The sequence below is a fragment of the Larus michahellis genome, chromosome 1 (genome assembly GCF_964199755.1).
Source record: "Larus michahellis chromosome 1, bLarMic1.1, whole genome shotgun sequence".
NCBI classification, from domain to species: domain Eukaryota; kingdom Metazoa; phylum Chordata; class Aves; order Charadriiformes; family Laridae; genus Larus; species Larus michahellis.
This window is the reverse complement of record NC_133896.1, coordinates 20,788,104-21,076,461: the sequence shown is the minus strand read 5'-3', so window position 1 is coordinate 21,076,461 and position 288,358 is coordinate 20,788,104. Positions and strand designations below refer to the sequence as shown.

Here is a 288,358-nt window from a genome sequence, read left to right as displayed (position 1 = left end):
ACAGTGTAGCTGAAGGTGTTGTGTATAAAAGCTTATTTTTTATTGTTATTTTATTACTAGTATTTTAAAATAGTAACCTGAAAATTCATTCAATTCACTTTCTTTACATAAAAAAAAATAAAATTCAAATACAAAATTGTCATCAACAATAGACACGATGACAGGGAAAACATAAGGATGAAAAATAGCTTACAAAATAGAAAATTATTCTTTAAGAAATGCAGAATGTAATTAGTAAATACTACTACACTTTTTTGTTATTATGTAGTTACTTGAGCCTAAAAAAGCCCCTCTACATTTTTCCATATACTGTTTAATTACATATCTTTTCCTATTTAGTTATGAAATTAGTATTAAAGTATATACCGACAGATCAATTTTAAATCCACAAAACAAGTTACAATTAAAATATACTTATTTCCAATTTACACAATTATATTGCAATTATAAATGGAATCATATAATAGAATAAAGTTTCTTGCTATCATGTCAGAATGAATACAGGGCAGTTAAAATTCTGCTTTTGGTTACATCTTCATTAAATTCTACTAACCGAGGAAAGAAAAGTAAAATTGGTAAGAAATGCATGGCAATTCCAAAATTCCTGTTTTACTAATACAAAAAAAACCATGAATCTAAGAAGTTTTCAGTCATATTACAACTCTAGAACCAATGGCTTCCAACTGGGAACTGGAACTAGCTCAGAAATAGATGTTCATAGGCGTGTATACTTTGGTCCAAGAATGAAGTGTGCACTAATGTCTAATATGGCTTCTTTTTTTTAAATGCAGTTTCCATGGACAACTGAAACTGTAGTTTTGTTCATCCCTAGAGCTTGACATGGACTGAGCCATTCAAAGTCAATCATCTGATTTATTTATAAGCATGATCAGGTTTCCTAAAGGACATATTCTCTATCCCTCTTGGTTGAGAAGCCCGATCCAGTGGGCGTGAGCACGCTGTGTAAAATGCAGACGTACAAGATTACACTTACTACTTTGCATTGACGCATGAAGCCATTTGAAGAGTCTCTTCCAGAGTTGCCAAAAGGGGCAGGCTTCTCCTGTGGTCTGTTCTACAGCCCTAACCTCTAGGTGAGCTGGGAACAGCAGAGGTAGGCAGTTCCCCCTCTCCAGGATCCCAAGGATGATCACTACAACTAGGAGAGCAAGAAGCTGAATGTATCAGGCAAAGCTGAGGGCACCATGGGGGTGACTGTGATGCAGGATATCAAAAAAAGAGGCCAGAGCATCTAAGTGTTTTGACCTGAGAGATCTAGCAGCGAATGTTAAGGCAAAAGTGAAATAAGAGACAGACTGTATGAAATGGCAGGTGATCAGAGAGCTTTCGGGAGCAGAAGGAGACGTCCTGGAGCAGAGTCATTGGAAATTAATCCTGGCCCTTTGGTCTTTCTTGTGATGTGTTTCTGGAACAGCTTAATCTGGCATCAAGTGGACTGTGATCTGAATCTTGTGCCGTGAACAAGGAGAGGCTAATGGAAGAAAAAATACAGATATACATTTTTATTGCTTTGACTCAGTCAGTCCCAGGGGAAAAGCTTTTGCACCCAAATTGTCTCATGTAATAAGTAGTAAAGTCACTCTAAAACATGAATTCTCCTACTTATGATTTTGGTTATGTAAGGTACAGCACATTATAATGTGCTAACGGCTATGAAGGCACTTTATTGCTAATGAATTTTGTTGTATCCCTTTTCCACAAAATACTGATTTTGGAACAAAATTTGGAATGTCCAAGCCTGGATTTTAAGGTGGGTCAGCCAGGTGCCCACCAAAGCTGCTCTATCACTCCTCTCCTAAGCTGGACCAGGCAAGAAAAACATGACAAAATTTTCATGGGTCAAGATAAGCACAGGGAGATCTCTCAGCAATTACCATCACAGGCAAAACAGACTCAACTTGGGGTAATTAGTTGAATTTATTACCAATCAAGTCACAGTAGGATAATGAGAAACAAAACCAAATCTTCAAACACCTTGCCCCCACCCCTCCCTTCTTCACAGGTTCAGCTTCACTCCCAATTTTCTTTACCTCCTCCTCCTGAGCGGTGCAGTGGGACAGGGAATGGGGGTTATGGTCAGTTCATCATACGTTTTCTCTGTTGCTCCTTTCTTCTCAGGGGGAGGACTCCTCATACTTTTGCCCTGCTCTGGCATGGGGTCCCTCCCAGTGGAGACAGTTCTCCATGAACTTCTCCAACGTGGGTCCTTCCTATGGGACTACTTCAGTGTGGATTCCTTTCATGGGGTACAGTCCTTCAGAAAGAGACTGCTCCAGTGTGGGTGCCTCATGGGGTCAACAAATCCTGCCACCAAACCTGCTTCACCGTGGGCTCTTCTCTCCACAGGTCCTGCCAGGAGCCTGCTCCAGCATGGGATCTCCACGGGGTCATAGCCTCCTTCAGGCACATCCACCTGCTCCAGCGTGGGTTCCTCCATGAGCTGCAGGTGGATATCTGCTGCACCGTTAACCTCCACAGGCTGCAGGAGGACAGCCTGCCTCACCATGGTCTTTATCACGGGCTGCAGGGGAATCTCTGCTCTGGTGCCTGAAGCACCTCCTCTCCCACCTTCTTCACTGACCTGGGTGTCTGCAGAGTTGTTTCTCTCACATATTCTCACTCATCTCCTCTAGTAACTCTTCTCTAGCTGGTTTTTTCCACCCTTCTTAAATATGTTATCATGGAGGCGCTACCACTGTCGCTGATGGGCTTGGCCTTGGCCAGTGGTGAGTCTGTCTTGGAGCCGGCTGGCATTGGCTCTGTCAGACAGGAGGGAAGCTTCTAGCAGCTTCTCACAGAAGCCACCCCTGTAGCCCCCCCCACTACCAAAACCTTGCCACACAAACCCAACACAAAGATATTTATCCAAGAAGTATGAGTATGAAGTTTCATTTTCATCTTCAGCCAGTAGGAATTCAAACCCATTTTTCCTGTTTTCGTACTATGTAGTCGCTGGATATGGTGAACGAACATTCCTGGAAATGGCAAGCTGAATAAATAAATCTTTCTCCTCTCTGTGATGTTTATTTTATAGCCCCTAATTTTCATCATTGAGCCCCCTAATGTGCCCTCTTTTGATTTTATTGGTTTGAGTTTTTTTCCCGTGAAATATACCAGCTAGAACTCAAGAAGATGCTATAAGAAACACAGAACAACCTGCATTTGAAGACTTCTGATGCTCAATCAGAAAATGAACCAAAGTCAAATGACTTTGAACTTCCTCAGTCTAGCCAAGGAAGGCCTAGAGACCAGATTTCCCAATCTTTGCAAACATCTTATTATATTATGAAATTAAAAAAATCCCTTCTGGTTCCTTTAAAAAAATATGCATAACAGTTTTTCAAGCAGCACACTATGTTTGCTAGGAATGTTCTGAGAATATTTTACAAGTTAGACTTAAGGGAAAATTCCTATTTCTGAAACCTGATCAAGTGTTGAACCAGCTGCTGAGCTTCTCATACTGGGGCAATCTGAGATGGGCCGCACAGAACTGAATTCTCATAATAGTAATGTTTAACATCAAACAAAGAGGCCCCTGGTGAGTTTAGGTATCTATATTGGGTTAGCTGCAGCTGAGCAGGGGATTTGGGGATCATAATTAACACTCAGCTACACCCAAGTTTCTCCAGAACTCCCTCAACTCTTCATTGGTTCAAGTCTGAGTTCTTTTGCAGATCTGCCCTTGTTTTGATTTATTTATTTTTTTTTACTATCAGTGCTTCAAAATCTCTTCCACATCGTTCTCAGAAACACATGATGTTGAAATGTTTTTCTCCTTTTGTCCTCCATACTTGGACAGGAGACTGTGGTACCGTGGTTCAATAATCTAAGAAGGCTTTATAGGAGCTATTAGGAGATGCTGTCACAGCAATTTAACAGTTGCTGATGAATATTCATGCTGTCTCCTCCCAAAAGCCAGAAAGTCATGATGAGGCAAGAAAAAACTCTGCAACTGGGTAGAAAAGAGAGAAATGAGACACCCACCCCCCCCCCCCCGCCCCCGCCAGAGCACTTTTCCATAGTGAGGAAGGGATCACCAGTCACTGGGCTGGCTATTATCTTCTGTCAGGGGAACACACGAGGACAGCATGACTTCCTCTCCATGTGGTCAGGGTGCTGGGATTCCCTCACGTCCTCAGGCTGAGACCTGTAGCCTCCTTATGCAAAACTATTCCAGCTGAGATGTGGTTTTGACAGTTGGACTGATAACTGTCCACTGGGAAGTGACTGGGATGTCAAGGCTGTTATGCCAAGGCTGACAAAGAGCTATCAGATAACCATTCTCATTTATTTCTGTTTCTATGTTTCTTCCAGTTTACACAATGCTTTAACTGTGAAATATTGTGTAATTGCATACTTCCTAAGAGGGAAAATATGTTATTTTCCTCATTTTTGTTCCATGTGCTAGAGTCTCCTTCCCGTACTCTTTTCCTACACCTCTAAGCTTTGGAATACTAAATTAGAAGTTGAGTAACTAGCACTGAAAATAATGGACCAAATTCATTCCAACTGTTACTTCCACATCAGGGTCTTACATCTGGGACAGATTTGGCCCTCCTATTTAAAGTTTTTAATTGACAATTGCAAAACAGAGCTTGTATAGCAACTCCCACGCTGTCTAGCAAACTTTTGAAATAAAGCTGCAAGTCTTCTGAAAATCTGTTTTGACTAAATGTCACCTTTCAGTGAGGTAATTTGTTTTGAGACTAAAAACAAGAGTGTGAATAAAGAAACATTACACTGGGGTATATCACTGGAGTCCCCATTTCTTAATCTGCTTAAAACCTACAGAAAATTTTTAAATGGTACCTCCCTGAAACATAAACTAAACCATCTCTGCAACAGTTATCACTCACTTCTGTAATACTTTCCAAAATAAATAAATAAGGAAATATCTATCAGAGCCATGATGAGGTGCAAAGTAATTTTCCATTTGCCACCTCCTCAAACAGTATTCTGGTGTTTTTACAAAAAAAGTTAAATTAAATGTTCTATAAATCTCTGCAAATGTTTTGCTTTCATTTCAAGAAAGTTTTCTTCAGTACTAGACACGAGAATAGGTCGCTTTGCAGTGACAATTTCAGATGAACACTCAAATCACTTGCCTTCTGCTTCCGATTCAGGTAACGGTGACCCAGTGGTGCCTCGAGCACCTTATTGCCTAGTTGATTCCCATGTAAGTGATGATCTGACCAAAGGGCTTGTTGCAAACACGTTCCATGGCTCATCGGTAGATTCTACACAAATGACAGACCTATCCTTTCTAGAAAGATCTGTCCTCTTGCCGCCATTCAGCTGGGATGAGCAGAGCTCTAGGGGCAGAGGAACTGGCGGGAAATCCACACCAACCATTTAACAGGTGAGCAAATTTCATCACTTAAAACTATGCCTGTGCTTTGCTAGACAGAAGATTCAAAAGCTACCAACAGAACTTGAGAATTAAAGCTGGTTTATCTAGCAGCCACATTTTTTAATACATGACAACTGAAGGCCTGCCCTGATCTATCTATTGGCTATTTGCACTGATCAATGCACTGTGAGACTTATGCAGTGCAGAGAGCTCTACTGTTAATTAAAATTTTCCTTGTATCGATCCTGGAGCACAGTCTCCTATTTTGTGTTAGTAGCAGCCAGAGACTGGGCCAGCAGCATGCCGAAACAGGAGGCAGGAATAGGAGAGTCATAGACAGTATCATCGGGGACCAAGCGTGTTGTTACATTCAAAGCATGACCACAGAGGCAAAATGCTGATTCCATCCAAACCCATAAAGCCTGACTTTAAGCTGATTTAGCTCCCTCTTTTCTGCTCCTTGTTGAGTCATCAGAAGGCTTTCTCATCCAGGATTAGACCTAATCCTTCTGTGACATCACCCTTTACACTAAGTAATGTATAAAGTGAGGGCAGGACACAGGTCACAATAGCTTCCACAGATTTGTAAATCATAGCATACATAACACTGTTCTTTCCTGCTTGTGTCATAAAATACCAGATTTCTATTTTCTTTTCCTAATTTCTACATAATAGCTCAATGCAATTTGTTCTACTTTGGCACTTTTTACAAAGCAGTATGTAGCAGAGCCCAACACTTGTAAAAATCACAACATTTTGTATTTTCTACAAAATACTTAAATTTCTGCTATAAACCCTAAACTTTCAAAAATAAGTTCTTTTCACATATTTAGGTGAGGTTCATATACCTTAAGTATGATATCTAGAAGTCCATCACTTGATGTAGAGGCCCTGCACCATGACACCTTTATTCTTCTTCTTCTTTTCATGCTTCCATTGCTCATTTTCTCATTTTAAACCCTGACTTTTCTTGCGATTGCCCCTTTTTCTCCACAAATTCTCTTGCTTTGAGATTCTGACATTCCTCTGTTCTGTATCCAGCATGCATTTCTTCTTCCTTTCACTTTGGTCACCTTCCTCCTCCATTTTCCTCTTCTCCTTCGATGTCCCAGCTCCCTTAGTATCCCTCTCTGTTCCTGTCCATTTCCTACTTCTCCTGGCCTTTCCCTTCTCCTTCTGTGCAAGAATCTCCTTCCCATTTCCTCCTTCCACCAAACACGGAACTCTAGAGCAAATGCATTCAGACTGCTGCAGAAAACAATGCAGTAATAGAGGGATTTCAGCTACTAGGGCCACTCTGAGCTCTCTTCCTCCATTTTGAAGTTCTAACTGTTCTATCCATTTTAAAGAGTAAGTCTTCTCTCACTGGGGAAAATATCCTTGATTTTCTTTGCATCAACCTTAATATGAGAAAGAGCGGAGTCTCACTCACAGCAACCATTAGGAGCTCATGCTTGTCCTTGGTTTCAGCATTCTCAGGCAGCAAAGACAACTCAGCTTTTCTTTCTCAATTCCCATTCTTACGCTAACTGCTAGGTTATTAAAATCTGCAGAATGAAACTGATCTTTTTGGAATTACAATTTGGCACCACAATATAGTTTTAAGACCGTTTTCCTAAGCCAGTTTCTGGATATCACCCAAAAGCAATAAGACATAGATCCTCAAATATATTTACGTTCCCAAATCCCATTTATTTTGGTATGAACTTCACCTGAATTGAAAAGGGCCCAATCTGCAAAATTTTTAAAAATCCTAGCTCCAGTAGAATCAAAGATTAAACAAATGCAGATAAGTAATTCCACTCTAACAACGGGGGAAGGGAAGGCTTAAAGGATTAGGCTAAGGTCTGAGATGTAAAAATCTCCAGTCATTAGGACAGGATCAATTCAACTTGTCCAGGGTAAAACCAATGAAAGAAGAATTGCTATGCAAAGAAAGAAGCAAAGAGCAAAGAAAAGTCTCAGGCTAGAAAAGAGCAATATGTAGGTGACATGGTAAACCCGACTCCTTTCATGCTATGTAAAAAGCCAAGGTGGCAATAGAAGGAGCCAAGCATAAGAAAACTTCAAGCTATAGATCCTGCGCTAGCAGTCAGTCAGAAGACTGCTTCTGAAGAGAGTCCTTTATCTTCAACAGTGTCAGTTCTTGGCACTGAGATTGCAAACACAAGGGATCTACAATGCTTAGGGTTGATGAGATTCCAGGCTGGAGACAGCAGCCTGAGGAGTGATCTGTAAATATCTAAATGATATTGGAGATTTCTCAACTGAAATATCTCAGCATCCCCTCAACACACGATCACCACTTTGAAGTATAAAAACTCTCAAAACATATCAGACAAATGGCAGCTCTGAACATATAGAAAGGTCTGAAAAGGCAGAGTAGTTCCCAACAGCAGCCATCAAACCCAGGAGAAAAGCAGCCAGGAAAGCTAGGAACCAGAGAGTTGGGAATTCTATACCATTCTCAAGTATCTTGGGTGGACACCTGTGCTGCACCTTTTGCTACTGCCTCTTCACTTGAAGAGCTGGCAATTATTCCTAAACTTGCTGACACCACTCTGCCTAATGCAGCCTAGGTCCTGCTTTTCTCACATAGGTGGATGATGATCAGCTTGGTATCTGTAAGGACGCTCAAGTCCTTTCTGTCCAAGCTGCTTTCCAGTCAGTCAGCCCCGAGTCTGTGCTGGTACTTGGGGTTGTTCCTTTGAGGTGCAGGACTTGACATTTCCCTCTTCTTGAAGTTCATTAGGTCTCTGTTGGCCCATTTCTGTAGCCTAGAGAGGTCCCTCTGGATGGCAGAACACCCACACGATCTATTAACCACTCCTCTGAGTTTTGTATCATCTGCAAACTTGCTGAGGGTGCATCCTGTACCATCATTAAGATCCTTAATGGAGGAATGATAATACAATCATCATAATGAATAATGATGATCTTAAAGGTCTTTTCCAACCTAAATCATTCTATGATTCTCTGACTAAAAGGTATTGGTGCCAGCGTTGACCGATAGTTGGCCTGATGTACGTTTCATCCCACAGCCCCTCTTTTAGAAACATCTTGTTAATCTCTATGACTTCTATTAAACTTAATGAAAATAATGTGGATAAAAATCTATAATACTCAGATTCTTCAGCCACTGCCCTTTGGTTCTCAAAGCATATAGAAATTTGGTTGGAAACTTTTGATTGGGAACGTTTCCAGCTTCGGTTGGAAAAATGGGAAACTCCCATCTTGATTGGAGTCATATGTCTTAATTCAGAGATGATATCAGAGGCTTTTTGAATATCATTTTCTTAAACTACCTGAGAACAAGCTTAAACTCTTCTTAAACTGCATGAAAGCTACCTTAAACTAGTGTGAAAACAGAGTTGCCACGGCAAATTGTAACTAACTGTATTGATTTTATGATTGAAACATTACTGGATTTTGACTGACTTTTTGGTGTAAATACGTATAACAGTGCTCAGCATGTTCCTTTTTGCAGTCCTTCAAAATGAGCTCTGATCTATGACTAGGCTTCCCAAGTATGGTGATAATACAACCAATTAAGTAATAGCAATACTGAAGCAAATTCATTTGGAGACACATTACTTTAAATCTCTTTAGAGTCTAGTGCTATTCTTCAGCATGTCTTTCCTACAGAGTTATTTGGACTTTCACTCAATTAACTCAGCATCCCCCAAAGTGAGTAAGCCTCCAGATGGTCTCTTCTTTGAGGTGGCTAAGATATTTTTACTGGGAGGGGGATGCAACTTCTTTCAGACTGCATCTGTGAGACATTTAGGAAGTTATATTGGTGTTCACAAAATAACGATGCCTGTCCTGAAAAATCATCCTGCTCTTTTATGAAAGTTTGTTTTAATTGGCTGCCTACCTAGTGTAGCTGTCTTCTCAGCCCACACTTTTGCCTGAGCTGGGCTGAGATGTCAAAAATGGAAGAAGAAAATGAATTATTTAAACCTTCATGTAGAAAACCACTGAATTCTCTTGCCATTACACCGATTTTACATTATCTCATTTGGTTTGCCTTTTATATTAGTGCATTTTATGAAGTCGCTCTTTATTGACAGCACCATGATATGTCAACCAGACCTTAGGAGCTTTCTCAAAGATGGCTCTTCATTCTGATATTTGGATTTAGCACTAAACCTTCTTGGACCTTGGTATATTTGAATTTATGGCAAAGCTGATTCTGCATCATAAAGTTCAGATCTGAATCAGAACCCTCAGTACCTACTGAAACTGCAAACTCAGTAACCACTTAAAAAGCATTGTTCATGTTTTTCCACAGGGTCTTATGAATCAAGCTGAAAACAATTTTTTATTATTGAAAACAGACTCCAATAAGGTTCTATCCTTTATTTTATTTTAATTTAATTTATTTTATTTTACTTTATTTTATTTATATTGGCAGAATTGATAAAAAATCCTAAAAAACACTCCAACCGCATTTGACATGTTAAAATATTACATGAATACAATGTAACACAATTTCCTACAAAAGAATTAAATTTCCACTGATATTTATGAAAGTCAGATAAAACTCTTGAAAATGTGTGTGTAGAACTCAAAAAGTCTTTTGGGGCTTCTGCCAAAAATTAAAAATCAATTTTTATTATAGAATCATAGAATCACAGAATCTTCATGGTTGGAAAGGACCTTTGAGATCGAGTCCAACCATACACCCAAAACAAAAAAAACACAAAAACCCCCCAACCAAACAAACAAAAAAACCCCACCAACCAAAAAGACCCCAACAACCTACAATCTCTGCCACTAGAGCATGCCCTGGAGTGCCACATCTAGACGTTTCTTAAATACCTCTAGGGATGGTGACTCAACCACCTGCCTGGGCAGGCTGTTCCAGTGCCTGACCACTCTTTCAGTAAAGTAATTCTTCCTAATATCTAATCTAAACCTCCCCTGCTGCAACTTCAGACCATTTCCTCTGGTCCCGTCATTATTCACCTGGGAGAAGAGGCCAACACCCACCTCTCTCCAACCTCCTTTCAGGTAGTTGTACAGGGCAATGAGGTCTCCCCTCAGCCTCCTCTTCTCCAAGCTAAACATGCCCAGCTCCCTCAGCCTCTCCTCATATGACCTGGTCTCCAGACCCCTCACCAGCCTGGTAGCTCTCCTCTGGACACGCTCCAGCACCTCAATGTCCCTCTTGTACAGAGGGGCCCAGAACTGAACACAGTACTCAAGGTGAGGCCTCACCAGTGCCAAGTACAGAGACACCATCACTTCCCTGCTCCTGCTGGCCATGCTATTCCTGATACAGGCCAGAATGCTGTTGGCCTTCTTGGCCACCTGGGCATTACATTAACTCAAATGAAAAAATTAGTGTTTGAATAATTTAAAATAAGTTTTGCTTGTATTTTTTAAAATGTGGACTCTTTCAGTTGTGATTGACAACACACAACTAAAAAGCAGAAATACTTTTAACAAGTTTCACGTTAAATAATATTACTTTTTAAAGTATCCAAATTTACCAGTCAATCCAACTTCCATTTCAGAGCAGTATCACTTTAGTGTCTCTTTAGAACTGATGGAAATTATTACAAAAGGTGTCTTAAATACTCAGGTTCATAATTTAGAATGTCAACCTCTATCATAGTCACAGTGATTTGCACTGAAAGGTACACTAAATTTACACCAAATAACCTTTCTACATACTTGTTTCTGTGTTTTTTTTCATTTTTCCTTTTTTTCTCCTGTATTCAGCTATTTGCTCTTACCTGTACTCAAGCTTCTCACCCTTGTTCACAGATACTTTAAGAGCAGTATTGTTGCCTGACTTCTGTAAATCTTGCTGTGGCTGCCTTCTGGTATATCAAATAGCCAATTAGACAGAGTATTTGATTTGAAAGCAGCAGCTCTGTGGTCAGCATGAGCAGTAGCGCACTGATTTGTCTCACCATTCTAATTTTAATGATCCCATGATCGTTAATATAAGAATCACAGAGACTATGCCAAAAATATACCTCCCTGCTGAAAATATACCTGCCCGACTGCCATCTTGTCTAATCACAACCCAGAAAGACAGGAAAAGATTGAGTTTTCCTAGAGACGCTACTCAATCTCATTTTTCAGTCGCATAGCTTTTTGTCCCACTTTCCAGTTTTACCAGGTAATAATATCACCCTCATTTTGAAAAGGAGAGAAATATTTATGTGCCAGAGCCCTGAAAAGACAATTCTTTTTTAAAAGATAAAATTTGCTTGGGTAAGAAGCTTCAGTCATCAGATTTTCTATGCACTCTACTGCAGCATGCTATTATTAAACTTTACCAATGAGTGTGAAAAACAAGACACATTAACAAAATAGTTATATAAACATACAGATGCTTCCTATGAAAAAAACTAGTCAGAGACATCCACTCACAAGCCCTGCTAAAATATGCTGAAGTGAGGGTAGTAGGGTCCCTATTTCTTGCCATGGGGCTTGTGATTGTATTTTTTGCTGTTGTTTTCTGGGTGGATAATTACTAAATGATGGTCCTTACGTGATGTCAGCAGGACCCAGTTGTCTCAGAGTCTGCGAGCTAGGGAACATCTACCACACGATAAGAATCAGAGGGTATTCTGAGTACCTACTGTGTTGCCTAAGATAGGTGTAGGTGGAATTTAATTGTCTCAGTCTCAGTAATACCCACTCCCAAAGGGGAGAGGGATTGTCAGAAACCCACCTACCCCCCTCAGACATTAAGGTTTCTCACACCAAATGTATCACTGAAACCCAGCAGTGGGTTCAATGAAAAGCATTTCCTGATAATGCAGGCACTAAGTTACAGAAACGCCTTCCGCTGGAGAAGTGGAAGTTCAAACCATCACAAAGGACTGCCACTGTATGACTGAAGTCTTCCACTCCCTGGACTTACACTGTAATTAATGGAGTGTTGCAAAAATTGTTCTGTACTTCCTCTTCCATGCATGTAGAGAAAGAAAAACGTGAAGAAATTGCTCCAGAGCAATTTTGTGTGTATTTCTAGCAAAGGAGTGTAAGGATCTAGATTTAGACATGATCCCATCCTCAGCATTCCCTGGTGGTTAGTGCTGAGTAGCAGTGCACTCAGCATATTAGTGGTTTTGGAAGCCTCTCCAAAGCAGTTAAATGCTTACCAGTGAGTTAAGGTATCCAGTCAGGATGCCAAGTACTTAACTGTTGGGTGCTTTAATTCCTTTTATTTATCTGGCCTAATGAATTTGAGGGTGTTCTTTAGGGAGATGGAGAGGCATGATGTTGATAGGATTCATTGGGAACACAGCATTCCCATGGGCCAGACCAGTTACCAGAGCAAACATCTCTCCTCACTAACGCAGAATTACTATTCGTTTCAAACAAGCATACTCTCCTGCCCTTCCACATACTTTGCGTTATTCCATCCAATTTTATGCTGCTTCTCCAGGAGGCATGTGATCCACTCTTCCAGCCACGCAGCTGAAAGGCAGAGCTGTAACTCTAGACATGGGTGATAAACCAATGGGCTGCTAATTTCATGATGCGAAATCTCACACCTTTTTTTTTTTTCTTTTTTTTGTCAGGAGCTCTGCAGTGGCAGTACATCTGGTTTTGGCCAGAAGTGGTTTGGCAGTGCTCTCTGCAATCCGTCCAGATTCCTACGGCTCTGTAGCCCAGCAATTTGTCATGAACAAGTCCGTTGTGATTCGTCTTCTCATGGAAATTTGCAAAATTGTATACTAAGCAGTCCCTCCCCCACAGCTGGTCTTTGGATGTGATACCATGCGTCATCGCTGGGTACTGGAGAGAGGACATGGGCTACTACAACAAAATATCAATGACTATCACCTCATGGTCTGGAGTGACAAAGCCTAAATTCTGGGTTTATGTACTTAAGAACAGGAATCCATGGGACTCTCTGCATGTCCATCTTTCTCTGTATTGGTAAGTGATACTGTGATACTGATCTGTCAGAGGGTGGGTAATCCACTCTGCCTGGGAGAAACCTACATGGTGCAGGTCCCTGGCGGTCAGATCACTGGATACAGCAGCTGATATGCTCCAAGGCACCCAGACAGCACAACAGAGGTTACCTTCTGTAGAGACATTGCATTAATGAATTTGTACCTAGCGTGCCACTGGAAACATTGTGATAGACAGGGCAAAGGAAGATTTCTTGGTTAGCAAGCAAATAGCCCCAGGATTACAGTATGATCTCTTGGTGGAGAGTATACTATTCCTTCTATCCTTTTCAGATCTCATGAAAAATAAAATAGTGATCCTATTGGTTCATGTTTTCATTGTTCAACCATGCCTAGGAGGTGGGAAAAACCATCCATTAGGGGAGATATCAAGAAACAACTGAAAAAAAACCTTAAAGTATCCTGCACCGCTACCGCAAGGAAATACTTAATAAAATCAAAGGTGGTCTTCTTTTTCACTTTTTGTGTAAGAACCAAGCAAAATTCATGTCCATTACCTTGTCTTCCAAAAATAATCAAAGAAATTCAGAATAAAAACATGTCCATTGTTTCAGAATAAAACCGCCTTCATTATATCTTTGTAAAGGTCCAGTCTTCCTGCAGGTTCACCTGGCAATTCCAGGGCTCTCAAAATTACACTGTAACGAAAGAATTTATAAAAATAAAAGACATCAAGGATCCGTGTTTCCAAAGAAACCATCAATTCCAGTTAGACTTCTTACTTTAAAAACTAAAAAATGAACTAAATCATGGTAATTCAAGGTCATTAGACAGAAAAATTGTATTATATTTTCTTGGAAGTACTTCAAAATGCAGTAACAGAAGATATGAGGATCCTTCCTTGGCTGTTTCCAACAAGTACACAAAGGAGCCATGCAACAGCAAAGGAGGGGAAACTTCTTCCAGCTTCCTTGTTTGAGCAGTTGTTCCATACTGACCCTATTCCCAGTGTCATCTGGAGGCATCTCAGGGCTGTCTAACCCAGGCTGAATGGCCAGCGTTCCCCACCATATTCCCTATAGAAACTGCCCCAGAATATATAGGCAAATCTTCCTCTGTCCAAAAATGGATGTAGCCAAATGGCAACGTCCAGCCAGAAAAAAAAATCCCCAGTTAGGTGCTGATGGCAGCTTCTGGGACCCTCTGCGCTGCCAGCAGAGCACAAAGGGCTCTGAATGGGGCTGAAGTTGCTGCCTGCAGATTTTATAGCAACGGTTGCGGAAAGCAAAGCTCCAAAACTTACTTCATATAATTAAAGGTCTCTCTCTCTCTCTTTCTTTATTTTACTTTACAAAATGCCTGGAACATGGCACCACCCAAATATTAGTCGTGCATCACTATCACGCTGAGAGCTTGAGTAAACATGAAAAAAATCACAGATAAGCACATTCTGACTTGTGAAAGCCAAAAGCAACTGCGATGTAACAAAGGCTGCGTGGCATGTCCTGTGATAAGGAAGAGCTTGTTCTGGGAAGGGCCCTTGGTTTCAGTTTGCTAATTTTCTTTCTCTGCAGCTTTGGCAGTAACAAGGGCGTAAAAGGCCTTTTTCTGATTTTTACTGCATGTTTGGAAAATGTCTTATGTCTTCACTGATTCAGGCGCTCACAGGGTGTGGATGGCATTTTTACCGTCAGCGCTAGCCAACACTCTCCCACTGTTTCAATGTTTTTTGTCGCTCTACATCCTGCATTGCTAGGTAAGGTAGCCCATCATCTCAACGCGTATTACCCCCAGGGAATGTAAAAAAAGAACCTAAAAGGAAATTAAGTTGGAACAGAGCTGGCTGAATCTCTAAATACAGTGAGACCATTAATGCCAGCCGTGCTAAGCCAATGTCTAAATCAGCTGCATTTTTAGTGGCCAAATTCTGGTCTGATTTACACTTACTAGATCCAGATAAACTCCTTGGAAGTGAAGGGAGTTCCTGTGGAGCTGCATCACAGAAAGGCAGAAACAGAATATACCCCTTTGTTTGAATTCCTCATGGTTTCAAGAATACAAATGAGTTGGGAAGAGGCTTTTTTGGGCTTATGAACTCAACGGAAAAAATAATCCAGAAAGACATAGATTTCTTAGGATTCTTACGTAGACACCAAAACCATAAATAGGGTTCTACTAGATTATAACTCTTAGAGTAACACTCCTGGGAGAAGAAATCAAACTCCAATAGAGCAAAAGGAAAAATCAGACTCATCTAGTTTCCATTCCGCATAATAGGTTTTCGTTGTGTTTATTTCCACTTGGAAACAAGTTGTGCTTTTGACTTTATAACACATAAAATGTATTGTAAACTCATTCGTGTGAGAGCCAGCATTTCCCCAGAATCTACATAGCAACGAGCATGATGAACTGAGAGCTACCCACTGGAAGCAACGCTTTGCATCATAAAAATCATAAAGTATCACTTCTTCTCTATATACAACACAGTACCTGCTTTCACTGCTTGTTTCATCATATTTTTAGTGAGACAAAAGACTAAATAGTAGAATGCCAAGCCTGGTATAATGTTTTTAAGGATAGAAGCATGGTGGGAGTGGAGGTCATTGCTGCTGGAAAAGAATAACCTATTTCACAGTGGCAAGTTACAGGATGGAGAACTGGAAGCCAACAGCTTCATCTCTGGCTCGTGTGCGGCACATGGTGATGCTGCCTATGAATTGTCAGTGACTGTAAGTCCTCACTGATGTCAGGCTGCGAAGAGAGAGGTGTCACCATTTTCCAGAGGTGTAAAATGATGAAGCTAAACCCAGACTAACAAAGAGGTTCACTACGCCAGGAGGAGGAAAGCAGTGGCAGGGTTTTGGAGGGGTCCTTTGCCTTGGTGAATGCAAGCTGTGAGAGCACAGTGGTCAGAGGATTCTCCATCTCCATGGCCTGCTGAGTCCTAAAGAGGTCCCAAAGCCCCTGACTGTTACGCAGAGCTGACAGATCTCAGATTTCCTGCACAGACCAGCCAGGCTGCTGTAGTCTCTTGTCCAGCTAGCTGTGTTAGGCAGAGCAGGGTAGGTAATCCATGGGCCAGGAAAAATTTTGCTGCGTCTTCCCCTGCCCCATTTGTCTTGGTTTCCCAGGACTGAAGTAGCTTATTGTGAACAGAACCAAGTACAATCCTGAGCCACGGGACACAACCACAAGGCTTGGTTTCATCTCCAGTTCTCTTTCTGTTCCCAAAATATAGACATAACAAGCTCTGGAGTGGTCATGTCCTCTCGGATTAGCTCTCTGCTCCTCCACCGCAGAGTGGTCCCATCCTTGCTGCCACAGAAGGAGGATAGTCCCACACTCACGCTGTCCCCAGAAACAAGCCCGGGTACCATCTGTGAGAGTGCTGAGTGGCTCGGTCAAACACATGCCACGGGCTGGGCTAACAGACATTGTGGGCAGTCGCAGGAGAGTGCTCCAACCCTCACTGCGGCTGTGGTCATTTTAGTGGTATACACTTGGCCCTTCAGAAGGCTGAGAAGGCAGGAGGGACTGCAGGACTCAGCAGTAACTGCGCTGACTTGGGTTTACCGTGTGCTAGCTGCCATGGGGAGCTCCTCCTCTGCCTTAGCACCAGTCTGCCCCAACAAAAGTCCTGCATAACCGTGCTCTGAGGAGCCTTGACGAACATGACAACTGCCTTTCCCTAAAACAGTCCTGGTCACAATATTTAAGATGCTGTACATGGAAGACAGACAACAAAACATGCCTGTTCCAGGGAATCCAGTCAGGGAGTAACCTTCCAGAGGAGACGCGGAAAATTTCCTAAAGACACCCCGCAATACATCCTGTCTGAAAAACAACGATGCCGTCACAGCACAAACCCCTACCCAGTCCCCACAGAAGAACAGCAAAGTGACCCTGTCAGGTCTGCTCCTGGAGACAGAAGCTGCTCACATTTGAAGGAGTGTACAGGCTTTGGATAGATTGCTAAATGCATAGTTTTGAACATAAATAGTTTAAATAAATGGTTTCAATTCAACTAAGAAAAAGACACACAGCTTGTTTCTTGAGCCCTCTTACCAGTTTTCTTGTTTTACTCATTCAGGGCTCGGCAGGGATGCTAACCAATTCCCTTAATATTGCCAGCAGTCTCAGGAGTTCAGCATCACTAGCAAATGCCAAAGCTTCCAGGGTATCTGTGATATTTGAAACAGAGCTTCAGCTACGGACATTTATTTATAGAGCACTTTCACTCCAAACTCCCAAAACACTGACCACAACCCCTGTTCTGGTACTAACAGGAATCCCTTCGCCAGTCCCTGGATTATTAAAACCTCTGGCAAGACAGCAGCAGCTTAATACAGCAGCTCTGTACAACACTGTGAGACAAGCGAGGAATGAAAATGTATCTAACTAAATTACATGCAAATGTCAGTTAGGCGAAATACAGTTACCCAAACGGAATTTGGACAGAGCCCTCGTGTTAACACCCCAGCTCTTGGCCAACGTGCCAAAGCACTTCTGAAGGCTGAGTGGCCAAGAACTTGGTTTTACAGCTCATCCAAAAGCCCATAATGTTTGCATTAACTAATGGATTATATAATAATTACCATTTTAGCGATGTGTTGTGGCTCTGCATATTACAAGATATTTTTTTTATAAGTAATGATGCCTGCCTTAAAATGGTCTGTCATTCACTGCTGTTAGTTTTTTTTCCAATTTTGGGTGGGTTTAGTCCATTTAAAGTCTTGCAGGCACTCTGTTTTCTATGTGTCTCTCTGATAAGAAGCATTTCTGCAAGAGTTGGTCATTCTGACAATAAAATCAAGACAGACAGATCAGGCAATTTTTCAGAGCAGAGCTCTTAGATTTGAAGAATTGTAGATTTTTGCACTGTGGTCTGCAAAGTTCACTGCAATTCAAGGACAGTCTGTGACCTACTCATAGCAGATTTTTGGCAAGTCACTCTTTTTTTTTTTTTTGTTAGGCAAGTACAGGTGAAAAAAATGTGAGCAGCCGAATTTATTATATTCTATCGAGCATCAGGGGAGAGTAACTATGAAGCTTCAATACAAGACTGACACCATCTGGCTACTACAGAGTTTGCAGGCGTCACAACTTTAGTGTGAAATACTGCTTTTATAGCTCTAAAAATACTTTATTTCAACCTCCAGTTCGAAGTACGGGGATGCCAAGTGAACAGCCAGCACCACCAGTGTGCACCCTATGGAAGCTGGAAAAGCTGAGGGCTCCTTAGCGGCAGGCACCCTCCTTCCATCGCTGCTCTCAGGGCAGGTGCAGTTATTTTATTACCACAACTCTGTGATGTTCCCAACTAAAAGCTGTCACCTAGCACAAGCAGTCTCTAGTAAATACTGATTTGTTTTCTGGGGTTTTTTTATATCATCAGGGTGAACATCTAGGTTTTGTGTTATCTTCTCAGGAGCATGCAAGCAAATGAGGTGAGAGGCAAGAATGTTCTTTGGGAAACCATAAAATTTCTCCAAGTAAATCAGCCAAGGCTTAAGCTAATGCACTTGAACAATGTACTGAAGTCAATGAAATTGCTTGCATTCTTAAACTGAAATGACTGGGTAAGCACCTCCAAACAACAGTTTGAAATAGATATTTAACCAAATGCGGCCTGTTATTTACTCAAATTGTGTACTGAGCTTGGATTCACAACCTATGAACTTCACTCCCTCGGTCAGGAAAGAAAAATAAGCATAACAACCAAAATTACACTGCAGTAGAATATTGGATGACAAGAAATAATTTCTCACTTCTCAAACTGCTTTTTCCCAGATGCTTGCAGCTCACTTATTTGCATTTCTTTGGAACAGGATTGCTCCTTCTTTGCACTTTCCCAGAAAGAAGTAAAGCTGACTGATTTCTCAAACTCAGTGAGTCAGAATGAGTCAGACCACAAGGACGGGAGAGGGGCCCCGGCACAAAAGTCTCTGCAGAGGGTTTGAGGAAGAAGAGAGTTTCAAGCCTCACACTCCCTTTGTGGAGCTTTTGCTCAGATGCCGCAACTATATCGCTTTCCCCTGCTCAGATCAGCGAAGAAATTGAATTTAGTCCTTGCTGACTGATAAGGTGAATATTTGCATTTTTGGGGAAGGAGTAGAATTATGTAATAAACAATAAAGAATATGACCCAAAGGAATCATCATTACAATTATACAGCGAGACACTTGAAAGATATTATAAGCAGATGGAGAAATAGGATTTTCAAAAGTATGAGGTTTCCTTAATAAGAACTCCATCTGGGATTTAAAGTTTGCAGCTTTTTCTGGTTTCCATAGAAAACTATTTGCATATCTTAACATAATTCAGATTATTACTGTGTGTCCGCAAAATTTACTAAAGGAGTGTTCAAACTCTTCCCAGAAAAGGAATCTTCATTCTTCACATTGTGTATTTTGTATGCTTCATCTTAAAGAGATCCATTTTTTCCTTCCTTGCAATCCTGAAAACTGAAGACAAGAGTAAGGTAAGAAAGAGTTACAAAATCCCAAATATACTTCTCTTCCTAATAAATGGACTTGTGAGAGCCTGTTTCCCAAATACATCTTGGAAAACAGCCATCACCAGAACTACAAACTACAGCTATGTGAATATCTGTGTGGCTTGGTTGCCAAAAAATGATCAAATAAAGAAATAAAAAACACTTTGTCCTAAAATGAACTTTTCTTTTCTCATTTCCTTGGAAAAAACAGACAAATCAGTGCAAATCATTTGAGGACCAAAAAGAAATGACATGTCTTTTTTTTTTTATTTTATGGCTTTTTTAGTGTATCTAACCTACTACAAACATTTGCATTTGTTAGCAAGCACTCTTTTTGCTGAAAATGAGGTATTTCGTTTTAATCCGATTACCAGATTAAATGCAAATGCTTCTCCCAGTGTTTGCTGTTCTACGTCCTGTCCTGAAGGAACTTAGCGCTTCTGACCATGCCCCATTACTAACACCGCAGCAGCTCTGTGAGATGGAGCCAAACACTGGTGCGGGGAGTTGCTACTCTCTACACCCTGCTGCAGAGCACTGGGCTGGGCTGGGCTGGGCTCTCTGCTAGGGAAGCACCTCTTTTCTGCATGGAAGTTCCTAGCTGCATTTATTTATGTGCGGTTTTCTAGCTTGTATCATAACGGGCCAGTGACAATTTATTAAAAATTCACACAAGCATTTCCATGAGTTCACACTCTGTTCTTATCACAGATGGACCCAAATTGCAAAATCTGGATCCTGAATTAAATGTTCTTTTGCTTTGGTATGTCAGATGCGAGGTCTCGCCTTCACTAAGGGGAAAAAAGAAAAACAAAAAAAAAAAAAAGAAAAAGAATTAAAAGGAAAGGTGTGTTTCTATTTTTAATTAGCTAACTAAAGGTAAATCCTAGCAAAGGCAAAGAAACTCATAGTTTTCATTTGGTTTCTCTACAGTCTTCAGCTCAACGTTTACTTTATTTGAAGCCTATAAACTGCCCTGTCTTCAATGGAGTATTATTGTGCATTAATTGCTCTGACAGGTTACAAACAGATCCTTATTGAGGAAAATACCCAAGTATCTGAGCAAGGCCCAATTCCAACCTCAGAAGAGCAGAAATATTAAAGCACTGATGTTAAGACACTTATCACTTGGTGATGCTGCCAGAACACTGCACGTTGTCAGAGGCAATGCCAAGGATGACAGATATCACTCAGACCTCCTGTACCAGGGGGAAAATGAAGGAATTCTGCTGAAGACACTAGTCTTTTGCTGCTTTGCATGCAATGATAGGAGAGCACCTCATTTTGCCTATGCTGGTTTGTGACCAGGGCCAATAGCAACAGCATTTTTTCACGCTGTTATTTTTGGCTGGTCTGTGTGTTATGACACAAGGAAGGGAAAATGAAGACCAGTCAAAATGTAGCATAAATGAGATGATAATGATGAAAACACTTTAATTTCAACGTGCACTTAACAGTTTTTCTGTGCCCAGCAGTGCTTGGAATAAGATGAACATGTTTTGCAGTACTGCCAGATCCCATAACGTCGCCCAGTACCAGAACTGAGAAGGGCTGCTCCCTCCGAAGATTCCTACAATTACACCCTTCCACGGAATGTTTAACGTTTGGTAGCCTGTTAGGAAGAAATGTGTTTTAAAACAGAGTTTGAAATAGAAAAGATGATTACGACACAATTATGCAGAAAGAGGACGGCACAGAAGACTTCACAGAGAGGAGTCTGGGACAATTCAAACCAAACCAAGAAAATGAAGTCTTTTTTTCTGTGTTACACCCAGCATCTTAGCAGATACCTCAATGGGACTGCTACGGCTAGCTGCTCTGTTTCGGCTTACCTTCAGTCATATTAAAAGATCCTTCTGCCACATTCTGAACCACATAAAGGGTTAAATACATATGCTGTGAACAGTTAAAATTCAGCGGATCACAAATATTGCAACCAAAGCCAAAATCTTTGGATTGCAGTGTCAGCTTTACGATAGTACTTTGTAGCACAAAAGGTATCTATTTCCATTTCGTAAGCATTTTTTATTTGTTATGCTTTTTGTATGTCTTTTGAAATCCAGAAAACCTTTCAGCAAAGCATGCTGTAGCACCAGCTAATTTTTCCTTTAGAATTTTCTTTGGATATTCCTTGGAAGATTGTCATCGTGAAATTTGTACTGTTTCATGGTTTATGCTTTTTCCCTGTGCCAGATAAATACATACTAATATACGGCGACATATGCTCTCAGTATCATGTCTAAACCAAACACAAACACACAACCTATTAAATGCCTGCAAAGTTTACCATATTAGATCATTTACATTATGTTTGACTCCTCTCCTCCAAATTCATTTAAAGCCTAAAGAGCCGGCATAAGTCCAGAAGAAATCAGAAGGAAGCCAAGACCTACAGGAGATCGATAGGAAATTTTAAATTTAGTGTCTTTGAATCCAAACTGCTGACAAAGGTTGCAGGGTAAAAAAAAAAAAAAAAAAAGTAAACCAGTTAATGGTTTTTCTAAATAAACATCCAAGATTTTTTTTATCATGCAATGAAGCTTTTTTATATATATAATCTTCACTCTTTTCCAACTCCTGTCTGTTGGTGGAAATGTAATCTTTTATATACTAACAAATGAAAGTTCTGAAAAGAAAAAAAAGTGCAGAAGAATGCACGATAGCTATCACTTTTTTAAAAACAAGAGTTGACTAAATATTGACTATTTGACACTGAGTACTGTAAGGATAGACTTCATATCGGAACATCTTCTTTTCCTTGTTTTTATTTTTAAGCAGTGACTAACTATAGAAGCAGCACCACATTTATGCTACCATAATTAATGTGGTGACAGCTTTTCCATTATAAATTTCTGTTTTCGGGGATTTATAACTCATCTGTGGAAGACTGTTCCAGGCAAAAACTTTTTGAAGTGCAAAGATCAAAGATCACATTAAGCTTCATGTTTGAAAAAAAAAAAAAACAAAACAAAAAACCTGTACCTTTTTTCCCCAGCACAGCAAGCCAAAAGTTCAAAACAGCAATGTAAGAAAGGATAAATGGGTCTGGCCTGCTTTATTTTGGCTTCACACTGGATGAAGTGATAGACTTCCTATTCTTAACAGTAGACATTAATATCAGAGGAGCATTAAACTGCTTTTGAGGCAGCATGGAGGCTGGCATTCACTATCACAATTTAAATTATTTCAGATCCTTGCAAGACGAGATTGTCTTCTAAGAGTTTCAGAAATAATAATTTTCATTTAAATTTTAGATAAACATTGATTTCAGAAGAGCTATGATTTTTCCCTCAGCAACTTGTACACAGCAAAAATTTTGTTCTATCAAGGGAATGTTTGAGTAATAGGCATAAATAAAGTGAACGTTTATTTAAGGGTTGAAAAGAACGAAAAATACTAAACCGAGCAGAAGATTTAAAAATATTAAAATGGTCTGAACTATATTACCTACATCTTGTTAAACATAACAAAATAACCCTTCTAAAGCATTCCTCTGTGTCTGTATTTGCATTGAGGTCTGTAATTTTTGCAAGGCTGGAGCTGAAGTACACAGATATCTATAAAAACAAAAACAGACAGGGATGAAATCCAAAGAGACAAACTATCAAAAAGGAACCTAAATGATTTGGCACTAAAGAAGCACCTTGTCTATGCTATTTAATCGCCAATATTTTCGAAAGTTTTTTCTTCTTTTGTTTATAAATACGTGCAGCAATTTTGATGTTACAGGACATATATAAAATAATAGGTTATAAATCATTAAACTTGACAATCTTGTTTCACTTGGCATTTATGCTTCATTTTTGTGATGGAATTTTTTGTACTCTGTCTCTAATTATAGGAAGAATTTTTTTTCTGCAGTTTATTTCACTACATTCACCACTTCTTAACATATGCTCTATTTAGGACGTGATATAACTAATAATGTGTATGAAGCCACACTACTGCTTCCATTTTAGGGACAACTAAGAAATGCACCCCCTTTAAGTGAATGTTTGAATCCCCTTCAGTTAAATATCGGTCTCAACATGCAGTCTCAAGCCATCACGAGCAAAGGCCTAGTGGAGAGTTTTGTCAATGGCTTTGTGGAATGAGTCTCAGCGCATTTTTGTCCTTGTAATTTTAATTCAGAAAACTTGGCATTATGCAAGTTAACTTCAGATGGCTCTACAGAGGGATCTGGACAGCCTGGATCAATCGGCTGAGACCAATTGTATGATGTTCAACAAGGCCAAGTGCCGGGTCCTGCACTTGGGTCACAACAACCCCATGTAGTGCTACAGGCTTGGGGAAGAGCCGCTGGAAAGCTGCCTGGTGGAAAAGAACCTGCGAGTGTTGGTCAACAGCCAGCTGAATATGAGCCAGCAGTGTGCCCAGGTGGCCAAGAAAGCCAGTAGCATCCTGACTTGTATCAGGAATAGTGTGGCCAGCAGGACTAGGGAAGTGATCGTCCCCCTGTAGTCAGCACTGGTGAGGACCCACCTCAACTATTGAGTTCAGTTTTGGGCCCCTCACGACAAGAAAGACATTGAGGTTCTGGAGAGACTCCAGAGAAGGGCAACGAAGCTGGTGAAGGATCTAGAGCACAAGTCTTATGAGGAGCGGCTGAGGGAACTGGGATTGTTTAGCCTGGAGAAAAGGAGGCTGAGGAGAGATCTTATCGCCCTCTACCTGAAAGGAGGGTGTAGAGATGTGAGGGTTCATCTCTTCTCCCAAGTAACAAGCGACAGGACAAGAAGAAATGGCCTCAAGTTGTGCCAGGGGAAGTTTAGATTGGATATTAGGAAAAATTTCTTCACCAAAAGGTTTACCAAACATTGGAAGAGGCTGCTCAGGGAAGTGATGGAGTTACCATCCCTGAAGGTATTTAAAAGATGGGTAGACATGGTGCTTAGGGACATAGTTTAGTGATGGTTTTGGCAGTGTTAGGTTAATGGTTGGACTCTGTGATCTTAAGGGTCCCTTTCAAACTAGATGATTCTATGATTCAGGTGGCTTTAATCTGCTGAGCAAAAAATGCCAGTACCATGGAAGGTGAGACTGAGTTCACAGTGAGCCTTCTGCATGCTGGATGAATGGTGGCTGGGATGCACAGACACCCACACCGAGCCCACCGACCCAGCACTGCACCAGGCTGGATCCGTGCCACGGGGGCAGCTCCGGCTCAGGAGTGGCTTTGGGCGACAGGGAATGATAGCTAGTAAACCATGATGAACTTAAGCTGTCTCTGCAGGGCATCTGCTCAAGCACCTCTAGGTCATGTTGCCGGGTGTATTGCAGAGATACTTTAGCAGCTGTATATCAAGTCAGTTCACTTCTCTCTGGGTTTATCTGTCCTGGTCCAGGGCTGGCCCTGCAAGAGTTAGTCTGGTTCGTGCAAGAGAGCAAAAACTGCCATGCATTTCATTGGCTTGCTCCTGTGGGGCTGTGTCTGGTTAGGCTGGCTGTATTCTGCTGCACACAGCACACAAGGTATGTGTCTCCTCCCACACTCTTTGAGGTGGAAAACCAAGCCCCAAGAACAAGACCTGTGTGAACTTAACAAGTGCTGCTGCTTGCAGGATGTAACTCGAGCAGGTTTCAGGAGACAGGCTTTGTGATGGAGTTCCTCTGAGGCATTTCTGCTGGGCAGCCTCTTGGCTTTGCAGAAGCAACTCGGGGATCGTAGAACAGAATCATAGAATCATCTAGGTTGTAAGGGACCTTTAAGATCATTGAGTCCAACCATTAATCTAACACTGAGTTGCAGCCACAGTTCTCTCTTCAGCTGTGCTGGTCTTTTTCCCCAGCAGCTTGGTTTTTGGCACATGGGGACACCCTGCTTCTACACCTTTAAGACTTCCTTCTTGAAGAATGTCCAGCCTTCCTGGACTCCTTTGCTTTTCAGGACTGCCTCCCAAGGGACTCTGTCAAGCAGAAAAGACCAAAGTCCTCCCTCCAGAAATCCAAGGCAGCAGTTCTGCTGACCCCCCTCCTTACTTCTCCAAGAGTCAAAAACTATCATTTTATGATTGCTATGCCCAAAGACTGCCTCCAACCACCAGATACCCCACAAATCCTTCTCTGTTCACAAACAGCAGGTCCAGTAGGGCGCTTTCCCTAGTTGGCTCCCTCTCCAGCTCTGTCGAAAAGTTATCCTCAACAGACTCCAGGAACCTCCTAGACTGTTCCCTCTCTGCTGTGTTGTATTTCCAGCAGACATCTGATAAGTTCAAGTCCCCCATGAGGACAAGGACTAGTGATTGTGAGACTTCTCCCAGCTGCTTATAGAATAAGTTATCTGTCTCTTCATCCTGGTTGGGCTGTCTGTAACAAACTCCCACCATGATGTCTGCCTTGTGGGCCTTCCCCTTGATTCTTACCCATAAACACTCAACCCTATTGTCACCATCATGAAGCTCTAGAAATTCACAACGCTCCCTAACATACACTGCCACCCCACTGCCTCTCCTTCCTTGCCTATCCCTTCTGAAGAGTTTATAGCCATCCATTGCAGCGTTCCAGTCATGTGAGTCATCCCACCACGTTTCCACGATGGCAATTATATCATAGTTTTCCTTCTGCACAATGGCTTCCAGCTCCTCCTGTTTGCTGCCTATGCTACGTGTGTTAGTGTAGATGCACTTCAGTTGGGCTAATGGTCCCGCCGCCTTTTTGCTGGAAGAAGCCCTAATTCCTACCTGACCATTCCCAGGCACTGCTGTAGTTTCTAACCCATCAATAGCCCCTGAGTCTTTGCAGCCACATGGATGTCCATTCCCTACCTTCACTGAGATAGCAGACCGAAGGACCTCACTAGCATAACCGTCCCACAAACATTGGCATGCCACCCCCAGGCTTATCTCTAGCAATCATCTCACGTGCTAACTTAAGCTTCCATGAGTCCAAACTGTTTCTGTATGTCTCTTGCTGCTTCTAGCTTTTTTTTCTAGATTGTCTGCTTCTAGCTCTTATCAATTATTTATTTGGCTGTTGGTAGTATTCACTTCCAACAAATGATCTCTTGCAAATTTAAAAAGAAAAAAAAAAAAACAAACAACAAAACACCAAACCATGATATATTAGTGTTTAGAAAAAAGTTACATTTGTTCCAGCAGATCCTTAGGGAAAAAAAAACCCACATTTTATTTTGGCTGTTTCCTTATTTCTATCCAGCCGATTTATTTATGAAATATATGAAAATTCTGCATCCCAGCTGTACTTTATAAGCACAAAATAGATCTCCAGCTGCACGCAATCCAAACCCTAGCACATTGCTTCCCTACCAAAGACACATGCATTTGGGAGAATCAGAAGCAGTGCCCAGAACAAATCTGAACCACACTTGAATAACAGCATTGAGTACTGTATATACAGAGTTTATAGTTTCTGTTGTTCTATAGAAAAGGCTAGATTATTTAGTCCACACTCTCACACATTTAGGTCATTACATTTTAGTGACTTACCCTTCTATAAAGTTTAAATATTTAAATTTAGGACTTGAAGAGCCTGAGTTGAGCTAAACTCCTTATCACATGAAGTTTTCTACTCTTTCCTTCTTTCTTCCAAAGGCTGCTGCTCCTATAGCCAGGCAAAGGGATAATTGTTTCAGCCCGCACCCTGTTGCTCCACCTTTAAACAAGAAGGAGGGAGGTGGGAATGCACAGCTGGATGCAATACCACCTCCGAACACAGAAGCTAGATCCAAGCCTGAGTTCATCACTCAAGTACTTAGACCAAAATACTCTGAACCTCAGTCAGTGAATCTGTTTACAATAAGGGAAATCAAACTCTCACCAGTGTCCAAGGCTCTTTATATGATATAATACTGAAATTATTTCTATTACTAACTTTACTATTATTCTCTGCATTTCCTGTGTATACAATAGTGACTTTAAACACAAGTTCAAATATAAATAGCAACCCCTTTTACCCCAGGAGTCAGGGTATCCTCACAGAACACCACTAAAGTCAACAGAAGAACTTCCACCAAGAATAGTTTTTGGCCTTTCCATCGCCTTTGTCGCCTAAAATACACGTACCTTTTTTAGTGTGGGATATGTGAGTCATCTTCAGGGGAAAGTGGTCATAAAAGGCAACTGATTATAGAATGAATCATAGAATCATAGAATAGTTCAGGTTGGAAGGGACCTTAAAGATCACCTAGTTCCACCCCCCTGCCATAGGCAGGGACACCTCCCACTAGACCAGGCTGCTCAAAGCCCCATCCGGCCTGGCCTTGAACACCTCCAGAGATGGGGCACACCCACAACTTCCCTGGGCAACCTGTTCCAGTGTCTCACCACCCTCACACTAAAGAATTTCTTCCTAATATCTCATCTAAATCTCCCCTCTTTCAGTTTAAAACTGTTACCCCTGTCGTTACACTCCCTGATAAAGAGTCCCTCCCCATCTTTCTTGTAGGCCCCCTTCAGGTACCAGAAGGCTGCTATAAGGTCTCCCCAGAGCCTTCTCTTCTCCAGGCTGACTAGCTATGGAAAGTCCTCCACTGGTATGTACCTTCCCAGGAGTGTATTAGTCCCGTCTTTGCTGCTTCCTTCAGCTGCCTGGCCTTTGACAGGTGATGTTTTGGGAGTTACAATCTGAAACATGTCAAAAGGGAGGTAACACGCCAGGGCAGATCTCCGTTTTTTCTCATTCTCATTTCTCATTTTTCTCATGGAAACTTTTCTTCAACAGGTACTCATTAGAAAAGAAAACCTGCTGTAACTTACACTGAGATCAGGTTTCCTGAAATCACAGACCTGTCAACACTCCAACACAACAGAGCGTTCATGCAATGCCATGAGGTGCCCAAGTGAGTTAACTCAGCTGAACTGCTACAGCATGCATGCCAACATGGGTAATCACCAGCTAATACTGAGTTTCCATGCATGAATCCGGGACACAGATATTTGCAGGTTTGCTCCTGGGTAGGTGTTAATGCCATCTTCTCTTTACCTCCTGTTAGGCAGGTTCTTGAAGAAAGCGATGTATAAAAAGTCACCAGGCAGGGAGACTGTCACTTCTGTGGGAAGGCTGGGTGCTGTAACCTGTTGACATGGGAGTGACAGGCTAGTGAAGCTTTTTGTTATGTTTGCACTGTTTCAGGAAATGTGTTTACACTTATGCAAATGAAGATTTGTTCCCACTGATCAGTGCTGTCTTATTTTTATTGAGTCACTCCACAATGCAACCACTAATTTCTGCTGGCTTGGTGGAAAGATAAAAGATGAAGCAAAGTTCCCATGAAAGTCATCTGGATTAACTCTGTGACCAAGGGCTAGCTATATGCAGAGGTTACATCAGTTTAACTAAAAATTTTTGAACTGGTTTAGTTAAAATCCCTGCAATTCCCGTATGCTGCTTGAAGAAATGTATTTGATTGGATTTATATTAACTTTAGGTAAATTGATAAATATTTACAAAAGAGAAGGAGTCCCAGATTATATAAATCAATCTACAAGTTGATTGAAAAACTCTATTTTCACACTGGGACCGAGACTGACAAATGTTGTCTTTTTCTTTTATAGCTACATTGACTGAAATGATTACAGTCATGTAGCCCTGATTACTGTAGAGAAAACAGCTTCTATGTTCATGGTGCCAAAGCGCAGAAGTACGGTGAAGTCTTTACTAGAAGATTTCTTATAAATTACTACATCACTTCCTCAGAAATCCAGAAACTGTTTCTCTTATCAAGTGAGAAGATTATTTTTGCATTATGTCAGGGATTAACTCTAAAACTTCAAAAGCAAAAACTGGGAGAGGGGGGAAATGTCTGGAAAACTAAATCTGGTTGACTCCTCATGAGTTTCTGGAGTGTCAGCTATTATTACATTTATACTTTGTAATTTGTGTCTCATAGGCACCACTGTGCTACGCTCCAAATGGAAGATGTGGTCCCTAAACCAGCAAGTTTCTGTCTAGTTTTAGGTTTTGGAGCAGAGGGAGCACACAAGAAGGGGCCAAAGTAGAGAGAATAAAAATCTAGAGCAACGCATCACACAGATTTACTCTAATCTCTGATTATAACAAAGAACATCAAAGATTAGTTTGGATTTTTCCTAAATAAAAATGTAAATTACTGGAGTTTTTAACTCATCTGTAAGACCAGATGAGTTAATAAGCTCAAATAAAGCTCTTGCTCTCATGTATCCTCTTTTAGAAGGGCTGAGCATTGCAAGAGCTTGCAATATAAAAGACAACTGCTTAGTTTGGTCCAGATGCTGCAGTATACATTAATACCAACTTAATTGATATTATAATGTTAAGAAAGAAAAAGCTAAAGAAATGCACACCTTGAAGGCCCATCCTTTACAGTTGCTGATCTGCTTGTGTTCGTCCCTTTTCACACGTGCTGTATGGCCTCCTGTGGCAGTGGCTTATCTGGTGACAGGGGATATTGCAGGTTGTGTTGAATTGCTTATTACTGTCAGCTGGGAAAAAATGAGAGATATGAGATTCATAATATGACTATGATGGTGGATTTTTTTAGGCCAAAAGATAATACTCAACTAGGACATCCATGGGATGTGGCAAGTTCAAGGCTGTGCTTGATATTTAAATCCCCATCATCCAGGAGATTTTTCCCTAAGCGTAAAGCCATGGGACTCTCTTAATCACTTCTGTGGTTTAATGTATTTAAAAAATCCTCCAAGACCAGAAGGAATTTCTTACCTACAATGATGTGTGTCTCATCCATCAGGCCATAGGATTAATCCCCTGATTTTTCCTAACCTATACCTCCCTCTTTAACAGATCCTAAAGCACTTTTCACATATAAAATGAGGTGAAGACTGAGACAAAGATATCAGTTCACCCAGTGCTGAATTGTTGCAGCCACTTTGATGAAATCTGGTAACTGTTTAATACCAAGGGAACAGAAATTCAGTTCAAATGGGAGAAGGAAGGGAAAGTCATGGGACTGTGAAAGGGAAAAAGGGGAGATGTGTCATGAACCTCTTAAAGCATCTTCCATTGAGGTGCTCATCTGCCACTCTCTCTTGATTTTGTTATGCTGGATCTACAAGCTTCAGGCTTCAGTCATTTTTCTCAAGCTCTGCACAAACTTGCAAGCCCTCAACCCTCATGTTCTCCCTCAAGAGATGACCTCCACCAGACAGTATGAAAGCTGTGAGTGCTTGTTCCCCTCTGTGAATGCTTGTCCTCCCCTCTGCGAATGCTTGTTCTCCCACACTCCCTAGCATCCTGATGCACCTTTTTAGGAGCTTCCCAGGCTGAAAGTGCTCTGGCAAATGTCCATCTCTTCAAGAGGCACAAGTCAGCAGAAGCACAAACATCTCCTGGGCAACCCCAGGCAGTTCATGCACTCTTCTGTGCATGCACTCTTCTCCACCTATAAATCGTAGCTAATAATACTTTTTTTTTTTCTACTCTTTTATCTGCCCTTCCTAAGGCTTTAGTCTTACTATAAGACATAAATACAAGGAAACACCCATACAGAAATATAAAGTCCTTTATCTTTGAAATATTCTGGTTTCACCTGCCCTTGAAAAGGACTATGCCCAAAGATAAGACTCACCTGCAGTACCAAAGGTCTGCATATCTATTTGTACCTATGTACAGCACCTAGCACAGTGCATCCAGAGTCTTGGCTCAGGATCCCTCAAAGATGCCATAACACCACTATTAGATGCTGTATAACACTTTTCTCTATTGCCTTTCAAAACACATATTAACAGAGACCTATACAAAGTTACATGCCTAGAAATGAAGAATGGTGGTCATCCTCTCAGCCAGCATGGCTCTGTCATGGAGATCCACGCCTGAAGAGCACAGCATTAGCAAAAGCAGTGTAAAACAAATGGAAGAAGTTATGCCTCCATCAAGTGCAGAGTTAAGAAACAGGTTTATTTCTTAATTTTTGTCTCAAGTTAGAGTAGAAGTTAAATTCTGTCATAGGATCAAAAATCATGTAGTCAAATTTATGGAAGAAAAATACTTAAAAAGCTGTTAAAGACAAAGACTATGTCCACCTTGGGGAGCCGCTGGCTGGCTGGAAGAATATTCTGAAATTTGTCACTGGATAATTATCCTGTTCCTATGCCTTCCTTTAGACTTTTCTATGACAACGTACTGGGATGAAGGGGCACTGCTGAGATGAGACAAAAACATTCAAGCTCCCTTAGAGAAGGATCAATGTGACTAGAGATCAGCTGAATGGTCTATTGGACTTTCCAACAGTCCATGGGAACTTCCAACAGTCCATGGCAAAGAGGGTTGTACAATCTTTGGATCATCAGCGGAGAGTGATTCAGGCATCTGAGCCATGCTGTGAAGGAGAAAAAGATGAGGAGGGGCTCCACAGTTCTCTTCGCTCTTCATAAAGCTGACCTTGACCACTGGGAACAGAGGACTCTACCAAAGGGGGCTCCTGGGGCAGGAGATAAGGGAGAAGGCACTAGGCAACGGTTAAGTCTTCTGCTTTTTCCATTCGTTGCACCCCAGCTCTCCAGGTGGTTTCCCATCCTGTTTATTCTCCCATTAATGTGTTGTCCTCACCAACAGAACCACAGAGGCATGGGAACGCGCACGTCTGCATGTGTGCATACAGGCACACACTTGCAAGTGTTTAGGGATGTCACATCTGTATACCATCAGGAGTCAGAGCATGGCTTTGATAGAACTTCAGAAACCAACAGAGCCTGTTGCACCAAGGCAGTGAACAAGCTGGGACCCCATTCGAACGTGATATGTGGGTTTGTTGGGTTTTTTTGTCACTCTCCCACGATAGCTGCATGCTCATAGCCTGTCTGCATTTATTTATTTATTTTGCTGGCATTGCTCATGGAGGTCTTAAATCATCCTAAATGAAACTTTTGAATAAAAACGCCTGAGAACTGTCAGCATGCAATCCCACTCCACATTCTTTTCTAAGCTTTGCATCCAGCCTTCACAGTACAGATGCTTGCAGTCTGGTGTGTTATAACTTGCTTTTATTTTCAAATAGTGCATTTGTCAACATTTCAGAGCCATCCAACCTCCATCAGGACACAAATGACAGCTGATCACAGGTTTTAAATAGTTGCCTGATATTTGGAAATACAGCTTTCTAAGTGTCCATGATTAACTCCATGATTCATTCAAAGTTAAAACAAGGAAGACAGTTACTCTTCTCTGATGCACTGTGGTTATGAAGATGATCTATTTTTAAAAATCTCTGACTAGCCAAATTGTAAAGCAATGGAGAACCTCTAACGTGTTAATGAGTGACCACTGCATAACTATATAAGAAAGTCAGGTATCAACATACGGCCAGTGAGTCATGGAGATGTCCTTCACCGCCTTAAGCTAGGGCCAAAATGCTTATAAAACCTTCAAAAACCATTGACCGCAAAACAAAACAAAGCCCAGGAAATCTCTCTTTCTTGTCCATTCTTTGGGACATAACCAAGAGGTAAGTGGAGCTGTGCAGACCTGTCGCAGCAAGATCCGAGGCCAGCCGAGCACCCAGGGTACGCCGGCAGTGTACCAGGGCACTCAGTGCAGAGCAGCCACGTAGCTCAAGTGGAGAAGTGATGGTTGTGCTGCCTTGAACCCAACTAGGAGCAGAGTCAGCTTGGGCTCAGACCAGTGTTCATAGCAACATACTCTTTCTGTGACCAAGCCAACATCCGTGTCTAGTGCGGCGTTAGGCTTTGTAGACAGCTTTCACTCAGCACTAGCTTAGGACGTACCATTGCAAAATGTTGCCTCAGTGGTGGCAGGCTAAAGCCCAAGCTTCAGAAATGAAATGCTGACTTTTTTGGTGTCTAATTTACTGCTTCAGCTACTCACTGCTCACTACTGGACTTACTGTACAACTACTTGCTTTAGTTCCCAGTATTTTTTCTGCATTTAGACACATTTTTTATAGAGAGGGGAAAAAAAAGTAGATACCTGAGGTAAATTTAGTGTTTCCTTGTATTAAACTATTTTAAAATTGTGAAGTGTAATTACTTTTGATAACTGACTATTTAAGAAATAAAGTACAAAGAAACAGTCATAGGATGCTACCTGAGAAAATGAATACCAATCAAGTCTGTTCTGTAACTCAGCAATTCAGGATGTTTGAGCTGACTTATTTTAAAAGAGGCATTGTAACTACTTTCAACTGTGGTGGTAAGGGAAAGTCTTGGGTTTATAACTTTCCTAAGCCAACAACGCCAGTTACTCTTTATATAAATGTTGGCCAATGACAAGTCCTAATGCTTCATAACATTCCAGCTTTGCGTTTGTTATTTAGCAGGGTTTTGAATAATTGGAAGGACGACCTATTATCATGTCACTGGATCAGGCTTCAGGGCCCATCAACCAGGAGGAAGCTGGTTTAAACTGTGTTTAACCAGTTACTGGGATTTTGGAGATAGGAGCTTTCTAGTCATCATACACATCTCTTCCCTTGATCCCTAGATTTGAAAATCCTGTCCTAATTTGGTACCTCATCTCTCACCCAACTTGAATATCTTTCTGATGTCCTCTGCAAGTGTTTAGAATGACAAGAAGAACTTGTCATGCCACTCTGATCGTAGATAATAAATGACAGCTGACGATAATACAAGACACTGCCAAAATTCTTCATTAAAGTCTCCCATTCTAGCAAGCAATATTAGCCTGCGTAAAGCGAAATGCCAGCACACCCTGCACTAGTGCCTGAACTAAGGGGAGATCATTTATTTAAAATATCTGACATGACATTTTATGGATTATTTGCCTACCAGAGAAGGACCCTAACCATTTGATTGACTGACTGATTGATTTGCTTGCTTTTGTGCCTCAAACATTCTGTTCTCTGCTAGCCTGGAGCTGTAAAGATTGACCTGGATTTCTAGTTTTGAAATCTGACTTAAAAGAACTAAGAATTAAAATTTAAAACTAAAGAATACCTCTCCTGTCCCAGTGAGAAGGGAAACAAACCTGAAGAAGGACAAACAGGAAACTCAATGAATTCATAGTACACCCCTCATTCCCTCCAGTTACTTAACAGAGACCACGGAATAGAACATGACTAGCACCATGATCATGGTTTGGTATGAAAACAATTCATCTTAAATGCTGCCCACCTTAGTTGCCGAAATCTCTTCAAATCTTTTCAAGACAAGCATCTGTTTTGAAAGATTTTTATATACGCTAAAATGTGGACTGGTCCAAGGAAAATCCTTCCATCTGGAAATGAAAACTCCTTTGAGTTCATGCAGCCATACAGAGTATCCAGCTTTACACATTGAAAATCTCTCTGACGATGCTTGCCCACCCTTCCGCCCTGTGACATTGCTGGTCACCTGCGTGTCCTTGGCACAGGAGCGAAGCTTCTCGCGTGCCGTGCCTGGGCACGGGATCGCAGAGACAAACAGAAGCTGTGGCAACAGCCTTGGTAGTGAGGTCCCGAATGTCAAGAAACCACCAGAGCTGGGGTAGCAGCCTTATGGCCAGATCCTTCCCTTTTCAAACGACCCAACACTGAGAGGGGAGAGCAAAAGTACTACTGCTATATGACCCAGCCTGGGAGGCATGCAGCTCTCAATTAGAATTATATATACACTGAGTAAAAGAAAGATTAGGTGTCTGCGAAGATAGCTGTTCTCATTTTTCACTTAAAGGAACAAGGAAAGATGACACCAACTCCCTGTTATGCTGTTCCTCATGTTGGCACAGCCCACTCTCTCTGCAAACACCTTGCATGACACAGCTCCTTCTTGGCTCTCAAGTCCTATTTGTCCTGCAACACCACCAGCAGCAGCAATAGCTCTGTCTTCCAGCAGTCCCAGCACCTGCTTTCATGCCAAGCAATTTGCTAACCTATTGCCTTCATCCCATTCATATGCCTTAAAACTCCCCCTCACCCCCTGCCACTTCCCCTGTGAGAAGGGACCACTAGCAATATTTTAGCAGCAATCATCTCCAGCAGTGACCAAGAGAAACAACTTGCCAGTCATGGTGACTATTGATTAACGTTGCTCTGTTCTACCCTTTGCCATGACTACCTCATATAACTTAAAACCCTTGCCACGTTGTGTTGAATTTAGCTCATTAAAGGTCATTGGATCAAGCGCACAAGCTGAAACGGAAGCAGGAAGCACAATCAAGATTTTCTCCTTGCCAAGGATGTACCTATAAATAGCAGCCCACAGGATTAGACTCCTTTTTGCTTTCTGTGCTGCCATCGGCCTCACATTTTGACTGTAGAGTAGATGACCATCACCACAGGCTTGCCTGTGGACTGCCAAAGAGTGCAGTCTGCTGGGAAGGACAATCTGAATCTCATCAAGATGAAGGAAATATTAAACCAGATCTGCCCCTTTTTGATTAATATCTCTAAACTTGATACAAAGGAAGTGCAGTACTACCACTGCTTTCTTTAGCTGTGGTTGGTTTGGAAATGACTGCTTTGCTCTGCACTGAGCTTAATACCCACAGTGTGTGCTAGATGGGTCTAATTTGCTCCCAGATTGGCTTAGATTTAAGACAGATGCCAGAAAGCTCTACTAGCTACGGCAGCAGTGCCTCAAGGCACAAGCCACAGAGCCTTGACCACCTCTGCAAGTGCAAGGAGTCACCCAGGTACTCTCTGAGCTACCTGGCTCAGGTTCTGCACTCTGTGTAGTTTCTCTGGACCAGATGACATAGCTTTGCGTCAGCCAGGACTGATGCCTGCATTAGCAGAGCCGAACAGCTATAGAGCTATAGCTATCTGTATGACTGCTTATGGTGTTACACAGATGTATTCCCTTCTGGACATTTCCTTTTCCCGCAGCGGGGAGGGCGAAGCAGCACAGCACGTAGGTCTGAGCCACAGCAGTTTGTGTGCTGGAGCAAATTCAGGACCAAGTTCAGACGTCCAAGTTCAGTGCAGAGGTCTCTGTAAGGCAATGCTTTGAACTCCCTCCCGGTTCTCCGTCTGCTAAAGGAGGACAGAGGCATTCTCTCCTTAGTAGGGATGTTATGTGGGAAAATATTAACATTGTGAAGCTTGCAGATATTTGGATAATGGGGCCATGCATTGTTAGAAGCCATGTAAAGCACTTGTGATTTGTTAGGAAATACTGCTTTTCAATTGCTATGTCTATGTAGGTGCACAGTTATATAGGGGTTAAAACCTCAGCATTTTGCAATAGTCTAAATCTTTCCCTTCCACTTTCTGTCCCAAGGTGAAATATTTTTGAAGACACTTCAGTAAGTTGCTCCATCCATCCCTATGTTCTGTCAAGGTAAAACAATATATTTTTTATCCATTTTACAAAATTAGAGGTCTATTTTTTCTATGACAATAAATCAGGAACATTTGAGAGGAAGAGACAGACTGCCTCCTACAAAACACACAAAGCAAAACAGAAATACATAGCTTATACTTCATAGGTAGAAACTTATTTTTTAAGTTAAGGGTTTAATTCCCTATAACCAATTACATCGGTTACTACAGACTAAATAGTCTAAATTAAAATGGTAAAATCAAACTCTAAGGCGTTCTCAAATAAGTTTAAAAACTAGTCTGGAATATTTTCAGCTGTGTGTCTGGTGGGATTAACTGATAATGAGCCATGTTTAAGTGTGGCTGCTCCCAGGTGATAGGCCTGCTCCACTGAGGCTGGGTGACTGCTTTTGTATATAAATGGAGCTCATCCCCAGAAACCAGCCACTGTACCAAAACCATAATTAGTTACCTAACACTCTTTGGAAAATGTCAAGACAATAAAGGATGAGTGATAAAAGCAGAAGACTCTTCTCATGTCAAAGGCTTTGAGTTACCAATGATCAAATGATGCAGTAGAAGCAAAAGTTATGGCTTAGTTGTCACCATGAAGCATATTCCATGTGCAATTCCACACAGCATCCAAAACAGACACAATGATATTCAGTGGTGATACAGAGGTGAGAAGTAGCACCACATTTATTGGAAAATTAAATTGCTTAGATCATATTTAGCTCAAGCTAGAAACCGCCACAGTCACCACAAAGTAATGAGGTGAATTTCAGCAGCCATGTTCATGCGCACGTTTGGGGAACAGAAGGCCCTGGGGTGCTTTTCTCCTTTGTACTCTCTGATGGAAACCAAGTCTATGTCCATGTCCCAGAGACCTGTATCTGGGCAGTTCTGTGGCGTATGAAAGATTTAGAGCATAGCATTTAAAATTTTTTTAGTGGGAGCTGGTCATCTGAGAGTAACATGAAAAAGGATATCGGGACTGTTTGGGGGCTGTAGGTCTGTGCTACATGGCATTCACACAATATCAAGAGGTAGTGTCTGCCACGGAAATCTTCATTAAGATCAGAAGAAACAAATATGTAATAACACAACCATCAGTATAGAAAAGCTAACTAAAGGTCTTCCACACCAAAGGTTAGCAAGAACAAGATGCCATCATTCCAGAGGAAACATATTTTAATTGTTTGAGAGCTGGATAAAAGAAAGGAAGCAAAAAATAGGGCTTAAGCTTCACTTAAAGGATGGAGAAAATACTGGAGTATCCCCACGCACAGATGCTGGAATACGAGTTTTTTTAACATCTTCATCAGTGACCTGGAGAAGCAAGTGCACAGTGAAATCACAAAGTTTCCAGACCATACTAAGCTTTACATGTAGCCAAGTGCCACGCCAATGGAGAGGAGACACAGAAGGACTTCAAAAGCGTAAAGTTTCCCTTAAAAAAAAACAAAAACCACAAAAAACTCAGAATATGCTGCATCTGCACAAGTGTGCCTTACTGACACGGCTGTGTAGGAGAGAACTCATGCAGGCGAGGATTTACTCGTTCATGGGAGTGGCCATTATCCATGAGATCATAACAGCAGATGGTCCCATTCCCAGGGGGGACTCTCAAGCTTCATTTCGCTAACAATCACAAATTGCCATATTTCAGAACAAACTTGAGGCTCAAGGAGACCTTGCAGCATGGCTGGATGAAATGTTGCATTACATAAATAAAACAGGTTCCAGAAAGGACCACGGTAATATCTCCAGCTTCCAGATTGGATTCAGTAACTGATGACAGCTTATTATGTGTGAGAATACTGAGTGCTATTCCGTTAATCAGTATTCATAAAGCAATATTTTTTACTTTCCAAATTTGTGGAGTTGTGAGGCTCTTTTGTCCCTGAGCCATTCAAGGAAGCAAAAAATCTAACTCCTTCATATTTTCAAAGAATGGTAATTAAATCTGCTGTCTTTCATCTTAGTTTAAGCCTGTTACTCCTGTCCAAAGCCTTCATCACTACTAAATCAGTCTGATACTGATCTTCTAGTTACTAGTACAAACATATTAATGGACATTTGTAAAGCTGAAGTTTTGAGGTTCGTTGATTGGAATTGACGTCACTGAATTTTAGGAGTGGGATTTAGCACTAGATTAAGACAACTAGGTTTTCATGTCAAAAGTGTTTAAGGTATTCAAGGAATACTTGTAGGTGTCTTGTGCTACTTCTGAGTACTTAGGTACTCTAAGTCATTTGAGGCATCCTCACAGGGGTAGGATATGACACTGAGTTTGCAAAAGATTTGAAATTTCTTGGAACAGCAGGTGGGATGTCTCACAAGTATTTGAAATTACACAGGACCTACATTTAGATAACTGAATCCAGATGCACATGAGTCTAATCAAGGATGAATTAAACTTGAACTTCGACATCTGGGATTTAAATAACTAACTTTTTGAGCAAATTCTTTAAGGTGAACTGTGTTCCTACCATATTTGTTCACATAATGAATATATGTTTCCTCCACATTTTCTTATCACTTTGCACGCATCACACATATGGTTTTAACTACCAGTGATCTCCTGTTCCCAAATGGTCAGGCAGAGAACGAGATCACAACCATTAGATTCACAAGCATTAAATATACACACCCCGTTTGTGCCTTCAACATGAATAGGAGGTGCACGTCCAAGTCCCAGATAGCTTTAGTCAGAGCAGCCACTACGCTTCAAAAAATTCGCAGCAACGTTGTCTTGGCTCCGGGCTGGGTACATGCTTACCCCAGCTGCTGCTCAGCATTACGGCCTTCCTCCTACTCAGTGACCGCTCCGCAAGTGTGCAAGATCAGGTTGACCGGTGGCAGCTGGCATCCTACTTACAAAGCAGAAGGGAGACTGCTGCTAGGATTTAAAATACATGTTTTATAGCGTGCCAGTGCAAGGCAGGAGCCAATTTTATGAGATTTGGCTGATATGATATGTCTATCCTTGATGCTTCTACGGAACTAAAAAATAAACAGTGCCAAATATGCAAATTCAAATCATTCTATTCCATACACACATTTTACTGGTATGATAGTGTGCCTGACATTTATGTCCTCAACTAACTCTGTATCTGGTTCATTTCTCCCTGCCCAGCCCCTTGTGATTACCAGTTGTAAAAATTGGGCTTTGCAATGTACCTAGAAAAGTATTATTTTGGGCTTAGTTTATGCATGTCTGCACAACTCATAGCAGGTAATTTGCAGAGACACGGCAAGCAAGAGCGCCCTTGCCTTTCCATCGTGATATGATTTGGGTACAACATTGCTCATAAATTGACATTTATATTTAAAGAACAAAATTTGTGCTGAATTGGATTTTTCTTGAAATATTGCACTATAAAATGTATATACAGGGGTATTTATATGCACTGATTTATTTTTTTTATACTTTTTACTTTCAATCAGCTAAAAACCCTGCTGTAAACAAATCCTTGGGCTCCTGTGTTTTTCACTACTACACAACCTCAGTAATACCATTAAGTGAAGTCTTTCAAACCCTTGTCTAAACTAAAAGGAACATTTACTGGAGCATACTTATAAGGAATTTTTGAATAAAAAGCATCTTTTCCAAAGAGTCTGAAATCCATTTCACACAGAGATGTTCTAGCAGCTTGGTACTTAACCATTAGAGGGGAGCGGGATGTTGAGTGACGTCCGAGGTCACGAAGCACCTTACAGGGAGCATTCAAAAGCGAATACAATCAAATCCAAACTAATTGTATGAGCAGGAGAGCAGCAGGCACTCAATATTACTCTCCATTTACTGGTAAAGCCTGACTATGAAAGAGTTCATTGTATCTGTGTGTGTGTGTGTACGCGTGCGTGTGCAGATACAAACGCTGACGCCTGGCCCTTCATGGCAGACCAAGTCAAACAGCCAGTGAAAATGAGGATATTAAAAACAACCTGCTTTGCAGTCACTTTGGTTCTTTTTTATATTTATTTGGATTTTTTAAAAAAACTTATTTTAAAACAATGAGATCAGTTAGGCCAAACAAGCAAGAAACCAACCGAAGCAATTATTCACAGTCCAACACAAACCTGTAACCAAGCAGCAGAGAAAACAGCCCAATAAAAACTCACAAAGACAAATAAGTGAGAAAAGGGAAATGGTGTATGTTGCTTAGTGTGGATATGAGGAGGATGGGGTCAGGTGTGCGCAGCACAGGCTATAAAGCACTTAATCACCTGTTCAAACCAGGGGCTGAAACTTTTTTACCATATCCTGGTTACTCAGAAGCTCTTTTGTAGTGCAGTTGGCGTGAGTTTAAAGCCACCACCACACTTGACACCTCTGAGAGACTGCCAGGAAAGAGAAAATGACATATCTTGGACTCCCTGAACATGCAAGGAGTAGCAGATTCCCAGCTGGATTCCAGAGGCCAGGATGAGGTCCGCATGACCATGGAGTTTTCGCTCTCCTCCTACCCGAGTGATTCACCTCAATCGCTATCAGTGTTCAAAAAAAGTCACCTCACAGAGAACCTGGGTGATTTCTCACTGTGGTTGAAGCACAGTGCTTGCTTCCTGCCTCCTGACGCTTCCTTACAAATTGGAGCTCAGGGGATTCCCTCTCCTACGGCTTTTAGCAGAGCTGTTTCCAGGCTGTCCTCACTTTCCCCATCCTGGACTTGCTGCAGTCCATAATGACTCTGCACTTTTGACCTGCAATTGCCTGCCTGACTTTTTTTTTTTTTTTTTAAGAAAAGGGATTTCCAGCTGATTTTCTTACATCATCTGGTTTCTAAATGATCTTGTAGATTTCTCCAATGCCTTTGGTTCTCTGAATGTATCTCAGAGTGGCGATACACAAACCAGAGAGGGTTAGTACCCCTGTTTATGGGGTACTATTTACCCCTGCTTGCTCCCACGTACCGGCTCCTCCAGCTCCCCGCTGGGAATCTCTAACCCAGTACCACTGTACGCTGTATGCTCCCATGGTTAAGCCAGACCCTTTGAAAGCGTCAAGGTCAGATACCTCATCCATCACATGGATCAAACTGGGGCAGAGCTCAGATGAAGAAGTCTTCAGGCTGATTTTTATAGGCAAACAAGACTCCAGCAAGCTCGGAGAGCATGGAGGGTGCTCTAGGAGCCCAGCTCTTGTCTTTGCTGCTCAACTGAGACGTTGAGAGTCAACTGCCCCATGCTCAGGCAGTTGTATAAATTAAAGCCACTCTAGTGACAGTACAAGTGGTGGTTCACACAGCTGGAAGCTTATTGTGAGCTAATCAGCATGCTTCTCCATCTCACAAATGCTTGAAAACATAAGACAAAGATTACAATTTTTAGAGCAGGATGGAGGCTTTATCCAAATTGCCTGAAGTCAGGGAAACATTCCTCATTGGCTCCACTGACCATCACACTGGACTACCCACAAAAGTTTTCAAGGCATTTGGGAGCTTTGGGAAGCTTCGAGAGAACAATACACCATGAAAGTGCAATAAAGCAAGCTGGGAGGAATCGGAAAGGTGAGAAAGCTTCTGGCATCTTTGGACCATGTGCCAGAGACTTGGCACAGTACTCAGCTGTAATATGGAAAGCCTCAAGAGGAGAAGATATTAGTATTTATTCTGAAAAGAAATGGAAAAGATATTAGTATTGTTACTACTGTATCTCTGAGCTCAGAGGCTGTCTCTTTGCCCCAAGGGAAGCAAAGGTATTTCATCAGCATGGGTTTATTCTTGTAAGCTGTCACATGCCTCTGTAATAAACTTACGGGACATGGAAACAACAGTGGACATGAACCAGGTGTCTCAACTCCACCAGAATGCTTATTGTCCAGGCTTACTTTATCCACTGACTCTTCCTGAATAACTACCATAACTGTATGACGGATTGCTATGTCCCAAATACATCTAGATAATACATGCGTATTTTAAGCTTTCTCCTTTCCATAAAAACCTAAATAGTAATTTCTTTATCATTTGAAGAAGCACCACTGAATGGATCTCTTGTGTGGCCAAGTGTGCAAATGCTTCTGTCTTGGTGTTATGGAAGTGGGCGTCGGGGATGTGTATGGATTAAACTTTTGCCACATTCCCTTTTCTTACCCGTGAACCTTTTCTTACCTGTGAACCCGCCACTCTCACACCAAACACGCCACGTGAGCACTTGTAAATCTCTAGAATAAAATGTCCAGGGGGGCCAGCGGGTGTCTGGGGGCCACGCTTCCCTCCCGCCGTGGGGTCAGGCGTTAGCGGGAGGGCAGCAGCTTCCCTCCCCGTCCAGCCTGTCGCCCGCAGAGCCGCTGCCAGAAACACCATCATCGTCCAAGTGGGTGAAAGGGAAAGCTCCAGGCACAACCTGCCTCCTGCCTGGGCCGGGCTTATCACAGACACACGCCAGACCTGGCAACAAGACGTTAAACAAATATGTTTTAGCAACAAGAGAGCCCATGCTCCAAAGCCCCTAAATCCAGCTTCTCCGGCACAGGGTCACAGTCCCCTCTAGTGGCTGTCTGACACCAGGGAAACCTCATCAGCACTTTAAAAAGAGCAAAGGCCGGGTCCATGTAGGTATATGTAACGCAGTGAAATCAACAGGTACACGCTCATATATAGATGTTGCATAGAAATAGGTAAAGTTAGGCATATGTAAGAAATTTTCAGTTATGAATGTAAATGTTTTAGGCCTGAAGGATGAGCTTTTTAGCATCAATCACACAATGTTTAATACATTTATACACATGCATACACTTAAGTGTACATATACTTTTCTTAATGCCTTTCAGTCTGTGTTGTTTTTTAAATCAGCGCCCTACTAGAGAGCTTTTCCTTTTTATTTAGGCACTTGCTGCTTGTAGACAGACACGAGCCGGAAAGAGCTCAGAACAGATAAACATCGCATTCCTGGACCTCTTTCACTTTGCGAAGGGAAGAGGAAAAGCACCCCAATAACAGGATGTAGGTTTCTCCAATGGAAAACAGCAGGGGAACTCCCGGCGCCTCTCAGTAAACCCCACCAGTTTTCTAGCCAAAAGCTAAAAATGACACGATGAGCCAGCGGCATCTTTAGTAAGGAAAGGGCAACGGGGGTGCCTTGACGTGGCCCACGCTGCGTATTTTAAGCATGTGCTTGTGCGTGATGTGACATCCATGCCAGGGAACCTCCTCAGCCTAGATGACCCTGCTGGAGGCTGCAGGTCTCAGATAGCCAGAATGCCAAAACGCTCAGAGATGACACGTCACAGCGAGCTTCCCGGCACGGTTCTCAGGAAGTGCTTTTCAGGTAAAAACCACATAAAGTTAAAGAAATGAGATAAGGACACATACACATCGTGCTTTCCCTCTGGTTGAGGAAAGACAAGAAACAGAAAGAAATTTCACTGGGAAGTTGAAATAAAAAATAAGATTTGTGCCTGTGTATTGACTTTTTGTCTAAATAAGCAGTTTAGAAGGTGGACGGCACACATCAGTTAGAAAACTACCCCACGGCTTTCTGTTTCTGTTTGCTTACACGCAATCACGTTTCTTGCCTTGCTGTCCTGGGATGTTGCTGCATTTCACATTATTTGTGACTTATATACTTTTAATAGCACCTAATGAGATATCTTCTGCAGAATCCTCTTCTCTCTCTAACACATGATCCATTGCTCACATCCATAGTATTACATACCAAAAATAGCTCACAGCTACTACCCACTATTCTGAGTATATCACACAAAAGAAGCACAACAGAGGAAGCAGGCAGAAATAGAAATCATGTGTAATGTCTCAGTATATTAGGTAGAAATGTTTCTATCTAGTAATGGAAAAGTGTGTTTTAAAAGCCTATGATTAAGGGTGATTTGAAAAGTCGAAATGCACCAGCAGAAAGGATTATTGTAATTCAGGCTTCTGTAAATGCATTGGCATTGTCTTTCCTTACATGATCTCATCCTATTTTTAGCAAGATTCATATCTTATTTAGTACTAGCAGATTGAATGTGATAGAGACAGGTGGAAAAAAATATTTTTTTCCAAAATAGTTGTAAGCTTTCAAAGAAAAAAATCTCTTTTTGAACTGAAATGAACCCTCACACTTTTAGTAAGGCTAATGTGTTGGTTTTTTTAATACAAAACCTCACCCCTTAAATTCATAGAAGAGAGCGAAAGATTTTCACGAGCTCTGAAAAGAATGGGACATTTTGCTGGTTTGTAACACAAAATGTGGTAAGTGTGGATGAACGGTGAAGGTCAGGAGAGTGGTCATACGGTGAACAGCATGTTTTTAGTCATCACCACTTCTCACCCATTTTTACTAGGGCTTCCTCTCCCTCTGGGCTGGCCTCAGTCTTTTCTACATCCCTACCTCCAAGGCTGGCTCCTATTTCCCCCCCAAGCCAGTCCCACTTCCCCTGCCCTGGACTTCTCACACAGCATGGCTCCCCTCTCACCCACCTCCCATCGCTTCTCCCTACCCACAGGTCTTGATCCCAGGCGTTCAGATTTCTAACTTCTCCTTCAAACTCCTCAGCCAGTCACAACACCCTTGCCCTGGGCACCTCAGTCTCTTGTCCTCATGTCCTTCCCTAGCCCATCTCAAAGCTCCACCTATCACCAAGTCCTTGTTGGCTCTGCCGTCTCTGTTCTCTCTCTGTCCAGCCTTATCTTGCACTTTCCTGTTCTTGTCCACAGTTTCTTTGTTTCCTTCACAATCCATCAGCCTCTATACCATCCATTATTTCCTTTCTTACTTTACAGTCTCAGGCAATGCAGTCAATGAATCCAGTTATCATAGGGAACTTTATCCAAGTTTTTAAAGTCCCAAGAAAAGTCATGGGAAGAACGTCAAAGAGCGAGCTCCAAGAGATCCAGTAGAGACCTTGTTTAGCCCCTTTAACTTTTTTAGGAGAGAGCTTTATACGCCTCGGAGGAGCGTGCCAAAGAAACCCCTAGGAACAGGAACCGTTTCTCTCTGCTGTCCTGGACTAGAGTTGTGGAAGAATGAGTCATTTTGGAGATCAAAAGGTCTGGGAATTGTTCTTGTTTACAAGAGACGTGGATTCAAGATCTAAGCTGAAAACACACTGATTACACAGGAGATCAAAGTAAGAACATCAAATACATCTGACCCAGATGTAACATGGCCACAAGGGCCTTTATGGTTTTGTCATGTTATGCCAAGCCATATTTCCATTTAAAAACAAACAGCACCTTATCTGAATAGGATGGGACATCACAGACAAATGCAAGTTTCACCGTTTTGCTTTGTCAAAATAATATATGTAGTTTTCAGGTTTTCATTTCTTTATCCAGGTGCTTGAATGCATAACATCTGTTGCTTTCATCCCTAATTCCCAAATGATCCACTGCCAAGCCATTAAGGATGGAAGTTTTACAGATGCCATGTGCTCCTAGTTCAAGCATATGTCATTTCACTATTGTTCCTGAACTGCTTTGTCCCCACAGGGAAACCTGAACAGAACTGCGAAAAGACACCAAACAAACACGCTCTGCAGTGCTGCATTTGCTACCAACCCTGTCGAGTCACCTTCATGTCACTGGAGGACCAAAGGGAAGGCAACTCTGGGGAATCAAATCACAAATTCATTCCCCCATCCAGTACATCCTGCGTCCCTACTTCAGGCCAATGCTACAGTAATGAAGAAGGCTGGGTAACTGCGGTTTTCTAGCAGAAATTAAAACCAGATTTAGAAACATTAATGCTTATTTAACTATGTGTGCTGCAGAGTAAGTGGTGACAACATAAATGTCAATCAAAGGACGTCATAATTGCATGTGAAAGGAAGATTAAGAAGTGCAAATGTATAATATAGTTAATGTTATCTGAATTGCTAACAGTTCTTTTTTAATGATCAATTAGCAGCTACTGCAGAGCAAACCATTCTATACATACTGTATATAGAACACAGCCTTCTCAGAGGAAATTTCTCCAGCATTTGAAGGCCTCACCCCATAAACTGATGCAACTTTCCTGAAGTTTTGCCAGCTGAGGATCTGGCCAAGGTTTTTTTTCTTTTCCATTTTTCTTTTACTTATTTCATTCCCTTAAGTTAATTAAAATAACAAAAGATAAAGGGTCTAAACAATGAGATCTTGCTATTTGCAGACATAGTGGCTTCCAATATTAGGGCAACAACCAGTTGCAGTTTTAGAAGCGTACTAGTAGAGACACCTATTTTATGTAGGGCCACGGCTGTATATGACGTGAACCAGCAGAACCTGGCATTCCTGAAAACAAGTGTCTTGGTAATGGCAGCAGTAATGATGAGAGATATCTATTGATACCTGAAAATGGTCTTTATAGTGTTTTAAAGGATGCAAGGAGAGTAAAGTTTTAGAACACCTCCGTGTAGGTCAGCAACAGAGGAGACCACACAGAACGAATGCCTCATCTGCTGGGCAGAGGTACAAATTACTCAGTGAGCAGACTGATGAAGTCAACATGAACTGACAGGGCACTCCCAGGGTAAAGCACCATTTAACACCAGTATTCTTTGTACCTAAGCAGGAGACCACCAGAAATGGAAGGTTTTTTGCAATGGTAGCTTTCATTACCTCCTCAGATGGAGCGAGAATAAAATGTATTTTGTGCTCTTCAGTGAGAACCCATGACTGTTTTCATCATTAGATTCCAAACTAAACACAATTAAAATAAAGCCTGGAAAGAACCCTAAGACTTAATAAAACTCTACAGCACAGATAATCTGAGGCCAGGTTTCTAGTAGGTGAGGTTTATCGCCTAGCAGCTGAAGCTGTACAAAAGATAGTGAATACAAATGCTTGGATTTAAAGTGAAAAAGAAGGGAATACACCATTTCCCTGCTACCCAGGTTCTGTGCGGCTGTGTTTGCCATGATTCATCCTCAGGACCTGCTGCATTCACTGCTCTGTGCTTTATACGTTGCAATACTCTCTTTTCTAGGGAGGAAGTGGAAACAGGTGGTTTCAGTTATTTTTGTGTGTTATGTTTGATGAACTGCTATATTCTGCAAGAATCCAGTTGTCTTCTGGATGCTGTTCTTTCTGTTTCTTTTTGGGTTTTTTAAAATGAACACTCGGCAAGTACCAGGTGACACGAACACTGACAGCATTTTTCCAGTATAGTTTAATTAGTCTGAGAGAACCAAAATTTGTTTTTCTCCTGTATTTCACCAAGTTGTTGTCTCACTGAGCGGGCACCTCATACCATAGTTTTGCCGGTTGTAAGCCCAGGAAAGGAGTGTATCCTAAGAAGAAAATAATTTCCTGTTCTGATTGGGTGTAAGCAATGAGTCTCTAGCATTTCACAGGGAGTTTTTATTACTTAAACTGTTCCTAACGCTACCCTGTAAAACAGCTCTGTAACACAGCGGTCTGTTTCTGACTGAAGGAGCTCACGCGGGCACAGTGGGTAGGGGCCATTTAAGGTGTTTGACTGACACATTTAGCATCAGGGGCCTCATGAGGAGAGGTTCAGCTTGCCATGGGTTAAGGAGTGGGCAGCCATTCCACGGTGGGGAGCATAAGGGAAATAGCAATGTGGTTTTCTGTTTTCATCACCTTCAGGCCAACGAGAGGCCAAAGTGACTCCTACAGGAGTCCTACTTCAAACTTATCAGGCTGAGACCTGTTCCTAAGAGCTATGTTTCTAATTAGGGAACAAATTTCTTTTACTGCTATGCTGTATTAAATCAATTTTGGTGGCTTCTATGCCAAGGGAATCCCTGGCTGACCTGATGGGTAAATCAGCACCCACTTAGCCTGGAGCTAAAAGTAACCCAGACCATGGAAACTGCCTAGAGCTTCTGCCAACCACATCCTGGGCTGCTCGAAATTCTTTCTTCTGACCTGCATGGCCAGCAGGTCAACGGAGGTGATTCTACCCCTCTCCTCTCGTGAGACCCCACCTGTAGTACTGTGTCCAGCTTTGGAGTCCTCAGCACAAAAAGGACATGGATCTGTTGGAATGGGTCCAGAGGAGGGACACAAAGAGAGGGCTGGAACACCTCTCCTATGAAGACTGGCTGAGAGAGTTGGGGTTGTTCAGCCTGGAGAGAAGAAGACTCCGGGGAGACCTTAGAGCAGCCTTCCAGTACCTAAAGGGGGCCTAGAGGAGAGATGGGGAGGGACTCTTTATCAGGGAATGTAGTGATAGGAGGAGGGGTAAGAGTTTTAAACTGAAAGAGGGGAGATTTAGATTAGATCCTAGGAAGAAATTTTTCACTATGAGGGTGGTGAGACACTGGAACAGGTTGCCCAGGGAGGCTATGGAAGCCCCATCCCTGGAAGTGTTCAAGGCCAGGCTGGATGGGGCTTTGAGCAACTTGGTGGTGCTCAACTGGGAGGTGTCCCTGCCCCTGGCAGTGGGGTCAAACTAGATGATCTTTAAGGTCCTTTCCAACTCTAACCATTCTATGATTCTATGATAATCTGAAGGTTTTGGTTTTCTTTTTGAATGAGGTTCTCAAACATCCAGGTTTCTCAAAGTTGGGGTCCCCGTGCTCCTGCTCTGAAGGGAGCCCACAGCCAGCGTGCAGTGGGTCAGTGCCAGACATGAGCACTGACACAGAGTTAACACATCTACATGTCCCTTCGCACATTATGCCCAGCATCTCCTGACTCTTTTAAACAGCCCTGGCAGTGAGGTTAGCTCCAGATGGACAGCACATCACACGGTGCACCCTAGATATCGTAGAGTAAGCTATATATGTTATCAACACTTGAAAAGATTTTTTCAAGAGACTTGATGGAGGAGAAGAGAATTCCTAAGTAGCCCTAAAAGCTACCACTGCTTGACACCACAAATTTCATATACACAAAACTGGACACAGAGAAAAGTCATCATTTATTTTGGAAGACTTGGAAGATACTAAGCAGATGTTATCACCAATACCACGTAATTTAGTTGCAACATACAGGTCTGGGCCTGATTGGTACCTAAGGCATTTGATGACTTAGCATAAACTGCCTCCTGTAATTACTTTTTTTGTCATTTTTGGAGAAACTATAAAACCCGTAGAGAAAGCAGACTTTCACGGACAATTATTACCAATGATAATTGACTAGCAAATTATTTCATTAATAATAATAATGGAAAATTAGGTTGAGAAATATAATTTACTGAATTGGTACATACCCAACCAGCATAACAATAGAATCATACCTTGAAAATGTACTTCTTGCATAAGAAGCCTCACCTGAGAGAAATAGCATGCTATTTATTAGTAACATAGTGTAGCACTAAAACTACTATACAACTGATGGGATTTGGGATTAATTACCGTTGCTCTGTCCCATAACACATCTGCAGACATAAATTCTTACAAATGTGAAAAAATAGGGTTTATAAAATATGTCTGTCTGTTGACTGAGGGGTATTCAGTCTGACAGAAGAACTCTATCCAATAAAAAAAGGACACATTTTTCTGTTCTTTTCTGTGGTGAAACTGCAATGCAGATATTCCTGGAAAAATATATGCTGATTCTGAAGTCTTGTGCTTTTGCATCCAAGCCTCATTTGTACCCTTATTCTGTGATAACCTGCATTCAAAGCGGTGCAGTACTCCACAGCCAGACTTCCATCATTGCATACCCATTACAATGACATTTCTGCTAATTCAAGCCAAATTAAGCCTGCCTGCAAGACAAAAGACTATAAATCTCTAAAATGGGAGGGACTGACTTTGTTTGCTGAGTGCTACTTACTCTGTTTTTCTCAGCTTCATCTGAGAAATATAACAGTCTGACTTTGCATGAAGCCACTGACACATCCAAAACAAGCAATCACAATCAAGATAGCAGCATTTTATTCACTGACGGGTAATAGCCTTTGTGTTCAAAAATATTAGCTATGTTTTACTTGGACAACAGTTTCATAAATATTTTTATTTGCAGTTTTACTCAGCAGACTACCAGGCTTTGGTTAAGGTGTATAAACAAGCTGCCAGCCCTGCTCAGTACTGCTTAACCCTTGTAAAGTCTACAACCAGAATAAACACCTCGCAATATCTCTGTGAAGCACCTAATGTGGACTGGCACTGCACCAAGAGATCTTCAGCCACCCCAGCCTGGCGCTTCGGGAGGAGAGTGTTTTTCAGAGGTATTCGGCACCTGCGGGTCCAGAGATGCAGTTACCAATATCATCCAAATTCCTGGCACCAATCACACTTGGTCCTTATTTGCAAGAAGCAAGAACTTCCCATGCGAGGGTTTGGTTTATGAAGATACTTTGCTTTTTCTTACACGTGAGCAAGCAAATCCATTTGCTATTCAATAGTTGATATTTATTCCTTTGTTTAACCCTTATTCTTGCATTTCTTTGGAGTTTGAGATTTTTCTTTATGAGAGGACCAGGCTAAATAAAGTTTTCTGTTACTCTATTCTCTAATACCCTAAATTGAATATTCAGATAAAATCTAATTCTCTTCTTTCTGTTTTGAGCTTTTTTCCTTTCGAAAAGCTCATTCACTCCAATACAGAGGAGTCCCCAGTGACGAGGGTATTTTCCTTGCAACGGACCTCTTTAAAACATTGGCAGAAAGGTTTCTGATTTTCTCATTCATTTTTAGTGCTCTAAGGTCTCAGTCACAGTCCAGTTAAAGGCTGTGGGCAAATCCCCTGCTGATCACAGCAATGGTCACACCTTCCTCGCAGTGACACCCCAAAATGACAGGGTTGGCTGCACAACTCGGGCTAGTTGCATGCTGACTAGTCCCATCCCTTCTGCGGCGTTGAATCCCTGGGGATCATCCAGGATTTTACTGGCGAGGAAGAGCAGCTGATAGATGCCAACAGAAGTGAGGTAAGCCGAGACTGAGAGCAGAAAAAAACGTAAGCCGCGAGCAAAGGCCTTTGGACAGCTGTGGTCTGAGGCAGGAGAGAGACTGCAGATAAAAGCAAGGAGGGAACAGGGAGGAATGCGGCAGGTGGGGAAGGGAGGGGCGGAGAAAACCAAGGAGTTAGCCAGGAAAAATGATCCTCTACATCGCTTAATCAGTATCACCAGTCGTCTCCAAAATCCGTTTGGTGTTGGAAAGCATCCTTCAACTGCTCTCCTGCCCGCTTGCGGGCACAACTCTGCTAATTAGTTAAACGCTTGTACCTAGCTTTGAAACTGGAGAAGGCCATCCAAGTAAAATAACTTAAGCTGCAATTGCAGCTGGAAAAGAATAAAAATTCCTTCTGTCCAGTTTCAGCGATTTCCACTACAGTAGAGATTCTGAAAATCAGCTTCTACTTTAAACAGGAATCACCGTATCTATGGGCTTTTATCCTGGAAAATATGTTTTGAGTCCTGCTAGCAGCAACAAGTATTCTACAAAATCATTCATCATTCGTCACCAGGAGATACATCACTTGCTATGAAAGAATGAGAGGTTAAAGAAGTTTCATGAAGTTTAGTATTTCTTGACACACGTCCTCAAAAGAAAAGTTGGTTTTGCTAAGAAGAAAGAATATTTTGTCCTGCTGTTAATGCCATCCCCTAACGAGCTTTGTTTTTATTAGAACTGGTACTTTTTAGGAAAAAAAAAAAAAAGAAAAGAAAAATTCAGAAGTTTCCATTTGGAAAAGAAAAGGATTGGGGACGCTATGTATTTATCATGTTGTATTTTTTCATTTTCTCTGTACATCTATTTTATTATTGCTGTGGGAATGCAGCAAAGTGCTGATTCCCTGAAGAAGAGGCTGTGTAAATTCCAGTTATGACCATACGACTAAACCTTGTATAATCAAAAGCAACTTTTTCTCCCTGCCTGTATTTTGCTTGAGTTCTTGCCAAAAATGCAGCTGCCTGTCCTTACAAAATCTACATTAATTCTCAGTTTTGTTTGAACTGGTATGAGATATGGTCCACAGTCCAAAGCCTGCAGTTATTTAATCGTTTTGGACACTTCTCTTTGGGGTATTTGAGAGCTTCTCCCACTTCTGTGGCGATATGAATTTCACAGAAGCACTAGAAAGCACAAAATCGCTTTGATCCCTGCGTTCGCTAAAGGTGTTCGGTTTGCACCAGATGCCACTCAATTCATCCAAAGCCCAGGCTGCCACAGGCCTGTCAGGTTCTCCAGAGCAAGTCAGGAAACCATGAGGATGCTCTGAATAACATTGACTACGGGTGGCCACTAAGCCCACAAAGCTTCCTCATTAAGGTCAAAGCTTTCCAGTCCTGAATCTGGCCTCCAAATTCAACGAGAGGCCCTGGAGCCATTTCTTCCTCTATATTAAGAGAGGTTGCCTTCCTACCTCACGCTGGGACAACACTCCCCAAGCCAGCCTGGCAAGTACAGGGCTGCCCAAAGAATACAGCTCAACGAGGCAAACGATCCAAAAATCACACAGGTGATTTACAGCAAGGCTTAGACCTAGAACTCAGAAATCTCATCCCTGCTGGCACTCCACCAGTCTGTCCTTTCCCATGGATTTCTTCATGGACATGCTGTCTGAATCTCCTGCGCTTTCAAAAAGGTGTCCCTGGAAAAACTTAGAGCAATCTTTGTTGTTATCTTGCAGGATGCAACCGACTGACGCCTCAGTGTGCCACCATTACACAGATCATAACTCATCAGTCTTCTGTCCTTGCTGACGGGTGTCAGTCAAAAAGCTTTGGAGATGTTTTCTACCAAACCAAAGCAAAATGTCAGTGTGCCACTGAAATGACTTCTGTGGCAAGGCCCTGCGCGTTCCATTTCACTGGCATCGTCTTCACCGTATATTCAGGATGATTCTCGTTTTCAGAAGATTCTATGTTTTGCTCTATATGTCATCACATCTATTTTTTCCTATAATCCCATCGGTTTTAAAAAAAAAATATTGGGGTGAAGCTCACCTATAGTTCGGATGCTTTGGTAAAAATCTTGATTACTGCTTATTTACAGAGGACAACAGCATTAGAAGAAGTGATATTTGCAATGACAAAGCTCAGCAGCGACTCTTTCCCACAACTGCTTATTTTTTACAAATCCCCATCATCTCATCCTTCAACCTGCTACCAGGAACTGTAAGGTTTTTAAGGCTTTCCTGGGACCTTAAATACAACTTCCAAGCTTAGTTTGCAGAATTAGATTTTTTTTTCTCTTTCTTTATACTTGTAAACACAAGGACTGAGAATAAAAAGTATAGCACGTCCACTGGCAAATGCCTAAGGCCATGATCCTGTGATAAAACCCCTCTACACCAGAGATTAGTCAAACTTTGTCACAGTATGAGTATTTCCTGGAATCATTTTTAAGTTCAGAAATAAACAAATTTCCCATGGAAGTTTATTCAACTGCTATTCAAAGAACATTAACTCATATAGTTGCTTCTTCCCAGTACTGTGCTTCTAACTCATGTAAACACTTCATATTGTGGGAAGTCCAAATATTATTACAATAAAGAATGCAAGCCAATAGGGAGCCTGTACTACCACGGGTGATGAGTTCCCTGGTAAATATCATACTATTTTCAGAGTAATAGCAGATAACTCTTCAGAAGTACTACATATACTTGTTTATAGAATACTACGAAAACTGGCAGGTTTTTAAGTCACTGTTAACAAACACATAAATTCACAGGATTTGGAACACATGCTCTGATATAGCTAAATTCAACAACCATGGATGTTTCCCGTGGAAGTGTGAGATGTAGAACGGGGGTCAGCATCTTTTCAACTGCACTGTGCCAGACTACTTTTTTTCCCAAACAAGAAACTAAGTGCACTGGAAGGAGCTCAGTGGGAGCTTGGAAATACGGCCTCTGAAAGGGATGATGCAGCCAATTGTTTCTCCTCTTTGTGAGGCAGGGACATCTGAGCCCTGAACTCAGAAAGAGTCAGAAGAGTCACCAAATGTCTTGTCAGGACTCAGTAGCCGCTGGTCTTTATATCCGAGTGACATTAAGGGTCTAACTCTCCCCCCACTTTTGGCACTTTGGCTGTATGTTGTTGATCCTTGCCATAGATTGAAGTATTTCAGCCATGATGCAGATATCTCTCTCTTTAATATCGCAGTGTATTGCTTGAACCCTCCAGGCCAGTGCTGAATACTCTCACATGTGCGTTAGATTTTAATTGTACCACTCACACCGAAGACAGTCAGGTTATTCATAACCTTAAAATGAAGCATATGTGTTAACGTTCGTAGAACATCAAGCACACATCCATGCTGATCTACGTAATTCAGAAAATTGGCTAAACCTCTGCTTAAATCATAGAATCACAGAATCATTTAGGTTGGAAAAGATCTTTAAGATCAAGTCCAACCATACACCTAACACTGCCAAGTCCACCACTAAACCATGTTCCTCAGCACCACATCTGCACCTTTTTTAAATACCTCCAGGGATGGTGATTCAACCACCTCCCTCAGCAGCCTGTTCCAGTGCTTGACAACACTTCTGGTGAAGAAATTTTTCCTAATATCCAATCTAAACCTCTCCTGGCACAACTTGAGGCCATTTCTTCTTGTCCTATTGCCCGTTAACTTGTGAGAAGAGACTGACCCCCACCTCGCTACACCCTTCCTTCAGGTAGCTGTAGAGAACCATAAGGTCTCCCCTCAGCATCCTTTCCTCCAGGCTAAACAACCCCAGCTCCCTCAGCTGCTCCTCATAAGGCTTGTGCTCCAGACCCTTATGGGAAGAGAACTATGTATATGTTTGGCTTTGAGTACTTTCTACTTAAGCTTCCTGAATAAGGATGTACACGTGTATATTTGCATGCATTTACTTGCTTCTGAAGAGTGCCCAAACCAGGTGAAATAAAACCACATATACATATATGCACCTAAAATACATACACAAGGATTTTACATGTGAAGCCAAATGTATTCCTCACACTACCTGAATTTTCTAATTATTATATTTGGCATTTCTGTCATACAGTTGGAAGGGTCTTCATGGTAATGACAAAGAAGAAGTAAAAAAAATAATATTGCATTATTTAAAGTGACGATAGCTGGAAAAATAAAAGAGCTCTAAGGAGCAGAAGACAGACCTCACCTTTCTTCAGGAAAAAGAATGCTAACTGTCTGGTCTTAACATATTCCATCACCTAATTCCCTCCTTGCTAATCTCTTACTTTTTCTAACTATCAGACCATAAAAAATGAAATAAAAGAGGAAGTAGACTAGACTGTGAACTTCACAAAACCATATATTTTTACTGCCCCAGTACATTTCCACAAGGTTTCGGGAAGAAAGACGTAGAGTTTAATTGGCTGTAGTGTCAAGTCAAGGGTCTTGTACAAAACACGGCTATACTGTGCCTAATGAGTCATCAGCTTTCATTAAGACTCATCTGGTTCAGGTGGTGCCAGGTTGGAAATTGATCATAAAAGTGGTTGCATTAGTCTCAGTGCTCTGATGATCCCGGGAGCTCCAGATGTGCCAGCAAGAATCCTGAAGATCTTCCAGGTGTTTCTGGCTACCGCATTGCTCTGCTCCTAATCTGCAGAAAACACGTAGCTGTGGGCAACGGGAACAACTGGTGATACAGCTGACTGGCAGAGGGAAAGACTGAAAACCAGTGAGGGAGCAACAGTTGTGCTTTAAATAAACTATATTTGTACAGATGAGTAATGACATGAATATATATGTTTTTTAGCGAAAGATCATGAGCCTTTAAAAATAAAGGTCCTACTTGCAATGAGGTTTATATCATCCTGTCAAGTATAGTGAACTGTGCATTTGTACCTTGCACTTTGACTATCACATCACACAAGAGATATGTAAGCTATGTAGACTATTTTTCTTCTTGAAGTGTTATTTTTCAAAGAAAAGATACAGCTCTGTCCCTCTGTTATTTGCTGAATGGATTAGAAACCCATAACCTAACTTTGTAGTTTTGCTTGTAGTAATTTTATGTATGAATCTCTAAACCGCAAGCCTACAAACTTTTAGGCTTTATACATGTAATTCATTCTATTAAAGGCAGTGGAACTATTGATTTGAATGAAAATTAAGTGTAAGTATAAGAATTCACAGAAAATTGGGATCTATCCGAACTGGAGGAATAGACTGACAGAAGCCTTATGAAACTCAAAAAGGACAAACCCAAATTCCTGCACTCGGGAGGGAAAGGCCCTGGGGGTCCTGGTGGGCAGCGAGATGAGCGTGACCCAGCAGAGCCCTGGCAGCAGAGAGGTCCACCAGCCTCCTGGGGCTGCAATCGCAAGAGCAGAGCCAGTAGATCAAGGATTCACAGCCGTGCACGGCAGGGGGGCAAGAGACAACAGGCGTAAGTTGGAACAAGATGGGTTCAACCTGAATATTCAGGAAAACATTTTGACTGTGAGGACAGTTGTCAAAAGAGTTTGTGTGGTCTCCATCCTTAGAGGTTTTCAAGAGCGGGTAAGGCAGCTACTCAAACCTCACGGCTGACTCTGCTCAGCAGATGGTTGGACGAGAGACATCCTGAAGTCCCCTCTAACCTGAATTTTCCCATTTCTAAGATCATCTTATGTTATACGACTGGGAAGATCTCAATTGTTTGTGCTTTTGGAAAGAAAGCAGTGTCAGAAGATTTATTCAAAGAAGTATATGACCTATTCTTCAGTTTTACTTAGGTGCAATCAGGCCCAAACAATTACAGAGATTACATTTCTGTCCCCTCCCTTCAGTACCGTGTTTGAGATAGTGGCCTCCTGAAGCAGCCAATGTAACAACCTCTTCTTGGAAGCTTAAGAGTACCCTCTGCTGGCTAACATGACGGTTGTGAAAAGCCGCGGCACCATCTACTGAACCAGCATCGCAGAGAGACGCCGCCGTAGCACAGCTGTGCATCTCGGCATGGGGCAAACAGCTGTGCCCCAGCATTCATCATCTACAAAGGGAACGCCTGAAGCAACATCGCACTACGCCTGCTACAGAGCTCTCTTTCCCAAACAACAGGAATTCCAGAGCTGTCGTCCCATTAGGATGCCTGTCTTGTCAAATAGCCCATCAAACGCCATCTGTGTGAAGTGCTTTAACATAAAATAAAACTTATTCTGGGGACACTCTGTTTGTTTTGAACATGAACAGTGTGCAGTGAATTGATAACAGAATTATGTCCTAAAAGACGGAACAGCTTGTGTCTTAATGACTCATCTTTCTCCCTTGCGAGCTCACGGGAAGAGTTTATCCACCTTCTACAGCTCACACTGCAATCAAATTTCTTGTTGCAAAGCTGGCATCAGGTAGGAAGAATTTATTTTAATCACTGCATATATTATAACGTATAATGAAAAAAATACAAAGTTACGAAGTACTTCAATGGAAAGGTCTATATATATCTATATACAAAGGTCTATAGCTATCTATACTATGGCACACAGGTCTGTATATACCTACATATGAAAGTATTTCTTTATAAACATAAGCATTTAGATGTATAGATGAGTAAATGTTAAAATGCAGTTGAGACACAATTCTTTATTTCCTAACCTGATCACTAAGCAGAAGCTGCTGCTTCAGTCCAGGCTCTAGGACAAAATTACTAGAGAGCTCCAAGAGATGGTCATTATGGTGAATACCATACCACCCCTTTCTGGTGGCTGCTTCATACACCTGATGACTTCTTACGCCTCTTCTCCATTCCCAGTGATGTGTGATCTTGCTCTTTGCCAAGGCTGAGTGGCCACAGGTAACCTTGCTGTTGCTTGATAAATAAATGAAACAAGAACTTTCTTAAAGTATGTTACAAAGTCACTGAGGGGGAACACGCTCACACAGCAAAAATTCTGAATTTCCTGAGAGCAAGTTAAAGTTGATCTTAGCATTGAAACTACAGGTTTGATTGCTGCCAGGAGTCACGGTTATCCATTTCCTTTACACAACTGCGTTTCATATGAAACTCTCAGCTGTTGTTACGCTTTTCTAAATGGTAGTTTCTGGCCTTCTTTGCTTCAGTGCTTGAAAATGTGACATTGTCTACTCCAGGAACCAAAATATTTGAAAGCGAACTAAAAAACTGTAAATAGTTACGTTAAATGTCAAATTTGAGTCTCAGTTCCCCGAATCTGTTCCTCTTCCACCTTTTGCAAGGCAAAGATCTTACATGGGACCATCTTTTGTGTCTGTGCCTTACCTCAAACAAATGAGGCTATGATCACAGCTGCATGCTGGAGACTTCTTATTTGTTGTGCTAGTCATTAAAAAGAATTACTATCAAATGAGCACCTGACAATATGTTCTGATGGATAAAATAATGGAGAATGATGGAAAAGACATTACAACTTTGTCATCAGATACCGCATTTCGAAATGGCACAGAGAGGATAATTCCAGACTGGTAAGGGAAGATGACCCACAAGGCTCTCCTGTTAGAATACTGAATAATTTATTCACACATCCCTTTTTTGGTCAGCCTTTTTTTTTTATCTAGAAAAAAACCAAAGCAAAACAAAAAACCCAATATGTAGGCCACCTTATGTTTTGGTTTTAAAGCGTGTGTTCCTCCTTCCTCTTCCTTTTTTTTAAAAGGCCAATTTTTATATTTTTTTTTTTAGAAACTAAGAAATACTAAAGAAAAACAACATAACTTTTTTAAAAATTAGAAATAATTCCTAACAGGTAAACAGAATGGGCAAGAATAACAGCATCCAGACTAGATTCCTAGAAGACACTGAAAAAAATAATGTGAAGGAGAACTGATTTAATTTAAGGTGCCTTTTCTTTTTTCCTCAAGGAAGATAAATATGCTTAGTCCAGGTATGGTATCGCTCAAAAAGAGGGCAGAAAGTACTGGGTTTAAAGTTATTGTATACATAATCTATCAAAATGTCAGATTATACTACATGGACATCACAGATCTGCAAAACATGAAGGACCACCACCAAAGTATCCATAATGATTTCTCAAATACGATTAGAAATAACGACATAGCAGCCCCAAGATATATTTAAAAATGATTGTCTCAACATTAACAAGCTTAATTTGAGCATTCATCTTACAGCTAGTACAAAATTCAACTTTTTTTTCTTTTTTTTTTTTTTTCCCTTTCCCCCCTCTTGGCCTTACTGTGTCCTGTGAATACAGAGGAATTTAGCAACAGAAGAATGTTTCTCCCAGCTGCACAACTTTCCAGCTAATACTCAAGTAGTTTCAGCGCTAGTGGATGCAGCAGTAGATGTGGATCCTACATATCAAATGCTATGACGTAAACTGAGGATGGGTGAGGAGTAGGGCATGACTCCATTTAACAGAAGCAAACCAAAAAGATGACCCACAGCCTCAAAGAGCCTCCAGTCTCCCTACTGACAAAGACTAAATTAAGAGGGTCAAATTCAACAAAAAAGCGTCATTAAGTAGAGAGACAATATTTTTACCTCAACAGCAGACCAACTAGTGTAACCAAATACCATTTCGACAACAAAGCAATAGCAGGATCATAAACCCTTGACATCAGGAGAGTAGACCTTGGCCTGTTCAGGGATCTGCCTGGAAGGAGAGCTAAGGCAGACAGTCCTAGGCAGAAGAAGGGTAGAGGAGAACTGGTTGATTTTCAGTGGTTGACTTCTCCAATGCTGATGTGTGGGAAATCAAGCAAAGGTGGTAGGAAGCCAGCACGAATGAACAAGGAGCTCCTGACTCAACTGAAGACATAAAAAAAGAACACATGAGGTGGAAACAGGGGTGAGTGACTCATGAGGAATACAGAGATAGTCTCAGCATGAAGGGATGGAGTCAAGAAAGCCAAAGCCCACCTGGAGTAGAACTAGCAAGGGATTTGAAGAGCATCAAGGGCTGCTACAGGCATGTCTACAGCAATGAAAGACAACAGCAAACATGAGCCGCTTCTGTGGGCAGGGGACCAGGTGACAAAAGACACACAAAAGGCCAAAGTGCTCAACACCTTCTTTGCTTTGGTCTTTACCAGTAAGATTTGCCTTCAGGATTTCCAGACCCATGGGAATGTCTGGGACAAGGAAGACTTACCTGGAGAAGAATCAGATTAGGGAACATTTAAACAAGCTGGACAGACAGTAAGTCCATGGGACCTGATGGGATGCACCCATGAGTGCTGTGGAGGCCAGCCAATGTTATTACAAAGACATTCTTGATCATCTTTGAAAAGTCACACTGATCAGTTCCTGAGGACATGAAGAAGGCAAGGCTGTTGAGTTTCCATTCCTGAAGATATTAAAAACCCAAGTAAACATGCTCCTGAGCAACAAGGTCCTGCTCTAGCTGACCCTGCTTTGAGCAGGGTTGGTGGCCTGGACAACCTCTGAAGGCAACTCTACCCTCAACCATTCTGTGGTTTTGTCATCTCAGAAATTCATTTGGCTTATATTCTTGGCTGTGGCAAAGCTCAATTTTGGTCAAGTGGCAGAATGAATTCTGGCAGCAGCAAATGTAAGTGTGGGAGAGTTAACTGGGTCTCAGGCACATCTAGAAGACAGGTCACTAACTTCCTTACAGACCAAGTTTAATGGACAACCAGAGTTGGTGTAATCAGTACCTGCAGCTCTGCGGCAGGTGCACCCACCCTGATAAAAGACTGGGCACTTTAGGAACACTTTGTCCTTACTTTTTTGCACCTTTCCACTATGGTCACGTACACCCCTAGGGAAGTGCTGACCACTACACATACACCTTGGTTCAGGGGACTATGGTCACGTATACACCTAAGTCAAGGGATAAGGAAGTTATGGCCCTCGAGCATCGGGAGCTAACATGGCCATGGATGGCCACAGATCAGATCTGCCCAGGGTATGCATGGAGACCAGCTGGAGGGCAAACTGAGTCGTCTCCTCCTCAAGTCAGGGACTTTCCCCTTTGTAAGGGATGGACTGTAAATTCCCTGACAAGGGGCAGAAGGCCCTCCAAGCCTTCAATGGAATGCCTCAAACACTCGCAAGGAAATCAATAATGCAGGCCTGGCCTTCAAAGAACTGATAAGGCTAACACTTCTGGCGCCTGGAAGTGTGGGAGAACTGTCTTGTGAAGACAGGACAGTTCTGCCACTCGTGTGGTGAGCTTGCTGGTTCTCAGTTCTCAAGGCCATTGTGTCCGATGAGTGACCTTTGCTTCATTATCCACAAAATGCATATGAAAACGCACAGCCCTGCATATGCTAATGAAGATTATAGAGATCATGCTAAACATCTATGACTATGGCACTTGTCTCTCCACCCAAATCATGCTACACTCACCTGGGAGAAGGGAGAAACCTGAGACAAGGCTGTCCTCAGCAAGGGGGGTGGACCATGCTGATTCAGCAAACATAAAAGGGGAAAATAAGTGCCCCTAGGGGATACAAAGAAGAAACAATAGAAGAAGACCATGCCTAGGAAGATTCTTCCCAAGAAAGAAGACTGTGCGTGGGAAGATTTTTCCAAGAAAGAAGACGACTATGCCTGGGAAGATTCCCTGAAAAAGACGCTGGAACCAGGACCGGTGATCTCTTTATCTCTGTCTTTTTCTCCGTCTTTTCCTTTCTCTATCCCTCAGTTTCTCTCTTCTCTTAGAATTGTTAAGTAACAGTTAGAGTCGTTAAGTAATGACCTTAAGTACGACCTTAAGTACCGTTTGCCATAAGTTGTCCTATACCTGTTGCTGAATAACACAATGCATACCTCACCACTTGCCATAATTTGTTATACACCTAACCAATTATTGTGGATTTGTTAAGACCTATATTAACCATTTTGGTAAGCTAATAAATGTTTCCATATGGACCTTGAGATTTACCTCACCTTAGTCCGCACCATCGAGAATTTACAAATCTGAAGTCACTTACCCTCCTTCTTTACTGGGAGTGGGACGTGGCACCCTTGGGTTGGGATGCCACACAAGGAAATTCCTCGAGGTGGAGAGCCCTCATCTTATAGGTGAGTGACAGTGCATTTTGGATCCTCCTTTCTAATGCTTAAGAATTCCTGAATTGGTTGTGCTGTATTAATTCCTCATATATCCTGAACCTGTGGGTTACTAATATTGTCAGTATTGAATGATTTTGATAAACCACATTTTTAAGTTAGTTCTCTGCTAAACAATTTTGGCTAGAATAAAATTTATTTTGAGTTTATCAGCTGTCTAATTTGATTTTGTAAGCTTCTGTGACAAGCTCACAGTCATAATACCATACTAGCAAAGCAAGCTGATGCTAGGCCAGGCCAGGCCCAGCTTAGCTCAAGGTACGGGACATCGCACTGTGCCAGGAGCGGAGTGGAACAGTTAGTGCCTTCATGTAATCTCACCCTCTGCAATGTGCACTTCTAGATTCCACTCTAGGAGCCCAGCACCTACTCGGTGTCAGCAGGGTGCCAACAACAGCTGTGATCTGTTCTAACGACAGCTATCAAACAACTCAGCCAGACTTCGCTATCTATATTCTAGACAGCCAAAGTTAAGCAAGCTAGATATGTACTCCTTATCAAAAACACCCCTCAAACCTCCCCCACCCAGAAAATTAATCAGTCTGACTTTTCATTCCCTCTACAGGACTTAGGTGTATGAATCAGGATCAGCAAGTTGTGTCTATTGATAACAGATACTAATTTTCTTAAAACAAACACAAACTAAAAAAAACCCTTCACACACATCCCTAAAAGAACACACAAACTTGTGTGAGCTCAATCTGCTCTTTTGATGTGTGGCCAGATGTAGTTGCCCATGTAGTTGTTAGTTAACCTGTTAGGGCACTCTCGGAAAGCAGGAGAAACAAATCCAGGTCTAGGTCTCTTGTCTCCCAGCAGATTATCCCAGGAGATTCCTCTACCTTCCATAATCTTGGTTTACGAGGTCTGGGTTCAAGAGGACTAACAGCAACTCTCCCTCTCATCCCCAAGAAATTCAACGAAGACAGGTAAGACACGACATGCCCATTATCTCAACTACTTCACATGTAGCCATGTGTGCCACAAAGAACAATCAGCAGACTAGAAATTACATTTTAACATTCCAGTCCTGTAGGAGAAAATATTCACTTGAATATCTTTTAAAAACACAAAAAAGTTAAAATCTACCAAAAAAGAGATCTAATGCAATAAAAATACAATTTCAAAGGTACTTTCAAGTAAGAAAGAAAATGTAATACATTAGCACAAGACTACTATATTAACATCCATTAAAATCTAATTTTAAAACTGAGAAAAAAGCCTAGATCCTTGCAAATATATTTGAGCTCTATCCGCAGATCATATTTGGATTAATATTGGAACTGAAATCAGAAAGTTAGACATGGTATGAAGTTGCTGAAAAAGATGAGGAAAATTCCATTTTGATCCAAGGAACAAAAACAAAAATAAACCAAAAAGAAAGCAGACAGTTGCTTTGAATAACCTCAGAAGTTTCCTTCCAGAATAGATAAAATATAATCTAAAAAAAATAACCCACAGCAGACTGATGGACAGAGGGAAGGGGGTGAGGGGTATCAGGAGGCCAGGTAGGACTGTTATGGAGAACTGTCCTTTATATTATTGCTATATATGGTCCAGGACTGCTTGGGGGGGGGGGTGTTAAGGGTTTTTTTGTTGTTTTTTTTTTTTCTCCCTAGACATTCTTTTCAATTAGTAACTTCTTAAGGCAAGCTTGAACTATTTGTATGCCTAACCTCGTGCTGTATTAAGAATGGACTGAAAGCAACCTGAAGGGCAGGGTGGACCCTGTTTGTTAGGGAGAATTGTCTTAACATACACAGATAGTGCTGCGTACACCGAGAGCTTAACACTCAAAATGCGATTCGGTGATTTCCACAACTCTTGGCACTTTTTAAACCTACAAATGTTAGTTCAAAGGCCAACGATGACAACTGCCTTACCGAAGAGCGCCTCTCCCATACATACTAGGATGATGTACGATCAGTCCTCATCAAACATAAAAGGAAAAAGAGTGTTGTGTTCATACAATATATTCCATATATTTTACAGGGACCTGTGTCCTGATCTTGTCTATAACCTATGGGCTTTGGCATCTCTCCTGAGAAAGAAGATAGTGATCTGAAGCCTTTCAGATGATCTCTGGCTTCCTGAATTATCTAAATCATCAGGTTATTCTGCAAAACAGACTTCTTTTATCCTATTTATGAATGGATAGTATTATACTTTGCAGAGAACTCTGCCTGTTCTTCTATGATAGACATGCTGGGAATTCACACCGAAGAATAAATTCAATATTACGTCCCAATGCTCAGATGAAAACGTTTCAGCACATACTTTGATTCCTAAGTTTGTAGGCACTGCAGGAGGACTGTGGCATACATGCTGCACAACTGAACACTGCTTTCCTGGCCTCCTTTAGAGCTTTAATTGAAACGTGCAGGTCTGTAGGTTTGCTTGTTCCTGGACCTTTTGTGGAGTTCAGCTATAACACACAAGAGAATCTCATCCTTTAAAGTGCCTAGATGGTACGGAAGAGTGCATTTCCCATTGCAAAAATCGCTTAGTCTTAGACCAAGGAACTCCAAAGATGTAGCAAGACAAACTAGCAAAAGGGATGCTGGTTTTGCTTAGATACCACACTATATGAATTTTATAAAATAGGTGTGAATCTAGAAGTTCAAGGCGCACTTTGGTATTTAAGACAAAAGTACCTAATCAACACTTCATTAAGGCACAAACCTTGTTTGTTGGATAACTCAGATTACTTCTGAAGTATTTACCAACATATTCATATAGTTGGACACAAGATCTGTAATTCCAGGTAACCGTAAGTACGAAGTCTTGTACTACGTAACCAGATCTCATCACAATGTAATGAAAAATTTAATGGAAACAGTTCACTTGTTAACAGCTTAGTGCCAAAAACATACAGTAGAAGGGACTGGTTTGGCTAACACAAAGCACTTGACCTTCATTGCCAGTTTCTGCTAATCAGTTTAAATTCTGCTCCCCCACCCCCTTCAATGCTTATTCTGATTACGAGCGGCAAAACCCAAGACAGGTAAGAGTCCAATCCCCACTCTATCCAAGGCAGAGGGGAAAAGAAGAAAACAAAACAAAACAGAATAAATTCAGTCAAAAAAATATTTAGTTCCAACCAGAGCCGTAATTACAGTCTGGAGAAGTAAAATGAGAATGCGGAATAAAACAAGAGGACTAACTCTTTAGAAACCTTGCACCGAGAGGGCATCAGGCAGTAGCATAGTGTTAAATATTTATCAAGTACATAACTCTGTCAATATTCCTCCAGAGAAAGCTCTAAATATTTGAATCCACCTTTCTGGACTCCTGCCTTATCAAGTTTATCCACACTAATTTAATGCAGAGCAACAGGTGCTAATAACTGAGGGGCAGGGGAGTGGGAGGATTGAGGAAAAAGGTATTAGTGATTCCTAATGCCCAGGTACCACATCCATATGTTTCCCAGGGAACAACACTGGTGATTCTACTGTGGTAATGGAAAGCTAAAACATTAGAGCTTCTCCTCTCTATCACAGGACAAAAACAAATTCTTGCAGTTTTTGTTTGTCATTACCTCATCCCAGAGCTGAGCTGACCTAGGACCAACTCAGTTAGGGCTTTTCATCCAGAGCTTGGAGGGGAAGGAAATAGAAAGCAAATGCTTCCACAAAGCATTTAAGAAACTCATCAGGTACATCCCCCCTGCCCCCCCACCCCCAGTCCCAAATAACTTGAAGCGAACTCAGAACAGCAAGTTCTTCTTCATATGAAGAAGAATTATTTCAGGTTTGAAACACTAATAGAAGAGTTTGTACTGGAGAGACAATTCTGTTGAGTACGAGTTGACGGTAGTTTCTAAACAGAACTGACGTTTCATGTTACTGTTAACAAGGACCCTTGCCTGGAACACCGGGGAGTTAAGTGGCAATGACTGACCAGCAAAGACAAGCTACACTCCTGTAAGATCCTTAAGGCCTAATATTACCATAACTGGCTACACCTGTACTAAAAAACCGTAAAGATCGCCAAGTTGTATTCCCTCTGCTCCCCAAATGACTACTTTTCCTTTCTATTAATTTAGCACTTATTAAACACAACACCTAACCTACAACTTGAAAGATACGTGGCATATAGGCCCATCTCACAATTACAGCTGGAAAAGCACTAAAGTTTTCATTCTCAGACTGGCAAACTAAGAAACATCTAGGTATAATAGCTGAAGAAAAATAACTTAAGGAAAACTGTTACAGATACTTTAATACCATTGGGTATTTAAACTACTGCTCACAAGATCATCTTAGACAGCTTTAAACACAAGAAACCAACAGAATCCTTTTTTGTATGATATTCGCGTACAAATCCTACATGTACCGTTCACAAACTGAACTGTGAATTAGTCTGAACAAAGAAGTCTTCAGAGGTATAGAGAAGGTATTTGGCCCTCGCTGCTCAACAGGTCACTCCTATTCATACCCTTTTTATTTCCACTTACCTCACGGTACTGTTTATAACTTCAAGTCAAGCTTAAATTATGCCCTTTTCAGCTGTATTCTTTAATCCCCATTTAGCCTCTCTGTATCCACTACCTCAATGTATTTCAAACTTTACTCACTTCCATCAGAGCTTGAAATACTGCACCTGGATGGTCCTTAGCTTATTTACAGCTGTGATGGTCCTGTAGAATGTACCAATTTTAGCTCTTATACTGGCTTTTAAGCTTAGGGACAACACACAGGAAGTTGTGCCTATGTTCTGCATATTAGCTTTACCTCTGAAATGGCACGGGAAACATCAAGAGAAATTAACTGCAGTATGGTTGCTCTGAAAAGGACAGGAAGCTATTACATGCAGCAGTAGAATGTAGTGAAAGTCATGTATTCATCAATCCTAGAGAGTACCCATACAACAACTGTGAGCCACCAAGTGCAGGCATTACCTAAACTTACTTTTCATCACTGTCTAAACTAGTTTACATACTTAATGCAAGTACCTGGAAGAAAGACTTGTCTACCTACCTTTGGAAAGCTGTTTCACATAATTCTTCCTTCAGAGGAAAGTGTGTGTATAGGGGGACGTTGTTTTTTTGTTTGTGGGTTTGGGGTTTTTTTGTTTGGTTTTGGTGTTGTGGGTTGTTTTTTTCCCTCCCATATAGATTCCAGCACGACTGAGTGCCAGAATTCAGTGCTGAACTGAAATACAGTGCTTACAAGGTTCTGGGGTTTTGTAGGGTTTTTTTTGTTTGTCTGTGGGTTTTGTTTGTAGTTTTTGGGGTTTTTTTTTCTTTTTTTCACTGCCCAAATGAAAAATAGACATGACAACACAGCAAGGTACTAACATCTTAAAAATTTTAAGGCACATTCCAACAAAATAAACTTTTATTGAATGCAGTATTATGCATTCTACTTTGTTTGAGGAAACGGTGCTTCTCCCCGAAGAGATTCCCTTTGACAATTTCTAAAAGCCGTATTTCAGTTACAGAAATATTTACATGTCAAGAAACACCAAGCTTTAGTCTAAGTTTTTCTGGATTTATGAAGTGCAACTAAGTCCTTCCAAATGGTGATAGTTTTCAGTAGGCACTAGGATGAGAAACCTGCAAATTCTTTACAATTGCTGGGTACAATGTTATGATAATTCAAATTTTATACTTACCCATCTAGAGTGTTGTTCTTAAAGAATTATACAAAAAGTGGCATTTAAGAATAAAGAAATGCAGCTTAAAGAGCAGTTTATCAAGTCACCATTTAAAAAAAAAATCTTAATGGCAATCTGCATATTTAATACCATTTCCACAGTATGTCAGCTACAGGGGCTTTGTCCAATAATTTAAAACTTCAGATAGGAATGTCTTTTGGTTCTGAATGCGTATCATAAGTCATCGTGTCCAGTAGGTGAAGACTCAGTTGTTTCACTCTCTGCTTCCTCTCCTGTGAAATTAAGTATCATAATTAGAATAGAAATTAATTATTAAAAATACCATATAATTTTTTATATTAGGAATTGTTTAAAGAGGAACCCAAATAAACATATTTATCAAGATCAGACAAGCAATAAAGCCATATAGAAAAGCTACTTGCACTATCCTCCTATTCAAAGCTTATGAATTATTTTTTTTCCTAGTTGCAAACAAAATATTTCAAATAAACTGGTATGATATTGTTAGTGGAAGATAAAAGCAGCACAGCTTTTTTCTACTCTAAACTTTTATTTTCATCTATTCACAGTGAACTTTCTCCTTTCCATATGAACTATTAGAAGAAATAAGGTATTTGAAAACAAAAAGCAAGTATTACTCAGAATTATTTTCTACAGTGCAGACTGCTCGGTGCAGACGTTAAAACAGCCTTCAAAAAAAGCAGAGCAATTTTATTACATTGGCAAAAGCATTAATCTAAGAAAAATGCTAAGCCAATTTGTCAACTTTTCATTTTGCTTTTACTCTCATAAAATGTCAGGCCACATTAAAAAAAACCATAGTAACTGGTATCCTGAATATGTGCACAGGAAAAGTACATAACTGATTTTAAAGGATTAATAACTTCGAATACTGAGAGTATAAATAAGGTCTGAACTGAACGGCCTTCAGCCTTGAGTAGCAATACTGCATAGAACTTTACAATTTTTTAGTACAAGATGAAAAAGCAGTCTTGGGGGAGGGGGAACAAAAAACAAACACAAAGAAGCTAAGAAGAAAAAAGAAAATAAAGGTATGAAATTGAGTGTCTTTCATCTATTCTCCTACACCCTTTATTGCAAAATAATCCTGTCTTCCACTTTGGAATAGTAAAAAAAAGTCTAGACAGAGTAATGAAATATTAATGAACATAATTCTGTCCATAACATGTCATACATCCTAGAGCAAATTACACTTTAATTTCTTGACTGAAGCTATAGCTTAAATCAAGCTAAACGGTTCCCTAATCCTGCAAGACGGACATCTTCTCCGTATTCACCTTCACACCAGCTCTGACACTTGTGTGATCATAAAATAAACAAGTTCAGCTTGCTCATCCAGCAAAAAGAATTCTGCTTAGTTTTCTGAGATTTCAGTGAGTTGATGCAGCTTGAATGCAATCAGATAAATCCTTAAGTCATTAGAATTAATGATAAAGGAAAAAAGCGAGGAGGAAGAAGACCTCCTTTTTATGATAGTGGTAATTTGCTAGTTCACTTTATGTAAGGAAGCCATGACTTAGGTGAACTACAAACACAACCTTGTGTTAAGCAAAAAAAATATTAACACAAGAACAGGACATTTAAAAAACCCACTATCTTTAAGCAAGAAAACATGCATGCCAGAACGTGGCCTACACCACAAACTATTTGACGCAGACCACAGCTGCAGGAAGATGACAAATTATACAGAAGAATTTCATAGAATCATGGAATGGTTTAGGCTGGAAGGGTCCTGAAAGATCATCCAGTTCCAAACCCCCTGCCCTGGGCATGGACATCTTCCATCAGACCAAGTTGCTCAAAGCCCCATCCAACCTGGCCTTGAATGTCTCCAGGGATGGGGCATCCACAGCTTCTCTGGGCAACCTGTTCCAGTGCCTCAACAGTGAAAAATTTCTTTCTAATATCTAATCTAAATCTACCCTCTTTCAGTTTGAAGCCATCACCCCTTGTCCTATCACTACATGATAAAAAGTCCCTCTCCAGCGCTCTTGCATGCCCTCTTCAGATATTGTTTACAAGCAACTAGACCCTTAGTCAGAAAGTCACCTCCAGGTTGTTGATACAGCTTATTTTAAAACAGCCACTTACCTTTTTTTACAGTTTGAACACACGTTCCATCCTTATCTTCAAACCCTTCTGAACATACACACTTGTAACTACCTGAAGTATTAACACAGTCTTGATTCTCTTTCACGCAGACCTTTTCAGGAAGGCTACATTCATCTATATCTAGAGACAGGATAGGGAAAGAAAAAGTCCACTGTTAAACTTTTTAACTTCTGTTAAAGCCATCTGTTACTGTTCTTCATGATTTTGACTATGTTTCAAATTTATTCAGATAGTACTGGGCTTTTTTAATATTTTGCAAGTCACTTTGTGGGGAAATGAATTAAGCAATGGCACTTGTCTTAACCTACTGAAGATTTCCCATAGTCATTTTCTACTGACGCCATCAAGGTACGACTAAAGGGAAGGGAGCCTGTAAATACGACATCATCATGGTTAACAGCTACTTAAAACCGTGCGTACCTTCTGCTCTTCCCCACAGAGAAATTCTGATTTCACTCTTTTTACTATCATTTCACATGTTATAATTCACTATGAATTAGTATCATTTGAACTTGGACATCAACGAATTAACAGAAAGACAACAGAATCCACACTGCATCCCTGCCTTTCCGTTACAAAATGAATATAGATGCACACTCCTAATGAAGTAGTAGATAACTGACAGGAGACTCATGTATTTGTTTCCTGAACCCACCATAAAAGAGTTTGTTCGTTTTGCAGAAGTGTTTCACCTTTAAGCCTTGCCATGCATATTAACTCAATAATATAAAGGAAGTTATAAAGAAAGTCTTTGCTGCTAATACCAGAATGACTGGATTCATTTTGATAGGCTTCAAAACTGAAGCAGACAAACGCAAGTGAGCTAACTGGTGTTCTACCACGTACTGCTAAACCCACCAACCTGTACACTTTTCATCTTCCTTCATGTATCCAGATGCGCAGGTCTTACACTTGTCAGAACCTTCCCCTGTGCAACCTACACAGCTGGCATCACATGCTAAGGATAAAATATTGCAAGCATAAGAATTCATGTATCTGAGATTTAAAGTTACACCCTTAAAGGCAGTCAGCTTACCCACACAAGAAATTATAGATTCACAGAAAAGTTTGGGAGTTTGAAACTTTAAAGATCATCTAGTTCCCACCCCCCTGCCACAGGCAGGGACACCTCCCACTAGAGCAGGCTGCTCAAAGCCCCATCCAGCCTGGCCTTGAACACTTCCAGAGATGGGGCATCCACAACCTCCCAGGGCAACCTATGCCAGTGTCTCACCGCCCTCACAGTAATGAATTTCTTCCTAGGATCTAATCTAAATCTCCCCTCTTTCAGTTTAAAACTCTTACCCCTCGTCCTATCACTACATTCACTGATAAAGAGTCCCTCCCCATCTTCCCTGTAGGCCCCCTAAGGAAGGCTGCTATAAGGTCTCCCCGGAGCCTTCTCTTCTCCAGGCTGAACAATCCCAACTCTATCAGCCTGTCCTCATAGGAGAGACGCTCCAGTCCCCCAGTCATCTTCGTGGTCCTCCTCTGGACTCGCTGCAATAGGTCCATGTGCTTCTTATGCTGGTGGCCCCAGAGCTGAACGCAGTAGTCCAGGTGGGGTCTCATGAGAGCAGAGTAGAAATAACCAGATATCTCTTGCCTTCCTCATACAAGAGGTCTAAAGCCTCATCCTCCCCATGCCCAGTAAGGACCAGTCCACATTGTACTGTACTAAGTGCTTCGTATCATATCCTTTCTAGTATTATCTCTAACATTAAATTAGGATTCTAGGTGATAAAGTACAACAGCAGATCAAAAAGAAACCTTTGCATGAGAAAGATCCATCTGTGTTTAAACAATACTGGTGATCTTTGCAAGGAGAAGCAGCACACTCATCTAAATCTGAAAGATAAAAAGCGACAAGTTACCTAAAATAAGTCATTATTAAATAGCAAGATTAATACTTAAATGCTATGCTTTGAGAAAAAGAACCGGACCACAGAAACTATGACCTTAAACTGGCCGCATTGAGAGTAATTGTTACAACGAGTTTAAGATCAGATATGCAGTATGTTAAACAAAAAAGTAACATGGTAACTTATATACTGCTATGTTCAGCTTAAACTTATATTAACAAATCAAAAACTGATCCTCAGAAGATGTTTTTTGATGACATTAACAGATGCATCAGAAATTCAAGAGATAAAATTAAATAAAGCTTCCAGAATACCTGCCATCCTTGTCATTTTCAAGTCAGTGTTTTGCATGCATTTATGCTTTTTATGCAAATTGCATAACAAATAACCAGAAAGACTGCTCTTCTGGAATACTGTTGACTTTTCTACTCCTGTATTACCACGCTATGGAACTTTTTAAAGTATTAAAAAAAGAATTACACAAATGCACACACATAACTGCTTAGTTTTCTACACAAAGCAAATTGGAGAAAGCCAAGGTACGATTAGGACCAGTCAAGCTGAAAACCAGCTGTACCTGGGAAGTTAAAACATGCTAATCTTGTGAATTCAAGGAAAGGGCACAACAGTACTCACAACTAAAAAAAAAAATGGACAGAGAAAGGCTATTTCAGTCCCCTTACTGTCCATCTCATCCTGTTGCTGCAGACATCATTCCTACTGATTACTTACTTAATTTATACTTGATTGGTTACATTGATTATTTGGAAAAAAACAGCTGTGCAGAAGACAATACTGGAGCACCTTAAAAACCCTCTTGGAGCATTCAACACTTGCCTAAGCAGGTATTGCAGTAGCTGTAATTCAAATCTTAGTTGTCATTACCACTTCTCATAAGAAGCAGTGTTCACATAACTTCTAAGATACTGTTTCCAGACATTATGTTAAGGGTCTTTAACTGGTCAAATATAACCAGTTAAACAGAATGTGTTACTCTCCCCCTAGTGCAGTCCTGCATGAAGGAGTATTTTTAGTATTTGGTTTTTTCAAGTGTTCCATACCTATTTCCTCATAAACCAAGAGAAATGCTAAGCTAGAAACAGGTAAGAGATTATTGGAAGCACTGAGCTTGATACCTCCTGGTATTTCTCCACAGCACCAGAAAAAGTTAGTATGGCTGGCTTTTAGTGAAATGTTTGAACTCTATTAGGGCTGAGCATCTACAAACATACAGTAATGTGAAGACAACTGTGCAACTACTACAAAATATGTAGATAAGATGACAGGAATCTTCCAGTAGTTTACGAAATAGTTTAAATCAAGAGCAGGGCATTGCTTAGCATTCAAATAAACACAAAAAACATGTCTTAAAAGGAACACCCCACTTGCTGCTATCTGTATTCCACTAAACTAAAAAGATACACAGTGAACAGTTTGATAAAGACAACTATAATCATCAGGGGATCGGTGGGGAGGAAATACTGCTTTCCTGCAGTGTGAAACAAGTTAGGAAGAGAGAGACTACAAACTACAGAAATTTAAACTGACAGAACACTTCCATAAAATACTATAAAACTCGATGTGATGTCATCTAATCTCATTAGCCAATATTGCTGCAAAACCTGTTTGAAGTCTACCTCCTATTACTCACCCACACAAGCTGATTCTTCATTTTTAATCCAGCCTTCTTTACAGTCTTGGCAGTCCTTGTTACTTGAACCAGTACAAGTTTTACAGGCAGCGTGGCAGGCTAAGATAAAAGAAAACTACAATCTGAGCTTTGTTGGCAGACTCCAAGATAAATTTGGGCACACAAATTCTCAAAGGAAACCTTATTTAGGATTTACTGGAAGCTATCATATTTTAGTAGCTTGGCCCTGCCATTCACGAGATTAAATCTTGACTTTATGGAGGTATCATTTACCAAAAAATGCAGCTCTTTCCTACAAAAAATCCCAACAAACAAACCCCCATAAAAACACAACGAAAAACCCCCCACACCAAAACCCCCAAAACCCCCAGGAAGCCAAACCCAATTACAGTCATCTATACCACTTAAAACAGTGACATGAAGTTCTAGTGACTAGAACTGGCAGGTCCGATTTCTGAAATATTTGTGAGGAGAACAAGAAGGTAAAATTTGCTCAGCCGCTCAGGGTTGGGACGGCACAGACTCAGCACTCCCACCTAACAAATCTTTAGACTACTTCATTTGCAACTAGCTATAAGAGCAATGTGTGAAGTGATACTCGTCTCAAGAACTTCACAAGGAAACATACAAGAAATCCAGTTGTATATGCATTATATATATATTTTTATAATATAAATTTATATATATTTTTTATATATAAAATACATATTATATTTTATATATATATTACATGCATATACAAAATGCAATATAACATGTATGTTATATATTGTAATATAAAACATATCGTACGGAAGAATTACTACACAGCCAGATAAAAAAACACCATAACGTTTAAAAACAATCTTCTTCGACCCCACGCTCAGGATTGCTGCAGTATCTCATTCAAGATGTAAAAGAGATGAAAATCTGACCAACTGAAAAAGTTTATTCCTATGACCTGACTTTGTTTCAAAATTAAGCTTAGACATACTTAACTGGAATCTATGTAATCGACAGTACAGATCAGCTGTTTACATGCCCATTTACTCCAGCTAAGCTTATCTGAGACCTGAGGAAAACCTAGCTTTCAAAGTAGTCCATTATGCAGCAACTGCAGCTCAAGATTTTTGTATGGTACTTGACGGGGGTGGGGGGAGATGGGGACCCAAAGCTTGCTCCTCTCTCCTGCCTCCCTTGTGACAAAGACGAATTCTACTTCTTAAATTAAAGCACACCAAAAAAAATTAAAAAAAATCAAGGGCTGGCTGGAAGGATGGCTGAGCAAATCCTTAGAATTCCACCAAACTGACTGACAGGTCATTTATGGTTACAGCTGAGGGATTATTTTTTGTTTTTATGTTTCTCAGTTTAAATTGTTTCTAGTTTTGTTTACAAAAACTGAAGAAAGGAGACAAAGATCTAAGCACGTGTCAAAGACTTCATTACCTGTACAAACAGAATGTGTCTCATTTCTCAAGGTACTGAAGTAACCATTAGAACAGTCCAAACAAAAATCTCCTGTATACTCCTTGTTACAGCTACACGAGCCATCTCCACCTCGGGTACCATCACCGTCACAGTGGCCGTTTCCATGGCAAGGTCTTTCTGATCCACCATGACAAGCTAAAAAGGATCGAAAATATAAACCAGATGTTACAGAAAATAACTTCCTATTTTCAGACACAAGCACCTGAAGTCCCTCCCTCTTCACACATAGTAAAATGTAAAAAAAAAAAAAACAAAAAAAAAAAGAAAAAAAAAAAAACATTGTCACACTAAAACAGGATACAATTTCCAAAATATTTTTTACCTTGAGAGCAACCAAAAGGCTTGCAACAAGGAATGCTCAGTAACGTATTCAGGTATAAGAGGAACTCAAAACAATCTCCAGGAATGTTCAGTTATAAATGTCATTTTGGGTAAAGACCATGGCTTAGAATTTTATCTATTTTCCTAGCTTCCTTCCTGGATAAAATTGGTATCTTTATTTATTCTGGATATCTAAGAATGCTCATACTGCAGCGGAAAAAAACATAATAGCAATCATTTAGATCAATACTGGAAATTGGCACCTCATTTTTAACAATATGAGGCCAAAGCTGATCTCTAACAAGGTGCAAGGTTTTAGAAATTTATAAATTATACAACCTTCGGGGACCAAAATACACTTGATATCTTGATACACTTTTGCATCAAAGACCTTACTTTTATCCAATTTCTCCCATTGCCTTTTAAACAAATCCTCAGTTGTTAATTTCTTTATTTAATCCTCAACAGTGTTTTGGCTGTTTTACTCTTGAAACTAGTCAAGGACTGTTGTCTACCCAGCTTCTGAAAGGCCACCTAAACAATAGACTTGATGTCACAGAGAGCCTTTAAGTGGGTCAGGTGTGGATGTGAGCATCAGATCAGATGGATTCTGCACACTTAAGTAGCCTTGATAGCTTTTTACATTACTTCCTGCCTGGAAGACTTTTCTACAAGCAGGATATTCATGAGGCAGCTACCTTATTATCAGACAGCAGGCAGGTACGTAATACTCAGCAGCTGCTGTCTCAAAATATCATACTTCATGTGTCTGCCCATGTTATGAAAGACTGAAACAAATGCGTAAAAAACTTATCTGCTACTGTATTTTTCAAATGAAAAGTTACCAAGGCAATCTGGTCCATAAGTTCCAGCAGGGCAGCAAACTTCTATTGTTTCTATGCAAAACCATTTAAACAAATCAGGATACTTCTTCTTTCTGTATATGAAAGACATTCATTTATTAATAAAAAGAATGAAGATCCTTTAAAAGACAATTTACACAACTGAACCTGCACAGTGCAGTAGAGTAATCCATTACACGTGACAGATTAAAACTATTTTTTTCCTGTTCTGAAGACAATCTTATTTCAGGAACCACTTTCGAGAAGTTCTCCAACTTGAGATGAATTTACCTTTTAAACTACAATACTATTAACAGACGCTACTTAAATTTTATAATTATATTTATGAAAAATGTGAAATCACTTAATATCATCTTGATACACTCCCTCCCTTTTTTTTTTTTTAACCACCTTATTTTTAGTGAAGGCTTATATATTGTTTAGATGGTCTTACTTATGTCTTCCTCTTCAAGATAACTGCTATGTTTATCTCAACTATGTAGAAGATAACCCAGCACAGATATTATAAACATTTCCTCAAATTATTGACAGCCTGACTTCACAACAGGGTGCCTGTTAAAATTTCTCCTCTTTTTTAGCATGAATCAAGTATTATTTTAGAAGGATTTTTTTTAATATTAAAAAGTAAATTATGTGCTACTCTAGCATTAGAATATACCTGCAATTAACAATAAAATCATAGGTATTATTTTGCAAGCAAGCATGAGGACTACTACAGTTCTGAATGACAATTCACAGATCTCAGTATCATGCCGATATCTCAAAACCTTTAATAAAGGAAAGGTTTAAAAATTCCGCAGTCTGGCAGAAGTCTTTAGCAACTACTGAGGCACATGCAGCTGTTCTTTCTAAACTATTATGCCTCACTGTATTAACTCCAAGGCTCAGGACCCGAAAAGTAAATCTACTGAGTACCGCATGTAACGTCACGATTAGTGAAAAAAACATCCACGGACAAAGAACTTGTCTTTGGAAACTACCACAGAAACTGAATGACATTTTGATATTGTAGGTTAAAGGACAGGAGTCAAAAGCTAATCAAATGCACCAATCAACTGATCTAATTCTCTAGTTTAAGACCCATTTATTGCAGTTCTGCCAATTTAAGACAGCTTCAGAGAATGAGCTAGTTTACTCTGGGTTGCATAGCTTACCCTCCCTTCAATTGGCATGTTAATGTATACACAATCCTGTATAGTTAAGTAAACGGATAAAGCAGTCATTAAGAGCCAAGTGGATTATCAAAAATCCGTATCCAGTGATGAAGTGGTAATAATGGTAGTTCACTCTATTGAATTCTAGCTGACTAGCAGTGCTGACAATCTAAAGAAGTAAAAAATATTTAGAAGAAACACGATTTGGAATTAAAAAAAGGTCTTAAGATATTTAAACGCTACAACACCATCCTTGCACTAATTGTATTTTATAGTGGTATATGAAAGTCTCAGTTGTAACAGAAATTGCAGGCTTGCTCAGAAGTCAGGTAGAAAAGTCAACTGCTACACCACCACCCTCAAGAGATCCAACTGCTAAATTTATTCGTATCAACTGTTTTTTGATTGACAGGAGGACAAAATAATGTTTCAGGAAAAAAAAGCAAACAAACAAAAAACCCACACGAACCAGAGTCCCTTGCAGTTTCACGACCAAGGAAAACAAAAAGGGTAATAAACCCCAAAGTTTTCCAGTGTTAGTTTGACCCAACACTCCACTGATAACTGACTAGACAATAGACTAGAAGCCAGACCGGATGTTTTGGTGCAACACTTCCCAAGTTGAAAAGAAAAAAGAACACTGTACAGTGGCATATGCTATTAAAAGTCAGCCTGAACGTCAGCTGTACCCAATGGTAACTCTTGAACGATAATGAAGAATTACCCTTAATGCTATTGTTCAGACACAAGATTTAATGTTCGTAGTTCATCCTGTCAGATAACTTATCCACACAAAGATCTCCACAAAAAAAGTTGATACTTACAGTTTGAACCACCATTTTTCTATATGTTCTTCATGCTCTTCTACCATGTTGTTACATTCAAAGTTACTACTGTCGCACAGATTCTCTATGATCTCTACAAGACGAATTTCACTACAAGCAGAGAAGGAAAGTCATTAGTTTAATTTAAACATTTGATACCGCTCAAGATCACAAAATGGTAGGGGTTGGAACGGACCTCCGGAGATCATCTAGACCAACCCCCCTGCCAAAGCAATTGACCTAGAGCAGGTTGACCTGGAACACATCCCAGCAGGTTTTGAATACCTCCAGAGAAGGAGATTCCACAACCTCTCTGGGCAGCCTGTTCCAGTGTTCTGCCACCCTTAAAGACGCTTTTCCTCATTGTTGAGCTGGAATTTCCTGTGTTGCAGCTTGTGCCCGTTACCCCTTCTCCTGTCCCCAGGCACCACTGAGAAGTTTGACCCCATCCACTTGATACCCACCCTTTAGATGTTTATAAGCATTGATAAGATCCCCTCTCAGTCTTCTCCAGACTAAACAGACCCAGGTCTCTCTGCCTTTCCTCATAAGAGACCTGCTCCAATCCCTTGATCATCTTTGCAGCCCTCCGCTGGACTCTCTCCAGTAGTTCCCTGTCCTTCTTGAACCAGGGAGTCCAGAACTGGACATGGTGCTCCAGATGTGGCCTCACCAGGGCAGAGTAGTGGGGGAGGATGACCTCCCTCCACCTGCTGGCCCACGGTCTTTTTAATACGTCCCAGGAGACTATTGGCCTTCTTGGCCACAAGGGCACATTGCTGGTTCATGGTCAACTTGTTGTCCACCAGCACTCCCAGGTCTCTCTCTACAGAGCTGCTTTCCAGCAGGTCAGCGCCCAACATGTACCAGTGTATGGGGCCATTCCTCCCTTGGTGCAGGACCCTACACTTGCCCTTGGTGAATTTCATTAGATTCCTCTCTGCCCAACTCTCCAGCCTGTCCAGGTCTCTCCGTATGGCAGCACAGCCTTCTAGTATGTCAGCTACTCCTCCCAGTTTTGTACCATCGGCAAACTTGTTGAAGGTGCACTCTGTCCCCTCATCCAGGTTGTTGATGAATGTATGGAACAAGACTAGACCCAGTACTGACCCCTGGGGAACACCACTAGTTACAGGCCTCCAACAGGACCCTGCACAACTGATCACAAACCTCTGAGCTCTGCCATTCAGCCAGTTCTGAATGACAGAAAAGATAGACTTTAGCCTGGAATACTCACATCAGTTTACGGTGCACTCTGAATTAGTTCCAAAACAAAGCAAACATCAAAAATCAAGAGCTAATGAACATTACTTCAACCAAAAAAAAATTAGAAGGATGACCACAAGAACCACTTTGGCTTCCTTGAATTTATTATGTTTGCAGATTGTAGGTTTGATAGATTTTTAGCTTCCCAGCAAATTTGGAATGTAGGATTTTTCTCCTATGTTGAACAATAAATTTCAGGTATTGCTACTATCTTATACAGGGCCCATGAAGCTCACAGTAACTGAGGTTCAGAAATCCCATCCTTACATCTCAGTGCTCCAACTAAGATGAAAAAGTGAATCTGAAATTCAGAAGAAAAACATCACATCACTTTGCTCAGCAATCAAACATATCTACAAAAGAGTACAGTAATCTGCACCTCTTCTAGTTTTCTGTTTGGCACTGAAATAGTGATGACTAGGTAGGAGACACTGCTTTAATTGTTAAACAAGTACTGCAGTAGTCCACACCTTTTAAGACAAACAATTAACTACGGACCATTATTTAAGATCATTATTTTGGGATTTTAATGGGTAAATAGAAAAAAAAATACTATGACCAATAACAATATTAACTTTTGTTGTTTTCAGAAACATGACAAATAAAGGCATTAATAAAAGGTTTCAGTCTTTACTGTAATCTTTACTTTACAGTGTAATCTACTATATTTTAGTCAATAAGTCTTTAAGGCTTGGGCACGTGAAACTTTAGCTGCAACATTCAATATTTAAGTTCCAGACAAACACCAGTATGGTGAAGTTACGCACACTGGACACAAAACATAGCCGAATGAGAAGTACTGAGACAGCTTACCTGGACTCATACTTTGACAGTGTCTTCTCTTCCCAAGCAGTGTTTCCACCACCAAAGTTCTTCTTAGCTGTATCCGCTAATCCCTGCAAATGAAAAGTACCAAGAGAATGTAAGTTACATAGGTCTTGTTTCTAACAAAAATGAAGGGCAATAGTGAATGCTTATATGAAAATTGTGAAAAGCGCTGTGCAGAAACTTCAGTAAAGCTCTGAAGTTTCTGATCAAATTGTTCAGTGAAAGAAACTGCTACTCATACACGAGAAGTGAGAAAGCGTAGGTGATAGCATAACATGACTCAATTTTCATAATGTATAAAACGAGGCTTTGTTAGAGTCTTCATTTGCATCAAAAAAACACACATATATGAAACTTTATACCCTTCTCCATTAAGTTTTCAGGAACTTTATTAACCAGTTGATCAGGACCTCTAGTTCATCGAGTTTTGACAGTACTTAGCCCACTCGCCACCATGCTGTAAGTTAAACCATACAACAGGATAATTCACCGTGCCCAGCACAGCTTCCCCGAGCCACGGCCAGTGCCCGGCACCTCGCACAAAATCGCTGCACATCCACCGCGCCTACACGGGTGAACGTACGCAGAGGCAGCGGTAAGCACCTGTCACTAGCCGGAGCAGCCCCTCGCTGCCTGTGTCGAATTTGCTGTGCCACAGTGCAGGCCTGCTGCAAGCGGCAGCACGGGCAGAATTTTGGGGGGATGATGTTTTCCATCGGCACCCCTCATGGAGTGCCACGGCCAGCACAGCCGGCACCAGAACACCTCTGACAGCGACCCCTGGGGAGCTCCGTAACCCGCCGACCCAAGGACCGTCACCGAGGCCGGCCGCAAACGCCTGCCGTCCGCCGGCTCCACCGCCGGCAGCGCTCCCGCAGCGCAGCCCAGGAGGCGGAGGGCCGCCCAGCGGCGGGCCCGCCACCCCTCCGCACCCGCTGCCGCCCCGCCGCCCGGGGGCTGCCCCCGCGGAGCGGCCTGGGCCGCTGCCGCCACGCCTCAGGCTGCCCGGCGGGACCCCGCGGCCGGGGAGCTTGCCGCCTCCTGCCCCGCAATGAGGCCTCCCGCCGCCGTCCCCCAGCCCCACCGCCCACCTGGTTGAATCTGTCCGCGATGCCCCGGCAGGTGGAGCACGCTAGGCGCCGCCGATCGCCAGCGCCTAGGGCGGGCGGCAACAACAGCAGCATCAAGAGGGCAGCGCAGAGCGCCGCGGCCAGCGGCGGCCGGCCCGGGCGAGACGCAGGTCCGGGCCCCATGGCGTGGGGAGCGGCGGGGAGCGGGGCCGGCCCAGCCGCCGCACCGAGCCCGCCTCAGCCAGGGCAGCGCCGGCAGCGCACAGCGCGCTGGCCCCGCCCCGGCCCCCGTAGCAACCGGCCCGCGAGCTCCATTCAGATTTCCGCGTCAGCCCCACACAGGCTCCAGCCGCAGGCGCTGGTTGGCGGAGGCGGGGGGAGCCGGAGGAACGTGGTCCAATCGGCGCTCGCCACGCTGCGGGCCAATGGGAGCGCTCCGCGTGCGCAGAGAGCTGCGCGGAGGGGACGGGGCAGGGAGCCGGCGGGGGAAGCACTGCCCGCCGCCGCCATCATGAGAGCGGGCAGGCGCGAGACCTGCAGGGGCTTCAGGCCCGGCCGCCATTTGTCTTTGGCAGCCGCCTGGGAGCCCCGCTGCTGGCGGGGGCGCGCTCTGCCCGCACCTAACATGGCCGGCTGGGGGGGCGGTCACGTGGGCAGGGGGCCGTCTCTGTGCCCGCACACACCGCCTCCTGCCGGCGCCCTCTGCGGGGCGGCCACGTGGGCGCCGAACGGTGAGTGCGGGCCGGGACGAGGCGGGTGGTAACGGTTGTGTTTGAGGGGGAGTGGGGAGGCTGCCGACGGGCCCGTTCGTTGGGTTGCGTTCGTGCCGGAGGTCGCCTCCGGGAGCCCCGTCCCCTGCGGAGGCGCCGAGCTGCGGCCCCCCCCCGCCGGGCGGCTGGGAGGGAGCGGGGCGGGGTTGGGCCGCCGCCTCTGCCGCGGGGGTGCCGGTGGCTTCAGAAGCGGCGGATGGTGCCGCGGTCTCGTCCTAAAACACCCCCGGGCCGCCTGGGAGCGGCCGTGAAGCGGGGCGGGCGGTGGCGAGGAACGTTAAACCGCCCCGCGCGCGCAGCTGTCGGCGGTTGGCGGGCGCGCGGCACGGCCGTTAGCCGGGGCTAGGAGTGGCGGCAGCGGGGGGGCCGGCCAGCTTGGGGGCAGCAGGGCGTTTGGGGGGGGGTTTGGGGTATTTTTCTTTCAGTCGAGAGCATTCTGTGCGTTTCTTCCCCACTCCGAAGAGTGGCGTTGTCTTCGTAGTAGTACCTTCGTAGCCAGTGCAGTCCCAGGCTTCATTGCCTGCCTCAGCTTTAATATTTTGTCTTAATTTCTTTTTTTTTTTAGCCAGTCCCCATATTCATCAGGAAACGTATCTAAGGGTAGCAAATGCCCCGTTCCTTCTTAAAAAAGAAGAAAAAGCAATCCCAGCAGGTACAACGTTTAAATACGACCTCATTCAGAAGTCAGCTGTAGAGCAAAGTTGGAAGAGCTATAAAGCATAGAAAAAAAACCATGAAAACTGAAGATAATACAACATAAGATACTTGTCCCTTAGTCTTTATGTAGGTTTATGAGCAGCCTGGTCTAGTGGGAGGTGTTCCTGTCCATGGCAGGGGGTTGGATCTAGATGGTCTTTAGGGTCCCCTCTGACCCAAGCCGCTCTGTGATTCTTCAGGTCCTGTTCCCACTCTTCTAGACATACTCTGTCCTTACAGGACAATCATAGATAGGTTTTACCAAGTCTAGATGAAGTCAAAGAGGCAGGGCTTCATGGTGGGATGCCGTTGGTGTGGTTCTGCTCGCGTGTTTCCATACAGAGCATGCAAGGGAGTGGAATGCAATCTCTGTAGACAGATTCAACATGAAGTTTGGCTGCCAAACTCTGACATGCTTACACTAAAGAGTGTAAACATGAGAGACAAATTTGGTAGATTTTTCATGGGGGAAAAGAATAATCTTGCAACTAACCACACCTCCATAGGAAAAGAGTAAATGATTTCCAGTAAAAGTGTTTCAGCCTTTTTTTAATGTGAGAATACAATTTATTTTCACCCAGCTTAATCCCAGCAAGGGGGAATTCCTTGTGTTGAAAATCTCCACTCCTATAATTCAGTCTTGATGCAGACATTGGGGGTGGGAGTAAATGTGGCTATGTTGTACAGGTCTGAGGAGGATTCTTCTAAAGTCACCAGAATGTTAATGATGAGTAAAACTATCTGTATTTGCCTACGACATTCATCTAACCGTCATTATTAAAATATTTTTACTAAGTGAAAATCTGTTTCTGTGGTTTTGGCACTTAAAAATAAAAGTTGTAATTGCAAGTATTTTGCCTTTATATAGCAAATTTGTAGTAAACATCAAATCCAGTGTCTATATGTCTTCATAAATCCCACTTGATTTTTGAGGTTTGTCAGCATCGGGTTTTGACAGAGCATTTTATTTTGAGTCTTGACAAGCCCACTAAATTTATTAGGCTTTATCTCAGAAACCTAGGTGTTGTCTTCATGCTTTGTTTTTTTTTTTTATCTTCCAGAGCATTTCCCTTCAGGGAATTTCAGTATGTATAATGCGGATAATTATCTTCAAAATGTATGAGTATGCTGGCAAGCTTACTTTCTTCAGGCATACAAAAGAATTGGAGTCAATGAGATTAAAAAAAAAAAAAGCTTTGTGATAAACTGTGTATGGGATATTTAGCTTCGCTGTCATTCTGATGATTTAGGAAGTTGCGGATTGATTAATCATGTGGTGATCAGGTAAAGCTATCAAGAGCAGGCTATATGGTAGAGCGGTCAGAGTATAATGAATGCCGTATTTGTAGGTGAAGGTAATATCTTTTTATTACACAGCTGATATAGTTAAGAAGGAAAAAATAGAGCTTCTTGGCACTTAGGTTCTTTTACAAGGATTCAGTGTGTCCTAAAATATCTGAAATGTTAAGAAGCTGGGAGTTGGGAGTGAGGAATCCCCACCTTACTGGTATATTACACGCCGCTCTACGTGACACGCAAGCTGCTCAAATGCCTGTGTTGCCATATGCAGTGGTAGATTGATCCTGCAGTGTCCATTTTTCTCTTGGGTAACTTTGGTCAGAACCTTGAGATGCCTCTGTACTTACTGGGAGAATTCAGCAAGAGAGCTTTCTAGAGACAAGAATAAATAGCCTGTGCAGAGGCTTAATTCCTACCAAACACTCCTTGAAGTGCTCCTGATGGCAGTCCCATACCTCTTCTACTACTGCTATGGGAAAAGGATTCTGTCGTAGCATAACCCCCTTTCATCTGTCCTCATAAAGAAGTAATACTAGACGTGGGTTAAAAAGACGTATTCATGCTTCCTGGGGTGTTGTGTTTATTTAGGCTTTTAACATCGCAAAACAAGCCAAAAATCGTAAGGACCTACCACAGAACTCTCTTGTCTTGAGCTGAGGGTTAGAGCTTCAGTTACAGTCTATAACAGCAGCAATCATGAGAAAAAATGCAATCGGTGAGATATATAAAATAGTATGCAGATTCAGGCAATTTACAGGAAGTATACAAATTTTTGGGTTTATTGGTGTTAGCTGTGACAATAGGGAACGTTAGTTCACTCTTTTTTTATTTTTACTAATGAGCAGGACAAATGTCAGTTCAGGAAAAGGTACCTCTAGGGGGCAGCTGCTTAGTGATCCTAGAAAATCTGCCAACTATATTAGATCTTTTTGGTGGACATATTTAGACCAAAATATAGGAGAAAACATCTCTAACCAAAAGTTCAGTTTTACCTTAAAGGCGCTATTTTTAAAGTTCTGTTTCTGTGAGAACAGAACAAGAATAGCAATAACCAAAATCCCTCGTCTTTTCTTAAATTGTAAACTTACAAAAAGTGGGAAGCTTAAATTAGAAGAACATGAAATAGATTACCACTTTTTTTCTGGAAATGGTCACAGAAAATAACTTTTTTTTTTTTACTGGTTTCTAATCTGAAACCAGAAAAAAATTAGTGGTTTACCCATGACTATACCTATGCTTTATTTGCTCTGGCATCACCTGGACATGTGATTTTTATCATCATGATAAAATGCATCATAAATACTACCTTAAGAATGGCTCAGCACAGTGTTGTGAAGCAAAGCACTAGGGAGAGATGACCTTTGTTTCTGGGTAGCAGTGTGAAGGATGGCATTTGGGCTGTTTTACATGGTGTGGGTGCCGAAGGGGATTCATCCTTCACTCGCCAAGTCCAGATGTAGTCGCTGGCGACCTTAAAAGATTAAAGTATTCTGAGCAATTTCTTATCCTCATGGTTCCTCTTCCACTGGTTTCAGAGTCCTAGACAGATGAGAGAGTTGTCATGTACAAATCAAGCATGCGATTGATGCTATTGGATGAGGGAAAGGCTGTGGACATTGTCTACCTAGACTTTTGAAAAGCATTTGACACTGTCCCCCATAGAATTCTCATGGAAAAACTGGCGGCTCATGGCCTGGATGAGCATACGATCTGCTGGATCAAGCACTGGCTGGATGGGCGGTCCCAAAGAGTGGTGGTCGATGGAGTTAAATCCAGCTGGCGGCCGGTCACAAGTGGTATCCCTCAGGGCTCGGTGTTGGGACCATTTCTGTTTAACATCTTTATTGATGACCTTGGTAAGGACATAGAGTGTGTCATCAGCAAGTTTGCAGATGACACGAAGCTAAGCGGGAGTGTTGATCTACATGAGGATAGGGAGGCTCTACAGAGAGACTTGGATAGATTGGACCGGTGGGCCAATGCTAATGGAATGTGCTTCAACAAGGCCAAGTGCCGGGTCCTGCACTTGGGCCACAACAACCCCATGCATCGCTACAGGCTTGGGGAAGTGTGGCTGGAGAGCTGCCCGGCAGAAAAGGACCTGGGGGTTCTAATTGACAAGCAGCTGAACATGAGCCAGCAGTGTACCCAGGTGGCCAAGAGGGCCAATGGCATCCTGGCTCGTATTAGAAATAGTGTGACCAGCAGAAGGAGGGAGGTGATTGTCCCCCTGTACTCAGCACTGCTGAGGCCACACCTTGAGTATTGTGTCCAGTTCTGGGCACCTCAATATAAGAGAGATATTGAGGTGCTGGAGCGAGTGCAGGGGAGGACAACGAAGCTGGTGAAGGGCCTGGAGGCTAAATCTTATGAGGAGCAATTGAAGGAGCTGGGACTGTTTAGTTTGAGGAAGAGGAGGCTGAGGGGAGACCTCATCACTCTCTACAACTACTTGAAAGGCCATCGTAGAGAGGCTGATGCTGGTCTCTTCTCACAGGTAATTAGCGATAGAACAAGAAGGAATGGCTTCAAGCTGCAGCAGGGTAGGTTTAGGCTGGACATTAGGAAAAAATTCTTCACAGAAAGAGTGGTCAGACACTGGAATAGGCTGCCCAGGGAGGTGGGGGAGTCACCATCCCTGAATGTGTTTAAGAGTCGTTTAGATGTGGTGTTAAGGGATATGGTGTAAGGGAGAACTTTGTAGAGTGGAGGTGATGGTTGGACTCGATGATCCCAAGGGTCTTTTCCAACCTAAATGATTCTGTGATTAAAGTGAGAGTAAATTATGAAGCTGTCTCTCCCACAAAACGCAGACATAATTGAGGTGTCACTCTTAGCAGTGGTGGCAGTACGGAACACAAAGGGAAATACTTTAAGTAGGGTCTATGTTGTCATGAAGTTTTTTAGGTGAAAACTAGAACTTTTACATTTACAGGAGGTAGCCTAAATCCTGAAATGCAGCCTAAATATATTTTTGGGTATCCACTTGATTCATTGAATGTATCAAAAAAAAATAAATTGGGTGGATTATTTGGTTTATTAGTCTTTGTTTAAACTTTTATACTACTGTAGTATGTTTTCCTTGCGTTATCAATCTCTCTTTTTCTGCTTGTACACTTCATGCTGTGTTATTAATGTATTTTCTTTTAATTTTCTTTTTAACAATACTAGATTTTATGTGAACTTGGAACCCAGGATGGCTCAGAAGAGGAGCTCGAGTGGACGGTCATTCCCATTGCTGCTGCTGATTATTGTTGTGGCTTTTGTTCATTTAACTGTCTGTCCTTTTACAAAAGTAGAGGAAAGCTTTAACCTACAAGCTATCCATGATGTGGTGTACCATCAACTGGACTTGGATAAGGTAAATGGGAAGGAAGGTGTTCTTTCTTGGACACTGTTAAAGATCAGAATTCCCTGTTGTATGAGTAGGATAAATGAAGTGTGCATATGCTGTGATGGGGGTGGGGGGGTGGGGGTTGGAACAAGATCATCTTTAAGGTCCCTTCCAACCCAAACCATTCCATGATTTATCCCAGTTTTCCTTTGTTTCTGATTTGTCTAGCTTACTTAGATTTTCCTTTTTGCAGTATGACCATCATGAATTTCCTGGAGTTGTCCCAAGAACGTTCCTTGGACCAATTTTTATTGCTGCTCTTTCCAGCCCAGCTATATATGTACTTTCTGTGCTAAGAATGTCCAAATTTTACTCCCAGCTGATAGGTATGAGAACTTTAAATCCTCAGAATAGAGATGGACTAACGGGTGACATTGTTGTAACATTCAGTGTTGGACCAATGGTTAAAATACTCTTTTCCTTAATGATGGATTTTGCAAACTGTAGATGCTTAGATCACCTCCTCTTTGGGGTAACTAACAGCACAGAGAAGGTCTGCACTAATAAATGTTAGACAGTGTAGAAAAAGCAAGTGGTATTCAGAGAATACACTCCCATGTGTGCTTCCGTGTATGCTTCAGAAAATATTGTTTAACTTGGGCATAGACTCATTGATCTTTGTGCAAAAGTATCAGACAAATTAAAGGTGCATTAAAATAGCTAAACTAATGTGGACATTTTCATTTTGTTTTTTGTTGTTGTTCTTTTCTTTGAAGTGGGTTATACTGTGATATGTTCAGTGTTATTCTTCGTGACTTCTTCCTGTTACATTATGTAACATCAGTGATCCGTCTAATATGACTCTTATGTCCCATTTTTATTCTTCCAATAGTCCGAGGAAGCTTGGGGCTCAGTGTGATTTACACGTTATGGAAGTTGCAGAAAGAAGTTAGAAAGCAGTTTGGAGCAACTACATCAACAATCTTCTGTCTCATCACTGTTACTCAGTTTCATTTGATGTTTTACTGTACACGAACTCTCCCTAATGTGTTTGCACTTCCTTTTGGTAAGTAGTCGCATGGTAATAATTTTAAAATATAAAAATTCTTCTCAAATGTATCAAGAGTTAAAGCACAGAAAATGCGTGGTCAGACCAAATTAATATATGTACTTGGTTAAATAGTGTGATAACAAGATTAGAAAACTTAAGCAGTTGTGATTTGTTTATTTCCTTTTTTTACCATTCTTAAAATGATTGTTGAATCAAGTTTTACTGAAACTGAGCATACGTGGAGTTTGTCAGATCGCTTTGATTGACTAGAGGTTAGGGTACACATATCTGATGCATAAAACAGAGCTATTGAAAAGGCAGTAGGTACACTTGCAGTTAAAAAAAAAAAAATCTGTGAACTTACTCTACAAGGGAAACAGCTTTCTCATGAGACTGTGGAACAAACTCCCACTGCAGCATCTCCACCTTTCTCTTCTGGAGTTATCTACAAATGTAGCAGTTTGTACACTTAAGTAAAAGCCAGGGGGGAAGTCAAAACCATACTCTACACATACAGTTTTTCCCCAGAGATGATGAGAGGGAAGATTAACCACACGTGACAGATATTAGCTGAGTCAGTGCTTCAGTGCAAGTTGTTCAACTAATAAAATCACAAGCTTGGCGTAAGAACCTGTATAGATCAGAACTGACATACAAAAAAAAGGAAGTTGGATTGTCAAATAAACACCGTGTAGTAGTAAGCTTCTCAGACAATTTCTGTGGGTATTAAAAAATACAAGTTGTTTCACGTTTTTGTACTGTTAATACTTCACACATTTTCTGTAGGATCTTGACCGCTTTACTATGTAGTCAGTGTTATCATGTGATTTAAACTGTGAAAAAGTAGAGGCAACTTCATCTGTAGAGATAGTGTGACTCCAGCTAACCATGCAAATGGATTTATATTTTTTTTTTCTCCCTGAGCAGTAGTCTGTAGTCTCGTTTTCATATTTGAAATGGCTCACTGTTATCATGAATACAGGATACAGCCAAGAGAATAAACTAACTCTTCAGCTGATACTGAGCAATGCTAATTATGAATCATAGTTTGGAAGGCTTTTAGTATTCCCTTAATGTTTGTTTTTCTTTTTTTCCCAAAAGCTATTGAATATGCTGTCTAGGAAGAGTTCCCATGTGTTCCTTCTGGGGTTATACTTTTCCTAATAACTTAAGTGTCAACAGTAGAAAGTTGTGCGTTTTTCCAAGTTACATTTCTCTAACAGGGAATTTCTGGACTAGAAACAGTAGGAAGACCAAGTGAGGATTGATGGGAAGTTAGAGGAACAAGACACTAGCATTGAGAAGAATGTTGCCCTTTAGAAAATGAATAGTTCAGTGTGTCAGATGGTGTGCTTTATTTATTTTTGCAGTGCTCCTGGCATTGACGTTTTGGATACAGCAAAAGCAAAGGCCATTCATTTGGTTCTCAGCTTTGGCAATTATAGTCTTCAGATCAGAGCTCTGCATATTCTTAGGCCTTATGCTCCTGGTGACGTTATTAACTAAAAGAATCTCCGTTTTCAAGGTGCTTTCCCATGCTGTTCCTGCTGGAACTTTTTGGTTGGGTAAGTATTTGCTTGGAAAAATCAAATGCCACATATTAAATTCAACAGAAGTCTGGAGATTTGACTGACTTCTCTGCTGACCTGGCCCTTAGGGCTCTTTTTGTTTGATTGATTCCATTTGCTAGTAATATGAGAAGGGTATTTATTTCTTTGAAAATTTCTATGTGAGGAAATAGGTGTGAACAGAGCAGTAGAAAGATACTATGACCTCCACTTTTAGATGCTTACAGTGTGATGGCCTGGTCTTAAAAAGGCTTAGATGTGCAGGTTGACTTTAGTATAATTAGTATTTGTCTGTAGCTAGATGTGCATTATCAGCTGTGGTATCTATTGCCATGACGATAAGCTGAATCCCAGGATGAAATACAAGAGTGTGACAGATAGGGATATCGAGCAAGAGGGTTGTGGGGAGAGTCACAGTTCAGCTCTGTTTCTTTATTACATTAATTTTAATAGCTTAAGTGATTATCCATGCTAGAGAGGTTGAAAATCTCTTTGTCTACCTGTCCATGGAAGACTCATACATATGCATGTAAATACTCTAAACTTCTCTGCCAGCCTACCTAATGAAAAATGTTGTTGTCAGATGCCTGATGATGACCTCTGGTAGTGTGCTGTCCCTTCCACAGCGTGAAACAATAAAGATCATGCCATGTGCATTTGGAGGCACCTCACAGCTTAAGAGTCTGGAGGTCCAATGGCAATTAGTCACTGGTACTCCCATTCACCCTCTGGGCAAACTTCTTAAATACCAGAGCAGTTTTCGTAGAGCTGAGTGGAGGAGATGAAGCTGACAGATTTGCTGCTCTTCTGTCTTTTTGCCTTTCCTCCCTTATCCTCCTTCCCTCCCACCCTAATAAACAATAGCAAACTTCCAGAGATTGCTTTTCTTAACTTACCAGCTTTACAATAAAAATCTATTTAGTACCATTTGAAGTTAACCCAGGTTTCTTGCCATTCATTACATTTAATGCTCTAATATTCTTTGAAAGCAAACCTTAATTAAACCACTGTTTTCACACCTGAGATTGGATCGGGGTGAATCTCAATCAGATTCCTACCTAACATGCTTCTGTTAAGACTTCTATTGAGAAGTGCCTCCCTCCCCTGTGTTTCCACTGCAAGACAGACAGATTCAACCTTGTCTGTGGCTTTGGGTGACATTGGCTTACAATGCATGTTCCAGTTTATGTTGATCTCATCAGTAAATGTGCAGTTTGGATGTGCTAGTTTGCTTTTCCCTAGTTTTTAATTCACACAGATTTGTATTTCTTTAATTCTTTTAGGGCTAACAGTTGCTGTGGATTCTCTATTTTGGAGGCAACTTGTGTGGCCTGAGGGGAAAGTGCTCTGGTATAACACAATTTTAAACAAAAGTTCCGACTGGGGAGTATCCTTTGAAACGTCCAGGGAAAAAGATTTATTAAACACTACCAGCCAAAGCAAAGACTTGATGTAACCTATTCCTGAGACTTGGTTATGGTGTTAAATTCTACTTTTCATCTAGGATTTCATTATTTGAAGCTTTTGAAATAATGTCTGTTTCTTAGGTCTTTCCCTAAAATTTAACTTTCCAGTGCTGACTGTTCCTTCTTGCTTCTTTGTGTTCTACCAATGTAAAGCCAGGTCTCTTCCCCTTGGTTTTTCATGTTATCCTTCATTAGCGCCATTTGATGTGCCTCTGTTGGGTGGTGTGAATGTCATTAGGCAACTGCTTTTATTTCTCAAAGACTAAGGCAGGAAAACAAATGCCTGGAAGAATATGATCTACAAAAAGTATACTGCGTATTTGCTATATTTGCACTTACTACTGTAAAGAATAGTTACTTCACTTGTTAGCAGTGAAAACATCCTTAACTCTCCTTTTCACTTGGAAGACCTCCCCTTTCCTGTGGTATTTCTATTCAGCCCTGCCTCGTGCTTTGGGATGCAGCATTATATTCTTACCTTTAGGTGTAGCAGAAAAGAGAACTCGGATATTACTTTTGCCAGCACTGGGCTTTATTTTCTTGTATTCGTTTCTCCCGCACAAAGAGCTGCGTTTTATCATATATACTTTCCCTGTCTTCAACATAGTGGCTGCTAAAATGTGCTCAAGAATGTAAGTTCAAAATTCTGTTTATTTGTTTTCTCTGAAAATGCAAAAGAAAAGCAAAACTCATTATTACTATTTTTATGCACTTGGAATCTGGATTGTCTTGAGATCTTATAGGTCTGGCTTTACAAAGGAGATCCGTATCATTGTACCTGTTTGACTAATGAGGGAAATGGGGACATAGAAAAGTTAAATGATTTGACAGGACCATTTGACAAGTCTGGGGCAGATTGGAGAATAGAGCCCTGATTTTACTGTTATGCTGTTACAATTCAGTTTATTTTATCCGCCAGAGAAAAAGACAAATTCCAGTGTACTACTGTATTGTTAACTTACCTTAGGAGATAGTTTAACATACAGGTGGGGCTCATGAAACATGGAGTTTGTATTAAGAAGTTAAACTTGGGTATATTGAGTAAACAAATTGAAGTTAAACTTTAAAGTTCTTTGAAAGAGAATACGTTCATAGCTAAACATGTTAAATACAGAAATACTTAGCTTTATTGATGAGCTTGTATTAGCTTTGTTAACGAGAATATTCTAATTTAAATGTCACTAGAAGCTAGTCTCTTAGAAGTGGATAATAAATGCATTCCATACACATGGAATAATAAAGTTTGCATTAATCTTTATTATCTAGCAGTGGAATTCTCATAAAAGTTCTGTCACAATGGTCAATGACCAGTATGAAAGAAGAATTAACAGTTTATTCTTACTCATTTTTCCCCTCCCTCCCTCAACAGTCTGAATAACTACCGGAAATCCTGGCTGTACAAACTTGGATCTTTCATTGTTATAATGCATCTTGTAGTTAATGCTGCTTATTCAGGAACATCTTTGTATGTTTCACATTTCAATTATCCTGGAGGAGTGGCAATTCAGAAGTTGCATGAGTTGGTACCTTCAACAGCAGGTATGTAAAGCTGGTTTGAGGTATGTTCACCTAATTTCAGTTGTGGGGTTTTTTGTTACTATATCTTTACATGCATTGGATATTACTTTTTCACAGTATTTACGTGCATCTTTTCTATTACTGTTTTGTTAATTTATTAATCAGAGTGTTCTTAGAAGAATTTTGAAACTGTATTTTGTTTTCTTTATTTATATAGACGTGTCTGTTCATATCGACGTGGCTGCAGCACAGACAGGAGTTTCTCGGTTTCTAGAAATCAATTCAGATTGGAGGTATGTTATGAACGGGTATTTTGATCTGAAGACAGGCAAGAGACTGCGTTTTCCTCTTTTGTATATGCACAGGAGCAAGCATCACAGACATGGTTTCTGGTATAGCTTATTTATTAAGCCAGGTCAAGAACAATGTGAATCTTCAGAGAATTTTGATGAATGCAGTGCTGCCATTTCAGAAATATGAGCACTGCGATGTTTTTTAGTTGTTTTTGTTGGTTCTCGTTTGCCTAAATAGTGTAGAATCTTTTAAAGACATCAGAAACAGTGCAAAAAATGTTAGCTTACTAAAACACCAACATCTTTAATGCAGTTACGTTTGATATCTCACTAGATCTTGTATAAAACAGATGTAAATGAATGTTTTTCTGCTCTTGGCAGAACAGTATCTATAGTTGTGGTGGCATCTTCTCATTTTGTTTTTAAATGATGTGCTTATCTGTGTATTAATATTCAAAGTCCATTTTTACGTGGAACATCCTTCACATAAGATGGCATTGAGGCTGCTGTTGGGGACTATCGGTCACATTAGCTCTGAGAGAAAGCAGTTGAGTGCTTTGTTACCATGACCAGCAGTAATGTACACACAGTTTTAAGAAATCAAAATATTTAAATGAACAGTAGGAGACATTTGTGGGAAGGCATTGTTTGCTTTTCAGGATGCAGACCAAAAAATCGGTGAAGTGTAGGTTTCTGATTTAAAATGTCATCTTAATGAAAATGATTCAGCAGAAAATGACACAAAGCCTTACTTTATACTTGCACGAAACAGAAGCAATACAAGCAGATTTTGATTTAAGAAGTGCTCTGAGCATGGAGTCCTTTTTTCGTAGTTACAGTCTCCAGAATCAGAGAAACAAACACAATTTAATTATTGTTATGTTTAGAGAGAAAAGTAATTTGGAAGTAAAGAGGAAGAAGGGAATGCTTCTGGGGGAATTATAAAAATCATCAAGCTCGCTGTGCTGTATTGTGTTTCTGTGCTCTCTCATAATATTGTGATGGTATGAACAGTTTAAAGCTGAATTGGCTTCACAGTTACCAATACAATGCTTATTTCAAATTGTTCTTTGCGTGTTCAGTCTAGAGAAAGTCTTAAGCCGTGAACAGTCAGGAGGAGATATTAAACTATTAGAGTACAAGTGATAGATAGATATACAAGTGAAAGAGCTCAGAGGGTCGTGATGAGGGGCACAGAGTCTAGTTGGAGGTCAGTGACGAGTGGTGTTCCCCAGGGGTCAGTACTGGGTCCAGTCCTCTTCAATATATTCATCAATGACCTGGATGAGGGTGCACCCTCATCCTCACCCTGATGAGTGCACCCTCAGCAAGTTTGCCGATGACACAAAGCTGGGGGGTTGGCTGACACACCAGAAAGCTGTGCTACCATACAGAGAGACCTGGACAGGCTGGAGGGTTGGGTAGAGAGGAACCTTATGAAATTCAATAGGGGCAAGCGTAGGGTGCTGCACCTGGGGAGGAATAACCCCATGCACCAGGACAGGTTGGGGGCTGACTTGCTGGAGAGCAGCTCAGTGGAAAGAGACCTGGGAGTCCTGGTGGACAACGGGATGACCATCAGTCAGCAATGTGCCCTTGTGGCCAAGAAGGCCAATGGCATCCTGGGGTGCATCAAGAAGAGTGTGGCCAGCAGGTCGAGGGAGGTCATCCTCCCCCTCTACTCTGCCTTGGTGAGGCCGCACCTGGAGTACTGTGTCCAGTTCTGGGCTCCCCGGTTCAAGAGGGACAGGGAACTGCTGGAGAGGGTGCAGCAGAGAGCTACCAAGATGGTTAGGGGATTGGAACACCTCTCTTATGAAGAAAGGCTGAGGGATTTGTGTCTTTTTAGTCTGGAAAAAAAATGACTGAAGGGGGACCTTATCAACACTTATAAATACTTAAAGGTTGGGTGTCAGGAGGATGGGGACAGGATCTTTTCAGTGGTGCCCAACAACAGGACAAGAGGTAACAGGCACGAACTTGAACATAGGACATTCCACCTAAACTTAAGGAGGAACTTCTTTACTTTGAGGGTGGCAGAGCACTGGAACAGGCTGCCCAGAGAGGTGGTGGAGTCTCCAACTCTGGAGACATTCAAAACCCACCTGGACGCGTTCTTGTGCAGCCTGCTGTAGGTGACCCTGTTCTGGCAGGGGGTTGGCCTAGATGATCTCCAGAGGTCCCTTCCAACCCCTACCATTCTGTGATTCTGTAATAGTACACACGATAGCTAAAATGTTCCAATTGTTTTTTGAATATACTTAAGTACACATGCTATTCTAAATACAACTCTACTCTCTAAATACAATGCTTAATTTCAGTGAGCTTTTTTAGGTGGTGGGTTTTGAATTGTTTTGGGCTTGCAAGGCTGGAGTGTAGTGGGATTGGAAGGTGTACAAATAATATCCTTGTCACTGATGGATGTTTCATAGTGTTGGAGCTACAGACCAGTTTGTGTCTCTCACTTTTATATTTACTCATAAAAAAGGCTTAAGGGAGGGCTGATTCGTCAGAAAATTTCACATTAAAAAAATCAGGCAAAATCTGCAACTGAGCATCATACACAGGACTACCACTTTGTCTGACAGTACAATAGTGCAAAGTTTAGTGGCACCAGCTGCCCATTTTCTTTTTATCCAAGCAAGTGATGGTCTTTCAGATGGGTGACAGCTAATTTACCATCTTTGTGGACTGTGAACATAAGGTGAAAACGGATTTATGGATGGAGTGGCTATGAAGGCTGATGATTCATCAGGATAACTACAGTCCATAAATTAAAGTGTCTTAAAGTTAACAGCTTTCAGTGGTGTGCTCAGATTAGATCTATTTGCCTCAAGAAAAATGCAGGTGATCCATTATTTTTCTTCAAAGGGTGATTGAAAGAAGCTTGATGCGGATTCTGACACAGAACAGGTATTATAATCTTGTCTTCAATTAGTGCGGTTTCTTTGAACCAGGAATAAATATGCTGTGTAAGCTTAAAGTATTTAAAAACAGTAAAATTCAGAAATGCTTGCAGCGAGATGAAAGGCCCTTTATTTGCTAATGAAGAAAATACAAAATTAGTAGTTGGTAAAGTTGTTATGAAGTATGCCATTCCTTCTGCCAGTTTGGATGTGTGTACCATCTTAAGTGGTATTGTGATCTTCTTGGAAATAGTAGATGAAATTGGTGTGCAATTTTTTTAGAAGAAGGCGGCACTTGTGCAGCGTGCAAAGTCGAATTTGGCATTATATGGTATATTTATTGACACCTCTGGATTCTGTCAGCCTGGGGTCTGTTCTGGGTTGCCAAAATTTTAGTTAACAATCCATACAAATCCTCTAGTTTGCTGTAGAGCACTTGCTTTAAGTATCTTAAATGTTAATGACTCGTATGTCAGGGAGTGTTGTAAAAATAGAAACTGAGATTAATGTTTCCAGTTTTTCACAGAGAATTCAGGCAGATGAGAAGCCAGGTCTGCAAATACACATACAGCAAAAGATGCTGCCTGGATTTACTCCTAGGTGCACTTAAGAGTATGTAGGGTTGGGATTGCACCACTTCCCTACCAGTGTCCATGTCTGTAAGAAAAGCCACAGCCTTGAATAAGTTGCTTGTGAAATGCATGGGAGGCATCAGGTGCCTAAGGACAGGACCTCCAAAAGCTGGCAGAAAACGGTTCACAGAAAAGGGCAGCAGAAAAGGGGAAGAACTGGGCACTGCTTTTCACTTGGGTTATAGGGCACAGACTGTCTTCTGTAGTTAGATGCCTCAGACTGTCTTGTCATAAACACTCCTAAAGGTATGTAACCTCCCTCGTAACCTGTCTTCTGGACAGTATTAGTGTAGAATTTTTGGGGGGGATATAAAGCAAAGCTTTGAATCTAGGTCTCCCCCTTTTGGAAGCACACTCCACAGTGGTCTACAGAGTGTTTTGGGGTAGACATCTTACTTTTCCCGTTTGAAGTTGTTGGATTGAGGACGTGATCAGACTGCCATGTCCAGTATAAGCATCCTAACCCTTGGGCTATAAATTCCACCTGACTTTCTTCAGGTGATTGAATAAATAACTATTGTAAAGTAGAACAGTGTCTTCATGAGACGGTGAGGGAAATCTACTGCGATTTCTAGAAAATTAGAGAGGTTCATACAGCTCTGTGAGATAAACTTCAGTTCTGGGCCTAGATAGATGAAGACTGGAGGAACCTAGATCTTTCACATCCCTACCAAATGCTTAAGTTACAAATTCCCTCTATGACTAGATTGAATATATCTCTTGTTAAGAAATAACTGTAAGTGTACATGTTAAGTAGTTTTAGAACTCACTAGTTACTTTTTATATATTTTTTTTTAAATATATATATACACATATATATATACAAGTTATATATAGGTACCTAAACAGGTTTATAAAAGCTGACCCAAAGTGACCTGCCCAAACATGTAGTAGATCAGGGAACTGAACCCAGAAGTAACAAGTGCCAAGCTAATACTATAATTGCCAGGCTGTTCTTTCTTTCCTACAGTGTTCAAGGAAGTCTTGTCCCTGTTATTCTCTGAGGGTCCTACTTTAATGCATGACTACCAGAAAAGAATGGTTTCTGCTAAAGTGGCTCATAACATTTTTATTTTTTTTTTAATTAAACAAACAAACAAACAAAAATAACCCCAAATCCACACTTATCCAAACCACAGTTCTTGTAGACTAAAACTTAAAAATGAGTCCAGTTTTCTACAGTCTTAGGCTTTGGTGTCCTTTCTCCAGAGAACTCAAATAGAGGACTAGTGAGAAACTTTCTAGGAGTCCTGATTTGTATCACAATAGCGGCAGAAAGACTTGCACGGAATGACTGGCTCCCTAAACTCTTCAAAAATACGGTTTCCTCCTCCAGTACTAGTTAATTTAATCAAGAGATAGAACTGAGACTGTTACAGTTCCTTTTGTGTTTCATCTTGGATGCTGTATGCCCTTGCGATAAAGGAGATGTTTACTGTGTAAAGAGAGGAATGTAAATAAGCCTTCTTTATTCTTTACAGGTATGACAAAAGAGAAGACATTAAACCAGGAGACCAGTTGATGTTTTCTTACACGCACATACTGATGGAAACAAACCCGCTTCAAATATCACATTACAAGACAACCCACAGGCCACTGGCAAATATACCTGGCATCAGTAAAATTGGGTTGAACCTTACTGCTCTACCTCCTTTTACTTTAAACTTGAAACCAAAATTAGTACTGTTGGAAAAACTTCCTCTGTCATCTTGACTGTGAATTTTAAGTAAGTCTTTTGATGTAATTTTGCTGATGACTGAATAATCTAAGACAGCAGCAAATTGTCATTCCAGCACTGCGATTCAGCTTCTGTGGAAAGGCACGGAAAATCTTTGTACCGACTGGTATTTCGCTCCGTCCTGTTTCTTAAATAATACAATGCATTCCTAGTCAGTATATACTCAAATACTGAGTTGTGTTGTTAGATAAGTTTGAGAGAGGCTATCTAAAAGTTTAGTGGTATTAAGTAAAACCTGTTGACTTGGTTTGGGTAGCTGTTTCATAATGTAGCGCAGGTATGTCCTAATTGTTCTATATAAGATAAATAATGGAACAGGTTTGTGCTATGGCAATAATTTCATAAGTAATCTATGTGTGCAAAGATGTATTACTTGATGTATCTGCAGGATTGTAACCCCATCAGTTGTCAGATTGCCTGTGTGAAACTTGATGATGTTATCAACATAGGAAAGCCATATTCATTGTAGCTTCATCACAATACCTAATTGTGCCCTGTAGGCTACCAAGCTTATTAAAGTCAAAGATTCACTTAAAAAGCAGTTGGACCTCTTGACAAGTACTGTCTCATAACAGACTTGAGGACTAAAGGATGGCTATCTTTATCCCAACCGTTCATGAATAAGCAGCGACTTGGATTTTGCAGGAAAAAGAAATTTTAAAACGATGTTTCCCTCTTCTGCTGCAATATTATCTGAATCTGCAGTGCAAAAAATTTACCTATGAAAATACTCACTTGAATATGCTTTAAGAAGAAAGGTGCTGTTTTCTTTTTTTTTTTTTATTATATAGTCCCTTTGGAAAGGAATAATCTGATGTGCCATGTGTTGCATTCTGTAAACTAGAATAAGATAGCATGCTCTGTATTCTCTTCTTTATTAGATGTTTTTGTTAAGGATGTCTGCCTAGATTGCCGAATGGAACAAGTTAAGGGTTAAGTAAGGAAAAAAAGGTTAGAATTTTGGTTAGGGCCAGTTGTAATATGATAGGAGCTCCATTAGTGTAAAAAATCAGTATTGCCAAAATAATCATGGGCAGAAAACTATTGCCGTGCTCACTAAAAACTCAAGTAAAAAAATCTTATTGAATAAAGCGTTTTGGGTTCTTTTTTTTTAAACTCTTAAAGTGTGCTTCATTCAGGAACTACCTTTACCCGTGTTAAATTTCATCTTTCAGGACTGTGTTTTCTTTTTGTCCTCTAGATTATGTATGGGAGGAACTGATGTGGATGGTGTGGGTGGCTGGCTGTTGCGCAGGCTTTCTCAGGCTGAGCGGATCTGGCAAGGGCAACCTGCGGAACTTGTTGGTCTGGTCTCTGGCTGTTCTTGAAATCATTCAAGTATTATCTATTTGACTTGTCTTTGGAACTCAGCTTCCTCCAGAGCCAATTTGAACATCAAACAATTCACATGAGACACAAGGAAGTACATGTGCAAATAGCTGAGAACTTGTAACAATACAAAGGAAAACCTTTGAGTAAGGATGTAGGCCTTTATGTTAAGCCTAATCATTGACTTTATGTAACTCCCCCACACTGTACTCCACAGCTCAAGAACCTAACGTCTATCCTGTCCAAGCGCAGACGAACGCCTGCACTGCTGAAGTCAGGTGTGTAGTTACTCCAGCTTTCCAAATCCCTGGTTTTCAGAATCCCTCTGCAGAAATTTGCTTCTGTTAACTACTGAGAAAACCTAGGACTATTATGTTTATAAGACATCTCAAGATAATGCCTGAAGTGGCACAGAATATGTGGACATGAGGCCTTGCTGCTACTGAAAATAGAAGCTATCAGCTCAAATGGGCCTGTTTACTGTATTTGTTTGGGGCAGAGAAAGGTAAAATGCATACAAGGAGACAGGAAAGAGATACCAAATGGCAGTTTTGAACACTGTCTGAAATTGATTTAGGTCTTGTTGCATCTTGCTTTGCTTATGTGGTTCTTGAAAAGTGCTTAGTTTTAAGATCTGCAACACCATTGGGTTTGTAGCCAAAGGGCTAGACCCTGACCCCTGCAGTGCATGCAGCACCAGTAGCTGTGTGACTTGTGTGACAGCACGGGTAATCCCCCAGCACAGGGCAAGAGTGTACAGTAGCCCAGACCCTGAATAGGAATGGGCATCTGTCAAATTGGGATGAAAATTACTGCAGTTTTTCCCCAAAGGCTGCTTTCAATAAACAGTTCTTGGCATAGAAACTAAAGCTATCTCTATCTTAAATTAATCTTCTCATCTCCAAGTCCTGTGTTGTCTTTCTTTAGCTCCACAAGAAACATAGAGCTTATTTCCTCCTTTAATATAGATTAATATCCAGTGTACTTGCATGGAAGAAAGTGTGGGTTTAAGTTCCCTTAGATACAAGGGGGCATTAAGGAAGTTTTTCACCCCATCTACAAACTTGAAGTGGTGTATTACAAATTCTTCTGCATTTGGGAGACATGGGGTGAGGCCACAAGTTACTGCATGAAAGCTGCAGGTAAGAGAGACACTGAAAACTTACTTACTGAGGGAATATCTGAAGGGAGTTTAAAGTAACAAATTGCTCATGACTATTCAAGTTCTTAAAAGAAAAATTCCTTACAAACAACCCTAGTTTTTCTTAATACAAGCAGAAATATGAAATATGGTGAGGGTATTCAAATAATCGAGGGTTGACTTAACTTGAATAAAGCAAAAGACAGATAGTAAAGTCCATCTGTAAATTATGTTACATTTATGACATTTAAACACAGAATGGAGTTATAAATAAAATGCATTTATTGTATATAATGCTGCTGTAGAATGAGATATATTGTAGGGTGTCTTGTTAAACACCCCAAAGGTCAAACGTTGGCATAGCATCATGCATTGCCTTCTGAAATTTGACTTCATTTCTTCCAAGCAATGTTTGTTCCCGTAAAGAGCGAAGCTAACAAATCGGACACAGACATGTCACCATGTCATTTCACCCAGAGATGGTGAACAATCACTGTCTTACAGCATGAGATTTAGGACATTGTGTTGTAAAACTAAATAAAAGTAATTGCATGAAAAAACGTTGTGGAACTCACTGACAGAGGACATTTTTGGATGCTGAAAGTAAAAGCAGCTTCAAAACGGAGTTAAACGGGTCACTCTTCCATCAAGAACTAGAAGAACCAAAGACCAAGGAACAACTTCCAGTTCACAAAGTCTGGAAGTGATACAGCGTTCAGAGCTGGGAGAAAAATACCAGACTATTTACCTTATACCTGCTCTACATACTTGCTGTGGGTCTTCCCTCTCAAGAGCGACTTTGGGGTGAGGGGGCCTGGAGAATGGTTGTGTTGGATCTGAAGTAAAATATATTTATCTGTCAATACTGAGAAAAGCCAGAAAGTGTCTCAGGTTCTTGCCGTTGGTTTCACTTCAGCCATTAGAACACCGCCTCAACGCAATGTAACTGTGTAACGCATTTTGAAACACTGATCGCACCCTTTTTTCTCGCCGCCTGGCCATTTCACACCTCCCCTTGGTGAGACCAGGGACACATTTGGGCCAACAAGATTGAGATTGCGCTGCCTCTTCTACTACAGCTGCTCTAGGACCACCCCTGTCTTCCTGAATACTTCTTTCCGTAACACGTAAGAGCTTGAAAAGGCAACACAAGATTTAAGCCCTCGTTTCCACTCCTATCCTATCTCTCACTACAAGATTTAAGGACTCATTTGCTGCATCTCAATTTTAATGCACGTGTGTTTCCCTTGCGTTGGAGAGCACTTCTCCATACCTAACAGGAACGACACAGCACGCCCTCCCCGCTGTGTTACCTGTGCTCATTCTTAAACACTCCCCTTCGCCACCTCCCCCGAGAGCTTTCCTTGTAACTTGGTCCTCAGAGCCTGTCTTGCACAAACGACTTCACTTTCTATTTGCAGGAAAAGAGCAAACCCACAGGCTGAGTCTCCCTCCCATGGCAGCCAGGCTGTTTGGCCGCAGCCCGCCCAGGCGGCCGCTTACACAATTCCTCTCAGCTAGGTCTTACGTGAAACGTATCGCTATCTGCTTAACGTCTGACACAGCAGATGGAAAGGGTGTTTGCAAAAACTCCTCAAGTTAAATGACAAAGAAGACCTCCGCAAAGGTTTTCTTTGGGTTTTATTTAAATACGGCTCCGAAACATAAACTAACTGATCCATTTTGTATGCGACTACTTTATACCGGCTCTTTAGATCAACACGAGCAACTACAGCTACGTATGATGGTTCGTTTCACGCCTCTGTTTATGACAGCAAGGACAGCCAGTGTTTCTTATGAAATTCTGTATCTTGCTGTCGCGGGCAGTCTTTCACCAATTCTGCTTTATTTCAGCTGTAACCGCCCTTGGTTCTGTACCAAGGCTTGATTTGTGTCCAGTTATGGCAAGTGTAAGGTAAAAATGCTGCCTGAAATAGAGTCCATCTTTTCCTTTAGAACTGCCAATTTATATCAAGAAATTGGAAGAAGGAATGGTTTCATACAGGGGAAGCAGGGGGGGATAAAAGAAAAAAAGGCAGGGGGTGCTTAGGCATCGATCGAGCTCTTGGAACCCAAGTTGATACCTGAGTTGGGGACATCGCTGTGGTCACTACTTGTGCTTGCCATATTCGTTTTAAGGAACGAAGCACTTTTTGGGTGAGATTTGCAAGGAAACCAAGAAGATCAAGAATTGCTCTTTCTTGTCGCTAAGCATAAAGCAAAGGATGAATGTATTTGTGGAAAGACTAAAATGCTTAGTTTATAAAATCTAAATAATATGTAATTAGAAAGTCTTATTTGTTAATTATATAGGGTTTTTTCCCCTGTGTTTGGAGATGCCTACATGCAAGTTTGTTACGGTCAGCTCTATATAGTGGCAGAAAAAAGTGCTACTTCAAGGGCCAGATCTCTCAACAACTGTAAACATCTACCTTGAGCTTGTCATCTTTGAAAAGGCTGTTGCAGATCTCTACTTCTTCCCATTCCTACCTTTAGTATTATGAAATATTTCTTGTTGCAGTGTCTAATTAGTTGTCACACCTGCCGACTCTTAAAAGAAGCAAAAGCTGTAAGATTCTTGCTATGACACAAAGCATCACCTTCAGTACCAGCTAACACTTTACTTTTTATGCTAAGAGGGGAAAAAGAAGTCTGCTTACTACATTTAATTCTAAAGTTGCTAATGTACTGAAATTAATTGTTTAAATAAAATAAATATATCTGTGGCAGGTTCACCATATCATTATGCGTTAAGGAACTGTCTGCTGCTGCAGGGATCGGTGCGGGCAAACTCGGCTTGATGAAAATTCCCGCTGTTAATAGAGCTTGTGCTTTGTTACAGTCTGAGAGAGGGTAATGGAAAAATAAGGGAGTTCATTTTTTTCCAACTCTTCTCATATTTGGAACATTGGGAAAAAAAAATGAAAGTTGTAGCAATCACCAAGAATTTATATTGAAAATAATAAAGTGAACCCAACACAAACCCCAGCCCACTCAATAACTTACCTTAGTGCTTCAAGGAAAGCTTTCAGCCCTTCTGTGGAAGTCACTCTCTTCTCAGAGGCGGCAGTGCCCTGAGCTGGAGATGGAGATGGTCCCAGAACTCCCACAGACGGATCAAGGCTTACATCCAAAAAACAGCAGCTTTGTGCTTTCAGTCTCTCCCTTTTTTATTCAAGTTCTTAAGAATTACGTTTCGTTTTAAGGCCTTTTGGGCCTGCATGTTATCTTTAAAAAAATTCTAACGGAATTTTTAATTCTTAGCCAAGCTGATACTGAAACAGTCTGGTCTTAGGAACTAAGCCCTTCCAAAAAAAAAAAAAAAAATGGAAGTTGCAGGTACAAATAAAGTAGACTAATTGAAAAAATTTTACTTTCAGAAATAGTGACCAGTTCTCATGCTCTCAGGAACAGTTTTAACAAAAAGCATGACTATACAATTAAGTATCCATATGAATAAGATGCAAATTAGGGGCTACAAAATGCTGTCACTTCACCTTTCCACATGAGAGTTACACAGGAGCCTTCGGAGGAGTCAAGCTGCTCGTTTCCAGAGAGCCGGGATTTTCAGGTAAGCTTCTTCACTGCCAGTACTCCTGCTGGTACGGTGTGGCTCTGTGATGCTTTAAGCCAAAGGCTGTATTTATATTTGAGCCTTGAGTGAAAATTATATCACTTGTTTAAAAAGAAAAAAAAAAAAAAAAGTTTCTTCATCCTCTACCTCCCTCCCTATTGGTTTGGAGAGATTAAACATCTCCTTTACAAAGGTCAAGGTTATGTTCACAGTTAAAATGTAGGGGGCAGAAATGGAGATAATAATTAACCAGTAACCATTTAAACATGTTTCCCAATAAGCTGCTTCAAACTCACCCAGTTTGAACTATACATAAACTAGAACAAATTGTTTTATTACTGCAGAAAAAAACCCAACACGTGCTGTTCTCATTTAACCCTAGAAGAACAAAGAAATGCTGACTGATGATAGAATTAAATTAAAAGTTAACTTTTAAAATACTGGAGACAAAAAATGCAGTATTAATTTTTCCCAAGTACGCTATATAATAATTTACTTAAATAATACAGGTATAAACACAACTGACGGAATAACAATTGAAATACCTGAAACCATAAAACGTTTAGAGAAACATCACGGGGAAACCAAAGCCGCCTGGGAAAGAATTCAACAAATTTTCCTGAGATCGAGTAGCTTGAGTGAAAGGAAAAGAACCAGAATCCAGTCTTAAGTCCAAAGAGCTAAATGGAAAACCAATCTTTTCACGTAGCACGTTCTGTGGTATATTTACGATTACAATTGTATCGATTAATTTTTATTCAACCGTCATCTGAAATCCATCTGAAAATAAAAGGCAGTGTTGACTACCACTAGAAAATTGCAAATAAAATGTTTAATTTCAGAAACTGAGTTCACCATTTATAAATACACTAAAACATAGTAAATGCAAAATTAGATTAGGCATAGGTACAGTATTTTAACAAAGCTACAACTTTTCTAAAAGGTCATAGGCAAATGATGACTTGTTTCCCAAAAAAGTATTCAATGAAAACTGAAATGAGAAGATTAATCTTTCTAGAGTTAAAAACCCACGGAGAACGTTCCTTTCAAATTAAAATGCTGGCTATTTTTTTCCATCTTATTTGAAGTTTCGAGGGCTCTATATCCCATTTGCCTGATGGACACCAACAGTTAAGAATCAACCCTACTACGTAAAATTCTAAGCAGTGCACCATATCCATAAGGCTATTACTGAAAATCAGAAGATCAGTTATTTCTGTACTAGGAGCTTTAAGACAGGCTGTTCTACACAATTGAAATTACATTAGGAGTAAGGGCTCAATTTTTACAATAGGGAACCTTATAGTTTCGATGCACTAAAGATTAGAAAAGGCTTTAGAATGACATTAGAGTCTTCATGGTAAATTTCTTGCCTTTTTTTTTGTACACGGCATTAAATAACAAGCATTAATTCACAAACTTTGATAAGACTTCCAAAGAGTTTTATAAATACCCAGAATATTTCTGTAGTTCAGTTAAAATGTAAAACCTGAACAGGAGAACCCAGAATGGGAAGTTTTACTACCGATTGCTGTATAACTGACATTCCATATCATTGCAAATTTAAGATTTGTTTTCAGATACTACGTCAACAGTCTCCTGTAAACACATCTTCCTCAACAACTCTTCTTAATCCTTTAAGTACTTTAGGGCTTGCAGTTAAAAACACCACATGACAAAAAGACGGCGTGAACCCCGACTTTCATGTACAGCTTTCTTTTGACAACTACAAAAGCTGTTTTGTTGCAATTAAAGCAATGTTCAACTAAAATACAGTACCTGGTTTATGGTTTTTACATAATAATTGAATAAAAAACTACAGAATAGAACTGTTTACATCTTTTTCTTTTTTTTTTTTTTGCCATTCTATTAAAACAAATGACTGAGCTTTTTAAAAGTTCATTTACAATTATGAATTAAAACCTACATAATTTTGTATAATTTGACAAGACAGGCTATCTCTAGTGTGAACTTTTAAAAAACATATATACAATATCTGGCCTGAAGTACTATGAATAAGGCACATGTAGACATATTGAAAGCTGAAAAAAATGAAACTAAAATTTGGAATTATAGTCACTGATTAGATGTCATACATGGCCCCTACTGGAGCAATTTAAAAATTCGAGTTATAGATAGTTAATATCCAGTGAGCAACAATAGATTTCGTCTAGCAGTTTGTTCATTAGTTTCAATACTGGAAGTATATTAAAGGAAGATTCACTTTCAAAAAGATAAGCTTTTCAAAGTGTTCAATCATTAACCTTGACTGACTAAAGTTGTTGCTTTCATTGGATGTATTGAACAGTCTCTCTGAAGGAACAATGCTTGGCGGACAACCCAAGAACCTGACAGCCAATTTTGACAGTACTGGCCAAGATGACTTCTTAAAGTTCCAGTAAGTTAAAGGATCACAGTTATGCTCAAGCACTTCTTCCTCCAAGTAAGAAAGCACCATTTCCTCTGGTAACTTTGCTCTCTCTTTCAGGTCTTTTGTTTTCTTCATGTCACCCATGAGTGACCAAAGATTATCTTCCCCATACGAATTTGTAGATGGTGAACCTATATCACATCCATTGGAAACAGGTTTATCATCATCTGAGGTAGAACTCATTATTTCCAGCTCCCTGATTAAGTCTTGTTTATATTGTTCAGCCTCCTCTTCTGTAAATAAGGATGTTTTATACCTGGGATCCAGAAGCGTAGCAAAAATGTACCTTGGATCATGAAGCGTGGAGGACAATCTACTCACCATAGCTTCTTTCAAAGATTTCAGCATAGTATCTATGCCCATTGTTTCCTCAAATAGCATTTCTATTTTCCTGTTAAGTATATGAATCATTGGAATCACTTGGCTTAGAGTAGACATGTGTGTACTCATCTCCCTACTTGCAGCTTCAAAAGGTTTGAGAGCGTGACACACCGACTGCATCACTTCCCACTGGTCGCAACTTATTAGCTCCCGAAAGCTGCACTCTATTGACATTTCATCAATTGCTCTTTTCTGTTCGATAAGACGTTCAAGCATATGAAACGATGTATTCCACTTTGATGGAACATCTTGTATTAGCTGATGCTGAGGCAACTCATACTCTTTTTGCAACTCAGCTAACTTCTCTTTTGCTTTTGCTGACCGATGGACGCGTTCACAGATCTTTCTTGCAATACTAAGCAAATTCTGAACCATCCTCTGGCTTTTAATAGCCTCATTTACAATGACATTAACAGTGTGACTAAAACATTGTACACTTGAATGATCACCTTCATTTAAAGTTTTCTCTATACTCTGATTATCAGTAACAGTAATTCCGATCTGAAGGCCAATGGAAGTAATCCAAGTTTCCCACCAATACTCTAACTGCTTTTGGATACTGATTCCATTGTAGTCACAATCGATCTGTGACACATTTAATAGTGCTGAACAATGGTAATCCTCACACTGCGGTCGGAATGAAGACTCAAATGTTACCCAATGAGCTGTGAGGGTTAGATATTCTCGTGTTTGGTTGCTCATCCATATTCCAGACGTAAAATGTATCACTCCACTTTCAGCTTCTTTAAGATGTGAAATAATTATTTGTTTTACATTATCATACATATCTGGAATTGCTGTCCTAGAAAAGTAAGACGGGGAAGGTAAAGAATACTGAGGTTGCAAGTATTCAAGCAGCCTGTTAAAGCCAATGTTGTCTACAAAAGAATATGGCTGAAGGTCAAGTGCAATCATTTCGGCTACAAGACTTGTGATTTTTTTGGCAACTGGGTGAGAGTCACAAAACTTGTCATTGGTTTCATCAAAATTTGAAGATCCTAGTAATTCTGTGCTCAGTGGCATGTGATTATCCGTAGAGGAGGATAATACTGTCTCTGAGACATCAGTTTTCAAGACATTGTTATGAAACCGCTGCAAATGTCTTAGAAGGCAACTTGTGCCTAGATTCGTTGGCTTTTTCCCCCTACTTATTGTACGTCCACAGTGCATACATATTACTTTTGTTGAATCTGCAGAACAAATTGAAAAGTGATTCCACAGTTTTGAGGTCTTCTTACTGTTAACAGGAAATATAATTTGATTATCATGTGTAGCCATTGTAGGCAAGTCAGTCAACTTTGAGGATGAACATTCTGCAGAAGCCAAAGTGGCGTAAGGAGAATTTGCCAAACTCACATCAAGAAAGCTCTTTTGGTTTCCAATTACATCGGGGTGGCGTCTATACAGATGTCTCATCAAGCAGCTTGTGCCCACATCTCCTTTCTTACCACGACTTATCATACAACTGCAGTATCTACATACTGCTTTTAGACTGTCTGCAGGTGACAGTGAAAAGTGATGCCAAACTTCTGATTTAAGCCTCTTCATAATCCTTTTATTTTGCTGAAATACAGCAGTAGGTTCAAATATTAGTGGACCTAATCCCTCACACTGTTTCTCTGGAGATGAAACAAAGGAGACTTCACCTATATCATCAGAAGATGACAGCATTGAGTCTTCCACTAGAGCATCTCCTGAAGAGAGATTAGTATGGATCTCCTCGGAGATTCTGTCTGGAGACGAAGAAACAGAAGTTGATTCTTTCATTAGTTTTCCAGGAGAGGATGACATAGAATTCAGATCGCTATCTGAGGGTAGTAAAGAAGGCAACAGAGTTGGAGGTGCGGTGTAGAGAGGTGGTATACTGGTACCACCCCCATTCTCTTGCAGGACAATGGAACGATGGGCTCTCCACATATGTCTTATTAAACAACTCGTTCCCAGGTCTTTTCCGTTTTTTCCTCTACTGAATTCATTCATGCAGTGGATGCAAACAGCTTTAGAATTATCTAGAGGCGACAAATAAAAGTGTTTCCAGACAGCAGATCTCCTTCTGGAACCCGATGTGCTCTTTGGAATAACAACAGTTTTTTCTGCTACATTCTCCACAGTGTCATCATACTGGTTGTTGGGTAGCTGCGGAGATGACCCAACCATGACTTCTTCTTTGCTACACTTTTCAGAAACTGAGAGATCTGGTATTTCTTCAGAAGAAACAATAGAAACAGATTCCTCAATTATTCGATCTGGAGATGGTATTTTAGAAGCCATTTTCTTGACCAGTTTTATGGGGGACAACATAGAACTCAGATCTCCAACATCTGCGGACTGAGGTGGCAGCAACAACGTAGGTGAAGAAAAGGAGGATATACCTGGCATACTTCCATTTTCTTGAATTAGTACAGTGGGATGGGCTCTCCTCACATGTCTCATGAGACAACTTGTACTCAGGTCCTTTTCATTTTTACCCCTGCTAAATTCTTTCATACAGTACATACATATTGCTTTAGTGCTATCTCTAGGAGATATAAAAAAATGGTTCCAAGCAGGTGACTTTTTTCTGGAGCTTATGTTTCTGCTAGAAAGGAGGCTTTGTGTCACAGCTTCCATTGCTACATCATACAGCGTACTACTATACTGAGAAAAGAGAGATCCATAATCATCTTCATTTTCTGTAGATAAATATTTGCCAGGGTTGTTGGTAATAAAGTTCTTTTCTTTATCTTCCTGTTCATCACTGCTGTCCGCATGTTTGAAATCATCTTGTTCTGTCTTTATATCCATTCTTTCTAGAGTACAGTTAATGCCGTCTTCCTCTTGCTCTACTTTTAAATTATTGATTTTACCCAACACAAAATTACCATCCATTCTGGGGGAACCTGCTTTGCTCTTGTCCATAGATGACAAATGCTTCTTCCCAAGTCTTCATTTATTAATAAATAGATAATTTAAAAGGTTATTTAAAATTTGATTACAATGATGTATCTTGTATACTGAATGCACAAACACATATGTGCGTATGTGTTAAAATAATCTCTGGTTCATGAATTCTGTATCTGTGTTGTGCATAAGCAAATATGATTAGTCATAAAAATGCATTTAAAAATTATAGACTTAATTAATGGAATCTCCTTTTTTCCCCAGGATCAGGACATTTCAGGTCATAGATGAACGTTCTCAAAGACAGCTACTGTTAAAGGCTTCATGTTGTAGACATAATCCTAAAAAATGAATGTTCTATTTTCTTGATGAAGGAAGCCATTCTGTTCATCTTGACTGGGCAACTGCGATTCTTTTGCACCATCTAGAAATAAAAAAAAAACAAAAACAAACAGAAGACAAAGTTGACTAACACACTTTAAATAACTACAGTAAAGGTGAACTGAAAACATGCACTAAATGTTCTGCAGTGTTTGTGGTTTTTCCCCTTTGAGATAAAACCAATTCAGTCTACTATTGGAAAAAAAAAAAGAAAAAAACAACAGTTACTCAATACATTTATTATAAGCAAATACTTGCCTACACATGCATCTCTGGTTCAGCCCTGACAAAATCTAGAGTCCAAGCATCACTTTTGTATTTGCTTGAACATACCTATGCCTCATCTGCCATCCTAATTCAACCATGCATAATCACACTTACACACATATGTATTCAAACATATATTACACAGATGTCTATATCTACAGATATGTACGAAAACAAGCAGGCATTTAATCACGTTAGCACAGAAATATGTACTTAAAACCAAACGTTAAGTTATAATCCTGTATATGTTAGCCCTTCATTACTGACAGCAGTGTTTAAAAATCCGTTTTACAAGAAACGTCTGTAAGGGTGTCCAGTGTTATCACATGTTGATCTCCCCTCTGACCACAGTCTCACATGGTCACATTCATGCCACAACACTCCCAGACAGCACCACGCTGTAGGAACAAGCTACTTTTAGAGTTTTACGAATAAAACATGAATTGTTTAATTTAGGATAACCGGGCTATGCAAATGCCATATATACACTGAGATGTCCCAAAAGCATAACAACATCACTCAGAAGCAAAGACACACAGAGCTCCATTCACTAGTACCTAGTGTAGTGCTGCCAGCTCAAATTCCTCATGTACTCGAGGGTTCTAGAAGAAAGCCCATTTAGACCCAGATAGCTCATTTCCCTCATGGGTAAAGATTTCCCCCACCACCAACTCCAGTATGAAGTACTGGTTTTTGAAGTACAGCTGCATACAAATCACAGAACAACAGGGTCAAAAAAGAGAACACCCCGCCAGCTCCACACAAACCTGACGAAACTGTCTGCATTTGGCAGCCACTATCAGAATTCTAAATTTTCCAAACCTTTTCTCACTTGTTCTCTTGTGTCATTAATGTAGCTGTTGGTACCTTCATTCAAGATAACAAACCCTTTTTGACCACTCAGCTGGTGCTACACTATGTACTCCAATTTGTGCGAAATGGATTTTATGGGACTACTCTCCCCAGCTAAAGACAAAACACAAATTTGAACTGGTTATTTTAAAAACTTCTCACACAATTTTCATGTGTTACTCAAACACGAGAAGGACTTCAGCAGACAAAAGGTGAAGTTAGCCATAGCTACAAGATACATAAAAGAAGTCTAAGCTGTACTCACACAGACACTTCCCCCTTGTATCAAGATCAATGTCATATTAGCTTTGTAACCTATTTGGGGTAATATTTCTCTGAGGTCTGTTTACCAGACAGTAAAATCCACACTTAATTGCTGTGGATTTCAGACTTCTGGAAAGCCAACCACAGGGATAACTTTCTTCCTTTTCCAGTGCAGAAGATGGGGCAGGCAAAAGGAGGGGCAATCAGCTTACTGCAGTTATTCTAAGAAAAGGGAGATGTATGGGCAGAACTTGCAAAGAGGAAGGCAGTAACTCTGTTTTTCTTTCTGTGGAAGTTTTATTATTTGTGCTCTGCCTTTCTCTCTCTTTCTCAGAAAAAAAGGGCGTTTTCAGACACCAGAAGATATGAGGGCTGAGCATGAAGAACATCAGTTCTAATGAAGGGAGAGGCTTGAAGAAAAACCTTAAATTTATAGAAAAAAATTAACACACTACACAGTACTTTCCACGGGTTTGTGAAATCACATCTAAGAACAACTGGTAGCAGAGACTAAATTTACATTACTCTATAAAACTGAATGAAACACAAGTTAGTGATCACATTCATATTGATGATATAGAAGCATATGCATCTGGGACGAGAGAGCATAAGATAGTCAACATTTTTAATAGAAATCAATCTAAAAGGATTTTTTTTTCATCTTTATTTCAATCTAACCTGTGAATTTGGAGCTTGTACTGCAAACAGGAAAAGCAAGAATATATAATAAGCTGTTGTGACTTAAGATCACAGAATAGAAAGGCTCACAATCAAGTGATTCCATGCAGAGCTTACAGAACATAAATTATGCATCTAAGTGCCAAGTTACAGTAAACACATTACAGATTCCTGGCTAGATTTGCACAAAATACATGCATACACCCATTGGCAGCGTGTTCTGATGAAGATGTGCACAATTTCTTTGCCTCAAAACAGGTAATCTCATCTCTAGCCTGCAACTGCTGTAATTTCTTAACTATGCAAAAACAATTCTAGGTTTCAAGCAGAAAAATCCATGGAGATGCTTTGCGTGTCCCTGTCCTGATGAACAGCTGCTGCTTATCACAACTAAGCAGAAGGTAGCTGTGATGGGAAGATTTGGAAACCTGATAAAAGAGACCAGTTGCAAACTTCACAACAATACTTAACTAGATTGACATTCATTAACAACACACATTGCCAATGGTTAAGTTCTTAATCATTATCAACCATTATCACTATATATTCAAACCAGTAGGCCCTAATCACCTTATCCTAAATTAGCTTTGAGTATACAATAGCACTGAGCTGATGCCATGTAGTTAAATACTGCTGTGGTCCTTGATGCTTTTCCTTGCTGAAGCTGAGGCGAGAGAGATATTTGGACTCTGGAGCAGGACCCACGGTAACAGACTTCATTTTTCCTTATTTCCCCTTGCTGTTGCTGGGTGTTTTTAATGCTCATAATCTCCTCCACCAAAAAGGGTGTGGGAAGCAATCTCATCTGCTCCTGATGTTATTTATCTTCTTTTCTTTAGGACCAGAAACTGTTCTGGTTCTACCAGAAATCTTTCCTGATTGCTCTGTACCCTTTGTTTTTACTTGCAGACTTTAGTATCCAGATTGTTGATTAACATGTTTTTCTATCCCCTATTTCTGCAATTAAACATAGGTCTGCTTTTGGAGCTATGTACTATTTCTATACTTATATTCATCAGTGATATAAAACGCTTTCATGCTGTTAGGAGGGTTATGCTATTAGCAGTGTTATGAAGTGCTTAAATACTGCAGCAAGTTACACTATTTCAACGTACTTATGACTGAGTTTAATGCAATAAAACATTAATTATATATTTTCCACTTTATGGCTGTTACAGGTTTCTGGCTACATAGTACATATTTTTCTGGGTATTGTTGCCACCTTTCTAGGAATGCGGAATAGCTGAGATTCTTAGAGGAGACTGGTTACGACTGCTAGATCACTTCCTGGGAAATCCCCAAAGCTGGATGCCCCTCAGAAGATTCTGCATGGTTAGTGGGTTGGGTTTTTTTTTTTGTTTGTTTGTTTTTCCATTTTCTTTCAAACATCTAAGCATGATCTCTACTGCTTTGAATGTTACTACATCACAGTGTAAAATTAATTCACGCTCCCTCCCCTCAAACATCCTGGAGGGTTCAACCCAAATTTTCTTTAGAATATGGTTCCCAATATGTTCAGGGTTAGAGAGATGGATATAGTTTTCATCTCTTCCTCCCACGCCAACTGTATGTAAGAGTCAATCCATTTTAAAATCAAACAAAACACTCTATCCTATTTTAAAATTTTACAGTAACCTAGAACAAAGTGTGAATTTGCTTATGACCACCTTTACATAGCTTATTTACCCTTGGACACAAGCTACTCAAAATTAAGGACTACTGCTAAACAAACAGGATAGTCAAGGAGAAAGAAAATGTTTTCAAAGGTACAAAAGGCTACAGGCAGTGAGCTCAAAATTAAAGTGATTTATGCATTTGAAATCTCCTCAATTAGATACAGACAAGCTGCGAAACAAAGAGAATTAAGAGTCACCTTGCAACAAAAATCTTCAAAGAAAATAAATGGAACTAGAGAACAATTATCTACTCAAATGTTCTACTCTAGCCTATTAGGTCCTGAGCAGCTGTAGACAGTCGGTGGTTTGCTGTGGTAAGAAGCCTGCAGAAACATTTTATAGGATTTTCCATTCAAAATGGGATTACCGAAAGTCTATGATGGTCGATAAGAAATGTCAGGAGAACGTCACTGATCCAAAGAGTGCTACAGCAGACTGCCATGGCCAGAAGAAATCACTGCTGAAGGAAGGGGAGGGGGGGGGAGAGAAACACTGGTGTCTTGGGATTGCAGAGATATACATTAACATACAGAGAAGCACGAAAAAGTATGAAAGGACACTGAACCATGAGGAATTTTTTTGTTTGTAAAGCAGATAGTGGCTGCAAGCTTTAAAGGATTTTAGGTTGAGTAGTCCGGCAATAATTACAGACCTGATTATATTACAGAATGTTACTGCAAATTATGGTCTAGAGAAAGTAGTTTAAACCAAAAAACTTTAAATTATTATACAAGTGCATACAGTGTAAATACAAACACACACACCTGCAAAATGCAAGAGCAGTTGTTTCAAGAAAGGTGCAAAATGTGGAGACAAAGTGAAAGCAAAACTATTCACTAGTTTGGAAAAAAAATAAAATCGAAAGTAGTGACAGATTTTGGCGTAGGAGGTAAAAAAAGCACATTAAAAACAATTGGCACAAACGGATGTCAGTTTTAGAATAAATAGTGCTAATCTTGTTTATTTTTGGAAAGGTACAGGTGTCATTAAGAACATCAAGTAAAAGGAAAATCCCTAAAAGCAAGCAAGAAGGAGAAGGCATTTTAAGAAATTATTATTAGTTTCCACTTCAATGACAGGTATGATGCTAATTAGGGAATATTTGCTAAACAAAAAACACCCCACAAACAAACAAAAAACTCAGAAAACCCCTGAAATCAAGACACACATCCAAAAATACGTAGCAAATAAGTAAGACATATTTTTATAAATGTATAGCCTAGGTGAACCTTACTGCTTTTCAAAATTACAACTCCCTTGAAGAAGGAAAACTAAGAACAGGGACGTATTTTTTCTATAGAAGTTTCCCATGACAAAGTATCAGCAGTAGCTCACCCGTAAAGAGCTGCAGAAGTTTGCAAGATACTACGCGATTAAAATGTGGTATTAGAAGAGGCTGCAAAATTAGCATGTCAGTCCCACTCTGACACGAGGTGGGTTCTACGCTCAAGTCTCACCGAAGCTCACAGGAATCTGCACAGAGGTACAGGCATGAAATAGTGGATGCAACAGCGTAATTAAACAGGGATCAAAGTACAGAAAGTAAGGCTTAATAAAAGAAACAACTTGTTTTGGACCTCATGGGAGGTATAATTTGTAGAGAGAAAAAAAAAAAAGAGGGAGGTAAAGCCACCTTTACTATTCCATTACTTTTCTAGTCACCTGAAAGGCAGATCTTACGTTAAGCGATAACTGTTGAGGTTTTACAAAGGTATTCTCTCCAACTTCCAAAATAACTTCCCACGTCCACAACCCCAAACGCTCCATCTGGGCACAAAAGAGTAAAGTGTTGAAACAGCATCACCAATACTGTACATTGGTCCTTGTTGACAGGAATAGTCTTCACCCTAACTGAACACTGGAACAGAATATAACAATCAGGACAAATAATATTAGACATTTTTATTAATCTTATATGAAAGAGTTAAAGTTTATAGGAATTTGTGAACTTAACAGAAAATATGTTAAAAAAAATTAAAAAATCGGAGAAGCATGTTAGTGGAAGGGGAAACATCATCACCAAAATCATATCCAAGTCAATAAAAAGAAACCAAAAAGGGCATACAGATAAAAAGGAGAAAAAACAAAAAAAGGACAGAAGCTCTTACTTTTATAAGTGCCCTCTTTTACTGGAGAGAAAAACCCTGATGTTAGAAACTGAAAGTATTTTTATTTAAAATTTCAACTATTTACTATGCTTTTTCCCTACTTATGTCTTTTTTTTTTTTAGATATATATGGACTAACAGAAATACAACATTTTTTAATATCAGCTGACAAATAATATCTAGGCTTAGCTCTTGTTCTGTCACAAACTACTGGTTCTTGCAGAAGTCTAAATTTCTCCCTCCATGACCCCTCCCAATTAGGAGGGCTGTAATGTTTTATTTTTAATCTCTTTCTTTATTTTTTTTGTTCCATCTATTCTGCCATTAGTTTTACAGCATCATCTTACTATGTGGCTTATCCATCAAGGTCTCACCCTCACTAAGGCTCCCTAAGTACTCCTGAAACACTTGTAGAACGACAAAAAGCTTTTATAATGATTTTCAAAGTTCCATATTGGAGTGAGACAAACATTTAGCAAAATCCCAGTTTACACATAGGGAACATTCATGAACAGTTTTATATGTTTGCGTAAACAAGAAAAGACCGATTCAGCTCATACTAAAGCTGGTGGTGGGAAGGCGGGGGGACAGGAAAGAATAAGAAAAAAAAAGGTGAGGGTAGAATTATTTCCTCCAAGGCTGAAGCATTTCACAGATATGTGGCCAGCCAAGCAGGGTGCCACACGTAGGAGCTGGAACAGGCTGGGAGGCAGGAACCAGGCAGCTCTCAAGGATGCTGCGACTGCTGGGCTTCAGCTCCTGGAAGAAGCAGGGCAGCATCCTGGCAGGGCAGCTGCTGCGCTCAGCACCCTCATCCCTGAAGAGAGGAGAAGCTGGGAAAAATTACGAAGAGAAAATAAATATCCAGAGTAATGCATAAGGAAGGAAATGAAAACGTGCTTTGAACAGCGATGGGAAAAAGGTGCATGCTCAGAGGCCTAGGAGACAGGTCAGGAAGAATGAGAGCCCTCCAAGAAAGGTACGTGAGCTCCCTGGTGTACTCATGCTACTTGTCAGGACGTGACACAGAGACCTCCGATTTATCCAAGTATAAAGATCATTCATGCCTCTTCACATCGCGGAAAAACTCAGTGCTTGGTGTAAGCTAGGACCTAAATCAGTCATCCCAATCAGACAGAGAAAAACCAAGGTGTGGAGAGCTGGGTATTATAGCCGTAACTATCACCATTAGACTCTGGGTACTCAGCCCTCATCACAAATGGAGGAATTCAGCTGAAGTAGAGACTGAAAAGTTAAAAAGACTACCAGCTAAATGTAAATATTCCCCCCTTTCTTGCCCCCTGCCCCTCAAAACATCAAATAATTTTACTGTGAACATAAGCTATTTTATATTAAGTAGTAAAATAGACCTGCTGGTGCCAAGTTTGGTTTTTTTTGGTTTAGCAGTCTCTGGACTCTTCTGTCTGTCTTCTGTTTCCCTCCCGCCCACTACATTAGCAGTAATGCAGGAAGATAAAAATCAGCAGCACAGCTCAGAAGTGACAGTTTTAGTTTTAGACTCTTGCTAAAGGGACACTGTCAAGTTAAAATCTAACCAGCACATGGAAAACACCTAACATTGCACACACACAAACTCCTCAAACTCAGCCTCTTACTCTTTTAAAAGCTGGTTTATTTTGTACATCTGTTTTCTCCTCTTGCTGATGTAAATATCAAAGTCTATGGGACTCTGTTTACCAACCATTTTTCTGATGTTCCCTGAAACCTCAGGAATGATTCAAGAACCAGAAGTCCTGGCTTTGTACAAATATCTCCATCTCAAACCCTAAATCATCTGCATCAGGGTGTATGGAAGAAAGTGTGCACTCCAGCTCCCCCTGCACTGCGCGGGCTCTTGCACCAATGTGTAAAAGGAGTGAAAGTAATTCATGACAATGGCAAAACTGAAGAGAAACAGTACGATTTCCAGACTAGCATTGTTTTAAAAAAATACCTTGATATAGCTACAAAGCAGACATGAAGTAAGATTTCATTTTCAAGATTAGTGGTTTGGTTTTTTTTAGAAGAGGACCTGGTTCTTAATTCAGTTCTTACACCAGTAAATCCTCAACCATAAAACTTCTTATAAAGATTGAGATGCTTTTTAAAATATTATACATTTTGTATCCATTGTTTTTGAAGTCTGATATAAATAAGGATGTTTGCGTTAGCATTATTCACATCTGGATGACATTTAGTACTGGCATCCCTGTTTAGTGCCCAACTAGATTTGCTAAACAGGCTTGGTACCCAAATGCTTCATCAGACCTCGCTGATACAGGCTGACGGCTCAGCACATTTCAGAATAAAACAGGTGTCCAATACAGGGTAGGGAGTCAAAACTCAAATTTATTTCTGGAAAAATCAGTCTTCATAATTTATTTGACAATGTATGAAGCATGTATCTATTTGAAGCATCATTCTCCACTGCCTATGTTTAAGCAGCACTCCTAAGCACTATAAAGCCCATAACACAAAAAATCCTCATTCCAGGATTTCAAACAGCATTTATCTTAGAAATAAAATTAAAAATGCAAAGCTAAAACCAGAGTGAAATAATCACCTCAGCCAAAACAATGTCACTCCCAAGTTTTTTATAAAAGAATAAATATCACTGCGTTGCATGTACCACCATATATAATATTACATATCACCACAAATAGTAACACTACTCACACCTACAACCACCTGATAAGCCTTTAATTGTTGCTTTTTTTCTTTTCCTGAGTGCACTAAAAATACCATCAGATCTCAAACGGGGCTACCTTCCTTCCCACGCCCTTTGCTAACTTCCCATAGCAGCACTGTGTAAGAAAGAAGGGGAAAAAAAAAAAAAGCAGGTTGTACACATGCTAATCATTTCTGTCCCAGCTTTTTACTAAGAGATCGCTCTGTCACAGTAAGTAAATTATGTCAACATTTGTCTAGGATCCAAACTGTCTCTTAAACATTTAAGTGTTCTTTCTCATTATCTGGTATGATACTACTGAAGCAATAGTTGCAGGTTAAGTTTCTGTGCTATTGTTCACACCCACCAAATGTCAGATCTGTCCGTCATTTGTTAAAATGCTGATGTTTTAACCAATAATTTAATTAAAACTTAAAGCAGGATTTTCCCAAGTCTTACACATCAGTTCAATGTTGCTGCAAGTGGAACTCACAGATTGCACTCTTATTTTGATATTTTTATCATTTGCATTTTCTGACAAATAAGTATTATATGCTAATAAGATGGGACAATTCTTGATGTTACAAGCGATAAGGTGATTTTTCTTACGAAAAACATTAGATTTTTTTAAACAGCTGAAGCATGCATGACTTGGTTTATAGCATTTTTAGAACAGAACATGAAAGCTGCTTTTAGCGTCTCATGCTGTACAATTCGAGGGGAAGGGAAACAAACAAAGGTTGCAGTAACACAACACAAAGGTAAAATGCAGAAGATAAAAATAAGAACAAGGCAGGGGAAAAGTATCAGTATTACCAAGGAACAGGAAAGAACACACAAGCAAAAACACAGTAACAACAAGATAAGTTCCAAAAGAATGAAAGACAAAAGACAAAACATCTACCATATGTTGCTAGAGAACAGCAACCTGCTTTCAGAAAAGCATCAGAAAATTCAAAGCAAAGCTCCTCTGACACTGCTTTTCCCCAAGTGATCAATTCCTCTGCATAGCCCATTACTCCCTCCTCTTCCTCCTCCTGTGTAATCCACAGCTGACAAAATGAAACGGGATAGGATTAGGACAGGAGATTCTTCCCCTGACTGGTTCATCTTCCTAGCTTGCAATATACTAGAAAACACACACTTTTGTTTTTTTTTTTTTTAAATCTATCTTTAAACTCAGTACGAGCGAAACCTTAAGTACTTTAAGGATGATTTCGAACAGTTAAAAATGAGACACCTGTAAGGAGAAAGCTGAGGGTTACACAGTTGAACAGTCAGGATGATGAAGAATGAAAAAGCAGGAGAGGCACGCCATGGCTTGTGCACAGTAAAATCTTCTTGGAAATCTTGCTGAAAACATCCATATAAGCATAAGTGAAAAAAACCTCACAAAATATAAACAGGGTCCTTTACAGAATGTAGTGTTATATTAACCTATTTGAACCATAATTTGTCTAAAATAAAAATAAATAAATAAATAAATAAATGAAATTGAACCGTTATCTGTTGAACTGCTAAGGCTATCATATATTAGGTATCTATTTTGGCACTAACCAGATCAAATCTGAAGAGGTCTGTTTGAAAAACCCTTCATAGCTACCCATTAATCCAATTCTGTGTTCATATTGATGCCAGTTAGTTACATGTCCTCAGATAGCTTCACTTGTGCTATGGAAAGGTTTTCCATGGTTTACATATATCGCATTTGTATATGTCTAATATGACATAGTACTACACTTATATTATGCGTTTGTAACTTGGAACGCTTGTGCATATAAAGGCAGGTTAGAAAGAGTCATAATCCCTGAAAAGAAAAAAAAAAATATTTCCAGAGAATAAACAGTAGTTTAAATACTATGTAGGGATTATTTTTTTTTTTTTACAGGTAGGCTTAATCATTCTTTTGTCACAAAACTATTTTTTGAAGATAACCTCAGTTGCAAATGATTCTCCACAGAAATACGTTTCTTCTCTGTACCAGGTATCTTCTTTCTTCCTCATGTAATAATTTGAAGAAATACATCTAGATTTCACTTGAAGCAAGGAAAAGACCCTTTACTAAATATACTAAATAAAACAGAAAATAATATTCACGATACCGAGTTCTAAATACTCAGTTTTACGTTGCCAATGAGCACAAGAACTGCAACAAAACCAACCAGGAACTTTAAAGCCAAGCTTCCGTATCACATTCAGGCATAATCGCTCATGCCCATCATAAGGATGAACTTCTTACGCCCTTTTCAAGTATTTTTTATCATTTGGTATTTTCTAAGTAAACTGTACGTTCATCGGTAACATTTGACATTTTCACCTGATATCCCAGTTTAAAAAACAACGTCCTCAACTCTGTCCCTCTCAAAACAAACATCCCTATTGATAAAATGGCAGAGAGAAATGATATCTCCCTATTCACTTGTCCAACAGCCTGTCCCTACCCTCCATGACAGGGAGTCTTTTCCCTCTTAACCTTTTTTAGGGACACATTTTCTTTGCCTTCTTCAAGACAAGGTGAGACTCTGCAGCAAAGCCCCAGCTGACACGGACACCCAAGCCAGGAAAGGCGACGCCGTTTCCACTAGTGCCACCCTGAGCATTAGCAGGAAATCCAAAAAGACACTCCTGTCCCTGGTGAACAAATAGCTCAGTCTTCTTCTCCCAAAAGAAACGATTTACAGGAGAACCACCCTACTGCCATAGGCACGGGTTTTAATTTGAGCAAATGAAGGTTCTGCTTGAGGAGCTAATGAAAAATACACCAAGAATTTTAATGGAGAATAAAGCTTTTTGTAGTACCTATTCTAAGCAGTGCAGTTCATGAGCTTTAATTCACGTAATACAACCTATAATTTAAATAAGTTTTACAGAATAAGGTTACATGGGTGTTTTATTCAGAGCAGGATCCAAGACATTTTTAGTACAAGAGCGGGTAAAGAAAAGGATAGCCCTTGCTGTTCCCATTTGCTTGATTTCTATTATTATACAGAAGCCATAATAATTATTTTAATAAACCTAGTATTTTGTGATGTATAGAAAAGAGAAATAAATAAAAACATTTAGAGAGAGGAAAAGGATTAGGAAGATCCCTGTTCTTTACGTGCACCATTGTATTTCCTGTCATAAACAGATTATGGTCTCCCCACCACACAGTGAGCCACAGAAGACAACTTAAAAATCACTAGGAAAGGGAAAGAAGAACAGAACCTCCATTCCTCCTGTTTCCCCAGTGTCAAATGCAAAGACATTGCCGACAGCATGGTCTGCACACTGCGTGGCTCCCTGAAAGCTGACCCACTCTTCCTACTATCTCAGCAGCTACTAATGCAAGTCACAACAAGTGAAAACCTCTCATGTAACCAGTATTACCCTGTTGTCTTTTGCGTTGTTTCCCCCCCACCCCCATCTGTAGATATGCTCCCATCGTTACTAGCATATCACATTCCTACCTTTAATGCGGAAGAAAGAAGGGGAACCACAGAATAAAAACAGAAAATATGATAAGATTGCCATCATCTATGCCACATTTCAGCAAGGATTTGTGGTCCCAAATCTTAAATAAGAAAAGCTCTCGAGAGCTGGGAGCCAGTAGTTGGGTGGGAGTTATAAACAGGCAGCAGTTCCCACACTGCTCTTTCCTCTCCCACCTCCTCATGGCACCTCTAACACTACTAGATCCCTTTAATCAGGAACTAGATTTTTTTCAGTAATCTCACCGCACATAAAAGCTCCTGCAGAGCGTATGCACTGGAAGACCTTAATTCTTAGAAGGGATGCTAAAGGATGTACACCTATAACATTTCTGACCTATTGAAACTTAAAATTTTGACAGAGGAGATAACATCTGGAAAGCAGAATCTTTCCATCTTTGTTCTTTCAAGACTTCATCCCTGTATAAGTACCCATTTCACCAAATGAACACTTTCTTAACTACAAATGAAGAAAGCATCATAGACAGAAGGACCATTTGCAAAACGCTAGCCTCTGGGCCGCACTACTCAACTCCAACTCTCAACTTGTTCATAATATGCTGTGTGGTGCAGTCTGTACTGGTAAGTATATGACATATTGCATACTGATACACCGAAACACAGAGGAAAAACAAAGTCAGTCTTCAACTACCATGTCGTGAAGGAGAAATACCCCAGCAGGAAGTAGTATGCTATCACTTAAAAGATTATGTATTTGATATATTCCTCACATTTCGTGTTCCTCAAAATAAACATGTGAAAATGATCGTGTTCTGTAAAATCTTCAAAAAATAGTTAAAGAAAAAAAATTGTCACAAGGAACTCAAAATGTGTTACATAAATGCATTTTTAGGCTGACCAAAATTGTCCAAACTCTATTCCAGAGTGCTTACAATCTGAATTTCAATGAGGCATGTGAATATGACAAAGAACAGGTGATAAAACCTATACACTTTTCTGTTGGAGCTCATACTGGCATTTAATTTCTTTAAGACTGACCACTTACAGATTTTATTATCTACCAGAACAACGGAACTTGCAGTCAACAGTTATTTCATCTGGGACTATAATTCAAGAAATATTTCTTGAAGATACTAAGACCTGATACTCATTTTCAGTAGACAGGTAGTACTAAAGTAGATATTTTCATTGAAGGCTTTTAACCTTGAGAGCCACATTAAAAAGGCACTTTAGGTGGAACTATAAAATGCTACAGTGCTTGGCACCATGTAATGAAACGGTGCAAAGCATAAAGTGACCCTGAGATGAGTATATTACAATTCAGTATTAAATACATGAGAGTGAACTTCGGGACATTCTGGCAAAAGCAACATGGTCCCTTTTATCAGAATTCTTTACAACTGTGTAGAACTGACTCGAAAGGCTGCTGCAAACAATGACTACTCTTTCCTGCTCTTTGGAAATGCTGCAGACTTGAAAAGCACTAGCAGTTCATTTTTGCTTTGACTCTGATGATAGACGATCCATAAGCAGATTTAGTATGTAACAAAATCCCCCACACCTTCTGTATGCACCACCTAGGAAAACTTTCCTAGGTTAATTAATCTGAATTTTGTTATTTTTGTTTTCCTATAGAGGCCAGAGTCTTAGATGACCCACCAAGACTTCCTAGCTCAGCATTTTACCTATCTTAAACGTATTGTCCGTCTGTTGCTAAGGTGCATGTTAACCAACAGTGTATAGGCAGCTTAAAAACTTAACTGTTTTATCGGCGGGGGGAAATAAACAGAATGCTCTGAAACACTACAGAAAAATAACATTTATTTTTAACATACATATAAATGTTGATCTGCATATGAACATTTGTTTTTTTACTGAGTCTTAGTCAAGAATCTCAGGCTTCCAAAAGATCTGTACTCAATAGCTCAAACTGAACACATAAAGAGGGAAAAAAAATGTTTCGGACAAAAACCCTAGAAGCAAATATTAAAATTTACTCTATCAGTGAGGATACAAAAATCTGAGTAAGGCAAGTGTAATCTGAGTATAGGATGAACGTAGCATATCAATTACTTCCCGTTTTTAAGAGGTAGACTGCAAGGTAAGGATGTATATATGCCAGCTGTTACCACAGAGTAAGAGGTGCACCATAAATCATAAGCTAGTTACTATTATTGTAACACTATAAAGATATCCAGGCTTCCAAACTTAATTTTTAAGTCTCAGAGACTCATACAAACCTCCTGTTAAATTATTACGCTCCACACAAGTCGATGCACAAGCATACAATTATTCATTATCTTTATCCATTGACTTACTCTAAATTAATAACAACAGTGATACAAGACCCAAAACAAACAAGCTATCTGCTAGTTTACTGAGAAAAACAAACAAATAAACTTACACATCTGTTCCACTGCATGCAGGCGGCTTCATTTGAGGTTAAATACTTGCTACTCACACTTAATGATGATGATTGTATCTAAGGAAGAGAAGAAAGTAATTCCTTTCAGTAATTTTTTTTAGTCATGTTAGCTGTCAAAGTGGCAAGTCATGGGATGTTTCAAGTTTCTCTTTAGCTGATAGCTCCAGGAGTTGCACTTAGATGACTAGCTCTCATCTTTTTTTTCCTTTCCAAAATCCCTAGCCCTTATAATTGTCAAGAAAAAATTAGACATTTTCAACTCTTAGAGCTGCAAAGCAAAAAGATCAAAATACCCCCCCCAGATGAATACTAAAAAAGATTTAAAAGTCAAATTTTTCTACTTGTCTTGGCGCTGCTCCATTTTTTTATGCTTAGGGATGACTACATTTCATGATGAATAAAACCAAGTCTGTGCTACACGCAAGATTTCAAAGGAGCTTGTTGTCGCCTTTCAATGTGCTACCAGATTCATCCAGCAGCTTGTTACACCTTCTCTTCATAAGCTAAACACACGGCTTACACACCGCACCTCACATGTGTATTAACCAACATGCAATAGCACAGTGTTGCAGATGGAAGCACTTGACGCGGTTGTGATTTAGTAGCAATTCAAAATTTATTAACGATTTGAGGTAGATCAAGAGGTTAAGTTTTAGCAGCACTTAATCATTAACCGATTTAAGGACTTACAAGATGATTTGACAAAATAATTGAACAGTGCCTTAATTATAGCTTCAAGAATGGCAAGATTCACATAAACTTACTAACCCAAATCAATACATACACATAGAGCACAAACGTACAAACACACACCACTTGAGGGGTCACACACACCCCCACACACGAGTTTTCAACTGCGAGGACCAAAGGTCCCTTTGCAACAGGCAAGTCCAATGAGTCAATGGGTGTCCCTTTTTGGATCCAGTAAAGTATAAGAACATCCACACTCGTAAGAGCTAATGTGTATATGGAGGGATGGATGAAAGAGAGGCTAGCCTACAGTTAAAATTTCCCTCTTAGAGTTTGGAGTCAATAATCACAACGCATCGGCATTCCTCAGTGGGTGATAACTGAGACTCAAGGGGGGCTGACTCGCCCTGGCGTTTTAATTCTCAAGGTGTCTGCCGGCGCACATCCTGACTCAGGGGAGATGCTGGTCACAGCCCACTACGATCCAAAAGAGCTCAAAGGGTCTCACCGGAATCTCTACTTACAGGGTCCAAGATAATTAACTTTTGTCAGGTATTTTTCCACTCTGGCCCAACTCGGACAATGGGATATTCTGGTACTTTCCACCAGTTGTGCAAGTCCAGAACTTGCTAGATCTGCAAGTGCTGGTATCACCTCCCGTTGGGTCGTGATCCAGGTACAGATGTACTAGGCTGTCAGGGGGTGATGGATTGTCATTACCGTTTCCAAGCAATAAGGGAAGCAGGAGCCAGGAGCATTAAGAGAGTTCCTTACCGCTCTGATTCTTTGTCTTTTGCAATTCATGCCTGACTTCTCCTAGGTTGGTATGTGTCCCAGGGACAGGGAATCTCACCAAGCGCCGAGTGGCACCACCACACATAGGATCAACACCAGATTATCCTTCCCCATGTATGAGAAAGGAATGGTTGCAAGTGGAGCATATTAAGTCAGATATTTTGACTTAGCAACAAAACAGACCAAAACAGTCTATCACAGGACATATCTTTGGAGTTTTGCAACTTCAGTCCCACTGACCATTATACAGACATGGGTGTTATTGTGCACAGGCCTCAGCTGTTTCACTGCCCCAGTACACTAAATAAAAAACAACCAACAAAGAAATTTTTCTGCCATCTTAGAAAATCCAGGAAATCAATGTTGACTCCTAACCCAAATGCAGAAAATGCTGGATTCTGCAATGCTCTGTGGTCAGGATGGTGCTCCATCCTCTTTTCTAAACTTCATATGGATCAAGCATCAACAGGGGTTAAATCAGCATTCTCCCCATCAGCCAGTGCTTACTGCTCTTATTCAGATTGTGAGATGGCGATTGATACACACACACACACACATTTAACTTTTTTCCCCCTTGAGAACAACCCCTCTCAGAGGGAGAAGGTCACGATTGCTGGCTTAGTGTGCGTTATGGAATGAATTACATGTAATCTCTTTCACCAACATTTTCACATAAAAATACTTCCATACTCCCTCTTAAGCAAGTGAAAACATTTCCAGAGCTGTGCAGCTGGCGAATTTGACTGTTAAGATGAGACACTTCAGTTGTCCCTACTACAGCGAACATTTAAATAATGCATACAAAGAGGAAGGTGTCAGCCAAGGAGACCGAGACTCACCCAGCACTGGGTGCTCACCAGGAGCAGTCAGGAAGCTCTCCTGAGATGCGGATTCAGGTCCTCAGGCAAAGCAAGGAAGTGAACCTGGCTCTCCCACATTCCTTGCAAGTGCCAGAGCCATCAGACTACAGGCAAGACACAGTACAAATAATGCAACTTCATCCTCCATGATGTCTTCAAAAAACAACACCAGACCCCTCAAAACCCTTCCACTGTCATTTTCCCCATTCTTTCATGTGTTAAAGATGACTATAAAATATTTTCAAGCTGGGTCAAACATTTCATTCAATTCCAATTATTGTTTGGGTCTTCTTGATTGTTTATTTTAGTGAAAAGAAAAACAAAGAAAAAGTCGTTTTATCTAGATCTGAGCTTATATTCTTTGGAGGGAAACATTGATTCAGACAACAGCATACAGAACTACAGCAACAGGTAAGCAGCATAATTATTGAAATGCCAGTTAAATGAACATATTTGGGGCAAAACTGGTACACATTCTTTGATCATTGTCATATGAGACAAATATATCATTAATTTTAAAGATTTTCCATAAATGTGTAAAGAACTGCAAAAGACTATTGTTAAAATATGTCACAGCTGTTAAACCAAGCCTATTTTCAGCTACAATTTTCAAGCTATTGACTACTGAAATCCAGAACCGCCTTTTGTATTAAGTGCACAGAAGATTAGAGCCCTCAGTGCAGATATTACTCTAAGGCACCAAGGGAAATATATACCTGTATGACACTAGTGAATGTAAACTAGCAGATGTGACTCAAAAAAAATAAAATCCAATAAGACATCTATAGAAGAAAACTAGTAACGCTCTAAACCTTCAAAGAGGGATCGCCCAACCCCACGCGTCACTACAAAGCAAAGGGGGAAGGGGAAAAGGTGAGTGATGGAAGGGAGGCAAGTGTGCAGTAAGAGCTAAACAGAGCACACAGGTTGCAAGTTTAAATAAAGATTATGGTAATATCGTAATATTTCTTATGTCAACATCCACTGAAAACCAGTCTTACACAGGTTATAGGAAAGACTGATACTTCACTTTCCAATATGTTTTCTTTATTAAAAAAATAAAAACGCAATTTGTCCTGAATTAACACACTTGAATGAAAATAAGGATCTTAAAAATCAAGCTATTTCCCTGTTGTTGCTTTAACAGACCATTATATTATGCTCTGCCTCATCACCAAAAAAAACCAAAAGAAACAAAACAATACCACCATAGTTAAACTATGTATCACCCTACATAACTTACGATAGAAGTTCGTCCACTTTGGGGGAAAAAAACCCAACCTGATAAAAGCTTTATTCGTTGTTCTTGTTGTGTGTGCTTTAAACTCCAGATTTCACTTGAAAGCTATCTTTAGGCCACAGAAACTACTCAATTTTTTTACTAATTGGTTGAAATTAAACAATCCCATAGTTGTGAACTGACAGATATTGATGATGCCAGTAGGAAACGCAAAATAAACAGCCGAAGTTGTACAGAAAACAATGCACATTTGCCACATGCAAGAGAACAACTTTTTAAGCCTGTTTTAAAAGTGTACGCTAGAACAGATAACATCATGTAAATTACATTAATTTATGTTGATACTACTAAGGTATCTAGATTGTTCCTACTTAGGGAAAAAATGTCAGTCACGATGATGAGTTAAACACTATGGTTCACATTGTGCAAAAACCCCAACTAAACCATCCAAATACTGCTTTCTACCTAAACTTAAGCTAATATAGATGTATCATCACCCTGTTTGCATAAAGCCGATTATTTTAACTGTACATTACACGAGCACGTATTTGCTCATTTTGAAGATGAGAACTTCTACAAATTAAAAGCAAGCCCAAAAGACAGGATTTACAAAATCCTCTCATACAGAGTCTTCACTGTGAACAGCAGTAAAACGCAGCAAGGTCTTGGAAGAGACAGTATCTGCATTCCTTAACCCAAACTTTCTGAGCGCCACAAAAAAAAAACCAATCTCTAGGAAGTTATTGTATTTAGGGTTCTAAAAATTAGAAGAAAACAAATTCCAAGAAAAAGGGGAAGAAAAAAGAGACACAATGGGCTCAAAGGCCACATAAACCAGCAATTATTCCCTACAACCTAAGAGTTTGCCAGGACTTTCTTCCATAATACCTAGTTTGTAGGAATCTTTGATAGGATGATATTCTACTCTATATCTAAAACTTTAGATAGATAGACAATTTTAAACAAACATGTAAAATTTGGTTGTCCTCCTGTGTTTCCAAAGGATCTGTTACAAGCCTTAGTGATGTATTATGTGTACTGAAGTAGACCCCCCTCTGCACTAACCACCCCGTGACCCCATGACACCAGCTGTTCTGCAAACACAATTCTTGCTCAGGACGTTTGCAGTCTAGCTTTAAAATGAGCCAGAATGGGTGGAAACACCAAACAGAGAGAGAGGCCGTAGCAGACAAGGTAACAGAAAGACAGCAAGCATTACTCTAAGTTCATCACCCATCTAGCCTGCTGCTATTATATGCTTTGCCTTTCACATTATCATTGAGGATGATGTACCTGTCACAATTTTGCTTTATACAGAGAAACAGTAAAAGATTTACACTTGTTCAAAAGTACAAGTGTTTAGAAAACTCTTCTCTGAGATGCTTAGTTTAGATAATTCATTTTACTTTCATTTTACTTATTCTCAATCAATTCTTACGTTTTTCTGGTCTGGAGAACTTCTATGGAATAAATTCCTCAACATCTGTTAAAGCTGGATGGTAGTAGCAACACTGTAAGTACCAAAGGAGACAGACACCCAACCAGATAAAAACTTTCAGCACCTTGTCTGGCAGTCTTATCCCTAGCAGACAGCACTCAAATTTCTAAGACTCCGCAGAAGAATTTCTACCACTTTTAACATACAGTGAAGAGATGGAAGGTTTTTATTCTCCACAAAACCAATCTCTATAGTAAATAATAACTAGAGTGCCCCTGACCAGCATTTGTACAAACACAGGCTTTCTAGTAGCGCCGTGGTATCCTGGGGATAGTTGATAAAGTCTTTCAGACTTCACTACCCCCAGCAGGTACCCCACGAACATCCTCCCAACGGTGCATGTCTGAGCTTTTAAGTGAAACGTTGCATTACTGCAGATAACCTTTAAAAGAGAAGAACTGTGCTCACTCTCTTGAAAAGCAAAACACATGTACATATATCATGGGCCACACAGAAAACAACACCTAAGGAAATCCTGAGAAGTATGTTTATGTTATGGCAGCTTGAGAGACTTTCTCTGCTTGGTATTATAGGCGTAGCATGACAGCTCACGCTAAATGATTGAAAACTCTCAAAGACACCTCCCCAGAAAAAAGACACAACTGCTAACACATGAGTACCAGGGAGAAATAATTGGGGAAAGAGGACTTTTTTCCAACACTGCAAAGCCAAACACTACTAAACTTAGCAATGACAACTGGAATGACCATTAATGTGTTAATTATCTTTCAAAGCATTAATAAATGTTTTTACACTTTTAGTAGACTGCACGTGCAGCAGACAACTTTAAATGTATCAGACATCCTCTGAAATCCAGCAAGCACTGTACAGAGCCGGTGTCTGCCATCAGCAGCTGTTTCAGTGTAGATGTAGAAGTTACAGAAGGCATTTTTAAGCAAAATTACGGCGTCCCAAGTAGAAAAACGAGAGAAGCAGCACACAAAAGTTGTGTTGCTGTTTTTCCCTATGCTCCCCTCTTGAGCGACCCTGTCCTGAGACAGACGGGGCTGGGAACTTCACCCCACGCAGGAAGCGATGCGGTGTTTACGCCGAGGCGCCTGCCCCCCTCGTGTCCCGCGTTCTCGGGGCGGGGGGGACGCTTTTTAGGATTTCCTGGGTTTTTCGGCTCCGGCGCCCGGCCGGCAAACCTCTGCCCGAGGAGCCCGCCGGTCCCCGCAGCCCCGGCCCGCACCGTGCGCCCCGCGATCGCCGCAGCCGCACGCTGCGGGAGGACGGCGGGCTCTCCGCCCCCGGGGCTGCCCGGGCCATCTTAGCTCGGGATGGCAGCGGCCACATGGTCACCGTTCCCTCCGCGGGCCGGGCTGCCGCGGCCCCGCCAGGTGGGAGCGGGCGCGGAGCCCCGGCGGCTCCCGCCGGCCCGGCCCGGCCCGCGCCGCGCACAATGCCCGGCGGGCTAGGGGCGCGGCCAGCGGCTCGGCGGGCACCCCCTCCCCGGGCGGGGGGCGGCAGAGCCTGCCGGGCGCTTCGGACCAGCCCCGAGCCCCCGGGGACCGGCGACCCCCGCCCGCCGGGCCGTCCGGGCCCCCTCCCGAGGCCTCGCAGACAATGGAGCCAGCACCGTGGGCCTAGTCCCCGGCTTCCTGCGCCGCCCCGCCGCCACACGCCCCCTCCCCGGCCTGGCGGCGCTGTCCTGCGGGCGCTCCCAGGCGGGACGGGGCGCCGCCGGGCCCGGGGGGGGGACGCGGGGCTCCGGCCGCGCAGGGACCGGCGCCACCGAGGCAAAACCCGGCGGTGGGTGCGGGAGCGGGGGGTAAAGGGGATCGGCGGGGACCGGGCAGGGCGGTCCGGCTCGTCCTCCCTCAGCCCCCTCCCGGTGCCGGAACGGGGCCACTCACCTCCCGGGCAGCCACCACTGAGGAAGCCGGAGGTCGTCGCCGCCACCCGGCCAGGCCCGAAAGAGTTAAAAGGAAGGGCCGGGCGGGACCGTCCCATTCATTAGCCGGTCGCTTTGTCTCCGGCCGCCGCCGCCGCGGCGCTGATCAGGCTGCCCCGGCTCGGCCGCCACGGGGCGCGGTGCGCAGGCGCCGGGCGCGGAGGGGGGGCGGTGCCACGCACGACGCGCAACATGTCATCCGGGCCGCGGCCCACAAAATGGCTGCCCCCGGAGGCTGTGATGCTCAGGGGGTGGTGGGGTGGCGGGGCGGCTCCGTGCCCGCATCCGGATCGGGGCGGCAGCGGCAGAGGAGGGGAGCCGGCTGTCCTGCTGCGCCGCCCCCGCGGTGGGGCTGGGCCGGGGTGAGACGTGGGCCTTCTCCACAAAGGTGCGGCCGCTCGCCTCAGCTCGCTCAGTTTCGGGGGCGGCGGCGGCGGCTGCTGTCGCGGCTCCGAGGGCGGCAGGGACGGGACGGCGGCGGCCTGGGGGACCCTGTGGCGCCGCAGGCCTCGGGGGACTGCCAGGGCCTCGGGGGACTGCCGGGGCCTCGTCTCGGAGGCCGCGGGCGGGCGCCCCGAGCTCCCCTGGGCCGGCCGCGGTCGAAGCGGCCGTTCCCGTCCTCCTAGCGGGGCCTGGCGGGCGGGACGGGGCCAGGAGCCGGTGGCTGGCGGGCGGCTAGCTCGCAGCGGGCTGCTGGCGGGGCCCCGGCGTCAGGAAGGGCCGGCGGCCTCCGCTGGCCGAAACCCCGATGGGAGGCCTTCGCGGGCACGGCTCTGCCGGAGCCCGTGCAACGCCGCTACTCTGGACATAGCCTCTCACTTTTGCAATAATTTAATCTCTATTATGCATATTTGCATTTAAAAAAACCCAACACGTTGATATGTATTTGTGGTCTGATGCTCTGGTTTGCTGTCCTGGCAGCCACTGCCTGCCTCGCGGGGGGGCCACTTCAGCCTGATCTATGTGGCCGTGACAGGGTGGGCTGTTCAGGGATGAAAGGTATGCATTGCGTCCCTTCAGCGAAGCAGTGGCCCACTGTATGCTTGAGGTCTTGGAATTTTTCTGGATAAGGCCCTTCTGGTTTTGGTGTTCAGTTGTGGGTCATCTCCTACGACTGAGAAAGATTAGTCAAAATTGTCAAATGGACTGAGTGATCCAGGCTTTCTGGGTGGAGTGGGGGTGAAGCAGGGTGGCTTGTTGGTTTTTTTCCAATATATGCTATTTCTACAGAGAGCTGGGTAAAGATATGATCTGGTGAGACATTGACAGTTGTTGTCAAATTCCCAGTGGCAGTCATAGATTTCTGCTTCTTTGACTTCAGTGTCGCTGGTCATCGTAACTCACATCTTACCTTTGGGAGTGGAAGAAGGAGAAAGACAGCAACAGCACTGGTAGTAAAATTCTGTTTTGAAAGCAAGGCTAAGTTTTTAGATTAAGATAGTGTTTAGAGAGAGAAAATTCTTTTCTTTAATCATAGTGTTTAAGCAAGTGTTTGCGTTTTTTATCTGAATTGTTTTCATCAGTTAATTGAATATTTATTTATTATTTTTAAAATTTAACAGATTTAGTCAAAAATGTTTTGGTGGATATATGGCAGTATATGAAGAAGTCAGTTGATCACTTTTTGGTTTGAAATAGTGGAGCTCTTGAACATTCTTCTGGAGTATTTGTATGTCTGTACTGTGTTTGGTCTGCCAAATGGATGGTGCCAGTCAACAAAGTAAATAATCTGTTATGCTTAATGTTTCCTTTGGAAATCTCATGTCAAGTTTTATTGGGCTTGGTTTTGTTTTTGTTGTGCTTGGTTTTGTTTTTTTGGGTTTTTTTGCATTCATATGCCCTCAAAATCACAACAAAATAGCTATTGCACTGTGTGCTGGAAGTCCTTCTTAGTTCCATATTATAACTTTGTAACTTACGCTGTCTTTTTACTAATACAGTTGAACTGCTACTGTAGACAATTGATGCCAAGTAAGTGAGGCCAGAGTTATTTGAGGTGAAGTTACTTGGACTTGCCTAATTTCCACTGTTTAAAAAAGTGCATTTATATGAATACAACTAATTAAAAATTAAGTTTGGTCTTGGCCAGATCTGCCAGCTAGACTTAGTAATAGAGGTATGAGAGCTTAGCTGAGAAGCCTCTATCACCAGTCTGACAGGTAATGATGGTGGTTATTTAACATGTGATAACAATAATGATAAATAGAAATGCATCCTCTCATAAATCATCTCTTAGAGAACTATAAAATTGTAACAGGTGTGTTAAATTTTACTTGGAATTGCATAGTTACACTTACCACACTACAGAAAGCATTAGAATATTGGGCTCCATTAACTACTTTTTTTTTTTTCTTGGAAACAGCTATGATTTTGAATATTTTCCCAATGTATAGCCCAAAATTGTACAGCAAATTAAAAAAGACCGAAAATTCACTTTGTGCTTTCCCACTGCATGTTGCTTTTCCATATGCATCTCTCTGTACCTCTTCATTTTTTCATACATCCTGTTCTGAAAAATTTCCTTAAGGGTTGAGATTGATGAAAGGTGGTTATTTCTTTAAATTATCTTTTGAGTAGCTTGAGTATATAATTTATAGGTGTATATCACAGATTGAGTGAAGTAGCTGAAACTTCTTTCTGTTATACAAACATACACTGGAAACTTGAGAAAGTAGGTTTTAAAAATCTAAGAAAAGCTGGAGCCAGAAAGTCTCTTCACAACCAACCAAGCAATATGAAGAATAAAACAACAAGATGATGGTGATCTGGTAACATGACTGCAAAGGAAAGAAAAAGTAACTGCGATTCCAAGAGAAGGCTCCAGACTGCCAGCTTGTGGTAAACGCTGCAGCATTTGTGTAGTGATACTTTACAGATAGAGATTCTCCATAAAGCATGCAGTCTGAGATGTAAGTATGTGAAAGAACATAGTCGTTGGCAAGATTAGGAAAGTCTGTGCAAGGCATCTGGACAGGAAGAAACCAAAACTTCTTATTTAACTTCAGAAGAGTACTTTATTTATTTATTTTTATTTTCCCCCCGTTTATGCCTTTATAAACTTGTTATCTGTTTCAGATATTGTGAATAAACATCTTTATTTGCACTTTTAACTGAACCTCACATGAATTAAAAGTGATCTGATATTAAATGAATATTAAAAAAGTAATTTCTCACTCCAGTCCCTGTAGCAAACTGCAAGTGCCTGCTTCACCATTATGTTTTGTAGAATATCAGAAAGCTAAAAGAGCATGCTCCCAAAGAAAGTATCTGGGTTGTCTGGAGAATAGGCGTTACAGGTTCAGAGAAGAAGGAAGCGTCACTGCAGTAACTGTAAGTAACCAGCTCTCTGTCCTTCACAATACTGGGGTGCACACAGAACTCAGAAGGCTGCCAGGGAGGCTGTAATGGGAGTCTGAAAACAGCTGGAAACTAGATTAAATTCCTGTATCCCTTCCTACTGTGACAGAACTTTAAATATGCCTTAAATGTACCTATTTCTCTGTCAGTATTGTGTTATTAGATGATTGTAGTTGTTTAGTTCCTGTGGACAGAGGTTTGTGTTCTGTGGTCCCAGAGCCTCTCCAGTCACTTAACTCCATGTTAATATGATTTTTTCCTTTCTTCCATCCATTTATTTCGTGGTAGTAAAGATAATATTGATACTGCAGTAATAAACTGATGTCTTTCTGAATTTGTATACCTTTGGAAACATTAACTATTATAATGACATATTGATAATACCAGCGTCACAAGTCTTAAACATTTTGCTGCTGTTACCTTGTTTTAGCAGAATTGAAAAGTTACTGTATGTATCTCCAAACCTGCTCTGATAAAATTATTTTCTTACCTGAATCACTCAAACCTTTAGCTTCATCTCTAGCAACTTCTGCATCAGTGATGCATTTTCCATATGAAATCATAAAGACTATATCAAGGAATAATAGTTCTTAAGCACAAAGAGTTGATGCCCTTTGTATGCATTGAGGTAATATATTTAATGAAATGATCTTTTTTCCTTCTTGTATAGACTCCAGCCTCTTCCAGGACCCTATCTAGACAGTGCCAACTTAATGATCAAAGCCTTAAAATAGAGGTCAGAAGTACTAAATTTGGATGCCCAATGTACCATCACAAGCGTACAATTTCTAAGAACACTTAATGTAGGAGAGTACTTATATATTTAGCCTACATACCCCATTAACTTCAGCGGCACTTGGCTCTGCTCATCAGATCCAAGGTGTCAAGTTGGGTGCTCAGGAAATAAAGAATTAGCATTTACACAGTAGTTGTGAGCAACTTGAAGCAGCAGTCACTGCCAAAACGATGATGCCTTTGTGCTTTTATATTAATTACTTAATTTGTTACAAACACACCTGTCTAATCTCTTTATCATCCTGGATTTATACCACATCAAGGTGTACGTCAGTGATTTTTTTTCACTTGGAGTTGAGCATATGATAGGATGTTCACAGGATTTATTCATGCTTAGCCTTTATGTGGAGTGAGGATGGTGCTGGAATATGCCTTTCAGGAATGTTCAATTTGAAGTTCCTATTCTAGCATATTTTTTTTTGAGCCTATTGAGATTCTGTCTGCATTATGAAGCCATATTATATATCAGAACTGATTTATATATGCATGAGTTTGGAGAATCTCTTTATTAGCCTGCATCAGGCACTGGCCGAGGTGGTAGATATGTCTGAGACAAAGCAACGAAAACCTCCTTAGGGCTCATTACTATTTGTTAAATGATAGATATGAGTTGGGTTTCTCTGAACAGGGGAAGCTATGAGCCGTGTCTAATTATCTTATTTGTTTGGGGTTTTTTATGGATGTTATGCATTGAGTCTTGCTCCTGACTTATTTTTTCACTTTATTTTTCCTCCCCAGATTTTGACGTCACCTTGCTTTGTAGTCCTTCTCCATGTAAATGAGGAGACAAGGTTTTAATTCTGAATGAGCCCATCTATTTTAGGATTTATGCTTCAGTAATTGGCTAGGGATTCTAACAGCAAAGCTTCCTCCATTGCATATCATCTTAATCATCTGCAGACCAGGTTTGTCCTCTAGAATGAATGAGGAAGAGGTAGTAAAGTAATTAAGACTGGATTTGTATCTCACTGCTGATTGAATTTTAACTTAATTATACTAAGGCTGAAGTATTAACTCATTGTAAACATTGGAGACAGTTTCTTGGAGACACACATTTGTGAGTGACCTAACTAGGAAAACAACTTCACTCAGAGTTTATAATTCATCACATATTACGCTTACAAGTTTCGATACTGACAGCAAGGAATTGAGAATAGAGAAGTCACTTTAAGGGATTTAATAAATCAAATAAGCCTTTTATATTACTAAACTTTATGAAGGCAGGGAGTAACTTCTCTTTGCTTGGATGAAGGCTGTTTCCAGTGCAGAGGAAGGGATCAGGGAGTTGAAAACAGTTATGAGAGAAAGTAATAATGTATTTGCAGTAATACAGTTTACAGGGTTATGCTGGTTTAAGCCGTTACTTTGTTTAGCATGAACTAGGGTATCTTCGGAAATACAAACCTAATGAGGACAACAAGCATCAGGGGGAAATTAGAAATAAAAGTACTGAAAATGATGTTTGATTTGAGAAATATATTGCGTATCGGATATTTGTATGAAGAGCACTTTGTTTTCGTGTCACTGTGGCTGTCTTTGACAAAAATCTTCAGTTCAAATAGATGCTTTTTTGTTGCATTAACTTTCTACAAATTCTGTCTTTTTCTGCTGCTGAGGTTTCCTCAGCATGTCTTGCAAAAAAAGAAGTCAAAATCCAACATAAATGGCTTAGCCACAGTGTTTTGCAATTCTTTGCTATGCGAGTATGGTATTTTTAGAACTTTTCACATAGCAATTACTGTTTTGCATTTTGATTCCTACCCATTACCACTGACATTGTGTCTTCGCCCATAACTTGGCTCAGTTAGTTATGCTATATGAATTGATAAACACTCCAATTCTAAACCTTCAGCTTCTTTTGATGGCTAATAACTAGGAATGCTGAAGGGGCACTCCCAAACCCTGGATTTACTTTCCTGCTGCCTCCCATGCAGTCATTTTCATCTGATCATGCAGGGAGGCAGCTCTGGGAGCTAAACAGAAAATTGGCAACTTGTTTATGAGGGTTATTCTGGTGGCAGTTACCATTTGGCCGGAATAGTTTCCCATAAAGACCTTTGCAGATGGAGTTACTATGCAGAACATAATAAAGGTGCCAAACTGTAAACACTCAGAATTGAATAATTAATGCCAAAGAGGCAATGACAGGAGAGAAGGGAAATACTATTCCCTTGTCTATGGCTCTGTCTGCTCTTTTGTAAACAACAATATAATTATACATAAGAGTGAAAATAAGTCTGCTCCAAAGATCTGTGCTCAATACAATAGTCTCCAGTAGGTATGCTATTTAGAAGACCTACAGCTGAGTAGATGGGCAAGCTTTGTGCTTTGGTGCAGCATTTTGTAACTTGGAATTTTCTTGTTGTTAAATTGTCATTTACATATGGTTTCATGTATATCCTAATACCAAAGTGGGTTTTTCCTTTCTTTGCAGTGTCCTTAGGGGTGAGCTCAAGCCCCAGCTACCATCACGCAACAGTTACGAGCATGTATGGTAGAGAGCATGTTAAAACTGATAACTGCTCAAAGGTACATGATGTTAAAGGATTCAAGCTAGATAGTGGAAGGGTAAGGCGGGAAGTAGGTTTCCCTGTCAATTGTGTATCTCAGCAAACTGCTTAACATAGCTTTCTATCTGCAAGTGACAGTCTACATACCTCGTCTTGCAGTAGATGACTCCAAGCAGTAGTTCCCACAAATGCGTAAATGGAAATGGGGTAAGGGCCTTTGGATAGCAGCTGTACAGCTTAAAGACCACTCTGTCAAATGGTCTTTAACTATTATCTATAGTTAACATTCCATAGGACTGCTTAGCAGATGCAACTCACAGGGGTGTTTTTTAGAAAGCACACTGTTGTAGCTTTAGTTCTGGTGGAGTTCTGAGGATGAAAGGGCTCTGTCTTTATCAGTACCATAAAAGGCATTGACACAGCCTCCAGTCTGTTTTAAAACCCATGTTTTGGTGAAGACCATTCGTTTGGATTGACATGAACTGTTCTGGAGATCTAAAGGGTCTTCTTACCACTTCTATAAATAGAGAACCGCTTTGATTCTGAGGATGAGAAAGATGGTAGTTGCAGGAAGTAACAGTTAAGAGGCCATGAAAAGCAAAAAACTTTGATTCCTTAGCAGTTGGTGAACATGAATTAACGCCAGTATTATTTCATCTTTACTCACCCTTTTGTCATAATATGGCTAAAACTTCAGGATCAGAGGAATGAAAAAGAAAATGCACACAATTCCTCCTAACCAGAGAACAGGATGATATTCAATAGATGTTTGGGGTAAAAAGGACCAACAGTTTTCTTCCATATTTGAAGCCAAAAGGTTGATCCCCGTTCTGGAATTGTCATATAGGACTTTGGACCATATATCCCACTCAGTCTAGTGTGAAAAAGAAGCCTTTCTGCCGAAGTATCAATGATAACTAGGAGATGGATCAGCAATATGTGGAATTGTCTTTAATTATAGTAGTTTGCAAAAATTGGCCAGAAGAGGTGGAAGGACCCTATACCACCTCACAGACTGAAAATAAACAGTTGTGGTTTTGCTTGTCAGTGCACTGCTGTAACATGTCTTTTAATAGGGTTGCAACATCTTTTCCACAGTGCGAGCTGTTCTGACTTCCATGAGGTTTGGGAATAACCGTTCTTTTGAGAACAACCAGCCTTGCACTGTCATGCCTGTGAGTACTTTGCCAGTGCCATGCGCCACGACTGATGAGGTAAGTGAGATGAAAAAGCATCCCCTTGCAGGACGCGAGGATCATAGTAATGTTGAATCTTATGAGACCATATTCTGGGGGAATATTAATCATGCATAGATGAGTCTGAAGGTGTAAACCATACAGTAGGCAGGCCAGACTTGAGAACTTCATAGGGATAGACAGATTGGCTTGAGGCATCACATAACTTAGCAAGGGTAGGCAGATTTGTCATTGGGATAGGAAGAAGATCCACACACGCGTGTTCTGGCAGTCCAAAACCTATCTTGAAATGGAAAGATTCTTGCAGGTTCTAAGGAACGTGTGGAGTGTGCTCTGCCTCTTTCCTGTCCCTTCACCAGCCAGCTGACTGGAGGAGGAGAGGGTCACAGAGATACAGAGTTCTACCCAGGGAAGATCAGTGCCACTGACAATATTTAAGTGCTGCAGCAAATCTGAGTTGATCTTGATTAGAAAACAGAGATGATAGTATGTAGGTCTTTGTTATGGTTTGAGAAAACCCATAACAATTTATTGTCATTTAGACAATTATTCTATCACCCAATGACACCTCCCCACCTGGGAAGGGGAATCAGGGAAAACAAGGAAACACGAGGGTTGAAATATAAATAGATTTAATGGGATAAAACTAAACAATAATACTAAAGAACCAGTATTTATCCCAATACTAATGTAAGATATACAAGAATTACACTTAGGCAATTCTATCAGCAGGAAGCTGCACACTCCCAGCAAGTGTTGGGACACTGCGAGCACTACAGCTTTGGGAGGAAGGGAAGGGCTCAGGGGTCCAGCACTGGGGCAAGGAGTTCTCTGGATCACCACCATGAAGTGAGAGAGAAACTACACAGCAAACTTCCTAATTTATATTGAATGCAACATTCATGGTATGAAATAATGCTGTTGGCCAGCCTGGGTCAAGTGCCCAGGCCTCGCTCCTCCTCATCCCTGCACCTGGCAAGGCTCAAAACCACTAAGACCTTGAACCCCACGTAGCCTAGCTGGCTATAAAGTAAATATTTTCATGAATTCAGACACCAGAGTCTTCTAAAAGTGCTGTTTTCCCCAGCATTAGAAGAGAAATTAGTCCTGTGTTTCTCAACCCGGGACAGTGATGCACTTTAGCAACATAGAAATGTGTCTAATTTTGATTCTGCAAGGAAGGAGGAGGATGCCAAAGCAGATAAATAGGATTTGTGTTTGTTTACATGACCCTTCCTTCTTGAAATGTTTCTTTGGGGAATTTGAGAAATAGTGCAGGTGAAAGCTGGTAGGCAGAAGATATTCCTTCTGTTGAAGTCTTCCATGCAGGGTGAGCCAGCAGTGGCAACTTGAATAAAAAATTTATGTTGACGAGTAGGGTGTGAAGATTCTGATGGACTGAGACTGAAGCCCCAAGCACATGTTAAGTTAGTGCCAAAAAAGGTGGTGAGGGTCCTGTTGCCATCAAACTATAGTTTGGAGAGACAGTTATTTTTTGCTTGAAATTGAAATCCCAGTAGAATTGTTTCCTCCTTGTCCAAAAATAGAAAGAATGCTATTTTGAGGCACCAAGTTGCACTGGTGAGATGGAAAAGGCAAAGGAAACAGATCTTTGAGATTATAGAAGGGTGTGCTGAGGACTGGTCAAATGCCCCGGACAATACTATATACTGTTAAATATTAATTGTCTGTTAGCCCATATGACATATGCATTAGTGGTATGGGCTAACATACTAATGTTTAACGCGGAGGGTCTGAGGATGCTGATCTGGCAGCTTGTCATAAGGCCAATGAGAGATGATTTGAAAGCATAAGGCTCCTAATACTGAACTGTGTGCTGAGCCTGCCCGGATCTTTCTGCCGTTGCTCTGAGGTACCGTATCAAGGCATGATGTGCATTCTGTGCCACGGCCTGGACAGTCCATAGTGAAAACTCCTCATACCTTCTTACTGAGAATAATTCAGAATCGAGAACACAGACGAACCCTGCCTGCGTGTTAGTAATTTGAGGTGGAGACACCATCTTCAGTATGGGCGCCAGGAAATGAAGCTCAGCAGTTCTTTCAAATTCTGTAAAGAATCCGAGGAGCAGGGAGGCCTTTTTGCATTAGGCTAAAGTGGATCAGAAGCTTTTAATTTCAAATCTGTTAGGAGATCAGGTGCTGGCATCATAGCACGCTGTCATAATTGATTCAGGCTGCGCTGAGTCCTTGGTCAATAGGTTGTGGGAATCAACAATGCTGCCACTGTCTTTTTAATAAAATAATTTTGGAACTGCCACTTCCTGTTTTGATCAGCGTGAAGTTTAAGACCTTACACCTTATGGATGGAACGTTTCTTGCCAAATGTGCCCTATGCACAGGGCAGGCAGAGCTGGAAGACAAATCTCAAGGAAAAAGTCACCTAAGTAGAGCTTACTGGGGAGAATAAAACTTCAGTTTAAACTACAAAAAGATGGTTAAATGATAACAAATACCAGTAAGGAATGCTGCATTATTGGAGGGATGTCCAGCTACGAAATTCTGTAGTCCACCTGGCAGAAAAAAATAAGCTGGAAAAATGCCAGACTGACTAGTGCATCAGAGACATGTGAGTGTATGGACACCATCAAGCTCTCTGTGGAAAACTTCTCTCCAGTTAGAAAGCATTTGTACAGCTGCAGGGCAGATACACATGTGGATTATCACTTAAAAGATAAAACAACATGTTTTCTATCATAAATGAGACTTTTTTATGCTTATTATTAGCTTCTTGACAATATTTATCACTTCTAGTCATTTTTATACTTTGCACACTAACGTATATGACTTAGTGTGCTGCCTCCTCTTTAATATCTATCACAAACTGAATTCTAGTGCAACATTAGCTTAAATCGGCATCTTGTAAGACTTCTGAGACTGACGGTAGGATCACTGAAGCGATACAACTGGAGAGAAATTCCTCATAGGCAAGTACACAAATGACCAGATGGCCTCTACAGTTCATACAATCTTTTTTTTTTTTTTCATATTGGAAATTGAAGTTACTGGGTCTGTCTGATCCTAAAGAACTATTTCTACACTGAGAGCACTGCAGAAGTGTTAGCTGTTTTAATAGCTTTTGTTAAGAGATCGGTGTGCTGGATGGTCCCTGATTGGGGGGGGGGGGGTAGTTGGAAAGTACTTTGCCTATTCTACGGGATTTCCTTAGTGAAGTTACTTAAGGTCTCTGGGCCTTAAATCACTTTCTATGAGTAAGCAGTGACAGGTGTATCTATTTCTGATTTCCCAGTCATAAATTTACTGTAAAGGTACCGTTAACTGCCGTTTGAGGCCAGCAAATACAGTAGCACTAGAGAAAACCGAAATGGATTGCTAAATTGCTTTGAAGCAAACTTTACTCAGCACATGGTTGTTGCAGATGGGCAAAGAGGCTTGTACTTGCTCCTGACTGCTTTTTATTATGCACAGGACTTGTCCTGTATGATTGGCAAAGACAAGCGTTTGTCTCGGGGCGGGAGAGCTAAAAGTTGTGGGTTTTTTTAAGCGTGTGGGTGCAGCTGCCTTGCAGAAACGTATTGCAGTAAAATCCTCCAGATCTCGAACATGGCTGTAATGGCTGTCTAAAAATAATACATAACAAAGGGTGCCCTTTGCAGGGAGAGACAGAAATAACTTGCTTTTTGTTCGTCCGAATGAAGGGCTCTTACCAGTTAACTCAAAGGCGGCAGCCTGTCCCGGGGACCACGCAAGAGCCAACTTTCAAGCAAATTCTCCCCGTGCGAATCTCGAGCTTGGACTTCCCCCTGAGAAATAATAAATAACCGCTCGCTGGCTGCTGGTTTCCAGCCTTGGTTTTGTAACGAGCCCGGGCCCCGCCCGCCCCCGTTCCCCCTTCGCCCCGCCATGGGGCCTTTAAACGTTCCGGCCGGGGGCGCCGCGGCCCGGCTGGCTGCCCGCTCGCCCTGCCTGCCGCCAGGCCGGCCTGGGTGGGAAGGCGCTGCCCTTGGACGACGCCGCCTTCCCGCCCTCTCCCCCGCGGGCCGCCCGCCGCAAGGCCCCGTGTCGGCTGGTGCCAGGCCGCCCGTCCCCGCGCCGCCCTCCGCCATCCGGGGGCCGGGGGGAGCGGCGGCGGCGCGCAGGCCCCGCCCGGCAGCGGCGGGGCTGGGCGGTGCCTGGCGCCCTCACGTCCCTTCCCTCCCTCCATCCTTCCCTCCCTCTCCGCCCCCCCGTCGGCGCAGCGCTGTGGTGAAGCCGCATTGTTTGTGCCGAGGGGGGAGGGGAGCTGCTCAGCCCCGGGAGCTGAGCGCCGAGCCCGCAGCCGGACGGCGACCTGCGCCGCCGCCTCACGAATGCGCCGCGCCCGGCTGCAGCAGCAGCAGCCCAGCACCCAGCGCCGGGTCGCCGCCGCCGCGGGCAGCGCGGCCCTCTCCGCGCCCGCTCGCCCGCCGGCGGCTGCCGGACGCGGGACCAGGCGGCAGCACCGGCGGGACCTCCGCCATTAAACCGGCCGCAGCGTCGGCCGCAGAGGCGGAGCGGGAGGTCTGTCAGCCGCGCTCCGGCGGCTCCCACAGCGTGAGTGAAGCCGGGGGGCGGCGGGAGGGGGCTGCGGGGCCGGGAGCCGGCGGGTCCCGCCGCGGCGAGACGGCGACCGGCGGCGGGGGGGGAAGGGCAGGGCGGGCTGGGCACGGCAGAGGCGGGGGGGGGGGAAGCGGCGGCCGGGGGCGAGGCGGGCGGGGAGGCTGGGCGGGGGAGAGGCGAGCGCGGCGGTCTGGGGGAGGGCGCCGCTCGAGCTGTTTTGTCAGCCGCCATATTTGTGGGCCGAGTATTTTCGCGGAGGGGAGGGAGGTGACTGTTGGGGAAGGGCTGGAGATGATGGGCCTTGGGCAGGAACCATCCTCGCGGGGGCCGGGAGGGGGGGTTGGGGGGGGGAATGCCGGGGCCGGGCAGGAACCATCGGCGCGGAGGGGTGTGTGCACGCTGGAGGCTCCCTGGGCGTGGGCAGGAAGTGTTCGCGCAGGACCGGCGAGGGCGGGCCCGTGGGCGTGGGCAGGCCGCGGCAGCCGCGGCGGGGGCCGGGATGACGGGGGGTGGCGGAGCGGAGCGGGGCCTGGCGGCCGGTGCTGGGGGAGAGCGGCCCCGGGGATCCCCGCGTCGCTGAGGCGTCCGCGGCCGGCCCGGCGGGCTGCGAGAGCCCCGAGTGCCTGGGTTCCCCTGAGGGGGCATCGCTCCTGCCCCACGGCCGGAGTTGTGGGTGGTGTCCGGCCCCGAATGCGCGTAAGCGCTGTTCGCTCACCCTCCCTCATTGTCTGGGACTAAAGAACATTCCTGTGTCTTTCTCTTCCTAATGGTCTGCATGAAAATGTCCATTGACACTGGAATTCCCTTCTCCCCTGAGCAGGGGATCCAGGGACTAAAGGCAGTTTATTTGAAGAGGAGGAAGGTAACTAGGGCAGAGATTGTAAAAGGAATTTGTAATCAAAAAGTACACGTTCTCATACTTTTCCTGTTGGTTTTAGTTATCCTACACCTCGATAAAAAGTATTATTCCCCCTCATACCACACATTCCACACAAACAGCTGTCTTCATGTACGCTTGTTGTGGTGAGGGAAAAAGTCTGCTGTGACTTTCTTCCCAAGCAGCTGATGTGATTCCAAGATAGGAAAACTGGAAGACTCTTGGTTTTTATCTCCTGCAGTCGTTGAGTTGTTGTAAGAGGCAGAAAAGTGCTAACCGAAGTACATTAAAGTAATTTCATTTTGCTGTTACTGTGGTATGTCTATTAATATTGAATGGAAACTGTCTTAGTTCACTGTTTTTCAAATTTAGCCCCGTGGTCTTCATTCCTGTGGATCTACAGGATACTACAGGAGGGGGGAGGGAAGAGAAATGTCTGATCATTAACTAGGAAAAGCAAACCAGTTTCCAGTCATGTATTTGCTATGCAGGAGTCTGGTCTTCCTCCGGAATACTTAAAGGGCATTTGCAAACAGAAGAATTTTGGAGAAACAAAACACTGCTTTGGCTTCCAGAGCATTTAAGTTAATTCATACTAAGTTTCTATGAAATTTGGCCAGAGTACTACCAGTTCGGTTCTGTGTTCATTGCATTGTATTTGTAGGGTGTCCATTCTGTGTTTAACTGTGACTGTAATTTGCTTCCTAATTTAGCTTTATTTACAGTTGAGTTTTATAGGGAGGATGCTTAGATGTTAGCTCAATCGTTTTTTTAATTATTCTGGTTCGTACGCATTATTTGACTTTTACCTTAGTAATGCTAAATCTTAAAGCACCCTTGTGCTTTTGAATATTTTCTTCCTGTTCTTATTGCCTGCTTGCAGCCATGCTTAAGAATCTTGGGAACAGAGAGGGATGGAGAGCTTGGAAACGTAGCATTAATGTGTTATTTTTTTCCTGTGGGTAATGGGTTAAGTTTGATAGTGAAATGTGAACAACCTGCATGTTGTTTTGATTTCTGAAGGCTAAGTCTCATCCCTTCACCAAAATTTTGTCCAAAACAGTCTCGCTATCATCGTGAACCAGTATGAACACAACCAGCTAAGATGTAGGAAGGGACATTTAAAAAAAAAAATGCAGATTTTTACATCTAGGCAGGCTTGAAGTGCAATTATACGAAGTAAACATAATGTAAATGGTGTATTTTTCTTGATAGGTGACTAAATTAAAGACAGATTAAAAAAATATACCATAAAATGAAACCTTTCTGATCTGTAGTAGGTTACTGTACGTTGATACATCATTGTGTTTTAGGTGAAGAATCCCTCATTACTTGTTCACAATAATAAACAGAAGTCAGGGACACTGTGTTATCTTTGGCCTCTGAATTATAAAGTCTATTGTGGAACTGGCAACTAACTTGTAATTTCAGTTAAATTATCAGTGTGCCTTTGTTTCTAGTTACTGGACCTTCTGTAGCAGTAGTGGTGGTTTAAACTTTTTCTGCAGTTAAGAAATCAGTGTGGTTTAATCCGATATTGTTTGCTAGAATTAAATCATAAATATTTCTTCCAAACTTGTTTGAAGAGGTGGAGCCTTTTTAATTCATCTGTTGTTTATATAGAGCAGATCAGAGGTCTGTCATGATTAAACACTGACTGTTGTCCGGTTTTGTGCTTGTGCTATAAAAACAAGTAATAAGACTTAAGGATTAGTTGTGTAAAAGTGAGCAAGACAATTCTCGCATGAATAATAAAACCAGCTTAGATTTGTCTTTTTAATTTCTCTGGGAAAATAAGATCAGTTTGTGAAAGCACGTAGATTAGACCCTCTGAAGAACTAGTTTTAATGCTAGCTGCTTAAATTATTTAGTCTTCTTGTAAAAGGAGTTCCTTCAGTGCTTTGAAGGTGTACCTTTAGAGATTGGCATCAGAGACTAAGCAGAAGGCAGGCGACAGGGAGTAGTTTATGTAATTGTTCCAGTCCTTGCTGTTTTCTTCATGAAATAGATACACTAGTCTTTCATGATAATTGTGTTTTGATCTCTGTATTTCTCTGCTATTTTGGCAATGCATGCTAACACTAGTTGCATTATTTTAACTAATACGCAACACTGACTTGAAGTGCAGAATATCTGATTGGTCAGAATTGAAACTGTGAGGCTCTAATAATACTTTAAGCCAGTGATTAAAGATCAAGAGCTTTCTCTGCAGCTGAGGTTGAATTTTGTTGTTTACTAATGGTTTATGAGGAAGGAGGGGGATAGAACTTTTAAACTTGATGTTATCGGTTGGGTTTATATTATTTTCAACCCTCATGGGAAGAAAACCCCCAATTTTAGAATGTCAAAAGGCGTAAGTATGGTAGCTTTTAATTAGAAATGTTGTGATCAAAATGCATGCTTGTCCTAGTCATGGTATTTCATGGTGGGATGGGAAAAAGCTATCTTTTTGTGTGGTATGTGGAACAATCTTTTTACAGTAAGTGATGAACTTGAAAATTATGTCAAAAGTAAAGGGCTGTCAGACTGCATGCTTGCCAAGTTTGGAAGTATGCCTATTTTTCTAGCTTTTAAGTATAGGTGTAGTAATTGAGTTGTTAACATGACTATTTCAAATTGCACTGGAAAAAATCATGGGTGAAGTTTTTTCACAGTTCTTTTGGGGGGAGAGCTGGAGAAAATAATCTGTAGCTGTTTCAAACTGCAGACACCTTTAAGGTATTAGGAAATATTGTGTTAAAGGTTTTCTTACAATGTAACAGGTGTAATATTTTTTTCTATGGCACTTCTGAAATATTTTTTTTCCCATGCAGAGGTCTTACCAGATAGCTCTTCTATAGGATTTTTGTATCAAGGATTTTGTATAGCTGTGTTTACTTAGAGAAGCTGTTATTTAGGAGATTTGTTTATTATTAGGTTAAATTTGTACAAAACAGTGTGAGCAGCCCTGTTAAGTAAGGGTGAAAGGCTTTTTTTTTTTTTTGCCTTTTTTTTTTAAATTGGGTAGATAGGTTGGGGACTATGGAACAGAAGGGGTTTTTTCCTTGCTATAATAAAACCAATATTTTAATATGAATGTTTGGAGTTCATAATATTAACTGTTGCTCTAATTTTAGGTAAACATTACCAAATGAGGAGAAAAGGAAGATGTCATCGAGTATCGGCAGCAAGGCATTCTTCTTCCCCGTGCAGTATTAAGCACTCCCCCACACGAGAAACCTTGACATATGCTCAAGCTCAAAGAATGGTTGAAATAGAAATTGAAGGTCGCCTGCATAGGATCAGTATCTTTGATCCTTTAGAGATTATATTAGAAGATGATCTTACGGCCCAGGAAATGAGTGAATGCAACAGCAATAAAGAAAATAGTGAAAGACCACCAGTTTGTCTAAGAAGCAAACGGCATAAAAATAACAAAGTGAAAAAGAAAAATGAAGCTCTTCCGAGCTCACATGGTATACCTGCTACAACAACTCCTCTTCCAGAACCAAAAGTACGGATTGTTGAATACAGTCCCCCTTCAGCTCCTCGGAGACCTCCAGTTTATTACAAATTCATTGAGAAGTCAGCAGAAGAACTTGATAACGAAGTTGAGTATGACATGGATGAAGAAGATTATGCGTGGTTAGAAATAATAAATGAGAAGCGGAAAAGCGATGGAGTGTCAGTTGTTTCACAAAATATGTTTGAATTCCTTATGGATAGGTTTGAAAAAGAGTCTTATTGTGAGAACCAAAAACAGGGTGATCATCAGTCTTTAATTGATGAAGACGCGGTGTGTTGTATATGCATGGATGGTGAATGTCAGAACAGCAATGTAATCCTGTTTTGTGATATGTGTAATTTAGCAGTACATCAGGAATGCTATGGGGTGCCATATATACCCGAGGGCCAGTGGCTCTGCAGACACTGTCTGCAGTCCCGTTCTCGGCCTGTAGACTGTGTGCTGTGCCCAAACAAGGGAGGTGCCTTTAAAAAGACTGATGATGATCGTTGGGGACACGTTGTGTGTGCTTTGTGGATTCCAGAAGTTGGATTTGCCAATACAGTTTTTATTGAGCCAATTGATGGTGTCAGGAACATTCCCCCAGCCAGATGGAAGTTAACATGCTACCTCTGTAAACAGAAAGGTGTTGGTGCCTGCATCCAGTGCCACAAAGCAAACTGCTATACTGCATTCCATGTGACGTGTGCTCAAAAGGCCGGTCTATATATGAAAATGGAACCTGTGAAAGAACTAACTGGCAGCGGCACAACATTCTCTGTAAAAAAGACTGCCTATTGCGATGTACATACTCCACCAGGTTGCACACGGAGACCTCTAAATATTTATGGAGAAGCCGAAATCAAAAACGGTGTTTGTAGAAAAGAGGGATCAGTCAGAACTGCTAGGTCTACATCAAAAGTCAGAAAAAAGACAAAAAAGGCCAAGAAAACAGTGGTTGAACCCTGTACAGTTATGCCAACAGTATCTGCTCCTTATATCCCCCCCCAGAGGTAAGCAAACCATCCAAGTGAGAGAAACCTTTACTTAATTATCCGTTTAATATTAAACCAATGCTTTCAGATGCCGACTTGAAGTTTTTGTGCGTTTCTTACATGCTTTCCTTAAAGGCCATACTCAGAGGATTAATGTAAATTATGTACAATGTACTTTTGTGAAATTGCATTAAAAATGCAGTAACTTCCCCAGAGAAACAAGTGATGTCTTGTCCTCAGAAACCTTTTTTTTGTCAGACCAAATCATGAAATCATGTTGTCTGCTCAGTTGTTGTTGTTCGCTGTACTTTTGAGAATAGCATATGTAGTTGACCTTCATATTAAAAAAAAAAAAAACAACAGCCAAGCTCAAGGTTAACTGTATTCATAATTTGGGACTCTGAACTTCTTTTCCTAGTTTTAAGAGCTCCAAACTGAAAATTACATTTGCATGTATAAGTCTTCAAACTTGTTCATTTCATCTAAATTAAATATAAACTTGTACTGTAAGATCTATGTATGTGGTACAAACAAACCCTCCAGGAAGTATTTTCCTTGTGAAGCAGAGTAATTTTTCAGGAGGTTTTCCCTAAATTTGCATTTTTCCTTTTGCAAAATAGTTTTTTATCAAGGCTTGGATGAATTTGGTACCTTGCAGAGTTTTTTAAAAAAAGTTAGCAAGTAAGTGATGGTAAGTTTGTTGGTTAATGTATTTGTAGTCATGGAACCTGAAATGAATGTGCCCTCCTGTTCAATGATGCTATGAAATATCTGTCCTATAACTTCAGTAAAATGTTTATGTTTGAACAAAAATTAATTGATGCATGTGACAAGAGTTTTAATGCTAATCTTGTCTTTGCTTTCAAATTTATACTTTGTAAGAAGTTCTGTTTAAGCTGATTTTTATATTAGTGTGTCTTTTGCGGTTCTTGCAGGAGCTTTTGTTACGTGAGTGCAAATATAAAGCATGAACGCCAGAACTGAAGTTGCTTTTCACAATTAACATGCCATATTTTTGTATTTTAACAGTGGTGATCGGGGGGGCTGGCAGATGGCGCTAGATCTGGTGAGGTTAGTGAGGTTATGCATCGGAAAGCAGGGATGGGATGTTTCAAGTGATGTCTTCATAAGTAATAACAGAATTGGAGCAAAATTGAGATTTTTAATATTTTTATTTCAGGAGTTCAAAACCTCAGCATGAACTTCATTTAGCTTAGAACAGTAGCAACTCTCTTCAGATTTCTTTTAGTTAAAATGAGTTATAATGCATTTCAACAGAGAATATAATCTGTTTCTGGGATTTGAGCAATGGCAGAAATCTCTGTAGTAGACACAGTTTTGGCTTTGCTGAATATTTGAGACATAATACACTGGGCTGAGAAATGCAAAATTGGACTATTGGGACTAAAACCAAGTTTGTCTTTATGGAGTATTTGTTTTGTTTCTAGCATTTACAACACCAATATGTTTGTTTACTCCTTGAATTAAATTCTTACTGATTTAAGAACAGTAGTTTAGAAAGTTTCTCAAAACAGGCACAACTTCCATATGCAGTTTCATTGTTTGTACTGTGACAGGACTCTGAATGCTCAGACAGTGAAGGCTTTTAAAATAATACACATAAACTCTGCTGGTTTTTTGAAAGCTGACTCCCAGGTCTCAGGTAATTGACAATTAAGGCTGGTTAAATTAATTTAAATGAAGACATGTTTTGGGACTGCAGTCCTTTCCCGTAATAAGTTTTGGTAATGTAAGGAGCTACTTATTGACTGACTTTGACAAACAGCCTTTAGCTCCTGTATGGTGTTTACAAACATCAGACTAATTGCACTGTTCTCTGCTATGATTTGCTTGGTAAAATGGTATTTTTGTTTAGTGATGCACTGCAGAAAAGCTTAAGTTGATAGTAAGCAACTAATGCGGTTATTTCAACAGGTAGTGTTGTACTTGAGAGGGGGGAGTTCATGTAAAAGAATTTGGCTTTGTCTTAAGTAGGACAGTCCTGATTGGTGGTGTAGTGTGCTTTGTTTTGGTTTGGGTTTTTTTTTAAGACGAAGTAAAAAATGACATGAACTAAGTGAGAGTTGAGGATTAGGGTGCATGTTCTCAGTTGTACCTCTGGCCATTCTTCCCATAGGTAACTTTCATAAAAGCCAGACCCTAAAAGGATGTTCTCATTGGGGTTTGTTTTTTGTTGTTTTTTTTAACAGTGTCATATGCCAGAAACAGAAAGAATTCTTTTTTCTTTTTTCTTTTAAATAACAACTAAATGTCTTTTCAAGACTGCAGAGAGATTCAGCTTTCTTCTATTTATGCTTGGTTTCATTTTACTGGACACAAGTATAATTCTTATATTCTATATCAGAAGTGTAAAAAATGGGCACAGCTTGAAACTATTTTAAAGTCGAGCTTGTTATCAGCTGAAGACTTTTGCTTAAGTACTCTTTGTAATGTGAATGTGCTTAGTCCTAGAAAACTAATACCTGAATTAAAAGCAAAACAGAAATGGGTGTACTAAAAGGAAGAGTGATTATGCTGTAGACCCAAATCTTAGTCTCATTTTCTTTGGCTATTCTTTTTTTTTTTTTTCTTCCTTTAGAAAAACTCGTGTGTGTGTACAGTAGTTAAATCCATACCCATAAGCTAGTAATGAATGATGTGGATCATTTCACAGCAGTCTTCATTTAAATGATCCCTTTTCTCTAACGTGTTTTTTTTAATGCGCTTTTTTCCCTTGGAGCTGAAACATGATTTGCCTTTCCAGAGATCTCAAGGAAGAGCAATTAAGGTATTTAAAGTATCAGAGAAGAAACATACATTCAGTGTTTAAACATTAGTGCTTTTTTTCCTGAATAATTTAAAATGCACACATTTTCGGCATCTCTGGAAATTGAGGCACGTGTTGAGATGTTTGGTTTGGTTTACCTTCTTAATCATTAATAACTAGACTGTATGTCTCCCTGGCATATAGCTGGTTTTTTAGAGTTGGTAGCTGGAGAAGTACAGATATATGAAGATCACAGTGAGGAGGAAAATACTTGGTGGATGCAGCCTCTGTGCACACCTGCTGAAGCTTGAGGAAAACCCTCTTGCCATTTATGTTTAGTTTAAGTTGGAAAGATTGTCTGCTGTTTCCTTACCTGGCTAGTGAGTGTATGTGAAAGACTGGGCATTTTAGTAACACCATTTGTCATAAGTCTGTTTTCTGAAACACCCATTTTAATGTTTAGGGTATTTTAAAAAGACTGGTGGAAAACAACATACACAAATTAATTTCTGCACGACTTTCTGTAGCTCATGAATTTCTATATCAGCTGATCTATTGGTCAGGTTTCCATGCTACTGCCTCGAATGATTTTGAGAGCTGTACACTTTTCAGTTACCAGAATTTCTTATGCAGATGTCATACTCTAAGCTTTTTGCTGTTAAATTACATAGTGTCATTCTGTAGGTCATTTGTAATGTAATTATATGTCCTCTCAGACTATCTTCTGTGAACTGCTGATTGAAGAGTGTAGGATCAGAAGGTTTTAACCATCGGTGATAGGATGCTTGCTTCGCTTGTCTGTTCTTTTTTTTGAAGGGTGGGGGATTTGGTTTTTGTTTGGTTTTTTTCCTTTGTTTTAAATGCTGGGCATCTATCTATCCTGTTGCCTAGGCATTTCAGAAAGTCTGTACCGAAGGATCCACTTCCAAAGGTGCAGTAGGTCATGTTGGAGCCTTAAAGTGACTTCAGTTTTCAATGTCATCCGTGCTGACTTCTTAGTAACTTGCATAGCACCTGGAATAGTATATGGGACCACTGGGGAACCCTTTTTTACATACATGATTTGCATCGGGCCTTCTGGCTGCAGAAATGTGTTACCTCTTTAGTAGGAAATTCTGTTCAGTTTTTCTTGAAATATAAAAATATTGAAGATTGTTGCTTATATTGCACTGCTTGCGTTTATCAGCTGCTTTTTCTTGTTGTTGTTGAAAAGGCCAAAATGAGTGTAGTCTAAAAGCAGCACGTTACTGGGAAGAGTGAGAGCAGCTGTATTATGTGGGGGGGTGAGTGGGGCAGGACAGTCCCTCAGACTGTTCCTCTGGATGGGAGGGACAGGCAGTACCTGCACCCATTGACAAATGGTTGTTAGAGAAGTGTCCTCCTGCCTCTACCAGCTAGTTTGGCTGAAGGCAGGGCAAATTTGTTCTTGCAGTGTTCGTATTCCACTGATGATGTGTGATGGTTGAATTTTGCCTAGTAGATAAATGATTTTTTTTTCCCTAATAAAATAGTAAAAATATTTTATTTGTGTTGCGGGTCCAGAATTTCCAAGCTAAGAAAATCCTAATTTTTAGGGCTGATTTGACAATCTAAATCTAGCTTCTTGTCTGTGTTAGTTCTTTTGCACTGGCTCTGTGCTCCATTTCTTGTGAATTTTTTTTTACCCGTGTTGCTGCTCATCCTTGTCCTTTTCAACAGCTGCCTTACCCAGTGAGTAGGATGGATACACAAAGGAGAAGACTTGTAGTGTTAGCTGTGAAAACTATATGGTTTCTCTGACATTTAAGTGCTTGATTCTCTAGTACAAATAACATCATTTTGGTGTAGCCCGTTGTTCTTGTGTGTTGAAAGAGGCATTTAAAATGTGACTGCTTTTTGAAAAGCAAGGCCAGTGTCAATGTTCATGTTCTTTAAAAATGTTGTGAAACTCGGATATTGTGGCTATATACTTGGGAAGACATTGAATGGGATATAAAATACTTAATCTTCAATACTTTTAAAATATACACTGAGATACAGTGTAATCTGCTTTATTAAAATACCATTCATGCAAGTATTGCTATATTAAGTGGAAGCAGATATTTTAAAGTATATAAATATTTGTTTTCATCTTCAGTTTCGGTTTCTACGTGGTATATTTGTAGTGTCTGAAATAAAGAAAGCAGAAAGTCTTTGAAATCCAGTACTTGTACAGAGAGCAAAAAAAGCCCCACTCATGATAAGTAGGAACGAGGTGTTATACTTGTTTTCCATATTGTATGCATCAGTTGTGTTGCATCGTATTATTGAAAGAGAATTAAAAGATCCTTATGGAAGTAGGTAAGTAGTAGGCAGATAACTGAGAGCAAAAATTACTGAGATTGTTAAAAAAAAAAAACCTGTCTTTAGAAACCAACATTTATGTGGAGCACATTAACTGATTTTTCTATGTTGACTTCTGCTTTTCTTAGAAAGCATATTGCTCCTGGTAGTAAAACTGGATTTCTGTTACTGTATGTCTCAAGACAGAACCAGTATTTCCTATAGTTTTATAATTTAACTGATTGGAAATATCCTGAACTTTCTTACCACATAATTAAATGTAGTCTTTTTATCTCGACACAGGAATCTTGATTGTCTCTAAAATAGGATATGGACCAGAAAAATAAATAAACAGAAAGTGATAAAACACTTCATAAGCAGAAAGGAACATTTACAAGGCCTTTGAGAAAACAGTGTTAGTCTGCATTCAGAGATGATGCCTTTTAATCATCTGTATGGCTTGTGGGTTTCTTTGGGGGATTTGTTTTAATGTTTTTTGGGGTAGTGGTGTTTTTTTTAATGCCTTAAGAAAGTTTTTTAAGTGGGGGGAAAATAGTAAGAAATGCTGTTTAAAATTCAGGATAAAAAAGCCATTGAGAAAATACTACTAGAGACAGTGTTTCAAAAAAAAATGAAAGCTGAATAAATCCAGACTTAACGTCTATTAGCTCTTTATCCTGGAATATACATGCATGTATACTTTTCAAAATCATGTGGAAATTCTTATTTTAATTACAGGGGAGCATGATGTAGGTGTGCCTTATGGCTGTACCTAATGATTAGATGGCGGAATCACCTAGTTAAAGTGGAAGGGGATGCTAGCAGTCATTGTCCATTGTTTTTTCTTGTAAGACTGATCAACTTCGAAACCTTTTTGATACATGTGGAAACTACTACTGATGTCATCCTGACCTCTTTGCTTAAATAAAACAATAATTTTGTGTAAATCAAGAAAAGAGCTACTACTGCTTTCACTAGCTTTGCCTCAGTGGTATTTAAAAAAACAAAAATAAGATAACTTTTGAGCTTTATTTTCAAACGGTTCATCTTGGCTCTGGTTAGCTTATTAAATAAGAATTAATGTCTTTGAGAAAGCGTGACTTATCAAAATCCACTTTTACAAAGTATTAAATTTTGAGTAAAAATAATAGGGAAGATACTTGCATATCTGGTATTAACAGCCGCATGTTGATTGATGTCCAAGGGTTAATTCCCCTCCTATAAATCCAGAGGATGGAAGTGCTGTCTCTTGTTTAAATACACCCTTGTTACAAAATAGATATTGAATATGCTGTACATATAATTTTCTGGGTTGTTTATTTTTGGTTCCCCCTCCCGTTTATTTTTCATGTACAGGGCAAAGAAGCTTAAAATAGAAATTAATATATTAGATATTTCTGTTAGGTGCATCATTAGTATTCTGTACGTCCTCTAAGGGTTTCTATTCACAATGATTAGGTATGTGCCAGTGCAGTTAAGAAGTTCAAAACTTATGTGTTTTTCAGTACTTCTGAGTTTCACCAGTTATCTGACCTTTTATTAGATTTTTTTTTGGTGGCAGTTAGAGGGTGTTGTGTCTTCTAAGTGCCATACAAAAACATGATTTTCAGAACGCATTGTCTGAAGAACTGTCTTCTGCCAGTTTTCTATTCAATAATCAAGTTACAGAGTGCACAGAAATTACTAGACAAATACTGAGATTTCTTTTATTATAGACAAAAAGGCGATTTTTGATTAATACTTTATCTTCTGCTGATGTCAATTTCGCCTTTTGAGATTAGATTTCAAATTCACGTGTGGTATGGTTATGACTGCTACAGAAAAAGAAGCACAGAAAAATATTTTGAGTAATTTCAAGGAAAAGTCATGACTCAGTATTATGTATAGGAAGTGGCAGCAGTAAATCTATGCATGTGATTTTTCTAAGAAGACTGAGGAGGTTTTCCAGTGTGACAGGGTGGGGTTTTTTGGATTGCTTTGGTCTTTTTCCTTATCCGAAGGTTTGGAGGATCACAAACTTAATTATTAGAATAGGAACAAAGTAACCTGTTACAACTAACGGAGAATTGACTGAAATAACATAGCATTTTCTTAACTCTTAAGTTTAATATTCTACTTCCCTGTCCAAGAAAAATTTTACAAGCTGTTTGCTCAAGTAGAAAAACAGATGCCTGATTTCACAGTCATGTGAAGCAAGGAAAAGTGCTTCCTACATGTCCAGTCAAAATAAAATATTATTTAAATACCAATAAATGTAGAACAAAGCATAGGAACCTGGAGAGACTTTCAGGCTTCAGAAAATGTATCAGTAGATAAAGTATATACTGTTGGATTCTCAACCTAGCAGACAAAGGCAAATTCAATAGCTAGAATTTTAAAACACACAGACGAAAAGGAATAACTATGAAGGTGATTGAACGCTGCGTTAAACTAGTGAGGGAAGTGATTTGGGAACGGGACATTCCTGTTTCTTGAAATCTTCAATACAAAAGCTGGAAAGTAGTTATAATTAGGAAAGTGTGTATTTGTCACATGGGGATTCTGCAGACTTGTGTTGCACAGAAGTTTAAATGAAATCATTGTCAGTCTTTTCAGGATTTGATACGTACCCTGTTGGGTACATGGCTGGCTTCTGTTAGTTACAAAAGAAACCTTAACCTTGTCCTCTGTCAAAAGGAAATAAACACGTGCAAGTGAACTCCAATTTGACGTAGTTGCTTATCTACCTGTAGTGTCTTTAAAGCTCATCGAAAGTGTTTGTGTTTTTTTAGTGAAGAAATCATATGGTAAGTTGAATGTTTTTATTGGGCGAGGGGATAACAAATAACGACATAGCAACAAAACCATCACAATTCATTGTTTAAAACAAAAAAGGTATATTAAAGGGTGAGTTTTACACTGTTTGACAGGGCGCTGCTGCCAGAGATTCTCTGGGAGAAGAGTAGGTAGCCAAGCAGGCTTTCTCATCTTCGAAAGACGAAGTTTTTGGATATGGAGCTAGGAGGAATAGTTGGCAAGGCCCCAGAATTAATTCCGATTCCCAAAATAGATACTTTCATAGCTCTTTATTCTGTTTTTCTGCTAAATCTTTTCCAGTTACTGTCAGTGGAGTTCCTATAATTGTTTGTAGGTAGTTTTTGTGTTTTTCCTGCTTCTTATGAGTCTCTGTATGTTCTGTGGAACTTTGCTGAGCAAGGGTTGAAAAGTCAAATTTTCTTGAAACTCAGTTTACTTTGTTACAATTTGTTCAATTGATATCTTTTATGTTTTTGTTTTTGTTTTTTTTTCTGACAGGTTTTAGAAACATATCTGCAATCTTTGTGTTGGAAAATAGCAGTATTTTACTTGCCCTGTAAAGTGGAACATCATTTGATTGTTTATGAGTATTACTGTAGGTCGAGAGAAACTGGTATTTTAGTGATACTAAATCACATTTTACAGAGTATAATTGAGTTTTGCTAGTCTCTTGCATGTGCCTTTAATACAGCTATATTGGATAAAGGAAGATGCAAAATAACAAACTGATGAAACTGGAGGCTCAGGACAAGTATAGTAATTAAAATACTAGGTTTAGTCCATGTTTAAAAGTTAGTTAGTTTTAGTGGGTATTTGATCTTACTTGATCTTGCAGATTTTCATACTAAGCTCCTTCTGCCTAAGTTACTATAGCAATGCTAGCAAAATGACATACTTGCTTAAGGAAATTTGCTCTCTAGTCTGTATTTCGAAATACAGGGAATTGAGAATGGAGGGGTGCTCTAGAAGTCTTCATATATTGTAATAAAACGACATTTATGGTGTTGAAAAGCATGTATAGTCTGTGGAGCATTTAATGATGATTAATAGAAAAGTGGCTGATTATCTCTCGGCTTTCTTAACGTTAAACTGCCACATTGTTAGTCACCAAAAATACCGTTTTCACTTTTTTTTTTTCTTGTAACCAGTTGCTGTAGTTGCCACAGTGACATGTAACTGAAACTGGGAGAGGAAGGCAGTTGTGAGTAGGAAGAAGGAAGCTGTGAGATTTCTAATATGACAAGAGCCACATTTCTTATGTTGATGAAAATTATTTTATGCATTTATCTAAAAGATGAAGAAACACGGGACTGAGTAACGCACACTCTGCTTTCTCTGGGCATTTTGAGCAGTGCACTAAGAGTATTGCCCTTTGCAGGGTAGATTATCCATCAAAGGTCTCTGTGTGAGGAGAGGATTAGTGTAGAGCAGCTGATAAATTAGTTTCTCACCAAAATTGTTGTATATTAACTTCCATTTTAAATTAAATTATTTGAGTTTGTCTTACCCTTTCAAAACAAACCAGTTTCCTCTCCTTGTCCTTCTCTTGCTTTTGTAAACGCAGCGTATTTTTAATGCCATATTTTACAGTTCATCCTAAGCTATGGTTTCAGGCTGGGAACTGCAGGTGCTATTTGAAAGCTTTAGTTGAAAGAGGATCTTTCCTTTTTAAAGACAAGCAGGGAATTGTATGATACCTCCGTATCATGTTCGTAGTGCACGTCACAGTGCTTTACAGTCTGATACAAGCGGGGCTGGGGAAGAGAAGTACTACTGGTTTTCTCAGTTGCCTGTGGCACAAGTAAAACAGTTTTGAAAACTGTTTTGACATCACTGTAGTCTTGGAATGTAGCCCAAAAAAAAAGGAAAAAACAAGAGGGAGTATGACTGGTGGTGCCAAACCATCAAAAGGCTGCAGTGGTCACCAGCTCGGAACCTAATGCTTCTTTTATGGGACCAGTTATATATAAACCCGCAGCTACTGAATTTCATGGGAACACAGCCACCTTTTAAAGAATTTTCAAATTCTTTGTATGTGCTTCATTCTAAGTAACTGATAAGTTGAGGGAAACTCAACATACTGTCATACTGTGAGCCACACTGAGCTCTTCTTAAGGCCTGAGAACAGTGGTTCAGGCTGCAGCAAGTTACAGTGCAAGAACTGTTCTGCTCTGGGTTTACCTTAATTTTGTTATTTGTTTAAATATTTTGAGAGAAAAGTTGTTAAGCAATTAACATAGTCTGTTTCTGGATTCTCCTTGGGAGTTTTGTCTTAACAAATTCTCTGTTCCATGTGGAACTTGGATGGCAAGAACACTTCTTGTCCCCCTGCTTGCTTTCTGTAGTTGCTCTAGATGTGGCCTTTTTTTTTCCCCGACATGCCTAAAGTCAGTTGTGACAGGGGGAGACCATAACTCTGGTGGTATCTTCCAGATGTATGTTCTTGCTTTCTCTTTTTTGTAAACTGTTTTTAACAGTAGCCTTGCACTTATTTGACAATCTTAACAGAGATATAAAAAAATTATTCACTAATGAGATTGATCATTGCAATGAGATTGGTATATTTTTTCTGAAGAGAAAGCACAGGTTTAATTGATACACTTGTGTTTAATGTGCATTTTAAATACCTGATTTTTATTTTTTTTTCTCCCAATACTTACTATGCTTGACTTGCCATTAGAAAATAAAACACTACAGAAAACTGTTCTTTCCTGATGTTCTTACGCTTGGAAAAAATTCTAGGGTGGAGGGATACCTTAGCAAAAAAGTACTTTTGCTGAGGTGTCTTGTAGTTCTGGGAGGTGACCTAAGTTCTGTAAGTCTTGCTGCTGCGTGGGGGATTTATTTGTCAGTGTAGTGTAGCAGTTAATCCTGTCTTGTGTGTTGTCAGATCCTGGATTGCAAAACTATAAAGTCTTCAAACAGCTCTCCCTTACCTGCCTCAAATATAGACATGTTTTTTCACTCTTCGATATTTTTTTATTTTTTTTAAATAACATCTTTGTGTTTAAAAAGGGAAGTGTAATGTGCAGCAAACTCCTTTAAAACCTCAAAGAATTTCAAAATTCTAGTTTGAAAATTTACCTTCAACTTTTACAAATTTAGTTCAAGCTCAGGTAGCAAAAAGGAATTTGTTCAAAACTGGTACATAACCTATGTGCCTTGTTCCATGCTTGTGTTCAGCTTCTCTGCAGCTGAATGTATGTTCGTGAGTGAGAACCTCTTCCCCAGTATGTGGTAGTACTATCAAGCGTGGGAGCTTCAAAATCAGTACCCAGTCTGTGCTACTTCTTGGGTTCTACAGCAGTGGATTAATTGTGTCTTATTTCCCCAGAACGGTTGTATTAAAGCGTTTCAGCCAGTGAAAGTCTACCTGGGGGTGTGTAAGCAAAAAGATGATCGAAGAGCTGTGCTATAGTTAGAGGGTTCTTAGGGTCTAACAGTAGACGTCACATCCTCAGTTATATCAATAAGAACATAGTGTAGAGGCTCTGTAGATATCTGCCATGTGGAGAGCCTATGACCTCCGTATTTTGAGAAATTAAGGGGTGATTGGTGGTATATTGCCACTATCAGAGCGGTATCTAAATGGAATATGAAGAGCTAATGTTTGGTTTTATTTGGAGGAACAGCAGGGAGGAGTAGATTCCTACCGCTTGTTAAGTAGTTTCTGTACTCCAAATTACCTTTTGTTTATTTGTATTTTCAAAGTTGGAGAATTTCTTCTATGAACATTTTTCCTAAGCTTATTCTTGCACTTTACTATTATAATTATCCATGAAAAGAATGGTTGTTATGTGAATGGGCAAACGTACTTAAAGATGTTTGCTTAGTCTTGCCACATCTGATGGGCATGAAGTCAAGGCACCTTTCTTCATGTTAAGATTCTCTGATCTTTCCAAATAGGTGTGTATTTGGCTGTGCTCTTTTTGACTCAGTTCAGTAGGTTGTGCTGTTTCCAAGAGAGAGATGTGAAAGTAATTATTTGATTTTGATTGCATTCTATAATTAATTGTAATTCTGTTGTGTTTGAAGTTTAATATGGTCACATCAAGGTCTGCTCTGTGTTGAATTATGTGTTTGAGGGGCCTGCCCCTGCCCTTCAGTGGAGGACTTACACGGCAGTCCTAAGTCCATCTCCAGACTTTCTAAGCTTTGAGTTAAGCTAAAGTTTTTCAAGAATGCCTAACTGGTTTAATTATTAACTGAAAAACAATGTCACTGAAGGACATAATGGCACTGTATTTTGAAGAAGACCTGTGTTTACTCTGCCTTTACCATGTGATGGCTGAAAGCTCGGTAGCTACAGCTAGCGTAGCACTGAGGAGACCTATTGCACCTTCTACCCAGGCCAGAAAAAAACAACCAGGGATAGATGACCTCAGGGTAGACTCACTTGTATGTCTGTCTGAAAAATATAATTCAGATTTCCCAGGTACTAAAAATCATTTTACCCAAGGTGTTCTTATATTTTTACACTTTGTTTAGGTATTTGACTACTTTTCTTCTATTACTTACCTGAGAAACTGCTTTATTCTTAATATTAAAAGGGAAGAAGCAGAAAAATACTAATATCTGTATGTTTGTGACTTTTATTTAAACGCCTCATGGTAGTGCTCTATAAATCAGGTGCTTCTTGAATTCAGTTTTGCCCATTGTGGTATTAAATTTTATTGGACAATCTCTGATTTTTTGCTGCAGGTAGTAATATACTGAGTGAAGAATTAACAAATTTATTTTCATTGATATTATCCTTTCTGTAACTTTGTTTTACATCCATCTCAGGAAGATCCTTTTCTTTCTCTCAGACTCACTCCTGCCCCCAAATAAATGAACATTCCCCCTAACAATACAGGTGGTTGGTGCCTTGGGGCATCTTGTGTTAATTTTTCAAGGGCTGCCACCAGTGACAAATCATACAAAGACAAAACCTTTTCGTTGTACAACCATCAACTTTTGGGAGGAGTTTTTGCAGTGATTTCAAGCTACCGTAGGCACAGAGAGTTGAATATCTGTTTCAGATAAACTTTTTTTTGAATGTAAGTTTTGACAGGTTAGTGTCGTGTGTGAGACTTGGACATTTTAACGTGTCATTATTTAAAAAAATAGGAGTCAAGATTGTTGTGTGTGATGTTCATATAGCACTTTCTTAGAGTATTTGTAAACCTAGTATATGTAAACAGTATTTGCATTTAATAAAAAACAAGTTTGGAGAAAATACTGTTTATTTTATCAAGATACTTTGCTTAACTGTCTGTATCATCCTCTCTTGCATCTTTTCTGTGTGGATATTTTCATCATATATGTAAAATCATAAATGTTCCTCTGTGTTACGTGTTATGTTTGCTTTATTTACGAAAATTTCAATATTAGTAGATGAGTAACAGAAGCTTTTTATTGCATGTTTTTATGTAAAAAGTCTGAAGATATATTGTCTTTAAAATAAACTACAAATTCTGTGTGAAGAATGCAGCAAATGATCTGAAAAGTTTTGTAGGCATTTAGAGCTTTATTTCTGATTTTATTTTCAATGGCAATATTATTCTGAAATGCATATAAAGCTTTATTTTTAGTCCTAATCTAGGATTGCTCCTGAGGTAATGATCATGAAAAGATTGATATCCTTTAGCTCTATAAAAGTACCTTAATGTATTTGGTAGAAACTACAGAGTCAATCAGATGTATTTGATTGCAATCTACTGCTCAGAAATAATTGTGCTGGAAGGGATGTTGCTGAAAGAAATTAGTAATATGATGAACACTGCTGTTATTATGTTACACATTTTTATATATATATGATGTTTAAGCTCCATAGACAAATATGTTTTATGCTTTGCTGTGAAAAATACAATATCAGTTTTTCCATATTTTAGATTAAATAAGATTATGAATCAGGTGGCCATTCAGCGGAAGAAGCAGTTTGTTGAACGAGTGCACAGTTACTGGTTGCTTAAAAGACTGTCTAGGAACGGTGTTCCTCTGTTGAGAAGGCTGCAGTCCAGTTTACAGTCACAAAGAAACACACAACAGGTATGTGACACACTTTTATATTTATAAGAAGAAATCAGAAAATCTTCATTTTACAGAGTAAAAAAATAACAGGGAAATGTAGCACAGAATAAAAACTTTGTCTGATTCAGCACTGAGTAAATTCTTTACGTTATTATTAAGTAATATGACTTATATTGAAAGTCGGGCATTCTCTAATCCTTTCAAATTTGTGAGATATGCAGAAAAAATGCTTAAATGTTTCACAAAAATACTGTCACCAAAACTAGCTTAATACCATTGTTCATTGACTAGGATTGTGGGGTTTTGGAACTTATTGCTCAATGTGCTATGAGTTAGTAAGATAAAAAATGAATTCTATTTTAAATTCATCAAAAGATGCAAAGGAAATGTTGTCTTTGAGACTTACAACTGAGAAAAACAGGGATCTTTACAGAGTAAGGGTTAGACCGTGCTAGTTTACAGTTTTCAATTCGTATCTGTATTGCCTACCTTGTTCGGTAATAACAGAACAAAGAGCAAGTTGTTTATGAACTTCAAAGACCTGTTTCAACTTTTAGTTTCACTTTTGACATAGTTACTAACACGGAGTTAGTAGGTGGGATTGTAGAAAAGCATAAATTTATGCTGATACTTTGTTCTAGTAAATAAATAAATTTATGCTGATACTTTGTTCTATTTATGCTGATACTCATCCTATCTAAAATACGTCTAGATTGGTTAAAGTTGTACACATTGACCAGTCAGAATTGCTGAAAAAGAGAAAAACGGTCACTCCAGATGTGTATCAGATTCAGAAAGCCGTGCTCTTCTGCTTCCCCCCCCCCCTTTTTTTTTTTTAAATATGAACACTGCTTCCCATTTTTGTAATATGAACAACTAACTCTCCAGTGACATTAGAAATTTTGGCAGGTTTTTTTATTGTTTTGGTTTCAAGACACTGGGTGGCTTCGAAAATGATTAAAACTTCTTTTCTAAATTCTGTATATGGATCTGTGTGTGTAGACCATGAAATGCTGTGAAGCATCATTATGTGGAAATTCTTTCTGCATCCCAGTTGGCTTTTTCAATTGAACTGAAAGTGTAGTTGGCTGTGTTCTTTCCTTTCCAGGTGTTTGACTTCCAGTGGAATTGTTCCTGTAAAATAACCTCTAGACCTCAAGAATGCATTTTATAGTCATTTACTTCTATTAAAATGAGATTTTTTTCCCCTTTTAAAGCTTAATTACTATTTTTGTTTGAATTGTGTTGCTACTTGCTGATTAAGTCATTAATTGATGTAGTCATAAAAATACCATGGTCAGCAGTGCTTCCTAATTTTTTGATCTGTCCTTTTTGTCTGTGTTTCTTTCCTTAGCTTTTCATTAAAAAACCCAATTAATAATTCCCAGAACAGTTGAGGTTGGAAGGGACCTCTGGAGGTATCTGGCCCAACCCCATTGCTTAAGCAGGGCCACTTAGAGCAGGTAGCACAGGACCATGTCCAGACAGCTTTTGAGTATCTCCAAGGATGGAGACTCCACAACTTCCCTGGGCAGCGTGTGCCAGTGTTCAGTCACTCTCACAGTAACAAAAAAGTGTTTCCTGATGTTCAGCTGGACTCTCCTGTGCTTCTCCCGTGTTTGAGTTGCTAGGTGGTAGTTGGTCCTTTTCGTATTGAGATGGCATGATGAGACTGCAGCATTTCTAAATACTTAAATAGTAACTACGAAAATAAAACGATTCTTGTAATTGTTGTTTGTTTATAATAAAATGAGCCTTAGATAGGAGCTGTTGAAAAACCCTTTGCCTATTTGCACTCCTATACGAACCCTGTTTCTCTTCTCTTCTCTTCTCTTCTCTTCTCTTCTCTTCTCTTCTCTTCTCTTCTCTTCTCTTCTCTTCTCTTCTCTTCTCTTCTCTTCTCTTCTCTTCTCAGAACTGTTCACTCTTCTTAAGTAAGAAAATAAAAATATTTTCTAAATTTATTGGAAGCATTTATATTGGTTTATTAAAAATTGAGGCACTTCTGAGACTTTATTTGTAAAAACTTATAATTGAAATTAACTTTGTCATTTGAAAAGAAAAAGCAAGTTTCAAGCAAAGCTGAGTATTAAAAGACACTGTTGATGTAAAATGTATATGTAGTGCTTTCCAGTGAGTAGCAAGTGTCCTCTGTATGACGTTTTCTCCATAGCTTCCTCAGTATATATGGATAATACATATTAAAGTAGTCAGAACTGCATTAGTCATCTTCATTACTCCAAGTATAAGCCAAACCATCATGAAGACTTTAATAAGCAGCTGTGGCATAGCTGTTGTCGGAGCACCTCAAAATTTTGAGGTACAGATGATTATTTTGTTTATTTCAGTCTAGGTGGGAAAATTCTTCTTATTTTATCTGAGAGGTCAGAACATCAAGAAACTTAAATAGGTTTTCAGTTAATCAAAGCGATATAAATGCTGATATAATACAGATTCAGAGGAGATTTGTATTATTATTATTATTACTGAAACAGAAAACAAATGTTAAGATGGGGAACCAAAACCCTGAAAATGGTTTCAGGATGCCTGGTGGAAGGTGGTTTTGATCCATCTCTAATGTTTGTTTACTAGAACGAATCTGGAGAGGTGGGGGCGGGGAAGCATCCTGTGATTTAGAATTGCTTCCTAATGAATGTGTTTCAGAGCTCAGTTATGATACACTTTTGAAGGTGATGTTACATCAGCTAACACTTCTAAACCGGGCAAGAAGATGTTGACTTCCCATGTTCCATCCCTGGAAGTCTTGACCAGGCTGGATGGGGCTTTGAGGAACCTCGTCTAGTGGGAGGTGTCCCTGCCCATGGCAGGGGGGTTGGAACTAGATGATCTTTAAGGTCCCTTCTAACCCAAACCATTTTATGATTCTGTGACTTACATATTGCCTCACCTTCTCAGGAACAAGGAGTCCTCTGAAAGAATGGTTTATACTGTCATTTGTGTCTCCATCTAGAAATTCAGGAAAGGTATTGGAAATACTCTAATAAATTTACATCCCCATTACTTTAGTTTTTCTCTGTATTTCAATAATGCTTCAATAAGTAGGCATGAAATTTAAGTGTAGTGGCTTGTTCCTGCTGTAGTGAGTGAGGTTGATTTAAAACCGCTATTTGGAGAAACAAAGTAGAAAGTGCTGGTGGCTGAGATCAATATCTGCACTGAAGATTTCAGTAAGAACACAAGTTGCAACCACGGAATGGTTTTGACTGATTGGCACACAAGTGCCAGCAGAGGTTCTTAATAAAATTAATTGTATCGATCAAGATCAATTTAATCACTGTAATTCTGTTTTTGTTTGGCTTATATTGAGTTACAGTCCCTGTAGGGAGTGAGGCTGTCCCCATGTATTCACACCCAGGATAAGGAGGGATCTGCTGGGCACACTAACAGTATTCCTGCTAGTATGAAGAGACTGGTAACGTACCCCTGGTGGGAGCTGGAGGTGAAGACCAGGTCTCAGTTGATGCATGTTCTGTGTGTAGACTTAAAAGTTTCTCCCGCTTCCCTCAGTATTAATAAATGTGTCAGTTTTAGCTTTTCTAGACAGTATTTGGTGTTCAGTAAGAGCTAAACCCATCGGAAAATATTCACAGTTTCTTTCATAATTTTTCTTGGGTCGTCAGCCAGAAGAAACTTACAAAAAGAAAGATTTGGAGTAACAACTCTTTACCAGGAACTAAATATAAACTTTCCTTGTCAGAACGAAAACTTCTGAAAACTAAAAAATTTGAAAGGAACTCTCTTTATCCAAGTTTTTACTAGTTAGATACTGGAAACCAGTGCATCATGCTCTTTCCAGTTTGCCTGGATCTTCTAATCTAATTAAAGTATATGTTGTATGTCAGGTGATAAGTAGGTTAGGGTAAAGGAGGTTTATCTTTGCTATTATAACCATTTCTGACAATGTTACTTAACATAAGTGTCAAAAAATTGGAGGCTTGTTATTAATCCCCAAGCTGGAGTGACGTTCAAAAGGGAGTGTATGCGTGCGCACAGAAAAAAGCAAACAAGGTGCTCCTGGTACTTTGAGTCACATCTGCAGATGTACGCCTACCTAGCTATTTTATGGAGTGAAGTTGGTCAAACAACTGATTCGACTAAAAGAATAATCTTTTTTTTTAAAAAAGTGCAATTGTATCTCCAGTTTTAGCCAAATACTTAAGTCTGCAATGAGTTACCCGAAGATCTGGTGTAATGAAGTAACTTTTTTTTTCTGCTATATAGGTTTCCTGACCGACCCTAAAACTAGTATGGTTTTGTTGATGTAGCTTTCAGTGGGATCAGTTCCCCAGCTTCATGAACTATGCAATTACGTAGAGCAAAAGAGCAGACTCTGAATGGCTGCCAGCAAAGGGATGGCAAGCTTTCCACTTTTAGCAATAGCCACAACTTAATTTTGGTTCTGAAAAATAGTAAAACTATAGAAAAATCATATAGCTGCATCAGTTAACAGTTATGTTGCTTTCCCATACATGGATCTGTACTCAGAGATAAAGGGTTGTAGAACAGCAATTAGTGGCAGTGACGCTCTGAGAATTTCAAGGAATTGAAAATGTGCATAGCAATATTTGTCAAAATTTACTTTGAACTATTCTGACCCTCAATAGTAAATTATGTGTCTAAGTCAAGGCTTAACTCCTTAATAGAAATGATAAATGCCAGTATTTGTAGCCATTAGGAAAGGGAACTAGAAGTTCCTAGCTATAATTTTTTGTTCTTTTTTGTGTGAGGTTTTGTTTTGTTTTTTTGAAAAGAGGAACAAACTGTTGTTTCCAGATTGCTATACTGTAATACAGAGATAGTTGGTAGTTAAGGATTTTCAACTGCAGTGAAGTCAGAGATTTGAATAAAACTAACTTCATAGCTTCCACAGGCATTTGCGTTTACTTTTACAAAGTGTGTAAAGCAGTAAAATATGATGCAGATCATAGAATCATAGCATTTGCAAATCTGTTAGGTATTTTTTTTAAAATGCTAGTTTTTACAATTCTATTTTTGGAACCTTCTGTCTGAAAAATTGCATAAACTTGCATTAGAGGAACTATGATATTTCTAAATTGTCATTTTGTTAAAGAGGATTTTGCTTTGAGTGTAACAATTTGTAATGTTTGGTTATCGTTCCTCTGCTGACCCAGTTTTCTTTATTCCCCTGTCTTCTATTTTTTTATAACTTACAAAATTTATTGTTTGTTTTAGTTTAAAAAAAAAAAAACCCCAAAAAAAAAAGACAAAACCCAGACCCAACACAACGATTACTTACCAAGTGTATATTGCATTGTGCTAGTTATGGGCAAGGATACAAAGTTTTGGATCTCTTTCTGAGATTATTTTATAAAATATTGATTTTAAATGTAATAATTTTCCAAAGCAGATGTTTCTTTTGTGTATTTGGTAGTAATATTAGGACTTTTACTTTTTAATGGCCTTGTTTCTGGTGAATTACCAATACTATTTGAATATAACAGGTAGTATTCCAATATACTATTTCCTCTTATGAAAAATAGTAAACACAAACAAGAAAGGATCTACTTTCTCTGTGTATAAATCAAAGTAATGCAAGTAATTTTTAACTTTAAACACGACTTCTTCCTAAAAATGTATGAATTAAATTCTTTCATGCATTCACTGAAAGGTTGTATTACTGCATTACCCGTTCACAGCACCACTTGAAGTTACTATTTAATAAACTGCTTGTCATTTCCTGTCCTCAGAAGTCATAATGATTTTGTTCTGTTACAAGTGTGTCCTAATTCTGCTGGGTGCAGGGAAGGTGGACTGAATTTGGAAGGAAAGAAACAAGAATTTGTTTCTACTAGGCATGAGTTTCTGAAGAAGCTAATGATGTTTACCTGGTTTGGATCTCAATGTGAAAATAACAAATCTTATTTTGCAGCTTGTTATACTGCTAGGTTGCTGTTTGCTATATTGTCTTTTCTGATGTAAATAACCTTCAGGATTGCTTTCCAGTTTATAGATTTTTGTTTCCAGCTAGACGGTTGAGAAAATCAAGAAGATACCCTGACCAGAGGTTTTCTTTTGTTGTAGTATGAAGCTTATGACCAAGTGCTGTAACTATAAGACAGTAGTTTCTCCTTTCCTGTGAATACGCTCTATAATTGCATAAAACTATCTTATAAAAAGAGGTTAGTGTTTTTTATTTCATGAAGACCTTTTGATTCTTTTCTTAGAGAGAAGATGATGAAGAAATGCAAGCCTTAAAAGAAAAGTTGAAGTACTGGCAAAGGCTGCGCCATGATCTTGAAAGAGCGCGTTTGTTGATTGAACTTATACGTAAGCGTGAAAAATTAAAAAGAGAACAGGTAAATGGAGTACCTTTCAATCCGGTGAAACTTTTCTGAAGGAAAGGTAGTTTAAGTGTTCTCACACATAGTTATTGCAATAGTCTCCAGTGTTGTTTTTTTTTAATACTCATGTAGGATCAAGAAACAAACGTGTAGGTGTGCACTCACACAAACTGTTCCAAATACATAAAATTATCATAGAATAATAGAATAGTTTGAGTTGGAAGGGACCTTTAAACATTGTCTAGTCCAACTCCCCCTGCAATAAACACTGACATCTTCAACTAGACCAGGTTGCTCAGAGCAGAGGCAACCTGTTCCAGTGTTTCACCACCCTCGTAAACAATTCCTTCCCCTAGGTCTAGTCTAAATCTACTGTCTTTTCGTTCAAAACTATTACCCTTTGTCCTGTTGCAACAGGCCCTGTAAGTTTTTAGTTTGTCCCATCTTTCTTATAAGCCCCTTTTTAAGTACTGAAAGGCTGCAATAAGGCCTCCCTGGAGCCTTCTCTTCTCCAGGCTGAACAACCCCAACTCTCTCAGCCTGTCCTCATAGAAGAGGTGCTCCAGCCCTATGATGATTTTTGTGGCCCTCCTCTGGACCCGCTCCAACAGGTCCATGTCCTTGTGCTGAGGGCTCCAGAGCTGGACGCAGTACTCCAGGTGGGGTCTCACAAGAGCAGAGTAGAGGGGCAGAATCACCTCCCTCGACCTGCTGGCCACGTGTCTTTTGATGCAGCCGAGGACACGGTTGGCCTTTTGGGCTGCATGCACACATTGTTGGCTCATGTTCAGCTTTTCATCCACCAGTACCCCCAAGTCCTCTCGGCAGGGCTGCTCTCAGTCCCTTCTCGGTTTCTGAAGATCTGTAGGAAATTTGATGTCTTCAGGTTTTCCCAATACATGTGCCTATATTGAGTAGCACTTTTATTCTTCTGGCACGCACACAAAAAAAAAGCTGCATCAAAGTCTACAACATTCTATAGTTAACATTGCTGGAAGATTTGAGGAAGCGATAATGCAGAAAGTTAACATTTTTTGTATAAAAAACGTGAAAGCAAAACATTTGCACTTAGGAGTCTTTAATTGTCCTTATTTATAAAAATATATTCCATTGTTACTTTTTACAAGCTGTGAACATTCATTGCAAGGAAATATAGTTTGTAATTCTTGAGTGCTTTCTGGAGTTCCGTGCATCATTCCTTACATTCAAATATCAAATGCTATACACATGTAGTATGTATTATTATTTATACACGTGTTTTATGTGTGTGTTGGGGTGTATGTATACTTTGTTTATGTGTTTATACACACACACTGTTAATGTGTCATTAATAATTTATTTTTGCCATAACAAGAATGTTTCAATGTTGATAATTCTTTAAACGACCTGAAAATAAAACTATAGAGGAGTTGTAATATTGTGAAAAATAATGAAAATTTTGAAGGGTGATCAAGTATTTGAAGATGATGTTGATTCTGGATATTTTAAATTATTTTCTTGGAATTTACATAGAAGATTGTCTTTAAACTTACTGTGTTTGGTTTTATGTAGCCTGTAAATGTTCATTAGATTCTCTTTTTGCACTTCGAACATGGCGCTACAACTGAATTTTAATTTTAAACAGGTTATCTTTAAATTCTTGTTCTTGTTTTCACATTGTTGGCAAAATATGAAGCTGTACTTATGCAGCATCTTTCCAGAGCAAAGGAATACAGTTACAAAATGGAACAAAATTCATTTATAGATAAAATACAAATTTGCATTCTGAGAAGCTGGAGTTGAAGTTGAGGCTACAATGAAGGAATGAAAATATGTCGACAAATGCCAACTGATGATATTGAAAGTAGCGTTAAACTCATTTACTTACAGTATATTTATATTGTTTCATATCTAACGTACTTTACTATTGCTGCAAAACAACTTACTTTAAACGGTATTTCAGTGAAAAATGCTCAGTTGGATAATTATTGCTTCTTTAGGTCAAGATCGAGCAGGTTGCTATGGAACTTCAACTTACTCCGTTCACTGTACTTCTGCGATCGGTTCTGGATCAGCTGCAGGAAAAGGATTCTGCTCGTATATTTGCTCAGCCAGTGAACCTTAAAGAGGTATGTTTTAAGCTGTATTTCCGTATGTTTAGATGTGGCTTGATGGCACTTAAGTACAAGAAAAAAATCGTTGCATGCACAGTTGGGAGCAGTGTTACCTTTTAATCTCTATTCTGATAATTTGCTAGTTAACTTACTGCTATGAAAGTCTGTTTATGCTCATATACCAAAATAATTTTGGGGAAATAACTTGTACGGAATAACATGGGCACATATTGATCTTTTGTGATAAGATTGTTGGATAAGGAAAACTCAAAAGATGTCCTAAAAAATGAAATGCGGATACTTTTGTTCTTACTTGGAGGCGAAATTCCTTTTCATTAGCTGTGAAACTAGGTAGACTTAGAGTGTATGTGTTTGTGTGTGTCTGCATACGTACATAGAGAACACATTTATACATGTTTATAAATAACATGTAGAAATGTCTATATGAACTGCATATATACACACGTGCAGATACTACATACATGTTTATATTGCACATATGTATACAGATGTGTACATACATTTATAAATATGTGTATACATAAATACATGTATAGTATGCCCATAAAAACACAGAATTCTAAAAACGTGTGGTTTCAGCATCTGTTAATAGAGCTCTAGCTTGTTACCTAAGATGCAGAATCTTGTAATATGTGCACTTCCGTTGGTGTGCAAATGTTTGCAATATTAATATGTGCCAGTCTAAGCTACATTTTGAAGTTACTGATTTGAGGTGTTACAAAAAATGTTTAAAAGATGTGGGTCACTTAATAGCTAGTGTTACTTCGTCTGTAATAAGATAATTGTACCCATTTGTGTTTTAAATATTTATTCAAAGGTTCCAGACTATTTGGATCATATTAAACATCCTATGGATTTCTCAACCATGCGAAAACGGTTAGATGCTCAAGGCTATAAAAACCTCAGTGAGTTTGAAGAAGACTTCAATCTTATAATAGATAACTGTATGAAATACAATGCAAAAGATACAATATTCTATAGAGCTGCAGTGCGGTTAAGAGATCAAGGAGGTGTAGTTCTCAGGCAAGCTAGGCGAGATGCTGAAGGAATCGGTTATAATAATGAAACTGGAATGCACTTACCTGAACGGCCTAAACTTGAGTCACCCCAGCCTTTCTCTTGGGAAGATGGTAAGATGTTTTTTTGGATTATTTTTTAAAGTTACTTTTTTCATTATACACAGTATGTACTTTCCATACAGATGTCTAAAATTGTTACTGATCAGTTTACTGACTAGATTCGCGCCCCCTCGCCCCCATTAAATAAAAATTTCTTGAAAGATTGAAGCATTTCTGTACTGCTAGATTTGTTGTGAGAAAGGAGTGTCATCCACATTCTGATTTTGACAATGCCAGAGCCTAATTTAACAAGATACATGAAAAAGGTTTTTAAATTGAGTGCTTTCTTTCACAAGAATGTATATGGTTATAAGTCATGGAAAACGACTACCAGCGTGCCTAAAATTAAGGACATTCTTAAATCACCTACTGAATTAAAAAATCAAGCACGTTTGTAATACTGGAAATTAAAATGTCTTCTTCTGACATACGTATCAGTTTTCTGAGGTTTTGGCAGTAAAGGAAAGTAATTAACATGTTTTTCTTATAACCATAATCTTGCCCTTCTCTTTGACAAGGAGGAAATCATCTGTTAGGGTGGGAAGGATTAATTATGTCTTCCTTCTGACCTTTTAATTCTTTGCTCTGCTACTTAGCTTTCTTGAGCAAAGTGCTGATCAAGAAGAACAGTAATTATATAGTAGGAACTTGTTTCAACATTTCTTCACTGGTAATGGTGAAGCTACTAAGACTGTAATCTTAAGTAGATTTTTGATGACATTTTTTAATTCTGGCAAGTGATTATTTTTTTTTTAATTATTATTATCATTATTTCCACCACCCCCTCACCACCCCTTCCTGTTGGTATTAGAGTTCTTAATATTCTGTGAAACACTAAAACATTTTCAATTATACATATTTTGACTTCAGTGGATAGGTTACTGAATCCTGCAAACAGAGCGCATATGTCCTTGGAAGAACAGCTGAGAGAGTTGCTAGAAAAACTTGATCTCACCTGTGCAATGAAATCCAGTGGGTCAAGGAGCAAAAGGGCAAAGCTGTTAAAGAAAGAAATCAGCATTATTCGCAACAAACTAAGTCAGCAACACAACCAAGCTCCTCAAATAGAATCAGGTATTGGAAGTTTTGAAGAAGAAGGTGCAGCATTAGAACAAGATGGAGAAGAAGAAGGTAAGATTTTAAACCTTGTTTAAATCAGTACAGTTCTGGACCTCTTCAGTCAGGTGCTTTAATCATATGAATTAAAGTGTGTATAATAAATTAATGTTATATTTAATTTTTACATGGACCACTAGCCACTTAATCACAACAAATACTTTAAGTATATGAGAATGATCTATTTAAACAAAATCTTCCTCCATTATTTTTCATAGTAGCAAGGCTTTTAAAAATTTTGGTCTTAAGAAATGAAAGTACAAACAATCTAATATGAAAAGGAATTGGAAATGCCTGAGTGGAAAACATCTTTGTACTTTCAGAAGTCCACTCAAATGTCAAAATATGCATTAGGGGTCCTGTGAGCCTAGGTCAATGGTGCTGAAAACTCTGGCCATTGTACTGCCTCTTGTAGCTTTTTTAATTCTCTGCTCCAGACTCTGGGGAGGGGGGAGTGGTTTTTTTTTTTCTTTTTTTTTTTTTTAATAAAGCTAATTATTGATAGAACTTAACAAACTTCATGTTGTAGAATGAAGTCAGCCGTATCTAACCAGCCCTTCCTCTTGCGCTTCTCTTCCTCCTCAAAACATTGGTCTCAGAACTGCATCTGCTCCTGGCTAATTCCCATTGAATTCAATGAGAGCAATATGCTATAAAGACCTAACTTTGTATTTCAGTTGAATATTGTATTTACTTTTTTAGCTTTTAAATAAATTACTGAGGTCTTAATTGCTCATTTTTAAAAGACGCACAGAATATCTAGCCTCTTAAAAAAAATAAAATTCTATTGAGTTTTCACGATCAGCTCTTCTTTAAAAAGCTAACCTATTTTTCTTTAGGAGAGTTGAGACGTGGTTCATTTTGAATAACTGCATTGAATGGGGCAAGGAAAGAGCTCAAGGGAAAGTGGAAGCATGATAATAAATAAAACAGTTTGTGTCTGGTGCAGCTTGATGCTATCAAAATTTTTGAGAGGTGAAGTCAGTAAAATGTCTTTCCTTAACTGCCATTCAAACAGTAACTTGGCGTTTAATTCTTAGTGTGACTGCGAGAATGCTTTTCAAACGTATAACTTGCTTGAGATTGGAATGACAACAGTAGAACAAGTGTACATGAATCAGCATGCTTATCTTGTTCTGCGGTTGTTAAGTGTTCTTCAAACATTTCAGATTTTTTTTAATTATTTTTTTTTATTTTATTCAAGTGATGATGCTAGTGAACGTAGTTCTTTAGGAGTGTACTTTCTGGCAGATAATGAATACGCTAACTTTTTTTACTTGTAGCTTAACATTTTTATAACACAGCCTTTCACTGCAGCTGTTGTGCAAAAAATAGTCCAAAAGTGAGCAATAGCCGATTTCTTATATTTACAGTACACTTTTTTAAAAAAGCATAATGAAGGCGTTGTTACAATTCTGATCTGGTGAAGAGTAATTAGTTCAAGTTTCAATTCTGAAATGGAAGGTACTTAAAAGAGTAAAGAAAACAAATTGCCAAAATGAATGATGATGAAAGTAGTAGAATCCTCTGCCCAGGATCTCTACAGGAGCTGACTTAGTACAGCTGTGAATTACCCCCTTGCAATTCTGCTTTCAGTTTCGGATGATGTGAAAAATACAGTACCAGAAAAACCCCGTGAGATTTAGATGTTAGTGTCTATATAGTTCTCAGGTGTTTTTTTCTGTGCTTAAATCTTTTTTTGTGAATATTTTCTAATTAATTGTAAGAAAATCAGAATTTATTCACAAAGAACAGTCACCTTGGACTTTCTAAACTACAGGCTTTTTTAATGGGTAGTACTTTAAATGTGCTTATCTGACTGCAAATTTCATTTCCTCCTGAAATATTATTATTATAAATTCTAATACTTGTCTTCAAAGGATGTGAGCATAGTCACAGTTTATTTTAGTATTATATTTTTAATATCAACTATGCTGTTGTTCAATTAAACCTTAAGCAATGGGGCAGAGATCTTTCTGTGCTTAGAAGTCATAGATTTCCAAGTAAGCATTGCTGAGCTGAAACCAAAACAATATAGAGATAATATTTAATCCACTGCAGATACAGGGCTTAAACCCTTGGGTTTCTACACCTTTTTTGATGTGACATAGAAAAATAAAGTAAATCTTAAAATTTCCTTTGCTAACATAAATATTATGTTGGTCTTGTACAGTTACTTTAGAATAAGTATGTTCTCCTTATTAATTAATATTTTAAGATTCTTTTGGGAGCTAGAAAAAAGGTTGTAACATCTTTTTGAGTTGATAATTATGGGTTAGGAATTCCTTCTACTTGTATTTGGGAATGCTGCAACAGTATAATGTTTATTTTCTTTCCAGTCGATTGGGGAGGAAAAAATGAAACTAGTTTTATATGCTTACAGTTATATCTCTGTCTTCCCAGCATGGAATTATTGGAATTAACTGGAATTAATTTATTATTTTTAAAAAAAAAAAGGGAAGGAAGAAAAAAAATAATGGTAGAGGGTGGTTTTTCTGATTTCTCCTATCAAGTCTGCATTGTCAAGTGTGTATTTGCCAACCAGTGGCTAATTAAGCTGCAAGACTTTGGGGGTGGTTGGGGTTTTTTTCTCCCCTTTTTTTATTTCTTTTTGGTAGATAAAACTTGTAGCCACAACTGTAAAGCAGCTTTGCAACTCTTGCCTTTCTGTAAATTTAATAGCATTTTAGCTCAGTCAAGCAAATCAGGTTACAAATACCTTATTTATTTATTTATTTATTAATGCTTATCTGATAAAATTTGTCTTAGGCAGGTAAGGTCAGTATTGACAAGGTGAAATTTATAAAAATGTACTTTATCAAACATTTTACTTGAATGGCAGTGTAATCGCATTTAACAGATAATCATCCACCACCCCAGCTTTCTATTTAAAAAAAATAGGTTTCTTAGTTTTTAGTTAATGAAACTAACATAACTGCATGAGAAGTAAAAAGTATTTATCCAGGTGTAAATTGTTAACACCAACTATAAACACCTACTTTTCTGTCCGTGTTACCTTCCCAGTATAAAAGTAGGAACTACTAACTAGGAGAGATTGTTGCTAGACAAGGTTTGTTTTTAAAATGTTATGCTTTGTTTCCAAACAACAATTTATTTGGTGGGCTGCACATTTATAGTGAGTTTTATAATAGACTTTATAACTACAAGTTTTCAAAAATCACACTCTATTTATAATTTTTTCAGGAGATAAATCTCCCCCTAAACTTGAACCATCAGATGCATTACCTCTTCCTTCAAACTTGGAGACTAATTCAGAACCACCAACCCTCAAACCAGTAGAACTCAATCCAGAGCAGAGTAAGCTTTACAAAAGAGTAAAATTTGATAATGAATTATATAGCACTTCCATTCAGAAAGAAATAAATGGACACACTCCAGAACACTTACTTGACAGTAATCTCAATGAGTCGACTGTTTCTGCTGTAGCTGAGTCATCAACTGATGTAAACAGACGTACATCCATTCTCTTCTGCAAATCGAAAAGTATAAGCCCCCAAAAGTCTGCAAAGAACACTGAAACCCAGCCAACTTCTCCACAGCTAGGGACCAAAACCTTTTTGTCTGTAGTCCTTCCAAGGTTGGAGACACTTCTGCACCCAAGGAAAAGATCAAGGAGTGCATGTGGAGATTCTGAGGTTGATGATGAGTCCCCTGTAAAGCGCTTGGATACAGGTAAATGTTACAAAACTTACTTGAATGGATGCATCTCAACAGTTAACATACCTGTTATTTTTTTGATGTACATGTTAATTTTCAGATTTTAGCACTTGAACAGTTTTTCCTCATAGTTGAGTAATCCGATGTAGTTACAGTTCAGAAAATACCGATTCATTTTTGTGTTGGCCCTATGCAATTAGAATTAGTGAACCACGTTTTAGTTGGTCACAGTTTTCCATTTAGCAATGGAATCCTCAAGTTTACATGGGTGGGTGTTTTATTATTGTTTTTTAGCTGTTTTTTTTTTTCTTTCCTTTTGTTACAACCAATAGGAATAGTGAATCAGCTGCTTTCTTGGAAATTCACTGTTAAATTACATGGAAACATCATATAGGGTGCCAAAACTAAAATTTTTATAAGGAGGAACATGGAAAATGCATATTCCATGTGTGACTTCATTTTGCTGTAGTATTACTCTAAGCATATTATTATGTTTTGAAACTGATGACTGTGTATGAGGTGCTTTGTGTACCCGTGTATTTTATGGAAGTGTTTAAAATCCCAAAGTATAGTGACATTTCCTGTGTTTCTTTTCTTTAGACAGTGTGCTTTAAATAAATAAATTTAAATCTAAGTGTAAGGTTATGCTCTTTAAGAGACTTCACTAAAGAACATTAAAAAAATGATCTTGATACATTGGTGCAGTACAGTTGAAGACATTAGTTACACTTTTTCTTAGTGAACTGTAGTTCTATTTATTACAGAATTTTGAATAAAACCCTCTTTGAGGAAGAACAGCAGCATAAGGAAATTACTTAAATATATTTCCTTAATGTTATCCATGGCCATTGTTATGACTTTTGTATTACCTTTGAAATAAATACTCTGTTTCTCTGTCATGTTGTTAAACTCATATGCAGGTATGAAAAAAGCATGTGTGTTTTTGTGTCTTTGAATGAAAAATACAGGAATTTACTTTGAACATTTGTTGTGAAGATGTGCTCCAAAAGCTGTTTGTGGGGTTTTCTTTAGGGGGGAGGATGGGTTGGTTGTTTGGGGTTTTTTGTTTGGTTGTTTGTGTTGGTTTTTTTCCATTTGTTTGTTTGGGGTTTTTTGTTTGGGTTTGGTTTTGGGTTTTTTTTTTTGAATGATCAAGTGAGGAGGAAGATTAATGCTGGAATAATAACATGAAAAAATGATAAGATCTGGTACAGGGTGTAGGGGGGTGTTTTGGTTTATATTTTTGCTTCTTTGTTTATTTCGCCTTTTTGGAAAGCTCCAGTTTCCATTCCTTTTCATAATAGCTTGGAAAGAGCACGTAGTTTTGATCTGGTACTTTAGTTCTGAAGTAGGAATCATACGAAGGTAGTGTGACAGAAATGGGTTAATCTTTGTTAATGATATAAAAAGCTTTGGTTTCCAAATATTCTGATTTACCAGTCTTTAACCTAGATAATTTCATTATGTACCTTTACACAGATTGCATTTTATCACGTGCACAATGAATCATTTTATGTTAGATCACAACAGGAATTAGTACTAATTCCTTGAAATTTTTATCTTAAATATTGTGAGTTGTTTCTTTGGGGAAAAAACGTTTTCAGTATATAGGAAAATTCACTTAATTCTTGACCAAAAAAAAGCACAAAAAACCCACAAAGAAACCCCACAACAAAACCTCCCAAATCCCCAGATTTCTGAATACATTTAAAATGTGTCACTTTTTCCCTTTTCTCTATGTGGAGTTAGGTGTACGTGGAGCAAATATGCTTTTGATTTATCTTCAAAATAAAAAAAAAATCAACCCAAACAATTATGGATAGTTTCTTCTAATTGTAGTATTCTTCCCATTTCAGAATTTGTAGGTTTTTTTTAATGTAATACTTAGGCTAGTAGCAGGGACAAAATCCAAAACGTTAAAAGAATTTGTTCTTTTTATTTATTTATTTTAAAATAAAAATTATGTAGCTTGTTCCTGAAGCTGATGAAGATATGTACAGAATTAAATTTTTTAGAACTAATACTTAGGAGGCATTTATAATTAAAGTTTTTATTTGCTTGCTCAAGAAGAGACTGCGTATGTGAATCGAAGTGTTTTAGCCAAATTAAATTCACCTGAAGGTGTTCTAGTTATTCTTTGATAGTACATATTTTTTAAACATAGATGGTTCATACACATGTATCAGTTTATCAGATCTTGCTTCTGTGATTCTTTTTCCATTTGCAACCAAACATTTTGCTGTCACGTTGGAGATGTTATTCCTCATGTTATTTTCAAATTTGTGTCTCTACGCTATTTTAAGAAATCTGCAATTGGCAGCTGTTTTGAGCTACAATTCAGCAGGAAACCAGCACAAACCTCAGATGCTTTCCAATATGTAAAACCAGTTGAATTGTTTTTCTTTTGCGTGTGCAAGCTGGTGTCAATTCATGCAGATGTCTGTGTTCTGATAAAAGTAAATGAGATGGTGTAGAAGTAATGTTGGAGGTTTTTTTCTATTTGGATATTTTTCGCAAAAAATCTTAATTTCATGCTGCTAGTAGAAAATGTTTTTATTCAAAAGAATTCAGCAGACCATGAATCTTTCCCTCCAAAGACATACCATGATAGAAAAGGTGTGTGTTAGTCTTCTTGCGTGCATTCTCGTGAGTTAGCAACTTCATGAGCAATAACTATAGTAGAAAATTAATTATTATTGCACAGTTTTCTTTGGTATGAATGTTAAATATCCTCATTTTTAGTGGATATAAGAAAAAATTCATTAAAAAGGACTTTGCTTAATATACAAAGCACTGACATTTTTAAGTGTCGAGAGCTGCACTATCACATCTTTTTTCTTCCTTAACTATCCATAACCAATGTGGGGGGGTTTGCTGTTACTTAAGGATGCCTTGTTGTTTTGTCCCTCACCTTACTTAGTTTCCTCAGTGTTTCCCCCTTTCGTGTCACTTACATGTATTCTTATATGAAGAAGTTCAGAAGAAGACTAAATCTTTACCCAGCTAAGTAAAACCGTGCCTACTTTGTCTGATGTTTGGTTATTCTCATAGGCTGCCTTTTATTATGCTCTCTTGAATTACATTTGAGGTCAGTGTGCTTGCCAATTAGTTTCAATAAAGACAAATACATAACCCGTGGCACACTACTTTGTAAGTATGGTGTCCCATATGTTGTTGGTTTTCATATACAAAATAATTATTGAAATACTTTTTCAGAAATAGGAGATTATTGTACAACATGATTTTAATCTTCAAAGCAGACTGAAAGCAGTTCACTTTAATACTCTGGTCTCCCTTTATATGTGAATCCTTGTTTAAAAAATATGAAGCAATGGTGTAATATAACCCTAAATTTTAATTTCATAGTGTTCTACTAGGGCATTATCACTTACATATATAACACAACTTTCCACATAGTCACTATGTGGAAACTGACAACTACATGGTGGAGAGATGTGTTTAAAAATTTCCTATGGATGATGTATGTTGATTTTGGTTTATATAGTACCTAGCAATTTCAAAAAGATGATAGATTGTTTTTACTTAGGAAATTTTGGTCAGATCAGAGATTGATGTATGATTCTTGAAGTTCAGGCAGATCAAATATTAACTGTTAATGAACTTTTCAAAATATCCATTGTATTCTTACTCTTTTCTTACAAAGATGAATCCTTTTCATCAGGAAATTAGTTGGTTCAGTTATTACATCTGAGCAAAATAAAGCTGACTGATAGACAGAAGGTAGATTTTGCTGACCATTTAAAAATTTGACTCTTATCAGTTGTGTATAGGTAAAATAAACTGGAAAAAATGACTGTTTTAAAATACCTTTTGAGCAGTGTAAAATACTAGATTAGGTTCAGATTAAATTTTCATTATGTTCTTGCTTTTATCAGTCACCTTTAAGCTTTCATAAATTTAGAATAGTATCTGACAGTTACTGTGTTGGTACCTTCTATTTTAATTAGAAATTAATATTCAGAATCTACTGTCCTGAAGCAATCACTTTAACTTATCATAGAATCAGGATTGCAAATATTGCTTATTATAGTGCGGTATGTTGGTTTTCTATTACTTCTTGGATAAATAGCAATAATAGAGTATTTCAGTTAAATATATAACCTAATTAATACTCTTCTTGCTTCCAGCAAGATTTTCCAGATTTTCTCAAGGCACTGAAACGGATGTAAACGAATATTTATAACATGAATCACTGAATTAGAGTATTTAATACAGTAAAAAGCACAGGGTTTTTTTAGGGGCGGGGGAATTTATAATTTCTTAATATATACTTCGCATGCCGTTGTCAGTGTGCAACAAATGTAATTATACCTTATTAAATCTATTAGTAAATGTTGGGCGGTGACTTTGGTTTTGCCCAGTCCCTACAAAATGTTCAACAGCACTTAAGTGTCTGCAAGTTACCTGTATATGAATCCCACCTGCATTTGACACAATTTAATACTGTAGCGATGACCACTTCTACTTAATTTTATTTGGTGTGAATAAAGATAGAGTTTATATTCGCGGTAAAATGGAATACGGGTTATTTTTTGAATTCTTCAATACTTGATTTCTAACAAATCTGGCTCTCTGGAGCGCAGGCCAAGTTTAATTAAAAGTCAAGCTTCATATGTGCAGCATTCAGTTACCATTCTCGAAATGGAAGAAGTGAAAGTAAAACATGCATCTCTAAGAACATAACTTAGGTCCTCTAAGTAAATAACTAAACAAATTGGCATAATTACTCCTCTGGTTAACACAGACAGGAAGTACAGTCTTTACATATATATTCATGAGTAAAATGCAGTAATTTGACTAAATCTACTGACAGATCCAGAGTCCTTATACTTTGAGTTAAAACTATTCTTTTTTGTTTTTTTTTTTCTTTAGATGCGTAGTGTTTGTTTCCTGTACAACTGATGTGAAATTTAGTTACTGAAACACTTAGCAATGTCCAGAAACTTCAGCTGCCTGCCTTCCAAGAAGTTTCAAAACGTAGAACATTTTAAGGTGTATATGCAAACAAACAAAGCATTGGAGATTGTGAAGGCCTAAAAGGGATTTGTCAGGATAGAGACTCGGGGACTAGAGGAGCTCCGCTGCTGAGTTGTCAGGATAAAACCAGGGGCTGCACAGCAGCCCATAAGTACCAAAGAGGCCGAGAAAGTGAAGTTTGACTAGAACTCTACTAAAATTATTGGGGGGGAAGGAGGTGTTGCTAGTGCACTTTTGGGTTTTTGCTTGGTTTTGACAGGTTTGTTTTATTGTTTTGGGGTTTTTTTATTGTTTTTTAATGGATGGTAGGCCACTGAGAATCTTTGACCATCTGCTAATAAAACTAGGCAAATTAAGGAGAGAAATTTGGGAAGAAAAAAAAAAAACCCTAAATGCTGCCTTTCTTTGTATTTGGGATACTCAAGTTTTAGACAGGAATTCTGGCAGCCCTACTAAAATTTTTGCCAATTTAATGTCTGGAAAAATATTGAGAAATAGGATTTTTGCAATATATGTGGAATAAAATAAGTGCATAAGTCAGAAAGTGGGGGAAGGAAACTATTCTATACCAGTCAGCAATTGCAATGACATTTAAGAGAATAAATGTTCCTTTTGGTTTTATTTCATCTAAAGAACCATAGTATTAGCTGCCTCACTGTTAAAAATCCTTTGCTTATTTCATGACTTATATTATTAGAATAGAGGGAATTTTAAGCGACAGTCAAGAATGGTGAGGCTTGATGAACAACTAGATAAATGGAGGGTTTGTCCTTTTTCAGGGCTTTTGAAGTGTGGCAGGCATATGCTATAATACACATTGATATTTTAGAAATTTTTCTTGAGTCTTAAACCTGTTAATTTCTTTGAAAGCGCTATCTTTTGGGTTATTTTTAAGATATTAATTATTAGCACCGAACTTAGAATTGCTGTGTTTTCTAAGATCAGTATAACTGAATCTGCTGTGATAATAAACATTTTTCTAGGTGCCTTTCTGTTTTTCTTCATGCTGTAGGAATTGAGGAGCCTTTTACTGCATTCTGGCATTTCATTATTTATTTTTTTTTGAATGCTTAGCTCATTTCTTGGCCCAAGTTTGTCTTTCTAAAAAATAAAATGTCATAGTCCCCTATGTGCTTTTTCTGTGGCATTTAACACTAATTTTTCTCTGTGCTGCAGATGGTAAACAGAGAACTGTGTGTTTTATTGAAGGTATTAAAAATAATAGTGAATTTGGAGATCCACACTATGTTTATAAATTAAGAACATACTTGCCATGGTGTTGGGGCTGAGTATAGATGACCTGCCTTCAAATTCACAGGCTTAGATATCATGGAGTCCCTTGTATCAAGTACATAAGGTACCAGAGTTGACCACGTCACCATTACATTTGACCTGTTGTTAACGTCATAGAATCATAGAATAGTTTGGGTTGGAAGGGACCTTTAAAGGTCCTCAAGTCCAACCCCCACATACTCGCCTACAGGTCTGATTTAAGAGGAGAATGATCATAAAAATGAATCCAAAGACTCCCAATGCTAACTTTGGGCACTGAACTTGGAAGTCACTAATGCTAATTTAGGGCTCATTCTACTATGAGTGGAGAGAGAGGGACACGGTTCCCACAGTGTGATTGACTGCAAGGGGAATGTCTCTCTGAAAAGGTTTGTGTGTGAGTTTGTTTTCTGTTTTTTTTTGCCTTTCCTCTTTTTTCAACCCCTAGGTGAGAATAGCTTACGTAGGTTGCATGCATACAGGGAGGTCCTCCATAAAGAGTAATTATGGTAGTATGTACTCTTTTACTGTATCATACATGCTCTCTGGATCCTTGCATCTGGAAATGTAATTCTGATTTCTGGATTACTTCTTAAATCAGCAGGATAAGTGTTAACTTCTGTAACTTCTGTCCTGTACAATGGCTTCTATTCACCCGAAGTAAAAGAGGAAGCATACTAAATCGTAAACCCATAGACAGATAATTGTTAATCCTCCATTTGTGATATATTTCTAGCTTTTCTGCTCTGACAGAGCAAACTTTTCAAAATTCAGGAGCGTTCAAGTTTTTTATCAGCCTTCGATTGCTCACTTGATTACATAGTTTTTCTATGCCCTTATGTTTTTCTAAACCAAAAATCTTCCACAGGCATTCAGATGGGGCAGGGCATCCTGCCATCGTGGAGTGCTGGAATTAAAAGCTCTACAAAAACAGAGGTTAAAAATGGTTTTTAGAAAGTCAGAAGGAAGATGGCTGACGAAGTTTCTGCTGAGGCAGTACTGCAAGCGAAATCAAGAGTTTGAAGTAAAAGGAAATCTGTGTCCTGAAGGCTCCTTTCCACGAGGGAAACTTTGTTTAGAAAATCATTTGTGAGAGTTACAATATACTATCAAAGAGAAACCTATTCTCCGAGTTGTTTGGTTTCTTTATCAAAAGCTCCTGGGAATAGATCAGCTTCACCCTTTCAGGTCAGAACTCGGACAGCCAAGATTTCCATTTTGCCTGGAAATGCCAAACAGGAAGTAGAGATCCTTGAGCCAAGAATTGAAATAATTGCTGCAAGAAGCGATATAGCAGAGATGACACTTGAAATGTGATTTTGGGTGTACATCTATGCTTGTGTGTGCTTTTCAGATGGCCAAAGGTTGTGTAGGCATTTCTACTGTCTGGGAACTGACACTCTGCTCATGCTACGGGAAAACCTAGTATTCGTCTTTCAGAACTGAAGTTGCTAATTTTTTCTCTAAAATTCATAATCTTGGATGTAATCATAATGTTGATGAATTAACACTTTGGTATCTACTGAGTAAGGCCAGTATCTCCAGAGGATTTAGGAAAATTTAATTAATCCTGTAAATCTAGGATATGCAGAAGACTCTTAACTGATTAGTCAGACTTCTCGGCTTAACTGGCTCACTGTCTTTCCAAATGAACTGTACTGTTCAGTTTATTCCTTGAAGTGAAGTTCTTTTTGTAGCTAGATTGCTTACAGTAAGTGCAATAAATTGCATTAATACTTAATGGCAAAAAAAGTAAAAGCGGTGATTTGTCAAAAAGGACACTTAATACCAGTAAAGGTTTGTTGGTTTATTTGTTTGCTTTTTGTAATTGCTCAAGTTTATATAACTTTTACAGTCTGTCAGTGTTAGGTTGACCTAAACGTTAGCTGGTATAAGGAGATGAGAATTATAACCTAACCATTGTGTCTTTCAGATCTTAATGGATGTGGTAGTATTACTTAATAATGTGTAGTGTTACAAGTTATATTTTTATGGTAACTGCTTTTCAGTTGTTTGTTTCACGAGGACACCCCGTAGGATGGTGCATTCAGGGTTTGTTAAGGAGGCACACAGCATTCCTGTACTTTAAATATAGATGTCTAGTGAAGACTCAGTGAACTCTGGTTGTTGACAGAAAAACCTAGTAAACTTCTTTAAAATTAAGGGAGACTACTTGAACAATAACATTCTTGCACTGTAATGTAGTCAGTTTACTGTACATTTATTATCTCAATTCCAGTTGTGTCTAAATTATATGCCCCATAGTTGCAAGAATACAATTTTTAACAAGAATATCGATACAAATGGTGGTGGTGAGCAACGTGCTTCCTCCAAAAATTCAACTGTACTTTCTTCCCATTATCCCTGTTAAGCAACTGAGAAGGGAACTTAAGACTAATTTAGGGACTTGAATCTTGCACTTTGCTTTTCCGTTGATTTTGCTGAGTAGTATTTGTAAGATTTTGACAAATAAAAATGGTATCAAGTGGCACATCTGACTAAGAATCCTTTAGCCAGCCCTGGGGATACAGTATTTTGGGACATTTTTAATTGACAGCTGTCTTCTGTGTTTCCCATTATAGAACCCAGACATAGGTTTTTTTGGTCTGCGTAGAGGAATTGTACATATAGGAAGGTATCTCATGTAAAGAAACACATATTACTCAATAATAGGTAAAATACTTGAAATAAAGTTGCTTTTATTTATGGTGCCAAAACAGCATTCATTGGTCATGCTCTCACTTGGACTTTGTCAGGCCATGCTAAGCCAAAGTGGTAACGCTCCCCCCACTTTCATTTTCCTTTCACTCCTTCCTTTTTTCCCTCTTTTCTTCCTTTACTTTTCCCTTTTCCCCTCTCTCCAAATCTGTAACAATACAACTGTCACTCAGAAATTACTTTCTAACAACATGTCATTGGAAAAAAATGGAGACAAAAGCAGATGTTAAGAACTAACCTTTGGCTGATAAGGATGGCTAAGTACTCACATGTTCTAGAAAAATGTGGGGGGTTTTTGTTGAAGATAAAAGTATTTAGGTCTGAGGGGAAAAAAATGCACTGTAGATTCATCTGATTAGCCACAAATGTGAACATGCAAGTCAGCCTTATTTTAACTCTTTGTGTTCAGCGCTGCCTAAAAATAGCAAAGCTTGGGTTGCTGTTTAATAGCCCTTAATTATCTTCACTTGACAACGCTAAAGCACGGTCAGGTTGACTCCTGGAGCAGTGAAACATCTTGTTTTGTCTTTGCAGCTCCTTTCATTGAAGCAGGAAGACAATCTTAGGATTGCAGGCACTGTTAAGTTTTGCTAGGGGGGAATAATTTTTTAGTGTGATGTTACAGTCTCTAAAAGGATTCAGATCATGCACTTCCTCAAGTACAGGGCAAGCTGTCATAGGAGGAGGCTGTTCCATGCCTCCAGTTAGCACTGGATCTTTTACACTGAATCAGTTGAAGTTTTCATCTCCCTGTGTGAAATACCCTTCAAGGTACAAAAGTCCTGGAAGATTAGGTCCAGAAATGCAGCTGTGTAACTTGAAGAAGTAACTGGCTAATTCAAGGACTTGCAGTTTCCTGCGCTGTCCTGTAGGTCGTCTCAGGGGTGGCAGGTCTCTGGTAAACACTTCGGCCTTTATCTTTCTTTCAGATGGCAACTTCTGCTTCAGTTTCTGTTCCCTGTCTTAGAGTGAGGCACAAAGTAAGAACTGATTTCTCTATAAATAGCTGAAAAAGAGAAAGAAATGGTATATGATTTGTTTTCTTTTTAATAGAGTAGAATCGCTGGATGTGCTTAAGTAAGAGCTCTGAAGTTCACCTGACCGTCTGTTTCCTCTTCTTTGGATCCCATGCCCAGCAATTGTGTTCTCACAATTACAGGGAAACATTTACTTTCAAAGAAAAAAAATGTGTTGGCAAAAGCTCTGTATAAAATCCTTTAGGTAGTAATTTAAGAAAAAGAAGTTGGTTCCATTTAGGAAATGGAATAGCCTACCTTTGTACGTCCTGCTGTGCTGCTCTGAAAGAATGTTAGGCACTAGGTTGTTGAGGCAATATATTGGTAGATAATTATCGTGCTTTGTCATGATAAAAGTTGAAAACTAGAATAATTTTTATTGATTTAAGTTTTTAATAACTCTTTACATTTTCTTTCTTTAAATTTATATCAGGATTTGGTAGGTGAGAGAATAGAAATTTTCAAGTGGAATATGTGTAAGAAAGTTTTTGTTTTTCTAAAGGATCTTTTCTGTTTGCGTTACTGCATAATTCAGGAAAAAAGATTCTGATCTTAAATCCCCATGAGTAATCTTTGCCAAGATAATTAGAAGTAAGTGATCCTAAATATTTCTGACTTTCTATAGTCATTATATTTCTTGGATCCTGAACGACAGTGTGATTCAGGCACTTAAATCGTGTATTTTACAGTTATCTCTGTGTGTTTTACATGTCACAAATCATATAAACTAGAGCTGACTAAAGAATTCAATTTGTAAAGATAGTTACAAATTCTTCAAGTTTTGTGCTTGTGCTTTTTAATGGCATTTTCTGTTATACTATTACTGTCATCAGTCTTTTCTATAGCACTGGAACAGCTGATGCTCTCTAGAAGAAGTTGTAAAAGGTTTTTTTGAGAAACGGTTCTGCTTGTATGCTTGTTTGTTTTGTTTTTTTTTTCCTTTCAGATTTTTCTGGAATGTTTTCAGACTCCTCCACCAGTGTTGCCTCCCAGTTGTATATTTTCAAATGTCTTGAACAATCATTCTACAGTACAGTGATCCTATTGTTGTAGTGCACAGAGCAACAGACAATCCTTATCTTCCTGAAGCTGTGGTTACTAAATGTTGATTAGTTTTCCTTTCTGTTGTGCAATTCAGATTCAGTTGTTTTAGCAGCCTCTCCTCTGACTAGCCTAGATTTTGACGAAAATTAGTAGTTACAGGATGAATTCTTTAGCATTCTTTTGGAACATATCAAACTGACTATTCTGTGAGCCACCAAACTGTATTCATTATGTGTTACTTAAACCGACGAAGATGAAATTTTTCTGTTTAGATCTTGAAAGCTGCTGCTGTTTAGTGTGTAGGTGCCACGTCATGGGCTCACACTGAGCTTTCTTTGCTGTCTTTGGCCATGACCAAATTTTAAGCAAGTTTTAAAAGCTTTATTTCCAAGGGGACTCTTCACACCAAACTTCATCATCTTTGTGAGTAACTGGCTCCCATTTTGTCTGCATACTGAAGACTGTTTAAGAAATGTAAACTTTGACATGCTTAGATATTCATCTGTGTGTTCTGAAAGGAAGGATTGTGTCTAATGTGTCCCAACAGAATTTACTGTTGGAAGTAGAAATTTATAGGGTTATTCTTAATGTTCACTTTTTTTAAAACTTTGTGGATGCCTTCCTATTGCTGCAGTATGCTCATTTTCAAGGTTTCAGTATTTAAGAATACAGTAACTTCTGATTATTTATTGCCTTGAAGTATTCCTTTACCCTGCCTGTGCATACCTGCATATATAAATCCTCTTAAATTAGGGTCATCCCCCGTCTTACTCTTATGGAGGGATTTTTACATACATTCCAAAGCCATGTTCTTGATGCATATCATGCACGTGGAGGGTTTATTCTATGCTTTCAATGACTTGCATATATTTTCTTTTTTCAAGAAAGGACTGAATCAAAGTGAAGCTTTTAATCTAGTTCTGCCCCTTTTGAAATTTTAGCTGAGTATTAGTGTTAGAATACGTGGAACACTTGTATCATTCTCACTGTCTCTGGACGCTGCTGTAAGAGTGGCTTATTTATTTGAAAGCTCTGTTTCCTTTCAGAGAGACTTAATGGCTTTTTCACTGTCTTCCAGGTTCTCATATTAACTAATATCATGCTGGGTATTTATCTCTTTGGATCCTAATTATTTTCTGTTATCCTCAACATGGAATGGAATTCAATTAAATGATCATTTTGGAACGCAGAAAGACAATTACATTTGAAGTAATTATTTTGGATCATGTTGGAGACACCAGCCATCCTTAAAACAATACAAAAAAAATGAACACTGTTGGAGGAAGTCTTTGACATATATGAAACTATGCTCTTCATTCAATATATTGCCCCATTTCCGTAAGTTATAAAGTTGTACATGTTGTAGTATATGTGACACAAATTGGTCGCAGTTTTTTACCAGTCCCAGCTTCTTATTCCCAGAACATGCTCTGTGAGAGCAGATTAGTTAAGAATGTTCCATTTCCATCCTTTTCCCTTCCCCAAAAGACAGTCTAATCTTCCTTGGAGAAGTAAAGTGTACGAAGTAAATGTTTCACTTATTTTTGTGCATTTATGTAGTTTTAATAAAATACACGTTTTTCTTTATTATATATATTTTAATGAAGACTAGCGTCACTGCTGCTGGGTAAGTGCACAAGTCAGGACTTGATTAGTCCTTGCTTGGTAAAATCAGCCTAAGTAGTGTTATGTACGTGCTAGTGGGCTGTGTGCGGTCTTTTTTTGAATGCTCCCCCCTTTTTAATGGTTGAAATTATCTAACAGTTTTCATTATTTCTCAGCTCTTCAGCTGTGTTTAATACAGCACTTCATCTTAAATTTGGATATGCTTGGTTTTGCATCAAGCTATGCATAATAAAACTTTAATTGCTTTAGATAATTTTATACAAGTTCTGCTTCTTTATTTTGTTTCAGTAAGACTGCAAGATGCGATTGCAGTCTGAAATGCACAATTCTGTGGTAGCATTTTGTACATTCATGGAGCATGCTGCTCCTTGGACTATCCTGAGTTTTGTTCCTCTGTCATTTTTTCAGAACTTCTGCTGTCTTTCTGGAGTTACCTTTTCCTGCTTCCATTAATTTGGTCCAGTCAACAAGATTCTAACTTCCTTGCTGTAGATAGTCAGTGAAAGTTTTTTAAGAACAAACTGCTACTCTTGAGAAAAAGTTGAAACTTTCCCTGATAATTTTCAAGGCAGTGAGAAACCTGTGAAAAAGTATCAAGCTGATCATCTTTGCCTTATTTTTTATTTCTTCTTACGTTACAGGGTTTTTTGTTAAGTGTTTCTTTATTTTTAGAATGGTTATGTGTTTTATTATATGCCATGATTGACATGGCAATAAAAACTTTCTATGTAAATTGAAGTCTAGAGCTGACGATTGGAAATGGCTGTAACCCTGCATTTAAGATCAATAGCAGACTTCACTGTTTATGAATTCCTTTTTATTTTTAATGAAAAAATGTGGGTTCTGCCTCTGAGAGTGGACTGCATTTTTGAAGAAACTTAAGAACAGGGGAAAATAAAAAGGCATCATCCGCTAATGAAAGGTTTTCATTTGATGTTCAGGAATTTTTTTGGGGCGAATGTTCTCAATCAAGGGTGTTGGTCGGGGAGTATGTGTAAGAAGTTCAGTACCCAACCCAGTAAAGTTTCTCTCCATGACTCTATAGAGAAATCTCATTTGATCTAACAAAATCATGAGCTTCTGGAAAATGTAAATGGCCATATAGGTTTGTTGCAAGCTTACCCAGGCTACTAATCCACAAAAACAGGATGAATTACGTCTGCTGTGGATTTTCTTGCTTTGATCTTCTTAGTAATATCTTTTGAGACACTAAAATGCAAATTCCTTAAAGCAAATGGGGATCGTCTTTAATCTCACCTGTTCTGGTAGCTACAGGAGATGGGGCGTTTCTTGATTCATGGGAGAAAGAGTTTTGTAATGATCTAAAAAAACAAATCCCCAGTTATATATATAAATGCACTATAACTGGGTTGTTGTGCACATCAGTGATACCATAAAAGCACTCACATTTTATTGTCTGGATTTTTCTGTCAGGTTACAAGGTCACTTGGCAACTGCTGTATCTTTGACTAGATATGAGTGTGTTTTGTTTACAGTAGAGGTTGAGGTCTTCCTTTCTCAAAATATTGCCTATTATGATTTCTAAAAAGTGGACTGTATAAAGTGAGTCTCGTGGACTGCATAAGCTCATGTCATACAGGGCTTGATATTCAGGCAAACTGCTCCTGCCGATAGACTGCATGATCTTTGTTTTTCATACTTCCACAAGCAAGAGAGAAAGGTGTCTGAGATGCTCTAAGTTCTTTTGCACTTTAATATTTGTCAGAAAAAGTTGTTGATTTGGGGTTTTTTTCACTGTTGGTGACTATTCTACAGATTCGAAAGAACTTTGCTTAGTCTAATCTTAAAAACCTACGTTAGTGAATTCCATGAGTCATTGAACTCACAATGCAGGTTATGTTTAAACCAGTGTAAGACTGGATTACCACTGCAGAGGGCTGTCTCCATTGCTGTAGTTGCACGTTTCTGTTGCTTCCCTTGTTTCTCAACATCAGCAATCAGGCAATCCCACGGTTGCTTTGCCCAGCGCATGACTGAAAACTAGTTCATTGCCATGACCACGTTTCTTGGTACTGGCATGGTGGCGAGGAGGAGAAACCATTGCAAGGGGCTGAGAGACAAAATGTCCATTTCAGCAGCAGCACATTCATAAACTGGTTGAAGCAATCAAAATGAGAAGCTACTCCCTAATTTTTTTCCCCCTGCATATACATGTACATACAGAACTGGTGTACTTAGAGATACATAGCCAAGTCGTTTGTATACATTTTATACATCTCTTACAAGAATAAACAGATATATCCTTCCACTGTCTCAGTCCACTGTGAACCTGAACTGTGCTCTGGTTCTGGTAGCAATATTTACTCAATCGGTCTTTAAACTGATAATTTAATCTTTGATCTAACTTGTTTCTGCTGACAGCTGATATATATTAGAAGCCTGAATGGTAACTTGAGTAATGTGTCTCTGGCTTGTGGCAGGATGAAAACAAAACTGTTTCTACACTTCACTTGAAGAATAGGTCTGACAGGATATCTAAGAATAAAAAATAGTCATTTGCAGAGACCTAAGAGATCTCCTTTTTTATCTTTGCAGAATGTTTTCCCAGCTTTTCATTTCAGATGCTCTGTGAAGCGTGCTGCAATAGTTTATAAGGGAATTTAAGCTTTCCCATAAAGCATACTCTGCTTTGACAGGTCTTTCGGAGTAGTCAAGGACTGAACTACTTAATCTCCAGCTATTTGTACTGACTTGCTGAAAAAGAGAAAAAGATTAATCAATATGTAGTTTGGTGCGTGAACACTCAAGACAATGCTACCTTTATCATTTTGTTTTCTTGTATAGGAAATCAAAGGCAAATATAGGAGTTACAAGTAACAGATGCTCTTAAATAAATGTCAAATAAATGGCAATGAAAGAGAATGCTTATCTATAGTAAATCTTTCAGACCATTGAATAAATTCTCCCTTTTCTCTTAAAAATCTAAAATTGCATTTATAATCTAAATGGAAGGTCTCCTGCAGGTGGAGGTGGAAATCCCTTAAATTGCTGTATGGAAATGCTTTGAAATACAACTGAGTCATACAAAGTAACTTGCTAAGCTCAAGTTCCTTGGTTGTCAGCCTTTTTTGCAGAGATCTTTGTAGCAAACAGACTGGAAGAATTAGAACTTAAGGGAGTTCTGCCATAATTGCCTTACAGCATAATGCTCCATGGAGAGGCACGTGAAGTTGCATAAGCTTATTGTCTGTGTCAACGTGAACAAAGATCATGATGAACCTTTAAGACTCTGATAATAGGACGGCTGGGATGGGTAGCTCTTTCTTGCATTATGAGAAACATGCTGGTCATATGCCTTAAGTAAAAACTTTAGTTTATTGTAAGGAAATATACGTGCTCAGAATTGAATTTGTGTTAAAATTTTGTTCTTTTGCAGTCTACAGCTTGCAGTAGGTGATTGCAGGCTGGTACCGTTATCTTTAGCCAGTTCGTTTCTGTTGATACTCTGCAATCTGTGTTGGATTCTTTCTTTTTTAGTCCTAATTTCCTCCCCTACCCCCCACCCCGCCTTGGTAAAGTCTTCAGAACGCTATCTTAAACATCTTTGTCTCTAATCAAATATGGAAATGGTTTAATAAGAACTATACTGTTTGTGAATTGGCAAACACAAAGCAGGATTGGTGTCAGCCCATCAAATCAATAGCTTGTAATATAAAAGCCTTCTGTTCCATTTTCATTACCATTATGAAATTAAAATATATCCTTGGGCATATATGAACTTGGACTAGGGGAAGGATAGTAAAATATAGTAATGTGCATATTATTGATTGTTGATCTCTGTTTAGAAAACAGACATGATGGTGTCAATCTGAATTTACTAAAATGGAAAGACTGTCAGGAAGAACTAGGTAGCAGCAGGAGGGAATCCCTACCACTCTTTACTTCCAGTGTTTGAAAAGGATTTTCAGTATTTCTTGACTTCTAGTTGTAACACTAAATTCAAATGAGTTTTGTGTTGACTTAGTAAATCTGCCTGGTTTGTAACATGGGGGTTTGAGGTGGTTTTTTTTCCTTGTTTTTTTCCTACCCATTTTCTGCAGCCTGACTGTCTTAATAGTTGGAAACATTACATATAGAGACCGATTTGATATTCCATTTGGCATTTCCCATATTATAACTTCCACCTTTTTTCATATTACCTAAATTTCCACCCTATCTTTAAAGTCTGGACTACAGGAATGTCCTATTTATAACACTGTGTTTTGAAATGAAATGTTTTGTTAATGTTCCATGTTCTTCCTTTTTCATTACATCAAAATACTTGAAGTACAGAACAATAACGTTGCAATGTGAGAGTATAAAAATTTTTTAATGGAAATGGTGTGGTTTCCAGTTTGATACAGTTTATTTTTGTTTTATGCTGTAGGTCTGTCAAATGGTTTTGGAGATGGAAGTAAAGAGAGAACGTTAGATGATACTCCGGGACGAAAAGTTGAACCTCGTCGCCGCTGTGCATCAGAATCTAGTATTTCATCTAGTAACAGTCTTTTGTGTAACTCAAGGTAAACTGTAAATCTGAAATACAAGTTTGAGATTGAATGTATCAGTTTTCTATACTGTTCGTGACCCACACCAAAGTATTGCATAACATTTAGAAAAAAGTGTAAATTTAAATTTTCTCAGTTGTGTGTCAAATCTGAGATACCTTTCAGGATTGCTAGTATTCTTTTGTTGAATTCAGGTTTTTGCAGATCTGGGCAGTTACACTTTATACTTCTCTGTGCTTCTCTTGCGCTGTATAGATACATATACGTGTTTGTGTGTATATTATCTTGTTTTAGTTACTTTCCTAGTCCTGAACACTAAAAATGGGTGTGTTTATTTTGGTGAGGGGTTGACAGAAGCCATTTCCAAAGTGGAGTCTTGTACACAGGGAAGGTAAATTTAGTAGCTGTGGAACTGTAAATAATCAATCTGTGATTTGGATTACTGTCTAGTTACGGCAGTGATGATAGTACCCGCATACCAGCTATTGACCGTCTCTTTGTGAAGTCTGTTGTTAAAGATAGGACTGTCAGAATGGTCACCTCTGCCACCGCTGATAAATATTTCTCCATTGCCTGTGTTGCACATCTTCCAAAAGCACACTAATCTCTGGGGTTAAAAAAAAAAACAACAAATATGTCCAGTCCTGGGCTATGAGGATGGGGCATACAGGAATAGAGGGTAAATCTGATTGGAGGAAAAAAAAAAAAGAAAAAAAAAAAAAAAGAAGGTGGCAGTAGCTTTATTCATGCATTCAAGATTGCTATTAAACTGTTTAAGGGAATAGTGTTAATGCATTCATGTCAAACAGGCTTTCAGAAACAGATTTTAACATTGCATCTCTTGTAAATGTGATATATTGAGGATTTCATCTAGAATATTCAGATTCTTTGATCTCTTAAAGAAAACTCAAGTGTGCAGAGGACAGTTTTCTCATTTTGTATATTCCACAGTTAAAAGACTTGAAGTTGTAGTGAAAAATGAAAGAGAAAATAATTGTGTTTCCTGTGTAGGGGAACTGTTGCAGCAGACGGAACGTGTTTCCATTGGCCAGTATCTGCTGTTAACACTGGAGACAAAGCGGCCTCTGTCATTTGTGCGTGTACTCAACTGTACAGCAGTTGAGGTGCAGTTGCATACTGTTTGTCTTTTCCTGATAACCAGGCAATTCTCTGCATGAAAATAATCCGGGATTTCAGTTTTTATATTGTTGTTTCTGTTTGTTACATTAAAATTTGTTAGAGCTTGCTGCTCTCATTTTACTGTGTACTGATGAATTTCAAAGTCTTGATTTATAGTTAGCGATGTTAATTATCAAGTAATGGTTTTAATATTAATACTTTTGTAGTTTCAGCCTACCGAAGTGTGGTAAAGGTAAACCAGCACTTATACGGAGACACACACTGGAAGACCGCAGCGAATTGATATCATGCATTGAAAATGGAAACTATGCCAAAGCAGCAAGAATTGCAGCTGGTAATGATAAACTATTCTATTCTGTTCTATTCTTAATAATATTGTATAACTATAATTTTGTCCATTTACTTGACAGATTCTAACATCCTTATTTTCGCTGCTGTAATACATCTGAGTGTTCTGAAAGTGGTGGTGATAGCATTGCAGAAACTACTGGTTTCTGCTTTTGACTTTTTAAAGACTTTGAAGAGAAACGAATAGTACCTGATTTGGGGTTTTTGATTAAGAAGTGGTATTTAAAGTGATCAAGCTACTCTAGTAATATAAGCAAAACTTGGCCTGAAGTATTATTTGTCGTTCTGTCAATATTTTTCTTTGTTGGGCATTTTGGGTTGGGATTTACTCCTCATGTACTATTCTGCATAAACGTGTTCACAGACAGGTAAGACATGGTCTGCTTTGATTCAGGAAAAATTTGTAATGGGAAGGAAGTGGAAGTTTCTAGGAATGTAGAGGGTAATAAGTTACCAAATTTTAGGAAAATAACTATGTTCTGGTGGTATGTTTTCCACCTGTTTCAAAATTTTAATTGGATTGCAAGACTTAATTAGGTCATCTCTTCCATAAGTAGAACTGTGTGTAATGCAGCGCTCCCACGCTGAAGTTAGGCATCAGCCTTACAGTGTCTCAAGGCCTGTCTTTAGTTTCTGACCTGAGAACTCTTCTCCCCCTAATCCTGGGTGTTCCTTATCCAGGACTCTCGCATGTCTTTGTAGTGCTTTTATCTGACTCTTTGTTTCCCTCAGGCTGTTCTTTCCTCCCTATATGATCAGTTTTGTTTTTCTTTCTTGCAGCTAATCTGTTTTCAGCTACTGCTTTGTTACTCTGAGCTTTAGTATCTTTATTACCTGTGTGGTAACCCCTTATACAGGAGTTAACCTTTTCCATTTGTTTTTCTTACTCTGTCCTGGGTAGTCTGATATTTAACTCTTTCCACTTAGAGTTCCTGTAGCTGTTCTTTCAGAAGTCTCCTTGATCTCTCTTAATTCTGTCTCTGTGCTCAGATACATTCTACAGCTGCCTAAAAGGAGGAGCAAATGACAGTTACCAGTGTTATTTTATATATTACTATATATTCTGTCTAATTTGAGCTCTTTTGGCTGCCTTCCGCAGCCTGTTACCTCAGCAGGTCAAGAAAAGGAAATAAGTAGGAGTGAAGTGAAATCTCCTGTTTACATTCTGTGCATAAGTGGAACTTTACCATGTCTTACTTTTATTAGTAAAATTCCAGATTTTACAAAGAAACTAAAATAAAGGTTGTTCATTCTTGTGAAAATGTCTCAAACAGTTCTGTTACACAGAGCATGCATGCATTAGAAACACACACAATTCTTACAGTTACGGTGTCTTCAGGTCCAAGGAATATCTTGTTTGTATTTACAAGATGCTGTCTCAGAACCTGTGGTGCGGAGTGTTGCAATACTGCAATTATGATGCAGTTTTGCCTTGATTAATGGCTGTAATCATTGTAGTGCATGCACACTGACATACGTTAGTTCCAAGGCAAGCGACGTTACAAGAGTACTATTGAAATCACAGCGCCAAGTGTGCGAGTCAGGGCCTGCTGTTGTTCTGTAACGCTGCTGCCACGTTCTGCGTTGTTGACTCATGAGACTGAGGTGTGCTGTAGAACCAGGTCCACTCAGTGTACTGGACAAGTTAAGACTGTTAAGGAAAAATATGTTCTATATTGAAATATGAAGTTCATATTGAGATATAAATACAGAGGATTAATTAGAGTTTCAAAAGTGACTCAGAATTCTGCCTAACTTTTGGGGCTTGGACCTGTAGGCTTAATAGGGTTTTGATTTTCAAATCTGTATGTAATAGCTTGTTGTCCTTGGTGTGCAAGAGCACTGGAGGATGAATAGACACGTGCTATGAGTGTTTTTCATTAACAGCTGCTGTGTACAGAGATGTGCTGAAGTTTGTAGTTCTTGGATTCCTTTATAGGGTCAGGAAGTTGGCGTGCCAGAGCGGCAATGTGTTCTTCTGCCTGTCCCTCCTGAACCTTGCCTGATCCTTTCGCCTGGCTATTTCCTTTTCCCTGATCTGAGATTCTTACCTATCTCTCCTGTTCCCAGGCCCTCTCATGCATTTTCTCCCAGTTTTCAATTCTTCATCCCCATCTTCGTCTAGTCAGTCACTCCACCTTCTTGTCAGATTTTTGGTTTTATTGTTTTATTCCTCGGTCAATCTTAGTGACGGTGTTTTTTCCAGCGGTGTCTAGATGCTGTCTTTCCCTTCAGTCACATCGGACTGGTGAGCAGGAGTGGCCAGGGAACCGGTCGTAGCGGAACTTTTGCTGCCTTCCCTCTATGTAATTTAAAAAGTTCCCTCTATGTAATTAAAAAAAAAAAAAAAAAAAGACACTGTGCACTCTTAATCTGGTCATCTCTCAGGAAAATACTTTCCTGTTTGTGGCTGAAGTTTCTGGTTTAAAATAAAATGGGTGTATGAAGGGCTGTCATTCCTTGCTGAAAGCTGTGCAGATACTGGGTTTGAAGTGCTTGGGTCTGATTTTGAAGACAGAAGTACCTTAAAGTTTTGAGGATTGTGACACTGGCACCTAATGGGTGTTTTACTTAACTTCCCCACAAAAAATTAAACATATTGACTTTATTATGAGAACGATGCTGAAAAAAACACTAGTTGTTTTAAAAAAGTGAAGAATTTTTATGGAGAGGAAATGAGACATCATTATTGTTACCCTAAACTATGTAGAATCTTAAGTCTGGTTTGTGGTATTTTGTTACTGTTGGTTTTCAGCTAGTAAGAGTAATGTTATTTAAAATCTTAAGCAGTATTGTCCTGACTGCAAACTTAAATTCATTGTGTCTCGTAGCTTGAGGAAATAAAGAGATTTTTTTATGTTGTAAAAGAAAAGTACTAACCGTATGTGGTAGTGTATTAACCTGCTATCACCACATGGAGTGAATTCTGACTAGGAGAAATTCCGAGACTCTTCCCTAGTGCTTATACACCCAAGAAGCCTCTGAGGGAATCTGGGCTGCATCCGTCCTGCCAGATTGTGTATGACCTTCTACACAGCATTAAAATATCATTTTCTTTGTTTCATATCAACTCTGCAGCTGAGAATAATATAGGTTTCGTTTCTTTTCTTGTTAGAAGAGAACTTGAACTGTTTTTATGTACCAGATGCAGTTCTGTAGATATTTTTCAAAATAATCTGTGTATGAAGGATACATTAATCTAAACCTTCATGACTCTCTATAACTGACATGTGAATACTTAGCATAATGGTATTAATAGAATAGAGAAATAAAGAAGCTGCCCATATTGCTTTTTCTGTTGCTTTGATTGTTTTATTTTGAGATACTACCAAAATGGGTCATCCGGATTTAACATGTATTTCTAGAATATCCAATATTTGGTGTATTCAGTTATACTCTTAGAATTATAAGACTGCCTGTGTGTATTTAATTTGTGCGTATCATATATTTATAAATCTGAAGAATATTATTACGGCTTTTAATGAGAAAGTGAAGAATGTCCAAAAATGACCTCTCTAAAACTATACAGAAAGGAGCAAATAAACAAACCACTGAATAGATTTAGTACCTGTTTTTCCAAGGTTATGTAGTTCAGTAAGAAAAAGTGTAAATAAGACTTACATTATTTTCATCATTTTGTATAATGGAATCCAGTGGTTAAAGATCTCCTCTGTAAAGCCTGCTGGGATTGGTGGCAAAGATGTTTTCTTTAGAAGACTTTTTTTCGAGATCTTAAAGACACTGGAAAAACTGTATTTGTTTCTCTTTCTTCTGTGTGATGGCAAGTTATTAGGAACTATTGCATTTTAATAACTGATGTTACATAGTTGTGAATATCTAAAGATAAGACTTCCCAATGAAATATTGATACCATTATAGATTAAAAATAAATTAAAATTGAATGAATAGCCTATGGCTGAAAATTGACCTAGAATATTTTGTGAAGAATGATTGACCTCTTTTTTTTTTTTTTTTTTTTTTTGGTATGATCACCTTAAACACTTTTTCCTTGCTATTCCTACTCTGACAAGTTTGAAACCACTTTTTTCCCAGTACTTCTTGTGATGTTGATATGGAACATATATCTGCACATCACACTTCATTATAAATAAGCATTGCCTATTTTAAATGGGAGCAGATTGGGAAGAATTGAAGAATAAATTGCCTTACTGCTAAAAAAAAGTGCAACTGCAGCCTCTGAACTGTATTTTGGTACCACGTTTCCCCATCTAAGTGCCTCCTCATCTTTACAGCTTGTGAGCTTTCATTACCTTCTTCCTGCTTGTTCCACCCCCAGTCCCATCTTGAGGGGTAACTCGCTGTCTTCTACCCAGTCTCTTGACCGTATCCCTGTGTGTCTAAGGGGCTAATTGCCGTTCCGGCTGACTGAAAGGCTTAAACCTGTCTCATGCTTCAATCCAGTGGTGAGCAAGAGAGAAGAAAACGGAGGATTCTGGTAGAAGCAAGCAGTAACATAAACTCAGTTTTCTGTTGTGCTGCCTCCTGAGAAGGGAAAAAAAACCTCTATTGCAGCTGCTTCCTTGAGCCCTGATGGTCTTTTTGAATTTTGCTGCAGGAAAGGGCTGGGCAGAGAGACCAAGAGGGCTGATTAAAAATAAATAAATAGAAATTAAAATGCAGATTAGAATTTATGCATAAGAACGGAAAGGTGTACCAGACAAGTATTGTAAGTTGTCAGGGGCTAGTCTTACTATGTTATATCCAAAACTTCAGAAACATCCATGCAACTTGAATGTCCAATACCATTAGCTCTTCGATAGGATTGTCATAGTTTTAAAAGAAACTGGTTATTTGGAGTACCATAATTTTAAGTTTTCATTTGAGCTTTTTCAAAGGGGAAGGATTATGAGAATTTGTCAAACACTTGCTTTCTGAGAATTAAGGTGGTTTAAGATACTCTGTTTCTAGAAGTGTCTAAAAACTTGTTCTTTATCTGTAGGCTTGGATTAAAGTACTAGTATCATCAGCTGTTACAAACATTACATGCTTTTTGTTGTGTGCATGGAAGGTGGTATTGGTATTTGGATTCTAATGATCATGAGACACTGATGAGGAAACTGCAGAAGATTTGTCTGAGGTTTCATTCTTTAACATACTAATTTTATATTTAATTATTATTTGTTCTTAGAAGTTGGGCATAGCAGTATGTGGATTTCAACTGATGCTGCAACATCTGTTCTTGAGCCTCTAAAAGTAGTATGGGCCAAATGCAGTGGATATCCCTCTTACCCAGCTCTGGTAAGTACATAGCTTCTGAGAATATCCGTGCGTGAACTTAAGGTAACTGATAAATTCCCATTCGTGTTGAATAAGGATGGATTATTCTGCCCTCTTTACCATACATCCAGTTTGTAAAATTACTGTCATATCAGATGTTGAGTCAATCTCTAATACCCTACCCATCTTTGAGATGTGCAATACCAGTCTCAGTAGTCTTTGTTTCTGCAGTGTGTAATATTGTTTAAAGAACCAACTGAATAAGCATTTCACAGACATCTTGTTGGTGTTTGAACTATAGAATATTTTTCTGGTGTAAAATGAGTATAAAAATACTCCGATTCTGTGGCTCATTAAAGAAACAAAAAACTTGATAGGGTCAGAATAAACTGAATAATTGCATCCAGTCATGAATGATGTACGGTAAACTTAAAGCTGTTGTGCCTGTGTTATTTTAGGAGAAGTACGCACAGTTCTACTTAAATCAAAGTGTGCAGAGGAAATGTTGTTGATGAGTGTTTAGCTTCAAGCATTTGGGGTTATAGAAACAGTTCTTACAGTATGGCTTTATTTTGTATAATAGACTGGACAGTCATGACTGTTTTAATATATGTGTGTTGGGGAGGTCAGGAAATGTAATCATACAGAGTTAGGTTAAAACCTGTGGAGGTGAGACTTAGAGCACTTGAGTTTAAGTGCTCTCATTGGGGGACCCGAAAAATCTTGGGTCAGATGCTGAAAATTTGATTATTTGATTGTCTCTGGAATGGTGTTAGCACTTCAATGTTAGATTTAAGCTGATCTTGACCAAAGGGCTCCTTTTCTGCCCACTACTTTGTCAGCACTGGTGTTCTCTGAGTGTGCGATGAGTTGATTGAGGAATTAAATCTCAGTCAAGAGAAGAAAGTTTTCCTAATTTCTACAAACTCTCCACAGCGTTAGCTTTCTGTTGATTTACTTCCCATAATCAGTTTACTGTGGATTAAGATTGGTGCCAGTGTGGATGCTAGAAAAACAACAGGAGTTTGTAGTGTAGGAGATGGATGGAACAGGCATGGAGTAGCACAGCGCTTCTTTGGTGGAAGCTGAGCACTTGGTAACGCTGTGATCTACCTGCAAAGGAGTTTTTCCATCAGCCTGGTTAGTTTAATGTTTGCAACATTTTCCCCCCTCCCCCAGCCTTTGTTCAGGAAGGGCTTGTGCCTGTGTTTTTTACTGAAAACGGAGTCATTAAATTGGATATGCAAGATACTTGAAAGGGACTTCTGATTATTATTTGTTTTCCTGTTTGGGTTTTTTTGCTCATTTGAAGAGTGTTTTGCTTCAGACTTTGGGTATGGGGCTTCTATTTTGTAGAAGCAAATATTTATACCATAACACAGGTTGTTTCTTAAAGGTATCTGAAATTCAAAACCCAGAATTTGAGGCCAGTTATGACTAGTTGCTTTTAGAACTCTTGGTTCAACTTTCTCTTTCTGAAACCTGCTTGTCACTCTGCAAAGTTGTACCAAGTGAAATTCAAATGTGACTTTAAGAAGAACTGATATGGGTGGAAAAATGCTCTAGAAGTAGTTTTTTCAGTTTAATTTACTACTGTGCCTCCACTCTGTCTATACAGCTGATGTCAAGAAGTAATGTAAACGTGTAACACAGAGACAATTTATACGCAGTGGCTGTTTTAATTTATTTGTAATACCTCCTTAACATAAATTATGTAGTTATAAAAAAATAGGAACTGTCCTTTCTTCTCTTCTATAGATTATTGACCCTAAGATGCCTCGTGTTGCTGGCCATCACAACGGTGTTACTATACCAGTGCCACCTCTGGATGTACTGAAAATTGGAGAACAAATGCAGACCAAATCAGACGAGAAACTATTCTTAGTACTATTTTTTGACAATAAAAGAAGTTGGTATGTTACTGAAATGTATTGTTTGATGCAGTGACTTAAAATTTTAAGTAACTTTAGTCTAAAAGAAAATTGTAACATTATCATTCCATCGGTATCTTTCCTATGGAAGTATCAACTGTAATGTTAAAATTTCATATTTGAGTCTATTCTTGAACCAAGGCATATCATCACGGAAAGATGGTCAATTTGGAAGAAAATAATATAAGTTGTTAAATAGACTTTTGTTTTGATTTACAAGCTACTTTAATTTCTTGACCTGATAAAATTGCTTCTTTAGCTAAACAGATTTTTTTTTTTAAAGGTAATAGTCTTTAGTATTTATCTGTATCAGCCTTCATCACTACTTTCCAAATGACAACACCTTTTTCCCCCCAGTCTGCTCAAGTGCATTTTCTTTAAATTTTTAACTTCTCTAGTTGAATGCTGTATTAACGCTCTCATTTGAAGTTCTTGGCCCTTTCTAAATTTTTTTGTGAAACTTTCACTTTTTCCATTTCTTTCAGTATCAGCAATATGCTGTGTGGAGCCTGAAGGGATAATTCACTCAATAAAACATTCTCTTCCCCTTCCACTAGCTCTTTTTTTTTTTTTTGGTTACTTTTTTTTGGTGTATTTTTCATCTACCTCGCTTTCTTCCTTTCTTCAAGTTACGTATTTCTTTCCTATGTTCTTCTTAATCCCTCTCCCCTCTGGGTTTCCATACAGGTCAAGCTAGCTTTAAATTTTTTTATATTTCAATTTTACTCTTATATTTGCTTACACTTTACGATATTATTTTCCTCTTCAGCTAATTAAATGTCTAGAAATGCTGGCATTGTCCTCACTCTCTGCGTCCCAGTACACTGCCACCTAAAAAACTTCTTGCCTTAAATTTAGAACTGGTGTTTGCTTTTCTGTCCTCACAGATCCTTCAGCATAATCACGACTCTTTGGCTTGCTCTCTCTGTTCTTCAATTTTTTCTTAATTAATTGGTACTTCTTCATGATCATCTTCGTTCAGTTGTGCAGGATTCCATGAGATCCTGCATTCTTCTGCCTTTGTTCATGGAGAACATCCAAATTTAAACATATTCAGTTTTCTGTTTCTCTTTTTTCTCTCCTTGGTATCACAAGTGTAATGCATGCTCTCTCGCCACTTCCTTAACAATTGCTGTGATTGCTTCTTGATCCTGGGAGTCCTCTGCAGCTTAATAAGCCTTTCTGATTCATCTCTGCATAGATGGACAGAAAAGACTAAATATTTTTCCAACCCCTTTCCCCTCCTTCCCCTTGTCCCCCCAACACTTTATGGTAATGGTTCTTTTATCCTGATTATTTTGACCATTTTGGCACTCATCACTCCAACTCGCCTTTTTCTCTTTTACCCTAAACCCATGTCTATGATTTTCGTTGACTTGCAGGGTGTACGTCATCCTCAGTCTGTGATACCAGCTTCTGTCACCTATGGATTACCTTTCCAAATAGGCGTATTTGTTTCTTCTCCTTCGCTGCTTGTATCTGGAGGACTTGGCATGCTTTCTGTTAAAAATACCTTCTTAAGACTTCCCTCAGATCTATATTAAAACTGATAATGGTTAGACTGCTGCTTACTGTGCTGGTCACTGACGTCACTGTTCTTTACTGTTTTGTCTGTATCCTTGTACTGGCTCTTTACGCTTCTTTGGTTTCAGTGCCTGTGCTCAGTACAATGGGGTTGTAGTTCAGAGTGCTTTAATAAAAAAATAAAGTTTCAAGAGGCAACTTTATTGTGTTAAAAAAACCATCTTTGAAGAAGATGTTTTGCATCAGACTTCACTGTCCGATAAAGACCAAATTGAGATGTTAAACGTAAGGCAAAAATTCATCATCTGTAAATTCCTTGTAATAATGGAGATGACAGAATGAAGAAAAACAATACTGTGTCAAGTGAATCGAGTCACATTCATTGATAGTTGCTGCTGCCTGTTCTTAAACTAAATTGCATGAGTATCTCATGCTAATTTTTTTTCAGTCGATACTTAATATCAATCATTAAATAAGTATTAGAATGTATTCTTTGTTTTGTGGAAGAGGCTTTCTTATATTTCACGTTCTTAAAATATTTAAGGCAAGTAAGTACTATGTTAAAGGGCATTTTATCAGTTTAAGATGGTAAATCTGATCTGCTGTATGACAAACACAATATATCAACCCTGACATTTCTGGACAAGCTTCTTGATTTTATTCTGCATTTAACGTATCTATTTTACCCTTTTACAGGCAGTGGCTTCCCAAATCCAAAATGGTTCCCCTTGGGATAGATGAGACCATAGACAAGTTAAAAATGATGGAAGGCCGTAACTCAAGCATACGGAAAGCAGTAAGAATTGCTTTTGATCGTGCTATGAATCACCTGAGTAGAGTCCATGGAGAACCAGTCAGTGACTTCAGTGATATTGACTAACAGAGATTCTACCAAGGCATGAAAAGTACCACACACAGACTTGAACTCTACTAATGAACCTCTTTGTCTAAAAGAATGTATTGAAGATACAACCCCTTAATTGTTGATTCAGTGGCTGAGTTCTGCAAACTTGAAATAGTTGAGCAATTCTTCTAAATCACCATTGCCGTATTGATTAATGATTTTATCGTGTTGTAGTTTGGAGGATTTTCCACTAAACCTGTTAAAATGTCTTGTTCATAGTGTTCATAATTGTACATAAATGTATATTCAACACTTAACTTATTCTGATTTTAGAAGTAGCTCTTTAATTCCTTTTATAATTTTGCTGGGGAGGGAGTTGGTTTTTGTTCCCATGCTTCTTAATATTTTTTTTTCTTTCTTTCTTTCTGAGGTTAAGTTACCTAAGCACCATCTTCCAGCTTAAGGTGTTTAGTGGATCTTAAAGCCTAATATCAAAATGGCATCAAATATATGTTTGCCTAAATCATATACAGTATGGTGCTGCTTGTATCATTTCTTCCTTGGTCTGTAGCTTCTGAAAAAGACTTCTGAATGTTTGTGTAAATCGTTGCTCTTTGCACAAAGTACCGCATATTTAAGATTGATGTAAATTTACAATGACAAATATGTATTTTAAGAAAGGAAGTTGCATTATTTTGGAGGGTACTTTGTGAGAAAGACATCAAGAAAAAAATTATACTATGTACATCACTTGCAAATCACCAAAAACACTCCATTGTTGCCCAAAATAACTTAAGATTGTTTTTGTTTTAAACAAATCTGGCTTAAAGCCTGCAAGCACATTATTTCTTTCAAAACCATATCCCATTTATCTCCCATTGATTTTAATCTTGTTGATATGTGTGCCTCCCTGTGTTTTATTTATTGTAGAAAATGTATTAATTTGCTTTATAATGAAAAATAAAATTGACAAATATATTGATATGCATTTTTATACAGGCACATGAGAAGACAACTTGCTTTGGGAGAAAAATGTATTGGAAATTGTATAAAATAACTTGATGGTTTGTGTGTAATTTGATTTTTTTGTAACTTGTAATCTTCTGTTTCCGATGAGGGGATTTATGTAACTTTTAATTTAGAACACTTTGGTAGCAATAGAAACTTTGGATACATTTTTGTATGGTACATGTGATGTATATAGAATTAGTACTTTATTTTTATTTTTAAGAAGTAAAGCATTATGTTTGGGCAGGGGGAAGAAGGAGGGTGGGTTTCCAGAACTGCATTTTTATATTAAAAAGAAAAAAAATAAAGTCAAGATATTGATTGTTGTAGCTACTTTATTCCTACCTTCACTGAGATACCGAATTTGTAACAATGAAAATGGCAAGGTATGTTTGCAATGTGATTTATAATGACTCCATTATTTATAAATGCACTGTGTTTGAACTCTTTTGCAGTGATATCTTAAATACTGTACCAAGTTATATAGTAAGAAACACCAAATAATGCATATGAATGCACGAAGTATTTATGCCCAGCTTTTTTATAAAGGATTAGCAAATACAGCAAAACCAATACTTTTTAGATCTTTTTTTAAAACTTCATTGAATAGCATACTTCATTGTTAAACCTGCTTGAATCTTTATTTTAAAGGGACAATTACTTTTTAAATAGTTTTTAATGTTTTTATTCTCTATTGTTTGTAATACCCCCTTAGAAGCTTGAAATAAAATTTCTTTCTCAACTGTTAATTTTGTCCTCAATTTAGCCCCTGAGATTTTGCTGTAGTGCCCATTTTCTTACTCCATGGCTGAGCTGTTACAGAGGCGCTAGTTCAAGAACCCGATGGTTTTCTTGCTGTGGCACGCAGTGTCCTCCTTACTGAGCCCTCCGCAGGGTAGGTATTCTAGTTAAGCTACTCGAGCTGAGACCAGTTGCCTATAATGGACTCTAATAATTACAAAGATTAGTTGGATAAATTTCACAAATGATCAAGCAAGGGGTTTTCTCGAGTCTTGACAGCAAACGCAGCTTTAGCGGGAGCAGTGTTGGCAGGTATCCTGTAAGGACCGGCGTTGAGGTGCGCTGCCGTGACGGAAACAGCAGCCACATCAGGTAGAAAAATAAAAGGAAAATTTGGTTGTTTGTCTTAAGTAGAACTTCTGTGTAATGACTTGAAGGAGCTGCCATATAACCATGCTTATCTTTCGAAGGGAATGGAGCTTAATTTGTGCAGTATTGAGACAGCAGAACCACCCAGTTGTGATCTGTTAGGACTGCTTAGGAGTCTTCAAAAAAATCACCTGGATCAGATTGTATTTCAGACTTGTTCCACCTGATACACAGATCTGGTGTGTGTGAAACTGATAATGATTCACAGCCTCGTTCTGGCACGCAGAGGAAATGATTTTGGATCTGTCAGAGCTTGTAAAGCTGAAACTGCAGTTACAATAGGAGTAGGAAGATGACAATTTGGTACCTGCATATGGTTGTGAAGTCTCTTTCACTAGAGATACTCAGAACCCGCCTGTGCGCCATCCTGTGCAATCTGCTGTAGGTGAACCTGCTGTAGCAACAGGGTTAGACCAGATGACCTCCGGAGCTCCCTTCCAACCCCTGCCATCCTGTGCTAAGAATTTTGATAACTGTCAAGTATGAACTTCCAGTATATAAAAAAAAGAAACCTGCAACACACAGTTGCAAAGTGATTCATTAGAAGACTTCCCAAGTTCTCAACTGCTTCTGATGGTAGCAACATAGGAGGGGGAAAAAAGAGCTCCTTTTCTGAAAGCGAAAGCAGAGCATTAATTTCATTATTCTGTAACAAATTGTTTAACCACATCTTCAGAGAAAGCTTTAGTTTGCATTTTGCTCACACTGCCAAGTTTCGTTTTCTGACTTTTATCTTCAGAGACAGCTCCGTCGTTTCTTGGAGAAGATAAATTTGTTGCTTTGGTCGTACAGGTGTCTGTATGCACTTCAGAGAATTCTGAGCTAGAAAACTTCACTGATGAAGTGTGTTAGGCATCCTAACGAACCACACCGCGTATTCTTTTCGTGAAAGGTGGCGTTGTTTCTCTTTCGTGTATGTGGTGGAGGCTGTCCCAGGAATTCTCCCAGATGCTGTCTGAGAGCAGGTTGCAGCCGCGGCTCCGGTTGTGCCCACGTCAAGTCTCATCCAGTGGCTCTTCAGATTGGGGTAAATGGTTTCTCAGACTTGTCAGTCTTCAGTGTGACTTGTGTGTTTTTAAGGGATTTTATACCTATTTAGGAAAGGAAGTCTGAGTTCTAAAATGACTTTATTTCCAAACTCTTAGGGCCTGACCAGGTACAGTAATCAGATTACTATGTGCACATCACAGCGTGCTTCACTACATTCTCAACCAAGGTCTTCTATGATGCCATTAGTAACTAACATAATCATAGAGTGGAAATCAGTATGCTAGTGGAGAGGGAAAAAAAAGGGAACATCACATTGTATCTTACTGATTTCTTGGGCAGTGTTACAGCAGTAAATACAGGGTGTAGATTTGCATATTCACTACTCCGTCCTGGTAGAATCGTTTTCTGCTAATAAAGTGTGAGGGTCAGAAGCTGAAACTGAGTTAAAATTTGTCTTCTCTTGTATTAAAATGTGAGAGATCATGTTATAAATATTTAGGGAAAAAATGTGATTAGAGAATGACTTTTTTTAACAAAAACCAACTGTATTTATTACCAAACTCGGTGATTTTCTTGAATGTTTGTTGATTGTGATTTTGTATTTTTTACACTAGAGGGAGCAATACACACAGACCATCAACATTCACAAAATAAATATGGAATATTTTCTCTTCAAAGTGCTGCTATTAAAACTTTTTTGGTGGTAAACGGTCTTTTCTGCTTCTAGTATTTGTAGTCCATCAAAAGTAGCTTTCTCTGATGTTCTTGCTGGCGAGCGGGCTGCTTTGGGAATGCTGATTCTTAACTGTCGAGCTGGTCCATCGAACAACAACTCTGGATTTCCAGGCTCTCTTACTTTGCGTCTAATTGCTAGTGACAGGCGAGTTACTTCTTACGCTGTTTTATTTAGCTCTTGATTTTCTTTTTCACAGATGTACCGCTATGGGTGTAGCGCTATAGACGGAAAGTGGCACAGAGCTGCGTGCTGTTGGTAAGGAAGGCGGTGCAAGTCGAACACGCGGCAGTTAACACAAATACTCAAACCTGGAGGTGAGGGTGTGGGAGGAGGCGATTGCTCGGCCCTGCAGGCTGGTGAAGGGAGGTTGTCTTGAGGATGTTCACAAGGGGATTAAATAAAGTTAGCTCCGACGTGTGATCGTGTGGGTAAAGGTCGTTATCTAGATAAGAAAAAGACTTCCCCCTCCTGCCCTGTGTGTACTGTCCACGTTAACACCTTTCGGTTAACTTGTTTACATTTTTGTATAATATCACTCAGTTATTATGACTTGCCTATTTTATCAGTTCTTCCTTGAAAGATTTATTTCCTCTCAAACTTCTCTCATAAGGTAGCAAAAGTAAATTCAAGCTACTGAAAGTTTGAAAATACTCTTTTGGAATAGCATGAAATTGATAAGTAAGCTTTTTTTAAACTTTTTGGGAAATTGATATTTGATGAGAGGGGGCTATAATTTTTTTTTTTTTTAATCTTATCTACTTATTCAGCTTTCTTTTATTGCCTGTGCACAGAAGCTGCTATCAAATTTGTGCTGGTCAGGGAGGAAATTGCAAGTTCTCAGCATTTGTACTTTAACTGTAATGTTGTTCAAGATCCTTTTCTATTCAATTGTTTCCATAGTGCTAAAAATCTAACGCTGTAGTGACTGCAGTCACCCCCTTCTATCTCCTGCTAATATTACAGGGAGAGAGGGGACAGAATAAGGAAATCTTTTTGAATTTAAATTCAATTATTCTTTAAAATTTTAAAATGAATGCCAGTGATATCATGTGTCTTAGAGGCAGCCGTTTGGTCAAACTGACTGTGGTTGTTTTCACAGTTCCTCCAAGCTCAGCTCGTTTTTTGTTCGTCTGTTTTGATGTCTTCACTGCAACAAGTCAGCACTGCCAGCAAACCAGGGAAGTCTCAGCTCTCGGGGCTGATATCTGGGTGTAGAAAGAGTTCTGGGGTAACGTGAATAGTTTCCATGTCCAGCCTTTGATTGCTTCTCTTTATACAATGAGCCCAAATATTGATACTGCTTTTCCCATCTCCCCCATTATTCTGCATTTTTAGCACATTTTTGGTCTTGCCTAAGCTGTCTGGAGGCGTCGTCCACTGTGAAAGCCTTCACTTTGTGAACCCTGTGGAGATCTAACTGTATTCTCTGTTCAATTTCCCTCGCAACAGGCCCAAGTAACAAAGATTCGTTTTAGCCTAAGACGACAGGTTAGGAGAGAGAGCTCACGCGTCTTCCTCATCTAAGTTCAATCATCTTGTCCCTCACTCCTCTGTACTTGGCTCTATGAGGATGGGAATTTTCACATTCTTATAGCATAAAACGAAACCAGAAAAGCTTATCTAAATACATGGAAAATACAAGGAGGACAAAGGAACGTCTGTGCTTGACATTTTAATGGGAAAACAGTTGCTAATAGATGATGCAAAGATGATAGATTGGAGTTGTTTCGATTTTTTTATTATTTTTTTTGCTTCATTCTTCACAAAGATTGTTGTTTTGAGGTTATGACAGTTCATTTTTTCATATTCCTAGTCCTTGATAAAAAGAAGTTGATAATATCTTCCTTACCTAATTATTCTTTAGGGCTGTAGGAGCTTGATGCTCATGCTTAAGTGGACGGAGAACTACCGGAAGAATGTTAGCAATTTTTGTCAATAAGTCAATGGAGAACTATAGCAAAAAACATTAGCAATTTTCATCATCAACTCATGAAGGACTTTGGGGCTTTTTAAAGAACTGGAGAAGTGCTAAAGTAATGCCTTCATTTAAAAGAGGGGATTTGGAGAATTGTCTGCCGGTCTTGCTAAAGGTGAAGCCACTGTAAGGACATGGTGAGAGAAGCAATGGTGGCCAGATGTTGGGTGGAAAGGTGGTAGCTGAGAGATGAGCAGAGAGAGGACAACAGTATTTTTCTACTTGGAAAGATACAAATTATGTGGATTTATAAGCAGTTAAAGCTTATGGAGAACTTAATTTTTAGTTAATTTCTAAATATTACTTGTGTAAGATAGGATAACGGTCCTGACCGTGGATAAAAAGGGAGGTAACAGTTGGAATTACTTTTGGAATTACCTCACCAGTGCTTTTGAAGTTCTTCATTGTGTTTTCTTCGACAAACAAGAAAAATACCACCTAGAACAAACAAGGTTTTGACAAACAGCAGCAGTTCATGAATTGATTGTGAAAGGTTTGACATGAAACTGGGGGAACATTTTCAATAGTTTGCCTTTTCAGTCTGGACTTTGGCGAATGGTATTTAATACTTTCATGCAAAATAGCACTGCAAAACTTTTAAATGCTAGTCTAGATTTGTGTGTGTGTGTGTGTATACATCTATATTTTGAATGAGCTTTTATTTTGCTTTAGTAGTTCTTTGGCTCATACTTTGGTTCCTACTTCATGTGACTTTTCTATCTATGATGTGGATGTCCCAGAATTAGTTTCTTTACAGGCTGACACGTGGACTTCCCTGAACTAGCCATAAAACGTGGTGCTTGAATACTAGTTGTTTTTTGTTTGGTTGGTTTGGGTTTTTTTCCCCTCAGCACAGGGTGAACTTGGAATTAAAGAGGTTATTTGTCCACACCAGGAGACAAGATGATGTATTTGGGCATCAGTTCATTTAGAAAGTAAAGGCCTGTATTAAAATTGTCATTTCTTTTTTTTTTTTTTCCCTCTCAGTAGAAATAGTTGTGTGTGCACAAGGAAAACGACTCTTACAATATAAACAGAAAGCAAGTAAAACTGCAGTCAGGTTGTACGTGAACTTAACTAGCCACATAAATTTTATACCTTTTCTATAACTTCCAGATTTTGTGGTGGTGCAACTGAGTAGTCATTTATATGTTTCAGAAGAAAAGTGAAATTGAAGTTACTTCCCTGCACTTCTGCCAGACGATGATTATCGGGAGAATGTATACAAGATGCTGGTGAAGCATGAAGATCAATTTTTCAAATGAACTTCATCAAATAATTTGAACCAAGCTAATCTAATTTGCTGCACAGTTGTCTGCCGCTTTCCACAGATGTTTATTTCTTCTGACAATGTCTAATACTTAGTACAATACAGGTGTTTACAGCTGAGAAAAAAAATGGGGTTTGATTGAGTTGTTGATTACATTAGAAAATAGTCCTAACTTTTAATGAAAATGTTACTCTGAAAGGGGATTTCAGCAGTGTAGGAAAAAAAGGCTTTTTGTAGTGTCTGACTGGAAGAAGAAATGTGTGTATACTTTTTGTGTTGTATTCTAGTAACTCACAAATTGGTGTATTTTTTTTCTGCGTTTCCGTTACTCCCTTTTCAGTCAAAGATCTTTAAACCAACTTACTTTATTCTATAAAATCTCTTAACATTCCTGTTTATCTTGAATGTAATTTATTATTAGTTCCTTATTTTTAATACTTCAACTGACGTGACAATGTTGAGGTGTAAGTGTTAGTCTCTAATAGGTAATTAAATGTTAGTCTTTGGTACTAAGTAGGATCGAGCAGCCCTGTGCGTGGCCTCCTGTACACAAGAGGTTTCCCCCAAATTCTTTGGTGGTTGTTTTGGGGAAAAGAGTAATGCTTTCATCCAAAAGAAAGTATAAAGGCATCTCTTAAGTGACCATCCCAGACTTCTTCATTTTTCTTAAGCGTTCTCAGATCTTACTCAGCTGGCAAATTAATCTGGATGAGAAGAGGCTCCTCAAAATCTTCTAAGCATAAGGTTGTATTTCATAGCTTTAGTTGGTTGACAGGCAGCACCATTGAGCATTTACCTTGTTTCATTTTGTATACCACCATCCGTACTCCAACAGTTACAAAGGCTTTTTTACATTCTTCTGATGACCGTTAGATTTACAAATCATGTCCGTGACTGCTATTCAGTTTTCTTCCCTGGCTGCAGGAAGTAAGCAGTGTAAAGTAAGGAAGGGTAAATTTGAGGCACCTAATACTAAGTAGATACACCGAAAATGTTTCAGTTTTGACCTTTGAACAGGCTACATCTGACAGTGAAGGTTTTCCTGGATGTTACATATTCCTGTGCACAAGATTAGCCCTGTTTCTTGTAGGTGGGGTTGTTGACTCTGGGGGTTTTAGGTGTGGTAGGTGGAGGATTGTGTCGAGCTCTTAGAAACATGGCAGGTGCTTGTGATGTCACAGAATCACAGAATGGCTGAGGTTGGCAGGGACCTCTGAAGGTCCAACCCACTGCTCAAGCAGGGCCACCTAGAGCCAGTTGGCCAGGACCACGTCTGGACAGCTTTTGAATATCTCCACCACCTCCCTGGGCAACCGATGCCAGGGCTTGGTCGCCCTCACAGTGAAAAAGTGTTTCCAGGTGTTCAGACGGAGCCTCCTCTGTTTCTGTTTGTGCCCATTGCCTCTCGTCCTGCCACTGGGCACCACTGAGAAGAGCCTGGCTCTGCCTTCTTTACACCCTCCCTTCAGATAGCTACGTACGTTGATAAGATCCCCCTAAACCACCTTTTCTCCAGGTTGAACGGTCCCAGCTCTCTCAGACTTTCCTCACAGGAGAGACGCTCCAGTCCCTTAATCATCGTTATGGCCCTTCGTTGGACTCTCTCCAACATGTCCGTGTCTCTCTTGTGGTGGGGAGCCCAGAACTGGACACAGAACTCCAGCTGTGGCCTCACCAGTGCTGAGTAGAGGGGAAGGATCACCTCCCCCAACCTACTGGCAATACTTTGTCTCATGCAGCCCAGGATACCGTTAAATTAGCCTTCTTCCTCAAGATCATCTAATTTTTTGGTGTGCAGAGTTCATAAAGCTTTTGTAATGCGTCAGTTTAAATTTGGAGGCAGCTTGGTGAGGGTAGGAAGTTGTAAGGAAGACAGTCATGTCTTCTTTTCTTAGGACTCATTTAAAAAATAATTAAAGATTATGATGGTGTTCCTAAAGTGCTGCCTCTTTAGGTTTTCTCTTTAGCCCATTTGTATGTACCATCTTATAATGAAAATAATTAAGACAGAGAATATAATCTTATCTTGTAAAACAAAAGATCACTTAAAAAGGAAATAAGAAGGGACAGATTTATTTACCACAAGGGTTTTTGTTACAATAATTCTGATTTTTAATGCTACCATCAGGCTATTCTTCCTCAGCTGTTTCTCTTTCACTGAAAACGAGTATTGTAACAGCAAACCAGTACGTGTTAAGAAGCACGAAAAGGGAGAAAATCACAAGATGTTACACAGAAGAGAGTCGACGTCCTGGGGTTTGGACAACCCCTGTCAAGGTGCCCGGTGCAGCAGTGTCTCCCCTCTGAGACGCGTGCAGTGCATCAACGCACGGGCAAGGGCAGGCAGACAGACAGCTTTCCACAGTGGATTTGACACATGGCCATTGAAGCAGTAGGGTAGAGGCAACCGGGCATTAAAATTCAACTGGGCAACGCAACAAAAAAGGTACCTTAATAATTTTGCGACAGGAACTACGCAACTCAATTGTTTGCAATAACAGGTGATTGGCCTTGGTGGCCCAGACAGTCTCTTCAATGCTGTATTGCTACTTCCTAATTGTTAAGCTGCCCCATGACAGGTAAATATGAGTGGGTTTTGGCTTTTTAGCTAATTTTCATAAGTCTAATTCTACTGTGAATGATTTTCCCCCTCTCTCCCCAATCCATATGTTAAAATAAATCCAGAATAAGTCATCGGAATTAATGGTTCCCAAGGTGAGAAGAGCAAACGTGCTGGGGTTTTTGCTTTCCTTTTTGTTTATTTATTCTCGCATTCTGTGTATTGTTTACTTCATAATATTTTGCATTCTTCCAAGAGTGGTTGTAGTGGTGTTTATACAAGGCATATCATTAAGAGGTATAAAAGCTCTAGTTTATGGAAGATAACAATATTTTAGGTAAATAAAAATGTGTAAACCAATATTGTATTTTTTTTGGTTTTCTGGAAGACCTTCTGGAATGGAGTGAAAAATACTTCTCATCAAAATAAGCAGTAAGAGAGAACTGTTAGCAGTTAGAGATGTTGCTGAATTATTTGGTTTATCAGAGACTACGTCTGTGAAACAGAAAATACAGAAGAAAAAAAAAGGCAAATAAAACTGAATTTGACAAACAACAGTAAAACAGTTGTTATTTAAAAAGTCCTAATTTCTAGGCAAGGAAAAAGAGGCTGCACGGAAAATGAGGGCAGAGTTCTCAGTGTAGAGTCAGAATAAAAATAAATAAATAAAAAAAAGGTCAAAGACAGTGGCAGCAGCGGACAGTCGCATGACGCCTCCTCTGGAGCCCTGTGTGCCAGAGCCCCTGCTCAGGCTGCGCTCTTATTACTGCAATTGCTCCAAGTGTCTATCACATCTCCCATGCTTCATATAAGCTACTTGCGTAAAAATAAACCATTAGCATTTTAACACCTCAGCAATAAAAAAAAAGTTTGGGCTTTGAACCTCTTGTCTTGTTTCATATTGAACACTCAGGATTTTCATTAATCTTAGTTAGTGTGACACTATCTCCCATGTCCAAGGTTACTGACGTTGACAGTGATGTACTCAATCAGTCCTAGGGTTAGGTGTAGTTAATGAACTACACAAGTCTGTTTTATTACCTGTCTTTCTAAAAATTATTTTGGGGGACAGTTTGAAGTTCACGTTAGCTCTTGTATTCGGCTGCCTCTTTAACGTTAGCCGTATGTGTACAATTACCAGCTAAAGAACAAACAGCCTTGGAAAGTCAAAAAAAACAGTCATAAAGCTGAAGATGAGCCTGCTTAGCTGTTGTCTTTGCAGCGAGAGAACATGTGAAACCCTTGCAGTAGATGTTAGCCCACTCAGGCGCACGTAATCAAATTACCACTGTCTTTTCTGATCTTCATGGGGTCAGATAAAATGGAGCCAGAGGCTGTATGGCTATGAGTTTAGATGACCACTTATTGATCAATTTCAATGCAAACAGGAAGGAAACCATTTTTAGAGCAAGACAAAAGCAACACATGGCTTAGTGCTGCTGCTGCTGCCAATAAGTTAGTTTTGGTTAAAATAGAAACCTCCTGTTGGTGGAAAATGATTTAGTTTAGAGGATTGAGGGAAGCTCTGCATCTCAAAGGATGGTAAGGAAAAAACTTAGGAAAAAAGCCTCCCAATTGGGATGATGTGGCCACATGTTGGCCACATAGAGAACTGTGCAACGATCTATGAATGCTGCCCACAGCTGACAGCACAGGGGAAATCCTCTTGAGATCCTCTGTGTAGGTCTGCAACAAAAACACTAGTTGGGATGGCCCCACGCTTCATGCCTAACTAATAACTCACCAATCTGTGCCTAGACAGGTATGTGTGTGTGTGGTATTATGCAGGCACTTATGAAAGTATATATGAAGGTACTTTTAAAGATCATTAATGGGAAATGTACTTCCACTGCTTGTGTTCAGTTTTATATGGTTGTCGTGGTTTTGGCCAAATTGGCCAATGGCCGGCGACAGATGCTCCACCCCAACCTCTCGTACATGGAGAGGAGGAGGAGAGATAAAGAGATTTACGAGTTTAGAAGAAACTAAACTACTTTAATGAAATATTAATAATGATAAGAAGGAAAATAATGAAATAGATACAGTATATACAAAACCGTATTAAGCTCCCAGGACGACGTCACCGGCAGGTGCTGGGGAAGTCCCAAACTGGACTCAGTGATGGGTGGGAACCAGGTTCCAGAGTTGGAGTCAGGAACACACCGATCGGGATCAAAGGCAGTTGAACAGATGGTCCTCCTCGGATGTCAGCCATTGAAGGAAGAGAAGTTGACCCTTTGATCCCTCGGCTGTTATACTGAGCATGGGGCAGATGGGATGGAATACCCCTGTTGGTCAATTTTGGGTCACCTGTCCTGTCTGCTCCTCCCCGCAGGTGGGACCCCTCTACGCTTTTCCGCTTCTGACCCTCCAACAGGGCAAATAACAAAATTAACTGACCTTGGTTGTTATAGCAATAAGCGTAATCAAGAGCCTCTGTGCATGGCATTCCTTGGCACAAACTGTCTTATCACTCTGAACAAACCGTTTCAGACACAACATGCTGTTAATTTCAGAGAGTTAGAAGAGGCCTAGCTAAGAAGTAAAATTACTGAACAGAAAGTTGGTTCTGCTTTACCTCAAACCAGGACAACGGTATTGCTTGCCCTGCTGCTTGGGCTTTGATCCCTTGCTTGTGTTTGGTCTGGGATTGCACCCTGCCCCACGCCCGTCTGAGGGCTTGGCTGGAATTTAGATGTGACAAAAGAAGGTAACAGCAAGTGGTGTTATCTCTGGCCAACAGATAAGGGAGTGAAGCAGAAATTCAGGGAGTTGTCCAGGGCCACAAAGGAAGCCTGGAACAGAGATAGGAATTGAACTGAACACACTTCTGCCTCAGACGCCAAATTATGGCTGCTTTTTTAATCAGGTGATAAATTTGGAATTTAATCACTAACTGGGCCGCTCAGTGAATTTTGTTAGAAAAAGAAGTGTGGCGGCTGGCTCCGGCCAGCAGCGAAGTACCGGCACAGCTGCTGGGTCACTGCCCGCTCCCGGCGGGAGGGAGGAGGGCACAGGAAAAGCAAAAGTGAGAATAATCATGGGTCGAGGTAATGACAGTTGAATAAGTGAATATGGAATACGCCTTTGGCCAGTTCAGGCCAGCAGCCTTGGCTGTGCCCCCCCCCAGCCACCCGCCCAGCCCCAGCCTACTCACTTGAAGGGGCAGAGTGAAAAGCAGCAGCGGCTTTGGTGCTGTGCAAGCACTGCTCAGCCACGGCCAGAACACCGGTCATGTAGTACTGAAAAATCACAGGCGGTGCCTTGTCAACCCTCTTTTAGTCACAGACCCAAAACACAGCACAGCACGGGCTGCTGTGAAGACAGTTAACGTGCTTCCAGCCACACCCAGTACCAAAAGTTTCGGGTTTTTCAATTTCGGTTTGATCTTGCATCAGCACCAAGTGTCGTTACAATAAAATTTTAACTTTTTTTTTAAGGCAGAAGTCTTCTAACTTCTGGTCAGACTAGTCAACAGTGCTGTTAGTCAGAGCAATCCCATGGGATATGGGAGACACAGATTTACGGCCCCACTTTGAACTTGGCGCAGGTACGTACCTGGGAATCCTCTGTGTCCCGTTTGCATCCTGTGGGCGCTGAACTTGGGCTACTGTTACCCCAACCATCCATCCTGTAAATAGGGGGCCTTCTAAAAAAGCCTTGTTGAAATGAATATGCTTCAATGAAAAATTAAAATTGTTACAAAAAATGGCTTAATAATTTTATCGAAAAGTTTCTCATCAGTACGATTATGTATCTCGGCCTCTTATCTACCCATAAATCTTGACTCTACCCAATCTCTACTCCTCTGCTGCAGATGTGAGGCACAATATAAAACATTTTCTATAAAGCAGATACTAATTGATCCTAATCTATTTACTGCTATATTGACTGCTGGTATTAGCTGTTCCCAGTATACAATCCCTACAGGTATGCCATGCCAGGATTGAAATAAATAGAAGTTCTACTGTGCTTCTTGGGAATACATTTGGGACTACCAAAACAAGTAATTAATGCATGTAGTTAAAGAGTTTAAGTTCATCTGTAGTGTGTTTAAAGTGGTGGGGTTTTACCATTCTCTGCTTCTCCATTTAGAAACCATATTTCCATTTCTTTACGTGCTAATTGAAATATGAATGTTTTAACTTTCCATGTAAGTTCATTTCATACTGCTAGATCTTTAGGCAAAAAGATGACAGGTTGTTAAGTATGATTCCTGAAACGTAAAGTAATAAAAAGAGAGAAAAAAAAATCCCCTTATTTTGGAAAAGTGGAGGCACTGAGTATTAATCAAATGATAGCACTAAATTAGCACAATGGTCTTCAAGGGACTTGAGTACTTCACTCTGATGGATGAGCTGCTCATTTGGTACAAACATACTACAAAGACGTAGGAGAACTATGGTAGGCATAATTTTTCTTGTGGGAAACTTTCTCATTAACACCAGCTTATTGTGAAAACACAGTATAATTATAAACTGCTTATATATCTTTCACAAACATAATTCATTTTCACTAAGTGAGTACAAACTTAGTTACATAGTTCTCTCTCAGAAGTATGATATAAATACCTTTATGGGCTGAATTTTGCCCCAGCTTAAGGTTTAGGCTGAAATTCCTATATTATTACTGAAAAATCACAGCCATGAACTAAAACTTTTGACCAAAAGAAAAGACTAAACTTACGTCTTTTACTCTGTTACGGTTGTTTGCTTGGTTGCTTGCTTGTTTTAAAGGAGTTGTGGGAAGGCAAGCGCCGAAAACTTGTTCTCAGCCAGTTTGCTTGTTATTAGTGAACTGAATTGTGGATATACTAAAATGCTGAAGATACTCTAATATCTTGGAAAAGTTTATCCTAATGCACAGCAGACTTAATAAGAATTATTATTACAATATGTAAGGGGCTGCTCTTGAGTAAACGGAGCCGCTGCTGGGCTGCTCCAATGCCCGCTGTTTTCACACTTCCTCCAGGCCCAAAGACAAATATTGGTCGCGGCAGAGGTTATATATGACCACGATCCCCCTCCCTTATAATTGATTAATTATAATCATCCCTTATAATTTCTGACAATCTTTCTCAAGGGTGGAACTGAAAAGTAACTGCCTGGAGACAGAGATGAAGAGGACTTGGCCCTACCTTCCATTTTCTCTGTCTTCCTTCATCTTCCAGATTTATTATGGGTCTGTTTGTTAACAGACATCTTCAGGTTTCCCCTTGATTGGTATTTTTTCTCCTTCTCTGCTTTGAGAAAGGAAATGAAAATGTTAACTCTGAAGGAGGTGAACAAACTGAGCAAATCTTCAGCATGGGACTTCTACCATCCCACAATGTGAGATTCAGAAGCTCCACAACAAACACTTCAACTAGATCCTGCTCAGGACACCCCAACAGGCCTGCTCTAGTTTGCGCTCTTCATTTTTAAGACAAATATTAAGGCATTTACAACTGTGTGAAAATATGTATCAAATAAGAAATTTCAAAGCAGCTCTTTGATTGGATTTCTTGTATTACCTTTTTAAGAACAATACATATTACAGACAAATACAAGTCTGGAAAGATGCTGATTTCCAGACAACATGCTACAACTAGCAGTTCAAACAGAAGAAATTTACAAAAATAACGTAAAAATAGTTATAACATGCTATTATTCAATAAATATGCTTGAATTCTGCAAAGTAGAACAGATTCGTGTTCAATTTGTTTTGCTAAATTCATGCTTTTTGAGATTAACAGCTCTTTTCGGATTATGGAACACTTGTATGAAAATGTTATAATATATAAAATCAGTTGTCTTTCACTCAATTTATTACTATTTGGCATGGTTTAATTCATGCAGTCCAGAAATGAGAGGCAGTTTGCCGTCTCCTTCAGCTTTAACTGAAATCACAGAGTGGACTTACTGCTAATGATTCCTAAAGATCATATAGATAATAGCAATGCCAATAGGCCTTTGGCAGAGAGAGCTGGCAATGTTCTAAGACTAAATTATGAAAGTTAACTATTTAGAAGATCATGGGAAGCCCTAGGGTGTGACAGAATTAAATCCTGACTTGGGGTCCAAGGACGATACACTGGCAAAGGATGTCTCTAGGGCATAAGTATTAAACAGATTTTTCTATTAAAATAAGTTTATTTTATCAAAAAAAAGGTCATTTTGATGATCCTTGAGATTCCCTGAGAAATTTTAACACTGGTTTTGTAAATGACTATTCTGGGGTCCAAGATAGACTGTTTAGGTGGCCCTATGTATTGGGTTTCCTTGGCAAGGTTTTGGTAGCTTGGGGGGCTACAGGGTGGCTTCTGTGAGAAGCTGCCTGAAGCTTCCCCTCTGTCTGATAGAGCCAATGCCAGCCGGCTCCAAGATGGTGTTTTTAGATTTGTTTTTATTTCTCATTATCCTACTCTGATTGGTAATAAATTGACTTATTTTTCCCAGAGTCAAGTCTGTTTCGCCCGTGACGGTAACTGCTGAGGGATCTCCCTGTCCTTATCTCGACCCACGAGCCTTCTGTTGTATTTTCTCTCCCCTGTCCAGCTAAGGAGGGGAGTGACAGAGCGGCTTTGGTGGGTACCTGGTGTCAAGCCAGGGTCAGCCCACCACACGCATCAAGGAAGCACCTCTCATGGTCCCAGTGGGCTGGCAATAACCATCCGGGATGGATATGCGAGATCAGCTCTGTCTCCTGCTTGAATCTGAACGCAGCTGTGCTGCACCTAATGTAGACGTCTTCATGGCTGTCTTCATGGCTACAGTGCAAGCAGGTAGCTTTGGTTTGGTTTTCTGGTGGAGCTGCTCAACTCTGGCAAATTTTAAACCATTTCTGCAAAGACTCACTCTATAGGCCAGGGAACAAACATGAGATATAAGATGTCTGGATCCCTGCCTGATAAATATTTAGTTGCTTATTTAAAGTGGGTTAACTTCAGCAGCAGCGAGAAAGACCCTTCTTACTATTGGCAAAATAACTAACCATGATGATTTAAGCTTTTCTGTGTGACTTTGCTTTGGAACAAGGCAGCAACGCCGACCCAGGCAGGTCCTCTACTCAGATGGCAAAGGCTGTTTGTTTCTGTCTTTCAGTCCTTATTTTATGAGATATATTGTATACTGAAGAGCCTAAAGTGTGCTGAGAATGGACAGGTCTCCTTGCAGACCTTCTGAGGGTTTCCAGAGTGAAGGTGGCCTCAGCTAAGCAATGAACTCCATAGATTTTAAGGGACTTCAGGTGAAAAGCTTGGGTTTAAATCAAACATGTAATGTAGATATTTTCATTGTTTTCATTTCTGCTACATTTTACAGAGTCTTGGGCTAAATAACTAAAAGGCAATTTTTGTCTCAGACTAAAGATTTGAATCTTCTTCTGAAATAAATAAATTTATTTATTTGAAAAATGTTGGGTTTTTTCCTAACTGTCCTTTTCCCCACAACAGAAGTCCCATCCAGGTATCTATATAAAGTATTATACTGTAATGCTCTAAGCTGCTACACCTTGAAAGTACAGCCGGTTACCTAAATACTGTAGTATATTTTCATCCCTGCTGGATCACTCTTGTTGCAGAATTAGCATATTTTGGGGAGCCATTTAGTAACTTCTTTTTTTAATGTTTTCCAAATTTCTTTTGTTTAGAGCATTTGCAGAGTGCTCTTATTCCCCACTGTCCACAATCTGACCAGCTAGAACTAACTTCCCGCTTTCCCTGATTCCTGATCAGTAAGCTGCTGTTTCTACATGCTGATTCCCCACTACCTGTCCAACGTATCAAAATACATTAGCTAGCGTTTCTTATAAAATTTAGCGAAATTATTGAGTGACTTTCCATTAAATCAGCATTTGCTGGGCTGATGATCCATTAGTCTGGAGTATATACAATGAACATAGCACAATTTGGAGGAATCTGATGCTTAAGCAGATACTTTAAGACAGTCGTTCTTCTACTGTTAACGAAGGCTTTAAAGTGACAACAAACCTCAAAGGCTGAGCAGTGACTGTTTTATCAGATTCAAACAAGTACAGCTTCTCTTTTGTATTTGAATAATCAGTTGGGAGTCACAAGGCTACAGAAATAGGTAGCGCTAAAAATGATTCCTACTTCAAAGGGCACAGAACAAGCAACGATTTCAGAAGTCTTGAGAATATATACCAAATGAATCTGTGCAATATCATTTTTTTGCAATTATTTGCAGCTCTTCTGTTGATATGAGCCTGCAGCAAAGAATTAAAACAGTTCATTGAGGTCTAGGAATAAGAAGCAGCATCTAATGAATTACAGGAAACGTTCTGATGAGTCCACCTGTATAATTCAGCTTCTGTGTGTCTGTATTCATGTATCTGCAAACCTCTATAATGTAACCCAGTTCGCATAGGACCTATTCATTCATTCTGAGTGCTCTTTCTGTTTCACGGGCATCTGAAGCATATCAAAGCTAACAAATGGTTGAGCCAATCTCTAGCCACGTCCCAAGACCTTTAAATGAGTCTGGAGCATCGCTGCTCTTCCCCATCCTCCTTACACATTGCAGTAAGAAAGTGTGTATTAAGACAGAAAGCCACACAGGAAAGCCAGCAAGGAATAGTTTAATCGTTTTATGGTCTACTAAGAGTTTTGCATAAACCTAACAATTTCTGCAGGTTTTTGACACTGCTGGTCTGGATGATGGCCACGGTCCTACTCTTGCAATGTGATTACAGGACAAGTCTGATTGCAGGATTCAGGCTCATGTAAATAAGATTTACAGGAAAAAAAAAATGTTCAGCACATACCTTTTTAGTAACAGCTGGGTGAGAAACAGTTGGATCCAGAAGCCTCCAAAGACTATTCTCTTCTCATGATGTTACTCATCTAATCATTTCTTTCCTGTCCCTTTCCTGCTGTTAATTCTCCTGCCAGCAGCAAGAGGAAAAGACAAAGCAGCACAAGCCCTGCTACCTTCGTCGTTCGGGAGGTTTCACGCAGTGTGAAGCTGGCTCTATTTTCAAACAACAGGACAGATTTCATTTTCAACTTCAAGAGAAACATCTAGTAGTACATACTTCTGATGTGGTTTAATTCTGAGAAGCAGAAAATGAGCCTTCAACATGTAAAAAGTAGCTAAAAAAAGGAACTTTTTTTCTGCAACAACTTTTGTGTAGGGAAAGAAATAATGGGCTTTAATTACAGTCAAGATGGTTTCGGTTTGACATTAGGGAAAAAGCTCCCTAATAGTAATAATTTTGCAGCTCAGGTTTAGACGGCTGATGGGTTTTGTGGAATATTTGTAATTTGCTATCTTAACAGACGAATGAATTAAACTATTTCGGGATGGATTTTTCTTTTTTTTTTTTTGTATAGTAATCTTTCAATCCCCTTTTTCTGCAAATTTCATTGTGATTAAAAATTTCACATCTGATGCAAACCATTTTTACATTTTCCCACTTGCAGGGAGTTAAAAATAAACATAGGCAGTTTGTGAAGTAAAATGTTTCCAAGTGGAAAACTGAAATGGAACACATTAAAAGTGGTTCAAAGCTTTTGAAATTTTGTGGATGAAATTTCAATCTATATGAGTTCACAAATGTTTTTGTTGTAAAAAAGAAAAAAAGACAAACCATTTTACAAGATTAAATCGTCAACAACATTTCAGTAATCAGTGGAGAGTTACACAAATAAGTAATTTTCTTATTTTTGTTGTCGTTTTGTTTGTGTTAAAAAATTGAAAACAGCAAAGCTAAATTAGTGTGTTGAAACTGCACTTATTCATGCTTAAGACATTTCACATGACCTATTAAACACAAATCCATTTTAATTTGAAAAACTTTTGCATGTTCCTGATGTGATCCATATTTATAATATTGATAAAGTGTTTATAATGAGTTTTATCACATTTCTTAGTCTTTTAATTGTGAAATACTTAACAGTACTGACATTTAAAATAACATTATCAGTATTAGAGTTAACAATACCGAAATTAATAGAGTAGTTGAAACCTTAAGAACATCTTTGTTCTACAATGACATTGTGTAGTCCACTTTATTATAATTTTAATAGAAAACTATTTCATTATTATGAGTTTGCCATCATCTGAACTCTCATAAAAGTGCTCTGAACAGGAAAGCTGTGTGTTGTTGAGGTGTAAATCTTTTTATCCTAACTTGATACTGTAATTCTTATTATCAGTCTGATAAAAAATGTGCCTGGAAACATTTTGGAGGCTTACAGACAAAGGAGAGCCAAAAATGTCCTACAAATCTGGTTTAGACGTCACCAAAACCTTGTCAAACATCTTTTTTCATAGGAAGTTTCTTATATTTTAACGTCCATCTCTTAAAGCCAGGAAATTCCTCTGTTTTGTACCAGAAATGAGAGCAACGTAATTGTAATGATTTGTGGTTTTCTTACTATGTCAGTCTTGATTTAACTTCACATCCAAATCCTATTTTAATCCTTTTAATGAACATGCCCATTCAAATTGCACTCAACTTTTAGCCAGCGAAAATTCCAACTACTATTTGAATAAAAACTCAAGAATATTGACAACTTTGAAAAGAATTGTGTGTTTTCCCCCATGAAGGCCTGCTCTTTATGCTGCAGATGCTCTCTTTGATGGATGATCCTACAGGGACAGTTTTGTTTTAACATAACATATTGGCTGTTAAAATAAATCTAAAAGAACACAGAGGTCATACTGAGCTGGTCCCGAATGTCCCTATAGACATATGTACAGGCAGGTGGTAAACGCAGCCTCCTGTCCAAAACAAGATCTGGAGGGATTTCTTCTTATTCCTGACAGGTGGTCAGCTCTTCCCAGAGATCTCTGAATATGTCTGTTTAAAATATTTACGTGATTTTTAAGATGGAACTATGGGTTCTTGGGGTGCAAAGCCACCACCCACCTTTCAAAGACGGTTTAATATGGACTTTGCAATTAATTTCCTTTTCATTAAACAATGAATACAAAGTGCTGAGGACAGAGCTTGGGTTATTTAGGGCAAAAGCAGCAGAACTTAATCACATTGCATTATGCTGTGTTTCTACCCTTTTCCTGGAGACCTCTGGGCACTGCTGAGGCGGTCCCTGTACAACTGCCTCACTGCCTGAAAGTTTCTGCAAAGTTGCTGCTGTTTGAGAGCGCTGTATGGTGTGGGTATCTGTCCATCGTCAACGCAGCACAGATGAGACCTTTCTTCTGCAGCAGCATCGGCACAGGGACAGCAAATCCCTCCATTTCAGGTGTGTTTCTCTGGCAGTGGCGCAGGCGCTTTGCTGCCAGCCCGATGCTGTAATCACACCTTGCTGTTTCATGCAGTCTTTCACAGACACTGTAGTGGTTCCTCATCCTTCAGCTGCTCTCTTCATCAGAAATGGGGTCTGTGGGAGCAGGCCAAGGCCTCCCATGCTGGTTAATTCTGTGGGAAAGCAGCTGATACCGTTGCTATGATAGAAATCATGTGCCTTAGGGATCTAGTCAGCTTACTCCTATTATTGGCCCCAAAAGGATGATGGAAAATACCACCCACAGCTTTAACTTCTTTTCTCCGTGAAGTGACTTACAGCAATTGAGAGAAGCCCAGAATCTCGTTCCTCCAGAAGAGTCCAGCAAACGAATCATAAAAATGTCTAGCAACAAAGTACAAAGAATATGTATTGTCATAGAGGGTTAATGTCTTTTCATCTTTGGGTTACAGAGAATTCCCATAATGTGGTAGACCTGTGGGTAATAATGGAAAGGCTTATTTTGTTGCATTGCTTAAAATTACCTCTGTATTTCCACCAAGAATATTGCACAGGTAAAGAATGTATGTACAAAAATATCTAGGCTCAATTTTCAACACAAGAGAGAGAGACTGAAAATATGCTCCTTTATAGTCATGTGTGGATACATCACAGCCTTTGGGTCTTTAGATCTTGTGTTCTGGCATAGAAATGTCTTTTCAAGCCTGTTCTAAACCCACTAAAACTTAAAGCTGGTTTACAAAGAGATTTTGCTCTGTCGGCTTCTGCACAATAATGGTTCAGTGTCCTTGTAAAGATGGAGGCTCTGTTAAACAAAGTGAAGCAGACCAAGTTTGTCTTTCCAAAAAAGTAGATTTCTGAGAAGTGGCCTTTTTAATCAAAGGAAATTTTAAGTGACTTTCAGAACGTGGCTGCAGCAAATATTTGGACCAGCCAGGTGATTAATATGTGCATCCAGAAATTCCTAAGAAATTCCTATTGCTTTGATAGATGAGAATGAGTCCCGTGAACACAAGGTTCTAGTCTGTGCTAAAATAATTAAAAAAAAAAAAATATCACGTGTGAATAAAGTTTGTTAGCCCTAGAAAGCTGTAACTGTTGATGTGTACAGCCTTATCTTTAACCTTATTGATTTCAGCCTGGAGAAGTTTAGCCCTTGCTTGAGAGGTAAAATAGTGCAGGTGTATGCTGTTGATGACCAAGATACACATGTCTGAATCATTTCTGTTGATGTTTGATTTTTTCCAAAGGAGTAAAATCCACCTAAATTGTTTTCTGGTGTGGTGGTTTAACCCCAGCCGGCACCTAGGCCCACGCAGCTGCTCCCGCAGTTCTCCCTGTTCTCCCCAGAGAGGCAGGGAGAAGAGGGAGAAAAGGAGGGAAAAGGGAAGGGGAAAAAACCCCCTCGTGGTGTGAGATAAAGGCAGTTTAATGGAACAATAACAGAAAAGGGAAAATAATAATAATAATGGTAAAAGAATATACAAGATAAGGTAATACAACACAAGTCATTCTCACCACCTGGTGGATAGGTTCCCCAGCCCAAACTGAGCAGTGATCACAGATTCCCATCCCATGCCCCCTACCAGCCCCCATTTATATACTGAGCATGACGTCTATGGTATGGAATATTCCATCGGCCATTCCATTGTTCTGTCTATGTTCCTTCTCAGCTTCTATGGGAAGCTGAAAAATGTCCTTGAATAGTATAAACATCACCTGGCGACAACTAAAACATTCCTTTCATACCAAATCTGAAACACAGCAGAAATAAAATTAACTGTATCTCAGCTGAAACCAGGACGACTAGTAATAGTTTAAACTGTTGACATTTTCAGATTACCTTTCACGTACACCAACAGTAATTCTACCCTCATTTTCCTATTAATTTCATTGAGAAACTATTAGGTGTCGTCCACGGCAGGATTCCTTCCCTATTTCTCTTTGCAGCACCAGGCAGAAGGGCCACCATTTTCATTTAGTGTGGAATTTTCTATGTCCCTGTATCTCCCTGCGCCATAACATAAAATACAAGCTACAAGTTAGTAGCTGTATCTTAGGAGCTCATTGTATTTATTTCTTTACATTATCTTCAGTGGAAACACTGGTCTACATGCAGCAGTGTTGCATGAAATAACTCTGAAATAGAGAATCTGGTTTTAAGTACGTTATGTAGATGTCCACGTACCCAAGAGTCAGGCCACCGAGGAACATCAAAACAACCAGCAAGTGGATCAGGCTGTGAAGACTGGAGTGGCTCAGGTAGACCTGAAAAGGACTGTCACGGTTTAACCCCAGCCAGCACCTAGGGCCACGCAGGTGTTTGCTCACTCCCCCCAGTTGCAATGAGGAAGAGAATCAAAAGAGTAAAAGTCAGAAAAACTCATGGGTTAAGATAAGATAAAGACATTTTAAAAGGTAGAGCAAAAGCTGTGCATGCAATCAAAGCAAAACAAGGAATTCATTCACTGCTTCCCATCAGTAGGCAGGTGCTCAGCCATGTCTAGGAAAGCAGAGCTCCGTCAGGTGTAACAGGAAGACAAATGCCATAAGTCATTGTCCCCTCCCTTCCTTCTTCTTCCCCCAGCTTTATATACAGAGCATGATGTCATATTGCATGGAATGTTCCTTTGGTCAGTGGGGGTCAGCTGTCCCAGCTGTGTCCCCTCCCAACTTCTTGTGCACCCCCAGCCTACTCGCTGGTGGGGTGGCATGAGGAGCAGAAAAGGCCTTGACTGCCCAGCAACAACTGAAACAAGTAGTGCGCTATCATCACTGTCTCTCATCCCAAATTCAAAACACAGCAGTACACCAGCTGCTAGCAAGAAAGTTAACTGCTTCCCAGCTGAAACCATGACAGCTGTTAAAATTAATCTGAACAGAAACGGTTGAGTACATTTGCATCTTTTCAACTTCTGTGATAGTTGTGTGTATTAACTTAGAGTCTCCTCTGTGTGTTACTACCCCAAATAAATAGCAAAATAAATAGAGCAGAGACAGTTAACTGAGAATGAGTGATTACTATATAAAATACTAGAGAAAATTACACCAGAACTCTCTTACCGTTAACTAGCTGATATTATATATTTAACCCATTGTTTAAAATGACTGCAATACAATATAAAATAGTAAAGGCAAGTTTCCATTTAAGAAAATGAGCCTGTAAATGAAATGCAAATTAGGCTGACAGTAATTGATTATTACTGGATTTCTATTATGTAATTAGATTTCAAACTTGTTATTGTTTGTCTTTTGTATCTCTGAAATAAAATGCAAAAAGTTTAAAGAAAAACAGTATGTCTTTAATAATGTCCCAGTTTGGTACCCTTTGTATCACGTACCCACAATATATTGTCAATATTGATCAAGGGGCCCTTTCAATGCTTGCGCGTTCGCTTCTCAAATGAATTTGGCATTTTGAGGTCTCATTGTAAGCTACATATTAACAGTACAAAGAAGGAGCCGCACATACTGCAGGGCCTTGGAAAACATAAAACAATGCTCTTAGCTTTTATCTTTGGATGAAATAGGCTCCTTGATAGCAGATGACAGAGCAGGGAGCAGGGCTCATCGTTCCCCATAATGAACCTGCATTCTCCAGATGTGCCCTGCTGTTGGGAGCATCTGATTGCCTGAGATTTCCAAGCCCAGCAATCAGACTCCAGGAGGACACTCTGCTTACAAAGCAGGCAGTTTGAGAAACTGTGGCAGTGGCAAAACTAAGTAAATCGTAATACTTCATCGTATACGTATATTGGATATATGTTATGTGATCCAGATAATGGTGCTTAAAATTTTCCCTTATTACACTCACCTTTCCTTCGACACTGATTTTTTTTTTTTTAATCCACTTTCTGAAATATTTTTAACTAGGATGGACATACAATGAAATACTTCAAATCAACATATTGAGTAAATAAAATACTTTATGCCCACTAACCACTTCAAAGAAACCACACTTACATGGGTAACTCGGTAGGAGAGCAGTTTTCCTGTATCAGAGCTGCTTTCCTAGCTAACGTCTGATGGGAGAGCAGATTTCTTTACCAAGCCACTCTCTCTCTAAAAGATTTAATTAAATTTTTATGTCTGAATTTATAAACCATTAAATTATATTGAAAATTCTTGCACATAAAACTGTTCCCTGTAATTGTAAAACATTGCAGCTGTAAAATATTTATTATTAGATATTATTAATTTTTTTGTAAACTGCAATTTCTCTGATTGTTTCAGGAGTACTTAACATCCTTACTTTGCTCTTAAAGATTCATTAAAGAGTCTTTAAAAGAATAATCAATTTTTTGGGGGGTGTAATAAATGAGATGATACAAAATTTGTCTTCATCACTGATCACAGGATGGCAAGCCTAGATTTAAAAAAGATTTTCTTCTGCAATCGCAGTCCACAAGATGGCAATCTTGGACTGAAAGTGCCTCCGCAAATTATTCCTGTAACAGCCTTGCTGCTGCTTTTCCCCACTTTGGGAGCAGGTTGGAAGCTGGTGTGCTGTGCTCATGGCTGGGGCTGTGCTGCAAGCAACCCGAGCTGCTTTCAGACGGGCCCCAGTACCCTCAAAATTGGCAGCTCAAGTAATGCAAAACATCTCCCTTTGCTCTAACCGGTTTCCAGTGATACTCTAATTCGCTCAGCCAGCTTTGAAATAAACTGTTTGAAAGTATAGAGGCTGTTTAGTAGTATGAATACCTCTTAATGGCTTCTGTACATTTAACACAAACAAAAGCCTCGAATGAAACCATGTACTGCACTTAACAGCTGGATGTAAATGTTACCCTGTCCCTACCACAGCATTAAAACCACTGACAATCTTTTTAAAAACATATAACCTCTCAGCAAGATATAAAGTTGGAAGTACTGCCGCTTCTGTTTTCAAGTGGTCTTTCTCTCTCAGGAAAGCTTAGGAGAGAACCACATGGACAGAAGTTTCTTGCAGACTTTCATGGCGTACAGGTCCACTTGTTCAGCTGCGCTTCTCCAAGGATGTAAGGGAAGAAACACTTGACAAGTCACTGCCCCGGTGGCGGGCAGCCCTTCCTCTGGTCTGGTGGATATGGCTGAAGAGTGGGCAGAAGCAGCACTTCAGATACATAGTAGTATTCACAAATGTGAAATACAGTGATTTCTATACTGCAGACTGCTGTATCATTTAAACAGCTCTGCACTGGGTGCAGCTCTGCAGCAGGAACAGCAGCATGGTTGCCTACAGCTGTAAGGTACCTGACACATTAAAGAACGAGGACACAGGGATTAAAGTGTCTAAATCACACCAAAGTTTCACTTAGGATGAACTTTTGGACTCACCAGATTCGTAAGAGCCCACAGTAGAGCTGTGCTGTTAATGTGAGACCATCAGTATTAGCAAGGCACCACAGTTGTAGCTTCTCGGCTTTGTGAACTAGCAGGGCTCCACTGAGTTCAGCGTAATCACCGTGGTGCTCACCCTGGAGTGAGCCGCTTTATGCCAATTTTAAGATTAGGCTATTTAACACGGTGTAGTTGGCAGCGTAGTCCTAGGGGATAGTGGAGCCTTCCTGCAAATGATTTCACATAACGGGCAGCAGGAGGCCCTGAGAAGGTGTTTGGAGGAGGCCATGCAGACCATGAGTGTCACAGACACACATCGGCCCTGAAATTCTGGTTGTCCAGCTGTTTCCTCCAGCTTAAAATATGATTTCAAAACCTGTAAAAAGAGAAACCCTCATTTTTTACCCTTAGTGAAAAAAATAAATTAATTCTGTAATATATTTGCATTCATTCAGTGAACAAGCTGTACCTACTCAATACTGTTCAGGGCATCTCAACTTGCCAAGGCTTGAATTTGGGATATGGAAATGAGAAAATCCCAGAATTAAGTATGAAAAGGAAATTATCGGGGAGAAAGCCAACAAAAATAAGATGAACAATTTTCTCTTTGCTTGCATTGGATTTTATTTATATTTTCTGACTTACTGAAGGCTTCTGAGGATCAAAATGAGGTGCAACTACCTTTGTTTAAAGCAGAAAGTATACGGAGACCATCGTGGCTTCTTTGTGGCCAGGCTTGCTTAAAAGAATAAAGATTGGTGGGGATCAATAAAAGGGGGCAAAAGCTAACGTAGCCACAGAGAACTGTATTATTTGGGGCCTTCCTCTGATCCTACGCTCGTCCTCCATGCAAATGGACAATCTGGGCAGCTGTAGCCTCAGCTTTGTCCAGAAAACACGGTGTAGGCAGCCTGGCAGGGGCCGATGCTATCATGTAACTATAGGAAATTGCCATCAGCCTGATCCCCTCTGGTGTTATTACTTTCCTGGTTCCTCCTCCTTTCAAGTCTGTGGTCTGCATTAGTCTTACTCAGAGGTCTGAGACTCTTATTTCCTTAAGCTGTGCCATTTTTTGATTTCTAATTTATGTAGATACCTTTGTTTTATTTCTCAAACTTCCTTCTATTAGCATCATATTTTACTTTCCAGATCTGACAGGGAAATTTTAAACAAAACTGTATCCTCAATACTTTTGCCCACAAATCAAAACTTTGATATTTATCATTGATCTGTATTTATGGCTATTCAGATAGTTTCCACTTTGTGTGATTGTCTTTATCACTATTCCAATTGAAATTAATTTTGGAGATATTAAGGTTTTATGAAACATTACACAAAGTGTTTTAATAAATCTATCTCACCTCAATTCATCACCTGCAATATTTTTTTGATTATGCGTGTTTAAGAAAAATCATACTTTGCACATTTCAGGTAGTATTTCTGGGAAAAAAAAAAAAAAAAAAGGAGCTTACCAGAATGCAATATTACTGAATTATAGTGTGTTTCACTGACAGAGTTGATTGTGAAATGAATTTAGAATAGTCTACAATAATTCTCCCTTGGTATCTCCTACTTATTAAAGAAAGGTCTGATTCAGAAATACCAGTAGGAAGGTTATACCTGATCCTCACACCTGTGTATAAAGCTCCTAAAAAAGGTAGTCTAAACACTAAGAAAATCTACCCATGTAATTTCTCATTTTATGTCTAATGCCAGCAAAAAACCAACGCACTCACCAGCGTAGAAAGGAGACAGAAAAACTAGTGGTCTCATCTAAGTCTTGTTCTGTAATGGGGAGTTCTTCAATAGCTTTTAATGAGAGAAATCAGGTCTTAAGGATGTAAAAAGTCAACAGTTATTTGTGTTAATTGCTTTTATTCTTAAAATGTCTCAGCAGGAGCTCTTTTTTAGCCTAAACTGCCTGGAGAAACATTATAGTGTGTATACATGAGCTGAGTTTCTTCTCTTCTTTTACCATTTATGATAACCTTGTGTACACTGCTACTCTGTATTTCTACATGTAAAGCTGTATTATTTGCAGAATAATTAAAGGGAGCATATGCCTCTGCAGTAAACACATTCATGATCAATATTATCTTTTTATTTATTACATACACTAAGAAGCATAACATAAATTATCCTTAAAATACAAAAGCGTTAAAAGAGAAATCATTTCAGAGGGCATGAACTTCCTAACTGACTGTTTGGATTTGTAGGTTATCACAAAAAACCACCTATTTTACAGAGTATTATAATAAAATTAAAAAAAAAAAGCTTTTCTAAGATTAATTACTGTGTAAAAAAACATTGTATTGCCAACTGAGATTTGTATAAGAACAGCATGGAAACCCTTTGTTCTTCTAAACCCAAACTGTAATACCACTTTGTTTTACATTGTGGGAAGCAGAGTTGGATGCAGTTGGATGTTCATACTGCACTGTTGCTCCAAAGCATCTCTCAGCAGTTCTTCCCTATGGGACCTTGATTCCCACTGTTAAGCCGTGGGGTTTCACTAGGCAAGGAGGAAGGGAGGGAAAAAAGAACATTGAATGATCTTTTTTTTTTTTGTCTCAAAGGTTATTGCCTTTGTCTTCACAAAGTGAAACAAAGAAAAAATGGTGATAAGCGATAATCATTCTTGTAGGCTGTGTCCAAAAGCCCCTCTGGTGCATGGCTCATTTGTGTTTGCCAGAGGGTTGTTGCACAGTGGCCGAAGTGGTGTGTGTGGTGAGGAGGGGACACACAGCCCAAGCGTGTGCCTCTCCACTGTGACCCCCAGCCAGGGCCGGGGCTGAGCTCACAGGGAACCTGTGCTTGTGCCATCCTGAGTGCGACTTTCGCTAGGGAACCCCACCATGGTGGCAGCCACAGCAGCACACAGACCCTGAGGAGCTGTGCTACTTCTGGTTTCCAAACCTTTCCTGCAGTTCATCTCATCCTGAAAAGTTAAACTACCCCTGCAGAAGGAGTTACCTTACTTGAATTTGGTGTTTTTGCTTCTAATAATCTGCAAACCCTGGAGAGTGTAAATGTTGGTATCATCTAATGTGTTCACCGTATGGAGATGTTGGACCAGCTCCCTTTCAGGGCCATGGCTAAGTCAGGGTCTGATGACAGGATCTCATCGAAGAGGGAGGGTAGAAGCTGGCACTCCTTTTACTCATGAGCAGCGTGGGAGCTGCTCCTGGGCCACGGGCTCCTAGCACACCAGAGACCCACCGATGGCAGGTGTTAGCTCACGGCGATGCATGAGTTTGCCCCAGAGGGTTGGTGCTCCTCCGTCTTCAGAAACGACTATGCTTGGTCAGTCATGCAGCCCCTCTCCCGTCCCATACCTCAGAGTTTTATTGACCTCCTGTCACTGGCGTTGCTATTCATTCAAAACAGGGCTCGGGCTCATTAGTGGGGCAGCTTGTTCAGCTCCTGCCCCAGCTGTGGCTGCTTTTGGAGGAAGTTATGAATTATTGACATGGTAGGTCTCATGAACATTTATTCCTTGTTAAAAATAGAGGCCATCGATACACGTTCCAATTAAAAGGGTTGGTTTTTTTCTCCCTGTCAGAAATGCGTCTTGCCAACTGCCAGTGTCATGCTTAGTTAAATAATCTGTGAGGATTCATTACATTATTTACACTGGAATAAATTTTATTACTTTCATACAAATTTGGCTAATCAACTGTTGCTATGATATTGCACCGGGTTACATAGCCTGGAGAACTGCACGCAGGTTTGGAACTGGGGTTTCTGCTTCCGAAACAGAGCCTGTCACTGCGATCACCCTGAAAGGACAAGGATTGATTAGTTTTCACTGGGGCATCAGCTCATTACATGATGATACAGTCTAATCGGTAGATGAATACAGGCTGAACTTTTACCTGGGGCTTTTGGGAACCTTAGCGCTCCCTGCTGCCTCTGAACCCTAACGCTTGGCTCATTTTCAAAAGCAGCTCACCCCGATTCATCCAAAACCCTCCTTCAGTTTCTTCATTTGTGAAATGGGACTAACCGCAGCATCGCCAGTCTCAAAAGATGAAATATGGTGAACAGTGTTCCAGAATATTACCAGTTTGTTTTCGATATTCACAGTTTTTGTGGGGATTTTGGTGTGTTTGGGGGTTTTGTTTTGTTTTGTTTTGTTTTTGTTTTTTTTTAAATTTACTGTGTAGACTTTTTGTGCCATTGAAGTATTAGACACATATTTTTGTGCTTTTTGCTGTAGCTCTAAAGGCTAGAACCTTCCTTGAAATTAAGACTGAATATTTCATATATTCACAACACTACTAGTAAGGTGCTCAAAAAAAGTCCAGCAATTATCAGAAGAAGACAGCCTGCAAAGGTGTCTGAATGAAATTAATCATTATTTATAGAGAAATTAGCAAGGTGCCAGTCAGGATAATTTTATTTCGTCTACCGAAGACTCTAAGGTCTACCATTTACATATAATATGGATATACTTACTTACTTTAGTGTTTTTAGTATTCAGGCAGCCTAGAATCAACTGAAAAAAATTTCTCCTGAGGGGTACAGAGTCTGCTGTGACAAAAGATATTCAACTGGTTTCAATAACATAATTCTGTTGGCTTCAGCAGAGTCTTTAGATTGATTCTGGCTTGGGATCAGGCCCAAAATGAAGAGGACTCATCCCAAATTAATCTGCTCTTTCAGATACTCTATTTCTGAGATCTTCACTTCCCCCAGTGAAGGTCAGGGCAGTAGGAGGTAAAACACTGGCATGATTAATATTCCCCACATCTGTCTGGAGCTGAATGCATAGCGTAGAAAGCCAGCTGACCAGAGGGCACTGTTAAAGAAGGTGATGCATTCGTATAGCTAAAAGCAAAAGACACTGGTGAGCAAACTTTTCAGTTGTAAAGAACAAGGTCCAGGTCTCATTCTGGCATATCAAACTGTTATAGTTGCAGTTTATTCAAAGACAGAGGGAAATTCGTTTGAAGTATATTTTTTTTTTTTAGTCACAATGAAATTTTGTCTTGTTTCAACACTAAAAAAAAAAAGCATGATATATGAGCTTTTTTAGTAAAATAATTAGAATTTGTGATTATTTTATCTGTTGAAAATCTTTAGAACGGGAGGATTTTCAGCACTGGGGAGTGGTACAGTTATTAGTTCCATAGGAATGTTAGGAAAATAACCTGCAAGAATTATGTTCAGAATCTAAATTTACATGGCTTATGGGTAAATAAAGAAAAAGGTTGCATGGGGCAGGCAATAAGTTTGCATACCATTGCTGTGATTCAATACCATAGGAAATATTCTGCAGTGGCCTTGGAAATGCCAAGACACCACAGTGCAAAGAAAGTCGCATTCTGCTTTTTTCTGATGACGGCTGCCTTTATTCCAGCCCGGGTACGCACCGAGAACTCCTTGGCCTCTGAGCAACTAACAATGTGTTGAGAGACAACAGTCACCTCTCTTAGATGCTTCAGATGAACTTATTTCTTTCAGTGAAGTTTTTGATGAGAAATAAAAGAAGAACCATCCTCAGTTTTTCATTTAATGAAGAAAATGTTTTTTTAAGCAGACTATAAAATTCTATAAACAGATACAAAATTTAAAGATCAACTTACTCAATATTAACTTTTCTATTTTATTTTTTTCCTCTGTTTCTATTTCATAGACTAACCAGTTTATCATCCTGATCAAAATGTCAGAATTCCTGCAGAATGGAGAGTTTCTAGTTCATGTGAGTGGCAGTTATTTTGCATTTTAAACTCTCAGGTAAAGGGAAATTTGACCTAGGAAATCTGGAGAAGAGCTGAATTGTAACTCATTTGCTGCCAGCTTCTTTTCTTCCTTGTCTGACTGGTGGATGGTTTAAGTCTGCTGCACAGAATGAAGCATTTTTGTAGGAAAGAATATTTACTAAAAAGTAATATTTTTCCAGCTTAAGTCACTGCTGCTAAGGTCAGTGCATAGAACATATTAATAATGTTTTGATTTGTTCTTTCCCCGGAATCTCAAAGCAGAAGTCATTATGTTTTGAGAACAGGAATAGAGATAGTCTCTGGTGTAAGACAGTCCTTTTGCACACTGGAGGTCGGTGACAGCAGGCTGTTATGGGTTTCCAAAAGAATAATGACTTGTGTTACCATTAGACTGAAAGAGGGTAGGACCGGGGCTTATGGCGCTCCATCACTGACAAACCTCACACCTCAAATGTCACCAGTGACAGCCCTCACTCCTCTGTTCCTTCCTGCATTACCAGAATGAAAAGATAAAAGAAAGAGCCTTAGCCTGAACTCATTTAAGTCAGGAAGGACAGAAGCTTGATCACCTCCCTGAAATCTGTGGGCACAAAGTAGCATGTAATGTAAATTATAGAGGGACTCAAGGTACCACTAAACACCAGTTGTGACTACAGTGAACGAATGGTCTTGAACTAAATATCTGGAAAAACAAAGTATGTATTAAGAATGTTGCTCTGAGATCCTGTCTCTTCACATTCCAGTTGCTTGAGAGGTGTTTTCCTGCTGCGAGAGGAGTCTTCCCCTTTTTGAGTTCACTTTAAAGCAAAAAAAAAATGAACCAGGATACTGTTAAATAATGCATCACTGAAATTCAGTAAATGGTTGTTTAGAGGCTGACTCAAGCTGTAAGAAAATCACTGGTTTTTTTTTAATGGTTGGGCATATATTAATGACTTTGGTCACGTTATCAGTCATTCTGAAATGTAAGGCACCAAAGCTAATTTAAGGAAATACTTAGTGTTGTAATCGTATATCCTGTTTATAACGATGCTGTTAACCTGAGATTTCAGCCCCAAAGCTTACCAGACCTATTTATATGTTTACTTACCCCAAGGTACTACCCGTGAAAATCCTTGAAAAAGCACCATCATTAGCAACCAATTAAAGAGAAAACTTATGCTAATAAAGCCAGGAGTTGCTTTTTAATGCTAGGAAAAGGAAAAATATTTAATGACTGTATTTCTGGAAACCTTTTGATGTTTGTGATAATTAGTTCAGTCCAGCTACTAAATTAAGGGCAGTTTAAGCATTATACAGACATTTGAAGGTTGCTGTATTCAGAGAAGACCTTTTGCAATCCTCTGGCAGTGAATGACATCTTATCCAACATTCAGATTTAGTCAAAGAACTTCAGCAGTGGAAAACCTACTCAAGGATTCTATTTGGGTTTTTTGGATTATTTTTGTAAATCTTAGATGAGGAAAACAAACTAAAATATTTGAAATGTCAGCTGCATAGCTGCAGAAAGTTATAGTTCTTACATTCAAGATCATTGTTATCATCAGTGCAGTCCACTGAAGAATCTATAGTACATCATTCTTGAATATATTCAATCACAGGTTTATGAATTATTTCAACTACAGTACATTTCTGAAGCATTCCAGTACTGTGCAAATACCTCTCTGTGCTAAAGAACTTCATGTGTCTGATGCTAGTTTCGGAGGGCAAGCAAATATACATTTTTGAATACTCTAGATTAGCTTTTGATCTTTTCTCAGAGCAGTTCAAAGGGACAAAATGCACCGTTATTAAGTTCCTAAGAGTTTGCTATGGCGGAGGTGATCTGGTGGAGTACAAAGAAACCGTATGGAGAGAGTACAGTACTTTCCAGTCCCTGGCTGGTCCTACAGTCCAGAGGATGGGCTGGTACAAAGTGGTGCAAATTAGGGGTAAAGTTGCTATGCATTTTATTAACTTCTCCATGTCCCTGTGTCAGCCATTGCTCAAGGAGGTTTGCAGAGGTCTAAAGCCATCCTTCTCCCACCTTTTTCAGTGAAGATGAGGGGCAACTTTGATGATCTGTTGCACACCTAACTTACCTTTCTACCTGATATACCTATGCACATGTAAATAACGAGACTTTTAAAATATACATGTATAAAAAGCTGATTTTTGTTATAGTTGAGGGTTTTCTTCTGGGTGGGTAAGTGGTAATTTTAGTTGCTCTCCCCCCTCTGTATGGATTTCCAACACAGTCAGCAGTTCTTTTGTATTTTGTCTTCTGTCTCCTGTCCCGTCCTCTCTCCTCTCCTCTCCTCTCCTCTCCTCTCCTCTCCTCTCCTCTCCTCTCCTCTCCTCTCCTCTCCTCTCCTCTCCTCTCCTCTCCTCTCCTCTCCTCTCCTCTCCTCTCCTCTCCTCTCCTCTCCTCTCCTCTCCTCTCCGGTCAGAGCTGTTGAAGAATGCATTGATGTGCATGGACCCGCTACAGATAACTTTTAACAGATCAGATTCCTTTCGGATCTACATAATACTGTCCCTACAATGCTGTTAAAAACATATGCAACTGTATGGCCTATATCAAAATATAAAGGGGTGTAAATGCCATCACTGCTGTAAGGCATTTGGACATTACAATAAGGAAAGCTGCAAGAATTTTGGTTGTACATTTGTCAGAATATGCTGTGGCGTATTTTTGATCTAAGAAACAGGACTGAGCTAAAACATCCTACTGACCTTGTAGCGAGCTAAACAAATCAAAGGGATGAAAATGTGAAAAATGCAACATTTCAAGTAATAAGTATATCTCTCCGTGGTCATGGACAAAATGACAAAAACATCTGAAGATGCTTAAATAAATGTCAAGAAGATTCTGCTCAGCTGTGTTTGTGCATAACCCTGAACTAAGAGGGCTGCTGCTCACATCCTGCAGCCATAGCCGGTGTAAATCACATCATCTGAGACACCCTATGGAAATTTCTGGCTGACAACAAGCTGTAATCACCTGCTGACGTTGCTCTGTCACACGATGAAGTTAAGACCTGGGTCAACTCATTTAACCTGTCCGTGTCTTTGTTTTCAAATCTAGACATTAGCAAATAGCACATTCCTCCACCACAGGGCTCATGAGATGACAAAAAATTGCGCCGGGTGTTGGTGCCCAGGAGCTGGCAGCTCCCATGGGAGGTCTCACACTGGAGCAGGTTTATCCTGAAGGGCTGTAACCCATGGGAGGTCCCACACTGGAGCAGGTTTATCCTCAAGGGCTGTAACCCATGGGAGGTCCCACGCTGGAGCAGGGGAGAAGTATGAGGAGGAAGGAGCAGCAGAGAGAAGATGTTATGGACTGACCACAACCCCCCATTCTCCATCCCCCTGTGCCTCTCAAGGGCTAGGGGTGGGTAGAAGACTTGGCAATGAAGAAGTGAAATTAAACCTGGGAAAAATTGTTTGGAGGTGGTGGGAAGGTGTTTTAATTTGTCTTTGTTTCTCACTATCCAAATCTATTTTGATTAGCAATAAGTGAAATTAATTTTCCCCAAGGTGTGTCTGTTTCGCCCATGATGGTAACTGTTAAGGGATCTCCCTGTCTTTGTCTTGACCCATGAGCTTTTTAATCTTATTTTTTTCCTCTGTCTTGTTGATGAAGGGGAGTGAGAAAGCATGTGACAGAGAGAAAAAGACTTTACTGAGAGGTTCATAATAACAATTTATTTGGACTTCACTCACGGGTTCGATGGGCCACTATTGCAAGTTCTTATGGATACAATGGAAGAATGCACTATTGCAATTTAAGGGGAAAAGAACAAAACAATTCACAGAATACACTATTACCACCTAACAAGAGATCCCAAAAAGTAACAACACAAACCACCAGCACGCTAGATATGAATACCCTAAACGAGTGCGCAAATCACGATCTTAGAGCATGCTAGACATCATACGTACGTTATTAAATCACTTACCCTCTCTCTCTCAGGTAAGGCCACTCAACCCCGGGAAGTCACTTTGCACAGCGTCCTGGGCATGGGGGGGGGGGGGGCAGAATCTCCTACAGGTCAGCTGCATCTTTGGAATCACAGAATCACAGAAACTTCAGAGTTGGAAGGGACCTCTAGAGATCATCTAGTCCAACTCCCCTGCTAAAGCAGGATTGCCTAGAGCACATTACTCAGGACTGCATCCAGGCGAGTCTTGAAAATCTCCAGAGAAGGGGACTCCACAACCTCCCTGGGCAGCCTGTTCCAGTGCTCTGTCACCCTCACTGTAAAGAAGTTTTTCCGTGTATTTGAACGGAACTTCCTATGTTCTAGCTTGTGCCTGTTGCCCCTCGTCCTGTCACTGGAAACCATTGAAAAGAGTCTGGCACCATCCTCCTTCAACCCACCCTTTAGATACTTGTATGCCATAATAAGGTCTCCCCTCAGCCTTCTCTTCTCCAGGCTAAAGAGTCCCAGCTCTCTCAGCCTTTCCTCATAAGGGAGATGCTCCAGACCCTCAATCATCTTGGTTGCCCTACGCTGGACCCGCTCCAGTAGTTCCCTGTCCCTCTTGAACTGGGGAGCCCAGAACTGGACACAGTATTCCAGTTGTGGCCTCACCAGTGCAGAGTAGAGGGGGAGAATGACCTCCTTCGACCTACTGGCCACACTCTTCCCTATGCAGCCCAGGATTCCATTGGCCTTTTTGGCAACAAGGGCACATTGTTGGCTCATGGATAATTTACTGTCTACCAGGACCCCCAGATCCTTCTCCTCAGAACTACTTCCCAGCAGGTCCACCCCTAACCTATACTGGTGCTTAGCATTCTTCCTCCCCAGGTGGAGGACCCTGCACTTGCTTTTGTTGAACCTCATTAGGTTCTTCTCTGCCCAGCTCTCCAGCCTGTCCAGGTCACGCTGGATGGCAGCACGGCCCTCCGGAGTGTCAGCCACCCCTCAAGATTCCCCGTTTTTCTCCCCACAACTTTGGATTTAAATATCTTTTTTCCGGGACTGTGCTTGAATGGATTACGCTATCTGGGATGGTTATCTCCGGTGGTCTGATGGCCCTCAGATAGCAATGTTTATTTTGTGATGTCTGGTCTCACACTCACTGAATAGTGGTGGGACGTGACTCAGGGCATTTTGTTTGTTAAAGGCACCATTCGGGTTTCAGTTCTGCTTTCAGTCCTTATTGTAATGCAGCGTTGAGACCACCCCGGGCTGAGCCATTTCCACAGCTCCCCCCAGGTTATCTCTGCGTAGATGGGAATCAATAAGCGTCTGCCGAGGCGAGATGGAGCTGAGCTGAATGACAGCTCCCTGCATCTCACCTTTTGCCTTCTGAAACCGGTTTAGCCAGGTGCTCCCATTCAGAGCAGCTGGATGGGCGCCTGGCAGGCCACCAAGGTCAATCCACCACAACAATGCAGTAGAGGTTGCAAAGAGCTGTAATCAGAGGAATGGTGGATTCACATAGATACACTAATATCAGGGCTACATGTTGTCCACCACACGGAGGAATATTTCCGTGGTCATTCTTCTTTCATGTGGATAAGGAGGCGGCTGTTATGTGAGTCAGTATTGAATTGGGGATGTTCTCCTGTCCTGTGGGATGGTGCTGTGTTGACATGGCATATATGCTGTGCTTGGACAGGCACTACATGATAGTCAGCACTGTGGTGGAGCACAAGCCTGGGAGGCAGTCCTGTGTTTGATGTGCTAGATTAGCTTCCTGACGTAGAAGGATGTCACAAAATGTTACTACCTCCCTTGGATGGGCCCTATAAGTCTTGACGCTGAGGCACAGAAATTTGAATATTATCCAGAAAGGGATCAGCCTCCTGCATCAAAATTTTACAACTAAACCTCAAGGACAGATAACCAGACTGACTGAACATAAACGTGAAGTGGAGACCAAATATGAGAATTACATTTGCCTTTTATGATAAGACAGTACTTAGCATAAGCAGCAGTACAGTACAGCACAGCACAAGACAGTAATCGGTTCTTGAAGAAAAGGGGTCCCTGCACATTTCTGTGGTGTTTGTTGCATCCTCCATATGCAACTCAGAAGTGATTCCACCTATGCTGTCAGAATGGTTAGTTGTTTTTGCTGCCGAAGATTCCTGCTTGCATTAATATGATGTGCTGCTTGTCTGTGGATAACCTTTCATAGGCAGGTAAAGCTTTGTAGGTATTTATCGGGATAACTTAGTGAATTTTCTTCAACTAGATTCTTTAAGACATTTTTTTAAGCCTTAGCATCTCAGTGATACTTTTCCAGAAGGAATTCAATACAGTTCTGATACATTCCTTGTCAAGCAGACATCCTTATTTTAGGGTTCATGTATTTCTCAGGGTCCCTGGAAATTCATGTTACATAGGGGTAGTAAAAAAATTAAATATATATACACATAACACCTAACTAAATATTATTAAAATATTGCAAGATTACAGCAATGCTATTGGTATGGGTTCAAATTTGCTTCTTTTCAGGTTACAAGAGCCCGTCAGCCCTGCTGCCAAAGAAGAGCACAAGAATGGTTGTCCTTTGCTATTTAAAGAGCCCAACTTCATCGTGAGTATGGAGACACTTGGCTTAGGTAAGCCTTCCAGCAGTGTCAGAGAGATCGGAGGGATTCACATATGTATAAGTAGTTGCACATATGTATAAATAAAGAATACGACCTTTTTCTAAATTGCTGGTATTTAATAGGATATTTTTGAGATCCTCCCCTTAGTTGCTCAGTCATGCTGAAAATATGAATATTAATCATACCAAGCAATTGACTTCCTTATCTGAGAATGTTTTGGGGTGGTTTTTTTTAGTTAGGAAATGGTTGACGACTTAACAACAAATTTGTGGTACATTGCTAATGTCTATTGGAATTAAAAATTAGGAAGCAGAACAATGTAGCGTGAGCATGGGTGAATGTAATTCAGTAAAAAAAAAAAAAAGTGAAAAATACTTGAAGTGCACATTCAGAATACAAGATTGGGTAGAAAATTTAGACAGGAGATTGCAGAAAATGAATGAATCACTATATAGAAAAGAGATGAAGAGCATAGGAAGTCCTTTAGGCTGGAATTAGAAAGCAAAAAAAAAAAAAAGAGAAAAGACATGATATTATAAAAAGGGTGAAAATAACTAGAAAGGACAAAACATGGAAATAGGAGATCAAATAAAGCACAATTGGATTTGGCAAAATGAGCAGGAATGGTGAGAAAAAAATAGACAATGGGAAGAACAAGAAAATTGTGTGAGGAATAAATTGGTTTATTTCTTAATTTCTGCCTCATTTTGGTAGAGTGTTATGGATTAGGCTTTATTGAAATGGCCTAGCTGACTATCTGGTTATTTAGCATAATCATGCATTGGGATTATTTAATCTTGATGGTTAAGAATTCCATAAAATGAAAAGCAAAACTATTTCATTAATATCTTTCCCTTGTAGCTGAGGATACCATCTTCATTGTGTTCCATGATTTGGTGATGTATGTGTGTAGCAAAAAAAAGGTGGTCGTGCTCAGCTAATCACCAAATTATACCAGAAGTATCTAATTCAGTAAGAATGTGGGATGTATTGGTTTGCTTTCCAAGGGTTCATCATGTGCTCCATGGACTTCGTATGCACATGAATTCAACTCATCATTAATTTTAAGCGTTGAAGAACTATTTCACTAAAATTTTTCTCTCCTATGTCAAGGAGAACTAATTACTGAAAACATTTACTTTTGTGGTTACTCCTTTAAAACATGACTATATTGAAAAACTGTTTAAGTTTTATATATTTTTAGTAAAAAATTGATGTTAGAAAGCAGGGACAGCAAAATATGAGGCCTTTGACTTGCCTTGAATGGTGGATCTAGGCATGGCAGTGACTAAGTGTCATTCTCATATGTTTTGTTTTGTTTTGTTTTGCTGTGCTGGGCAGAATGCAGAGTTTCAGATGAGAATGCAGGAGGAAAGTTCATGAAATGGCATTAATGGAACTTGGCTCACTTTTAAATCTCTGCTTTTCAGTTCTGAAGCAGCATCTGAATCTAATGGTAAAGATACCTTTTGGCATTAGGAAATTGCCAAGCATATTTTACAAAGAATAAAATAAATGAGATTTCTTGATATGCATGAATAATTCTGGGCAAGACTGCAAAGATCCAGATGCCCTGGATGCTGTGAGCAAGGTTTGAAGGGAAAACTATGCTACCCAGCTCCTCATTAAGCAGTTATTTTCTTATTCCTTTAGAAAGAACTATCACCTTTTGTGAATTCACACTATCTCAGTCAGAAAGGAGTGACTCTCTCTCATCACAATTTTGTAAAAGAAGGATCCTGAAATTTCAGTACCCGAATGGGCTGAGCTGAGGGATGATGTGACATATACACACATGAATGCCTTCCCCTGATCCCAAAGAAATCTGTCACCTGGATGTTTTGTGTGTAGGTCAGCTCTCAAAACAGGAGCTGAGATTTCTGACTGTATAGAAACATTCTCTGTAACGACCCCTTGTTATTTTCATGTTTCTTTTATTGAGTTTGTTCACTCTGGAGGCTTCTGATCCCTCATATCTCATATTTGCATCATATAGGTGATCTCAAAATTTTTTTGATAACTTCACATCTGCAGACCTTCTCTTATAAGGGTAGTATGGGTTGTCATTTTGTCATTAGTGGTTTCTCTTTTCATAACTCAGATAAATATCTTTTTGAACTGCAAGCCTATTGCACAAATGCCCTGTAAAGACTCTAAACACCGTGAAAACAATAACTGAATTAGAAAAAGGTAAGCTAAAGATTTTAAACTCTCAAAGCAAAAAGGTTTCTCTTAGAAAAAGAGAATGGCTATCTACCTACCTCTATTTAGAGATACAAAAATCCTTAGATGCTTCTGTAGTTAAGGGACCTTCTTCAGAAAAGTATTAATTATTTCATCTTCTACCTGGAGTAGAAATTCCTGGGGACCCACCACACAAAAGTTGTCCATATGGGCAAAGTTTTGTCAGGTTGAGGAGTGTCTCATCAGACACTAGGAATGACTCCCAAGATTTTATTTGCTTTTGGAGGGACTCTAAGCTCTAGCAGAGCAAACTAATGTGATATTCCTAGAGGACTGAGATCCCAGGTACCCTTAAATGGGATCTGAAACCTTGCTTGTAAATCAGCTTTCTCTCTAGTTTTAATGGACTATTGCATCAAGTTAAAAAGGTCGGTGAATTATAGGGGGATGAAAAATCATCGGTCCCTTGGATCATATGGATTGTATTGCTTAATGTATTGTAATTTGTGAAAGCAATATACACCTGTTAAGTTGGCATGTTAGTTTCTCTCCATCATTCTTTTTGTGTTAATTTAATGACTGGGACCATGAAGAGATAGTCGGGGAGATAAGGAATGCAGCAGGGAGGAGGAGTTCTCCCTGCACACAGGGAGAGTGTGTTGCAGTAAAGGTGACTAGTCTATGAAGGTTTGGACAGATTTGCCGGAGCAGGCAGCAGGGCTCAGACAGCATTAATGAGATTGTTTATTAGTACCGGATGAACAATTCTGCAACTCACTTGACAAATACCAAGCAAAAAACACCACAGGGGATCGTCCCACTGCCTTTAGCAACTCCGTGATCTGTGGAATAAAATAATTACTGAAGAAAAACAATCTATTTTCCATCTATTGAGTTTTCTCTAACATATGAAACTGCTTCTATCAGAATTTAAAATCTAGGCTAACCCTGCATGAGCTCAGGAGCTTTGTTTAAAAATCAGAAGTCTGTGGTTAAAATAGCAGAATAAAACAGAAATGTTGTGACTGACTTAATAACCCATGTATGCTGTACTGCATCTATTTCATTTCTGTTTTTTTAAAGTTCTTTGTTTTGATTCTTAAATTCAAAAGTGTTACCTTAGCTACTGCACAGCATCAGTTTTTCTTACTACTGCAAACCGTTCTGTTTTCCACAACTGTCTACCATTCCTGCATGCTGCAGTGTTGGAGTCTGTTTGAAATGGATATTTGTCAGATAACTTCAGGGTCCTCAAAAGCTTTCTTATTGGAGCAATTTTTTTTTCCTTTTTCTTTTTGAGTGCATTCTCCAGGGTCTGCCTGAACTAAGCTTTGTCTATAGCAAATATACCTTTTGATATATATATATACACACACACACACACACGCACACACACACACACAAACTTCTATATACATGAAAGCTGTGTGTGTGCATATACTTATGCACACACACATTATCTTCCTTTCTCTTTCCGTCCTTCCATCCATTAATCCATCCACCCACCCATTCACTCATCCAGGTTGAGAGCAGTTTCTTATAGTATGGGAAAAGCAATAGACTCTGCATAGCTTCCAGCTTTTATTTTTTCTTGTTAGTGATCCAAGATCATTAGGAAAGTAAACATGAAAGGTTGATTTTGCTCCTTTTTCAACTAAGACTGTGAAAAGTGACTGTTAACTGAAAGGATTTGATCAATCAGCGTGTCATTTACGTTTTGTATTAGTTCCCAGAGATGTTGTTTCTTCAACTGGTTGCTAAAGTGTTTCTATGATTTCTCAGGTTATTTGTACTCAAAACTGAATCTCAAGATTATCAGTTAAGGTATACCATTTTTGGGGCAGATGTGTCTTTGCCACATTCCTTATCCTGTCTCATGTTTTCTTTCTTGTGATGACCGGATACTTTCCTGTTTGTATTGACTCCATCTTCATGAGCATCAGCTGTCATTGCACATGGTAAATGCTGAGTGGATTCCTCCCTTTCCTCTAGTTCACCTGGGTGCTCCTTTCCTTCATCATGCAAGTGAACAACTATCTTCTAACTCAGCAGAAATGTTGGAGCATACATCTGTACTCATACACTCTTGTCCTTCTACAGCCTTCAAAGACCCATTGCTCATTCCTGATTTCTCATTTGGTTGCTGCAGGGACACATCAGATTCTACTGGGTAGACTTGAGTTTTGAATTGAAAGTGTTCAGTACACCCAAACTTTCACTGCTCTCCAAGGTTTTTCTTCCCTGACTCTTACATGTATTGCAGAAGTGAGACATCTTTCTGTTCAGCAGAAGAGCTGTTATGATTGCTGACAAAAAAACTGCATCTAGAAGGAGTTTCATCCCCACAGCCAGATCTTTAGATGAGCAGGAATGGTTTGGTGATAGCACCCGTGCTGGTACGTGTAAGCCATTTAAAGCTTTTGCTTATCTGGTTCAACACAAAGCAATACCATGTAGTAACTGCAGAAAGCTGGAACATCTGCTTAAATAATTTCTTGGTTTTGGTGTCCTTTGTACATAGAGTTAAGACCTAAGGAGTAATTAAAAGGTAACTGAAGTCAGTAGAAAGTCTCCTAGTGATTTTTAGAGGCCTTAGACCAGTACCTTAGATGAATTTAGTTTTACGTTGTAAATGAAATTATCTACAAATCAAGAAACATGAATGAGAGAGGAATAAATTGACTGGAGCTGCGTAGATGCTATAATCTGCTGTTTACTCAGGCATTTAACAAAACGGATATATTTTATTTAATAGATTGCTGTTTTGCAGGACAGTTCTCTTACAGTAACCAATAAACAGGGTGATTTTTCAGTTTCTTTTTTCATCTTCACTGATAGAATATGTCATTGAAGAATCATATGTTTCTGCATGAATCTGTAGTTGAAGAAATTTAAGCTTTGACAGAAGCGTTAAACTCAAAATCTACTTATGAGCAAAAATGAGATGCACCTTATATGTGGAGCCAAGAATTAACTTTTAGCTTAATTAAAATATTTGCAACCTAATCAAAATACAGCAAAGAGTTGTCATTAAGTGAGTTACAATGATATTAGCACTACTAGTCCAAATTACCACAGAGATGTCTAAATGTTAATAATTTCCTCAAAATCGTTATTAAAAAAACCCGCCTTTCTAATGTCTACCCCTTTTTGCTGTAGCTGTGCTCATCCTCCCAGCGTCCCTCCAGCTCATAATGGAGGCATCCTTCCCCCAGATGAGTGGTGCTGGGCTGTCACAGCAAGTCATTGGTGTCCTGAGCTCTTTCCCTAGGAGAAATGCAGTGCTGCTGGTGAGGGTCTCCTCATCCTCAGTATTGGGGTCTCCTTGGGTTAATTTTTATATATTATCTCACCCTGGGCTGGTGCCTTTTGGCTGGTCCGAGCTGAGTGTGAGCGTGGCCCCACAGCCTCCCCAGGCTCAGCCCCACCAGGGTTTCTTCTCTGTTGCGCAGTGACTCCCTGGGTCTGCCAGACCCTTCCCACAGGGGCACTGGCAGAGCTCAAGCTCAGGTGGGGAGGAAACAGGTCCTGAGGCAGGAGCTGAAACCAGCTCAGCTCAGCTTGGGCCATTCCTAAAGGGGGCCTACAGGAAAGCTGGGGAGGGACTCTTTATTAGGCAGTGTAGTGGTAAGATGAGGGGTCACGGTTTTAAACTGAAAGAGGGGAGATTTAGGTTAGATATTAGGAAGAAATTCTTTACTGTGAGGATGGTGAAACGCTGGAACAGGTTGCCCAAAGAAGTTGTGGATGCCCCATCCCTGGAAGTGTTCAAGGCCAGGTTGGATGGGGCTTTGAGCAGTCTGGTGTAGTGGGAGGTGTCCCTGCCCACGGCAGGGGGGTGGAACTAGATGATCTTTAAGGCCCCCTCTAACCCGAACCATTCTATGGTTCTATGGTGAGCCCAGGCCTGCCCTGACACCTGCACTCTCAACTCAGGGCACAGCCTGTGGCCCTTTACAAGGAATGGTAAAACTATATCTACCTTGCTACAGCTGAGGAGGAAGGGACCCCTGTCACCAGGATCAAACTTAAGACTTTATTAAGCCTAAAAGAAATTCCTGGCTCCACATATGAGGGGTGTCTCATTTTTTCTCACATGGATATTTTGGGCGTAGCAGAAGTAAAACTTAAAATTGCAAAAAAAAAAAAAAATTGCAAAAAGCACTGGTTCAAGTGCTTTCAATTTAATACTTTTCTCAAGATCTTAAGCCTTATGTATATTAAAATTCTAATAGATATTTGATGACTATTTATTGAAGAGCTCTTAGACCTGGTGATCCCAGACTAGATGGCTAAGTCTATCGATGCCCATAGCTGTCAGCCAGCTAACTGTACTGCATCAGTTCAGTGGCACCATGTGGTCACAGCTAATGTGGGATGTGATTGTTAAGGACTGAATGTTTTGAATATGTACTGATAATGATTGATAGTGAGTAAGAAGTAACCACTGGGAATGTGTATTGTTGATGAGTGGCAATCGTTAGGTGTTGTTTTGAAGTTTGAAACTGGCCTGGCTTATCAGTCTTTTAAATGTTTCTGTCACAGTGATCTCTAATTTTCTGGCTGGTATATATACCCTTATTTTTAATTGCAACACCAGTGTTAGGCAGCCATTGAGGACGTGAATGAGAATTTTACCCTTAATCACATACTCTCAGATTTCGCCCGCCTAGCTTTCTGCAAGTTGGGTATTTAGTCCATGCAATGCATTTATGGTACACCATAGTCAGCGAGGAAGAAAGCCACCATCAGGCAGTGAATCATCCCAACTCTCCTGGACACCTAGCTTGGGATTTGCAGTCAGCTCACTGGGATGCCTACACCTCTCATCTGATTATAGAGAAAGCTTATGTGAATTTCTTGGGTTTGGAACCAACTACCAGTCATAGGTGAGCTGTGTCCTATCCCTGAAGACTGTCTCTTCTAGCTACTTAAATTTTCTTTTAATTCTGGCCCAAGATGCCTAAACATAAACCAGTCAACATCGATTTCTCAGAGCTATGCACCAGCCACCTGTATCAAGAGGAATTTATGTCAGTGGACTGTTTGCTGGGAGTTTTGAGCGTGAACTTACATATCAGTGGTGGGGAAAGGAGAAAGCTTACTCCATTACCTGGTGTGCCCGCAGCTAGGCAGCCGTACTGATTTTATTGAACCAAGTTCAGAGATTCATAGATTATAAAAGCCAGAAGGAACCATTGTGATCATTTACTGTGACCTCCTGCATAACACAGTCCACTGGAGGATTTTGAATTAATTCCCATATGAACTAGAGTGTTCCATTTAGAAAAATAACCAATCTTGTTGAAAGTGTTTCCAGAGATAAGTCTGCCATAATGAGTAGCAAATTATTTTAATGTTTTATTAGTCTTTGACTTTAGTGCTTTATAGTCGATCTGAATTTGGCTTGCTTCATCTAGATTATTTGGTCTCATTACAGAATTACCTGCTGGACTGATGAATCTTCTGTTATGAATTGCCTGTTTGTCATTTAGGTACAGAGACTTTGGGCATGCAATCCCCTCACCTTCTCTTTATTAAGGCAGACTGAATGAACTAGTTACCGAAGGACATGTGTTGTGAGAAGTATTTGCTGATCAATAGAAACATTTTCTACAACACCCTCCTAATATTGCAGGCCTTGGAACTGAACAACACAATATCCCAATTGGTGCTTGCACCACTGCCAAGGACAGGAATATAGATATCTATTCCCAAGAAACATCCAAGAACCAAGAGACCCAAACAACTAGCAGATAAGGTAGATTCTTGAAGGTGGGAGCTGCTTATACCCATTTATGAAACCATCAACCAGTTTTAATCCTTTGATAGGTTTCATATTGGCTTTGTGTTGCTCTAATTTCATAATCAAAATGTGTTTAGTCAAAGGCCTTACAGTAGTCTAAGAACATTATATCAAGAACACTAATCAGCTGCAATTACTTCTATCACTTTATTAAGACTTACAACGTGATCACAAAGATATTAAGTTAGGTCTTTTGCTATCATACACAAGAGGAAAGAGCCCTTTCTCCTTAATCTCATTAACTCTATGAAACTGAACTGGGCTGTTGTTGCTGGGCTAATGGGATAATCTTGGGATGTCAGCCTCCTTTCCGATTTCTGTGACATGCTAGTGACAAATTTTTCAGTGCAATGCTTGAGAGTTGTTGGAAGGATGAGGCAAAGGAAACTTGACTGTTTTCAGTACAAGTCATATTTTTCATCATCCACTCAGGTCCTGTTTCTTTTGGGGAATGTGATTGCATAGGAACATGCTGGCATAATTTTTTGCTTCTGCAGCATGAGCTGACTTCTGAGGATGACGGTTTGCTTGTATAACCTTGGGAGGGCTGGACTTGCATATGTCAAAGGAACATGCTACACCAAATATCTGCCTGGAGCACTTGTGTATGCAGCTTGAAAGCAGCAGTGACTTCTCTGAAGTTTGATTTTGGCTGCTCTGAAGTTTGAATTGTTTAAGTGAAGCACCTGGACTTTGATGGGAGTGGAGAGGGTTCTGCACTTTACAATTAGTTGTGTTACTTGTCAAAGCCTCCACAGTAAGTTGTGGCATGCTCATTACAGTCTATACTTGGCTTTCTCCATAACATTCTCTTCTTTTTCTCTCAGACACTACGATATAATGAATAAAAGCATGAAGGCTTCATGAAGATAATGGAAACAGGCTTGCTTTCATTAAAATTTGCCTATATAAAGATAGTTGCATAACCAGAACAAGAATGAACAACAGAAATATCATAGTTAAGTTCAGCCAAAAATCTGACTGAATGGAAATCTTTAAGATGATTCTTTTTGTTCATCAGTACTATCTAGATAGTAGAACAGAGAAATAAAATTTAGGAATATGTGAAAAAGGAAAAAGCCAGAAAGAATGTATTTCTTTTAGTTCAAGGATGTTATTTAAAAAGATTCAATACATGGCACACTGCAAGAATAAAAGTGTTCCTAGGAAAATGTTTAATTAAAAAATAAAGAAGATAGCTACTAAGCAATTAACATTTTCATAAGATATAAAGCAATCCAGGCCCAAGGCGTTACAAGTTTTATTTCTGCTAGCCCATAGTTCCACTTAGTACATAAAATACAACTTCTCCAAAGAATTCAGTGCTAGGCAAGGGCAGTAGTAAGGAATTTAACTGCAAGGCTTGATACTGCAATATCCAGCCTACTGCTTTCATTTGTTCTTACCTGTTAGGCTAGAACTGCAAAGAAATATCTAATAATGCAAAGGAGTGAAATGAAGATGGTGGCATATGTGTTATTTGGTTATGATCACACCTGAGTGACGTGTGAATATTAACTGTATTAAAGCAAAGTGTTCTTTCAAATGTTTTTTACCTTTTGGGCCATTTCTTTCTGATCCTATTTCTTCAGTGAATGCAGCACCTTGTTAGCCTAGTATAAAGGCTAGCAGAAGATTTCAAAATCTCTTATGGCTACACATTAATGGGCCTGACCGTGCCACAAGATAATACCGAGTACACACCTCCCCCTCGTCACAGCCCTTGTGCTTACCCTCATGAAGACCGTTTTTCAGGACTGAACAGGCAGCACGAACAGTGACAGATCAGATTTCATGATAGCGCTGTGCTGTTGCAGCTCAGCCCTGAGCTGAGCTCCTTTATTATTTGCATTTCGAAAGAGGCATTATTAGTCTTTTCACACCCAGCATCCAGTTACATATGTGGCAACTGGGCAAATTAGATGGCTAATGGACCCAAAAGCGCATTCTCATCCAGTGCTACCATTATAAAGTGTAGCTGTTTGATGCTATAACGCTCGTGATGGCTCAGCCACTGCACACATCCACCTCTCAGTACTGTAGTCTCTAGAGAGGTTGCATTTACCACAGAGAATATAAGGTGGCCACCACCCTAAATCATTCCCCCGCGCAGTACAAAGCACCGGGTATCTCTGCAGAGACGATTCCTCTAGAGAAACAGCTCAGAGCAACAGGGCTGTCACAGCTTTCTTCTCTGTTTCCAATTATGTAGTTAACATTGCGACTGTTCCTCTTACTGTGTTTAACATCACTAAATTTTCTAGATCTTTGCAAATCCCAGTCCTCTTGCCAGGGTGATTTGTTTCATTTTGAAGGAGTCTGCATCTTTGCTCATCACTGACTTTCACTGCCCTTTGTGTGTGCAATGACTGAAACATTGTCCCACTAAACACATATGCACAATCGTTCATAACTTGCAATTCAGAAACTATAAACTTCTTTTAATTATTCACACACACATGCAAAAGTCAGTAAAAGTTCAAGGTGGCCATGACAAATAATAATTTTAAACTTGCCATCAGGAATTGCTTTTACCTGCACAATAATGTTAGAGTATTGTTGCAGGTATCCAGGCAAAGTAGTTCATTGAGCAATGTGTTTTCATTAAGCAAATTTTAAAAGTGATGAGAAAGTACTAGTAGAAGCTCATTTCTGATTTTGCAAACACAAGCAATTCTTCATGAACAATGAAGCAATCAGTGAATAGAAATTTCACTATGTAGCTCCTTTGAGCAATCTTAAGAAAATGTATAGTTTAAATTATGAATATTCAACAGTCCATAAAATACCACCGTTAAGGACTCTTCTAATATGTCTGAATTATGAATAGTTCCAGGAAAAGTGGCTCACAATGTAGAAGGGGAATCTAAATTTGTCAATTCATCCTCACTGAATTATATGCTAATATTATTATATGTAATTTGAATATTATATCTCATACTTCCTCTGCTCTTTCATTCCTATGATCTAAAAGCATTTAAGAAATTAAAAAATTGTATTTCATGAAGTAAAGAAACTTGGCTGAGAATGGAATCTACAGCAGATGCTGTAAACTCAATTTAAACCACATAAAATCAATCTCTGGGTGGCAATTGCCACATAGTGCCATGTTTGAGTAACAGGAAAACATATTCCGAAGGACACAATAGATGGATAGCTACAAACAGATAAAAATGCTAAAATACTCAGTAGTAATTGTCTGTGAAGAGGCAGTGCCTGCCAAAAGGGGCACCTTCAAGATCAGGGAGTGAACTACTGCATCTAGAATAGGTCAGAGACATTTTAACAAAGTCTTTCTTTGACATTAAAAAGGTAATTCGTCAAAACCAGAAGTCTTTCTCAGAAATAATTTTGGCCGAAGTTGAGTAGGAAGGTTTCAGAGGAGACTGCAAATGTTCCAAAGAGAATACAAATACAAGCCCCATTTCCCGTATTATGAGGTGTCCCCAGCTCTTTCCTCTATGTGCCTCTCTTCGGATAGGAGAGACCCCAGAGCGAGGGACGCTAAGGCAAACGGTGCTTGTTGGCAGGAAGGGGCAGAGAGGATTGTGCTCTTGCAGTCCCCAGCTGAAGAACTGCTCCTGGCCACTGCTGGATGCGGAAGCCTGCACCCTTTCGGTCATTCCCGAAGGGCCCTGCAGTTTTCTACGCTGATGATCTGCCACGATTTTCTTTTGCTTTCCCCTCAACCCATCAGATAGACCCTGGGGAGCTGGCATGAGGAATTGCAAACAGTGGCATCCCTTTTAGTTCAGCTAAATTACTTAAATTTTTTAATTGTGAGTAGCGGTTAATTGTGCTAGCTAATAACTGTGATAATTCTCAGCAATTTCATACAGCTATTCATCTTCAAAGAGTATCACTGACATTAACTAATTAATTTTCTGGTTTTCTTCTAAGACACAGAATTGCAAGCTGTGATCACGCAGACCACCTAGGTAATTATAATTTTCTTCGCATTGAAGATGGCTCCAAAGACTATTTTTGTTATTTCAGGTGTAGTCTTGCAAATGCTAATTTGATCAGATAAGAGTTAAACCTAAAGTGATTAAATGATAGAATTACTGCTTTAAAAACTTCAAGAGTGGCATGCTAGTAATCCTTATTGAAAAAGGACTTCTTTCATCTAAAACTTGACTATTAAGTACTGAAAAATAGTGCTAGAGGACTGATTTTTACAGAGTCCAGGCACAGAAGGAATATGAGTGAATCTAACTTTTATACTATCAGAAAATGATTAAATTAAATATTCAAAATTGTACTCACTATTTTTTTTTTCAGTTCACAGCAGTCTTTTGAGAACATTTTCCCCAATGATTTTCAGTAGAGCAGTAAGTAGAAATTGGTCCTTTTCACCTAAAAGAAGTACAAAAGCTGCAGTTTGCAACAAATAATTTGGTCAAGATGCATAATGCATGAGCCGCTGTTCCACTGACCACAACTATCTTGATTATCGGCTGCTTCTATTACTCTAGTGATTATTGCCTCTTACTTAAGGGGCAGCAAGTGGTTAAACTAACAGAGTTAACTTCCCCCCCACACCCTAAGATAATAAGAATTAAGTTATAAAAGGTATTCAAAATGAGCAACAGTGCAGGTTCCTTAAATGTCTTTTGTCTCCTCTCTCCAGAGACAAGCACAACGAGGTGAATCTCATCATTATTTGTCTTTTCAAGGGCAAAGCTGTGATAGACAGGGCTTAATGTGTATCTTGGTAGAATTGGATTTGATCCTCAGGGCTGGGCCAGAGGGCTGCTTTGTTAGATTTGTTAGATTTACTCTCTCTCCCGCACACTCTCTCCACCACAAACAAAATTACCTCTTGGAGGCCTGCATCAGCCCCGGCATCCTGAGACTATCTCCTTTTCTTGATTTCAGTCACATCTAAATCTGTTTAAACTGTCGACATGATGATTTGTGGAGAGACAGGGATTAAGCAGAAGGGAGATTAACACAGTTGTCTGTCTTCTTCGAAATAATATACCTGCTGACAGTGAGGGCATTCTTCAATTTACATAACTTAGCTCACAAGAAGGGCTTTACGGTTGTTATTGGGTTGCTTTTTTGCAATCAGCAGTACAAACTCACCTGCTCCCTGCACATTTAAAACCTTGACAGTCCATCTCCTCAATTCCTGTAAAATTGAGAGACGTGCCTCCTCTTTTTCTAGATGGAGCGAGCTTTTTTGGTAGTTGAGTAATATGCATTCAAATGGATTATTTAAGAAATATGTATTAAATTCTGCTGGATGTGAGATGAACTTCCAATGCCCCAAAGAAAATATCTATGTTCCATTGGAGTCAATACTCTGTGAACAATTGTTTTGAAATGGAAGGATGATTTCTGTGTTTTTCTTTCATTTGTTGCTTGAAATTTGCAGAATAATTATTCTTGTAATTTCTTGGAAAAAAAACAACTCATGCAATAGTCTTCTTTACTACTTACCTAGGTAATTCTTAACAGAACTAACAAGAATTGCTTGGGTGTTATTTTGTGCTTGGCCTTACTCTGGTGGAAAACAAAGGACTGAAGAAGAAAAAGAAAATTTCATTTAAAAAGGGAATAAGAATGTCTATTTTTGTCACACTTTCTACATTTTATCTTTGTTCAGTTACAAAGGATAAGGCACAGAGCCTTTTCTTCTGTATGTACAAGGCTTTGTAAAAGAAATCTTGTTTTGAATTAGGAACTGAATTGTGAGGTAGCATTATGCAAGTTAAGGGAAAGTACAAACTTCATGCCAACAAATTGATAAATGTACTGTCACAGGCACATAAGCTGGAAGAGCTGCATATGCAGGAAAAAAAGAAATGATTGCATTGAAAAAAAGACAGTAGTTTCACACATAGTGTGAAACTTCTTTTTTTGATACCTTATATTTTTACACGAAATCTCACATAAAGGCTGCTTCGTGGTTCCTGTGTAATGTGCTGTTCTGTTAGGGTGAGGGAGCGTGTATGGTTATATCCAGCCTTGCTTCTCTGGGAGTCGGAGCACTTGCAGAAACATCTGTTGCGCCAGAACTGGGAAAGTTTTTCTATTACAGAGCTCCAGCTTGCAGCTCAGCACGTTGCAGAGGAGTGAAGGCAGAGGAGCAGACAGGAACCGTTCTTTTCCTCTCCCTCTGTGTCTCACTGAAATGCTAAGCAAGTTTTTTAACATGCTGTAAGTTGTTTGGTTTTTTTCTCAATATTAACAGCTAAAATAGTATTAACAGCTAAAATAGTATTAACAACTAAAAGCGATGACATGAAGTCAATCTATTTATTAACGTATTTCCTGAATCAAATCCAAAGTAAATATGTTTCTGAGGTCTGAAGAAATTCAGTTATTTTTCTCCTTTTTCTTTTTTCAGACCTTATGCTTAATGATTATCTTTGAGTGTCCTCAGTTGTATCTACTAGCCATGCCTCAAGAAAAAACAGATTATTTTCCTAAACATCCTAGCTAAACTAAGCAGATGCGAATAATTCAGATTTTTTAGTCAATAACTTTCAGATAGGCACCCAGACTTTGAGGTGCTTATCAAACTTGAACTGCATCTTTAAGATTCGTCCATTATTGGTAGAAATTCCAATAGAAACTGCTTTTCCTTATTTGTTAAAGCACCATTTTTAAATAGCTCCTGTGACATGACATTTTGGTTACTTAGCACTTGTAAATATCAGCATTTCTTTGAGGGAATAAAGGTGGAGGCTCAATCCTCAGGTGTGTATAAGTCAAGACACGGAGCTGAGAGAGATCATCCCAGCGATGATAATGGGAGGAGGTGTACACAGGTAACATTATCAGTGACACATGCCCTTATGCAAGACACTCAGTGGACTCGATATACTCCAAAATGACTCAAAGTTTCTGCAAGTCTTTCCATTGATTTCACTGGATTCTGGATAAGTTCTATACCATTTATGACTGTTATTCTTTTTGTTTGTTTGTTTGCTTTTTCTTTTTCATATCAATTAATGCTGTACTGTTGATGGTTGAAAAAGACTCAAAGGTTAAAAGAGAGTCTGTGTCTTACACAGGTTTAGGACAGGAGTGGTAGAGATAGATAACTTCACAAGAAGAGACACACGCTGATTAACAGAGGTAGAATACTTGATGAATACATCCTTGAAGTAAAAGAGATTTGGGCAGCTGTATGTTTTCCAGTACATTCTACCTACAGTAATTGTAGTCGTTCCTGTAGGTCAGATCTTATTTTTAATTAATTACATTGCTGATTTGCTGCATTTGGTGGTCTTAGGAAGGACAGTCTTAATTTTAGCCTTAAAATCCTAAAAGGCTTACTCCTAACTAAATAAACCGGTCAGGAAGAATAGGGCACCTCTATAAATTATCCTGACATTCCACTTATGGGAAAAAATTATCTGGAAATTACCTTGTATTGCCACAGATACAAGAAGAATCAGAGGTGCCAAAGGGATGCTGAGAAAGGCTGCTGAACTGTCCCTGTCTAGTTTAACCCATTAGTTCATTTACTTTCACTCTTAGGCTTTACAGAAAAAATTGAAAACAACCTCTTGACAAAAGAGAGTTCATCATTCCTTTTTAGTGTCTGAAATAATGTCAGCTGTTGCCACCAAATCAACAACATGGATGGAATTCGTATTGTTTGCTTTCTGAAATGTTTGTTTTAGTGTGTGCAGGTTTAGAAATATATGGAATTTTGTTTATGCTTGCAATACCTAATCTAAAATGGAGAGAGAAAAACACTTCCTCTAAACTCATTCTGGAAATTAAATTGCTCACAGTATTCTCCGTGGGAGTAAAAAATTGCATGAATGCCCAGCATGAAGAAGCACTGGGATTAACTACCAAACAATTCACTTTACTGTGACTTCGTATCAATGGGTTAAACGTGATAAACAGTTTATGTATTTGCATCATTTTAAGCAGCTGGGTATATCAGTTGAATGAATACATTTGCTGTTGTTTTTTCGTCTCATCAGTAAATCTAGTACAAAATCTGATAGTATACCAGTTGGATTTATATTGCTGCAACAGATAGAGATTATTACTGGTGCCAAGACGACTGATTTTCTGATGATTTGGGCAGTAGCTGTGCAAAGATACGTATTAATATATAGGAACACTGCAGACCCCTAGAAGCCCGTGGAAAGGAATTTCGTGTTGGATTTGGAAAAACAGATCCGTTTTTTTCTCTATCCTACTGCATCTATTAGCAATTCATACAAATTCTTTAATGTGTGCTAGGAAATGGGCTTTCCATATTAACCAGGGAAATGTCAACTCAAGGCTATAGGGGCTGGTGCTAATAAGGTTAATGAATAGCTGGCCTGAAAAGCAACAGATGGGCCTAACAGAGCGAGAGCCTTAATGGCATTTATAATGCCTAGGGTCAACTGCAGTTTATCTTCATTTTTTTCTCATTTAAAATATTCCAAAGGAATAATAAAGTAAGTTTAAATTTTCCCCACAGGGAGGTGAAATTTTATGCAGCACTGTTTATTGAATGTCAATGTGTTTGGTTATAAACAGGGGACTGCTACACTGTGTTAGGGCTGTAGCTGTTTCATATTTGCATTTGCAGAGGAATTTTTCATTTAGACCATTTAAAAGAGTACTTTCTTTTTATCAATTGCTGCTGCAGAACTGTTTTTTTTTTTTGTTTTTTTCTTTTTTCTGAAGACAGGCTAACACAGAAGATCCATTTCTGGTTATATATTGTAGCTGGACACATACCTATTATGCTAATTTTGAATACAGGAATTGTAAGGGTAGAGTTTGAGTGCTGATGTAGTGGTCCCCCCAAAGATGACAGAATTCATGCTCATTATGTTAGAACATGTCATATGATAGAATATGGTAGAAGTGACAAAAATGTATGGTAGAATTTGTAAACATTTCCAGCTGTAGCAGAAAATGTTTCTGATCACAATGTTTTTGTTTGATTTAACAATACTTCCTGTGACCTCATTGTCCTTCATTTTGGGTATGTTAGTCTTGCCCAAGTAGGAACAAACTGCAGAAGAGGCAATCGGTGTAGTCCTTTCTGCTCCGAATACAGGCTCATGGTGATGTTAAACTAGTATCAAAGTGGAGATGTGTTGCCTAAATTTAGTCTACAAGATTTAAGCTCTAGTATCAGCTAAAACAGTGAAATATAATGTTGTCAGAGATTTTAAGACTTGTTCTAACAATTTCTTGCATAGGGGTTATTATTGGGGAAAAAGAAACTACTGCTTTCTTATTTAGATTATATCTCTCTGTTCAAAGTAAACATCAAGATCCAAAGTAGTTTTACCTATGCAACTCAATTTCGTACTTTGGAAATGCATGGAAACAGCTGAGAACAAATTTAAATTTGAGGATTTATGATAGTGGGTAAGACTTTCTAAAATACTTGGTCCTGAGCTGGTGTTGCTGAGTTTGCCACATCAAATGCTTTCAAATTACCCCCTTTCTACTTCTTTAGTGCTCTCATAAGTCAGTGATAAAACTCCCATTGACTTTAATGGGGGCAGAGTTAGGCCAATACTATAGGCTTTAGAAAATCTACTTTTTATGGATTTTTAGGATACTATCGGATTATTCATAATGAAAACTATTGATTTAACTATGAGTTTGTGCAGCTCGCTGATTCCAAAGTATATGATGAAATTTGTCTCACCCAGCATTAGACGATTAACAATTAGGTGTTGAAGTCAAGGCCAGCCAGTAGACTATTCAAGACAGATCTTGCTACTGAGATTGTCCAGCAAAGAACAGAAGACACAATTAATTATTGAAGATAATTGACATGTGGTGGGTTGACCCTGGCTGAACTCCAGGTGCCCACTGAAGCTGCTCTATCACTCCCCTCCTCAGCTGGGCAGGGTAGAGAAAATATATCAAAAGGCTCATGGATCAAGATAAAGACAGGGAGAAGGAATTCACTAATTACCATCCCAAACAAAACAGATTCGACTTGGGGAAATTAGTCAAATTTATCACCAATCAAATCACAGTAAGATAATGAGAAATAAAACAAAATCATCAAATACCTTCCCCCCATCCCTTCCTTCTTCCCAGGCTCAACTTCACTCCCAATATTCGCTCCCAATTGCTGCTCTTCCCCCCAAGCGGCACAGAGGGACAGGGTATAGGGGTTGCGTTCAGTTCATCACATGTTGTCTCTGATGCTCCTTCCTTCTCGTGGAGGGGACTCCTCACACTCTTCCCCTGCCACAGCATGGGGTCCCTCCCACTGAAGACAGTCCTCCCTGAACTTCAACTTGAGTCCTTCCCACGGACTGCAGTTCTTCACAAACTGCTCCAGCATGGGCTCCTCTTTCCATAGGGTCACAAGTCCTGCGAAGAGCCTGCTCCGGCACTGGCTTCCCACGAGGTCACCGCCTCCTTCAGGGACACCTACCTGGTCTGGCGTGGGGTCTTCCACGGGGCTGCAGGTGGACATCTGCTCCACTGTGGACCTCCATAGGCTGCAGGGGGACAGCCTACCTCACTATGGTCTTCAACAGGGGCTGCAGGGGAATCTCTGCTCTGGTGCCTGGAGCATCTCCTCTACCTCCTTCTTCACCAACCTTGATGTCTGCAGAGTTGTTTCTCTCACATATTCTCACTCTCTCTGCTGCTGTTTTTGAACAGCAGTTTCCCCGCCTTCTTAAATATGTTATCATGGAGGTGCTACCACCATCACTGATGGGCTTGGCCTTGGCCTTGGCCAGTGGCGCTGGCCCCCGGTATGGCCCCCCACTACCAAAACCTTGCCATGCAAAGACAATACATGACAGAATTAATTTTCCTACTGATCGTAAAAGAAGGATTTCTGTTTTGATAATCTTGACATTTTTGAGTTGTGGGGATCTGCTTCATAATACTGTCAATATAATAATAATTCATCAATTCATCAAAAATTTCAGATGTTGGTTTAATTTACAAATTTACAAATAATTTAGGATATTTTACTAATGAATATAATATTCTGCATACAATCTAGAATGTTTTAGTGCCGATGAACTGGAAGAGAGATTCATCTATCTCTGAATAATTTACTAATTGTTCTACCATCTCTCTAAATTTGGCAAAAGTAAGAAAAATATTACTGAATAATTTATGCAATGAATTTCATAGAATTTGTCAAGTAGTATTTAATCAGATTTTCCCACTGATAGCTATGGTCTGGAATAAAACTCATCACACAAATTCAAGACCAGAATCATCTAATTTTCGTTCCCACTTCATCGCAGGAGGACTTACCTCTGCATACCTATTTATGATAGATCTATACTGCTTACCGGTCTGGGGATAGGACTATCCTTGTACATACTGCATAGTTGCAACAAGTTGCAGGTTGTATAGATATAGTGAAGAAGAGTGGAATCTACCTATTTTTCCCTTGAGCACCATAGAACTAGTACTGTTTAGTACTAGTTTAGGCTAACTAGTACTGTTTAGAACTAGTACTGTTTAGTACTTACTAAACAGGTGATTTTTACTCTCTTTTGTGTTTATAACTACACAGTGACAATGGGTCACTTCCACGTCTGGGTTAACAGAAAGCAGTTCCACTTGTCTTCTGGAAAGTACCATTGTACCGTTCCCTGGTGTATATTAAGAAAGAACAACTTTATTTAATTGTACAGGTGACATCTACCTCTCCCTACCTGAGCCTTATGTTTTGGGAGTATTGCCTGTCCTCTGACTCACCTACACATTTGCTTCATTTAAATTACTTTAAGTTTACACAGCATAGTTTTATTCATTGAAGAAAGAGGAAACTAAAACTTACATGTTAAATTGAAAGTATGACATAGCTGTACTGTACTTCTGAAGTTCTAATTGCATTCTACATGAATTTGGGGAATTTTATGGTAGGATAACTTTTTATTTGTCCTTTCTGCTGACTTTTCAGGATAAGAGAAGACATATTTTTTGATAATGATAGTTTTTCAGATATTCTGTTTAAAAAATAATTGTCTTCATGGGGCTACCTCTTATTTCATTATTTTAGATGATACAGACTATATTTGTAAGACTGCTACATGATAGGTTTCAGAGAGGTTCTCAAAAAATCACTTGGCGATCACATGAGAAGAGTAGATATCCAATTTGCTAGAAAAGAATTTAACTGATGCTCTCTAATAAATAGTTGTAATATTTTTAAAGATAAATTAATTTTTCTTCTCCCCTCTCCCCTCCATTCTGATCGCTTTATGATTAGCTAGAACTCTGCATGCATTAATTTAATGTATGGATGTTCAGTGTTTGGTCTTTTGTACACTTTCTGTACATATGAAAAATATAATTCTAATGAAGTCTGATAGATGGCACTGTTGGATTGTTGATAAACTATCTTGAGACTGAGTCCTACATTACTAGTATTCAGAAGGATATTATTGCTTATTAAAGAACCATTGCTTTAGAGAGCTTGATAGAAACACACTTATTTTAGCCTGCATTTGTTTAGTAGCGGGAGGCAAGGTACCGGTCTGGTTGTTGAGCTGTATTTCTCTCCCTTTTATGTGCTCCAGAGGGTCTTTATATTCCATTAAGACTTCCTATGGTTATACCAAGGTGTGGGTGTTCCTTACTTCACTTTACAGGGTTTCTGGTTAGAGCAGACTTTTTGGGAGCCAGAAGTTTGATTCTTTCTTCTTTTGTTATAAGACAGAGCATTCCACGGTGCGTTACACACTCCTGTCATATTCCATTTATTCCTTTCTTTGAGGTCTTAAGAATGACGACTACCTCCTGTGGGATTGCCAGTACTTACAGATGAATTGACTGTGATTATCTGAAGCAAATTAAAGGCTAACTTGTCTAGCTCTTGCACTAGCTTAAGATCAGACAAATCCAAAAGCGCTGTTGTAACTAGTCCAGGTAAATCCATTGGATATTGTTTGGTCTAAAACGTAATGCAGCTTTTGCAGGAATATTAGAGCGAGAATTTTCTTGATATATTAGCTGACATGCAACTTGGAGTGTAATCAAAAAGTGATGCCAAACAATGAGCAGCAATGAGATGATTCATCTATCCTTCAATATATAAAAATGTTGATGAGCAAAAGGTACATTAAAGAGTTATTTTATGCACAAATGGGATTCTGTTATAGAGAAGTAAGCATATCAGTTGTGAATTCTTGACTATTACAGCAAAAACCAAAGCTAGACAGAGACTTGTTGAACATCTGTTTTGCAATATTAGTTCTGTCTGTGCTGTGACATTTATTCCCACTCTTCTCAGCATTTCAGTGAATTAGATTCCACTGTAGAGTTTTCTAAGCAGCTAAACATATAGCCTTATTAAATAATTGGTCCAATTTTTCCTGTTTTAAAATTGACTACAATTGTTCAATTTCCATGATTTCAAATCATAATGAATATACCTAAAATCACTAAATGCAGTCATCCACCTTAGAAGAGCTGGAGAGCACTTTGGGGAGGTAAATGGATTTAGGAAGGTAGAATTGCTATAATTGTATAGCTTGAAATGCATCATGCACCACTAAAATTTTCCCTGATGACAATAGAAAAAAAAACGTGACAACAACTTTAGTGAGTATCTTCTTTCAGGTTTGAAGTATTTGGGAAATGTGGGGACAGATCTTCCCTATTGTGAGGTAAAATTGAAAGAACAACGTAGAGTGGGAACTATCCCTGCAAATTTCCTCTTGGGAAGCTGTTCTCCTTTTCATTCCTTCAAAAAGTGAAATGATTGTTCTGCTGGGGAACGATTACAGGAATTGCCTCCAAGAACTCTGAACTCTGAAAGCTGTCATGAGGCCAGGGTGTCCCTGTGATGGTCCTTTGCCTTCACATTTTCTCTGTCTACCGAACGTCTTTTGCTCTCTGTCAGCAGAGTGTCAGCTGAACTAGTCTTGCTTGGTAAGAGCAGCTGGATCCAAGACCTTGAATCTCAAATGGTTTTAAAAAGACATTAAGGTGTAAATGGGAAGAAAGCACTATCATTTTCCTGTGAGATGGGTAATGAGATGCTACAAGTCTTGCTTTACCTCAAGGCTACCTTCTGGCCTGCCCAGTTGGTTTTTGATCGCATTCGCATTCTTGGGTATTTACAGTTCCCTGTGTGGGAGCTGGAGGATTAAGATATATACCAGCTTCTCTTGCCAAGGCTTTTCCATTTCTGGTTTGTATATCCCTTTTCACAGATTTCTTAGGAGAATGAACTAAATCTCAGTTATTTTAATAGATATTAGAGATTGAAAAAAGATGCTAGTCAAGCACAGGAATAAATCATGAGGACTGCACGTACTCACATCTTAGCGGAGTACAATTTATTTGCATTGAGTCAAGTCACATAAAGAAGTAAATTTTTCTTCAGCTAAAAGTATTTGTGGAGAAATATATCGTACCTATTATTCATGTCTTAAGAGGCTTTATAATTTCACAGCTGCATGGAGTTAGCAAGCTATCCCAAGAGTACAAAGAGACTGCACCTAATTCAACAATTCTGTTCCAAGAAAATCCTCTAATGGTACCACATGATATAATAAAAATCAGTTTATAACAGAGGGTTTGAACCTTTAGTGTAAAGAAAAACAATTTTGATAATGAATTTTGCTCCTTTTGTTTCAGGAGGGATTTTTTTACTTAAAAATTAGTGTCCAATAGAATAAAAATGGACTATTAGGGGAACATCCACTGCATGTGGTATAACATCTTAATATAACTTCTTAGTAGACCAGATTCATTCTAAAATAATTATCTGGAAAAAAAAATGCAATTACATCAGTTGTGAGTTTGATCTTTTGAACATTTATAGCTTTTAAAATGTAGTCTGTTTAAGAAATGCTGTTGTTTGTGTTGATGCTTCAATTGCATAATTAAAATGACAGATCTGGACTCTAGTAGACAAAGATTTTAATCCCCACAAGCATATGTAATAGATACCTCTCACCTGAATGTGTTCTAGATGACCAGTTGCACCATTTGCTAGGCATTGATGTCTCAAGTGCTTCCATAACCAGATGCTTAATGTTCAGGAAAAAAAAAGTAGTACTAGTTTTTTTTTTTAAATCTGCTCATTTAGGTGAAATAAAACAGGTTCTAGGAGTAATTGGGGACTACTTCACTGCCTGTAAGAATTCATCAAGGCAATCTTTTTGCCTAATGATCCAGCTGTGGTTATAAATTACAGCACCGTTGTAGTTTTCAGCTAGCTTTTGTTTCAGCAAAAACGAAAAAGAAAGGGTGCCTTAGAAAGAAAAATAATGATCTGATACTTTAAGTAATATTTTAAATAATATTTTAATAATTTTAAAGATGTGAATTATAATTACTTTCCATTGATATCTCTGCTTGTCATCTCAGAAACATTTGATCATTTCTCTGGAAGCAGATGAGAGCCTGAGATGTCTTTGTCCTGTATTCTTAAAAAGGAAAGGTGAGATTTCCAGTACCTTATGTCAGACATTCAGATGATTTACAAGAGATTGGGAAAACGTTTCAGTGTAAGAATTTCTGTTTAGATCTTTATTCAAATAGTCATGCAAATGTTTTGTTTACATAAATGAAACAAAATGAGAAACTTAATACCAACATAATAACTGCACCCTGCTGCATATTGAATTTATTGAAAAAAATAAAATTTTGTCAAAAATGAAGAGTGAGGTTTCAAAAGCTGGTGAAGTTTGATGGTATCAAGAAAATCTTTTCTCTGGTGAGGACATACAAAGCTGTGAAGCACCTCGGTGGGAAACACAGTGGAACTGATAGAACAACAAACCAGAATTAAGTACAAAAAAATAGATTTCCATGATTTGAGCCTTCTGCATAATTTATTTGCTGAAGGAAAATACTGAAGGTTGGTTGTGGAGACAGCTACTTACAAGATTCATGATATTAGGATCATGAGTATCCAAAACCTTGTATATTCCAATGCGCACCTCCTTTGGAGTGGATTTTCTCCTTGAAAAATATGAAATGCAAGAAACAATTTCTTGTTTTTTTAAAGACTGTAAGCCATATGAATGAAAAGTTCATCTAAAAAGCACCTCTACTGATTACTTATCTAAGGAGTATTAGAAATAATTTACCATTGGCAAACTGTTCTGAAAAATTATCACCAAACATTATACACTAAAGCATTAACACTGCAGTTCATTTTTCTTTTAGGAATGCACACAAAAATGTATGAAGATACTTCTAAAATTACTTTGGTTAATCCATCTTAATTTACTAATTCATCTTAATTTAGTAGATAAATGTGCAGAAAAATCACTTGCAGAAATCATATCAAGAAGCTCAACATGAGCTGGCAATGTGCACTCACAGCCCAGAAAGCCAACCGTATCCTGGGCTGTATCAAAAGAAGAGTGACCAGCAGGTCCACGGAGGTGATTCTGCCCCTCTACTTTGCTCTCGTGAGACCGCACCTGGAGTATTGTGCCCAGCTTTGGAGCCCCCAACATAAGAAGGACATGGACCTGTTGCAGCAAGTCCAGAGGAGGACCATGAAGATGATCAGAGGGCTGAAGCACCTCTCCTATGAAGACAGGCTGAGAGAGCTGGGGCTGTTCAGCCTGGAGAAGAGAAGGCTTTGGGGAGACCTTATAGCAGCTTTCCAGTATCTAAAGGAGGCCTATAAGAAAGCTGGAGAGGGACTTTTTGCAAGGGCATGTAGCGATAGGACAGAGGGTAATGGCTTTAAACTGAAGGAGGGTAGATTTAGATTAGATATTAGGAAGAAATTATTCACTATGAGGGTGGTGAGACACTGGCCCAGGTTGCCCAGAGAAGCTGTGGATGTCCCATCCCTGGAAGTGTTCAAGACCAGGCTGGATGGGGCTTTGAGCAACCTGATCTAGTGGAAGGTGTCCCTGCCCATAGCAGGGGGGCTGGAACTAGATGATCTTTAAGGTCCCTTCCAACCTAAACCATTCTATGATTCTATATATGTGTTTGCAAAGGTTGAAGTTTGAAATGAGAATATCTATTATTCAATCTAAATTGAATCACACAAAGCATCACACTTGTTATGTATCTCTAGATTTTTCCTTTCCAACTAGATGTTTTAAAGTGTCATTTCACGTTGAAGATCCAGGAGACATAACTACTTCTAGAAATAAGGCCTATGCTTCAAAATGAAACCGCTATAAAGCCTGACCTATGCCTGAGGATCTGCAGAAATCTGGAGAGAACTGACTTTCCCAGGTGAGCGCCCCTCATGAGCACCTCTTGGGGTGCAGGTGCACAGCCCCCTGCTGTCACTGCATTTACATCCTGCTGTCCCATATAAGAAAGAAATCCAGCATAAGGGGTGGAAGAGACGAGTGATATTCTACAACAGTTCCTTCAGTCTGGGCATCCACCCTACCAGGATGACAGGACAGTCAGAAAAGTGTACTTGTGCTGTTGTCTTGACATGGCTTTAGAGAGTTCATAGTAGAGCAGGCGGATGTCCTCCTGGTAACTGAACTGTCCTTCCTGTGGTTTCTGCAGCAAAAATGATAGAGAGTAACTATTCTTCTGGCTTTCACCTCAGACCTTGCAGGCAGTGGAGGTGGAGTCAGAATGGCATTCAAAACTAAAAAGTGAACTAGGGCTAATAGGCTGAAAGGAAGTAATTGGGTGCTTCACAGTGAAAGCTAAGGTGGTGGCTGGAAATGGACTGGAGAAGGAAAAGAAAATATTGCTTTTCTTTCAGTTGAACAGTTACCTGTTTATCAGAATGGACACTCACTTTTCAAAAGAATTTGTTATCACTTTACATCCAACTTCATGTTGTCTGTCACTGGGGGAGAGATACAGGCAGATGCAGATGTTCTGATTGAAAATGTAAGTCTCCTACATTAATAGCTTTAGTATTTGGCTTTGTTGGGGATGGCCATTAATCTTCTGTACCCAGTAAAATTTAAAACAATAATCAGATATCATGTGTTTATAATCCCGCATACATCAAAACTATTCCCAGTTTTAGGTTTTGTCATTATTTAATTTAATGGCATACATTATGGCCAAAACAGACAGAAACTTATTCACAGTGACAGATACAACCCTTGAGTTACCCAAGTAATATGCACTCAACCATTTGCTCCTGCAAATCCTATAAATCACATATGTGAACAATGTAGATTTTATTATTAGACAAAAAGTGTTATAGGGATGAATGATTAGCATTAAGAATATTTAGCTAGATGTTTAGACTAACCTTGCTATCCATGTGCTCCAGTTTATTATAGGAAAATTATTTAGATATTGATTAGAAGATTTCTGCTTGTGATACGATTGTTTGAAGCAATAGAAAGGGTTGCTGGAAAGTTGAATAATACTTTTTAAAAGAGATTACCTTTGTGAAAATATTTCTCCTTTACTGCATTGGTTCACTATAATATACTTGGTCATTTTATTAAAAAAAATATGGTTATGAATAGTTGATAATTTTGCCTGCAATCCAGGTCTAATAAAACTACTTGGTCATTAAAAATTTTTTAATGATAATTCTTAGGGAAAAGATACTATATAAAAACATAAGTGGTTGAATTACTTTTTTTTTCTGTGAAAAAGAAAGAAAAAGAGATAAAATAAATAAAAGAGATAAAAATATATTACAAGATTTTTTTTTTCAGTGAAAATCCAAGTCATCTCATTGTAATTAACCTCACAACGTGTCTTTTCAATAAATAGTTATGTTTCAATTTGGAGTACGCAGAGAAAATCTATTGCATAATGTCTCAGCTCAGAATTCAAAATTGAGAAGGATATATTTTCTGAACAGTAACACTTCAAACTCTATTACATTTTCCTTTGTAAGCTTTTTATGACTTTTCCAAAGAAACATAGTTGTTATACAGAATCATAGAATAGTTTGGGTTGGAAGGGACCTTTAAAGGTCATCTAGTCCAACCCCCTGCAATGAGCAGGGACATCTTCAACTACATCAGGTTGCTCAGAGCCCTGTTCATCCTGACCTTGAATGTTTCCAGGGATGGGTCATCTTCCACCTCTCTGGGCAACATGTGCCAGGGTTTCACCACCCTCATTATAATCAGGTATGTACCAAAAAAAGAAACTCCTACACAACTGAACTGCTACATGAGTTTTCTTAATTTCTGCTTAAGCCAGGTGGTTTTTGTTTGTTTGTTTTTGCTTTGTTTTGTTATAGTTTTGTTTTTTCTTTGTTTTGTTGTAGTGTTTTTGTTTGTTTGTTTGTTTGTTTGTTTTTCTTTTATAACCCTATTGAAGCTAAGGGAATAATCCATAGGAGAAAGTGGCTTTGCAATAGTCCAGGCTCCCATCATCTATTTGTGAGTCAGCCGATCCTTGCTTTATAGTAAAACATTCAGTCACCTCCCTCCCAAAGTTTGGCAAGTCAGGTTTTATTTCGGTGTAAACAGTGATATTATTGAGCAGCAAATAATCACTATGACCCCTGTGAAACCTGAAAGTCAGTAATTTCTCATAGGAAGGCTGATTGATGCGTTCTCTTTTCTGCTTCCAGAAAAGATGGCCATGGTTCCCCCTTGCGCATGCACACACACACACTTATTTCTATGCTACACCTCCTTTTAGAATTAAAAGACTACAATATTAAAGTTTTAAAGAATTAACTAAAAACTGAATGAAAGAATTTGTCATGGAAGTAAGAGAAAGGTGAAGGTTTTGAGATAGGGTGAATAGAGTGGTCTGGTGAAAGTGAAGGAGGTAACACTGGTACAGGAGACACTTTGGGCTGAAAGATGATGAAGAAAGGTGGCTGTGGTCTGGGAAATGTGAAGGGCCTGTGGGACAAAGCAGGTCAGGGGTAAGACTTCAGGAGTGGAAGAGATGATATATCCGGAGAGCAAGAAACTGAATCATAGACTGGCTTAGGTTGTAAGTGACTTACAGTCCCACCCTGTGTTAGGGTTGGTGTTAGGTCAAGTTGCTCAGGGCTTCTTTGGTCAGGAAGCATTGAATCTGGGCACTTCTAACCTGGACCTGTTGTGGGGCAAATATGTGAAGCCTCTTCTCCCCTGCAAGGTAGCGTAATTCTTCCCTTACTCTTCAGCATCTCAACAGGTGTGAGCGCTTAGCACTGCTCTGGCCCTAGCCTCACGTTTTTTCTTTTGCTAGAAGAAACAAACACCTTTAGTTAGGATGTCATAAGAGCTTTGCAACATAAAAAGAATACCCAAACAAACCCCAAACCAAACTGATGCACTAGACTTTGCTAGTATAATTTCTGATCTTTCTAAGAAAAAAATATTAAATCTCCTAAAGCAAATTGTGTTTAAATAGAAGGTCTGACTTCCATGTTTTTGAAAACTGCTAAAGTAGAGGTGATGAGGTTGTAACAGCTGTCAGAAGACTGAACTACACTAAAGACTCACCGAGTGTATGAAATAGCAACAGAGACTGAAAGAGTCATGGTGAAGCTTACAGATACATAAGGCAAGCAATTTACTGATTATCCTGGAAAGATAAGAAAACACCTGCTGCTTGCTAAAGTCCACTACATATCAGCATTACAGAAAAAAAAAGTATTTAGAAAGACTTTCCTCATCTGCTTGTATTTCTTTTATTTTATGATGCACATCCCTATCATTTTCACATAAGAAGCTCGTACCACAAGGCAATTTGATACATACCATTTTGCATAAAGAATGAGACAAATAAAGATTACTTAAATTTACTATTCTGAGAAAAGGAGGCTTTTAAAATTCTGTTTTGAATAAGCTTCTCTATATGGAACCATTTAAACTCTCCCATCTCCCCCTTTTGGAGATAGCGTGCTACTTTTAGCATAACTTGAATGAAGACTGTGCTTATGGACTTGTCTTTTAAAGAGCAAAATTTGAAGAGAACAAAAAAAAGAGGTTAAGGACATTTTCAGGCTGTACTTTGATACACACTCTTATCTCAAGTCATGCTTTTGTCCATGAATCCCAGAGCTGCTGGGAACTCTTTTAGAACATTGGTCTGTATCTCATGGGTGAATAAGGATATCAGCATTTGGTCAGTGTTCAAGAAGTGTGAAAATATTTTACTTTAATATGCTAAAAGCAGAAAAATGTAGTAAAAAAGGATAAACTTGCATGAGTACAAACTGCAAATGCCTTTTGACCTTGAATACTAGTAGTTTTCTGTGAATGGCATTTTTACGAACCTGTCTAGCCCAACCCCATAAGGCTGATTTTATATTCTGATTTCTTATTCCTTTTTCTTTAACCTGATTGATAGCACATGTGAATTGGGCAGTCTCTGATATATCTTTCTATTCTAATTGAGCCTCCTGAAAGCCATCCAGATAAAGGTTCAGTGTTTTAGAGCCGGAGGGCTGCATTCTGCTCTGTTTGCGGAAGATGGTATTTTGTGAATATGTGCAACTGTGATAACATGTGTCAATCATTTGTGGCTCTTCTTCTGAAAGCCATTGTGAATGTTTGTGAGCTAGCTGCCACATCCAAAGTGGAACCGCAGATACTAGTCAAGAAAATCACAGGGTATGAGGTTGAATTAAATATTTCCTTAAGAATTTCTTTTCTTCTATCAAATCACTTTTTAAAGCGTGTTCATCAAAATGTTTCATCAGAAAGGTAAAACTTTTTTGGTTAATACTGTTCATACACATATTTTTTTTAGATATGAATTCATATATACACAGAATTTTATCTGTTCTCTTCAATTTTAGTTTTTATCTATGAAATTTGAAATTACATTCATTTTAAGAAAGGTGAAAAATTATCACTTAACTAATGAACAATCTTGAATCACACTGGTATTTAATAGTGTTCCTGGCTTTTACAGTGGGAGTAATATGATGAAAACAAGGACCCCTAATAGGTAAATTTAGACAGGGAAGTGTACTGGGTGTCGGTGCCCAGGCGGCAGGGGCTGTGGGGACGGCCTCTGTGAAGAGAGCCCATCAGCGATGCGGGTGACACTTATGTGATAACATATTGAAAAAGGGTAAAAACAGCTGTGCAGCAGCTCTAAGAGAGGAGTGAGAAAATGTGAAGCAGCCATGGAGATATCAAAGCCAGAGAAGAAGGGGAGGAGGTTCTCCAGGCTCTAAAGCCAGAGAAGAAGGGGAGGAGGTTCTCCAGGCTCTAGAGCAGAGACTCTAGGCCATGGAGAGACCACGGTGGAGCAGGTTTATCCTGAAAAACTGTAGCTCGTAGAAGGACCAATGCTGGAGTAGGGGGAAAGTGTGAGAGGGAAGAAGCATCAAAGAAGAGCTGTAACGGACTGACCACAACCCATACTTCCCATCCCCCTGCAGTGCTCAAAAGGGGAAGAGGTTGAAAAGTCAGGAATGGAGGTGTGAAGTTGAGTCTGGGAAGATGGAGGGTGGGGGGAGAGTATTGTTTTAATTTTTATTTTTGTTTCTTGTTACCCAAATCTATGCTAGCTGGCAACAAACTAATTTTCACCCAGTCTTTGTCTCAACCCATGAACTTTCTCATCTTGTTTTTTCCCCTGTCATGTTGGTGTGTAAGAGTGAGAGAGTGGCTGCGTGGGCATCTGGCAGCTGGTCAATGTCAACTTACCACAGGAAGTAATGATGTTTTCAAGTTTGTCTTCTAATGTTTCTGTAACTGTTGTTCTTTAACCCTGGGGGACAGCTAAGCTCCACACAGCCGCTTGCTCACTCTCCCCCACTGGCATGGGGGAGAGAATCAGAAGGGTAAGAGTTTAACATGTAAAGCAAAAGCACAGTGAAATAAGGAATTCATTCACTGCTTTCCATTGTCTGGCAGGTGTTCAGCCATCTCCAGGAAAGCAGGGCTCCGTCATGTGTAACGGTTACTTGGGAAGTCAAATGCTGTAACTCCAAACACTCCCCATTCCTCATTCTTCCCCCAGCTTTTATCGCTAAGCATGATGTTGTATGGTATGGGAGATCCCTTTGGTCAGTTGGGGTCAGCTGTCCTGGCTCTGTCCTCTCCCAACTTTTTGTGAACTCCTGGCCTGCTCGTTGGGGGGCAGCATGAGAAACAGAAAAGATCTTGACGCTGTGTAGGCACTGCTCAGCAATAATAAAACATCACTGTGTTATCAGCACTGTTTCCAGCACAAATCCAAAATATAGCCCCATACCAGCTACTATGAAGAAAATTAACTCTATCTCAGCCAATACCAGCATAAGTAGAAAATAATTCGCCTATAAATTTAGATAATTGACAAATTTACACAACTTAAATCATTATTTAATGGAGACTGCATGAGATTCAAAGTTTTTTTTCTGGATTCTCTTGGGCATATTGATAAATCACACAAGTAGTTTCATTTCCTGTAGTTTCCTGCAATGCATGCAGAGTGAGCCTCAGTTTTGACTCTTTTGGCAATTGAAAACTATACTTGTCCTCATGGGTAAGTACTTCTTTCTCCCTCCTTCCCCACAAGGTTATTGGAAGTAATGTTAAATCTAAGAATGGGAGTCATTGGTTATAAGTTGAGGAGTTACCCCTAATGCATTATTTTACATGCAACATTATCTTAATTTTCTTATTCGTGCCAGCAAGCAGAATAATGAAAGTAACAGAATCTTTTACTGTAGCTGTTATAAAAACTGCTAGCTGTTAAGTTAATGAAAATAGAGAATAATTTTAAACTACAAATGGTTCAAGTGCATGGAAAATGTGAAATATGGGGGGGATAAAATACTTACAAGCTATTTGAAATATTGTTTACTCTTATTTTTTTATTTTTCAGTTCTTTATTCTGTAGTTTTACTGTTTGTTATGAAAATATTTGATTGATTTACTCTTTTACACTTGTGAATCTCAGTAAGTGCCATTAAAGGTTTTCTGTGTATTTGATACCTCTGTTGATAAGTAATGCAATACTTAAAGCAGTGACAGGTATCAATGCCCTAATAAGTTTAAATTAAAACATTTAAGTGATGTTCTGCTTTTGATGTCTGTGTTGAACATGAGAGTAAAGGAACAATTCTCATTCCCTTCTTTCTTGTTTAGCTCCAGGTTGTTTCAACTCTTACTGTAAGAGTGGCAAATATTTTATGATAAACCAGAAGTAAATGTCAGATAATGTGTTTGTGTCATGTAATCCTTCTCTATCAAGCTGTAGTTTTCTATAAGATTAAGGAGGATTCATATATCACTGCTTCCTTATCTGGTAATTCACTGATATTGGTTAGACAACATTATTTTATCATTTCCATCACATTACTCATTGTTAAACAGTGATATGTTTTGTAAGCCATGGATTGTATTTGAATCAAAGCACAAAATACATTCTACATTTCTATGAGATATAAACCAAAGTCCTGGGAGATCTCATTCTACATAAAGTCTGTCTGGTGAAACAAAAAGTTTCCCTAATAATTAAATGCCAATGATTTGGCTATGAATAAAAATAGTTGGATTTTTCAGGCAATAGTGGTAACCATCCAGGTTGAATAATATTATGGTACCAACAAAATGCTTGTCTTTTATGGGGGAATTTAAACTTACTTAGGTAAAAAGAAATTAAGCAACTCAGTATCATTGTAACATAAACATAAATACTTTTCAATCATTTTAGAAAGGTTTTTTTTGTCTTTATATGGTCTGTTGCTGTAGGATGCTGAGGATAAAGAACTAGGTCAGGCAATATATGGTATGCAGTATGCAAAAACCTCATAAGGAGAAATGAGTACAGAGTTCCACTGACTGTACCTGGAACTTGTGAGAGTTTTCCAGTATGTTTGTTTTAAGGAGCATGAACCCCAGATTTCCAGTTTGCTTGGGCTAATTTTTTGTTTGTTTGTTTTATACTGAGGTCAGATGAAATTAGTAATGTATCATGGTTTCAGTTTCAAGCAGGTGAAATTCATTGGTTTAACTGAGTTTCTGTTTGAGGCTTGGCATTCTTTCCATTCAGAGACTCCAAATTAAGCTAGGAGTTAGGAAAACATAAAATTATAGAAGAAAGGAGCAACACACAACCATATAGTCTTGGGGACAAAAATCCAAATTAAACACCACTTTAACAAATTAGGTAAAATACTTTAAGGGATAGGCAATGTCAGACGAAAGAATATGAACAACTTTACTAAAGATTAACAAAGCCAAGCTGTTACTTGTTTTACAATTACGTGATTATTTTGGACTTCTCTTTCTTCCAAAAATGACATCTCAATATCCATCTAAATGACACCAAGGTAGATTACTTAGGTCTCAATTGATCAAATACATGCTATTGTATTCAATGATAATACATATATGTTTAAATTAAGCCTGTACATCAGTGCATTGCTTAATCTATGTATTAAATTGGAGTTTTTTGAACTTGACCAACAACTGCATCTATCTCTGCATCAGCTCCACATCTGTAGAGAATAGTTCCTTTCCTCCCAGCAGTGCTCTTCAGATACCAAATGTTTACAGTTAATTAATGAAGTATATGGAGTACGTGAAGTATACTTATGTCACAATTTTTTGTGTGTTTTCGGTGTGTGTCTTGATTTGCATTGAAGCTGTAGTAATCATATTTTGACTTTCACTGCAAACACACAATGGGTAGGATCTAGTCTATCTAAATCCCGACAAAATTTAATTGTAGGCAACTAAAAATCCTTTTAAGTCTAGGTAGCTCTCCAATCTATTTGTCTGGCTCAGGAGGCAACAAACTCATCAAACATTAGTCATTAGTGAATGCTGCAGAGTGTCTTTTCCAGAGACACAGGTATTTCTCTTTTAGCACGAACTCTATTGCCAGGCAAGTTAAGGATAACCCAGCCCATCCCAGCACTGTGAAGAAGAAGGGACACTGCGGGGCCCTAAATGTAACCTACAGAGAGAAAAAGAACAGATGAACAAAAAGTTTACTCTAGCCTAGTGGTTAGGACATTGAAGAAGAAATAGTGCATGTATTGTGGGGTGACACACCAAATACTGAATTGATTTAAAAAAAAAAAAGGAAACAATGGTCACAGGTGTTGATCCTTACGTTTGAAATGTAAGGATCCTTACATTTGAAATGTAATTATTTAATATTGGAGAATGTGAACTATCACTGATGAACATATGGTTGTGGTTGCTTCATATTTCATTAATGGTGGAAAACTTTTTGAAAGTTATTTTGGTTCGTTTTTAAAAAAAATATCAGTGGGTGTGTAGTCTTTTAAAAAATGAGCTACTGCATGTCTTAGGCTGGTGTCTGGTTTGTTTGAGGTGACTGATTTCTTTGTTGTGTAATATCGCAATATGTGTCATCTTTGAAAAGCTAAATCAAATTTAATATCCCATTGGTGCTAAGCTTCAATGTACTTGAAATTTCAGCTTCATCACTGGCTGTTGAACAATTCCTTACCTAATTACTCTTTTTTATGAAGAGGCACATCCCCCTTAGTTAAGAATATTTTGGATTTATTCTACTCAGGTTTTTGATAATAATAAAACCATTATTCATTAGTTTATTTCTTTAGACATACCTAAGACAATTTTTCCATGAACTAGCCAGGGTTCTACATTTTTATATAAATTAGAACAAATACAAGGGAAATTGATGTACACAGAAATAATCTATTAGGTTGGATCTCTCCATTTCATCTGCAAACTAAGATTCAAGCTGGCTTTCTGGTTCAGGCATGCTACAGTGGAGTGGAGGAGACTGATATTTGTCATGAACTCCTTCTGTGTTGGTGAGAGTCTGGCTTGCTGGTAATTAACCTGTGCCCCATCTTCTCATCTTCAACATAGTATTATCTTTTCCTATCTTTTAACTTTTTTTTTCTTTATTGAATTTATAAATGCTTTGGCTTAAGAATTAACATACTTATATACAGCAAAGCACAGTGAGGTCTTCAAGGAACTATTGTAATAATACTGACAGTGAGAGGGAAACTAGCCTTCAAATAAGCTACCTATATCATCTATGGTGGGTGCTACTTGCTTCAGATCAGAAAGGAAGTTAGAACAGAGAAGAATTCTAGAAAATTGAACAAAATATGATTATGGACACCTCTACTATAAGGGATCCTCTTTTACTCCTTAAGGAGCATGGCTTCTTGTGCTTTTCTGCTAAAAGAAGCTGAGAAGATCCAGTGTTCTACATTGTTTCTGTAACTTTCTAATACACAGGGAGTTCCCACTCCAGTGTGTACACAGAACTGCTTGGAAGTGTTATCCAAGTATATTCTAAAGACTCAGAAACTATAATAAACCACACAGACTTAGAGGAAAAAAAATCCCTCGAATATAGTAAATAATAGAAAATTCTGATTTCTTGGATGCTCTAGTGTTGGCATGACTACGACAGTGGTAGCAAGGGTATTGTCACTTGTGAAACTGTAAAGAGAAAATCAGAAGGAGTTGGTGTGAAATTGTTTGTAGGTAGGATAAGTAAAAAGCCTCTGTGTAGAGACAATGGTTCCCTCTGCTTTTTCAAGGCAATTGAAGAATGGTTGAAGAGGCCATGAAAAAATCCATTGGCAGTGAAAGTTTTGGTTCCCTGCACTCTGCAGCACTCGCCTGTGCTCACCTGTACTCAGGAATGAAGCATGCTGCCCAGAAGAGAGAAATAAAAGCAACAATCACATTTTGAAGCATGAATGTGAACTACTTAGAGGTATAAAAAAAAATCTTCAAGGACTTTGTACTTGTTTGCCCAAAATGCAGAAGTTGAAGGAAAGGAATATAGAGTACTAGCTGCCTTGAAGGAGGTAAGAGTATGTCTATATTTTAGCCAGTTCAAGATGCCAGCTAAAATTAACGCAATGAAGAGGTCATGCTTTCAGCATGTTTTACTAAGAGCGCTGACTGCTGAAGAGCCTGTTACCTTTGTGCTACAGATACACTGTCAAATGCATGGTTTCTCTCTTTATATATGGCTAGGAAATGCACTACTAACATAATGCATATATAAGCTAACATATTTATAAGCTAATGAATACTTAAAATACATACCTCTTCTGTTTAGTTTCAACAGATGGTCACAGTGGCCTTCAGAATATATATTTGAAATAATAAAGTAGTGGTAGACTGCCTGAGTTGCTATATGAAAGGAAAAAAAAAAGAAAGAATAATTTGTGTGAGTACATAATGTACTTCTGATAGTTGGCCAAGTATGTACATATCAGTAAAGTTCATATAATTCAACTCCTGCCCTGTGCACGTTGGACCATAGCTCTCCTAGTAGGGCATGAAAGTGTTGCAAAGAATCCCTCTTTTTGCTGTACTTTTTGGACGGGATAGCAAAAATCACAGGTTTTGTTCCAGTGTAATGTAGGATCCACACTTTTCCTTTGTAAACCCTCTATCAGATGAAGTGTATAACAACATAAAAAGATTACAGAGTTTCTTTTCAAAAGTTCAAAGCTTCAGATAGTTGACTTTTCTAATAGGCTAAAGCTTCACTTCAAAAAGGATTTAAGCACATGAGAAATCCCAGTAAAATCAAAGAGTTTATATATGCAGCTGCAATTGAACCTTGTCAAAGATTTTAACCATGTAGGGCTTAAGTTGAAACCCAGTGGTAAGTTGAAGATACATAGTCAAAATTTAAATGCATCAGCCTTGCAAATTTGAAACTAAACCTCTATGAAAGTCTTATTTCCATAATTAACAATGTAGACTAGGGTAATTCTAGCAGAACCTAAGGACAGGCAATGCCTGAGGTAAGTATTATTAATCCATTGGGTGAGAAGCTGCAAATCACTGCTTTATACAAGAACAGTGTGTACCTGCACAATGTTACTGCAAAGTCTCCAACCAGGAGAAATTAAGATGTATTAGTTCTCATGTAAACAAAATGTTGCTTAATCAGCCAGTTCCAGCTTCTGCTGGAAATTTCTGTTGAGCTGTATGTGTGTTTTTTTCTGTACAAGAGGAATCCCAAGCTAGCCTGCTCCACAAGACACAGAAGAATACCTGTATCATCTTGCATTAGTGTGTAGCTACAGCTTCCTCTGAGTTCCCAGTAGTGTTTGGGGTATGGATGTTTGTTGAAGCATTCCATTTGGAGCACCAGCATTAAGTTAATTGAGACAAGTTTGTAAATGAAGTGCTTAATTTCTCCACTAGCTGCTGTTAAATTTCTTTCCCCCAAAATAGGTGCTGTATAAGGGTGCTGTTCAAAGAGAATGGAGCCGTAAATGGACTATTGTGTTCCTGATGGAGCTCCTGAATTAGCCAAGCAGGGAATTTATTAGGAACAGGTGGTTTCACCTGGAAAAGTCTGGAGCTCTTTTCTGACTTTTGTTGCTGTACTTTTTCTAAAGGAAAAAAGGGACTTCTGGAGAAAAAAGAAGTGATTAGTATTGCTCTTTGGATTGGATGAAAGACAAAGGATGTGTGTGCGACCTACTGAGGTCTCAAGCACGTGTAGGCCTCAAGTAGGCCTCAAGTCTGAGGCCTCAAGACCTAAAGAATTTTGCTTCAAGGCATGGGGCCTGATGTCTTAAGTGTATAAGTGGAAGGGTACGGTGGAAAATAGAACTGTACTCTAACAGGTTATGGTACTGAAACTGGGAGAACAAGAAATGGTTTAGTTAAGAGGTATCAAGAAGTTGTGGCTGCAACCATGTCTAAGAATACTAAAAATAACTACCCAATCAATCTATTCTTCAATTTGCTATTATCAGTTTAATATCTGATAGTTCTTGATTTTGGAACTATATATTAGATTTTTGAGGCTGTGACTGGAAGCTAGCTCTGTATGTGCTGTGTATTTTCTCTTATTGATTGCAGTGCTTACAGAAATGGGGGAAAAAAGTAGTAGCAACAAAACAAGCTATTTAGGAAGAACACCAGCCTCACCACCTTCTGTGGTTTGTTCTTCATGTAGACTTTTGACACCCATAGCTGTCATATTAGAGATAGAAGAGGGTACTTCCCTTACTATTCCTTACTATTCCTTACTATTCCATTTATTTATGGATTTACTGCCCATGATTTTTTTTAATCCCTTTCCAAACCTGCTGATGCTGTCTGCTTTCAAAACCTGTGGCAGCACATTCCAGAAATTTGCTACATTCTGGAAAGAAATATGACTTAGATTCTGTGTAAATAAATATTCTTTTATATGTTTGAAACTGAACTCCTACTGTTTTTATCAAGCACCCCCTATTCTTGTACTGAGGATTTTAGTGAATTTGATTTGATGTTTGTCTTAATCACTGCCAACTTGAGTTTTGTAAACTTTTATCATCTCTCTTATCACTCTGCTCTCCAAATTGAAGAGTCCCAGGCTTTTTAGTCTCTCCTTGTAAGGCAGCTACTTTACTGGTTTTAGCATTTCAGCAGATCTATAACTTTGCTATGTCCTCCTTGACAAGCAGAAGCCAGAGCAACACACACTATTTAGGATACGGGCACTTCACAGTTTTATATGGCACCAAAATGATACATTAGTCTTGTTCTCAATATTCTTCCCAATATCTTGTTGGCTTTTTTGGCTGCATACAGAACTGATGATTTCAGTGAACTGTTGATGAACCCAAAGTCTCTTTTCTGAATTGCGACTGCTGCTTCTGAGGTCACCGTTCTGTAGGCACTGCTTCAATTATTTTCCCCTAGATGTACTGTTACCTTATATTTATCTAAAGTGAAGATCATCTATGTTACCTTTTGCCCACTGGCTTTTGTGGTTTCGTTCTGGAGTTCCTTCTTACTGCCATTGGACGAAAATGAGAATAGCATCATGTGCAGACTCAGAGATTTTGTTAAATCCCGCCTCAAGGAGCATCCAGTCCTATTCTGTGGGCACACTGCTTCACACAACAGGGAGTCTGGTTCTTGGCTGGACTGCAGGCACTGTTTTAATGGTAATAAGTATTTAAGAAGATGTCTTGAAGCATGAAAGTACGGCTGTAATTCTCAGGCTATGTGATCTCTCTGTTCATTTGCAGCACAACTTTAATGTGTTTGTGTTTCAGTCTAGCAGCTTGACTGCACCACGTGTAAACATGCCAACACTGTTTTAAAACTAGCTTGCCTGGGGACAGACAGCAATTTAGCCATGATAATTAGGGCTTTCTATGCTCAGCTGGCACCTTATGTGTGCCTTTCATAGCTGAATCCTTTAGTACCTGATCCTATCTAGAATAAAACTACCTAGAAGATGCCTACACGAAGTTGAGAATAGACAGAACTAGTGAAGAAACAAAATCTGGTTTTACCAGAATATATTTTTGTCTGTTATTTAACTCTGTGGAGGCTATTTTCATTCCTCAGTTGCATCTCGATAAGGCTTTTAAGATATACTTTCTACATAATAGATAACGCTAATGGAAATGGCAGCAGTGGATACCTGGTACTGTGTGCTACACGGGGCATTTCTGTGCAAGAATAGCTAGCAGTAACAGTTACAGAAGGCAAGTAGTCTTACTTTATTTTAGATAAAAATTGCAGTAAAAAAATACAAGGGAAATGTTCCTGAGATAAAAGTTTTAATAGTTTTACCAGCACTCCACATTTAAATACCATAAATGATAAATTTTAAAGACCTATTTTTTTTCTATTAAACTGTCATGACTCCCCTCATCTCTTCACAACGTAACAGTTTGCGAACAGAATACTAAAGACAACTGTGGATCATCACTAATTCTGTTAACTGGATGATTAAAATGACAAGAACATCTGCAAACAACTGTTGCTAGTATTATTGCTGTGCCTGGAAGCTCTGCTATCGTTAAAGATCTGACAGTGTTTCCATTGTTAAATCTCATTTAATCCTCATTGGGTTTAAACCTGGCATTCATATTCACAGTCCAGAAGACAGTTTTTGGGCAACGTTTTGAATTAGGCATATTTTAGTTACAGAAAAGTGAGAGAGCCACCAACATTTGACATTTTGTAAGATGCATTTTGTGCTCTAAAAGATTTTTAACGCTCTTAAAACACACCATAAATTAGTTATGATTACTATGTATACTTGGCTATTCTGAATAACAGGAAAGTGTTAAGTGATGTGACCATTTGAAATGGCAAGATATGTGAAACGTGGGCACAGATTCTGCAAATATTTACACCTGTACTTAAGTTCTTAAACATGAGCAGACCTTCCCCCTCGCTTTAGTGGAGCTGTTCAAGTGCAAAAAATTAAATGGACATGCAAATATTTTTTGGGTGGCCAATAAATTGCCCCAGTGCTCCTGCAGAAATTTATTCTAATCTCCCTGGGGGCCATCCTGTCTGCTAAAATGGTATCATACTTAATTGAGGCTGATTGCACACATTGATTAACTTCAGTAAGACCATGATTTCACTATCTAGATAACACAAATAATATCACTGGTTTAACTTTCATAGCCTGTGCATATAAGATACAGAATTTCACCAGTTGCTTGCCACCCAGCGAGGCTGAATGGAAGTGACACAGGAGAGACGATTCCTGGTGGTCCCTCTGGGGTTTCCTGCATAAGTCCCTTCACTAGGGCTACAAAGAAGTTTCAGCAGTGAGAAAGAAGCGCTGGGGCTACATGTAGGTCCAAATTCTCCCAAAGCTAAATGTAAATCTTCTATCTTCCTTCCTTTTCTAATTAGTAATTACTAGGTGTAGTCTGAAAAGTTCACTATCTTAGGTTCTTGACATTCCAGCTGGTAACTGTAGAATTGTGTAAGCACAATAATTTCTTCACATGAAAATGTTATCGAACATTTGTTAAGCTGTATCATTGTAGAAGTTCAGAAGGAGCTACTATGCATTTAAAAATACATTTGTGAAGTGCAATTAGCTTTGAATGTCTCCATTTGTGAAAAGTGATCTTGCTGAGAATAGATTTAGTTTATGATGCTGCCAGTGCTGAAGCCTGTAAACAAACTGGTGTCCTTTTTTGAATTACAGATTTGTATTTAATGGCCTTTCCAGCATAATGGCATATGAATATTTCTTTTGATACATGTCAAAACTGTCGGTTTCCCAAAGACATTTTTTGGATATATATTGAAATACCAGGCTTCCTTTTTTCTTTGGAAGAAACAGGCCAAGAACACTCCCATTAGTTTTACTAAACATAATTGTGGAAATGTAGGTCATCTAAATAAAAAGACCATATTTTCAGAGATTCCTAGCAGATGAGCCAAAATAAGACTGGAAAAGGGAAAAGAATAATAAATTTTCCATTTCATTATTGACACTATGCAATAAAACATAGTTTTTCTTAATTCTTTTGAACTAAATTGTTACATTCTTATATAAACTATATCATAATAAGTGACTTTTCTGACCCCAATATAAATGTATGAATTATACTACAAAGCACTTCATGTTAATAATAGAAGATATGAATCTCTGTTCAGATTTGTGTGTAATTCTGCTGCAGATTTATTTTAAAAGTGAGGATTCAAGTGGAGGACAATTTGCATCCAGTTCAAATAAAAGCTGAGTACAGCTGGTATATACAAAACATATTTGAAGGCTATTATTCTAGTCTCATCAACACAGTGGCTTAATTCATAGGGGAGTGAAAAAAATGGTTAATATGTGGTTTTGACTTGCTAATTAATTTTTTTTGCCATAGTTACATTATTCAGACAAATGACCCTCACCCTTTTCTTAAATATAAGCAGCCACCAATGTTTTCTCATAGTGGGACTGTAGTTAATCCTTCTGCTTGCTGATATCATCTGATATCAATTCACTGGGTGGTAAGAGTGGCTTGTGTTGCATTACTTTGTCTTGTATATTCTATTATTATTATTATTATTTTTATTTTATTTTTCCATTATTGTTCTATTAAACTGTCTTTATCTCAATCCATGAGCTTCTGTTTTTTTTTTTTCCTTTCCCTTCCTTTTGTCTCTCTTTTCCCTACCCTTCTCGGCAGGGAAGGGTGAGAATTGAGCAACCAGCTGCATGGTCCTAGCTGTTGGCTGGGGTTAAGTCACAAAATAGTATGAAAAACTAACACAAAATATTTTTAGTTCTAAACAAATACAGAGTTCTTTTTTTGAAAAGCAAGCAGAAAACTATTTAATACATTGTGTTACAGTATAACTGGATGATCATACTGACTCCCAATCTCAGCTAAGCAATGTTTCACTGTCTTTGAATATGATGCCTAAAATAAGTGAAGGATGAAACCCACAAAAAAATGTAAGCTTAAACTCACACTGATCTATGTAGAGAGTTAGGAGCCTGTATGTCTTTGATCTTCCTTTAATCCACTTTTCTCCAGTTGTCAGATATTAAACATCATGGGGCACATTGTGAGCTCATGTAATTTGTTATAGTGCTATTGAAAGTTAATGGAGCTGAAATACCAGCAGAAGGTCTGCCCCTATAACACTTCAGCTGATGTACACAGATCTGTAGAGCTGAGCTATTACAAGTCTCTTTCTCAGGAATGCCTTTCTCAGACACTTTTCTGCTTGCATTTACATTTGATATATTGCATCAGCATTAAGGGAAGAGGGCTGCATCCTCCTCTAATTGTAGCTATCGTACAATGAAATCAAACCTGATTGCAAGGCGTAAAAAGTGAACTTCTATTCCTAATCCAGCATTCATATTGCTCCAATTAATCTTACTTAGCAAACAGTAAGAAGCCAGCTTTAACTTGCAGTGAAGTTTCATAGTCTTAGCAATGGGAGCTGGGCAGGACGTTGGAGTGAATCAGTACCTGGTAGTTTACCACTGCCTTTTCATGAGCTGGAGATTGTGTCGCTGGCTCCAGGACTTCAAAGACAGCAAGAATACAAACCCCATTTTAAACTGGACTCACAAGGAGTCATTTATGAGTTTACGCTCTGTAGGAAGCAGGTCTTGTATCTGATAATGTAACTAGGAGTGTTATCTTTTTCAGTAAAATATACTTGCTGTGCTATAAGAAGACATCCTTCTCTTGTGTATCACCATTATATATTTTATACTCGTGAATGTTATACATTAAAAGCATCTCCGACTAAAAATAATCTGTAGGCATACTCTTTGCACCCCTTCCCTCCTGTTTTCCAGAACATTTAAGTAAGTCACAAGCCAGAAGTAGTGTGGTTTAGGATCTCATCTTTAAACTCCAGCTTCATCAATGTACAAATGTGTTTTCACTTTAACAGGAGCATCCTTCCTGAACTTCATATCTGCTCTCTAACGGAAAGGAATGTTTCCATTGAGGCTATAACTTGATTTGGAAATTAATTTCTGATGAGATTATAACTAGTGAATAAAAATAAAGGATTTTTTTTTCTTTAATGTATCTGAAGACCATTAAAACTTTAATTACATAAATTTAACACCATGATTGAACACAGTCATAGTA

General features: G+C 39.4%; 4 protein-coding genes across 21 annotated transcripts; 2 read left to right on the top strand and 2 right to left on the bottom strand.

The window, feature by feature from the left end:
• Positions 1-68,029: 68,029 nt before the first annotated feature.
• On the bottom strand, positions 68,030-82,135 carry CRELD2 (CRELD disulfide isomerase 2). Its single transcript, XM_074589167.1, has 10 exons — positions 81,817-82,135; positions 80,711-80,793; positions 78,632-78,742; positions 76,636-76,727; positions 75,428-75,604; positions 74,000-74,098; positions 72,257-72,334; positions 71,349-71,444; positions 70,466-70,606; positions 68,030-68,625 (listed from the first exon to the last, which is right to left on the bottom strand). Exons 1-10 carry the CDS (start codon positions 81,976-81,978, stop codon positions 68,567-68,569), a joined length of 1,098 nt encoding a protein of 365 aa, XP_074445268.1. The 5' UTR covers positions 81,979-82,135; the 3' UTR covers positions 68,030-68,566.
• A 118-nt stretch (positions 82,136-82,253) lies between these two features.
• Positions 82,254-102,426, top strand: ALG12 (ALG12 alpha-1,6-mannosyltransferase). 6 transcript variants are annotated; one of them, XM_074588894.1, is made up of 11 exons: positions 82,295-82,526; positions 83,131-83,217; positions 87,732-87,921; positions 88,148-88,280; positions 88,787-88,960; positions 90,316-90,510; positions 91,797-91,900; positions 92,388-92,611; positions 93,349-93,518; positions 93,715-93,790; positions 98,810-102,424. In XM_074588894.1, exons 3-11 carry the CDS (start codon positions 87,757-87,759, stop codon positions 99,039-99,041), a joined length of 1,473 nt encoding a protein of 490 aa, XP_074444995.1. In that variant the 5' UTR covers positions 82,295-82,526; positions 83,131-83,217; positions 87,732-87,756; the 3' UTR covers positions 99,042-102,424. The 6 variants fall into 6 exon arrangements, with proteins under 6 accessions (XP_074444943.1, XP_074444995.1, XP_074445072.1 ...); XM_074588971.1 differs by lacking the exon at positions 83,131-83,217 and adding an exon at positions 86,223-86,416 and having other exon boundaries at positions 82,447-82,526; XM_074588842.1 differs by lacking the exon at positions 83,131-83,217 and having other exon boundaries at positions 82,254-82,526.
• A 3,501-nt stretch (positions 102,427-105,927) lies between these two features.
• ZBED4 (zinc finger BED-type containing 4) lies at positions 105,928-132,791 on the bottom strand. Of its 3 annotated transcripts, XM_074588410.1 has the most exons (3): positions 132,491-132,791; positions 125,531-125,608; positions 105,928-111,226 (listed from the first exon to the last, which is right to left on the bottom strand). In XM_074588410.1, the coding sequence occupies exon 3, from the start codon at positions 110,818-110,820 to the stop codon at positions 107,302-107,304; it is 3,519 nt and encodes a 1,172-aa protein (XP_074444511.1). In that variant the 5' UTR covers positions 110,821-111,226; positions 125,531-125,608; positions 132,491-132,791; the 3' UTR covers positions 105,928-107,301. The 3 variants fall into 3 exon arrangements, with proteins under 3 accessions (XP_074444511.1, XP_074444577.1, XP_074444652.1); XM_074588476.1 differs by lacking the exon at positions 125,531-125,608; XM_074588551.1 differs by lacking the exons at positions 125,531-125,608; positions 132,491-132,791 and adding an exon at positions 112,008-112,147.
• On the top strand, positions 132,730-208,490 carry BRD1 (bromodomain containing 1). 11 transcript variants are annotated; one of them, XM_074587803.1, is made up of 17 exons: positions 132,730-132,916; positions 135,755-135,858; positions 136,556-136,621; positions 137,419-137,585; positions 140,289-140,404; positions 148,939-150,319; positions 164,039-164,195; positions 170,384-170,515; positions 172,480-172,608; positions 173,432-173,744; positions 174,603-174,863; positions 178,053-178,541; positions 195,588-195,723; positions 197,055-197,182; positions 202,346-202,455; positions 204,193-204,347; positions 206,586-208,490. In XM_074587803.1, the coding sequence occupies exons 6-17, from the start codon at positions 148,953-148,955 to the stop codon at positions 206,767-206,769; spliced, it is 3,561 nt and encodes a 1,186-aa protein (XP_074443904.1). In that variant the 5' UTR covers positions 132,730-132,916; positions 135,755-135,858; positions 136,556-136,621; positions 137,419-137,585; positions 140,289-140,404; positions 148,939-148,952; the 3' UTR covers positions 206,770-208,490. The 11 variants fall into 11 exon arrangements, with proteins under 11 accessions (XP_074443904.1, XP_074444096.1, XP_074443633.1 ...); XM_074587532.1 differs by having other exon boundaries at positions 132,808-132,916; positions 136,556-140,404; XM_074587995.1 differs by lacking the exons at positions 135,755-135,858; positions 136,556-136,621; positions 137,419-137,585 and having other exon boundaries at positions 132,796-132,916.
• The last annotated feature ends 79,868 nt before the right edge of the window (positions 208,491-288,358 follow it).

What these genes read in the sequence shown, in the direction of transcription:
- ZBED4 (XM_074588410.1), bottom strand. Translation starts at nt 110,820, where the DNA reads ATGGACAAGAGCAAAGCAGGTTCCCCCAGAATGGATGGTAATTTTGTG.
- CRELD2 (XM_074589167.1), bottom strand. Translation starts at nt 81,978, where the DNA reads ATGGGGCCCGGACCTGCGTCTCGCCCGGGCCGGCCGCCGCTGGCCGCG. An exon ending in GAAAAATGGTGGTTCAAACT is followed by an intron (nt 76,728 to 78,631) that starts GTAAGTATCAAC and finishes TTTCATATACAG; the next exon opens with AAAGAAGAAGTATCCTGATT. An exon ending in GACACATTCTGTTTGTACAG is followed by an intron (nt 74,099 to 75,427) that starts GTAATGAAGTCT and finishes CTTTTATCTTAG; the next exon opens with CCTGCCACGCTGCCTGTAAA.
- ALG12 (XM_074588766.1), top strand. Translation starts at nt 87,634, where the DNA reads ATGTTTTCCTTGCGTTATCAATCTCTCTTTTTCTGCTTGTACACTTCA. An exon ending in ATCAACTGGACTTGGATAAG is followed by an intron (nt 87,922 to 88,147) that starts GTAAATGGGAAG and finishes TCCTTTTTGCAG; the next exon opens with TATGACCATCATGAATTTCC. An exon ending in ATTTTACTCCCAGCTGATAG is followed by an intron (nt 88,281 to 88,786) that starts GTATGAGAACTT and finishes TTCTTCCAATAG; the next exon opens with TCCGAGGAAGCTTGGGGCTC.
- BRD1 (XM_074587803.1), top strand. Translation starts at nt 148,953, where the DNA reads ATGAGGAGAAAAGGAAGATGTCATCGAGTATCGGCAGCAAGGCATTCT. An exon ending in AGCCAGTGAACCTTAAAGAG is followed by an intron (nt 172,609 to 173,431) that starts GTATGTTTTAAG and finishes ATTTATTCAAAG; the next exon opens with GTTCCAGACTATTTGGATCA. An exon ending in ATCCCTCTTACCCAGCTCTG is followed by an intron (nt 202,456 to 204,192) that starts GTAAGTACATAG and finishes TCTCTTCTATAG; the next exon opens with ATTATTGACCCTAAGATGCC.